General features: G+C 42.9%; 4 protein-coding genes across 13 annotated transcripts; 2 read left to right on the top strand and 2 right to left on the bottom strand.

Annotated features, from left to right (window-relative positions):
- Positions 1-11,274: 11,274 nt before the first annotated feature.
- Positions 11,275-30,605, top strand: PPM1K (protein phosphatase, Mg2+/Mn2+ dependent 1K). Of its 2 annotated transcripts, none has more exons than XM_048303322.1 (7): positions 11,275-11,362; positions 14,326-14,835; positions 15,362-15,462; positions 22,800-22,965; positions 23,489-23,633; positions 24,447-24,581; positions 25,055-30,605. In XM_048303322.1, the coding sequence occupies exons 2-7, from the start codon at positions 14,396-14,398 to the stop codon at positions 25,184-25,186; spliced, it is 1,119 nt and encodes a 372-aa protein (XP_048159279.1). In that variant the 5' UTR covers positions 11,275-11,362; positions 14,326-14,395; the 3' UTR covers positions 25,187-30,605. The 2 variants fall into 2 exon arrangements, with proteins under 2 accessions (XP_048159279.1, XP_048159280.1); XM_048303323.1 differs by having other exon boundaries at positions 14,330-14,835.
- A 2,752-nt stretch (positions 30,606-33,357) lies between these two features.
- On the bottom strand, positions 33,358-186,012 carry WDFY3 (WD repeat and FYVE domain containing 3). Of its 9 annotated transcripts, XM_048304676.1 has the most exons (68): positions 185,860-185,942; positions 154,571-154,665; positions 136,272-136,482; positions 129,515-129,638; positions 121,785-121,894; positions 120,576-120,737; positions 119,287-119,479; positions 116,677-116,863; positions 113,781-113,947; positions 110,837-111,304; positions 109,373-109,471; positions 107,027-107,220; positions 104,440-104,897; positions 102,208-102,291; positions 96,748-96,925; positions 93,865-94,079; positions 92,632-92,744; positions 91,111-91,342; positions 89,479-89,579; positions 88,504-88,722; positions 86,266-86,447; positions 85,020-85,251; positions 84,226-84,386; positions 82,410-82,521; positions 81,797-81,987; positions 80,173-80,325; positions 78,503-78,576; positions 78,240-78,401; positions 76,752-76,846; positions 74,582-74,702; positions 73,593-73,810; positions 70,678-70,913; positions 69,280-69,414; positions 68,070-68,249; positions 66,524-66,568; positions 65,822-66,055; positions 64,359-64,458; positions 63,527-63,687; positions 62,735-62,964; positions 61,777-61,886; positions 60,730-60,912; positions 59,666-59,823; positions 58,569-58,646; positions 57,602-57,829; positions 56,738-56,791; positions 54,759-54,927; positions 54,419-54,582; positions 53,514-53,662; positions 53,138-53,258; positions 52,712-52,797; positions 52,361-52,441; positions 51,904-51,958; positions 51,440-51,559; positions 50,643-50,760; positions 49,401-49,507; positions 48,710-48,863; positions 47,063-47,154; positions 46,532-46,744; positions 44,661-44,808; positions 43,689-43,843; positions 43,247-43,405; positions 41,715-41,894; positions 40,472-40,654; positions 39,754-39,850; positions 38,389-38,718; positions 38,083-38,194; positions 37,552-37,749; positions 33,358-37,031 (listed from the first exon to the last, which is right to left on the bottom strand). In XM_048304676.1, exons 3-68 carry the CDS (start codon positions 136,449-136,451, stop codon positions 36,911-36,913), a joined length of 10,629 nt encoding a protein of 3,542 aa, XP_048160633.1. In that variant the 5' UTR covers positions 136,452-136,482; positions 154,571-154,665; positions 185,860-185,942; the 3' UTR covers positions 33,358-36,910. The 9 variants fall into 9 exon arrangements, with proteins under 9 accessions (XP_048160633.1, XP_048160640.1, XP_048160634.1 ...); XM_048304683.1 differs by lacking the exon at positions 154,571-154,665 and having other exon boundaries at positions 185,860-186,012; XM_048304677.1 differs by lacking the exon at positions 185,860-185,942 and having other exon boundaries at positions 109,373-109,468.
- Positions 186,013-204,373: 18,361 nt separating this feature from the next.
- On the bottom strand, positions 204,374-234,018 carry CDS1 (CDP-diacylglycerol synthase 1). Its single transcript, XM_048304685.1, has 13 exons — positions 233,687-234,018; positions 225,483-225,610; positions 222,371-222,467; positions 219,091-219,188; positions 218,653-218,792; positions 217,103-217,161; positions 214,709-214,791; positions 213,148-213,235; positions 212,032-212,100; positions 210,938-211,090; positions 210,219-210,338; positions 208,310-208,413; positions 204,374-207,160 (listed from the first exon to the last, which is right to left on the bottom strand). Exons 1-13 carry the CDS (start codon positions 233,774-233,776, stop codon positions 207,031-207,033), a joined length of 1,359 nt encoding a protein of 452 aa, XP_048160642.1. The 5' UTR covers positions 233,777-234,018; the 3' UTR covers positions 204,374-207,030.
- A 15,590-nt stretch (positions 234,019-249,608) lies between these two features.
- NKX6-1 (NK6 homeobox 1) lies at positions 249,609-253,235 on the top strand. Its single transcript, XM_048305363.1, has 3 exons — positions 249,609-250,218; positions 250,882-251,054; positions 252,045-253,235. Exons 1-3 carry the CDS (start codon positions 249,609-249,611, stop codon positions 252,294-252,296), a joined length of 1,035 nt encoding a protein of 344 aa, XP_048161320.1. The 3' UTR covers positions 252,297-253,235.
- Positions 253,236-288,358: the final 35,123 nt, after the last annotated feature.

Here is a 288,358-nt window from a genome sequence, read left to right on the forward strand (position 1 = left end):
GATGCTCAGCTCAGTTCTGCTAAAGCTGCCTTAAATCCCAGATGTCCATAGCAAATAAGGAAGCCAATCCACATCAGAACAAATACATAACTGTAAAGCTTTGGAGGAGAGCAGGAGAGGTTCTTCTTCACATTAATGACACCTTCAGGATTCTCCACCATTAATGGCTGTACATTGCTATTGATCGTAAATACTGAATATGGGGTTGAAAGATAAATTATGTGATACCCCAGACACTTGAGATGTAAGACAAAAAAATAAAAGAATGCAGGCTGTGCTCAGGTAAGAGCTGTGCTTGCTATCTCTTTTAAAGGCGAACCACAAGTCACAAGCGTTGTCTTGTGGGGGGGGTTGGGCGGGCTGAAGAGTAGATGGATGAGAAATAAACCCGCCATTCCTTAGGGCTGCTGGATGGAGCAGCCAATGTGAGCACGGCCTGCTCCTCCACCCCTCGGGATGCCTATGCCAGCTCACCACTGTAGAGGAATGGCTGGGTGAACAGGGACATGTATATGTGCACAACCCAAGCTGTGTTTGTGAACTGCCCTTGATTAAGGAAAAGGGAGAACAACAATGCTGATGTGCCAAGTCGACAGGATGGTGGTGGTCGACAGAAGGAGGTGCTGACCGCAGAAAGAGGAAGAGTTGTGTTAGCAATAGTCACGTGCATATTTGTTTGTAACCAATCACTTGCTATTAAGGGCCATGTGAATAGCAGCTGTGATCCAATAGCATGGAGCTTGCTTGTGTGTGCTTGTAGAACTATGGTGTAACTATGTGACCAACAAGACAATAAACGGAGTTCTATCACATCTCTGTGAGAAGCATGGTTCATCCTGGCAGATCTCTGGCTATTTCTGGCACCCGAACAGGGACCATTCCTCGGAGGAAGATACGCTCGCTGATCACCGAAGAAAGGCTGACGGAGATGAGCAACGGAGATACTGCAGGTGGAGAGTGTCGACCGCGAGTCAAAGGACGTCGGTCAGGCCAGTAAGAAGGGTCGCTACCTTCCCTCCTCCATACCCTGCCAGCATGGATTTAGAGTTTGGGGCAGCACAAGAATTGCTCCTCGGTATCCTCGCTAAGCGAGGGGAGGAAGTCAAGGAAAAGGATCTGAGCAAGCTCATTTTATGGGCGCAGGAGCATGGACATTTGCGGGTACCCCCTCTCCTCTTCAATGCAGCCAAGTGGAGGGAAGTAGGGGATCACCTGTGGGACTGTATTATCCAGGGAAAAGGGAAAGAACTGGTAAATTTAGGGCTCACCTGGAGAACTGTTATAAATACCTTGAAAAATATGCAAGCTGAATTGAAACTAGCTGCGGCTGTGGTAGAAGTGATAGTGGCGCCAGCTGGGATCGTTGCCCCTGCCCGTGCTACGCCACTTGGAGGACTAAGTTTATTGTTTAAAGGCCCGAGTGCAATTAAAGGACAAAGGGAAGAGAAGCAATGTGCGTCTGTGAGTGAGCTCCTACAAAAGCTGGAGCGTGATCTCTTGAAACCAGAGCCAAAAGAGGAAGTTGCCGCCACCGCACCTCAGAACGAACTGGAGGAAAAAGTGGAAGTCACGACCGAACAAGCAGCGGGCGGTCCTTCCTGTCGACCGCGCCTCTACCCTGCTTGCCCGCCCCCTCCACCTCCGCTGCCAGCGGAGACTCATCCTGAGCCGCAAACCGTTCCACTGCCAGACAAGGACACGCCAGTGACAGAGGCTGCGAATGAGTTGCCTCCTCCTCCTCCAGGGTCTGGCGTGAACCCACAAGCCTTGGAGAGATGGGCTCATCGGGTGGAAGAGGCCATGCATCAAATGGAGCATTGTCTTGATCATGCTCTGTCTTTTGTGGAGGAAAGCTCAATCAGAAGCAGGAGTCACAACAGGGTTCTACTGAATCCCGAAAGGGTGTAGCGCAAACAGCACAGCAAGTGCAAGAGTGTTCCCTTGCTGAACCCTCCGCTCCTCCCCCCGATTTGGGTAGATTACCGCCCCCACCCTATGCCACTGGCGCCCCTCCTACAACACGGCTGGGGCAGTGATGGTCCGGAATTATAAAAGATGCTATCTTAGAAGGGGACTGGCACGCTGCAGGGAATATTGCATGCCCTGAAGTGTTCGATCAAAATGGGCCACGATATGAGCAACACGACTGGAAAATTCTACAGCAGGCCAAGAAGTCTGTAACGGATCATGGAATAAAATATGATGCTGCCCGCATGGCCTTAGACTGGATTTTTACAGCAGATACCAACTCTCCTACAGACAGCACTAACCTGGCCAGACTTCTGTCGACACCGTCCCAGTTCCTTCATTGGGAGAAGAAATGGAAAAGACTAGCGCAAATGGAGGCCAACCGCCCGCAACAACAAAATGACCCCTTATATGGCCTCAACCCAGACATGCTGACAGGGACTGGAGTATATGGACACTTACAACTGCAGCAAGCGATCCATGATCAGACTGAGCCATGCAGCATACTGCACATCAGAAGCCACCTCTCCAACCGAGGCTGAGGCGAAGGCAATGCCCGAGCTGATGCCTTGGTTAGCCCATTATTGAAGGCACCTCAAGACTCTTTTGCAGCAGCCCATGACAGTCATGCTATGTTCCACCAATTTGCCAAGGCCTTGGAAAGACAGTTCCGCATTACTAACACTGACGCACACAGGATTGTGCGGGCTTGTTCACAGTGTAGTCAGCACAGCACAAGTTTAGGCCTCAGAATGAACCCAAGAGGGCTGCAGGCATGTGAACTGTGGCAGATGGATGTCACACATGTGCCTAAATTCGGGTGTCTAAAATATGTGCATGTCACTGTAGACACTTTTTCCAAAATGATATGGGCTACCACGCAGCCAGGAGAGAGGGCAATCCATGTGATTCGCCACCTGACCACGTATTTTGCCGTTATGGGTGTACCAGACTCCTTAAAGACTGATAATGGGCCAGCTTACGTGGGGGGTTGAGTGCAGAAGTTTTTACAACTATGGGGTGTTAAGCATAGTACTGGCATCCCCCATGTGTCTACAGGACAGGCTATTGTAGAACGGGCCCATCGGGCAATCAAGGAATATTTAGCTAAACAGAAGAGTACTGAGCAAACAGATCCTGTAGTTAGGCTGCAACAGGTACTGTTCACTCTAAATTTTTTGAGTTTGGCAGGAGATGCTGAACAGCCCCCCATAGTCACACATAACAGCCGTGTTAAGCTATAAGCTACCCCAGGGGTACAAATTTGTTATAAAGACCCACGGACAGGACAATGAGGGGGGGCAGCTCCATTGTTATTTAATGGTCGAGGTTATAGCTGTGTCTCTACAGATACCAGACTGATATGGGTACCTAGCAGATGGACCAAGCCTGCTCCCAGTCCTGCTGTCGACACAAAAGGCTCCAGGGAGTGTCTGACCGACTGAGCCAGGATGTGGCACGTAAAGCAGATGTTCCCAACTTTTGGGAAGTGAACCTTCGTTTGGTGGCTAACAACCTCACATTTGGACGACCACTCGGAGTCTAGGAGCAGTCGCCAAGTGTGCATGCTAATCGCCGCAGAAATTGTTTATGCCGTCATAATAGCTTGTGCTTGGGCTTGTGCGGTGGGAGCTGTGGGGAGGAGCTTACAAGGGGAAGTTGGAACATAGATGAGCAAGGTAGTTTATGCTGAGAATGTTATCGGGTGCCTGAGACAAGAAGTTTTAGGCAGTGTGCATCTATCATGCTCGGGATATTTTGTTGTGGTTTTGGGTGCATACGGAAGGCTTTAGAGAACGTTGTTAATCGGGCTTGGCTTGTGCAAAAACAAAAAGGGGGAATTGTAGAGGAATGGCTGGGTGAACAGGGACATGTATACGTGCACAACCCAAGCTGTGTTTGTGAACTGTCCTTGACTAAGGAAAAAGGAGAACAACAATGCTGATGTGCCAAGTCGACAGGATGGTGGTGGTCGACAGAAGGAGGTGCTGACCGCAGAAAGAGGAAGAGTTGTGTTAGCAATAGTCACGTGCATATTTGTTTGTAACCAATCACTTGCTATTAAGGGCCATGTGAATAGCAGCTGTGATCCAATAGCATGGAGCTTGCTTGTGTGTGCTTGTAGAACTATGGTGTAACTATGTGACCAACAAGACAATAAACGGAGTTCTATCACATCTCTGTGAGAAGCATGGTTCATCCTGGCAGATCTCTGGCTATTCACTACCAAGAGGTGTGTCCTTGCTCGTCTGGAAAAAAGGCTGGCAGGCAGCGAGCGTCCTCTGTGCTCCAGGGCTGTTGGACAGTGAGGAACTGCGCATAACCTGGCAGTGCTGGAAACAAGAGCCGTTAATATTGGAAGGCTGATCCGAATCCAGCGGGATATTTAATAGCATGCGTGGATCTCCAAAGAAGAGTGGTTGCCAAGGAAACCACTTAAAAGCCTGCTTTAAAATATTTGCTATTTATTCAAAAGCCAGCATCACTTCCTGCTGTCAAATTACAACAGCTCTTCAAAGATCATTAGGAATATTCTTCAATCATTAAGTCAGAAATAGCCACATGGTTCTTCTCAGCAGGCAGACAAGTGAATTCTGATCTGGAATATTATCTTTGTAAAACTGAAGCTCTGTCACTGAAACAAAATCAGCTGTGCTACTGTGCAGCCATCCCAAAAATCAGATCTTTCGACTGCATATTCCTAATGCAAAGTTATCATGTATGGCATCCTCATCTTTTGAAGTATCACAGCTTCTAACTTACGATACTTCCTAATAGAATCATACAATCACTTAGGTTGGAAAAGTTTAAGGAGAAATTCAACTTACACAGCTAACATGTGTTGCAGTGCGGATACTGTAACATGCATATACCAAAACAGGAGTCCCGTGGAAAGGAAATATATATGGACAAACAGATTCTTGATAGCTGTTTCAGAGATGTTTATTTCTCCAGCCGCATGGCCGGAGCTCTGCCGAGGAACTGTCACAGTCACCGGACCAAGGGTCCTTCTGCCCGCGCAGGGAACACAAACCAACCAATGGGAACGAGGCTGAGCAGGGGCAGGGAAGCCCCGTGTCTGTGCCCTCAGGGCCCCTCTCCCAGGGCTACACGGCGGGGGAGGAGACCCCAACATCTCACCCGTTTTATTTTAATAAAAGGAGAATGAAAACAACTGGATAAACATAACAAGAACAGTTTCAAAACAAAACAAGCCACCCTCCTGAGTCTTTAAATGTCCAAACAGATTCTCTGGAACATCTTAGGGCTGACAGAAGGGAGACAGGACTCTCCGGGCATGCTTTGTGGGGAAACTGAGGCAGGAGAGGGTTTAACTTCTTCCCTCCCCCTTTTCATCCCCCACTCGGCATTGGAAAGGGATTTTTGGGGAAACAATTGGCAAAGGTATGGTTTTGTGAGGGAAACCATGGATGAAAAAACGGATTGGGAATACACTGGGGGTAATAGGACATAGGGTAAAAGGGAAAGGTGGGATTAGGAAAGGGAGACTGTAGGGGGGGCTTACAATGGAGATATTGTCTAACATGACTACGATTTTTTGCATATATACTGCCTTTTACAGGAACACCATCAGGCCCAGTGACCTGCGATGCTTGTAACCCTTTTCTACCTCGTATAATTTTGAATTCCACCACCTCTCCATCTCCCAAGCTTGGGATGCATTTTTCAGGGTTATTCTTTTTAATAGCAGGTCTATGCACGAATATGTCTTGCTGGTTGTCACACCTTGTAATAAAACCATAATTTTGCTTAACATTATACCATTTTACTATTCCTAAGATCTTAGCTACTATGATTTTTTCCTTTTTTCGAGTGGCTGCTGTTTTCTGTCTCGCTGCGTCTTTGCTCTCTCTTTCAGTCACTCCCGTGTTGGAATTGTCGGGGCTGCTGGTGCCTGCGCGCTCTTCCCGGGGTCGCGTTCGAGGCTGCGCGGGCCGGGCCGCGCCGCTCAGTTCTCCGTGTGTTGCCTCCTCTGGTCGCAGCTTCGCTGCCACTGCCAGGCGCTGCACCCACATCTCGGCCAGGCCCCCGAGCGACAACTCCCCCACGTCCTGCTCTAGCACGCCTTTTGGCTGGGCACGGCTCTGTTCTACCGCCACCACCGCCAGCCGCCGCCCGCACGCCGCTCCTCTCGGCCGGGCGTTCCCGGGGCTCGCTCCACCACGCGCTGCATGGGGCCAGGCGGGCACCGCCAGGTCCCGCTGCTCCTCGCTCTGCTGCGGACACTGCGGCTCGCGTGGCTCCACCCGCGCGCGGGAACTGCCTCGCCGCCGCTCGCAGAGCGCTTGGTGCACGTGGCCTGGGCCGCACGGTCCCTGCGCCAGGCTTCCCTTCGCCAGGACACAGCTGACATTGCTCAACAGTCTCGGCAATTAAATAATATTCACGAAAATATTCTTCCATCGGCATGTGTTTTGACTCCAATATTAACTGTGTCCAAACGGTTTTCCAGAAGCCCTTGGTAAGAATTAAATCCCAAGAAACATAGAAAAAGTTCTTAAACAACCATGCCAGGAAGTGTTTCAGTTCTTTTTGAGCTTGAATCAAGCTAAAATTTACAAATGGTTGTTCAAGAATCATTTTAAGTTTAAGATAAATGTCCATATGTGGCTCTGAGAGCCAAGAGTCTTCCCACGGTTCCTCCATAGTTTAGATATGGAATAGCAAAGCAAAAACAAGAAGAGGAATCCAAAGTTTCCAGGGTTTACTCACACAAATCAGTCGCTTAGGGATCAGGGATCGTTCTGCTCTCAATTCTCCACCATTTGTTGCAGTGGGGATCCTGCAACACGCATATACCAAACCAGGAGTCCCGTGGAAAGGAAATATATACGGACAGACAGATTCTTGATAGCTGTTTCAGAGAGATGTTTATTTCTCCAGCCGCATGGCCGGAGCTCTGCCGAGGAACTGCTACAGTCACGGGACCAAGGGTCCTTCTGCCCGCGCAGGGAACACAAACCAACCAATGGGAACGAGGCTGAGCAGGGGCAGGGAAACCCCGTGTCTGTGCCCTCAGGGCCCCTCTCCCAGGGCTACACGGCAGGGGAGGGACCCCAACAAACATGCTGTAACTGGAGAATGCCAAAGGCACAATGTGAAGGGTTAGGAACATTCTGTTCTAACTCACTTTTCCCTGCATTTAAGAAGACATATTCTTCACTAGGGGCACAAAAAGCTCAGCCAAAGATTTTTTTTTTCTGTTTCCAAATAAACTGCTTGAATACTCAAAAGCCATTTAAAGTGTCAGGATAAACAAATCCACCATTTTCTTTTACTTTCAGAAAATGCAGTGTGTTGGGTTAGTTAACTTTCTCATAGTAGCCCTCAGTGCTGTGGTTTGTATTTGTAGCGGGAGTGGTGTTGAAAACACAGCAGTGGTTTGGCTACTGCTGAGCAGTGCTGGCACTGCTTGCTGAGGAGGGCAAGTGACAGTGGCTTCACTTGGTGGCTGCTCAGGGTCAACCCACCACACCTGGGATCACCAAGGAATGAAAGCTGACTTTGGTTTTAACGACAACAGCCAATCCCGTAGGCACGCTTTTGATCTGACCTTCCCAGCACAGTGTTTAGGTACCGGAGTTTATTTCCATCTTCACCAGGACAGGAGCAAGCCATGTCATCTGAATCGAGAGGAATCCTGTGGGAGCAGAGGTACATCTGACTCCCACCTTTCCTACCAGTGAGAACTGGTTCAGAGCCAGCAGTTGGATCTGGGCAGTCCTGGGAATGTGCCTAAGTTACACCACAGCCCTCCTGTTTCAGAACATCTTCTGTCTCTGTGTAAGTCATGAGTCCCAAATGAGACAGAAACTTATGGAGTAAGATAACCAGAGGAAAGAAAATTACCATGTCCCAAAGTCTGAGCACAGAAGGGTTGTCACATCACCCATGTAAGTATAGAGCATGAGCTTGAGAATTAGGTGTTGCACATCATTTGAGCAGTGTCAAAACCAATATGGTTTCACTTTTTTATTTAATGTTTCTAAACAAAATGTCTATTAGCTAGCTTAGTCATGTTTCAGTGTTTATTTATGATTTATGATTCGGTGATTATTTATGCAAGGGAAATACCTGACAAGAGTGCCAAAAAGCACATTTCCCTGGAAGAAGAAAGCTGCTTTTCACCCACATCCTGAGGACTGTGCGTCAGCAAGGAGAAGCATGGCTGCTCCACCTGGGTTGGGGATAAGTGGGATGGTGAGGCAGGCAGGGACCTCACTGACAGCTCCATGGCACCTGAACAAGGAGAGCCAGGCCAGTTGGAAACAGCAACAGCTGCAGTCGAAGGACCACCAAGCCTGACCATAGAGACAAGCCAGGTTTGAGATCAAGACAGAAGATCCGTCAGCCAGGGAAGCACAGGATCAGTGAGATACAAGGCCAGGCATGGGCACGCCCACAGCATAGCTAAGGTAAGAGCCTGAACTTAAATTTGGCACCTGCTCCAAGGAAAAGAGGTCCTCAATATGGTTTTCTGCAGCTCTTCTCCCATCACCAATATCCCCACTGAAAGCTGGACTATCCAGAGCTGTCCACAAGCACAGGCAGCCAAATGGCCACGGCAGGGGTGGCCTTTCCCACAGTAGCTCACCTGATATTGAAGGGCTGCCTTTGAGAAGTGCTGGGAGAAATTACAACTGGTGCCAATTATTTGAAAGTTGGTGTTCAAATAGTAGCTACTTCATCACAGCCACAGGATGTTTCCTGGTCTCTTCTGATCTGCTAGCAGACCTAGATTGTACAGACAGATAGTTAGCCAGGAGCATACCATAAGGAAAAATTCTTCACTTATGAGGGGAGAAAGCATGGTCTACAAGTAAACTCTCCCACCTTTAACGTCATGTGCTGGTGAGAAGAGCACAGGGTTCAGAAACAGCTTGCCCTGCATTTATAGCTTGGTCTGTGATCTGATACATCGATATTACAATGGGCATTTCTTTTCCCTGTCCCAGCTGATGTGTGTTCAGTTACAACACGGGGCAGGACAGCACATGGACAACCAACCTGCCCCTGCCCCCAGGAGTTTGGTTTGTTTTCCAGTCACACAAGACAGTCCCAGATTAGGGGTTTAGAATCTGAAGATGGAAGCATGCAGGAAAGAAAGATGAGTGAAAAAGGGAAGAGGCAGCAGTAGAGAAATAATCACAGGAAAATACGTGCAAATCATGAATGGAGAACAAAAGAAAGTAAAATAGGCAGCAGTGGAGGGAAAGGTCAGGACCATGATGAAGCAGCAAAACCAGAGGGAGTAAGACAGAAGAGAGAAAGAGAGAACCTTGCAGGAGCAAAAATTCCTTGTTAGGAGAGCTAGCATCTAGAAAACTTAACTCACCCTTCAGGGAAAGAAACATGTGAGGGGAAAGTCCAAATTAACTGTTTGCAGTCAAAACCAAATATTGTTTAGTACAAGTTCCTGCCTTTCCTGTTCCTGAATTTTTTTGCCTCCTGTCCTCCAAGTGCTCAGAGGTTCCTCAAAGTACCAAATGCTGCACTGTAGCCCATCCTGCCTGCCCTGTGCCCTGACCTGTTCCTCTCTGCGTTCTTGCCATTGTGCCCTGGCCTTGCGTTCAAGCCTGCTGCCTTCTCACAAAGCTATTCTTATGCTCACTGCCTCATTTTTTCCTGCTGCGTCTCCAGATGCCTCCCACTTGCTTTCCAAAGCCTCAGAAAGATAAGAGCAGTTCTACTGCACGTAAGGCCTCAACATGAAACATTTATCATTTTCATACTGGCCTTTCACTGCCAACTCTGTGGAGCAAAGAGTGTCTCCCAGCACTTGTGCCTCCATATCATGTAGGACCCTGACACTTCTGGGAAGACCCCACTGGTCCTGCTCTGTAAATAGCAATACCTGTTTTACAGATAATATGCTGGTTTTGTTCTCAGTAATTCACTATGCCAGCCTGGACACACTCCTGGATGAATCCTTTGTGCTCAGGAGGACTGCTGCTCTCTGCCCAATGCCAGGGAATTTGGCAGGACAGCTTTGTTTTTCCTGTCTCACTGAGGACAAATGGGAACCAGAGAACAACCTGCAGTGACAGATTACACTGTTGCTATCCCTGAAAGACTCACAGGCTCAAATGTCATTCTAAATGCTGAGTGGGACACCACACATTTGGAAACCAGAACAATCTGGGAGGTGCTGCCATGCTCACCTAATCCCTTCTACAAGTAGAGCTGTACAGTGAGAGCTCTGAGAGGTTTTATTGCTGCTTTTCTGGCCAGAAGTAACTGGGTTTTGCAGCAACCAAAAACCCCACTCCAACAAAACAAAAGCTTCCTTACCTCCCAAATATATAGGACAAACTTGACATTGACCTCCTTAAGCTCCTGTGGAAATTGTGTTTGCTCTCATTTTCCTCTTCAGGTGTCTGTTTTCGAGTACTTTGTTCTCTGGCAGACAGCAGGAGGTGGAATGGATGGCACGTTTCAAAGGTTTTTGTAATCAGAGCCATCTGATTCGCTAAATTGCATCAAAGGTCAGAGACTGGCAGTACCACAGCGTGGAGCAAATGATCCCTTTAAATTGCTGATTGGACACGGGTCACGTCAGGAGGCAGCACGGCTTGCCTCATGGAAGCAGCTGCCTGCGAGCAGTGCACCCAACTGTGCTTTAAATCTTTCGGATAGTTTTTCCTTAAGGGCATCACTGCTGCTTCCAGAGGCCTCTTGGGCAGCCCATGGGCAGCAGCTGCAGGCACAGCCTGGCTGTCCCGGCCCTCGGGCTTCCACCTGCCGGATCCAGGGCCTGAAAGGAAGCTGCAGCCCGGTGGGGTCGGGCTCTTCTCCCAGCAGCCAGCGACAGGACGGGAGGGTCTAAAGCTGCGCCAGGGGAGGGTGAGCCTGGACCTGTGCAGGGCCAGGAGTTGGACTCGATGATCCTTGTGGGTCCCTTCCAACTCAGGAAATTCCGCGATTCTGTGAAATTAGGAAGAATTTCTTCACAGAAAGGGTGATTAGACATTGGAATGGGCTGCCCAGGGAGGTGGTGGAGTCGCCCTCGCTGGATGTGTTTAAGGAAAGACTGGACGTGGTTGGACTCGATGATCCCTGCGATCTCTTCCAACCTAAGTGACGCTGTGACTCTGCGGGACCGGGATCTGTGCAGGGTCACCCCGGCCGCAGCCGATCCCCTCTCGCTGGCCCAGCCCGGGCCCGTGCGAGGCGCGGGCGGGGCCGGTGGGCGGGGCGGGGGCGGTGGGGGAGGCTCGGCCGGCGCGGCCGCCGCCGTCGGGGCCGATTGGCCGGGCGGGCTCGGCGGGCGGGGCCGGCGGCGGCGGCGGGGCCGCGCTGCAGCCTCGGCCGGGGAGGCGCCGCTCTCGCACCGCTGGGGCGCTGCCGCCGCCGGGCCCGGGTGCGGGAGGAGGTAAGGGCCGCCTGCCCGGGGCACGGGCCGGGGGCGAGGGAGGGCGGGGGGCCGCGCTCGGAAGCGTCTCCTTCTGCTTGCCCCTTCCTTTCGCTCCGCGCTCCCTTCTCCTCCAGCCGTGGCTGCTGGGCAGGAAGGGCCGCGGCAGGGCCGCCGCCGTCCCCCGAGGCTAGGAATGTTAGGGAGCGGGGCTGGCACATCAGGGAACGGGGCTGGGCACGGCTGGCGATCCGCAGAGGCTGCCGCCGAGCGGCGCAGCTTTGATACGCACGGAATAAACGCGGCCTGTGCTAACTCGTGATGAGTAAACTGCAGCAGAGACGGCTGTAAATTGCTGCTGTCCCTGTGCAGTTTGCTGTCTAGGCACGGAGGCGAGACTAGATTGTCACGGATTAAAAAAAAAAAACACCAACAACAACGCTCCTGATTTAATACGAGTTTAACACCCAGAACCGGACGGTCCTGCCCACATCCGTGCGGTTTGGAAGACACGCGAAGCAAGTGCACTTAGAATTGTACATTCCTTTTTACATACGTCGGATCCCCTGGGGCAGCAGGCATGTCTTCGCTTTCTTCCGGGTTTCCTTTTCTTCCCCTTTTCTTCTGGAAGCCTGGAAAATTTCCATCTGCCGAGCAGCAGCCAGCCTGTAAAACTACGGTTTTAATCACTCCCCTCATCCCTCTTTAAGCGCTGTGTTTCCCTGCCGGTCTGTAGGAACTGTTTCCCTCCAGGTGAACGTGTACAGATGAACAGGATCAGATGGAGCACCTCAAAGCAGATTTCCATCTAGAACTGTCCATTTTGGACTTTGTCTCTAATACCAGTGCCCCCTTTTTCAATGCCTCGGTCTTGTTTTGCCCAGATGGGTCTGCCCTGTGTTTGCAGACATATCAGCTGGGAAAGCACAGCCTGTTGTGTGTCCAGAGCTGTTTACATAACAAACTAAAGAGCAGGTTCCTACTCCTGACTTGCAGAGACCCTTGGAAATCAAAACTGTCGTCACTATTTTTACTTGTCTGGTGAGAGTTGAATTTGATAGAGAACAAATGCATTAATTAGCTTGTGAGTTTGGATTGATCCTCTGATTCGTGCTGTGGATACTGGGGAGTCTAAATTTAGCGAGAATTTCATGTTCTCAAGCTGACAGAAGTGAAAGCGAGCGTGGGTTTTGCTAATAGGGAGGCTTTCTGTTTGGTCGTGCTGTGTTTCACAGAAGGAAGTTAACGTGCCGTTTTTGCGAGTCAAGGATACCAGGAAAGAAAAAGCAGCTCCAGGAAGTAGATCAGGTTTTAAACACCTGTAAGTACACTGAAATAAGGGTGTGATATTGCCATCACCCTGCAGTAAAATGCAAAATCTTAAAATTTCAAGTGCTTCCATATTCAGCTGGTGCAACATCAGTGATTTCCAGAACATTCAGCCTTTTATCAAGTCAATTGTTAACCTCTAAGTGCTAAGTAAAGAAACCTTTCCTCTTTCCATGCAACTTAAGAATTGCATGAAAGGTAAACCTACAGCATCTAAAGCAACATGCTTTGAGCTGGGAATGATGACTTTGTTGAAGGCCTCCCAAAAGCTCTGTCACTGCCATTTTCTACTAAAGCAACCCCTTACTAAGTTACCTTTGATTGCATGTTTTTTGCAAGTACACAGATTTTTACCTAGCAAGTTAAAAACATAGTTTTAACAAATATTTCCGATCTAGAGATGCAGTTGTGATTGGCTTGGGCAAAGTACAGCAGCAAGGCACTCCAGCCCAGAATTCAAGAGTCTCTGGGTACAAGTGTTGCTCTTTGCTGCTCGATTACATCAGACCAACCTGCTGTCATTGCTTTTTTTTTTTTTTTTTTTGCATTCACCATAATCCTGGGTATTTTTAGATCCTTTGTTATGTTATATAATACTTTTCACTCATAATTTTGCCCTCAGCAAACTTTGAGCAATTAAGTTAGAAATCCTTCACTGGGTTTATATCTTTAGTGTGGTTAGTTACAGTGATCTGTGTGGTCCAGTTCAAATTACTCTGGTGCAACAACATGTAATTATTACAAACTGCATCCCAGCCTGTTGGACTTGGATCAAGTTGGGTGTTACTCTACAAAAGGTCAAATAAACCAATTTTTCTTCATTTTCCAGCATGCTAGATGAGTCATCATTAGTGAATTTTTGCCTGCTGAGCCAAGTAGTGTATTTGAATTTATCTGGACTGGAAAAGACATCTGAGAAGCCAGTGGAAGATCTTGCTTGCCTGTGTTAGCCCATTTCAGGGTTAAGTGGCAGAGAACTTCAGGCTGGACAAAACAGCAAATAGTTGCATGGGGTTTTTTGAGGGGGAAGTTTACGCGTGCAATTGTGGATGTCCATGGATATGTTCTTCGTGGTCATTCTTAGCATTAAAAAAATCACAATTAACTTCATAATTCACAATTAATTAGCTCTGTGTTAAAAAGTATTGTTGAAGACCTCCATAAATGTGACAGAACCAAATATCAAGTGCAGATAAAAAAATTTAAAATCCAAGCAAATACATTTCTCCTTCCTTTTCCCCTGGGAGTCACAGTGCAGATATCTCAGCTGGTGTTTGAAGAGCATGCGTGATAAGCTCATTTTCACAACCTTATCTCTTGTTTTCACATATTCATATCTTAGCAGTATCATCACTCTAATTTGCTCCATCTCAACCTCTTCAATCTTTGAAAACTCAAGATGTCATTCTGCAGGGGTCAGCAGAAGTGCCTTCCCTTGCTCTGTGTGCAGAGCTGGGGTTGGATGTGGGCTGCTGGTGTGTGTGGGATTTTTTCCCGGTGAGTCACGCAGATCCCTCTGCAGTTTCTTCCAGGGAGTGCTGTGCTCTGCATGATTAGCGGGCTCTCAGGGTGACATTGTTTCCTGAATGATGCAACTGAAAATTCGCTTCCCTGTGCTTCTTGTTTCCTGATCGGTTTTCCCTTTGTTCTCCAAGACAGTCCAGCAGCTACACATCTTCCGCTCCTGGTCTTTTTTTTCCCTACGAATCTCTGCGAAGACAAGTTATGTCCACAGCTACTCTAATTAATTTGGTACGGAATGGAGGGTTCCAAGTAAGAAGGAGAGCCGTGCTCACGTCCCGCTTCCTGCAAGACGAGACGCGTCCCACAGCCGCCTGCTCCATCGCCACCTCCGAGCGCCGCGCCTCCCGCTTCGACTCCGACGGGAGCGGGCGGCTGACCACATGGGACACCTTTGGCATCTGGGACAATCGCATCGATGAACCCATTCTCCTCCCACCCAGCATAAAGTACGGGAAGCCGATCCCAAAAGTGAGTCTGAGCAACGTGGGCTGCGCCAGCCACATCGGGAAGAGAAAGGAAAATGAGGACCGGTTCGATTACGCTCAGCTGACGGAGGATATCCTGTACTTCGCGGTGTACGATGGGCACGGCGGGGCAGCAGCTGCAGACTTCTGTGAAAAGTACATGGAAAAATATATTAAGTAAGTGCTCACCAGGGGAATGTGCGTCAAATAAATTACAGCTGAGATTCCTTCCTTAGGGAATCAGTGGGTTGTACATTGGGGCTAATCCTCCCAGGTTATGTAGCCGCCTCTCCTTATGGGACAGAGGGAGCACTGGATGGAACAGCCATACTATGAATTCCTTACCCATGAACACAGGAGAGGAAAGCACGATTGTGCCACCTGTCCAGGAAAGGTCTTGGAACACAGGGAGAATGTGGACTGACTGTTCTCACACAGGGTCTCTGTGATCCCTGACCTATGGTTTGCTTACACTCTTCTGTATCTATCCCATCCTGGGACACTGGATAAGGAACTTAGATATTTTCAAAATTACAGGATTATGCTTTCAGTGCACACAGTTAGTAAAATCACATTACCTTTTCACTCAAGTTCAGCATCATTCAGTGGGTGCTGGAAAGAGATAAGACTGCGAAACAGATTGATCAGGATGCATATTTCTTGGAAAGAAGTTTAATATTTTTGTTTGCTTGTTTGTTTCTAGGGAATTTCTTGCTGAGGAGGAGAACTTGGAAAATGTTTTGAGCAAGGCTTTTCTAGAAATAAACAAAGCATATCAAAGGCATGCCAATCTCTCTGCTGACGGTAGGTAAAAAAATGTTCTACTCATATAGGCGTGGAGAATAAAGTTTGTCTTATTTGCTCAGTAGTTTTGCAGTAAAATGTCCAGAAAAGTGCTTAAAAGCAATTTTACTTAACACAGGATTTTGCTCTGGTCACTTACTGCAAATGAAACAATTATGCTTTACCTCCTAAAAATGAAATAACTACTGGAAATCTCAGTCAAATTTACTGGGGGAGTTATGAATCTGAATGTTAGCATAATCATGAATGAATTTTTCTTAATGTGATTCTGAAAAGGATAGTGTTTGTCAAGGTAGCAATGAGTGATTTAGATTTGCAGGACCATAATTTTACTGTTAAGAAATGTGGAGAGGGGTATTTTTGTTTCGCTTTTTCTTTTAGGGGCGAGGGGGGATTGGTGTTTTTATATGTTAATTTGTTTGTTTTAAAGCCGTTACTCCTGTGGATTAAAAGCTTCAGTGTCAAAAGTTCCCCTTCCTAACTCGGCTGCTGCACCTGAGGAGGAACGTAAGCCAAAGTTAATGCAATCGATATTGCTTCTGCACAAACAGAATCACAGGAGTAGCTGAGTGGGAAAGGGAAAAAAGCAGTGAAGAAGAAAACAAGTTTGGCCGTGGTAAGGCTGTAGTAAAGCTGGCACCAGCCCTCTTAAGACTCCCAGTTAATCCTGGCTGTTAATGAAGTTCTTGTATATGTGTCTAGAGACTAAGTACATCTGAAGCTCCAGCTGCAGCAAGCAGAGTTTATAGAGAGTAACTTAGGAAGGGAGATGGAAGTGCCTGTCCCACTTCTGTCACAGGAGCTTTCTTGGCCATGAAAGTCAGTTTAGCCATGAGAGTCAGTTTAGCCAGTCTTAAAAAAAAACCCAAACAAACCCAATTAAAAAAAAAAACCAAAAAACACCAACCCACAACAGAAACCTCCCCCTGCCAATACACAAACCCCACAACCAACCAACCAAAAAACCTGTCTCAGTGCTGCTGCAGGCACTGGCAAAGTAACTGAGGTTGTTCCAGAAGAACAGAAACTGTTAAAATCTTCTCTCCAATAAAGACTGGAAACCAAGGAGCCCTGTAGGGACTGAAGTGATACTGTATTCCCAAGCTGCTTTTCTTAAGCAGTGACTGAATACAATCAAGTAGTGGAGTGACTTCCTGCAGTTTAACTACTAGATGAATCTAGACTCAAATGCAGGACAGGTAGCCTGACTGTTGCAGCACTGCTTCTTACCTTAGCCTGCACCAGGGATCAGGAAAAAAGTCTTAAATCTTGAGATGCAGCCCTTAAAAAGGGGGGATTAAATCTATAAAGTTCATTTTCCCATTGTATTTCATGTGGTTAAAAAAGACCAGAGTCACTTTTGACCTATGGGCTGAGTTTTAGCCAAGCTCATGAGAGACACACCAACAGAGCAAATGTGCTTTTTATCCCAGAGCCTCTTTGCAAATATATTTTCTTACCAACCCAAATCCAAGACAGCATTTGAATACTAGCTTGTGTGCTTTCCTGGATCAGACCATTTCATTTTCAGATCTAATTGTCCTCCTCCCTGCCCCTTTGTGAGTAGGATGGCTCTTGGTTTGGCTCACTGTAATGACCTCAGTTCTTTGTCAGAGCAGCTCATTGAGGAGAAGGATTGAGAACTGTACTAGATATATTATTCTGTTATTCTGAAAACTGTTTCCAATCATAACATTTTAGGTGAGACTTACAAAATTGGATTACAACATTTGACAGACAAATTGTACAGCAAGCAGAGCATTTTAGAACTGCTTATAGGATTTTTTTCATACCATTTAACTAACTGGTGCTGCTTAATGCCAGAAAACTTATGCAAGTGTTACCAGGATACTGCATAAGCCCCCTTCATTAAAAAAGCAAAATAGAGGGTAAAAGAGTTGCTAGACATCCACAGGGCCCACGCTCTGGCAGGCACTCAGTGTTTCTCAGGTAGGCTGAGCACCTGCAAGCTCTTGCAGGAGCCTGGGGGATCAGCCGTTGTTCTTGGCTGAAAATCAAGCTCTAAGGCAAAGAATGGAGTAACAGGGTGCAAAGTCAAGTTTGGATTTCTGGACAGATTAAACTTCTTGCATAGCTGTTGTTAAAATAACTCAGTACTATGTTGACTGCTTTGTGTGGGTATTTTTTGTTGTTGCTGATGTTTTGAAAGTTACATAAAATTTCAGTGCTTGGCATGTGTCTTTGTTAGAAGCCTGCTTCCAAACTAATTCGGTTTGCCAGCAAAATTTCTGATTAAGTGTGGCTATTCTGGATGTGACAGTCAAGACAGTTGCTAGAGTATCTTGAAGATGGTGGTTGATTGTGTATCATGGTGTATCTGGGTTACACTGGATGCTCCCCGAATCTGACCTCCTTTTGAAACATGGCCGTAGCTGATGAAGTGGAAAATAATAGCTTTGTCTTGTTCCAGCAGATAACCTTTCCAGAGCTCGCTCCTTTCACTGTCTGCAAAAAAACCAGTGCACGTTCAGGATGTCCAGGTCTTTACTAACACACAACCAGCTTTAAAAACTTGTACCTGGGTTTTTGAAGGAAACTAAACCCTGGGACAAATCCCTATACCCAAAATGCTATGTTTGAGGCATTGTTTATAGTACTATTTAGAGGTAAAACCTTACATAAGGCACAGATTTAACAGGACTAGAGATGTGCCTTGTTGGAGACCTCAGCTATGTCTTCAAGGGCATGGCCCTTTGTAGGTCACTTAATGATGATACAGTATTTGAAAATTCAGGTAGAAAATACGTAGCATGGTAATTCCTGTGAGCTTTCAATAATAAAAATGGTTTATCTATGTGTTCCAGGTACTGCTGCTGTGTCTGGCATGCAGTTCACCAGTGCTATTGGAGGGCTGTTCTGCTGGAGACTGGTCCAGTAGCCCCTCTGACAGTGACCTGCACCTGTTGTTTCACACAAAAGCATAAGAAACTTGCTGTAGGCAGGTCTGGGATAATCTCTCTTCTGCCTAAATCCCATGTCATCATTAACAGCTTAGAGCTATGTCTGAGCCCTGAAGCTTGGTGTTTGATACCTCTTCAAAAATGCATTTTCATTCCCTTCCATGCATTTAAATATATCCAGTCACTTTCAAATCACTGCAAAATTTAGGTATAGAACATAAAGGAAGCTCACATCCAACAAATGCCATTATCCATGGGACAAGTGCCAGAGATGGGCAGAATTTTCTGCTATTTTTTACCAGCCATAAAAACTGAAATGTAAAGGCTGAATAGCTTTGCTCAACAAGGATAGAAATAAGAAATTAAATTCTGTGCTTGAGGAAATTTGAGCATTTGCGTGGAGAAATGTAAGACAAGCCCTCTCCTGCCCTACTGGAGTCCTACCAGATATTGTTACTGCTTCTGCTCACTGCAAGCCAGAGAAAACAAGAGGAACTTTTCCATCAACCTCCACGTTCAGTGCATCCAGCTCTAATCACATTGGCCACTCACTTCTGGAATAGCCATCTTATTAAAACATAGCCAGGTATTAACTGGTCTATCCATGTTTGAAAGGAATCTTACTCTTGAATCTTATTATGCTGAGCAAACAGCAGAAGTTATTTAAAAGTAGTTAAATTTTTAAAGTAATGTTTGTTTTGTTGGGGTTTTTTTAAGTTACCATTAAAAAAAAAAGATTTTTATTTCTTTAAATATGTTAACCTGCAACACTGAGGAAACAGGAGAGCTGCAGAAATTGTACTTGAATATTTTGTAAATTTATCAGCATTGTAAAGCCAGCCTTTTTATCCAAGGGCCCTGATTATTACCTAATCAATTTAGATGATATTAATTACAATATTAAAGGGATGTTTATTTTGCCTATTTTTCATTAGTCAGAACAATTCATATACTTCTATTCAGTGCCTTTAAGATGGCCCCATTTCAGCTGGCACTGGTATGAACTTCCCATCTTGGTGTTATATATATAAAAATTACCTTGAGGGAACAGGTGTTCTTCAGAGTGGCCACTCTTGCCATATATGAGACAGCTGACCCTCTAGCAATGATAAAATTCTTTGGTTGATCTGTTGGTTGGTTACTTATCTCCATAGGGGAAACAAAATTTAGAATTTATTTGGGCTGTATTTAAACTGGTTTTGTCACACAGTTTTAGCAAGAAGGTGAGAACAGTGGCAATTCCCCAGAAATACCAAGGCTGATTTACCAAGGCCAAAGATGCTTCCTACATGACCTGCAGAAAGGCAGTGCAGGCAGACCTGAGAGTGACTGACTCTATCCCCTGTTCTGCAGCCCTTATTCTTGCATCTCCAGTGTTGCGGGTTTATTTTGTTTGAACAAAGTCCCTGGGTGAATTTCCTATTTGCCTCTGTGTGCGTGTTATTTGTGGCAGACACTGTACCTGGTCAGCAGCTCTAGAACTGGAGGCCCTGGACACTTTAAGCTGGGCTTCAGTGGAAAGAGAGATCTGCTTAATTTTGTCCCAGGTGAAGCAGTCCAGCGGTTCCTAGCCTGGACTACTGGAAGGTTCCCACATCCTCTTTGTCACATTAGTTGAGATGACTTGCAGTAGAAGTTGTCCAGTGAGTGTTAAGAACCTATTGAAAGATCTTAGTTTTATAGTGATATTGTTAGGAAAACAAAATAAACTCCTTAATTGTTAAACCAATACATGTGCTGATGCAACGTATTTTGTGTTATTAAATAAACTAGCAGCAGTTATAATAAAGCACTAGTAATGTTATTCCATCATCATTCCTGTGGTTTTGAGCTGTGCTAGAAATCACATAATGGTACATCTGGCTTCATACATGTTCTTGTATCCCTACCTAGAGCATGAATGGGGTCCAAGGAAGAGATTGTGAGCAGAATGTATTTTTTTCTATGAGTGCTGTTTAACTAATAAACATATAAAGTTCAAGTCACTATGTCCATTGCCACAGTTCTGGACAATATTTTGTTCTTTAGTACCAGCCCTTGATTTTGTGATAGCAGCTCTTTTCTTTGGGAGTTTGCACTCCAAAGATGCAGATTCACCTGAATTCCAAATGTTTCCAGCCTTCTGTGAATTAAAGACTATGATTTAACTCTTTTTATATTTCTCAGCATAGTTCTAAAACCACAGAATGAAATGGGAAAGTAGCAGCAGTTCTGCATTAATTTTAATGTCTAAATAAAATGTATTTTCTGTAAAATAAAAAGGTAGTTTTATGTAGGTTTCTCTATTTCACTTGTTCTAACTGTTGGCTAAAACAGGTATTTTACTGGTTCTACTAAAATTTCTAATTGCACTGGTACTTGTTAGTATCTTACTTTCATAATGTGCCTCAAAGTGAGCCTGCACGGGGCTAGTCCCTGCCTCGAATGAGAAACAGGATGTCGGTGCCTGCTTGGATAGTCAGAAGCTGCCACATCCAGTTTCCAGTGTCCCAGCCTGCATGGCGCTGGCGCAGCCCGAGGTGTGACCGCGGTCACCACGGCTGACGGTCACCACTGACCTGCTGGTTCAGCGTTCAGCTAAACCCAGTCCTCGCTGCAGTAATAATACCTGTTTTAAATAATAACACCAGCTTAATTAACACTGGTTTGTGAGGGTTTGTGTTTGGTTTTTTTGATTTATGGACTCACTGCTTTCACGGCACAACAAGGCTCAATGCATCTTCCAGGGCTTGGTGACTTCAGTTTACTCCCAGCACCGTTTGACTTACAGGGTGCTGAGATCTCACAGGGCTGGGGAAGGAGGCTGTCAAGACCTCACAGCTCTTGCATTTCTGTTGCTGTCTGTTGGGAGCTGGTCTGATTTGGGAGTGCCTGGCATTCCTTGGGATCAAACGCACAGTCCCGTCTCAGATCTGTCCCATGTCCCTGGGGTCAGGGCTGCAGGGCCAGAGGAAAGAGCACATGTAGTTGTAGTTGATCTCTGCAGAAGCAGTGGTGGAAAGACAGTAAGATGTTAACTGTTAGTGACATGAAACCAGGAATATAACTGGGGATTCACATTCACAGCAAGCCCAAAACTCATCTCCAATTGGCTTGCTTTGAAAAACTGGAGCAACTGGAAAAGCCCAGAATGGGGGTGACCTACAGAGGGCCTTTCAAGGGGATTTGCATTGGCTGTGAATGCAAATGTGTTCCAGGCAGTAGCTGGTCCTGTCCAGACATTTTAGTGTAATAGCTCAAGTCAGCAGGAGCTTTCCAGGCATCTCTCACTGGGTTACCTCTGCAGAATTTGCAGGAAGGGAAGATAATAACTGTAAAGCAGAACTTGCCCTTTCAAAAACCAAAGAAAACAAGGAAAGCTGGACAGTTTTTCTGGCATTTTCTTCAATGCAGATGATTCTACAGATCTTTTTCCTGAAATAGGCACATGCATTTCTTCTTTTCAAGCATTTCTTTCTTTTTTTTTTCCTCCAGACCATTGTAGCAATTGAAATGAGAAACCCTTAAATCTGCTTGCATGAGTGAATCCAGGCAGGTCCCTGAGTGCAGTCAGCCAGCTCAGCGCACTCCCTTGCCCTGTAAGAGGAGGGCAGCACCTGTTCTGCCCTCTGGGCACTCACAGTAAACCCCTGTCAGGTGATCCCAGCAGTGCCCCAGGCAGGCTGTCCAGACAGCCACTGCCACCTGCATCAGTTTGCAGGCACAAGGCCAGGCTGAATCCCAGAATCCAGCTTCACCTTTGCACTGGGACCTCCAACAAGTTGAGAGGGTCAGGAGGGAGCAGCATTCCTTCCTGGAAAAAGCCAGGAAGCCTGTTGGCTGAATCCTTCTTCTCTGGGGGAAATGGAGAGGGAGTGTAGCAGCTCTGACAGCAGTAGGAGGATGCCACAGACTGATGTACTGCTTTCCCTTTGGTGATCTCTTTGGAATTACAATTACTATAATTATGTATTACTATGTAATTGCCTGCTTCACCACCTAACAGAAAGAGCCATCAGCTTTATGGTGACCTACCTGTGTAGCTACTGTGCCCAGGGATAAGGACAATAACCCTGTAACTCGACGTGAGCTCGTGGGACTGAAAAACTCTCTTGCAAACTGAAAGGAAGCCACTGTGTCTTGTACTGCTAGTATCCCACTTGCCTTGTTTGCATGGAGCCATGTTGTTGCACAGAAACACTTAATCCTTCCTACCTCCCTCTCTTCCCCCAGTCCTACATGCATGGATGTTTGCTTGTTTTGGTTTTTTGGGTTTTTTTTTTGTATGTGTAGATTTAGTTTAAACTTAAAAACAGTTACTTGCTGATTAGGTAGAGCACAAGTTGTCTTTGTTTTACCAATTGAAACTGTTGCTGTTATAAATGGCTCCACGCTTTGAGGCAGTGCTAAAACCTCTCTCTTTGATGACATTTGTAGCAACTCTGCTGAACTCGGGGACCACTGCAACAGTGGCTCTGCTGCGGGATGGAATTGAGCTGGTTGTGGCAAGTGTGGGAGACAGTCGTGCTCTGCTGTGCCGGAAGGGAAAGGCCATGAAACTCACCATTGACCATACTCCAGAGAGAAAGCAGGAGAAGGAAAGGTACCTGCTGGCTGAGGAGGTGGCTTCTCAGAGCATGGCCTCAGCCAGGATGGGCTTGTGCTCTGCTGCTGGGTCAGGCCAGGAAGAAAGCAGAGTTGAATATAGAGCTGTGAGACCAACCTGAGATGGCAGTAAGCTCCAGTTAATGCACTGGGTCCCGTTTAGAGGACCAGGGGTGTGGAAAGCCCTCCATGAGCATAAACTGTCTCAGCAGTAAGATCAGTATCACTAAGATTCAGAACAGAGCCGTGACCACATGGTTCAGATTTGTCCAAAAGCGCCAAGTTCGAACCAAGTTAGAACCTGAAGAAATGCACTTTTATTCCTAGGTCAGGACTCAGCCCACCAAGACACATCCCTTCTGTGGAGCCCTTCAAACAGCTAAAGCCAACCCTCAGCCTCCCAGCTTAGGCTCTCCATACATCATTCCTCATTCTAGCTAGTGACAGAAATTGTGGATAGAGATGGGGGTAATGGTGTGAAGCAGTAACTCATTTGCTTTTTCTTTTGTGACTCTGCACAGGATTAAGAAGTGTGGTGGCTTCGTTTCCTGGAACAGTTTGGGACAACCTCATGTGAATGGTAGACTTGCAATGACACGGAGCATAGGAGATTTGGATCTTAAAAACAGTGGTGTGATAGCCCAGCCAGAAACAAAAAAGGTTCAGGTAAAAGAAGGTCTGGTTAACAGGGACAGCAACACTCGGACTCAGGGGCTTCATAGGTATTTGATGCAGTGGAGGTACCCACACAACACGAGCCCAGGTGAAGCCTGATGGCTGCACGTTGTTTTTTATTGAAGTAACCAGAGAGCAACTCTAATTGAGTTGTTTCAGATTAGCACTAACAGGACAGAAAAAGAATCTGGTACTAAATTCAACCAGATCAACTTCTGAATCCCACTTCTCACAGTAGAATATTTGATGAGGGAAGAAAGATAGCACATGATGTGCATTACAGGTGTTAATCTGTTTGGGTCCTGTGGTCAAATGAATAATTTTGAGGTTAATGCTGGCATAAAACCATCACTGAGAACTGGGTGGGATATGGATGGGCTGCCATCCAAAAAGTAGGATGTGTAGAGGTTTGCACAGTTGAGAGGAAGAGGGGGAGGAGGAAGGGACAGCTACATGTATCGTACCAAAGCTCTGAAGTCATCTAGAAAACAAATTAAACATCCAGAAGGTACTCAGCCTCCACTTTGGCAGGAAGCTCTCCTGTCCGTTCGCACTCTTTTTGTTACTTTTCCCCAATGCACCTCCCAGGCCCCCAGGAACTTACACTGTTTTGGCCCTAATGAAGTGCCACCCACTAGGGGTTTAGGGAGATGACTGCAGTGCTTTCATGCCTTCCTTGAAACCCTCTTCTTCAGGAAAAATTCAGGAAAAAAGTGCTTTTCAAGAGTGTAAAAACATGGGGGCAGTTCCCTTGCGTTGCAGCACTCCTGCATGGCCATGCAATGCTGTGTGCCTCTGTTGCAGCTGCAGCACGCGGACGACAGCTTCCTGGTCCTGACCACCGACGGCATCAACTTCATGGTGAACAGCCAGGAGATCTGCGACTTCATCAGCCAGTGCCACGACCCTGCTGAGGCCGCCCACGTGGTCACTGAGCAGGTAACGCCAGCACTGCTCCCAGCACCAAGTGCTCCTTGTTGGGTTGGTTTGGCTCAAGAAAAACCCTGAGGTTTTTTATTTACACGTTCAAGTGAATTGCACTGTGCTGGCTGAGACATTCACCAGTCCTGCTGGCCAGCCTTTTCTTTACCCTGGGTCTCGCCATGTCCTTGCCAGGCATACATCAATTAATTTGCTTAGCTCACAGTCCACTGAACTGCATGGGGCTGCAACTGCACCTTATTCCTGTGCTGAATATGTCATCAACGTAGATGGAAATGGCCAGTTTCTGACCACAGTTCTGGATGGTGGCATATCCTATGGAAGCTCTGGGGCATACCAGAATGGAGCATCAGGGCCAGGAAGGGGCAAGGCAGTCTCCAGCCTCAGGGTGTGCTGTCCCAGGTGAAGCCAGACACTTGTTTCCCTTTCCAAGCGAGACGCTGATGCTGACACTTTGTTTCTTCTCTCAGGCAGCGCAGTTTGGCAGTGAAGACAACAGCACCGTTGTCATAGTGCCATTTGGAGCTTGGGGCAAGTACAAGAACGGGGAGGTCACCTTCTCCTTCAGCCGCAGTTTCGCTTCCAGCGGGAGGTGGGCATGAAGACAATGCCACAGCAATCCTTTCCTGCCGTCACCTGGACACAGTGTGCTACAGGAGAACACCTCCATCTGTTCCTAGGCTGACTCAGTGTCTTGTCCATCTCTTCTGCTCCCAGTGTTAGAAGGTGCCACTGCTCCCTTGGTGCGTAGTGCCCGTTGTTGCTTATGGCTGACCGTGTCTTGCTGCCCGCGTTATTCCAGGCAGCATCGGGGCAGCCCCAGCAACTCCACACATCACTTTGTTCACATAGACGACGTTCTGGGCTTTCACCTGAGGCTGGAGGGGGTGCACAGTCGTTTCATGCCTACTTGTATTCCCCAGGACCCTCAGTTCCCTGGCAGCTGTGAGTCCCTGAGCCACATGCTGGCTTCCTTGTATGATAAAACACAGAGGAACAAACGCACAATGTTCTTAGGTAGAAAAAAGAAAGAGAGTTTGTTGTCTTCCTCTGCTGCAGCCACTCAAAACTCCCCTGTGCTCCAGGAGAAGTGGGTGAAAAATAAAGGAGAAGTTTCAGAATGTTTAGGTTCTGATGTCAGTGGCATGTGGTGTAGCTCTTCCTGAGACAGTGCTGCTTAATGCTCTCACTGCCGTCATCTGTGATCCTCTAGCTCCAAGGAGACAAAGCAGGCTGGAGCCACGTGCTGTTGGACAGATGGGAACCTTTCTCCATTGGGTCCAAAGCCTGTATGGTCTCTGTGGACCATGCAGCAGCCCCTTGCACTGTCTTCTCTTTGCTGTGTCAGTGCCTGACAGGAGCACAGAGGAGGGAAAAAGACGCACAGTTTTGATATCCAGAGACTCTCATCAACTTGAATTTCTTTTTTTTTTTTAATAAAAAAATAAGCTAATTTCAAAGAGTTTACTCTTCAAGATCTAATGTGTAAGACATTTTATTTCTTCATACATACATGAGGATTTTCCTGCCCTCTGCTGAAGGTATCTGAGTTAGTTGTGATCTCTCATGTCTCTTCATGGTACACAAGCAGATGTGAAATGCCCCAAGCAAGCTAGAGAAAGGAGAGAGCATGACAATAATGTAATTTTTGTAAGTTTGGGGTATTGTTTCTAGTGGGTGTCAGATATTCAGACACCAGAAAGGAGTTTTATACTTAAAGGAAGTGTTTTCACTTCCCTTCTTGGAGGGAATCAGTGTTCAGTGAGGCATGGGTGGCCAGAGCTCTGATCCAGCTCATATCACTGCTGTGACATGGACTGCAGGTGACATGTTGGCACAGGAGAAGATCTGTCCCAGTGTGCCTCATTCAGACCTCCTCCTTCCTCCATTCCACATCAGCTGTCAGCTCCTGTGGCAGTGAAACATGGGCAGAGAAGAACTGGTCTTTTCTCAGGCTTGCCACAATATTTTTCCTTCTATGGGTGCTTCCAACAGCACAATTGTAAAAACAAAAAATGAAAGAGAAGTTGCCTGATACTAAATTGCCTTGCAAAAAAAAAAAAAAAAAATTCTGAGATGCCTGGCCTGATTCTGATTTTCCAGTGTGAAATACATATCTTCATTACTTTTATCCCTTTCCTTTGAGACCAGGGTTACCCCTTAAGCAGTTATTTTTCCTTGTCTCTGGTGGAAGGCCTAGCAGCACCCAGCAGAGCACCGTGTTGTACTGACAGCATTAGGTACTGGGTGTTCAGAGGGCACCAGTTTTGTCTGTCCCAGCACTTGGTGTATATAGTGTACATATTTGGGTTGTAGCTGCAGAGGTGTGTGTAAATCTCTGCTGTACTGGATGCTGGTGCCCAGGCCTCTGTAGTGAGCACACCACTGGTTTACAATCTTAATTCCCTCTTTCTCCTCAGATTTTTCCCAGGGCTGGGGTTTGGTGTTCACCTGAGGTCAGGATGCTGTTGGAGGCTTTTATTTCTCCTGACAGAGTGGTTTTCTTCTCAGGGGAAGGATCCTTCCATAACTTCTTTGAAATTTTACCAAGGAAGGGTAAGACAAAGCTCTGTGAAACAGAGGATGATTATATTAAGGTGTACTGGTGGTTGCTATTACTGCTTCTCTACTACCACAGAAACACTCAGATTGGGAAGGACTCCTGGGCACCATCTTGCCTCCAGTCCTTTCTGTTGGGTGGCCCCTTCTCAGCAGCTCACTTCCCCTCTCAGTTCCTGTGGATGGGCTTCCAGCTCACCTCCCTCCCACTGCCTCTTGTGTTCCCCTGGGCATGCAGGAAGAACCAGGGTGAACCATGTGCCTGGGGCTCCCTTCCCCTCTGACTGGGACTGATTCCCTGGGGCACCCCTGGTAGCCAAGGTGCTGCTCCATAGGAATGAAGAGATAGATAGATTTGCTGCAAAGTTTTGGACCCAAGAAGAGACACTCTCCATGGTTGGTGTATCCATATCCAATGACACATTACTGCCAAGCTTAAATTATGATGCTGGAGCAGTTTGAATCACTGTTCTCCACTCAGCCTGTGTGCACAGGACATCCTCTGGATCTTTGGAGACCTCACTAGATCACTGTAGATGACTTCCAGCACCACTGCTCCTCAGGTGCTGGATGCCTTTATCTTCACGATTCCATGTTCCAGGGGAGTTCACAAGACCATCCCCACACTTGAGCCTTCTCCAGAGGCTGCAAACTGCTGCCTCTTTTCCAATTTCTCTCTCAGTTCCTTGGTTCCTAGCAAGGGATCCCAGCTGCTGGGCTTCCTTGCCTTCCAGTTGCTGGCTGTCAGTCCCGTAATCCCAGCACTGGATCAGCCAGGGAGCAATCCCCTCACGTGGCTGGTGGCTGAAATCTTTCCATGTCTCAAAGCTCTGAGGAGGTCTGGGGCAGGGCAGTTTCTGTATCCTGTCTGAATTCACTCTCCTTCCTCCAGTTTGTCTACTGAAGAACCGACATCTCGATCAAACCTTTCCTTTTTCCTCCTTCCTCACTGATCGATGATACAGACCCATCGTTTCCCTTGTCCAGTTTCTTTTTCACTCCTGGGGCAATTCCTGTAGCTGCTGCTGTTCCAGTCCTGCCTCAAGCCCAGCCCTCCCAGCACTGAACTGAGGCTCAGTAGGCACAGGCCAGGCCCCAGTATGGGGCAAAAGCTGCTGGTTTTCACTGGGGTAGGGCAAGGCAAGCGTCTATCAGTGACACACCAGTTTGCCAGGGTTGTTGCCTGTTCAGGTGTAAAGTCCCTGGCTCTGGGAGGTGATGCCTGTCCTAGGAACCTGCCCAAATCCCTCCACACCCCCTGCCAGCCAGGGAACAGCCGTCTCAGGGTGCGTTTCAGTGTTGCCTCACCCAAAAATCTTCTCTTACGCCATGATGACACCAGATTCCACCAACCCCATTTTGTGCCAACAGTGTTAATTAGTAGCATTAACAGCTCATGTAAACATGAACAAGGACCTCTGGAACCTGCACAATCATCCACATCAATCCAGAGTGGGGAGAGGGAAATGTGGAGACAAGACAGCTCCCGCAGCACAGCAAGGCCATCCATGCCAGGACAAAGCCCAGAACCATTGTTTGTACTAACACAATCCCAGCTTCAGCCTTATAAAGGGATAAGCAGTGCAGCCAGCAAACTCCCTGACTCCCACAGGAGGTTGCCACTGCTGTAGCAATAGCACACTGGATACAAAGCTGCTGTTCTCCATGTCCCATGTTGGGTGCCAAAAAGTACCAAAGAAGGTGGACCTTGGCTGGAAATCGGGTGCCCACCAAGTCGCTCTATCATTCCCCTCCTTGGCAGGGTGGGGGCAGGGGGGAGAAAACAAAATGAAAAAAAGCCCCAAAACCTGGTCAAGATAAAGGTAGTTAATAAAGAGTGTTACCAACCCCTTTTCAGGTGCCAGTACAGGGCCGAGCACCATGAGGGTGCTGTGGAGAAATGAGCTCCATCTCAGCCAGGCCCAATAAACACTGCGAAGTTTTTTATCTGGTCACTAAGCCCCCTGCTGCCCGTGGCACCTCTGCAGGCAACCAGCTCCACTGTACCCCCCAGGGACTGGCAAGATCTTCCTGCTCAGCAGAGCTCCTTCAGCTTGAGGACAAAGAGCAAATTGTCCTAACAAGGGCAGCTGCCTGTCAGAGAGGTTTATTATTCCAGGACAGTGAAGGATCTCACGCTTCAAATGAAACAGAATGGAATGTTTGCTCTCTAGCTCACTGTCTTTCCCGTGCATCTGAGGTTTCAACAAAAAGAGTATTTTCTGTTCATTACAGACTGAACCAAACATTAAGGGTGACCTGGTGAGCAAACTGTAAAAAATATTCACTTTTTTCCTACCTTTTAGGGGGTGGATTCTGAACTCCATTGGATTTGATAAGAATATTTGCTTGCCTGAGCACCCGCCCCGGAGCAGTGGAATCTCGCTCTGTACAGGCACCGCAGAAGGGTGGGCTGTGGGTGCAGAGAGGCAAAACCTGCTGTCCAGCTAAGTACTCATTTTTACTGTCAGGATGTGGAAGGCACTGGGGGCCTCAGGTGGCTGGAGGATTTACTAGCAGAGATGTTGAGACTGCAGATGGATTTCCAACTTAAGTCTCCCCACCACCTGGAAAGGGGGGAAGGGTCATGCGTTATAGAGGGAACTCACAAAAATGTCATTTGCGGCCTGGATTTAGGAGAGCTGGTCTCTCTGGATGATGAACGTAGTGGAAGAGACTGAAATGGGGGGGGAGATCCAGTAATTCATTTAATATAGGCCTTCATTACAGTCAGTCCCTTTGGGCTGGAGAATAATGCTGGAGCAGCTGAGAATGGGGGTGTGGAGAGAAATCAGCAATATCACTGCTTTTTACATATTTGGAAGTTGTGAGGAGCTTAGCCTCACTACAGGATTTCTGCTGAGTTCCTCGTCTGAGGATCAGGGTTCCATGAGCCACATTTTCTGTCTCAGCAGGTGAATGTGCTGTGGTGAGACTTTGGGATTTTTAGCTAAGGGAGAAGCACAAAACAACAGCTACCAGTGAAACTGGTTTAATAATTATTAAATCCTTAAACACCTTCAGTTGGGCACTGCCAGGTCAATGCTCACTCACCCAAGAAGGCGAATGTACGGTACAGCAACACTCTGGGTACTCCTCGGTTCCAAACTGCTGTTCTGAATGCAGAGATACCCATCAGGTGCCCTCTTGACTTGGGTTATGGAGTGCTTAGGCAGTGGTGCCTGTCGTAACTTTCTTACAGACTTAAGTGCAATTGTGTACATTTGTTACATGCTTTGCCCTAGGGCTGTCTGTAATTCCTGTGGTTTGATGTTTATCTTTGGTGTAATCTGTGTTCGAATTTCATCTACTATGAAATTTTATAGAGGTGTCCACCTTGCCTTTTTTTTTTCTTGCTTTAAAAATGTTTTCTCATCTTCATCAACTCAAAGCTACAGTAGAGCAGCTAAGTCTGTACTGGAATGCTGACAAGATCTTTCAATAAAGAATTGGCTTCTAGGAGCTGTGTCACTACAAATGGATTTTTCTTCTTCCACTGCATTGCCAACTACCAGAAAAGCTGCAGCTTCTCAAGCTGTGTCACAACTGTCCTGTTAGCCCTGGGCCTCAATCCTTGCTATAAAAAGTTTCTGATAACCAAGGCTTTGCCTACAAAGACATTCTCCTGGTGATAACCAGTGCAAAGTACCTCCTGTCTCTGGGCTTTGCTGCACCAGGGTGACACGTTCTAACTTGCTATTTTTGTCTGCCTGGGTGGCTGTCATGGTGAGCAATGCCATCCTGTGACACAATGCAAAGAAACAAATTGGGCCTCTGCAGGAAAATGTATTTTTGCTTCTGCATGAATTCAATGCTGTTCTGTCACACTTGAAGAAATTACAAGGAAAAAAATAAGAGCCAAGAGTTTTAACTCATCTGCAGAAGTAACCCTGAGATCACTGGTATTTTTAGTTAATACAGCTTTTCCCAGCTAGGCTCAAAGCAATTTTACTCTCTCTCCCTTGAAAGCAGCAGCCTTGACTTCAATGAGGTCTTAGCAGTTTCCTACAGCTGAGCCCCAGCACTTCTTTTTAGTAACAGAATCCTTTCTTGTTGTCCTTTGTTGCCAGTCCACGTCTCAGCTCAGTCTGGAGCTGATCAGCTCTTGAATAAATGCACATAGCCCATGGTGGTCTTGTAATCACTGCTCGGATGGGTGAATTCTGAGAGCTTGGGTGGTGTGTTGGGAAACCTGCTGGACAGCTCTGCCTTTCACAGGAGTTGGGAAATGGCTCCCAGGTTTCTCTGCAGTTGGAGCATTTATCCTGTAATGAGCATCCCTGTGAGCTACTGCTTTAAGAGAGGAGAGCGGCTGAGCACCAGCAGCACCACAGTGGTTCCCTCCCCAGCTTCAAGATGGTCTGGGCAGAGCAGCCAAGCTTTGAGGATAACAGTCCTTGCTGTCACCTGGGTGCTCAGAGAAGCTGCCCCTGGGAAGGGCTGGAAGCTCTTCCCAGAGCTCCTCTCAGCACCACTCTCCCCACCTCACCTGCACAAGATTTTCATCGCTACTGCAGGGCAAGAGCCTTGCTACACATCCCCCCCACCTCAGTATTTACCATGAAACACTCCTGCCCAGCTCCTGCACCAGGGGCTCTGCTGCCCTCCTTCAGTAGGCAGGATTGCATTTAGGTTCATCCGTGACCAAGTTTTGGTTCCCTTCCTTACAAATTGCTCTTTTTTGGAGGGCCAGCCCCACATCCCATGCAGTGCCACTCAAGTCTTCTCCACGAAGACAGGGCAGGATTTGGCTCCCAGCACATCAGCCCTGCTCCTGTGCTTGCTTACCCCACCCTCCTCTCTACACGGTGTGGCACAGTAACCTCACTAGAGAATCAGATCTGTGTCCTGACATGGACACGGACATGTCCCGCTGCTGGGAATTCCTTCAAAACACCCATGCACTTTATACAGCACAGAACACAGCCTGGAAAGCAGCTCAATCTCACTTTTCTGAACTGGGTTACTGCACCTGTCATGAGAGACAATCTGGTCACAGCAAACTGGCCACAAATTTGGTTTTCGGGCTAAATGGAATGCCTGGCCCTGGGTAGTGCTTCTGCCTGGCAGGCCCTGTGGTGGAGCCAGAGCTAGAAGCTGGGGCACTTGCAAAGAGCTGCCCTGTAACTCAACAACTGCCTTGTTTCACTCCAAACCTGGCTGCTGGCCCAGCTGATGCCTGTTGGGATTTTACAGTTCCAACACTGACCTTAGAGCTGCCACAAATTTTACCATTCTCTCCTTCTCCCAGACCCAGCTGTAGTGCAGGAAGCTCCCAAGAGCTATGGATTTCCTAATTAGTCACCCTTTTGTTTGTCTGGACAGAAAGGAGCCAAACCAGCTCTTCCAACGCCTGATCTGCAACAGGGACTCCAGTGTTAATGAGTCCCTTGACTTAATGTCAACACTGAAACCTGTGCTCCACGGGGCAGGGCTGGGATTGCACTTTCCCCATCAAAAAGTACATCAGGATTGTGGGCTCCACCACTTCCCAATGCTTGTTCCTGGCACCTCCACTCTCCACCACACTGGGAAAATGAGCCAGGGAAAATGAGCCTGAAATACTGCATATAGTAAATGACCCAGCTGCACAGAGCAGCCTGGAGCTACTGTTAGTAGGAAATCTCTCCCCAAAAAGAGTGAGGTGAGACCCCACAGCCCGGAGCTGGCATGATTACCTGGGTCAGAGTGCTTTGGTGAGGTTCATCCATGACCTGCTCCCTGGCAGCAGAAGGACACCCAGGCTGCAGCTGTCAAGTGCCTGCATCCACGCTGAGCACAGTAACTGCCCCAAAACTGTTAAAGAGAAAGCATTTTTTGAGTGTGGAAAGATTTAAAATGTGGAAATGGCAGAGTGTGAAATACTTCAACCTATGAAAAGTGGACATTACCATCCCATATAACCCAGACATGGCTCAGCAAGGCCATGGAAATGGCTTCTGTAACTCCCTCCTTTTCCATTGCCCTTATCCAGCATGACTTAAATAATTCTTTTCTGTCTGCTTTCACTGTATCAGCACAGCCTGTTCTTCTACACACTGTCAGATTCTGCTGAATTCACACTCAACAATATAAAGCAAGAAAGAACAAACTAAGGCACACCATTTCATGCTGCACCGTCATGGATGGCCACACCCACATTCAGAAAGCAAAACTGTAACAAGTAATAGAAACTTACTCCTCCTGATGACACAGAAAAACGTTACTCACCACTCCGACTTAAAAACGTTTATTCAGCTGCAAATGTGTCTTTCCAACAAATGCAAAACAGCTTTTTGGTGGTAAATAGCAGGTATTTATTTGAAATGAAAAAAAAAATACTTCAGTACCTGAACTATTGCATTTAATAATGTATTGTTGTAATTGTGTTACTCTACCTTTTTGCATTGGAGACAAATATACAATGAACATTCAGATATCACAGATTGCACACTAGATAGTAAATCGTCAGGCCTTTTACGTAACCACCAAAAAACAGATATTGGATTCTGCAATATAGTACAAAATTCCACACTCCAGTCTTAGCCAGTTATCTTCAATTTACTCCTGATGCTGTACAAATAAATGGCCATTTAACTAGGGCTTACAAGTTAATAACAGGACAAAAAAAATATACATTGCACTGACACAAAAAGTCAGCTGTGTTAATAGTCATGCAACAAGTAACCAAACTTGCTGAAATTAAAAATACTTTCTAAAAACAGTTTTAACTGCATAAGTATTTTATACACAGTTCATTTACCGAAACAAAAGGAGTCTTTAAATGATACAAAGCAAATATAAGTTTCTACCAATTTTATACATAAGAAAGTGCAAAATAACTTCTCTAAAGTGTTTTGCTATTGAACTGATGAATGTTGGCTGGAGGCAGCCAACCCCCTCTCAAAAGCATGACATTACAGTTGCACACTACATACGAATGTTAGGAGTACATGGATAAGTTTACTACAAAGAACAAGGCAGGAGAAGACGTGAGGTACTTGCAGAGAATACAGTCTACTAATGTTAGTGTACATGAGTATATTTTTGCTCAACGGATTTTTACATGGAAAACAAAGCAAGTATTTGCATTAGAAGCTTGAATGAAATGGAAAAAAACCCCACTCCCACATGAACACCACAGCTGCCCACAGCACCAGCTGCCAGAGGAAATACGAGCAGGTGTGTTTGTCTCCCTTCGCCTCCAACAAGCAAAAACGTGGTTTTTTTGGGAACAGAATTAAGTCAGAGGGCTGTGGTGGTTTGCTTGCAGAATGTAAACTGGGCCTAGCCTGCACACTGCAGAATTTGTAAAGAATAAGGATTTCTTTAGTGCGCTGCCAAACACCGCCGCAGGCGCGGAACAACACCTGTACAATGCGTCTCTGTGGCTGACAGCCCCCTGTCCCCATGGCCCCCCAGCAGGACCGTGTCCTGGCTTCAGTGTTGGATCACATCAGTGTTGTTGTCGTAGCTTGGCTTTTATTAGGGTTTAATTGCGTGGCTGTACAAGTTGCAGTCCACAGAAAAGAAGGCTTCCTTAAATTTGGGGATGATTTGGAAATCTGGAGGCAAGGGGAGGAAAACTGTGGACTCAAAGGCATCTAAGAGTTGTTAAAATAGCCTTTTCTTCAAACAGAAAACATTAAGGCCACTAGCCTGTCTTCTGAACTATGCTGGTTTTGCATCATTTTGGGATGGGTGAAGGCAACGTTAGAGAGAACAGCTGAACACAGAAATTCCAGTGCTCCGCACATGCTTACTGAGGACCTCTTCCTGTTTTTAGGGTCAAATCTGTCAGGCAGCCAGTAGTCAGTGTGGCTACTTGACCATCACTCTTTGGATCCAAAATTTGGGTCAGCTAAGCTCAACAAACCTGCATTTACTCAACAGTGTGCAAGGGCTCTAGAGAAGCCTTTCTGTTCATTTGGGGACCTAGTATACATACCAAAACAGGAATATATCTCATTTTACAGACCAGCACATACATAATAAACAAACAAGTATCAAAATACATATTTAACCTTCAGTGCATAAACATGTGATACCAGGGTAAATAGTAAGTGGTCAGAATTAACGAATTATTCACCGCTAAAAGCTCAAATCAAGAGAAGACAGGGGTGCCCCCGCAATGCCAGGGACCCTCTGGAAGGAGATCACCCCAACACAGAGGGCCTGGCATTTTTGATGGTGCAATTCCAATGACAATGCTGGTTTTGAGGATTTGCTGTGCCAGGGTCAGAGCCTGCCCAAGTCACTCCAAGTGAAGGATAATCTCATCCCTGTAAGTGACAACATTCACTCAAGTACTATCAGAGCCACCTGTCTTCTGTTGGTCTGGGTCATATCCTTACCTCTATTTAAAAGAATCCATTGTGAATATACCTAGCTCTAGATCAGTTTGTCACCCATTTACAAAATATATACACATATGTTAAAAAACAAAACCAAACCTGGCTGCTGCCCTCCCTCTCCCCCCTCGCCCAAACAAAAACCCACTGGCAAGACCTCATGCAGAAATTAAGTCCATGGGCCTATCCAATGAACGTGCTCCAATCCCAGTGGATATCAGTGTCTCTACTTCATCCCACATGTAGTGCAAAATAAATGACAGAGTAGTAAAAAAATACTGCAATTAAATTCATATTGAAACTTAACGAACATAATGGAAATCTACTGCTGTCCTCAAGCTGATGGCGTGTGCTGAAAGACAAAGAGAGCTCTGAGGAGCATTTCTGACATGACCAAGATCACCCTGCTTTAGAGCAATGCCTGTTGTTCCAAAAGCTTTTTTTGCAAAGAAGCTACGGGACAACAGCAGTTAAATTTTACGCACAAGGAATTAATTCTGTACCTATATGCAAAAGCCAATTGCTATTGACTAAAGAAGGTAAAAGCTGGTTCTTGCACTGCATGAATCAGCTGCTAATGAACAATAAGTAAGTAACAAAACTGCAGCTCTGACATATGTATAAAAGAGGCCATATTAAATATGAACAACACTGAGGTGGTAAATAGTTTGGTATAAAATGCAACACAAGTGTACAATTTAGTTCCTGGTTATCTTACAGCTAGAATAAAATACTCCAAGTTCCTATTCTCAAAAATGTTTTCTTTTGAAAAAATCCATGTAATTCTATGAATAGCCTCACTTAAGATACTGTGGGCAACTGAAAAAACAAACATGCACAGACTGGATTTTTAACAGAAATACACATAATGCCTTCGAGTTTTCTGGTTTTGTTTTTTTTTTTTTAAACATTTGTGTTTAAATTGATAGATGAGATAAAGATGCCACGCAAAGTACAGTGGTTAATCTGAAGTCCCATGTAACAGGCAGTTAAGTTCATATTTAGATAAAAAGGCTGTTATACTTATTTACAATATACACAGTTGCTTGCGAAGAAGGCAGATTTACAACTATCTTCTAAAAAGCCTTGCCCTCCCCTCCCCCCGGTTAAGATGACTAACTCTACAAAAACAAGACAAGAAGGGGTGTTTAGGATAAGTGAGGATTTTCTCGACAGCCACGTCAGCATGGGTTTAGGGGCTGCCAGCTCTCTTGGATTTGTGGTTATTTGTCTTCCTGGGCCTTGCTCTTCTCTTCATTTCGCTGTTCGCCTCGTCTGCCTTCTGTCAACACAAACCAATGCAATGATCCCTTTTTACTTTTAGTGCTTAGAATGCAGTATAAATGTAAGTGTAAACAGACAATATTCCAATCCCTTCTGATGCTCTCACTGGTTCCTGGAGGGACAGTGGGGCCAGAGGAGGTTTGTCAGCCCCCATCAATTTCTGGGCCCCTCCTCTGAGCCCCGCTCATGCTGCAGGTTGTAGAAGCAGTTCTGGCACACCCTGACCGGTGATGAAATCTTCAGCCGTTTGATTTCTGACTGAAACCGGCTGCACCTGTGGAGAAAAAAAACCCACCACTGAACACAGGTCCCCTCCATTTCTATCCATTTTCTATTGAGCTGTGGGAATTACCATCACGACTTCAAACACCAGAAAACTGTCCTAACTTGCCTTGACATGGAGATGCAACGCAGTGTGGCAGAAGCAGAATTTAACTCAAATGATCAACACAGAGTCAGTGGAATGAGACTGTGTAACAGACAGCTCAAAAATAGCTGTTGTCACCAGTTTAGATGCTGAGAGATGAAGCTAAAAATATCATCTCTGACCCAGTAGATCAGAGAGGACACTTGCACTTCAGTTTGTGGGTAAGGGCAGCTCACACACATCCTCTATGTGATACATGTTCCTGTCTGAGGCTGCCTGCTAGTGGCCCCTAAATCAGCATCCTCACAGTCCTGCACATAGTTTAAGCAGCCTCAATCTTTCAGCAGAGTTCTGTGGTATTTCAGAGCTTTACCCCACCTAAAATTCTGTATGGAAAAGAGCCCAAGGGAGGCTGTTGGCTGCTTACTTCTGGCAGAAGAGCTGTCCACAGTTCCTGCAGTGGTGCCGCCTCTCGGTGAGCGAGAAGCGCACGGTGCAGCCTGAGCAGCTGTCGCCACCCTCATCCTTCACCCAGTGGTCGGCTGCGGACCGGCCCGGCTGATCGCTCACCGACCAGCTGAACACCCTGCCCCGGCCATCCCCAATCAGGATCCTGCTGTGATCCCTGCAAGGAAAAGCAAAAGCATTCCTGCAACAGCTCTGGCACGGTAACACACAGGCATCAACGACCCATTTTACACACCAGAGAACGTAAAATGGTAAAGTACTGGCATGGTAACTAACGCCCCAATTACCCTGCTCTGACTGAGAAACGGAGCTGCAACACTCTGTGTAACACAAAGCAGCTGAATAGATCTCCCCTTCAGTGTTTTTATCTCAGTCCTTGAAGAAGGCTGCCCCAAACAGAAGCACCACAAAACAGTGTTGTGAACAATGGTACCACTGCCTGCTGGCAACACCCAAAACTGCTTGAAGGCTTCATGTGCGAGCTACTCACTTGGAGATGCCGAGCGCAGTGATTTCTGCTGGGTGTGCGTTGTCTTTGCGATCAAATGCCGTGTGCATAGTTAGTTTGCTTCTGAACACCAGCTGACGCTCCCATCTGTATCCTACAAAGGAGTGGGACGTGGGAGAGGATAAAGCAAATCTGCTCCTTCTCATTTTTGTTCCCTCCTCCCCCAAAATACTCGTAACTGCAACTTCGTAGTAAGAAAAAAATCTCCCTCAGACATTCAAGTTTTTCTCTTTTTCTAGAACATTTCACTCAGGAATAAAACTGAGGGTTGTGCAGAGTTTCTTTTACCTGGTTTGAGCTTGCTGTAGTGCCGTGCCTCAGCATAGCTGGGGTGGGGGTGGTTAACCTGAGCATGGAGATGCATTTTTGCTTGTCCCTCTGAATAATTCACAAAGATAAATCCATCTTTCTCATCCAAGCTGAGCTGGTCTGACCAACGCCTGGAGTCATCGGAGCCACTGTCTGCTGACCACGCTGCCGCTGCTCTGGCTGACGATGACCGAGGCCTGTGGCTGGTGCTGCTTGGTTGGCTCTGGCTCTCCTGCAGTTTTGTGTCCTGGCCTATGCATGGATCATCTGCCTCGGAGTCACTGCTGTCCTCCTCCTGGGCTTCCTGCCCTGGATTGGCATAACAGGGGAAAGGCGCTGTTAGTGAGCCTGGCTATGGCCTGAGCTTTCTCCTTACTCTGCTGCTGCACTGCCTGCAACCCAACGGGTACCGACACTGCGTGAGAGGGGGACACTGCATGCAGGCATCTCAGAGCCTTTTCAGAGATTCAGCTCCTGTCAGGAATCACATGATCCATATTTTTTGCACTTTTATAAACACTTTTTTCTGTTGCCAGAGAACAACACTCCTTTAGCTGAAGCTATTTCCTACAATAGTCCCTCTGAGGGAGGCTATGATAGACAAAAGGAGCAAAAACTTCAGAAACACTCAAGTTAGCAAAACCTTTCAGCAAAACTTACACAAGTAAGCACAGTCAGCTATGCTGAAACTCTGTCTGAAAAATATGATGCAGACTTGTTAATAACAGGACTTGTTAACACAAAAAAGCAATTACCAAAGACATACTCCAAGTGACCCTGAAAAAACCCAAAAGCTGTATTGATATAATAATTACTAGTGAGTATCATGAGATTCAGATCCAAATCCAGCTTGTATCTTCAATATGAAGACGGCAAGAGGAAGATGAGATGGCTAAAAGAAACCATCCTGAAGCACAGACCAAAATCTTCCAACACGGGCAGATGATATCATTGCTTGTCTTGTACAGACTGTACCATCAGTCAATTTTTTAAATTCTGCTGTTATGCTATAATTCCATTTCATACTAAAAAATATCTAGCTTTTGGACAATCGACTGGGTTCACCAAGAAGAGAAACAAATACACAGAGTAAAGTTCCACCTTCACAGATAAAAAAGCTAGGATATGCAACATTTTTTCTTATTTGTAGCAAAATGAAACTACCTTAAGCAAGGTGGAGAACAAAGAACTCAGATGCTCTGTTTATTGTGCCCACTGGATGTCTACTGCCTTGAGACAAAATCTCCGTCACCAATTCTGCTCTGTATAACCACAGGACTTCATCTACCTATAGCAAAGATCAGATGCAACAGGCAAGTACCAAACACTTGTCAGGAGACATACCTATTTGTGCTTCCTGACAGTCCTCTTGCATTTCCAGCATCTCCACAGGCTCCAGAGCTGGTGTTTCTGGCACTTGCAAAAACTCCATCCGCCAGAACTGGAGGGACAGGGGATAAGCAAAGTGGCACTTACTGAACTCTTGGCCTTTTTCTGAGCTATTTGTAGAGTTAAAATGGCTTAGTAGAACTATGTATTTGCACTGGTAGCATGTAAGGCAGGTCATATCTCCATACTAAACCCTGGTTTTGGGGACTAGAAACTACAAAAGGACATCTATGTTCATGCCTGAATCCACTCCACACAGCCGTACTGACCAGCAGATTCTGGTTAAGGCTGCACACAAAAGTACTGAAAATTGGGTTAGACTTGTAGTTTTCAGAGATGACAGTAAGTTTCTCTTTTCTTTCTAGGCAGCAAAATGAATTGTCTCAAGGTGTGTGAAACAAAAATGGTGAACCAAAACAACAGTCTCCAGGCATGAAAGCTGGAGACCAAAACAAAGCAGGAAGGAAAATGTTTGCTCTGCTGACTATTGCTGGTCACCACATCCCAATGGGGGATTCCAAAAGGAGAAAGAACTGTTCAGGTGAAACACCCAAGTACTGCTTTTGGTCCTGGCCAAGACACTGTGTTGGAAAGGCATGACTTCTCTCAAGCAGACTACTACTACTATCAAGGCATAAACTTAATTTTCCAGGCAGTGATTGCTGGTACTTACCCGGACAACTCCGTCCGAATGCCCCGTTACGATGACGTTCTGGGTGTCCCACTCATTCATCTCTGACACAAAACAGCACATGATCTGCTGGCTTCGGCCAGTGAAGGTGTTTACACTTGCAGTAGGGCTGCCATTAATGCTCCACACATGGATGTAAGTGCCAGCACATGATACAATGTCTCCCTGCAAAGACAAAGAACACCTCCAGATTTCAATACAAAGTTGCAGGTATTCTTCAGCAAAAATAAAAGCCAGGTTCATTTTTAAGCCAAGTTCCAAGGCTGGCACTTTTCAGCAAGTTCTATTCAAGGTGAGCCTGGCCAGCTACAGAAACCTTTAGGACTATATGCATTTTTTAAAAAAAACTGTACCTAGAAAACCAGACTTAGTAGGAACCTATTTGGTCTATTTACAGCATAGAATGAATTGACCAATTTCTCCACTTTTCATAGCATAATAATCCAACAGCATATTTTCAGTACTTTCCCTTTTCAGTTTCCAAAGACTGCTTACGTTGACTCTGCTCTTTTCCACAAACATGTACCACCTTAAATTTCATTTGCTTGCTTACTGGGAACAGTCCAAACTAGTGGAGAGGTGAAACAGGAGCTGCAGTCTAAAGCACTGGCAGCACTACAACCAGACTATCAGCAGCTAATAAACTGTGCCACTTGCTACCCCCTCCTTGCATTGCAGCCCTCTTTTGTCTTGATTGCAACCACTGCATCTGCTCCAGCTGCAACAGGGTCCATCCAGCCCTGACGGCCACGCATGGGAGCTGGATAAATGGTGACTTGTAACTCACAGGACCACCAAGGACAGAAGCTTTTAGGATATGTCTGTTTCCACCAAACTGGCACTGCAGCTTCACCCAAGGTATCTCGTGTTTCCTTCAAATTCAGCTTAAGATAAGAGAAGCCAACCAAGGTCATGTATCAAAAGCTTTTCTTAGCTCCTGTGGCAGGTTTGGCAGCTCCCTTGCAATGTCACACTAGCTATACTACTTCCAGCACTGTTAATAACCTCTTCTAAGCTCAAGCCACTCTGCACAGAATACACCCGCATATGGCTCTGGACAAATGACACAAATTATTCCCTAAACCAGTTGTAATCAGTTTTCAGATGAGTTATATAAGTTCTGCCAAATTAACAGGAGAGCCTAGCTTGTTTTCCTTTGGTTTAATGACTTCCAACTCTTGCTACTGTTCCCACTGCACCCTGGTGGATGGAGTGTGGCTCTCACCGTTAGTTCATTTATACAGAGTGCTGAAATTGGAGCCCTGTGCCCTCGGAGCTGTGTCAGGAAGGAGAGCTTATTCAGATCCCAGATGATGCAGGTGCGATCCCGGGATCCACTCACAATTATGTGATACGCCAGCGATGCCGTTAAGCACGTGACAGTGTCAGTGTGACCCAGCAGTGCCTGCAAAACACAAGTCAGGAGCAAAAGCTGAAATCAGGAGAGAACACAAAAACTGCACATTAAACCCTCTTATCTGAAAGATTCAGGTAATACAACCAGAATATCCTATCAGAAGATGCAGCTGCCTTAGAAATTTTCAGTTGATAACTATTTCCATAATTCAAAATGGTAAAAGTAATAACTTTTTCCATTTAGAAGAAACTCTGACAAAACAAAATTTTAAGGGTCTAATGTTACAGACCCTTCCACTGAAGAAAACCCCATTCTGGATCAGTAGCCTGTTTATAAGGTCAGAACGCGTTCCAGGCTGCACCTGAAATTATATTCTGAAAATAGAAGTTAATGACTCCTATAGAAACTGCTGCTGACTACGAGAAGATAAAAGAGACAAGAAAGAGCTGCAACCAAAAAGGCAAAGTCAATTGGAAGGAGGAGAAAATTACAAGCGCCTACTCATCCTAGGCCCTACTTTAACATTTTAGGCTTAATCTAACCATTGGAAAAAGAGTCTGGAATACAGGCAAATTACTGCAGCTTACGCAGTTAAAAATCACTAGCTGAATACAGTAAATGGCCTTAAAATATGCTGCCCCAAAACTTAAGATATAGTGTTTTATCTTGTACAGTTTTTAAGTAAAACACTTTGGGAAACAGAGCTTTAGACAGCTGACTACTGCGCAAGGGAAGTTATTAAATAATTCTCTAAATTTCCTTTCATAAATTTGAGGGGAAGATTTCCTCTAAAAAAAAGAGTACTGCTATTAAGATGCTAACGGAACAGTAACACAAACTATAACAGTGATACACAGCTGCTAGAATATTTTGACTTAGCTGGGGTTGGGTTTTTTGGTTGCATTTGTTGGGTTTGTTTTTTCTTTAGTAAACACACAAAACTTACTTTGCACTTAGCTGCAGCTGACTTTAAAGCATGGGTGCTTGTTTTAGATTAAAAGTTGCTGTAATTAAACTAATTAACTTTTTTGTTTAAAAAGACTAAAATGAACCTTTAAGGCAGCCTCCTTTCGCTGCCCTTCTGACACAGTTTTTAGATGGGGGGTTACACATAACACTACAAGAAAGCAGATCATTTCACAAAACACACCTGCATAATTTTGTTAACATCACTACCAAATTCCCTTTCTCTCCAGAAGGCTCCTGGCAATCCACTATTCTTAAAAATAATGCAATTTTAAAGATGCATTTTGCCCACTTTCAATGCAGGTCAGTATCTCAACTACTCCATTCTCCAGAGATCTGCTAGACTTGGTTTCAAAGCTGAGCAACACTCATTACATAATTACTTTGATCATATAACAATTATTTATATGAAAGGCAGTTTTACTGTATTTTACCTGTTTCAGTGTGAGGGCTTTAGCTTTTTCTTTGGAGACACCCATTTCCCACACACACACTGCTGTGCTTGTTCCTCCAGTGATAACTAGTTTGGGGTTGGGGCAAATGGCACACAGAATCTGACCCCATTCGGACAAGCATTCATAAACAATCACCGCCTAAAAATACAGAAAACAAAGAATTACTTGCAGAACTAGTACTCTGTAGGATAAAAATAAAAACCTGGCTGCCACCTTGCATTCATTAAGTCACTAAGACCTGGTAAAAAAATTATTATTAGTTAATGTTATTCTGCCAGCATTCTGATGAAGAGTACCCGAGAGGGAGCAATAAAACTTATGCAGCACAGGATTATTTCATTCACATACGAAATAAATTTCCATTGTCATATTTTTTTCACTATTGAGTACTAATTGCTGAAACAAATTGCAGATTACAAACCTTGTCTGACTCATAGGTCCCCAGTCTGCAGCTGAGGTCTGCATAGCCCCAAGCAAACGTTTTATTCCATGTGGGTGGGATGAGAACCTTGTTCTGTTCTACTGCCAGAATGCCTTTATCAGTACACACAATCTGCCCCACAGGCTCCTTGAGCTCTGAAAAAGAAGATGGGGTTATGTTTTATTGCTGGGAGAGACAAATACTGTCTAATCCCTTGAAGAACCTGCTGCTCTGCCAAAGCAAGGTCTCTGTAGTAGCTATTTATATATTCTTTGCTTCAGCTGCAGTGATGGCAACTTTTGCTCCATTCCTAACAAATGCAGAGCCAAATATAGAATAGTGCTTTCTAATTTCCTGACTTAGTCTTCTCTCTAAGCCCTGCTATGCACCATGTAATAGAACAGCCTTCTCTCTTTACAGCAGGAAGCCACAGATTCCTTTACTCAGCTAGGAAAGAAATCCCTCTATAGCATTTACCTGCCTCGCAGACAATTATGTTTTGTTCAGTCTAATGTCAGATATGAAGTTAAAAACCACGTTCTTTTGTCTCAGTGCAGCTACCAACACCACCCTTTCCTGCCAACATTCCTCAGTATTTCTTGTCACTGTGATAAATTATCCTTTTGCCGTGAAAATCACAAAAATTGAGGCTATCACAGGCTAAGAAGCAACATACCCTGAATGTTGTTTGTTAAATTCAAACTTATAAAGAGGTGCTCGGGCTCCAATTTTATCCCTCTATTTTAAAATGTTATTTTAAACTGGTGCAGCTATGGTGTTTCCCAAGTACCTTTAAGGTAGCTAAGAACATAATCTTACAGCATTAGGATATTTTGAATTTGTCTTTCTCACAAAACTGTGGGCAGTGTAAGAAAATTAGAGCTTAACAAAAGATAGAAAAGTACTGTCTTGCTGAAACTCTGAATGCTTGGGCAAAGAAACAGCAGTAACTACTGTGGGTTTAAAGTTTACCCTTCACTGGAGCAAGAGATGGCCGCAGGTTGTCCAAATGATGGAAAAAGATCTTGTCACTTGTGGAACCAGGGGGCACAGAGGTTCCCACAGCCTCTCCATTCAGACGGCTTCTAACACGCTTTGGTGGGTGGGGCTTTTTGAAGAGCTGGAATTCATCAAGAAACTAATGATCAACAAAAGTCACAGGTTTACAAGGGCACAAGCTTAAAAAGATCATAAATACATCCAATATACCTTCTAAAAATCCTGCAGGTCAGTAAATGTTACCTTACTGCTCTCAGTATTCACTAATAACTCATGGTGAACATTTCAAAAAACTTCAACAAACAGTATGAAAACCAACAGGGAGCAAAGTTGCTCTGCCCTCTCAGGCTGTGGCATCTCAGGACCCTCATGGAGTCTGTGAGAGCCCTCTTCCAAGCACAGCACCAGCTCTGCAATGTTTTACATCACAAGTTTTTAAAATACAAACCCAAACTGCCAGCCACATTACCAGTGCAAGAGATGGGATAAAGAAGATGCATGTTACATCATGCAGGATAGGAGTGAAAAAATGCACAGCAGCTGTGTGTCACTGAGAGAGCCTGCCCTGGATCCCCCATGGAAAGTCACAGAGGGGGACAGCAGAACTCTACAGTTACATAAAAATGTGCTCCAAGAGCGCTTACCACCAACAGGGCCTTAAGGAAGTTTAGAGTTTCCCAAGTTTATTGCAGTCTATTTCCTCTAGCAAAGCATCATGCAATTCCTGGTAGATCTCACAGGTTTGTACCTAACAGGCATCTGAAGATTCAGGCAGAGCTCTGGACTCAGCTGCAGCGCTCTTCTATTTCCCTGGCCTCTGCCCCAGTCCCCATCCGTCCATCTGGCTTTACCTGGGCCATGTCTGATTATCATTACAATCCCGAGATTGGTTATTACATAAGAGGAGAAAACCCTACAGCCACTACGTAATTAGATTATTGAGAGAGAGCAAGGAAGGGGAAGGAGAAAAGCCACAGAACACAGATGAGCAGTTCTTAGCCTTCTTTCCAAGCAACGAGAGACAGACAGCTCTAAGTGGGTTGCCATAGGAAACATCCTGTGGCTTTCCTGAAACATTATGTGCTGAGAGCTGAGTTTTGAGTTTCCAACATATGGCTTGAGTTCCCAGTGGATTGCTGAAGGTATCTGTGGCTTCCACCAAATCTAGGATTGGAAATATTCACCAATGACATTTAAGATTTTCACTGGATCACAAAAAGGCTCTAAAGAAGCGCCCAATAAGAAAAACCAAACCAAAACAACCAACACTGAGACTCCCCCAAATGTGAACCCCCCAGATTTAATATTACATTGAATTATTTAATGTAATCTCTTGAAGAGAATACAAACTTTAAAGCTGCACCAAAACCAGGTCTTCATAGCTCCTTAACTACAGCTGTCCTACAAGAGTGAATCACCCAAGAGACTGGGGTAAAAAAAAGGAGCAGAAGTTATTATAGAAATTATTTTATTACAGGGTAACTTCAAATACCTTAGCACTAGGCATTACTTTGAAGTTGCACTTTCACTCCTCCCATATGACTTTGTAGCAGGAACATACTTCCCTTTTTTTATGCTGATTTTTAGAGTTGAGCCATAATTCATTGTGCCTTTATTTTAAGGATGTAAAGGGGAAAAAAAGACATTTCTAATCTCACAAGCAAAGCCCAAAGTCAATCTTCGTGTAATTTATGATGGAAACATAGATGATTTCATATCACTAGAAGAATATTTATGGATAAACACTCCCAAGAAGTTTCACTCCTAAAACACCTTCCTATTTTATATTAACACATTTCAATTTGAGTGTTAACTGGAAAGTAAGAATTCTACTAAGGGTATACCTGCTTTGGTATCTGTCCAAAGTTATTAATGAATCCTATGGTAGCTGTCTCTTTTAATGGATCATTGATGTTATATATGTCCACTTGTCCCTCATAGAAGAGATGGTGAAAGACATTTACAGCTTCTACTGCAGCAGGACCTTGCTGTTTATAGCCAAAGATCAAGTCAATCCACTCATGCAGGTGAGCACTCACAAAGTCACATTCCAGAGCCTGAAATTCAAAAAGCATGCATTAAAACTAGACAAATTGCTCATTGGTTGAGCTTACTACACCTGCCACGAGGAAGAATGCAGAACATATTTTGACATATTTTTGTTATGTTTTGATGAAGCTTTTCATTGAAGCAAGTCTTGCCTCAACGTACTCTGTAGCCGAAAAGGAAGGGGAGGAAACACTACAGACCTTGGCAACAATCAGGCACCAACCCTGAACTCACAGACTGGCCTGTGACTGCACAAACTGAGCTTAAATTAATGTGCAATGGAAAGTCCCAACATTTACTACTGTCATCATTAAAATTCAAATTACCTCCCGGTGGACTCTGATAAACTCACGAGGATCTCCTTTTGCCCATGGAGGGAGTATTACATCACCAAGTTTAGTGCCATTTTGTTTGCAACCTAATAAAAAACAAAAAAGAAGGAAAAACTGGGAGAGAAGCACTGAAACTGAACTGCAACAGCAAAGGTGAAAAAGAAGTGAAAAAAAAAAAGGAAAAAATAATCAAATTCTAGTATCTTGTCTCTATAAGAAGCCACTTCAGTCTTTTCTTTAAAATAATATGTTGGTTCTAAATGTCAGGCAATAAAACATGAAAAAATTCTGCCTCAGTTGTTCATATAAGATTGCTTTCAGGAGAAAGAATCCAAATATTCCTTACTGAGGCTTCTCAGGAGGATGATAGCATGGTATCATAGAATGAAAATTGTTGTTTTACTCCTGAGAATAGCCTGTACTCCTGTGATGTGCAGCCAAATAATCACTTCAGATCTAACTGGTATCCCCCACAAGCTCCATGCCCAAGGATACTGGTGATTCCCCTGGTGTGCCCATGGCCTGAGCACATTTGTCTGTCCTGGACAGCCCCCTTCTCACTCTGAACATTAAACAGTGGCATGTTGTGATTACCAAAAATATATTTGGTGAAACTCCTCTGTTATATTCTTGTTCTGTCACTTGTTGCCAAGAGACAATTCCACACTTCCTGTGAACTCAGAGGAATACCGACAAACTTCCCAGTTTACAGGAGCACACAAAAAATAAGTGCAATGCTCCAACAGAAAAATTGCTTTCATCACCAGACTTCAAATCTTCCTTTCTTTTCACCTGGGAGGAAGGGGAGCAGGATTGCCACAAATTATCGCAATCCAAAGTACCGCAGTGTTTGGCAATTGTTCCTAAAAAAAACCTTTTCTACCGTTGTTCCAAATGCTCAGTGAAGAATTTCTGGACTCCAATGGTTACAGTCCAAAATTACCAGATACACAGATAAGCAGACAAGAGCTCAACATTTTTTCAGTAATACCCATATTCTTCTGTGTAAAATACACCTGGGAGAGGTTTTGTAGGGTGTTCTTTGGGTTTTGCTTTTCTTTTTTTGTAAGGTTGTGCTAAGTCACAAAACCTATGACTTGATTAATCTTTATTATTGTTATTAGATTCACAGCACAGAGCCCAGAATGTAAGAGCTTAGTGTCACTACTAACAGTGACATATAATAAGTAACGTGAATCTCCTACACACAACAGGTCTCCTACATGACTCCTGTTGAATAATCACTGTCACAAAAGCTGTGACAATTCAAAAAACCTTTAGGAATACTTTCAAATGAAGTTCTGAAAGTGAAGATTGTAAAATAGATTTTGCAAAGCTTAAACAAATAAGCATCAAAGACGGCAAACACCATCATGGAATAGGTTACATGGAGAAAAATGCAAAGCAGAGAAACTCCAAGTAAAATACGGTTATCTGTGCCTTTTGAACTCGTAAAAAACCAAAAATTGACAAAAATATACCACTCCAACAAAAATCCTTTCAGGAACTAGTCCTGCAATTCACAGAAGACACTTTGTATTAGCTGCTTAAAATGAACACCCACTGCTTGAGAAAATATCTCATGTCTGTCTGGCTCTGTTCTCCCACCCACAGTGCTGCTATCAAGCTCTTATTGCCTACCTAGGTCAAAATTGTTGGAATTGAGCAGGAACTCGGGGAGGTAGAAGAACTCTGGGATGAGCTCCTTCACATCTGCCATGTTGTGCTTGGAGGCGGAGTACCAGGCCTCGCGCACACTGTGGAACATGCGGTCAGCCAGGTCGAAGTGACCACCCTGCCAGGCAGAGAGAGGAGCACAGGTCAGTGTCACGGCATCCTTCAGCACAGCAGGCTTTGCCAGGAAGGCAAATCAGAACATCCTCTGCCAAATGAAGACACTAGAACATAGCACATTTCTTCCTCTAACACAGTGGATCTAATCAGCTGCATTACTTTAAGGTACATAACAGAAAACATAGATACAGATACACAGAATTTTAAGAAAAGAGTAATCTGTCGGATTTCAAGTTTGGTCTCTTTCAGAGAAACAGTAAAGTATTTTTCACAATAAAGCTTGCTTTGGTTTTTGTCTGCTGTACTTTGTTCTGCATACGTTTAGAAAAATGTTCAAACTACAAGGGAAAAAAAAAAAGCTGAATTCCATCACATCTTTTAAAAAGACACATCAAAAACCTGCCAGGCAATAAGAACAATGCAAAAGGTATTTATTCTATGATATTTGATGAAAACAAAGCTGACTGATCATATTTCTCAGTGATGTCTGAAATACACAGCAGGTAAGAAACATAAAGTGAGGTGATGCAATTTTTACCTGCAACCGTAAGAAAATCTGAGTAAAAGGCTCCATCCGGACAAGATAAGAAGCCACGATCATGGCTGAGGAATAGTGGGTCCCATAGTGATAAGCCGGGGTTTCCCCTGCAGGTTAAAAATCATAAACATAGGAGAAATAAAGTAGTTAGGTGACAGAATCAGTACTAACAGAAAAAAAATTAACACTGTATTTTAATTACTCTGTGGCCTTAGACACACTCAAAATTGGAATTTGTAATTTTCATTTTCAGAAGTCTGAAAGCTTTATGTTTTGTCACTTGAGTTTTGGCTGTAATGCAGTAGCCCTAATTCAATAGGGTTCTGCAGAGCAATACTAAATGGTTACTCAATTTTTATTTTAACTAATTGAAATGTTGCAGTGCAGCTATGATGATTTCTGCTAAAGAGACATTTAAGAAAAGATTTTTTTAAATTTTTGGTCTTATTTTTAACTGTGGATTTAAAGTCTTGGGCAGAAATACGTATCAGGACTGTTGCCTACAGATTTTGAAAGCTTTTATTTTCTTAATTTCCCGGCAAAAAGTCTGCATAAGCACACTTGGAAAATACTGATCCATTTCTAGAAATGAATGTCTTTTCCACCTACTGTTGTTTGACACAGAACAGCACTGCAGTAGTTAAACAGGCCTCTGTCTTCGATAAAAGCACACAAGAAAACTTGTCTTGCCAAACACAAAAGTTTTATTTTCAATATAAAAGGAAGCTCTAAAATCATGAACAGGTAACTTAATTGCATCTCATTCTGAGGCTTTTTTAGCTACAAAGCTGCTGTTTCCTTAGCCAGAAAACACGCATTAAGATTAGAAATGAAAAAACTAGGATAGTGCTAATGCAGAAGCATTTGCATTCTTGGTACTACTTATTTTCATGCAGCTGTGTTCAAACTGTATTTGTAGACACAGCTGGTTGTGTGCTTCACATGCCTGCCCATTCCAGTCTTTAGACAATGTTAAACTCATCTAAATGTGCAACTGTTCTGTCTTTGTTTTTACATATAAACAAAGCTGTCATATGGATTTAAAATAAACAACACAGAAAGAAAGCCAGTGTCCCTTTGTTCTAATTCAGTCTTTGTTGGACAGTCACCAAAAAACAAGGCAGAGTTCTGCACATCTCTACCCAGAGCTCTTTACTCATACTATAAAAAAATCCATGAGTCCCTCCCATGATGACAGGAACATGCTCCTCTGCTCTTTCTGAAGGATGGATTATTACTTACCATTGGGATCTTCCCAGTCCTTGTATCGTTTCTTGTACTGGGCTAACCTGTCCTCTGTTTGAGCTCCCATGGGCTTGGCCAGGTTTCTGAATGTTTTGGGATTCGTAAGATCCAGTTCCTTTAAAAATAAAACAGGCAGTAATTTATAAAAACAAACCAAATCCTTTCAACACTGCTGATTACCATAGTTAACACCACCTACCTCCTAAGGTTGTTATCCCTGCTTTCTATACACACAGTAGGTGCAATGCTGAATATGCTTAAAACAGTCCTTCAGTCTGATCCAAGGCAGTATGTTTTATTTTAAATCACATCTGAGTTTTGGATAACTTTTGCTCTGTTCCTCTCATCCTGTCCCCAGTTCCCCCCAGTTTTTTCATGAATACTTGACAAGCACCCTTAACAATATTTTATGTAATGGTCTGGTTGGTGGCAATGGCTGTCCCCAAAAGCATTAATAGGATGTTTCACCTTTTCCAAAAGCAAATTCTTTCACTATAGGGCCAGATTTCATAGCAGCCCCTACCACAGTCTTCTGGACAAGGATGCTTTCTCTGTGGGCTTAGCATACTTCAGGATACTCAGTTTAAAGCTAATGCAGACATTTACAGGAACTGCTGCAAGGTAGAGGGGCAAATGTCTCTTTCTGGATCCCAGCCCTCGCCTGTGCACAGACCAATAACATCTGTAAAATCAGTCCAGCCAAGATTCTCTAATACCCTCCCTGCTGAGATGTGGGAGGAACGAAATAGGAACCTCCAACCTATAAAAGATTGCTGACAAGATGTTTTATTTACCTCAGAGTCATAGTCTGCAAGGATCCAGGGAAAGACAGGGTACTGCATGAGGTCGTTATAGGATCTGCCAGCCAGAGTGTTTAAGTGCATCAGGTACTGGAAGTTACTGATTTCTCCTCTCTTAATGAAAACAGATAAGCACAGTAAAGTTTTCACTTTACAACAATCAAATGTCAACCTACCAGACTTTCAGTGTTCAGCTTCCCCAAACACAGAAACTTACTTCAATATTACAATGCTCATTCTACTTTTACTACAGCCCTCCCCTTGCATTTTCAACAATAGAACCATTTCCTATTTGATGGTATCATGAAATACCACAAATTAAATGCTGAGATACACTTTCTGTAACAGTATGTTCCCCATTAGAATAAGAGGATGCAACTTATGGTTACTGATCATTTACGTATCACTACAAAATGTGGAATTTAATACAAAAAATACTGCAAAATTGTCATACTTACTTCCCATCTTTGAGTAACAGATTTTTCTCCCACTAAAGTGCTAAGCAAGCCAGACCTAGTGGGAAGAAGAAAGTGCATTTTTTGACTTTGCAGTAAGAGCTGGGTTACATCTTCACAAGACAACCCAAAATTTCAAGATTAAAAGTTGTAAATTGCAACAACTAGAAAAAATGTCTCTGTTCCTTTTTGTTTTAGCAGTACTTTTTTTTAAATTCTAAACACACACTGTAAAAATGATGCATGTTAATTATGCAATTCAGTGCAAGTGGCGGCTGATGAGCAAAATATTTTTAACAACTTGGATAAATGTGATGGCTTCAGCACTCCAATTCCTTTCAGAACGTATCTGTATACTGATAATGTTAATTCTGATACTCTCTAGATAATCCTGACATTAATGCAAGCATCATTTATTGAAAACTGATAAGCTACAGAGGTGAGGAACAGAATCACCTACCCTTGCTCTACGCTGGTGTTTGGTCTCTGCCCAGACACCGACTCCGAGCTGTCGGTCAGAGATGGCACCACAGCCAAAAACCTGCAGCAGCAGTTAAAAGATTATGATTAGTGTTTCTGTCCTCGGGATGTCATCTCCTGAGAAGCAGCATGCATCTAGTACAATTACAGACTTCCTTTTGAGCAGCTCCGCATCTCCAACAAAATCACAGGAGCCTACTCTCACTGAAGGCATGTAGTGCCTTCTAGTGGCTCTTTCCTGCAGCAGTAAGGCACTAGCAGGCACCAAAAAAGCCTCCACGCAGGTATTTGCAAACATTCATGTTCAATGTTCTAACTTATTTTACAGTACCTTTGATAAACTTTGTTTCTAACTCCTTTCTGGAAAGCTAGAAGATAGTTCCGTCCATCTCCTGAGAAAACTTCAATTGCAATTGGCTGAAAACAAAGAGGACAGACCCATGTCAACACTAAGTCACCTCTGAAGGTCAGGCACAAACCAGTTTAGTCATGCTACATGCAGCACCAAATTAAGGTGAACCAGACTTTGCTTAGTGCAGCCAAATGTTTTATTTTTGGACCACTGACACTAACACACCCAATAAACTAAACCAGGGTAAATTCCAACAAGGATGCCCAACCTAAATGCTTCAATTTCAGTCAATAGCTTCACCTTCGAAATACTCATCAGTTATGTATTGATTTTAATTTTCAAAAATGACATTGTCAAAACACTCCAAGTTTTCCTCTCCCTATCCAAATGTGGTGTCCAAGTTACCTGCAAAAGGTATCTCCGTTTATGCACTTCCTTGATATCTTCATATGCGAAAATGCTGCAAGTTCTCTTAAGTTGACTTGGACCTTGCCTTGCTCCCCTAGGTATGATTGGCTCATGCATCCTGTAAATGAATATAAACAGGCAAGAGAGAAGTGATTAAAAAAAAAGAGAAATTAAAAGAATTAACCTATTAATTCATGTGAGAGTCCAGTTACAGAAATAACTGATTTTCACAACATACCATACTACAAATTGCTCAGCACCTGAGGTCTTCCTGCATGTTACATTACCTTGGAATTGACTCCTCAAAAGACCTCATTAAATACTTCTTGTTCAGTCTCTAGGGATCAAGGAAACTCTCTATCAATGTACTCACTTTGGAGGAAGTGTCTCGATGTCCCGTATCTCCCTGGTGGCCGTCATGGTGAACCCATCGATAACATAGAAGTGCTCTTTCCCAAAGAGAAGCAGCCCCTCGCTGGTGTCAAGGCCCTGAACCCGAGCACAGCGGTACATGTGCTGGATCTGTGAGGAAAAGCAGATGCTTAGAGAAAGCAGGTTACGGAGCACAGGCTCAGACCACTGCCTTGTTAGAACAAGTCCCAGACACTGCTTTATCACTTGTACATGGAGCAAAAATCCTGTCATTCTCTCCTTTAATCGGACCTAATGCCAGTGACTAGCAGCTGGGGAGGAGGTTGGATAAAGCTTCATTGGTATGATATAAATGTATCTATTTACCAGTTTATCCACTTGCACTATGCTGCCTGAACATGTTTTAGAACCTGTAGCCTACTCAACCATGATCACAACACTGTTTACTGGTATACTCCAGATGGACAAAGTCTGAAATACCAAACACACAGCATGGTAATTCAACATTGATGTCGGTGATAAGATACTACTTATCAAGGCCTCCCATTCTAAGGAAGAGACCAAGTAATTAGGAACAGTGTGCCAAGCTCAGCATTTATATTTTCAATGTTGATTTTCTATCCTGATCATTAAGTTGACAGGACAATAAACCAAGCATGGGATAGCTCATAGTCTTCATTTCAGGACAGGTGAATTTTTCCCTTGCAGGCAGAAGGCAAAAAAAACCAAAATACTGTTTCCGGTACAGCATTTTTAGGGTCAGGCACACAAAGAACACATTTTAAGGAAGAAGCTGATGAAATATACAGATCAAGGAAGGTATACAGGACATTTATTCACACTTGTGACACATAATGAAGGAATTTCAATGCATTAAGTTCTTAGTGTGTTTGAAGTACACAGTACCTTCTCTCCTTCTTCAAGAAGTCGAAGCAAAGTTGTATTGTCAGTCTTCTCCTCTTCGTCAATTGAACTCCCCTCAACAATTTGATCCTGTGACTGGTCCTGGTTCTCATCATCTCCTCCATCAGGAGCAGAGCGAGATCGTTTCAGGGGAGGCTTCACCAGGCCTGGAAAAGAACAGAGAGAGATAAATAAAACCCTGAGACATAAAAAATTAACTTTGCAAAACCTCTAGTCTTTCAAATTACTGACCGAATGCTAAGAGAGCAAAACAAGAGTCCTACAGGATTTATGTTTATCTTAATGTAAATGCATGAGAAGATGACAAACCAAACAATCTAACCTTTGACTCTAGCAATAGTGTCCTCCCCATGCTCTGGCTCCTGCTGGGTTGTTTCACCCACTGTGTTCTCTTCTATGGCATCCTGGAAGACCGCAGGGTTGCCGGAAGCCAGACGCATGTAGTACTCCTTGCTGTCATAACTGATGGCTCTCCGGTAGCGAGCAGGTTTCTTGGGAATAATGGAAGAAATTGCTTGGTCAGCCAACTCCTCACTCAATCCCTCAGTGAAGGTGTGTCAGGAACAGGGTGTGCAGCACAGTGCATGCCCATCAAGTGTTTTGTGTGTGCTCATATACCAACACAGACAGGAGCAGAGACTCTTCAGGAGACCTGATCTGTGGGCTAATTTGCAAGGAGCTATTGAGCCATTCAAGCAATAAAGGGGTTGCAGAAAAGCCTGCTGATAGAACTACAACATGGGGAGTAAGTGTAGCCAGCATGTTATGAACTGTCATAAAAGGCTGGGATTCTGATGCTTAAGACTGATTGTTCAGAGGCCATTTTATCATCTTTTAAACTCCCTACCAACATATGCAGCTTATTTGTTAGCAAGCTGACTTTGTTAGGCAGTAATGTAAATAAAAAATTGCCTCAAGAAGATACAGCTATGTGGAAGCTGATATGAACTAAAAGCACCCAGGGATCAGCTTTAACACTCAAAAATTCTTCATTAATTCAGTTGCTTCTTTTTTTAGTAAAGTTTCTGATGGCTTATGGACAGGAAACTGGCATAAGAATATGCATTTACCTGAAGTAATTCTTTGAGCATTGTTTGTACCTTTGGGTGGTGGTTTTGGTCATTTTTTTGTGGAGGGAGTTTTGCTTTGTTGAGTGTTTGTTGTTTTGGTTTGGGTTTGTGTGTGTGGTGTTTTCTTCCTCTTTGTCTGTCCCAGCCCCCATCACAGGCTAATTCTTATGTTCCTCACTTAATTAAGGAAGCAACATTCAGAACAGAAATCAAACTAGCTTTATTACAAGTTGATACTTGGGATGTTAAAGATACTAAGATCAGCAACACAGAAATTTATTATTCAGGTCAAATTGGCTGCCCCCAAAAATCAAAAATTCAAGGCACTGTAATTTAATTTGCTCACTTATGTTTAACTAAGTCTTCATTCCTTATCAGCACAAAAATGCCACTTAAATGATGCTTAAAATGTCTGTGGAAACAACTTATGTATAACCTACAGAGAGAAATGCTTAACAGCACTGCTAAGGTGAAGAAAGGAAAACAGTAACAATTTACATTAGGTATTCTGTATAACAGAATTACTTGCATTTATATGTATTAGTTTATTGTTGAAGGTAATTCAAAATGAGTGAATGCACATTACACACTGTACTTAGTGATGGGCAAGACTGTGAGTCTAATTAACAGAGAAGGGCATAACACTGCAATGCTTGCAGAGAAGCCACTTCCAAGCATGTCTGTTCTTTTCAAGACAGGATTCATATTTTTAAAGCAAATGTGTGTATTTTGTTAGCAGCAAAACTGAGAAGAGTCGGCGAAGACAAAATTAATATGGGCTTTAACAAAAGTCGGCCTTTTATAGCCCATTATGGCCAAAAATGAGAAAAAACGCTCCCCAGATCCTCTCTTAGAAGGAAACACTTTCCCAGTAAATGCGTCCAAGTGATTGTGTTGCCCATTACTAAACGTGTTCCACTGACCATTAGTTAAGGTCCCAAAGCCACAACACTCCACACAGTGAAAACAGTGGTAGCACAGCCCAACACAGACTGTTAGTGTGCAGCAAAGAAGGAAAGGTCTACAGAAAGTTTTATTAGGTGAAGGTTGAGGACAGCACAGTAACATCATCTAATGCGATTACTGAAAAAACCCTTAGGCCTGGAATTATTTACTGAAAGAGCAAGTTGAAAGCCAAATGTAGAAGCCTTGTTAAGACTGCCTAACATGCAGGAGGAGGAAAAGTTGTATTTATTTTACATTCCTTCGGTCAGTGTACTTATTTCTTTACCTTTTGAGGAATGGTATCATCAGATGTCTCAGGAAGTCTGCTTGAGAAGTCAGACTGGAAACAGGGCATCAATTACATAAGCATCAGAGAAAGAACACTTTTGAGAAGAACATATGATGGTGTATTCTCTACTTCATGCGAATTAGACTGTCACTACAGCTGCTTGTGTCAGACCACAAGCAGGCAAAAATATCTAATGGTTTAAAACTAACAGACTGCTATGTTTTCTCTGCTTTTTTAAAGTACTTTGACACTCAGGCTTAATTTGAGGGAAAAAAAATTCTGCATGCACACACGCATGCCTAAAAAGACACAATGAAGATTGCTTCATTTCCTAAAAACAGTGTTCCAAAATTAACAGGAACTAATTGCTAAGCTTTCAAAGGCCACACACATCTCTGCTACACAGCCCACCTTCATCTTCATGGATTGATGAAAGTACATTTCACAAGTGCACCCAAACCAAGGCCAGTAGTCTTTTTTTCTTTTTTCTTTAGATCACTGTTTTCCACATTATCTAGATTAAGAAGAAGCCAGACTGAAACCTCACATGGTTATGGTACTTTCAGCCTCTGGAGGTTTGTGAAGATGCCTCTGCTGTTTGCTGCCAGGATCACTCAGCACACCTCACCTTATGTTGCAATCTCTTCAAGTTTGCTTGGTTTTGAGCCAAGTGATTCAGTCCCTTCCCTAAACGTCCCATCAGAAACAACTGGACTTTACCAATCATTTAGGACATACAGACAGAGTGCCAGCTGATACCAACAGAGTAAAATACATTTCTTAAGAAAAAAACATCAAAAAGAAAATGGATTTTGCAACAGGGCATATAAAATCACCCATCCCAAACTCCTGAATACTTACCAGCAAGTTTGTTTCCTGCTCAGCCTCAGGCATGTAGGGGTACTGAGTATAAAACATGTCATTCCGCACCATCTTCTTCCTCATTCTGCAGGGACCCTCGGTCATCTCCAGCATCCACTTGTCCAGGTGGGAGCCGATGGGGGGGCCCCACAGCCCTCGCTCTCGCAGTAACTCGTACTCGATTTGAGACCACTCCTCTGTCACGTATTTCAATGCGTTCTGCTGACGCTGAACACAAAGACATTTATAAATGCACTGCATTTGAAAAAGGATTTTAAGAATGAAACCAAAAATTGTTGAGGCCTTCCTGTCCGTATTTGCACAGGAGAGAGAAGTTCAATGAAACAAAGTTTGGTGGTTTGTTCATTTTTTTTAAACAAATTGCTTTGAATGTCTTGTTCCTTTCAGAAGTTATTTAAGATTTACAGCACACAGCTCAGCAACCAGTTTGAACCAAATGTCTTTGGGAACGTTTAGAAAACACCACAAGGTGGAACGATTTCATTCTGGAAGGCACAGACCAGCCACTTCTTATCACTGCATGATACCATAAAATTTTCTTTGTGTTACTATGAAAGTAGCATTTGGACACAATGCTTCTCCACATTTCCTTTTACTTTTTCTACAATGCTTTAGAAAGACAGTGTATTTCCAATCTCTTTCTTTTTGTTCCCTGCTTTGCTTTTAGATTTCTAAGGAATTAAAGCTTCTTGAAAAAAAATTCCAATTTAACATGTGATATTGCTACAAGAGTTTTCATCTACAACCAGGTCAAAATGAGTTTCCTCATTGGTTTATTTGATTGCATCTAAAAACCCCTTAAAGATAACAACTGTAAGTAAACATTCAAGCATTTCACCTATGAGAACTCAGTATTTCACCAGCCTCATACTGAGAAATGGCATTGGTATAACCTAACAGGCCAAAGTATCAGTGTCAGGTAATTAATCCTGCAAGCCATCCATACCTCCTGATATTCTTTATACTGCATATCAACCAGGTCCCGAACCACTGCAATGTGAGTAAACATCCACTGGGAAATTTCCTAAGACAAAAACAAGACAACAGACAATGACACTTTACAAACAAGAGTTTGTTTGAATGAAAATCCAATGAATACATCACCTTGCTAAACTTCTTCACAACGAATACTTTCTTAAAAAAAATACTTGGTTGATGAATTTCCAATTACTGCACACAACACCGTTTAAATTTTTGTTTTGTTTGGTGTTTTCTCAGGGTTTTTTTCAAGGTGATAAATTACTGTACAGCAATATCCTTTAAAAAAAGAACTAGCAAACGTTTGGAAAATATTCGAAACATATTACTAACTGTTCAGAGCATTCCCAAACAGCCAAGGACTGGCATTTACAAATACTACTTTTCTCTTTTTCCTTTTAAGTAATATTTTGTGGATGCTGCCTAGTCTGCTGGAAATCCTCAAGACATCCATCTGTCCTCACTTAGTCCCACAGTATTTCTGTTATCACTTATTGCTTCCTCTACTGATACAACCAGGAGCAGTTCCTGTCAGCTCAGTTTGTGAGGTTCTTCCCTTTCCCTTTCAGATTATGCCTGCTCCCCAGGAAAAGGACTGAGAGCACTGAGAATTCATTATTTTATCAAAGCTGCTGGCTAGTTTTCAGCTCAGAAAGAGAACTAGCAACATATTTTTCAACAGAACTTTCAAACCCCTCTTTCTGTCTTGAGGGCAGGATGGACAAAAGGATCAATATCTCTATCACAGCTTGCATTTCAGTGCAGTATTGCAAACTGATCATGAGACCTAGACTATCACAGTCACGAACCAGAAACAGCTGAGCAGTCTCACCAACAATGAAGGGTTAACTCTTGGCTTAATGTTACAGATATGCAGAATGACCTACTAAATTAGGACACACAGAGACAAGATGCCCAGTCTGGATAGTCAAAAAAGGGAAAGAAAACCAAGCACCAGACAGTACTTCACACTCTTCAAGATTCCCCACTTTGGGCTATTGACCGCAAACCCTGAACGTACATTGCTGGATTTTAGACGGCATGTTATTACTCGACAGAAATTACCTGTGTAGAGAGGTTGTGTTTACTCAGCCCACTCTCCTTGCGGTTTCTCCTGGAACCAGTCAGTTTAGAGAGGCCAAATCCACTGCTGACTCGTGACAGCTTGGACTGTGTGGTTGGAACCAAAGCCTCTCCTCTACTGATGCATTTTTTCTCATGAGCTGAAAAACAAAGTGTTGGGAGCAATTAGGCTTTTTTTTTCCCTTTCCCCCCCATTATACTTGGTTTTTAAAATAGAATAACCCTTTTTGTTGCTTCAAAGAGGTGTAGCTCTACTCAAACCATTTCTGCAAATATAGTGACCGTCAGGGAGATACTGGAACCTGAGCAAATATCAGCCAGGAACAAAGCACATCTAGAAATAAAGAGACTGCAAAAACAAGTATTCCAGGTTTCCAAATATGTTTTCTGTACACCCAGGTTAACCTCAATTACTTTTGAACTGTGAAGTCATCAAATGAGTCACATCTATGGAAGCTTAATTTCTGCTGTCTAAACTCTTGCTAATTCAGCTGAGCATCAGCTGATCTTCATTACATGGATGCAGAGCTAACTCGGGCTTAACTTGTTGTCCACCAGAATTCCCAGGTCCTTTTCCTGCAAAACTGTTTCCTTTGCTGAACAGATTTCCCAGCCAAGAATTAGTCACAGCATCACTGCTGCTAGAAGGACTGCTCAGCCACCCATTTCCAATCTCTTCACCAGACCAAGAGCTTGCAGGCTGTGCCCAGACATGCCCAAGAGGGTCCCCCCTCCCTGCCTGGTCCCAATCCCGGGAACAGTAACAGAGGTCACCCCAGTCCAAGGGTTCATGGCGAGGAGCTCAATGCCTCCACCACTGTAATCCACAATAAGCTATTTGCTGGCTTACAAACACAGGGCCCTGTGCACTGGAATGCAAGAATATCCTATATATGGTCCACCTTCTGAAGGATTCTATGTTACACAGTGCCAGTTTATAGAGTATTTACAGCTACAGAAAAGCCTGTATTAAAACATCCAGTGCATATGGTTCGTTCTGAGGAAATCCACCCTTCAGGACAGACAAATCCTCAGTCAGGACTTACCCAAATGATTTTGCCAACACTTTAAACTCGCTTCCTCAATGAAAGGCCTGGCAAGAGTTATATCCACTTGGCCGCGATCATTGACAGGCAGCGTCACTTTGAAAACTTCTTCCAAAACCTGTTTTTTACTGTGGATCAGCTCTGTCCACACTCTGTTTATGGCTTTTAAAAGAAGCTGGCGACCTGCATAAGTACAAGATCACAAACAGCAAGCTCTCTACAGTGCTCGTAGAATTGGTATTTTCACAGTAGTGAAATGAAGAATTTTCGTGATTACGCTGTAGTTTCTTCCCTCTAGCATGACGTGAAATGCCTTTGGCCAGAGTGCCTTTTTTTTGCCATCAATAAATTATCAGAAAGCATCTAGCAATTAATTTTGGCAATTTTTTTTCTCTCTAAATTTGAAACAGTGGCTCTGATGAGTTGTGACTCATCTCCCACACCCATCTATTAACAAAAGGAGATTGAAAAAACCTTATAGGAGTCTGTGTCTATAAATACAAATATAATTTTCCACATACATTATACTTTACCATTTTTACATGTAAAGTGTGCCTAAGTACCTGCATAAATATTAAATACACACATATAAGAAAAAAAATAAAATCACTGAATACTTTCTTCCACAGCTAGTTCATAAATTTCCTTTGAGTGAAAGATGGTAAGGATGCCACAAAAATAATAATTGTATTGTTTATACCAGATATTTCTTACCTTAAAATGAATTGCTTCTATTGCATTTAAAACAGTGCATACAAAACAGTATTTCTAATTCTGGAGCATGTCCAGAAAACAATGAAAAGCTCTTACTATTTTAACAAAACAGTAATTTATCGTCAATGTGTCTAGCTTGGTATTTCCAAGTGTCTTTTAATCTATTTTTTATGTATTTTTATACACACACAGCCCCAACTCCCCTCTGGAGAGTAACTGGGTAACACACACATACCACAACCCCCTGCCCCAAGTCACTGGGGTAAAAGATTAGTGATGACAATACAGAAGTGCCATTATAAGACATCTGTGGCTTTGTCATTCTCAGATTACCTTCACTGACATCTTGATTGTAGACTCCATCCGGTTCTATATCAGAGGGGATCATAATGTGCCAAGTTGTCATCCTGGCTTCTGCTTCCAATCCAAATCCATCAACATTGCTACACACACACAATGGATTAACAACCATCAGAATAAAAAGACACAAAAACCTAAGCCAAGCTAAAGCATTTGATTCCCTGTATCAGATTCACAAAGATTAATACACACTACTACAGCAAAGCATCTTATCTTCTGTCCATTTGAGTTCTGACAATCTGTGGTCACAAGCAGAACCGAAGGTTTATAAAGGAATGACATGCCATGGACATTGGCGTCACTAGAGGAAGATACTTGAAGAAACACAAAACAGATGAGGCCAGAAATGGAGAACATTGGAGTTTGATGACTGTTGCTAAGTGTCTTTGGATGAAACACAAGTTGTGCATCTTCTTGGAAAGAACAAATGAAAATGCCAGGCTGGCATTTCCAGCAATGCAGGAAAGTGGGTGTCTACAGCATTTGTCATGGACACCTGATTTAACGCATGACTGGACTTACTCAATACAGAAGAAATACCAGGATATTGAACTTGTATGAAGTGACTCAACAGATAATAAATCCAGTGACAGGACCCTCTGACTATTAATTGCCTAGCACCAGTGTTTCCTTCTATCTTTAAAACATTTCAATTTATAAAAGGACAACAACAAAATAGTTGGATAAACACATATGTCAGTATTTAAAATATGTCTGCAAAAGGAGGTAAAAATGTTCTCTATTCCCAGGATCTTCAAACCTAATTTTGTCTCAAAATGAATCTCTTAAGCTTGCTTGCAACTCAGTGGCTGGAAAACTATAAACAGTGCTCCAAAACTTGCTCACTTATTTGTAAGCTGAGTAAAAGAAGAAGTCATTTTAGTACTTCCCAACCCTGGTTCTGGAATGAACTTCTGCCTGAGATATTTACCTTCCCATGTGCAGATTAATCAAGCAGTGAGCTAGGCAGCTGATGAACTCTTGATCATGATTTCCAGGTCCCAAAATTAAGTTCCTGTTCACAGTAAGGACCCTTAGGGAATCAAGAAGAGCCACTTGCTGAGGAACAGTTTTGTGCGCTCTTGAGAACTGATACAGGATGGTTCTGTTCAGGCAGTGATAAATGGCATCCAGAGAGAGTCCCTGAGATCTTCTTTTTGACTGATGGGAAGTAAAAAAACATGATCAAGAAGTGGCAGAAAATAATTTTACTGGCACACAATCGTCCCTTTAATTGACCCATGCTCATTTTTCAAAATCTGCATTTTACTGTAAGTGTCAATTCCATGAATTTCAAGGACTGAAATGATATTAATGATGATACACTTGGAATTTTAACATCTATAAAGATGCTGCTGATTTCTAACAGCAAGTCTTCTAACAATCTCCAACAGAAGTGTGTGAGGAAGCTTCCTGAAATGTCAAGGTAGATTTAAGGAGATTCTCAAAATTCATGTGAGGCACGTTTCATTGTTTATTTGGGGGGGATTTCTAAAAAATAATGTTATCTGAGAGCAGTTTTTACTCAATTGCTCTTCACAGAAAATGTGCTAAGAAAGCTCAGTAAAGACAGAGTAGGTCTGAGAAAGAGAAGCATGTTTCTCTGCTGATCCAAACATGTATCACTAGCAGGTAGTTTAGTGGTATCACTCTATGCACTTCAACATAACCTGCAAAAAAGGTTTTTCAGGCAGGATAATAGAACAAGTATATAAACTGTTACCTGTGCAATGAGCTGGATTATGAAGTCCACAAGAAGCTTGGATTCTTTGTTGAACATGCCCTGCCAAAGCTTATCTACCACACGCTGTGTAAAATAAAACACATTGTTCACCAGCACTTGGTAGCTTCCTCCACTTGTTATAGGCAGGGATGCATCTTCACCTGGGTAACAAAAAACCCTTAAGTCTTCTACATTTATCAAAAAACCCCATCTGCATAAATACATTCACATTAGTTTACGCTTTCTAGACTTCCACAAAAGAGAAAGAGATTCAGTCAATGAAAGCTAAAACCTCATGGTTTCCCCTACAAAAAGACTTTCCATTTGATGGTAAGCAACCATGCTTCTAGATTTTTTTTTTTTTTTAAAAAGGACAATTCTGGATTTTAAAAACATGATTCTGGATTTATTTTATTAATGCACTGCACCCAGAGGAAGACATATTACTGCTGTTTACTATTACTGCAAGAAATGGGGAGCCTTACAACCATTTTTGAACAGAAATGCATACAGCCTCTCATGACAGCTGGGATGGAGGCAGAGCTGACCAAGAGTTCCTGGGAAGCCAACAGCCCACTATGAAATGTGACTGGACTCTCTATGCCATGTAGTTTTTGTGAATAACCTATTTTACAGCTTTAGCACAATCCAGGTAGGGAGGAAATATGCAAGCATAGCAACACCATTTACACATCGAAGGAAAGCAAAGGGCAGGGGAGCAAAATTAAGACAACCAAGTTGCAACAAAACAGAACACCAAAAAAGAAACAGTCACAGAATCAAAACCTTGTGTCCAAATCAATAGACTGATAATTAAACTTTGCTATATTACCCAATAAAACATCAGCTGCAAGTAGGTGGTCCATCACTCCATCCAAAACATATGTCTGAAACTCCTTCTGCTGTGTTCGTGTTGATCTTTCAGGGGAAGCCTGAAGAAAGATGTTAAGATAATTAATATCTCTGAGGAAAAAAGAGAGAGAGGGAGGGTATTTTAGGTGATTTTCTCTTTTCTCAGCTCCTGTGAGCTACTTTTTTTTTTTCTCTTAGCATTCTGTCTCAAGCAAAAAGTTGTGGCTTTATCAAAAACTTTAAGTGTGCACACAGAGCATACATTGGCTGCATGCAGTCTTGCAGAGAAGGCATTATCCCTGTTTAAATCCAGGGAATTCATCTTCTGCCATAATAGGAACTGGAAAAGAACACATTCTGAACAGGTGCAGAAACTCTTCACTATAAGCATATGGTTAACCTGTGATCTCCTCAGTTGACACAGTCACCTCCTTCAGTAAACAATGAGTAAATGGGACAGATCAAACGTTTAAGTTGTAGAAAGAGAAATAACAGTAAGTTTAGCAGTGTGTACCTACCCAATCCTACTTATGCTAAGGGGCCAGTAACACTGACAAGTGATAACAAGTTAAAAGAGCTGTAAAGAACTGCAGCCACCTGAACATGGTCTCAAATATGCTTCCTGGTGTCTGTGGATAACTGACATCTTCTGACATTTCATTTTTTTTTGCCCTGTGACTGCAGAGAGGTGCCCAACTGCCCCAGGAAATTTGTTAAGAAATATACAAACATGGTCCAAAATTCCTGCAGCTTTCAAAAAAAATCAGGGAGACCCAGCAACACATAAGATCAGATAACTAACAGGTAGGTCAAGGAGAATGAGAAGTGATGTGAAGCAAACATTTCAAAATGTACTGTCTGAAGGTGTAGGCAGTTAAAGGGTAACTGAACTCCTCACCTCCCTGCCTCACCGTTAACAGGACAATGCTTTCTTCAAGTCTTATGAACTTCAGAAGTTAATTTACAGCAAGATGATGCAGTTATTTTGTGAGGTTTTATAGCACATGGCCCCATATGTCTTTTTATCTAATTGGCACCATCTATGGCATAATTTTTATCTAATAATATTTTTATCTAATATGAACAGAACAAAAATATTAATATTTCTGCAGGGGTTTTATATTTTCAACAAAGTCAATACAGATGTCACAGTCGGAAAGGTGTTTAACAACTGAATCATACTCCACAAAAATAAAACTTGACAAAAGATCTAACTTCACATGCTGGTTTTCCAAGCCATTAAAGAAAGGTGAACAAACCACTGTTTAATAAACACTAGTGTTTATTTTTCCAGTCTTATTTCATGACAATTCCCCCGAATGTCAGGTTATCACTAGCCTAACTTTCAAAGGTAAATAGAGGAAAACATTTTAGGGAATAAGGTGTCACAATTAAGCTCAAATAACAAAAACAAACCAAACACAAACACCAAAGAAACTCTACCTCTAGCAGAAGGTCTACCAGTGGAGTCTGTTTGCTGGCTGGTGTGAGACATAGGTTATCAATGATCATCACACGCATGAAGTCAAACACGAACTTCTTGGCTGGGTGGTTGGTCAGGTAGGTCTTGGTGCCCACATTGCAGTATTCTGACTGGCTCCTGTTCATTCCAGAATCAGCTGCAAAGGCTTTAAACTCTTCAGCTGGGGACCCAGCTTCATCATCGAGATCAGTGACCTGTAAAAATCAGCATGTTAAAACTGTAGAGACCAGCAAATGAATGGCAGTTTCTTCACTTCTTTATTCTTTGCTTGTCTTTCTAAGGGTATTTCACTTCACATTTTGCTTCTTAAGAAGCCTTTTTAAAAGATTATGACGTTCAGGATCAGTTCCCCAATATGGAAACATCCAGCTTTGGATTCCCAAGGTAAACAATGATCAGTGAAGACTGGCATGAGTTACATTTCATGTTCACTGACCAACAGAAGTACACGGGCAATTTCTAGATACTTGGCAAAAATAAACGTTCTCATTGCAAAAAAAAAAAAAAAAAAAAAAAAAAAGGAAAAAAATTTTTGAGAAAGTTATTAACTAAAGCAGTTAAAATAAAATCAAGACAGAAGCCAACTAAAAAAGGCCATCAAGCTTACATAACATAAAACAAAAAAGGAACTGAGCCTTTTTTTTTTTCTTTTAATACAATACCTTCATCAGAGTGCAGTTATGGGTAAGCCGGTTTCCCAAAAATCTCTAAAAGAAGAAGAAGAAAAAAAAAAAGGGTCTCCACAGCTTTCCCATTTCTGATGAACAGAAACCTTTGAAAGGCTAGCTCTTAAAGAGGACTGTAACAAAACCACAAACAGCAGTGAAAGCTGTCAAATCCAGAAGACTGACTCTTTTTATGCAACTCCCTTCTTTAAAATGAAAGAGGAGACAATATAGTTCCCTCAACAGGCTTATTGCATCGCCAGCTTACATGTCAAGTAACCAAATGTTTTGAACATTTGGTCTGCTTTAGCAGGAGAGTGTTCTCAAGAAATTAAGAGAAGTCCAAATGTGTACTCTTTCTATTTTTAACAGCAATCTCAGAAAAGCTGAAAGACCTTTCTTAAAAAGCTGAGAATCTTCTCTCAAGACTGAATTTAGATTATAATGTTTTGTTGCAGAAATCTGGCTGTTATTCAGCTATTTCACCAGGCACTGATTAGTGCTACACATTCGGGCAGACAAACACTGGAGGAGTAAACCAATTTGGAGTGAAGAGCACCCTCAAACAGCGAAGAGCTCAAGCTGCCAGACAGCTACACAGAATTTCAAGGGATCTAGTAGTTAAAGCCTGCTCAGAGACATAAGGTTCCTCTAAAAACTCTGTATAGGTGAATGCCGAATCAGCATCACCAGTTTGTAAGCGGCACTTTTTTTTGAGAGAGCATGCTCCTAGAATCTACTTCTAATGCAAGTTTAACATAAACCCAAAAAAACCCCTGTCTTTATGAGAGACTCATCAGCAGGCACTCTTAAAAATTGATCTCCCATTTTTACTGACAAAAAACCAATAGCCACCGGCTATTATTTCCTGAAGTTTTTTATCATACTCTCCATAGTTTTAGCACTTGGCAGCCTCCAGACTAATGATCCTTCCTTGTTCTTAATAAAATTACTTTTAGATGTTGTCTAACAATACCTGTTTTTTTTCCTTTCCATTCATATTCTAGAAATAGTATCATTTGCAAATGATACTAAGTTCAAAGAAATTTCAGGCAGCAGTGTGCACAAAATAGAATTCACACCCTCTCCTGGCTTGAGCTCAGTAGTTTCAGGAAATACAAGAACACTGTTTTGTGGTTAAACCACAAAAGCAGAAATGGGAAGTGTGAGGAAAAAGAAGTTTTAGGCTTCATCACATCCTCCAGAGCAAAGGGCTGACTCAGTTTCTTTTGCTTTTGTAAATCATTTTTCATACGATTGAAAATAACAGTCCACTAGAAAACAAGCAAACTGTCTGTTGCCTCTAAAATGCTGTTTCAGATGTCACTGCACAACAACTGCCCTGCAGTGCACAACTGCCCTGCAGTTTAACACACTCTTCTCTCAGTTCCACAACCCAAGTACAAAACTTCCAGCCTAGCTTTGATGATGACCTCTTGTGCAAGGTGAGTAGAGTTTTATCTTGGTATGACTGGTAATTGATAAATCCCCAAAAGTAACACTCAGGTGAAAAATAAAACAGGCAAAGAGTTGGACTTCCTACCATCTCAGAGTAAGGTCGGATGTTGAAAGGAAACACTGTTGCTGCCAGCGCACACAGGAACTCTGGACTCATCCACAAGGAAATGAGGTCTGGTACATTGTGATACAAATACCGAAAGAACTGCATCAGGGTGACTGGATATTCCCGAAGCCAGGAGCCTTCTTCCTCAGACTGCCAGGGCTGGGGTGAGAAACAAACACCAGATTAGCACAGACAGCACCAATAGAGGAATACTTAGTTCAGAGAGGAAGAGCATGCTTTCATGCACTTCTCAAACAGGAGACCGACCACATTTTACAGCACATCATGGACCATAAGCTAAAATGTGTGACCTAACACGTAATGACTCAGAAATACTGGCAAACATGACCAGATTGAAGCCAACCCGAAATGTGATGGCACATCTGAACACACAGCTGGTGACAGCACACAAGACACAGCATGTGTCTCTAAGCATGTCACAAGTGTATCCAAACAGGTGAGGACCAAACACCATGATGGGTCACCAGCAGAGAGACAGAACATGTGACAACATGCAAGCAGTAGAGCATATCACATACACATGATGAGTCAACAGGTGACAACCAAACAGGCACTGCTTTTCAAGCACTTCAGGAGGCAATTTTCAGCAGATAACACATTCCAGCTTCAAGGAAATATAAAATTTTCCCCCTGAGAAGCCAACTTTCCCTACTCTTGACATTAGACTCAAAGATGAGAAGATGACACATTTCTCCGGCAGTAAATTAATTTCCTCTGGCATTGGGCTATTCATAGTCAGGGGACTTCTCTGCAAGGGGAAGATTCATGCACAAAATCTGCAACTCTCATAGCTCTGAGCAGATGGGATACAGAGTCTCAAACATTCTCCTACGATGTTAATCACGAAAGAAACTCAATTAGCTCTGCCAAGGACATTGTATCCTTCTGCTTTCCTCATTTGTTTTAACTGCAGTTAAACAGAAACCCCAGTCTTTTTGTGAAAAAGCAGTGTTAATTTTTTGGCTATTAGTATTTCTACAGATACTGGAAAAAGTAACAGAAAAACTCAGGAAAATGACAGTTTTCACTCAAGTATTATGAGCCTAACTCTCAGCAAATTTTATCATAACACTAACAAAACCTCAACCTTTCTAATTTGGCTTTTGACCACTTGGAAAACTTGAACAACTCAGTATACTCAAATACAAGCAAAATTTTTTATGCTTACGGAATTCAGCATGCTCCTCAGCATTCCCAGTAACAAGAAGGCAGCTTCTGTGCAAACACTGTGTATTGAGGAGGTAACAGTGCCACAGGAGGCAGGAACTCCAAATATGAACGTCCAAATGGAGTCTAAATCAAACTGTAAGGGGTGAAAGAGAAAAAAGATGACATGAAATAATCCCCTTCTCCTATGCAGTTGTATACTGCTCTTTATTACAGATACAATACACTCATGTGGCAGTATACAAAAAATTAGTTATTTTACATCCACCAAACTTTATCACCAAACTTCATATGATGGTCACCTGTCACTGAAGAAACTTTCTTTCAACTGTGAGCTGCTGCAGCTGCAACTCTCACCTTCTCACTTACTTACTTCTCATAGTTACAAAGTATGTAAGTGTTTTGAAACAAAAGACTTGTCAGCACAGGTCCTGCACAATCAACTTAATTGACTAACATCTAGCAGTAAAACCCATACGGTATCCCACAGAAAAAAAATAGATATGAACAAAACAAACAAATCAAGGTGTATTTTCCAGCAAGTCTACATAATTAAATCAATTAAAAATAAAAAGGGACCAAGCGTCCACTTCTAGTATTGAGAGTGCTACTAAGTAGTCAAATTTAGTTTCAGTTGAACAGTGTCATACTTCAAAATGCTGTAGGCAAAGGAGTGAGTTTCACGCCTCTACAGGATGGTAGCACAGAGCTGAATGTGCTGTCAAGTATTCCTCTTGAGAAAGCAGGCAGGCAGAACACCTTCTGGTTTGAAATTTTTACTTTTCAGTTTCCACTGATAAATATTAGCACTGCACACATTCTAAATAGGCACCTTGTCTATCTGGAGTGTGTGTGGCTTTTCCTCATAAAGCACTACTCTGGGGTTTCCTAGGACTGTTGTAGGTCATATAATATCTACTCACTTACTTCAAAAAAGCCTGAAATAACCTGCTCAGAATAAGAACAACCAACATTTTTCAGCAACAACTGAGTTGCCTCCCTACAAAACCACACAGACTTTCTGATACAAAAGCAACCTTGTAACCTGTGAACTCTTTAACACAGAAACTGCCCACTCCTTAAAACAAAAAACCACAAAAACCCACCTCACAACCAAAGAAAGCAAGCAAAAGATTATATTCCCTTCAATGCCCACAGCATGTCAACTTGAACTAGGGATCTGCTTCTCATTTGACCCCAAAATGGACCAGAGTAACACCAGTGACAGCTAAGCCATAGCAGGCTAGCTTCTACATACTCCCACCCCACAGAGCTCAGCACTAAACACCACATCATGACTGTGAGTCAGCTGCAGAGAGGAAGGAGAGGGCCTGGTTAATCCATTATTTTCTTTCATGACAGACAGAATTGCATTCACGTCTTGCTGGACAATCCCTACCTTGGCACCCTGATTACACTGGCTGCTGATGACAGGTGCACTGACCTGCAGGTTTTCAGGCAGTTCAGTGACTGGCTGCTGCAGGAAAAGGGCCATGAGGAGGAAATAGAGTGCAGGAACATTAGTGTGCTTTGGGAGAAGGGACTGCAGGACGGGGAAGCCTGGGAAGTGACAAGCATCCCGGTTAAGCTCCCGCACCGTCGATCTGCCACCAGCACTCCGGCCAACATTGAACCCTACATGGAAAAGAAGACACAAAGCCAACAATGTTAAGAGGGTATCACCTGTGAGGATCATTCCTGCTTACCTGGTGACACATTAAAAGAGTACGTCCCCAGAAACTAATGCTGTAAAAAATGAACGTGTGCATACAGACTATCACACACACACCATTCTGCTTCAGATGTCTCATTTTTTAAAACAATTAAAAAAGAAAAAATAAGGAAATTACTGCTTTCCAATACCACATAGATGACACTGCTCCATACAGGCCACCTAATACTACTGCTTACATACACAGATCCATTTTCTGGCTGTGAGCACGATTTCTGACTTTTAAAACACCAAGGCCTCTGAAAATAAATATTTTGCTGGCTGACAGCAAAACATAACCTTAACCTCAGTTACAGATTCATATTATGAAGCAGCAACCCATGGTCCATTTAAGTCTATTGGCAGCTAATTTGTATCCAGACATATCTCAGGGGCATCTTATTTCAGATATTTTGTTAATGATTAATTGGCTGGTTAGTAACCATTAAATAGTCTTATTTTAAGTGCTGCCAGAATTACCTCTTGTGATCCTGCTTCTACTTAGGTATTTCAACTTCCTACTTAAAGAAAAAAATAAAAGAATACACCTGGATGTCAGAAGCACTTATTTTCAAGCAAGCAAAGAGGCCAGGAAGACAGTTCAGTCTCCACATCAGCACTGTGAGCCATTCTTCTGACACAACCAGAGGTCAAGTGGTTTTTCTGAGGCTCAAATACAGATACACTTTCCACCAGAAACTGACTTTTTAAACAGGAAACATCTATCAAGAATTAGACTAATGAAATCTGTGCTACACAGTTGTGGAAATTCCATCAGAAACCTTCAACAAAAATGCATCACATTTGGTTTCATGAGAAATCTTGGAGCCAGTATGTTATGATTTACTAAAAAACACAGGGTGCAAAAATTAGATAATCTGTCACTATCAGTTTATGATACTCAAGTTAAAAAATATCCGTTTCAACACAGTCTAGCTTGGATTCAATTAAAGTGATACTATAATAAGAAAAATAGGGAAACTCTAAAAATGCTTTCAAATGTGACTGTAAATCAAAATCTTACTTAGAAAGATTTTGTGACTGAAGAAAATGTTTATGCTATTGGACATTTAAAGTACATACTAAATAAACAACAGTCTCTTCCCTAAAATGCCAATGGTTTTCCAGTTTTTAAGGCACAACCATGCACGGGAAATGCATGCGCAAAATTGTTTCTCAAATAAAATACAGAACCTCAATCACAATGAGCCAAATAATGGATGCTTTCTATTTTAACAATAAATATTTGCATGTGATTTACACCTGTGAAACTGTTTTCCTTAATCCTCCTAATTCATTAGCAATGCAAAGAACCATCCTATGCTCCTACCTGAATATCCTGAGGGATATATTGTGGGAAACAGTAAATAGACATAATAGAGAGTTTTATTCATGGAAAAAATAACAAGATCCCATATTTGAAATCTACCAAAGATACAAAGCAGAAAGAAACGGTTTTTATACTTTTGTATTTTCATTTCAGGAAGAACCCTCTTCCTGAAGGAAGATCACTTCAACAACACTTCAATTACTTCCTCACAGTAAACCAATTCAGACAAACTTTAAGTGCAGTAACAGATCATGTACTGCTGCAACACAGACAGTGGCTCCTTGAACAGTTATTTTAGGAACAACAATGAAGTTGAAAGTGCTACTGATATCACTGCTCTGATCTAAAGGCTACTGAGGCTCATGGAAGACCCTCATTTGTCAAATGTCAATGAGTTTGCACCAGGGCCTGAATAGACATTCATCTGGAAAAGCACTATTTTATTTTGCCTGGAAAAAAAAAAAACAGGTCCGTGGGAAATTGCCACTACACCTTGAATTGACAAACATTATTTCAACATTTGGAGATGCATTTCAGACAGCTCAGAGATGCTCAAAATGGGTCCTGTAGCACTAAAGCCTTATACACAATTCTAGGCCACAAGGGGTAACTGAGAGGTCTGATAACCTGGATAACTGAGGCTTTAAGAACCTGAAAAAAAAAGCCTTTAATAGAAAGCATGCCTGTGTACAGAAGAATGCAGGAGAGGGAAAGGAAAAGAAACGCTGAGATGATATCGTGAAAACAGACATTTCCAAGATAGCAAAAATCCAAACTGGTAAATGTGATGGACACAAAACTTGCTAGTTAAAGCAGCTCAGATATAACATTGCACAATGCTCTAACTATTAAAAGTAAACAAACAAGTAAATTCTACTGAATTCTTATTAGCTGTGTGCATAAGGTGCTGCTCTATGCTACCTTTGCATGTAGCTCAGCTGCGCCTGCCCACAGAACACACTTAACCTTACCATGATGGTAAGAGAAAAAAATCAATTAGCTACATAGGCTTCATGCAGATGAGCCAAAGCTGAACTACAATGAATCAGTATCCTGTCAGCTAAGGGCAGGTTTGTAAAACCACTCCCTTTTGTGTAGGAAATCCTAACTCTTGGTTGCAAGAAAAATGAAGTGCAGAAGCATCTGATGGCAGCACAGACAAGAGTAACAGAAAAGCCTCTGCCAGACAGCAACCACACAATAACCCACAGCTCAACACACCAGCATAGGTGCTCCCAGTAATCCCTGAGTCCCAAGGGGCTGAGATGCCTACCTAGCACAGTACCAATCTTATTGGTCAGGACAGAATCTGTCTGATCCAGCCAGCCTCCACCACTGAGACCCTCCTTAAACTTCATAAGGATGGACTGATTACTCAACAGGACCACAAGAATTCGCATGGCTGCCGTGACTGTGGTGGAATGCAGATGTTCTTCCATAAACATCATAATCCAATCAAAACCCAGTGTCTTGACCAGTTCTTCACAAGCCCTAAGTAAAGAGAGGGGAGAAAAAAGGTCACTTTATACAGCATTTAGTTTCCTACTAGACAGCAAAAATTAATGTCCTCCACTGCAATGCAAACTTTAAGAGTAAATTCTTAGTTAAGTTTGCTACAAACAAGAAATATCACTTATCAACTCTTGTTAAATGAAACAGGTAACATGCATTTCTTTAGAAGAAATGAAGGACTAAATACAGCTCCTGGGACTAATTCCACTGCATGAGATTTCTCCAGTTGCTGCTTTTGATAATAAACATGGAATTCTGAACTGAAATCTTTTTGTTGAACAAGAAGTTTTCACAAGTCATCTTAATAAACCGGTATTAAAAAATGAAGGAAGGTTGTTTCTTTCTTTGTTTTTATTAAGGGAGGAGTTACTTGGGAATGTTTGAAAGGGTTTTCTGCAATTTTAGGGGGCATTCTAGGGTCAGTGACCTTAATGACAACCCCTCCTGAAGCCTTTGGATCTCAACCAAATGAGAAGCTGACTATCCCACTTCTCAAAAAATGGAAGTTTTCTCTTTGACAAATTTTATTTTTTCTATAGCCATGCATGAAGTTAAGAGAAAACAACAAAATTAATCATGTATCCCATTTCTACCAGCATATCTGAGAGTAATTCAGTGACATCTACATAAATCATTCAACAATTCCTATAAAATGATGCAACTAGTGAATTGAATGAAGGCTGTATAATTCTTCCACTTGAAATAAAAAATTATATCCTTTCTCTGCCTCAAGGGTTTTTTTCTACTTACTGCAAATTAACAGTTGTCTTTTCCTTAGATGTATAGAGAAGTTTCAGAAGGATATCTAAAAGCCTGTTCCGTAGTAGAATGAGATTAGCTGAAACAAGTCCTCCAAAATCATCCTCTGTTCCTAAATATAGAAAAAACCCAACCAAACAAAAAAAACCCCAAAAATTAGGATTTTGGAACTTGGACATTTTAAAGGCTATTCATAAATTCCATACATAAGCAAATACAACCTGACCCCCACTCAGGCTGCAAGGAAGCTGTGCTAAAGTGCAAACAGCCTGTTATACAGTGCTGAGAAACGTCTGGTGCCCCCTTGTCACTGTCACACAGACTTAGGGCAGCTTGAAGAACAGGTAAAAGAGAATCCTAGCTTCTCAGACAATAATCTGAACTGAGGTGGTCACTGTCTGGCAGATAGAGACACAAAAACAATAAAACACCATCCCTTGCCATCCCTCCCTTCTTTCAAAATTGCATAACATAGCAATTAAATAAGCATTTTGAAAAATGAGTGAGTGGGGGTATGTAGAAATTCTAAGGAAAAAACCCTGGTACTTCCTAAACCCCTCCAAATCTAAGAAATGGAGAGAAAAATTCGTTTCCTTTTCTTTCAACAGATCCCCAAGCTCATCATCAGTTGAAAAATGCATTTACTGCAACCAAGCCAATCCACGCAGCTCGGAACTAACTTTACAGCTATTTTGCAAATCCCTCTTCCTGCACCTTATGCACTCAAAGGAGGACCCTGCTTTTATGTTATTTAAAAAAGAAAAGCAGTACAGCTTGAGGCAATATATCCAAAAATGAAGATAAATGGATAATTTCTGGGCCAATGTTTTGTGCACAAGATACAGACAAAAATGATCTTCCATGGCAGAAATACAGCACAACTGGTGAACACCAGTAGCCTAAAAACCTCATGCCCTTTGCCTCAAAAGCTTCACTTTCCATTACTGCCACACCATGAGTTCCTCCCCAAGGTTCTTCAGTCCCTCACACAGCCAAAAAACAGCTCAGGCTATGGTTACCCTGGTAAAAAAAACAAAGCAAAACAAATGATGGCCTGTAGTGAGAACACCGGTCTGGATCTCTCCAATACCCATAACCCTCTTTTTCACTAAAAAGCTCAAATTTAATCATTTTTGAGACCACAAAAAGTATTCAAAAGGAACAGGCGAGGCACAGGAAGATAATGATGAATCCCACTGGACCATGGAATGGTTTGGGTCAGAAGGGACCTTAAAGATCATCAAGTTCCTACCCCCCTGCCATGGGCAGGGACACCTTCCACTGGACTTCCTCTGGTAGCTCAGAGCTCCATCTAAACGGGCCTTGAACACTTCCAGGGATGGGGCATCCACAGCTTCTCTGGGCAACCTGTGCCAGTGCCTCACCACCCCCACAGTAAGGAATTTTTTCCATATATCCATCCGATCTAAAACAACTCTCAGTTTGAAGCCATTACCCCTTATCCTACCACTACATGCTCTTGTGAAAGAAACACCCCTGTCCAGAATGTGCAGACTGCCCAAACCTTGTTCTTTGAGAAACCAGACCAATATAACCGTCAAACAGAAACCTCTCTCTCTCTTGTCCCTCTGCACCAGTGTATTCCCAAGAAATGTAAAAAGACAGGTTCTTTGTTTAGTCCTAGTTATTTGGGTGACATCCACTGTGGGATTAAAATATTTCTATGCAGGAAGACTGATTGAAAATGCAATTGCACAAGGTAAATAAGGGTAGAAATGGTCTCAAAACAATTAAATCTAAGAATTATTGATGGACAGTAACCTTTCTTTTTATTCCTAAAAAAAAGTCGCTAGGCTTAGTCAATTCTTTCACTTCCTCCTGGGGGGGCAGATGCACGTAGCAACCAGTTTTTTGTCTTTTTTTTTCATTTTCCCACGAAGAAGCAGAGATGCCCAGCTGATTGGAAGGAGGAAGTGGAGGAAAGAGAACACAACCATACAGTGTTAAATGAAGGAAACAACAAAAAAAAGTGTTTTGCTGTGCTTTGCACTCAATACTGAAAACTAAAGCCCCACTACTAACTACCAGCCAGGTTATAACAAAATTGCAACATTGTTAATTACACTATTTCTACTTGTTATGTATTCAAGCATGGAAGAGACCACAAAGTCTACTGCTTCTAAGCACTGTCAACACTTACCACTGTCAAGCTTTTCTTCATTGTTTATTTCCATGACCACAAACTTCTCACAGACTGCAAATGTAGGTAAAGTGGAAGAGATGAACTGTCCAAACCTTGATGTGTACAGAAAAAACATCACTCATTGGCATGACAGATGCACTCTCATCTATCAATAATTCACTTTAAATATAAAACCATGACACCAGTGATAGGGAGCTATCTAAAAATGTCAGTTTTCTCACATCTGAAGATTGATGAAAATGGCCTTCATTTAAAGTTACTATCCAAAACACAAATTAACTTGCAGTGATGAATGGAATCTTTAATTACTGCAGGTATGGGACCCTGAAAATGCTAGGATTCAGGAAAGGGAACTGGGAGATACCACTGAGTTCTAGTAAAAGAAATACCTCAGGTTAAAGGAGAACAAAACATTATTCTCAACCCCTTACAGCTGAACAATTATTAGATCAAAACTGTGGTTACTCAACTCTGGAGTAACATTCATGCCTATAGCTTGGGGTTATGTAACACAGAGTCATGGTTTTCCATGACAAGACATTGATGTACCACTCCAAGAAAGGAGAAGCAATATATTCCTCTTTCTTCTGCAGCTAACCTGAAATGATCCCTAGCTAGTGCAACTTTTCCCAAGTTATGCAACGTGTTTTGTTTTTTCCTTCCAGGAAGGAGAACAAGGAACACTCGGATAGGCATTCTACAATCTATTCTGTAACACTGAAGCATAAAATCAATAGTTTTATTCTTGAATCATTTTTGTGTCCTGTATAATTAAAACAAAGACAGGTAAGATGCTCAGGTTGAGGCATCTGATACCTTTAATTGTACTTAAAAGTAAGAAGCTGAAAATATCACCACTCGTATGCAAAGAGCTCCCAAGCCCTGCAATATTTTATCCATTTCCATTCTAATGAAATGAGAGATGAAAAAAAATCAAGTTATCAAGGAGTTAAAACTATTTTTAAAGCATTTCTAATACTCCTGTACATATGAATTGCAGTAACTAGCGCAATTTTCATCAGTCAGAATTAGTTGTACTATATCTGACAGTCTTAAATATCTTTTTATACAGTGATGATTAAGAAAAAATCTGGAACTAAACCTTGCATTCAAGATAGTAATCAAAACTGCATTTTAACCAGAAGTATCTTTTTAGATAATAATAATATTCAGCGGTAGCCAGGAGGAGTGCTCAGTGCTTTACATGAACAAAGGAGCTGCAATTCAGCACCTTCACTTTTCACCTGTAGAACATTAAGCCAGTTGATCATTCAACCATGCTTGGTCAGATGCAAACTGAAAATAATATGCAAATCAAGTCTCCAACATATTGCCTATGTCTAATTCAATCTAGTTCATAGAGGAGAAAAAAAAAATCAGTACACGAGCATTCCATGTTACACACTCCACAGCAGTACGACCACGAAGTACTTTTGACCAAGGTAACAGAACAAGGAAAGACAGAATTATCCAGGTGTGGGCTACCTGAGTAGGTCATAGCTGCTGGGGAAGCCCTGAAGCAGAAAGCTCAGCACACTGCTAATTGCAGCGATGGTGGGCTGGGACAGGGACATGTCTCGAAGAGTCAACAGCAGTCTTGGGATGAGCTGGAATTCCCTCATTAACTTTGCATTCTTTGCTGCTTCACTGGAGAAGAAAAGAAAGGAGATGGCCTTTTAAAATTGGAGTATCCTCTAAATGCCACCTAATCCAATAAATCCTATTACTAGGCTTGCATCAGTTCATACCTCGACTCAGTGAGGAGTTCAATGAAGTGCTCAAATAATGACAGATGAAGCTCATAGGGTGCATGAAGCCAGACCTGAAATACAGAAAAGACAATATATTTTGTACACAAATCGACTTGTAGATTAAAAACAGGCATCGATAAATCAAAGGTTATGAAGAAATTAAAACCATTCATGCACATGAATATTTACCACATTACCACGAAGAACCACGCATTGGTTCCAAACCAATATTCTCTGTAAAGTACCATGCTGAAAACTTATAAAGGGACCTAGACAAAAGGTTACACACTATCTTCTTGTCTTTTTACACCAACTTTAAACAGACAGTGCAATGACTCCAAAGGAGCTGTTGGGGTTTATAAGGCTGTGTTAAATTTATTTGGTTTAAGTGAAGGTTTATGTCTTTGTAAAATTAACTTACTACTTTCTGCCAAGATTAGACTCAAGGTCTTCCCCGATTTTATTTTTTACCCAGCACTGCCTGCACTTAAATTATTTAGATTCTTTACCAAAAACCCCAAAATATCAATTGTTCAATCAATAGAAGTAACAGAAGATATAAAAGCCAGAAAGCTCACAGTTACAGCCGCAAATCTTAAAATTGATTTGCTATTGAACAAAGCATAATTAATACCTGCGCTCTGGTGTATAAAACTGGCTTAAATGAAAAGCTTTCTAGCTTTCGCTTTTCTTCTAATCTTATAATTTAAAATGATGACAACAATCTTTTAATTTCCCTGTTCTGCATGAGTAAGAACATCTAATTTATCCAATTTAAGTGCAATGTTTGGGTCACTGATTTCTGAATAAAGTAAATAATTTTAAAAACCTCAAAAAACCAAAAAAACAACAGCCAAAAATCTCAGACATTTGGAAAGTTCCTTCTTAAATAAGGTTTCCAGGAGAGCTTTGAAATACTCAAACAGACATCTAAAAAAAGGAAATTGTTAAGTCTATTAAGTCATTTGTGCAAAACTGACTTGCAGTATTAAGTCAGCACATCTTATAGCTGGCTTAGCAGTGGTACTAGTGTTTTTACTTATTTACTTTAATGTATGTGAGTCAGAATTCTTTTACTCAGTCTGTGTCAGGTATAGATAATGCCAAAGGAGCAAACACTGAAGGGTAAATTCTACGAACCTTTTAACAGCCTCTACTGCATTAGCATTTCCCTCTGAAATTTGCTACTTTCCTTAGTTTAACACAACACTTTATTCCATAGGTCATGCAAACAGAATTTTAACTCCCTTACTATTAACCTTGAAGGAGATGTGTGATAAAAGTGATTACCATGTGCTATGTTGAAAGTTTACCTCCTACTTTCATTTTCAGTGCATTTTTCATGCCTTGATATATGTACTGCAGTAGAACACACAGGTGAAAAGAAATTGATGAACAGAAAACTACAAAATATTATCTTCTAAAACCACAAAAAGCAGAAACACTTGTGGCATTCATCCATTGTTTGTGCAGTGATTCAAGCCATTTCAGCAGGAAAAGTTACCAATAATCTTGTTGTTCAACTGCTTTACTGTACTATATAAGAAATAATAAGTTCTCAGGATAGCAGCCTAATTTGCTGTTGTTGAATATTAAAGGTACACTATCAGCATCTGACTTAATCACTATCTAGCACCATCATCACCATTCTGTGCAGCTTTACATACTTCAAAATCACAGAGCAGATCCTGGAAGGCAGCAGAATTTGGGATAATGGATGTCTCGTGCCCGCTGTCAACTGTTCCCACCAAGGAAAACGTCAGGTGGAGTATGTGGCTGTTCAGAAGGGACCGTTTCTTCTTTAACAGCATTGCCAGCAGCTTGAACAAGTAAACAGAAAAGGAATTAGTACCTGTGAGCACACAGTAATGTTGTCTAAGCACGCAGGAGAACAGATGAAATGTCTGTACCCCTTTTGAGAAGGCCCTTACAGTACGTCTGCTAGCTGGTACTTGATGAAAGAGTTTGAAAGTGGCATTACAGTTCATTACAAAAGCAGCATATCCAGGACACTCTCAAGCTCATAAAACATCTGTTTACACCACAGACAGGACCTAGGCCCTGAGGATTGGGCACACACATGCACAACGCAGCCCTCTCAGCTCTCTGGCAGTCAGTCACAGTTTCAAGACAGCACATTCTCAAACAGCTGTGCCCCTGTACAGCAAATGCGGACATGGGAGACTTAAATGGAGTAGGACTAGAGCACTGCATGCCCAAATGAGAGGTATTCTGGCACTGAAAAACAGTAACATAAATCTGAATAAGCCTTTTTTTTACTGCTATCCTTTGTTCCCCTAGGCATGACTGTAGTCCCCACTTTTGCTCTAACTTCTTATAATCTGGGTTGGGAAAGAACCATTTGCCAGATGTACTACTACAGTTTCTTGTCTTCTGAAGCAAACTGGTTTAAACTCTCAGCATACTGGCGTGCTCAGCTTTACCATCCTCACTGAAACACTAAAGAAACACGTATTTCTGGGAATCTCCCTCAAACCACATTATTGGCTGATACAAGTGGAATGTAAGGTCATATGTGACGATCCACTGACTACTCATGGTACAAGGAGGACACTGTCTAGACTTGTTTGGTCACAGTAAGCCAAGGTCTGCACCAAGCTCCTTGGAATGGTATGTTTTGATGTAACTACACCAGGCATCAGCATTACAAGGTTTTTAAATATGCTGCCTAAACCACAGAACTTTCCATTTCAGTAAAGCAGCCTCCATGAGGCACATAAAACACATTGCTCATGTGAAGACTTTTTCAAATCAGTCAACCAATCCTTCTGCATAACTGACTGCCTTTTCCCCATCCCAATGGAGAATTAATGTCTTCAGCTTGAAAGGAAACAGCATCAGTAACTACAAAATCTGTGCAGTCTCCTTAAAAGGATGCTTCTAGGAGTTCACTTGTTTGGGTTTTTTTATGTGCCCTTATCCTTCTCTCTTGCTGGCACATCAGAGACAGAAGCTCCCAGACCTGCAGGGGTGGGTTCAAAATCACAAGGAAAGAATCATTTAAGTACCATAGTTGTGCTCTCCTGTGCTGTTAAGGAAGGCTCACTTTCAGCAATGTAGCTAAATATGTACAAGGGCTTAGCAAAAAACTTTTCACCCTCTCCTTTAAAAAATGTCCTAAATAATTCATCTATGCTAATTAACCAAGAGCAGAAACTTTAAAAGAGAAACTCAGGTTACAACATGACGAGATTTCCATGGGAACTGTGATAACAAACAGTGAAGTTCAATTCAACCAGCCTGGTCTGTTTTAACACATTTCTTACATACCTGATAACCTTTGATTCTTTCCATCTCTTTGCTGGCCAGCGGATTGCTCTTTACCACACAGACCAAGGCCTTCACAGCTGCATACAACCCTTCCACATCTGATGCCATGGCTACAAGTCCCAAAATAGCAGCAGCCCCACCAATGTACTGCAGTGTAGTGGCAACAGGCTTGGGGACAAATGTTCTTACTCCTGAGCACAGACAGAAAAAAAAAAAATTAAAATAGCATCAAATCGAATTTTTGCAAGAAATAATTGTGAAAATATGAAAGCAATTTTCATTTTAGCATTTCTTGAATTATGAAAAGAATGTCACTAGAAGAACTATGACACCTCACAAGAAGAAGTAAAGGAAATATAGAACAATAGTTTATAACCTAAGGTAAAGTAATTGAATATATTTTCATAATGAGAAATCATAAACTGAAACAAGCATCCCATGTGAGCAAAACCCAAAAGATAATAGTATATCCATAAAATGCAAAAATGCTCAATAAATACAATGACGCACCATTAACATTCATCAATTGCATGATTTATCTTCTAGATCAAAGTTCTTACTGACAAGTAATTAATAACTTTAAAACATAGTAATTCTTAAGTGCTCAACTCACCCAAATACCCTATCAAAGCTGCACCAATGGAGCGCGCTGGTCCATTCAAATGCCCTGCTGAGTTATGTAGCAACTTCACAGGTGTGGCATTTTCATGAGAAGAAATTGCCAGCTGAAAAAAAACAAGAAAAAAAAGCTGAAGGGAAGAGGGGTTTTTTTTATGCAAGCCTAAAATTTGTAATATGAATTTTCCTACTATGATAAGGACTAGCATACAACAAAACAGAACTAGAATCATCATCAAGATAGTCTCTCAAGTTAAGAGACATTTCTGGACTCCAAAGTTTACGGAGGATGAGTCTAACTTTAAAAATAATCCCACCAGACCAGAGAAGGAGTTTGGATTGAAAAGGACATTTAAAGCTCACAGAATTATAGATTGGCTTGGTTTGGAAGGGAGCTTAAAGAGCATCTCATTGCAACCCTGCTGCAATAGGCAGGGACACCTTCCACTAAACCAGGTTGCTCAAAGCCCCATCCAACCTGGCCTTGAACACTTGCAGGGGTTGGAGCAACCACAACTCCTCTGGACAAGCGATGCCACTGCCACTCCACCATCACAGCAAAGACCTTTCTCCTGCTATCTACACCTACTCTCTTTTCAGTTTGAAGCCATTCCCTCTTGTCCCATCACTACATGCTCTTGTAAAAAGTCCCTCTCTGACCTTGCAGGCTCCCTTCAGGCACTGGAAGGTTGCCATTAGGTCCCCCTGAAACTTTCCGTTCTCCTTTCTTCAGTTTGTTCCCAGGTCTGAGAACAAACCCAGATGTCAGCCTTTCCTCATAGGAGAGGTGCTCCATCCCTCTGATCATCCTGGTGGTCTCCCCTGGACACACTCCAAGAGGTCCATGCCCTTCCTGTGCTGCAATCCCGGAGCTGGAGGCAGCCTGCAGGTGGGGTCTCACCAGAGCAGAGGGGCAGAATTCCCTCCCTCCCCTGCTGCCCACGGTGCTTTGCATGCAGCCCAGGACACATTTGGCTTTCTGGGCTGCAAGTGCACATGGCTGAGGCACGTCCAGGCTCTCATCCACTGGTGTCCCCAAGTCCTTCTGGGCAGGGCTGCCCTTAATCTGTTCATTCCCAGCCTGGATTGATACCAGGGATTGCCCCAACCCAGGTGCAGAACCTTGCACTTTGTCTTGTTAAACCTCATGAGCTTCCAACTGGCCCACTCCTCTGGGCCCACCTAGCCCTGGAACTTGTCCAGATCACTCTGGATGGAATCCTGCCCTTGAGGTGTGTCAACAGCACCACTCAGCTTGGTTTCATCAGCAAATGTGCTGATGGTGCACTTGATCCCTCTGTGTCATTAATGAAGGTATTAAATAATACTCGTGACCCCTGAGGGACACCACTTGCCACCGATTTCCACTGGGACTCTGAGCCATTGACCACTGCCAACTGTCCAACCACTTTCCTATCCGTCTTAACAGCCCAGCCACTAAATCCATCTCTCTCTAATTTGGAGAAAAGGATGTTGTGGGGGACGATGTTAAAGGCTTTACAGCAGTCCAGATAAATGACATGTGTAACCCTTCCCTTGTCCACTGATGAAGTCACCTCACCATAGAAGGCCCTAAGGTTTGCCATCTAGTGCCTAGAGAAGCTGAGAGTTCTCAGTTCCTGGAAGCGTTCAAGGTCAGGCTGGAATCACTTTGAGCAACCTGATAGAGTGGAAGGTGTCCCTGCCCACAGGAGGGGGACTGGACTAGATGACAACATTATTGTTCCTGGCTGCAGTGAGCAAATTGTCTTGAAGTAAGTTAAAAGAAAGGAAAAAGTCATACACATTAACCAACTGATTTCCCAACACACCTGTTTGGCAATAGCTTTACTATCCAACTTGTTGTAAACTTTCCTTATTTTTGCCACTGTAAATGAAGAAACTGACAATGCATAGAGACCAAAGGAGACCTTCTCTTCTGGTACCAAAGATACTGGAGATGGGTTGATTCCTTCAGACTTTGAATCTTTACCTTAAAGACAAAACAGAAGTTCCCTTCATTAATGGCGTTGTCTTTATTTTAAATTTGAAGAGTAAAATCTTAAGCAACTTATACCGCAGAATAGGTACAAAAAGAAGATTTTACACATAGCTGAGATGTGATATTGTCTAGCCTAAGGGCCATAAACATCCCTTCCCTTCTGAAGGAAAAGAAAGCAATCAAAAACCAGAGAAGCACTTGGTAAATCTGCATCTTTGCCTGTAACAACTGGCTTTTTACTACAGTTTGCTAGGAAAGCTGCCTTGGAATGGTATGAGAGATGCAAGATTCAAAAAGAATATATAACCATATCTTGAAAATTTTGCATTTTTCTAATTTCACTTTCTATAGATAAATAGAGCATACAGTATGAATAATGACAACTTTAAGCATTTCTAACTGGTTTAAAGCCGAAGTGAGGAATACAAGCACTTCTACCATATCTCAGTAAAAGAATTTGGATTTCTCTCATCCTCTTCAACAGCAGCTACTAATCATCTTCCTATGAACAGTGAGCTTTTCCTCTCTGCTCCTGCACACTCTCTCACCTCTTCTGCCCATACACACACAAAGATGCCAGCACAGCCAGCCCAAGTTACCAGGTGCCACCTGAACTGTACCTACATGGAACATAAACTGCTTGGAAGCTCCCGACATAGTTTGGTCCCAGCTCATAAATGGTGCTGACCCCTGGGGCAGGCAGCACTTCCTCCAGGAAGTGCGTGGGGCCCAGACGCCACACCAGGGAGGAGAGCTGGCGCTGTGCAGGCGGCGTGCCGATGTAGGCGTACACTGTGCTGACCACGGGGGGATTGGCAGAGCCAGAGCCACTGGGGCTGCTGTGGATGTAGTGAAGCTGTAAGGGAGCAAAACACAGGCAACTTAGTGAGGGAGTAAGGGTACTGTGACAAGATCAGAAATTTTGTCCAAAAATGGTTTTGCAAGCCAGGGGATGTATCAAATGAGTGCTATGTAATGCAGGGTATTTTGACACTGTACTGAAATAGGCAGTCAAGAACATTAAACAGAAAGAAAGTGCAAGGACCAGAAGTGGCTATCAAAAGATAAAGGTGTGTATGGAAACAGAAGACTAGAACATAAAATTCTGTGCTTGAAAAGGCTGTATGTTGATTCTAAAAACATGGTGCTCAAAGTAGTGTTCTCTCTCCTTTCCCAGCCTTTGCAAATTACACCATTTCGAGGTAAAGTGCAAACGTGATGAACTAAATTCAGCAAGACTTTTCAAACAATTAAACAAATACATGAGTAGGAATCTGGCCAATATATAAAGACAGTAACAACCTCACAGTCTTTTTCTATCTACCTTGTAAAAATTCTGTTAGCAGCTATTGAATGTAGTCATGCATGGCCAGAAAGATGGCCAGATACACGCTCATGTATTACAGCTGTTAGCTTAATAACTTACCATAGTACTCCTCTCGCAAAAGGAATACTGGGAGGTAAGCTTTGAAAGTCAACCTGTTGTTTTACCTGCAGCAGTACAGTAACATTAGCTAGTTTAAACCCCACGCAAGGTTATGCTTTATCCCTTAAAGCCTACACCTACCAGGTGCCAAATGATGTCTGGATATCTGTTGCAGATTGGGATTACTTTGTGCTCAGTGGACAGGTCCACAGGGTTCTTCACTGCTCTCTGCAGTTTCTTCCACCTAACAATGAGGTACTGACCTTTGCAAATAAATGTGGTGTTTGCTTGATGTTTTTGTTTTGTTGCTTGGGTTGGGGTTTTTTTTTTGGGTGGGGTGGTGGTGGTTTATTTTTTTTCTTGTCTTTTTTAAGGGTTTTTTTTGCACAGAGAGAGAAAAATCACTCCAACCAGTAAAAATGAGGATTGAAAGACTTATTTTACCTTAACAGTGTTAACAAGCTGTCCATCGAGGTACAGTGCAGCTGTGCTGTTCTTCAGCATGCCTTTACTCATGACCAGAACTAGGTGATGCCATTGGCCTTCCACAATGAGGTCACCGCAGCGGAAACGGGCACAACAGGGAAGAATTTCATAAAATGATGATTCCTCACTGAAGTCATCAACTAAAGGAAAAACACCAGTTAGTGGGCACCAGCATGAATGTTTTAAGTGCTTAAAAATCTCAGGATATATTCAGACTTTTGATAATTGTATTTTACTTCTCACCTTCTCCCTTCCCTTCGAAATTTTAGCTGGAATTACTAGTTGGCTCAAGTTTTTACTTTCTCATGCTGCCATGCAAGTCACAGAAAGATCTTTTGTTGTTTGCCTAAAAAAGTTTCTACAGCAGCAGTCACCAAAAAACAATAGATGTCTCCCCAAACCCGCAGAGCCATTTTTCACTTTTCTCACACTGTGGAGACTTCCAGACTTTTTATTCCCACTTCTGCATCACAAAATTGACCCTTACTGTACTTAAAAGCTGTCCCAAAAGGAAAAAGAAAAAAAAATGGATAAAAAACACCCCCAAAAACCCAAGGAATGTTTCAACAGAAACCATGAACTTCTCAGATCCCTCTTCATTCTTCCATACTGAAGGAAAAGAAACCATTAATCCTCTTACCACAACAGCTGCCTGCACAGGGAGAGCACTCAAGTAGCACAAGGAAAATGTTAAAAGCAGAGTACTTAGAACTAACATTCAGATACAAAAATAATCTCAAGACCTTTTTCTCAGCCAAGTATCTTGAGCACAATTCTTGCTAACAAGAAGGGTACTTAAACCATCCCATTTATTTTACAAGAGACTGTCAGCACTTCCAATCCCTGTGTTGTGCACAGCAATTCCAATCTCAGTTCTTCAGGTCCCTACCTGCTCAGCACTCAACAGTACACCACCAACTATGATTTAGACACAACAGGGTGGCACTGAAATGAAGCAAAGTGTCCTGGTTCAGTAAAAAACCAGTCTTTATAGTCATACACCTTCAGATCTTCTCTGACAAAGCCTTTTCAAATCCAATCTCTTTCAGGGAGTTTGATTATAGGGGCTCATAAACTAAAAACAAATGAACTATAGCTCCAGTGCAGGCTAAAGCAATTTGTGTGAAGACAAACTTGCTTCATTCTCTAAGAGTTTGTTCCTCTGAGAAAGAAAGCACTGTCAGTATCTTTGTAATTTAAGAGGTTTAATTCATACTTTATACTATGAGTTTTCAGCTCTCAAGCTTCATGTTTTGAACCTGACTTCTACTAAGAGAGACTGCAGCAGTTAATGATGTGAATGTCTGCTTAGAGATTATTCCTTGTTTTCATGGTAACAGTCCGCTTAGCTGTTTGTGGGAGGTTTTTTTAATAACAGTTGTATAAATTCTTTATTAGTGCTGCCTACTCAAAAGTAAAGAACAGAAGCAGGAACAGATTTTTGATAACCATTTGTGCTGGTCTGGTGACACATGCAGAAGGCTGCCCTGCTCCTCCACAAACCCAGTGTGTAACAGCCTGTCAAAACCAACCACTTTTGGAGGCTCTGATGAAGGGCAAGGCAGGAGACAGCTCATCCTCAAGTCCCTAAGTGCACTGATAGCTCTCTCTAGCAAATTTACTGGTGTCACCAGCTTCACTTAGATCTTCACCACAGCTCCTGTAATTCCTCCTTTAGTCACAGATCCTGGATGGAGATATAAACTGTTTCTGAAAACTGACCACAGCACTAAAACATGAAATGAATGACTGACTGCCTTCAAAAAACCGTCCAGTACCTGGACTATCCAGACTGAAAAAGCCTTCAAAACCTTTTAGTTTACTATTTCTAAATTTCTTCAAAGCAAAGACAGTTAAAAGAGATGATGTCTAAAATGAATGACACAAGATAAATCACAGGCAAGACCTTTCAAATTCAATGATGTAATCCCTCCCACTAATACATAACACCTGGGGTTTTGGCAGAAATTTTTCTTTATATATAGACAATGAATCTTCTTTGGAAATTATAAAAGCTCAATAAATTAATGTTTACATTTTGCATTTTTCCATTGTTAAAACCCCTCAGGAACTGGTGAAGCAGCAACAAAAGGTCCAGCACACACAATTTTTTGGGATACTGGGTTTACAATAAATTTTGCTGTTGCATCCCTATAATATTGTCAGCATTAGCTGATGACGTGGCACACCTCTTACCATAATTCTGAAGCAATTCTTCTTTAGTTGAAACAATCAGTGAGCGGTCTTTTGCCGAGAGGACAATGGCAAGGCAGACGTAATGCTGCTCCGAGGAGTTCGCACGCCGCACTACAGTGAGGAGTCTCACGGGATGGTTATTAGGAGGTGTACTAAAATGTTCAATACAAAACCAAGTTGAGTAGCTTAAACCAGATGGTGGTGGGAAAAACCTTTCACCTAAAAACAAGAAGAAAGCCCATTACACAGCTGCAGTAGGTACTGGATTCCTACTTGATCCTGTTCTTTTTTTCATATCAGCTCAGTTGATTGCAGGTGTTTTCTCAAATGCTGAAGAAGCCTCTGTTGAGGGAATATCTCTCTACCACATACATCTGACTCCATTTAACATCCTAGGATGCTCCCACTAATTCTGTCTTACTGCAGTAAACCTTCGCCTTAGTTTTTAGACTTAACAACTTTTTAACTAAGTGACCATGTTCAAGGAATCCCACAGCACACCGGGTTCCTGTAGGGTGAATAACCTTATCACATGTAAAAGTGATAGCAAACAATTTAGATGGGGTTTTTGTCATGGTGTGTGCAACTACACCTGTAATAAATGCAGTCTAGGATTCAGCAGAACAAAGTCACAAGTACAGCATTACAGTTCATTACACATTTCTTATGCTCCACACACCACTACCTCAACTTTCTCCTTAATGCATCCTGGGTTACTGTTCATACACCTTGGTGGATTACAATTTAACCTTCTACTTTAAGCTTTGCATCTTAAAGCAATCACATATTTATATTTCATATTGCTTTTCACTGTCTTGGGGGCAATAGGCAACAGAAACACACACACAAAAACGACACAAGAAGTTCTTCATGGTGAGTGCACAGCGTCCAACACCATACAGTCTTAACAAAGAAGTCTAAGAGGACTCAACATCAGACACAAAGCACTGTTGCCAGTCATACTGGAGTACTCACCAGTTCCAATTCCACTCACAACTGCACCATCAACAAGTCCTGTTGTAACAGCATTATTTGTAGGTGCATTGTGGGGAGCCAGGCTTGGCAAGAACAGGCACCTGTTAAACAGAGGATCAGTAACACACTGGAGTTTATGGAACTCAGTGTAAGTGGAGTTAAATACAAACAAAGCATGGCCTAGGAAAATATACCATAAGCATACACACTTCATGACTTTATGTAGTAATGAAAAACAGAAATTAATTCTCAATATTGGTCATTGTGAGTCTAAATTATCTCTAGCAAAAGGAGCTTTGGCAGTGTATGCCTTTGGTGCAAAGGTATAGAGTTATGCCCTTGTGGCTCCACAGCACAGGATGCTCCCTTGTGGGCACCCGTATCTTGCACCAGCCTTTGAGAGTGGATCAGATAAATAGTCAAAGGATCTGGCAACTGCAAACTATGTTGTTCTTATCCTCAGCAGTATACTCTCACACTAACATCATATTCCACCAACTTAGCTATGTTTGGTCCTTACAAGAGTCACTGATGCTGTGGACACAATGGAAATCATTACAAGGAGAAAAGGTTTTAGATTTTTTAAAAATTTATAATAGAAGCCTTCTTAGGTGATTTGCTGAAATTCCAGGAATTCACAGCTGCATGATATGAGTTACTTCCAGACATGTTACCAGCACTCACAAATCTCCTGAAGCAAAAACAGTGACAATTCATTTTGCCAGCCTATTTCAAGTTCATAGATCTAGAGAATTTTCTTTCCTTTTCTCTTATGAAGGATGTAGAACAGAGCTTAGAGTAACATTCATTTTCATAAAAAAAGTCAGTCTCTGACTGTATTGGATATGAAGACTAGATGGAAAATGGGAGCTGCATCCTTGCTTTGCAGAACTGAAAAGAGAATGCAGAGCAGTAGAGCCCCCAAGTATCAATGTTTTTCTAGTCCATTTTTATAACCAAAAAGACAAAACATTTTCCTTAAACAGATGCTGAGAATGGTGTAATATTTTCATCTTCTGAACAGTCAAATCATATTACATGATCCTCATAAAGTGCCTCACTCAGCAGGTGTTTAGTTAGAGAAAAACAGTAAGTGATACTGGGTGCTAAAAGAAAAAAATGAGCTAAGCATGATATCCAGGCTCTGCCTCCAGTAAGTAATACTGGCTTTTTTCAGTTATTTGAACTCATCATAGCTGCCTTGTCTGCTTTATTTGTATTTCTGATTTGCCCACTTTCACATTTTCATATTCTTCAGCCATTTTAAGTGGGTCTCAGAACATCTGGACCATGCAAATGTCATACATAAATCCCAGCAACCCTTCAAGGGTATGTTGGCATTCCTTCATTTTATAAGGGATGTGAAACCTGGAACTGAGAGGGTCCTGTCAATGATACATATTTTATTTACTTTCACACACGGCAAGCAAGCATTTTTTATCAAGGTATTAATGAATGAGAGAGTGGAAATTTATGTGACTTGAAGAATTCCTTTCTCTTCTTTAAAGAGTTCATTTGTTCCTCGCTGGCAAACAGCCTATTAAAAATCACAAGCATTCCTCTGGAAAAAAGGAAAGTAAGCAAACACTGCACTATGCCCCATGCTACTTAGAGAGCACTGCAGGACCTTACCCAAACCCTTCCAAAGACGTGTCAAACTCGATGAATGCCGGCGTCACCGATGATCCGTGAAGCCTGATATCATGTGGGGTTGTCATGGAGACCAAACACTTGACTCTCGTCAGGGGCACTGTGCTCCCTTCTGCTGGCTTGAGCAGGCTCTTGCTTATCCGATAGTGGCTGTCCTCGTGCACGCTGAAGACACTGTCAGGACCCAGACCCTCCATGGAAGTGACCATGCTATCTACAGGAGAAGTTGAGAAACAACACGGCACTGCAAAAGGGAGGCATTTTCAGGCTGTTTATTTGGACTTTCCAAGTCCAGTGGAATAGCTGGATGGTCAGTCATCATCAGCTAGTTCAGCCTCTCAGAAGATAATGAGTTGGGCAGCATTGCTTTGATTATAAAAATGCTCAACCCAGGCAGAAAGATGAGCATCTTGCACAACACACTACGGAAAGTTTGTGGTAAAGCCAAGAGGCTGTCCCATTACCTAACGTCAGCACAGTGTCCTTTTTGCAGAGGCTCCTCTTCAGATGCATTCCTGCTACCTGACTTAACAGGCAGGAAAAACTCTGCTTCGTGTTTTTCAGATGAAGTAACTCTGAGCAAGAAGTCTCAGAGCTCTCAATAAGCAGAATGGATCAGTTAGCTTAGGCAATTTAACATAACTTGTGGTATTCAGAAGGTAGCTTTGCATTCTGTTTCCTAGGCTAAAATCTTTCCAGTCTCACATTTTCACAATTTTCATTGTTTATTTTTCTGAGTGATAATACCCTAATGCAAATATATATATATATATAAAAATAAATAAAGCCAAACTGGTCAAGAGATACATTGAATCTCTTCTTCTCTCTTCTTTTAAAATATACTGAACATAATAATAAAACAGAAATTTAGTTAATTTATTTTGTTTATTTATTTCATTATTTAAAAACTAAGGTACTTTTTAACTTTGTGTTACAGCCGGTGATACAATGACCAAGCTGACACGTACAAATAAATATCTTATGCTTTGGAAACTTTTCAATAATTTCTTTGTATTCTGATTTACTGAGACTCTCCTATACTACATGAATTGCAACTCCCAAGCTCTACAACTCATGGATAATAACAGAAGATAGCACAGTGATTTTATCTGACACCTTACTGAAGCCATAAGAGATACTACACAGATACAATGATATGTTATTATATATGCACATGAAAGTAGCTGAGAAAAAATAACGTCAAATAACTACAAATGCAAAACCTACTCAAAAACAAACTACTACCATATTTAACAGTTACTATTCCTAAAATAAAAACCTATAATTACCTTGCTGGATATATATTCAATATAAGTACTACATTCCCTCTGGTTTTAGAACTTTTCTGATGATGTCAAACTGTTCTGACGATTTCACATTCATACAAAGCTGGGGTAAAGTCAGGTTTTTATAGATGCCTATCTAAAAATTTTAAATAGGTATACAATTGGGGAGTATCAGTGAAACATTCTTTATACACATTTTTAGCACTTCAGCACCTACTTCTCATTTCTGGTTCAAAACTCAGTGAGCTGGGTTTGTGCACTCTGTACTGTTTCAACAGCTTTTTGTCCCAGGCTCCACAATTCAAAGGATTTCCCAAGCGTAAAAATTCCCTGAGAAAGAGAATAAAAAAATTTGGAAATTATTTTCTCTATTTATTTGCCTATAATGGCACCAAATCTAATAGCACTTTTTAAAAAGACCGTAATTGCTTGCAACAAACATAGCTTTTAACTAAGAAAATAAACCAATACATAATAATGATCCATAACATATTTGATCCATTCAAAACTACTTAATGTTTGCATATGTGCTCTCAAAAGTTGACACTATTTTAAATAATCAAACAATTTTGATAAAGCTTCCAATTCCCTTCTCTTCATGTAAAAACTTGGCAGGAGGCTGCTGCATCCGGTAGGAGAACATCAGGACATTCAAAGATGCGTGCTCAGCAAGCTGAACTCTTCTGGAGAGCTCACAGGCTGAAGTAAGTGACCTCAGCTTTGTTTTACCAGTATGTCCTATTTGGTTGGGGGAATCATTTCACAGCTATCAACACTTGTATCTCTAGATAACTATAGTATCTCTCTATAGAGCTACCCAGGCTATCAGTGTCTATGCTCAGGGAAGCTTAAGTCCCTGTGATGTGACTACCAGCAAGAGGGCTCCTTGCAGAATCCCTTCGGACACAGCTACATGTCACTGAAGTGAACCCAGCAGCTGTCCTGGCTGCAGGTCAGACAGCCAGTGATCCATAGGAGATAATACAATTAAATTCCTTCTTACAGCTGAGATCACAGAATCCTAGGACGGTTTGGGTTGGAAGGGACCTTTAAAGGTCATCTAGTCTAAGCCCTCTGCTGTGGGCTGGTACAGCTTTTACTTACACTAGGATGCTCAAAGCCCTGTCTAACCTGACCTTGAGCAATTCCAATGATACGGCATCCACAGCTTCTCTAGACAACCTCTCACCTCCCTCACTGTAAAAAATGTCTTCCTTATGTCTAATCTAAATCCAGTCTCTTGCAGTTTAAAACCCACGGCACTGGTCCTGTCACTACAGGCCCTGGTAAAAAGTCTCTCTGTCAAGAGACTATTTGATGAGAAATAAAATGGGATCTTATGCTATCACTACCACATCAGGTCACTAAGTCTCTCTACCACTGCCAGCTATTTACAACAGTACAGGCTGCAGGGCTCAGTCCAAATGAACTTCAGGGCTATCCTTCTGACCTCAACACCATGGGCTGCAGAGCCTGGGAGGCCAGCCTTTCAAACATCCTTTGGAGCGGTGGATGCAAGGAGTGGTCCTCATCTGCCAGAGCAGCGCTGCATCTTTGCAGAAGTCGTGCATGGAGCCCAGCTTCACACATGACTTGCTGGTTTCTCTCTGTGTGCACCAGGGACTGCAGGATGTTGGCCACCGCCAGCTGGAGATCCAGCGCATGCTGAAAAAGAGAACAGCACACGGCTTGAGAAAGTGCAAACTTGAGGAGGAAAACAGAAGAAAGGCTTTATGCATAATAATGAAAAAGAAACTACCACTAGTAATAAGTACAGAAAATTACCTATATTTAAATATATGTGTATGCACTTGTGTGTTTGAGGGTGTGCATGTGTGCACATGTCTGTGTGAAGAAACACTCTGTACAAAAAACGGTAGTTAGTTACACGAAGAACTGTTATTACCAGAACTGTTCAGGTAAGAATGGTTCTTACTAGTTCTAAAAACTAAGTTCTACTTTTCACCAGCAAAGAGAGTCAGCTTAGAGAGAACTAAGAACTCTTGATTTTTGTGACTGTTAAGCTATTCCTAGTAACTCAACATAGAAACATACTCATTTAGGTGGAAAGACCTTTAAGATCACTGAGTTGAACTCTTAACCCAGCATGGCCTAGCCCACCACTAAACCATGTCCCCAAGTGCCATATCTACATGTCTTTTAAAGACCTCCAGGCCTGGTGACTCAAACATTGCCCTAGGAAGCCCATTCACCCTTTTGATGAAGACATTTTTCCTAATATCCAACCTAAACTTCCCCTGGCACAACTTGACACCATTTCCTCTCACCCTATCACTTGTTTGACTTGTTGAGACTTCCCCTCAGCTCGCTACAACCCCCTTTCAGGTAGTTATAGAGAGAGATAAGGAACTCCCTTGAGCCTCCTTTTCTCCAGGCTAAACACCCCCAGCTCCCTCAGCTGCTCCTCACAGGACTTGTGCTCCAAATCCTTCCTCAACTCTTCTGTCTCTCTCTGGACACGCTCCAGCACCTCAATGTCTTTCTTGTAGTGAGGGGCCCAGAACTGGACACAGGATTTGGGGTGTGGACTCACCAGGGCTGAGTACAGGGGGATGATCCCTGCCCTGGTCCTGCTGGCCACACTATTGCTGATCCAGGCTGGGATGCCACTGGCCTTCTCGGCCACCTGGGCACAGCTGGCTCATACTGTAGACCAGCACCCCCAGATCCTTTTCCAGGCACTCTCTCCTCAGCCTGTAGCACTGCCTGGGAATGTTGCAACCCAAGAGCAGGGTTCAGCACCTGGCCTTGTTAAACCTCACACAACTGCCCTCAGCCCATCAATCCAGGCTGCCCGGATCCCTCTGCAGAGCCTTCCTGCCCTCCAGCAGATCAACACTCTGGCTGAACATAGTGCTATCCACAAACTGAGTGTGTACCTGATTCCTTCGTTGAGATCATCAATAAAGATACCAAACAGAACTGGCCTCAGTTCTGAGGAACACCACCGAGGAACAGACCCTGGGGAACACCACTGGTCACCATCTGCCACATGGGTGTAACTCCATTCAGCACCACTCTGAGCCCAGCTACCCAGCCAGTTTTTAACTTAGCAAAGAATCCACCCACTCAAGCCATGAGCAGCCAGTTTCTCCAGGAGAATGTGGTGGGAAACGGCATCAAGGTCAAACCAGTTACTATTGTCCAGGCAAACAACATCCACAGCCTTTCCCTCATCAACCAAGAGGGTCACCTTGTTACAGGAGACCAGGCTGGTCAAGCAGGACCTGCCTTTCATAAAGCCATGCTGGCTGGGCCTGAGGTGTACTGTTGTGAACAACTGTTCTGCTGCATCATGGGATGTGTCATGGTCTGCTCCATAGCCTTCCCCAGCACTGGGGTCAGACTGAGGGGCCTATGGTTCCTCTGATTCTCCTGGCCAGTCTTGTAGATGGGCATAACACTGGCTAATCTCCAGCCAATTAGAATCTTCCTGATTAGCCAGGACTGCTGGTAAATGATGGAAAGTGGCTCAAGTGAGCACTTCCACCAGCTGCCTCAGCACCTTCGGGCAGATCCCATCAGCCCTACAGACTTGCAAGTGTTTAAGTGGTGTATCAGGTTGTTAACTACTTCCCCTTGGATTGCAGGGGCTTCATTCTGCTCCCTGTCATCATCATAACCTCTACGAAACTGAAGACATATGCAACATAATTGTCAAATTTATGTCCTGAAGACAGAAAGGCACCACAAAAGTCACCACACTCATCACCAGTAGAGACGAAGAAAGAGGAATCTAGTAATTCTTGCAAGCTTTCAGAACTCTTTTTTTTTAATAAAAAGTGCTCTTCAGGGAAGACATGTCAAACAAAAAGTACTTAAGGAACCTCCAAAAATGTCCAACAAATCCTTCATATACAAAGTACCAGTAGATATTTTGGGTTGGAAATTGTACAAAGCAGTCAGTACAATTTTGGAACTAGAACACATTCCAGCTACTTCAAACAGTGCGTATAGCCTGAGCTATAATGTTCAGTTGTGTGTCCTCCTCATACTATGCATTAACATCTGATACATCAGGGAAAACATGAATTAATCACAGTGCTTGGAAACTTATCTGATGGCCACTTCAGACCTTCCTTTAAAGTTACATTACTACTGAGACTTTGAAAGAGATAAACAAAAGAAGGCTTATGAAATAAAGCAATTCCTGTCAGACCTTTATGCCACCAGTTATTCAACTCAAATAACCTGTGAAATATATTAGTTTTTGAGCACAAAATGAGAGGACATCATCAGCTTTCCTATTTCCCACAGCCATCCTTTTCCCCAGTCACTCACAAAGCTTCAGACCGCAGATTTTTTTCCCTACCTCTGGGTGTGTAGCTGATCCAACAGAGGCCAGAAGATCCAGCATTGCAAGCATAGCACCAGGGTGAATAATGACCGCATCAGAGCTTTGTATGGACGTGGGTCCTGTTTGGAGTTTCACATCAGCTATGTTTTTCTGAGGGCAAACAGGAGGTGTAGAAACAGACTGATATGCGTGCCTGCAGGACAGAAAACATCCCATGGTTACAACACCCAGCTATTATGAGCTCTACATTTTTCAAACAGCTGTAAAATTGTACTGGCCTATAGATGTTACTCCCTTTTCCTTTCTCTTCCCTCAGTGAGACAGACCAAGTGTTCCTCTTCTCAAACCTGTTGGGCATGTTTCCCTAAAGGGAGCCTGGAAAGGTCTCAATTTCTCAACTATTCTTGAACTTGGAAGTGTATTCCCCAGGTGCTAGGTGGTTTGAAGAACTTTAGAGGTTGTTTTTATTGCTTGCCTCTTTTTTTTCTAGTTGCAGTGGCAGCGCACAGCAACGGCAGTAAGCAACCTACCACTGCTCCTGTTCTTTGAATACGCTTCTCCCCATTTGCTTTTCATTAAACACTGATTATGAAATGTGCTATCACAAAACTCTCAGCAATCTCTAATCAGCCTAGGTGAAAAGTGGTCTCTGTGTATACTCCTGTCAGCAATTTGTATGTTCTCAGTCCTTCCATGACTGCTACGCCAATTTGCTTTTACATTAAGATGCTTTAGTCTGATCCAGGGAAAAGAGGCTTTGACATACTGACTTAGAAGCAACCACTTGTCCTGAGAAATGCAGATGTGTTCCTCACTGAAACTCTTGGGGATACCAGCTTGATGCCACTCTTCTTTCAGGAAGGATTTCAACACACAAACAGCATGAGCAGCTTACTGAACATATGCTTTCAAGATTGTGCTTTAGAAGCAAAAGCGAGATCGAAAGACTCATGCTCACCACAAAAAAAGAAAAACAAAACACACAAGAAACCCCCACAACAAAAAACCCCACAAACCCAGAAAAACCCCAAACCAAACCACCCATATTCCCACAGTATTTATCATATACACTTATTTGTAAGAAGAAATAGAACAAACTCTGTGTAAGAATTTTTTTTGATCATCACATGCTGTCTGTTGTTTCACAAGTGAATAGAGCAAAAAGAAAAGTGTCTCTTCTTGTCAAATCAGTTCAAAGAGGCATTTCCTCTCTTCTGTTCTCAGTGTCAGAAATTTATTCAAACCCTAACCCTTACACAAGTTAAGACTTAGAGACTTGCTGTGCCTCACCCTTTAGACACTTCCAGCAAGGCAATCTCTTACTCCTGGGAAAAACAGGACATAGATGGGAGATGAGGAAGGCTGCAAATACAATTCTGCCCTAAACACAGACACCAAGCCCAATCCCCCAGCAAGAAACACATCTGTCAGGGAAGGCTGAGACACTGGATTATTCAGCCTAAGACGGACAATAGGAAGTACAGCACAGTCTTCTTGTGCTGGCTGGAAAACAGGTTCAATAAATAATGTTCCAATAAAAAGGTTCCTACTGAAAAGCTCTATGGCAGATCAGCAAAAACTTGGCACCTGAACAACCCAAGAGTACTGTTCAAGAGAGTTTTTAAAGAAAAATTAGATTACTGATGCTTTACTCATTCAGCTAATGCTTACAGCAAACAGAAAATAATATGGTAATTCTACTGAAACCACCCACGAAGACAAATATCTTCCTAAATGAATTTTTCTAGTGTTCTTTACAAACCCTTAGCCACCAATTTTCTAAACTTCTCTGTCAGCCCCACCACCTATTGAAACATCTGGCAGGTAAGGAAGGCTTCATTGTTTCTTTTAAAAATACATGCAATTAAAACAGCATAACAACTGGTAACACTATCACACAGAGATGTTATCTCAAGCCTCTGCCCTGCCTTACTGCAGAGATTGAAACACAGGCAACTGTTTCTCATGCATCCTAAAAGCACTGCTCTTTATCTGAAAGAGAAAACTGCAGCTTCTTTCCAACGTCACCTTGAACACCTCAATGCAAGTTATACAGGATGCAATTAAAAAATGAAATATCCATTTATATTTCAGAATTCTCTTCAGTCTAGTGAAATTCCATTCCCTAAGACACTCTGTCCACTTTTAAGTACAAATTTTACTTTTAAGCACACTGATATGCACTATCACATTCATTTCATTAAGTAAATTGTGAAGTTATAACATGGTAGTAACAGTGAGAGCGTAACAAAAACATTGCTCAGTGTGAGTCACAAACACAAATATAATCCTGGTCTCAAACCACCTGGACTGCAACATTCCATACAACTGAAAAGGCAATACAGTCCAGACTTGGCTTCCTGTTAGCAGTCTAAGGAAAAATTATGTCCTTAAAGCATATATTATTGAAAGTTTTTCACACAATTTTAAAATACCTTCTATTTTTAGTTTTTCCATATAAGGAGTACTTGTATCAGTACACGAGAGGAAAAAACCAGTTTGTAAAGATATCTCCACACAGATAAAAGAAAACAGATCTTACAAAATCTTGCCAAAATATTAATTAAATGTTATAGGCCTATGGGTCAGGGTGGAACCTGCAATAAATTAATTTAGCCATGCTTCTACGTTCTTTATATGACTCCTTTAAGGAAGAAGAAAAGAAGTGGATAATGGAAAAAGGCAGTGTACACAAGATTACATACATCTGTGTGTCTAATCTGTCTAATGTAATAAAAAATAAAATTGATGAAAAATTAACTAATTAATACAACTTTAGCTATATAATTAGCTACAATTCTTGAAGAAAATTATAACAGCATTTTGATCTGGAAAGAAGTAAGTTAGATTTACTGTAGATAAACCCTCTGCATATCATTCTCCAAGAGTGATCACCATCCAAACTTTTTAAAAACCATGGCTAAAAATATTGCAAAGTCAAAGCTACATTCTGTTCTCTACTTTACCCTGTCAGGATCAAAATATCCTAAAAAAAAAAAAGAGAATGCTTAGTTCTGCCAAAATTTACAACAAAGAGATGAAAAAGTTGTTATTCTTGATTCAAATTACACAGGTGTGGAAGAACAATGCATTCCAGGTAACAGGGAGGACAGCCATGTACTGCCATTCCAACACATGTGCTGCAGGAGTCCTACCTACTCTGCTTCCACAAAGGGTAACAGTTGGAGGGCACCACTCCTCAGGGAAATACAGCTTTGAGAAGTGACAGACACGTCTGAGAGAGAATATTAGCGTATCAGTGCATCCAAAACTCTTCTAGACTGTGTGAGAAAGCAGAACTGTACTATTTTTATTTATAAGAATTATTTGTGTACACAGTGTCTGCTTGCTCTTTTAGCCAAACAACAAGAGAGCTCTCCCTCAGGCATCTGTCTTACAAGTGAAAAGGCAAAAAACCAGGCCACAACAACAAGGGAGATGCCAGGGATGCAAAGCAAAGGAGACAGAAAACAGTAAGAGAAGAGCAAACACTCCTCTGGGAAGAGTCAACTTCGACAGAATCTGACCGTATCTGACATTTAGGAGGAGAAAAAAATAATACTGGACTACAAACCCCAAGCTGCTTATTTTTGAAAGCAGAAAGATTGCAGCTACTGGCACTGAATTCACTAGGAATGACAAACATGATGCTGTGAGAAAGCAGACAGCTGTTCAAACAGACTTTTTGGAAAGCCTAGTTCTATCTTTTTATTTAAAACATGCTTTTCAGAAAGGGTCTGAAAGTCACCCAGGCAAGCATGATCATTCTTTCTGTCCACTCTTGCTTTGAGTCTTAAACAATTTGTTACAACCCAAAGGCCTATTTTGTTTGTGAAAATCCATTTCAAAGGCACTTAACCCCAGCAAGTACCTACATTACTGTACTGGAGCTTACCTGAATTGCTGAAAGCACCCCACAGGGATAATGACTTTTTAAACTACCCAATCTTTACCTCGGGGTAAAGCATTTTCTTTACTGAAAATGCAAGCAAAAAAAACCAAGGGAAGCCTAACATATCTACTTGTATATAGCTATATTTATATTTTAATTTCCAGGCTGCGTCAGCTACCCATCTGGCGCCCTTGCTCATCACAGCCTGGAATCAGCGCCTGTTTGGCAGGCACTGCTTGTGTTCTGCTGCAAGCCTTTGCATAGCTGTGTGTTTGAGTAATTCAGTGAACCTGAGCAGCCCTGCCAGGTACACCTGGGAGAACAGCAAAATGTAGCAAAGGGCTGGGCAATCTGTAACACTAGAGGTTAATGCCAGGGCTGAAGCTGTAAAGAGCCTCCACAGGAAACACCGTTTTCTTACTGCGTCTTCAGAGTAAATGGCAGGGAAAAAACTTTGGCAGCTAAGGTTTTTCTCTGTAAACAATAACGTTTGTTCTTAAACGAGTCAGTGTTAGAAAGGAAATGACAGTCTAATAGGTTCTGGGTTACCGGGAAGGTGCCCTTGCCCAAGTCACTCCCTGTAGAATACCCAGGTATGACATTACTCAGTAAAGAAAAAAGGTTCTCTTTACTAACCTCTAAACATTCCTTTCAAATCAGTTCCCAAAAGCATCTTTGGTTGTTTTCCTTTGCAAAATATTTTACATTCCAAGCATGAAGCTTGATGGCATATCTTAACCAGTATACCACTCAAGAATGATCGTATTTTCTACACATGGCACCTGCATCTCAGATAACCCTGTGTCTTTCAAATGCCTTTTTAGCTTTCAAAAGCAAATCCCTGCCAAACCTACATCTTTAGATAGTGAAGGGCTGCTCCCTTCCCTGGGGACTCCAGGAAAAATTTTTCTGGCATTTGCACAAGACTGTAAGTAACACTCTTCAGACAGCAACCTTTCTTTTAAAAAATTATTAAAATCTACCAGACACATTATAAGAAAAGACTGTAGCTTGGGAGTGAAAGTGGGCGCTTGGATTTCTGAACTGAGCCATTTGTGCTTTCTTTCCAAACCTTTTAATTTAGCATGTCTCTACATCATTTGGTAGTCAAGTACTGACAGGCTCGTTCTTTACTTTTTATTCTCTGCAATTGCTAACAAATGAGCACCTTTAGAAGCCGTTCACCTTCCACCAAAAATATGCTTTCTTGAAAAATCAGTCAGGAAAAAAGAAATCCTGCTGTATTCATTGATCTACTAGCATAGTCTGAATGTCTTTGAACTGCTCCTCAGAGTGTCATGTATACCTCCCTTAGATAATTTCTTATACTAGGCTCTATTTGGTTTTGAAACACTAGCCCAACTTTAAGTGCCATGGGAATCTGGAGACGTCTCTAATCTCATCACTGCCTTGGATTCACTATGAAACATGCCTTTACACTTTTTTATCCAGTAAACACACAAACGAAAATGCACTCCTCAGAATGACAACTTAAGACATCCCTCCCTCCCCAAGACTAAGACACACAACAGCGAGAGAGAAAAACTGGAAGTGAGATCAACTTCTCTTTGAAGGGTCGGTACCTTTTCCTGGACAAAGCTGGCGTACCCCAAGGAGAGGGGAGAGAAGTCTCATTTGTCAGGCAAGGAGGGATCTGTTCTGCACGACTACAGACAAAACAGACAGGGGTAGGACAGAGAGGTTAGAGAAGAAACCAGAGGCCATAAGCTTGTTAGTTTTACAAAAGCACCAATAAAATCGTTTCTCGGATCCATCCTTCAGAAACAACACGGATGACAAAGGACAAACTGAACGACAGCTTCAGGTGAACACACGGACATGGAAAGTGTGCACAGGTCTTGTGGTGTGACTCTGCACTGCTTGTTCATTGCTCTGCTGAGATTTACTGATACCAGCAAAGCAGAATGTCTTTCAATGTTCAACAGCAGAAATTCAGGGGAGAAAGTAAAGCTTCAGTATATTAAGTATAACCAACAGGAGTAAGAAATAAAGTCAATGCAAATTCAATAATGAATATGAACAGAAAATTTAAAGAAGGAAAAATCACTGAAAACAACAGCAAAAATAAAAGGAACTTAGTGAGGCAGCTTAAGAAACTTTGCACATCTGTGTGGTAATCACCATGGGATTTACTTACCCCCATTGTTTCCTCATTCTCTACTGTTAGCCAGTGTCAACTTCCACAGTACAAGTAACACATTCTTAATACAAATTGTCCTCCCTGCTACCTGAATGCTTTAATAATGCTTTAAAATGAGATCAAATTAACTGATTTCTGAAGTTGGCTTTTTGGTGAGAGTGAGAGTGAGTGAGAGAGAGTGAGAGAGAGAGAGAGAGAGAGAGAGAGAGAGTGAGAGAGAGTGAGAGAGAGTGAGAGCGAGAGAGAGCGAGAGAGAGCGAGAGAGAGCGAGAGAGAGCGAGAGAGAGCGAGAGAGAGCGAGAGAGAGCGAGAGAGAGCGAGAGAGAGCGAGAGAGAGCGAGAGAGAGTGTGAGAGAGTGTGAGAGAGTGTGCGTGAACACGTGTGTTGGGGTTTTGTTTGTTGGTTTGGGTTTTTTTTAAATTTTCTTTAAAGAAGAGAAAAGCATTAAGATTTGCTGCTTTGGGGGCAAGATGGCCCATCTTATTAGCACAGGCTCACATGCATTTAAAGGCTGGAGTGCAAAGTAGATTCAAGGTCCCAGATACGAAGCTTAGGTCTGTGTTTCATGCTTTGTGCCTTAAATTGTTGGCAAAAACTACTTTAAGATAAGCCAATCTTCAACAGGTACTTTGCAAAGTTTTGTTGTCATTCTGAACCAACTTTAAAATACATTTCTGTTCATTTTGAGTCTCATTATAATTTAAATTCTAGTTGTTTTAACTTTGGGAGTGTCTCCCAGGTAAATCTAAAAATCAGTAATTTACTGACTAGCTATAACCTTAAAGAACAAGCAAATCCATCTAAAACAAGATGTCAGTCTTATGTGCTAGCAAGGAGAAAAGGAGGCACAGGGAAGACCTTATCAATCTCTGCAAGTACTTGAGAGATGGTCATAGCAGTAGAGTGTCCACCTCTTCTCCCAAATAACTAGTGATAAGACACGAGGATATGGCCTTAAGTTGAACTAGGGGAGGTTCGGATTTGGTGTTTGGAAAGATTTCTTCACCAAAAGGATTATCAAGCATTGGAACAGGCTGTCCAGGGAGGTGGTTGAGGTCTTTAAAAGACATGTATATGTGGCACTCAGGGACATGGTATAGTGGTGGACTTGGTAGTGCCAGATTTACAGCTGGACCTGATCTTAAGAGTATTTTCCAACCTAAATGATTTTACGATTCTAAATTAATCATGGTATTATTTAATCACTTACTTTAAAGCTCCGTATCAAAGGAAACATGAAGTTAAGACATGACATTCAACAACCAAATTTTCATTTCACTTAATAAAAGCATAAAAAACTAGTAGTTCTAATGATGATAATGCAATCTGTCAGCCTATCAACCAACACGTTGCTTCAACACATCAAATACAACCATGAACTGATATCTCTATCTTAACTGCTGCCATGATAAAAACATCCAACATCAGAGAGACCGCTGCATATCCTGGAGAACACCAGCAAGCTAAGCCATTATTTCGTCAGATGTTGGCACCTCATATTCCTCTCAGTGGGGTGAAGAAAGAAAGTAGATTAAAATGGAAATACAAAAGCTTGCAACGAAGGCATTTGAAGAAAACTATTTTGGGGAACACTGGCATGGGACAGGCAGAGAAGATGAAAGAAAAGGAAGAAAAAAAAAGTGAAGTTCATACCTGTCAAAAGAATCTGTTGCTACCTTGTAGAGGTAAATAAAAAGTTTGCTGCAGTGTCTTAGAGTAGGTGACACAGAATCCAGGGATATTAGGTCATCATCCAAAAGTCTTTGAAACAGTTGTGTATTTGAAGGGAAGACATTCAAGGGACTTATTTTCCTCAAGTCTGAGAAGCAGCCAAGTAATCGAACAGCATCTGCCAGTTTTTCATACTGGATCTCTGTCTTGAAGAAGTGAGAGTTGGCTGGCTCGTAGCGCATTGCTGCAGTCAATGTGCAGAACACAGTGTGAAGCAGTTCAAACACTTGGTTCTGGTTTACTTTTTCCCAGCCATTCTTAGGTGGTGAGCACAAAGATCTTTCCATGGCAACGAGTAAAGATGTGACGTACACAAATCCACCGACCTTCCTAAAAACAGTTCTTGTGCGGTGACTCTCTCTCAGCACCAACAGTAGGGCCTGTGGACAAAACAAACAGTCAAAACAGGAGAACAAGAACAACAAGAAGCAGCAGCATTACAAACAGCTTAGAAAAAGGTAGGAACATTTTTGTTCACAAAACACTGTTGTGCTAGCAAAATCCTCGTGTCATTTGTCAGAATTTGGTAATGCCTGAAGTCTCAGAACTTCGTACTACAAAAATGCCCACACTCAAAAGTTTACCAAATAAAGAGAAAGAGAAGGGGGAAAAGTAGAACATTGCCCCTAATTTAGAAATAAGAAATTAAGGAGATAAAGAAACCTCCCAACAGAAAAGACTTGACCAAGCCCAGAATGGAACTCAAAATTCCCAGGTGACAAGGTGGAGAATATCTCTGTTAGAAAGGAATCTTCTCTGCCATCACACTTCACAAACAATTTCAAACAAGAGCAGGCAAATGACTTCTTGCAGCAATGAGAAATCTAAACCTTGGAGCATCTTAACAGTCTCCCAGCAATCAACAATGCAGAAGCACCTGGCACGTATGAAGCCTAAACAGCACTCCTACACAACTCTTCAGTTAGTGAACTCAGGCAGCAAAAAATCAGCCAAATAACCCCACTTATTTTTATCTTTCCTCTATAAATCTCTGAATTGAGTGAGACTTCATTTTAAGAGTTTCTGTTCAAAAATAAGCCTGAGAGAGAAACCGAAGTGGATAAAAACCTTATTTGCTGAACTAATAAATGCAAGGCCATGGTATAAACAGCAGAAACCCCATGAACTTAGGTACTAGAAAATAATACTCATTATCAGGGAGTGGAGAAGCCCCTCCACACAACCAAAAACAAACAAAAAGAACAACTGTCATGGGAAGTTTGACCCACATGTGAATACAGAATATAGAAGAAAAAGTCTCCCTACAGAAAGCATCATAAACAACAGAAAAATGTTATTGATACAGAAAAATATGGGGAATTTTCCATGACCAAAAGTTTACTTCTTCAGAATCAGGCTGCTTTTTTAAGCACTCAGAAGATGGGCAATGAAATAGCAAGACTGTCATTCCTCTGAAGGCAGTATCACCTTTCCTGACAAACCTGAACAAACAGTAAGAGACATATCATCACACTGTTCTGGGCTGTCAGTTCCATAACCAAAACTTCTGAAAACAGCACCAATGGAAGACAAGTACAACAGGTCATGGGAGACAGAAATCCCGATTTTCTGTTAAATCCTCTGGGGAACTGCAATATCTTTTCTCTCCCCGTATTGTGAATAACACGTGCTCAAAAATTACTGAATACCTTGATAGACAAAACACAGTAAATGAATAATTACTAGTTTTCCTTTCTATCTTTTGGAAAAATATGAAGCTGTTCACCTGCCAGAGAAACACTACAGCTCCTTTTAACAGAGATGAACCTAGATGTCTCTAAGTTCTCTCAGTAAGACTCATTTGCTTTCTACTATTTGCCTCAGCTTTTCTACCCTAAAACAAAACAGTACTTCGTCAATTTACAAAAATAACATTAGCTACTCGGAGAAGAAATTGTGGGTCTAGATTAGCAAACAAAACACCTAATACAACAGGAAACAGACAAGAGTTTTCTTGCTCTTCCTCCACTCCCAGCCTTTTCCACTATTCCACTATTTTGCTTAAGCAAGCAAGTTCTTTGGCTTTATCTTCTACTGTGATCATTACAATTTGCGTTTATATTAATTATTTCAGCATTCATAGATACAAATTGGTAAAATAAGACGCCACAGGAAAATGCAAGCCAGCACTGAAAACAAATGTATGTTGCTTGCTTGCTTTTTTTTCCACATGTATTCCCATTTTTTTTAGCTGAATAAGACCCCACCAGGAAAAATTATCATAACTGCAGCACCTCATTTTCTATCCACTGAGACTGATTACAGCTGATGATGCTAAAAGCATACTCACTCACTAGCCTCTATCTCTACTTCTGAAGCCTACGATGGATAGATGGAAGAAAATAAAAACCATGGATCAGATGTACATATCTCAACTCCAGAGACAATCAATATACAGTAGCTAAACACCATTCACCCAATCCAGCTCAATCCAATGCCCTTGTCAGTGTTTCCTCTCTTGGAAGCACACCTTAGGAGCAAGAGTGCTGAAGAACAACCCTTCACCTACCCTCAGGATGTCAGTTTTCAGCTGCAGTTCTGTAGGTGGGGCCGAGTGCATCAGCCCCAGCAGGGTGCCCATGTCGTCCTCTCCGCTGGGTGACAACACCAGCTGCTGGATGATCATCAGGGCGTGCTGGCGGCACTGCGGATACTTCACGATGTTGTGCACACACCTGGCACCACCAAACTCCCTGAAAATGCCTGCTCAGAAAGAGGGGGGAAGGATAAGTGCTTTAAGAGTAAGCAAAACATAACCAGTGACAAATAATGACAACAGAACAACACCAAAGGTGTTTATTTTCATTTCTACAGATTGAAAGGCAGAGTTTTAGCTCTATGGATGTTTAATGATTTACTACTATTTTTCCTCTCCTAACACAAATAAAAATAGAACTTCAATGTTTTCTGACAATATTTTTCACTAAAGGCATTGAGTACAAGGATAGAGGTCAGTTCTAAGAATTTCCTCAATAATTCTGTTACTCCAACAGCAGTTACTCTCTTCATGCTAGAGGTCAAAGGGTCTTGGGATGAAATAAAAAATGTACCAAACCCTCCATGTTTTGTGAAGGCCATACACTGTTCTGGTTTAGTTTATCTTACATTTAGCAGTGACCTAAGTGCAATATGAACTGAAAATATAACTGAGCTGTTTCTGGACAGAAGCACTGATTGAGAAGTGATTCAGTTTATCCATATCATTTTTAAGATTCTACAGAAAATTTTGTGTGGCAAGACCTATCTCTGTAGAGATTAAGTCAAATAATGGCTATTCAAGCTTACTCACTACTGCAATAACCAAAAATTCTATGGAAATCGATTCTGAAAACATTACAAAATCCAAAGTAGAATATAAATGGCATATATAATGTGTGTTTAGTACAGTGTCAGCACCTAGAGCATTTCCCTATGTTAATTACTGAAAATGAAAACTGAGTGGGGAAATGGATCAATGCTGCATTACTGCATCAAAAAGGGATCATTTTCCATGTGACTATAAACTAAAAGAGCAGTTTAAATGACCAAGTTCGGGATTAACAAGTTGATTCCCTCTAACATATACATACAAACATTAATCCCGCTATCCATTTCCTGTCTCCTGCTTTCTCTGACGTCCTTTGGATGAAGTACGGATTCAGTGCAAAAGCAGAGGCCTCAGACCCTGAGACAGGTGAGTTTGCCCTTCACAGGCAAATCCTATCTCCTTCGTAGTCAGGGTTTCATAGAGACTGGGGTAACATTTTATACTTCTCCCACTCTCAGTGTAGGTTCTCAACTATCCAGTGAACCAGTGTGGGTCTGGGCACCCAAATTTCCTGCTGAGATTTAGTTAGCAGTTATGTGATACTCAGGAAAGCTTATCAGATGCTGGTTTAAGATTAGAAACCAAGCACTGAATGTGGTATGGATCACTGCAAGGCTGCATCATGCCTATCTATGCCTCTGTGATGACCTGTAACCCCTGCTGGCCTCTGGATACAGTGCCACTGGGCTCACATCCCAGTACAGACAGTAGGCACCCCTTCTCTGAGGAATGGTTTCTCAGCACCTCCTGTATGCTCTGTCCTGCTCCTGAACTGGGAGAGCTACTGATGAAATGAGGCCCTTGAATTCTCCAAGATTCCTCAGGAAAAACATCTGTGGCTTTATCCCAAAGTGCTGATGTCTTTTACACTCCCTGCTGTTGCTTCTCCAGTGCATACTCAGAGATTAACTCAGTCCTGAGAAGCAGCAAGGAGGTCCTGATGGCTGACTGATGCTTCCTAGGTGAGGTCAGGAACGCCATCCAACAGCAGCCAAGGATTTGTCACAAGGCAGGTGGACACTACCACGGTTTCAAAACCACTAAGTCCTGGTTAATGAAACCTCCATCTCTACTAATATACAGATGCTTGATTTAGAAAAGGACAATTGTAACAGAGCCCTATTTGTACATACTGACTGGGAGTAACTCTTTAAAAATGAAAAGACATCTTTAACTAAAGATACAGGCATTACATTAAGTAGATATGACACTGTGAACACTGAACTACATTTCTAATTACGTGTTTAAATTTTAAAACATCCAAACAGTGTTACAAGCACTACTAAAAATTATAGAACTGCTGAAGAGTCATGGAGTGTGGTGGTTGCCTTCAAGTAAACAATAGCAAAGAAACTCAAGTTAAACACTCTTGTTCTCCTTTATTTTATGCACTCCAGGTTACACTGTCTATTCTCTTTGCTGGGAAAACTTGGCAAGAGAGAAAGTGTATTTCAGACTATTTGAATACTGGGCTGAAGATAGAAAGGCAAAACCTAATTTTCTGAGTTACTTTTTTATACCTATTTTAACAAAAATCTCCCTACTCACCTGCATTTGTGTTTGATCCTTGTAGTAGTACTGTCAGAGTCTCCATAACCAATAAAGCCAGCTGCTTTTGGTCCTCAAATGAACTGCTTCTTGAATCTACTAAAAAAATATTTTCAGATGCTAAAGTCATAGAAAATACCACTCTTTTAAAAGATGCTTCTTGGTACTTTGCAACCACGCTATTATTTTCTTTGCTTCCCCAGAGAGCATGCAGCCCCACCATTTTCCAAAGCAAGTTGAGATTTAGACTACACATGCGTTTCTGGGAAAGCTTAACTATGAATCATTTGAAAAGTTAATTTTATAAAGACAAGAATTTAAGCAGAAGTTTTTGAGCACTGTGAGCTCCAAAGTGCCTGACACTGCAGCTATTATTTCTTCAAGCCACAAAACTATACCATAGTTGAAGAATTAACTGCATCTCTTCTTGTTCAGTTTTCAGTACTTGAAAAGAGAAATTCCACACAAACCCCACAAAACTACACTCACATAATTACAGCTGATTACTCAACAGGTGTAACAGACCAACACTGCAAGTGGCATAGTACACACAGAGTAACACTCCAGAAAAAACAGTGGGGTTTTGGGTTTTTTTTAAATTACCCTAATAAAAAGTAAACCCCAACACAAGGACATGTGCACCCAGGTAGCACCGTAATTAGATGACAGCTTCATCCGTTTATTTACAGGGACATGAGAACTGATGTGTTTTTTCAACGGAGTTACTGGCAACAAAGCTTTCTACCTCTAACCTACAGCTACCACTCACTAATGAAGCTTCATACAATTCAACCCAGGTGAAACATCAAGCAGTTATGGTTAAAAAGTAAGTGTCACTGATGCACACAAGCTCGATTGCAGTTTGAATAAAGAATGTAAAAAGAAATTCTCTGTGTGTACATGTATGCTCCTATGGCACATGGCAGAGCCTGCTCTGCAGGCCTAGCAGCTGTGCAGCTTATCTGGGATGTTCAAGTCTGCAGATAATTCATCTTAATTTACATTTTTTTAATGCTTAGAAAAATTTAGACCCAGCTTATAAAAAAGTCTCCTGTTACGAGCTCAGATAGGCACTCTATTGTATTTTTTCAAGGCTGGGGCTAAACACAAAGGTACAAAGTACCTTTTGTTAGGAAGAATATTGATGCTATGTATTGCTCCTTTACTTCTTTCACACTAAGTAACAAATATTGAATCAGTACATCAAAAAAACATTTAAAAAGGAAAACATGAGCTCCTACTGCTTTGCATTCATACAGCATCATTCATTAAAGTTAGCCTCGAGCTTCTCTCAAGAAACTGAGAGAAGCAATTCCAGTGAGCTTTTAAGACGGCAGAGCAGTCCTCAGCAGAATTCAGCCCGCAAGGTACATGTTCAGACTCTCTCATTTCTCCTAAACATTAGACTCCACTATTTCCAGCCAAAAAAGACAAATATTAGAAAAATGGAAAATGACACGCTACCTTGATCATTCAGTGCCTGAGTGGGATCTTTCAAAAGGGCTGCATATTTATGAAGAAGATTTACCATCACCTCCAGAAGTCCCACTTCCCTGAAGACATCCTTAAAGATGTAGTCATGACGGGTGAACTTCAGGAGTGTCTTCATGGCAATGATGCTACACTGAAAAGAAGTGCTGGATTTTAAAAGGATGCTCACACTGATCAGTTCTTTACAGGGTATGTAATTCAAGCTGAAGACAACCAATTCCAGCATCTCAAAGTATTTGGTCTGCACTTCTGGAAGTTTAGGAACTTTCTCTGCAAACTGAGACAATGTGTGCTGCGATTCCAAAATGAAGTAGTTGGCATTGTCCGCCATATAAATATTCGTGATGGCATCAAGGATGATTTGTGCTAGATAGTTGGTTTTTGCTCTCAAAAATGCATTCTGGAGGACAGAAAATGCTTGAATATTCCTCACACTATGACCTAAATCAGGAAACAAAGCAGGATGGGAGGAAAAAGGAAAGAGAAAGTTCTTAATCATCATAAACAATGAATAAACTTATTCATAATGATCTATACATTTTAGTAAGTGGGAATAAAATAACAGTGTATGATGCCACATTTAGTTGAAAAAAATCATTAAAACACTGCAAATTCCACAACCTACTATTCTTTAAGATGGCAGCTTCATCTTCGATAGTAAGAGTTTATGCAAGCAGCTAAAGATGCTGATCAAAGATCATTTCTTTAAAATAGATAAGCACACTGATTTAGTGTTAAAATGTACAAAGGATACAGTCCTAGAGACAAAACAAGCCCTGCCCCTCATGTACCCAGGCCATAGGAGAACTCATTATAGCAACAGTGAGGTGGTCCTGTATTCCATAATGCACCACACAACCCTCACAGCTGGGAACAAAAGAGCTTTGGCAGGATCCAGTACTATTAACAATTAAGGAACTGAAACATAGGGAAGGAGTTGAAAAGCATAAGATAGCTCTAATATTAGCTCACAAAGATCTCACATCTTTAAAGCTCAGTCACAATTCTTCTTGTAAGTACCTTCGACTTGATTAAAATCTCATTCATTCAGCCAAAGAATGCATCATTTATGAGTGCTCCCCAAAATTTTCTATGGGCAGATATTATTCTTATTTTACTCAAAAGATGCCTAGAAGACAACTTTTTTAACTTCTGTAGGAATAGTACAAGCCACAATGTACAAATCCCATGATAGAGAAAACAACTGATGGTAAAAAATAGTTTTAACAAAATAAACAATCAGGATTGAGAACTTTAAAGACACTCAAAACATTTAGCATGTTTTAACAATAAAATCTTATTTTACTTTTTCAAATAAAGGTATATGCAAACTGTTAACCTGATTTGAAAACCCTTTCATAAGTAAAAAAAATCCTTCTTTATTTCATATTCTCTGTGGAACACTACTCCATTCATTTTTGTAAACTGAGTTGTCCAATTGAGCAGTAGGTTCAATTATCTCCATGCCAAGCCTCCCCACTTTCCATGTCAGTATTTCTCCAGAAGGCAAGAGAAAATTCCCTTGTAAATGAACATGGAACAACTTCACATCTGGAAGAATATTAGTTACATTTAAGTCACACTCAGTTGTTCCTAAAGGGACTTCTTTATATGCTTTCTTTATTATGGAAAATGTTCAAATGAGGGGATTTAGAGCTTATTAAATGTGACAGGAACATAGTAGTGTCAGATAGAACTATTTATATTCTAGCTTAGTATCAACAGTTGTTCCAGTCAATCAAGCAGATTAATAAATTCTTTTTGATTATTAGGAGCACTACTGAAGAAATCAAATTATAACAGGTCTTCAGAGATCAAGAACTAAAAGGATTTAAATGAAAGTGATTGAGAAAATGAATGAATACAGTCTTCATAAAAAGAAATTATTAAAAGCAGGTAAAAGAAAGAGATGTCCTGACAAATACCACAAAGTTAAAAAACTCTTTTGCAGATTGCAACAGGCCATGATTCTCTCATAATATTGTATCAGAAAAGCTGATTAGCCTAAACAAAAATGAATATTATCATCAAAACATGAAAAAATTAAACTCTGAGTGTTCACCTTCTTTTTCTGTTTAGTGCAAAAGAAAAACAATTGCTATGAACAATGAACTCTCTCCATACCAGAGAAAGGAAGTCACTGTCCAAGGAACCTAGGATGTATATTCATTAGTCTATAAATCTATAAATGCAATCCTATAACAAACTTTTCTTGTGCCGGTGGTATATCTCATAAAAAGTTCAAGTAACAAACTAGCTCCACAGTCACTTAAATTCTAAACTCCTTCGTTACATACAGGACTAACCTGAATTTTAAGTTTATGCACAGAACATGAAACATAAGTTTATTTTTATAAAACCCTTCCTCCCTCAAGACTTCCTCAACCTTATCTCCGAATTGTAACTGACTGTGGTTTTAAGCGCACCACAGATTTTATCACTCTGATCACAATAGTGATGAAATAACAGATTTCAGCTCACAAGTTACATTTGCCTATGCTGACAAAAGCTAACAGAAAGCAAAATGGTGTGGGGGAAGGATTAAAAAAAGAAAAAAAATCAAGCCAGCATATCAGCCTTTCATATCAGTTTAGTAAGAGCAGCTTAAAACACCATAAATCAAATCAGTGCATCTCTCCAATAAAATAATCTCTTCAAATCTCCATGTAGAAAACTGTCAACTTTGCAGTGAAGAGGCTGGACCTATCCTCAAATACACAAGCCCCAAGCTCTCTTCTTTGGGTACCAACCCCAAAATAAAATCTTTGAGACCAAAATCACCGAGTATTTGATACACGATCTTAGATAAAGAACCTAGACTTGGTTGCAAAGGGTTTGTGCAATACATAGCCGCTCCGTATCTTGTAATTTGCATTTAAAACAACAAAAAAGCAAACAGAGAAAAAAGCAGACTCACCTTTGCCTGCAGGCTGTGGGACTGCAAATCCAGGTAGCAGGAAAGGTACTCCAGTGGTAACACCAGCTGGCTTTAGTTCATTGACACCGTATGTTGTCAAGGAAGTTATCAAGTTAACTAAGTCCTTCAAAGCATCCTTAGATTCAGCTTCTTTTGCCTGTTCTAATCTGAAGAAAATACAAAAGGATCAAGTTAGCAGCACTAATTTATTTGAACTCAAATCACTTTAGTAAGATCTGGTTTACTTTACTAATTTAGAGACCAGCTTTACTGCCTTATTCCTGCAGTATTTTCCACATTCCTATGTCATACCATTAGTCAGTCAAACATTGGACTTAAAAGAGCAAACAGTCATTTGCCATAGGAATTTACCTCATCAATCTTTCCTTGAACTCAACAGTCTACTAAAAACGAAGAGACATGAAAATTACATTAAAAATCCTCTCACAGACATGAAGATGCTACATAGGAAAGTACATGGATAGTCTGTAATTAAATAGATCCGTAATTAACTTGCTAGATTACATCTGCCATTTTAAGAGTGAATATTTTGTGTTAATGAAATGGTATCTTTGTAGAAGCCTAGCACTTCGAAGCACAGGATGAAGCACCCTCATTAGAACTACAAACTCTTACCTTTGAACACAAGCGAACAGGAATGTTAACATCCCATTCCAATCACTGTTCACTGACAGGAACACACCATCAGACCAAACCCTAAAAACTGACTGAATCATAAAGCCATCCTCATTTTCCTGCTACTTCACCACAAATTAAACAATATTCAATTATTTACTAACTCTGTAGATCTCAGAAGTAAACTGGGGATCACGTTCTTCTACTCACTCAAGCAGTGCAAGCTCTGTTTCACTTGTTCCTGACAAGTGATTGTGGGAGCCCTTTACAAGCAACTCATTCTGCATCCTCCATCTTCTTCTCAGTCAGATGTGGCTGAGGAACGAACCTCCTTCAAACAAAGAACCTCCTTCAAACAAAGAACCTCCTGCCAACAGTCACTACAGAAGCACTGAGCTCACCTACTGCCACTCTACTAATCCTCCACATACCCTGCCCTTTCTCACCATCCAGGTGAAATCACCAAAGTGCCCCTCTGGCCCTCAGAGATTTTCTGCAATTTCTTAGTAAGCCATTTTTGTCACACATCCTTCTGTTTTTCCAGCTTCAAAGCCTTTGCTCTGCAGTTTGAGGCCCAATGTCCAGATTTCATACCCTCATATGACAGTCATCTTCACAAAAGTGCCCCAGAGCTGAACAAGTCTCTGTGGATCGGTTTGAGCCAAAACATGTCCAGGGAGAATAGATTACTGTGGTCCATCACTGACCAACACATTGGCTTATTCAAGGTCACTGTTTTTTGAAAGAAAGTGTTTTCTTCTAGAAAACCACCTCAGGAAGAAGTGAGGATAACACATTCCTACACCATTAATTTACTGATGCCACCTGACGATCGCAGGTGTCCCCTCCTTCTTCAACGAGACATGCAAATCCCTAATCTTCCTATGCATTTGGCAGGGATTCCCCACCATTTGATTTAAAGGATGAGCAAGCTCAGGAGAGAATTTGTTTAAAACACTTGATCTACAGAGAATCACTTTTGTACCTCAACATGAAACATGACAGCATGTTCCCCTCATATTTCACTGAAACTCTGGCTGACAGTTTCTGAAGAAAAACTGCATTTGAATTACACTGCTTTGAATTAATGCATTCGTAAATACAACATACTCCAAAACTCCACTTATAGAACAAGAAAAATAACAATTCCTTAACAGGTGCTTTAGCTTTTGTGGCACCAAAGGAAACTTAAGAGTAATTTTAAGTGTGATTAGGAATTTCAAATGCCGTGTCTGTGTCTGGTATCCATTTAAAACAAACAAAAAACCCCCTCAGAAATTTACAATGTAGTGGAAAATTTAGTTTAAATACTTGGGTGCCAAAACTCAGCATAATAACACCAAAAATAGGGTGACTACAACATTAACATTTCTCATTAATAATGTTTGACCCAAATATACTTCATAAGGTGTACACTTATAGTTTCCCAGTATGTGCCTTGGATTTGAAAAATGTATCTCTGTATTTCAACAGCTAAGCATCCTTCTTCAGAACTTCATATCCAAACAAAGCAACATAGACTTCCCATTGATTTTAAACAAATAATTCAACAGACACTCTTTTCTTTCTCAGTCAGAAAATTAAAGAAGTTTCTTTCCTGGAAAGAAATAAAATCATGGACAGATCATACACCCAAATTTTTTTTTGGGCAGGCATTTTCATTACCGTATTTTTTAATGCATTAGCAGCTTAGAAATACCTTTAATAAAAAATAAAAAGAAATATATATATACACACACACTGATTCCCTTGTAACATGCACCATGTTTACATATGTGGTTTTTCATTATGATAGCATGATAAAACAAGACAATAATTTAATCACAGAATTATTTAAGTTGGAAAAGAACTTTAAGATCATTGAGTCCAACTGTTAACCCAACACTGCCAAGTCCGCCACTAAACCATCTCCTTAGACAAAACAAACTCCAACCAAACTCAAAAACCTCTAGTTGCAGCCAAAATTTTATGTTCTGGATTCTGTATAAATATTTAGTACAAGTTATTTTTAAGCAACAGTTTTCTTTACACAGCAAGAAGCATTTAGTAATAAATCAGTACTAAAGAACAAAAAGTTAAACAATGTAGTTTCATAAATGGAGAGAAGCATAAAATTCAATGTTTTGGTCCTAATATCTTCATTCCATAATCATCTATAATCACTTATTTGTTTAAACCTATTAATCTACTCTTTATTAAGAAAACCTTTTTGAAAAAAGCTCAGTGATCTGACCGCATTTCTTCAGGCACTTCTGCTTACCTGAGGAGGAGGTCACAGAGGAAGTTGTATCCTTGCCATATCCTAAAATCATCCAACAATGTTTGGGATACATCACTGGAGTCTTTGAGAAAACAAGAAAGTCCAGCAAACATCTCAACTATTTCTAGGGGAGAAAGGTCATCAGACTGCTGCATGTTCTGGACACACGTGGACAAACATTCCTTTTCTGAAAAAAATTGCAGTGAAGAAATTTAGGATTTTACTGACATTAATGACAGCAAGAAGCATAACTAACACACGAAACACAGCAATAAGGTAACTTATTCAAGTATCTCTTGCCACAGAACATTTAATACCACTTGAGGATGAGAAGGACTATCAAGTGGCTTTCGATCAGATCCCTAACCTCTTTTTGCCAACCTCTTCCTCCCTTTTATAACCTTTACTCTTGTAAGGAGAAAACTGTGTAGATAAATACTGATTTTTACCTAAAAAGTCTGACCAGTTAACAGAATAAAAAGACAAATATGGCAACTGTAAGTAATTCTAAACCATATTTTCCTCTTCAAAGTTATACAAAGCACGGACTTGAAGTGTTACTAAAACCCTATATATAAACCTTTATACCATGTCATCTTATCCCTACTCTGGTTAGCATTTCATTGGCTGGCATCAAAGAGAGACAGCTTGTCTTGCCCTGCATAATTTTCACATCCCATCAGTTCATTCAGTCAGCAACAAAAAGTTTTCTCAAGTCTATAGTGAGATTTGTTGCACTCTGTTTTAAAGATGCTCCTTTCCATTATTTGCTATTTTATCTTTGCAGCATGCACAACACAAGCACAAATCTTTCTAGCTAGACTGGTAACAAAATTTTCCAGAGATTAAATCAGAGCATGAGATGGTGAAAGGATGTTCCTTTGCCTATGATGAAATATCTTAAATTTTTTCTGAATATATGATGAGCCTTGAGACAGACGTTGCTATCTCAGGTCAGGTTCACTTTTTTAATCAAAAAGCAAGAAGGAATGCCAACTGGTTTTCTTTTTAAGACTTCATTTCTCTTTTTAAAGAACCTAGAGTATCTTTTCATATGCCAGTTTCACTCCTCTGTGGACCAAGGCCATACAGAAGCAATAAAGGTAGCAGTTGTAATATGCCAAATGACAGTCAAAACTTATAGCACTTCATAACATTTTCACACATACATACATACATACACCTTCTACACTCATCGAAAGCCCACCAGAAGCCTATCACCTTGCAAGCCCTATCTGAAAACACTCAGTTGGTGACTATGCTGTGCTTTCAAGTGATACTGTATATTCACATCTTTTTAAGTGGAATTGGAAACACACTGTTAGCACAAGAAAAAACACAGGCTGAAATTTTCTGTGAAGTATGTGGGAGCAGGATGATATATTTAATAAACCATCAAAATGGTTCTGCAGACCCTTTTAACTAACTACTTGCTTCTCAGGGTGTGAGCACCCCAAAATTGTGGGTTTCTTTTTTTCCAGTAGGTGTACACCGCTAAAATGTATAAGGATGTTAGTTCATTCCAACAGTCAGTCCAATTTAAAAACCACAAATGCTTCCTATGTGGTCCCACAGTCTAAAAGCCTTAAATATAATATTAGAAACATATTTTATCAGATTCCTTACCTCAAGTCCTACATACCTAAACACCCATCCAGTTTTCAATTAATGCAAAAAGAATCATTTGTATGCAAAGCTGCTTCCAGGCAGCTAATATCCTCTCCAACACTGGTTTTCATCTGCAAGTGGTTGTGAACCAGCTTGGCAACTGCCTCTTCACCAGCTCCTTGCAAAGATAGATGATGAGCAAACTGCTACTTTTATTAGCTACCAAAATCTGTAACCAGCTACAGAAATGTCCCTGTACACTACAGTTTCCATGCCAGCAACAGCCAGGATCTACTTGTCTTAAAAAATGGACAGAAGACAAACTGGAATGATTCTGGATGCTTCATTCATTTGGTGACTTGCAGTCTGGATTAAGCCCACAAGATAATTTCATTTGGCCTTCAGGATGCACAAAACCTGCAATCTGTAAGCTGTATGGAAAGGTGGGGAAGATGAGGGCCTGGCAGAAGAAATGTAGGCTGGCTGAAGTGTCAGCAATCCAGTCAGTGAGAGAACAGGGAAAACAGAGGGGCTGCAAACCCATCGAGCACAGGTGTGGTTCTCAGCCAAGCAAAGAGCCTCCATGGGCCAGGCCCTAAGAACAACATCTTTAGGTTGGGGGAGCTGGGCTGGACCACAGGGGAGGAAGACAGCTGGCTGTTAAGGATTAATGCATCTTCACAGCGAGTATTTTTCAATACAGGGAGTTACCGAAGTTACCAAAAGCCTTTCCTTTTTCTCGTCATGAACTCTACACCAAAACATGAGAGGAAACTCTATCCTCCCAGGTTAAATTGAAATGTGAATGAGACAGACTCAGGTAAAATCACCTCTCTCACTACACAAGTGCTTGGAAATGTTACCTGTACATAAATATGCATATGTCCAAACTAAAAGCCTAGAAGCTTCCCTATTATTTTCATGCCTATTTCCCAAATAAGAAAACTATGAAAGAAGAGCAGGAAAATATCCCAATAAATAATACTGAAGGAAGACACATACCATGAATGTATTTCACTACATTGACACTAAGGCCATGACGAGATATGGTCATTAGTACTTCTCCTGCACTCTTCCTCCAAGGCAGATTATAGGGAGGGCACCATGAGGTTATTGCACTGAAGAGAAGCTGGAGATCATCCTTCTGAGCTAATTCTTCCGCCGGGGACACAAAACTGCACAATTTTACTAGGATCTGAAATAGGAAGTCAATAAACAACTAGCATGAATACCTTTATCCTTGCTAATTTTGCCTAGACTTAGTAAAAGGTGAAACATTCTTCCTTTAAGCAAACACATTAAAAAAGGTAACATGCTGTTTTCCCTTTGTATGTTTCAGTACTTTGAACACAAGACAAGGTTATTCGACACATGGTTATTTGAAGTCCCACTTCAGATTAAAATGCTTACCAGAAGACTGGAAGCAGAGTTTAAATCTCTTAGGCTGACACAGCGTACTTGCACAGGTACCAGGATATTCCACTCTTGGAGAATCTGCCAGTTGCCTAATTTACAGGTCTAAATTCTGCAGTGGGGGAGAAGCTCTGTGAGGCAAACTGCTGTATCCCTTCCTAATGCAGGAAGAATGCTATTGATGGGTTGTTGGCAGAGCAGCAACCATAACATCTTGGTCAAATTAAGTTTGTCAGGAAAGGCTACAGCAAAACTGCAGACCTACCTGAATAACTGGCAACTGGATCTGAATTTCCTAATTACCATAACCAAGTCAAAAGGCAGCCACAGAAGTGAAGCTACTACATCTCAGTCCCTTTTCTGCATGTTTTGAGGACATCCTACCTCCATTTTGCATCTTGTGCAGGAAGAACTCAAGCTCCCTCTCAGAAAACTGGAGGCAGGCTGTCTGCAGCTGGAGGGGGAGGTCTGAAACCTCACCCATTCCAATCAGTTCATTTGAGAGTACCACTTTATTATCAATACTAATGTTTTTTACTATGTCTATTTCAATCAGTAGCAGCCAAAGATACCAAGTACTAGGACCAGTTAGATGAAAACACAATAATTAGTCCACATGTTGTTCCTTCTAAGTATCTGTGCAGAAGAACTGCATGCATTTCTGTACAGGAGGTATTTTTCAAAGACAAAATCTACAGGAGGAGTAGAAATTTAACCTCAACTGTGCTTCCAGGAAAATCCACCTCTCTCTTAGCCATCAGTTTTTGAAGAATCAAGGAAGAGTAACACCTGGCTCAAGTGAAAAGTTTCTAGACTTTGCTCACATGAAGTATTTACATTCCTCTTTCAAATTCTATGACCTATTTTACCTTTCTTACCTGTACAAAGACTTTCTGTAGCAGCGCTCGGCGCTCTGCGAGAGGTAGTTCATTCTGTGCTCCTCCAACTACCTCAGGCACGTGTGGAAGGTCAAAGAACAGATACAGACATTTAACAAGTGTGGAAGGCACTGACATTGTAGTCATGCAGTCCACAGTTTTCTGAGGAAGAAGAAAACACAGTGAAAAATACCAGTTCAGCATATTATATATTCAAAACATCGATAATAATGCAGTTGATTGAAATGCTGGTTTTTCTTTCTCACACCTTTGGTGAGGTATTCACACAGCAGTACAGATTCACCATCTATTCTTGAATGCCTATCCAAACAGTAATTCTAAAAATAGGATGATTTATTTACATGACAACAGCATCTCACAGCCACAGCTCAGAGCTCTTATTGCACAGGACAGAAACAAAACCTGTCAGTCTCTGCCAACAGAAGTTAACAAGTTAATTACAAGACCTTCAGCCAAGCCCTCGTCAGCTACCAATTCTTTGTAGCAGTAGAAATGGGAGTGGGAGAAGGACTATTCAATTTATGCTCTCACTTGGCAAGAAGGTATAAGCCGCCGTTAAGAAGCAAGGTAGTAGAAAATCTGAAAGCATCAGTGGGAAGAGAAGACAAATTGGCGTGGAGGCTGGTGGTGTACCAAAACAGAGATAAGATGATGTGTTGAATTGCAAAGGCAGATTGGAGCAGAAATAACAAACCACACAGCTGCCCAGTACACTGCTAGAGATAGCTCTCTGATGGAGGGCAGCACCAGAAGCAGAGGCAGGAATGATTCACTACCAACCACTCAGCACTGCTGCTGGCCTTGCTTTTTGCAACTGCTGTGGCCCTCCTCCAGTGACGTGTGCAAAGTTCAAAATCTGAACTATTTAGGTCTTGTATGTGCCATGCATCTCAGGGGGCACTAAGCAGCAGCATGCGAGAGAAGCCTTTGGGCAGCAATAAAAGTTGCATGCATAATTCAAAAGAACATTATAAATTCAAGTCTCAAAATGACTGGTTTTTTTCAGGCAGCTGAAACCACAAGGAGCTAAAGCAGAAGTCCTGTGGCAGTATCAGAGAAAGAGTATCTTAACACAGAAAAGCAGAATATAGTTATATCTTTTTGTGAGTGTTCATGCAGCTCATTCTATTATTGCTTTTGTCTCTTCCACACCATAATTTATTTTCAGCTTTGCTGTTTCAGACTAACCTGTCCTGATGAAGCTAGTAAATTGATTGTGGTGAGCAGCATCCAACCTCTACTTGCTTCTTCACTTTGATTGACCTCCAGAAACTGGACGATGGCACGACTTGCAGCCTCTGTAGGGGACAGTAAAAAGAAAAAAGCAGTAAGAACTCAGTCTGGAAGTCTGCAGAAGGGGACACATCCTCTCAGCAGCCCCAAGCACTGAGCATAAATTCACCTTTGCAGCACTACTTGAAAAAAGGACTAGGCTTAGGCCTACACTTTCCAGACACACATTCCAGTCTTACACACACACTTGGCTTTTACTGTGGCATGGCTGCAAAAAGTACATTCTTTGACCAGCAGACAGATTTCAGTAACCTGCAGTGACTTTTTTTTGAGTATTTTTGCTTTATCAAACACAGTATACTTTTTCCAAAGACATGAAGTCACCACCAGTTAGTGGCCTCTGTGGAAATACCTGAAATTTCTGAAAAAAAGCACTGCACTGAAACAACAGTATGGAGGGTAACGGGGATTGTAGGGAAGGAGAGGTGCTGAAAGACAAAAGGAATAAAAAACAGGAAAAAAAGTAACATTAAGGCTAAGATCAGCAATTACCACATCCCCAGCCTACATTTTTTGAGAATGAAAACAGTAACAGCTTATGGATAATTCTTACGATTGAGACCCACTTCTGGATGCTACTCCGTATCAGTCAGAGCCAAAGACAAATACTCAGCCTAGTAAACAAGTTATCAGCCTCAATAAATAAATCAAGAGAAAATGCAATCCCATTTCACTGCTGCCTGAAAACACACTTATGTAAGAAGTCTATAATGCCAGTTGTGATGTCTGCCCATTACCTTTAAGAGAAATTTAAAACCATTTTTCATTAATAACTGTGTATCAATCATCTCCTGTGCTTTTAGTGTCAGCTAGGACAGAAAGGGAAGGTGAATAGTATCACATAAAAAAGAAATTACAAAGGAATTACTAATGGAGGAATAAATCTCTAACTGAAGAAAAATCCAATTTTAATATTGGCTTGTTTGCTTCATTTGCTGTTAAGATGCCCCAGCAAACACCTGGGAAGAAGTTTATTCGACAGGCAGCACATTTCATATGGCAAAGTACTCATCAAACTTGTAGCATCGACTACATTGAGAAGATAGCTTTCTGAAGCACCACACTGTCAGCTGTGCAGATTTGATTCATTTGTGCAATGGCTCCTCTCTCATGTTTTTGTGTGGCAGACTTATTCCCATAACAGACTTCTGTACAAACCACTGGCTTTTCCAATTCTGATGCTAAAGCAAGGAGAGGCCCCTACCACTTCCCTCCATTAGACTGAGATAAAACAAAGGCTGAGATACCAAGGTGAAAGGTAAGGCAATTTATGAAACACACAAACAAGGACAAGTACCCATTTCCCAGCATGCGGACCTGAAGTACCTGGTGGGCACTGTCTTTAAACTATCAGTGCGAAAGCTCTGGTTAGGTGGTTGGGCTGGAACAGGCCAACTTAGAAAGCACAACAGCTGTGACACAGTTGCATTTCCTACACTAAAGGCATAGGCAAACTGCCAGAATTCCTGACAAAAGCCATTTTTCCTCAATTTTGAGAGTCAAGCATGTCTAAAGCATGCACTGCTTCTACAAGGACAGTGCCCCACCAGCCCAGCATGAGGTGTGATTTTGTAGGCCGGTTCTCTTTCTATCCCACCACAGACAGAGCTGGGCAATCTGTCTTTGACTGCAAGACTGGTACCAAACTGAGTGTGCACAGCCTCCTTTGGGCAGTCTCCAAAGCCACCTGTGGAACAGGGGCTCGTTTAGTCACCTTTGAAAGTGAGACTCAGGGGTTAAGCCCATGCTTCTGAAAAAGTTGTCACGCTGCTGGCATTCTGGCATAGCAGTTGAACACTATAAATAACAGTTGCAAAGCTGTCACTCTTAATTAAGCATTACCTAAAACACAGACAGCATTTTAAGTGCTGGAAGACGTTCTCTTGTCATCTGCTCTGAGCAAATTTGATAGCGCTATCATATAAGATTAACTTCTATCATCAGCACTAGTCTTAATTTATTCCTTGTACCTTTCCCCTGGTTTTGAAGCACCCGAGTCATCATTTACTATAACATCCTCTATGAGCCCCACTCAGATGTCCTTAGCCCTTCAACTTTGCTGCAGAAGAAAGCCAATACAGGAGTGGGATATGCTAACTAGTAAAAACAGCAAAAAAGCAAAGAGAAAAACCTATAAAAGAATATGTAAACATACCTATTGTGACAACTGTGCAAGCATGTACACATGAGTATAACCATGATGACGTGGTTACATGGTGAATACACAGGAGTCTGATTTTCCAGCATGGATTCAGTATATATGAGATAGAGGCTTGGTAGAATCAAACAACAAAATTTGTTTCACGTGCAAGAGGTGCATTGAATCCCGGACTTCAGAAAACCAGCAGGTAGCAAGCAATGGGAGTAGACTCATTCAGATGGGTAGCAAAAATCAATGCTACAAGCACTACAAGCAGTGCTGGTGCCTATAGCAATAGCACTAAGGGCAAATTCAGTGCAAGAAGCTTTTAGTTAGATGGTTTAGAACCATCAACAGCATACAATAATGTCATCAGACTTTTGTACAGCTTATTCTGGAGGGCAATATTACTGAAAAAAGTATCTGTGCATGTGCCAAGGGTGGGAGGGGAGGCAGAGTAAAAGGTATGGATAGGTGTGTTGGGGGTAGTGAAGCTGAAGGCAGGGATCCCTTCTCTAACGGAGCCTTCCAGAAGTCTCTGCTACTGCTTGTGGGAAATGCCTGAAGACACAGTCAGGCACCTAGAGTTACAGAGTACAAATAATTCCAATTACCTAGATAGTAAGAGAGAATTATTAACCCAAATAAAAACTTGACGGCACAAAGTCGGCCTTCCATCATCAGGAGCAGTGTTGGGCTGTCATCTCAAGTGGCAGATATGAAGTGGCTGATGCCTTTGCAGTGTGCAGAAATGGAGGGCTCCTCATCCAAAGATAAAACAAGTCAACTGTGCCAGCTTTTAGCCTCACTAATTCAGATGATTAAAAAACAGGCTTTCTAGGATCTCTTGGAAAGGCTCTATATTGCACTACACTTGCCTTGCATAAGATCTGGTAGAAAGCACCAAAAGTAAAGAGAAAGTTGACCAAAAGCAGTAAGTTATAGCAGTTGTTGATCAGAACTGCCTCTTGATAAATAGTAGCTGATAGGACACTTCTTTTTTCCCTTTCAGAGCAATTTCAATAAACACAAACCAGAATCACTTTGTAAAGCAAAGTCACCCACAGAACAGGGAAAACATACATATATAATGAAAAAACCAAGATGTGTAATCACATCATGTGAAATCATTTCCAACAGAGTCCCTTCTCAGCAGAAGAAAAGTTAATGTACCAAAAAAAGTCTGAAAGCAGCCCCTAAGCGCACTTATTTTATTGACAAACATCCTCACTATCAGGAAAACTTCAGACTTCATCATGGGAAGAGCCCAAAAGGCAGCTTAGTAGCAGAAGATGAGAAGATTCCTTCAACTATCATCTGTAATCTACCCAAATACAAGATGCACTTCAACAAATTATACTAACTTTTGTGGATTTAGGACAAACATAAAATTAATTATGTTGATGTGATATAGATAAACTAAAAAAGAACAATAAAAACAGAGTTTGCAGATCACTGGAATTTGAAGAAGAATAAAGGTAGGCATTGTCAGAGGCCAAATACAAACCACTGATGTGGTTTTCTGCAATGATGATGAATGTTCATCAACTTGATCTCCCAAAATGGTTTGAAGATGAGATAATGCCAGTCTTTCAGCAGATCTGCTAGATAAATGCCTAAAGAAATTCAAAGCATTTTCAGTGGAGAAACAGTTTGAGTAAATCTGTGAAATTAAGAGGAAAAGAAAGAAACCAGAGGGTATTGCCCCTCCCCCCCAAAAAAACCACAAACTAAAAAAACCTTAAAGAACCAAACAACAACAAAAAACCACCAAAAAAACCAAACAAAGAAAAAAAACCCCTAAAAACTAAAAAGAATGGTGAAAAAACCCCAAATAGAAAACACCTCCTCTCTCCCTGCCCCCCTTCAAAAAAACCTTTAAAAAAGAGCAAATCACTACAACATTCAGTGGGTATAAACAATAAGTGAAAGTGTTGTTTCTGGAGTTAGGAAGGATTAGCTGAACAGTCTAGTAGCACAGTAAAAAGAAATTTAGCATTAAATAGTAAATACTGAAACAAATAAATACAGAAAATATTGTAAATATGAAATGAAAAACTGACTGAAATTAACAGAGATACAACTAAATTGAACTCTAAAAGTACACAAAACAGTGATGTACACAGACTAGTACATTAAATAAATCCTAAAAAAATCCAAACAACCTAACTTTTGAAGTTGAATTTGAAAGAAGGCTAAAAAGTTCCAGCTCTGTGATGTACTACTTTGCTTTCTCATTGTTCAATTTTCTACCCTTCTTCACAGTTTCATCTGTCATCACTACCACTTACTCATATCTGACTAGGGTATGACTTTCCAGGTTGCAGGACTGCCCATCACTTAGGGAATCATTCTGAATCTCCCTAGGATAAATGTTAATGCATTAAATAATGGGCCCTGACTGGATGTTATTTGGTGCGCTCAGATGCAGACAATGGAGGACAGAAATAGAAATCCATTTTAGCAAAAATGGAATAAGCACTACCAGGTACCAAATCACAGGTTTGCACACCCTCAACTAACGAAATATGAGAAGCTGTTTAGAGTGAAAGAGAGGAGTGGGTCAGAGCCTGGTGCTAATAACACCGAGGCTGTGGGTTCAGTCCACGTATGGGCCACTGACTTAATGACTTGATGATCCTTGTGGCTCCCTTCCAACTCAGGATATTCTCTGATTCCTTCCCCAGAAACTTTAGTTTAAACACATGCTGCTGGAATATCTGCAAAATCACAGAACCACCAACTGCACCCAGGGTATGTCTTTAGAAAAATACATTAAATGAAAGTGTTGCTTTCCTTCCAGCCAAAGTAGTAATTAGTAGCCACAGTGGTTCTACCAAGATTCCAGCTGTCCCTGTTCCTTTTTTCAGAAGTCTTTTTCAGCTCTGAGCTAGATGCACTTGCTTCCAAAAGAAAGGTTAATTTCAGAACTGAGACTACACTAGAAATAGACATTTTAACATATATTTTATATATATAATATTACCACAACTTTTTGATCAATTCAGACACAAAATCGGACTTAGTTGTGGAAAATGTGGCAGCTAAAAATCTCAAGTATATAGAGCTATCTCACCCATGACCCCACCATCTTCTAAACAGACTAGATACTCCATGGCAAGGGAAACTAGTCACTAATCCTCATAAACAGTTACTGCTGTCACCTGAAAATCATCACTGTTGTACAGCAAAGACTGAAACCTGCAAGATAATTTAACTCAGATTTAACTGCTTCATTTTTCTTACTCCAAGATTACATCCCTACCAGAGAAATAAGGCAGTTGAAACTGCAGCTGAACACACAACTACAATGGCAATGTTCAGAAACCACTTAAGACAGGGTGCTGGCACAGTTACTACTGAATCACAAAACACTGTTCTGAGAAAACTACTACAGTCTGCCAAGAATAACTGAGATATGCCTCCACCATAGCAGGCATTACTCACATAGCTATTAGCATAAATATTCAAAGGCCTGATAAAAATAATTGCCCTGTGTTCCATTATCAGATGGAGTAGAAAAAACACAAAAGCAGAGGAAAAAAAACCTCGACCACAACATACTGACAGGCAAGATTTAACCATACCATATTCCCCACTGTGAAATACTGGCAACACATTTATAGAAATGAAGTTCTTACAAAATTTCTTCCCTGTCATTAACTATCGAAAGTTGACTTTTGAATGTATGGAAAGCTTGTCTCTAAAACAGGCTTAGCTATTTTCTTTATTTACATGGAGCATTTCACACCATCAGGAATTCGCACTTGCATATTACCAGAGACATTTCCTGCATGTTGTTGTCACCAAAGTTTTATAATTTTAAAAACACACTAGGAGATATAATTATCCGTCAACGACTACTAAGGTATGTTATATCTTTTTGTTTGAGACAGAAAAAGAATAAAAGTTCAAAAAAAAATTATGCAAGAGTCTTCACAATCCACAGACACAATATTATGTCTTTAGCATAAAACATATTCTAAGAAACCAATAATTTCTGGGTTTTTTTAATCAGCATCACAGGAAGTGTGTATCTAGCTCTAGTAATTTTAACACAGAAGTCTATAAACTGAGTTTTAACAGCTTGTTAATAGGTCATTTCTGGAGAGGAAACCTCAACTCACTGGTCTCACCAAGAGTCACGACGCAATTGCAGAACATGGACCCATGAGGCTTTCTTGAGGTCTAAAAAGGGTTTACTGACCAGAGTAACAGCAATCCTGATAACAGAGGAAAAATGACTGCTTTCTGTTTTAACAGAAACATTGGTATTCATTACCTTAAAGCTTAGAAGTGCACCAAACTGTCTTTTTAGTCATTGTGGTCAAGTTTCTAGGTGAGGTGGAAAACATGAAAAAACCCCAAACCACCACCACCAACAAAAATCTACCTCCAACTTGTGAGGTTTTAAGAACTGGATTATCTTGGAGCAACAAGCAGAGGTATGGATGAAGTAATAGACTAGCAGGCACAACAAATGTTCCCCAGGAAAAAAGGTCAAGCAAACATCACCGTTCTGCCAGCATGGCTGTTGGACATTTATTTCCCCCCAATACTCAAAGAAAAGACATTTTGCGCCTGTTTACCCATAGAGAACAGGTTTTGTCTATGATATCTGTTTAGCCATCTGGAATGTTTCACTGTTTCACTGTTAGTCACTCTACTTAAAATGGAAATATATTGTAATTGGCACAGTTTGTGACTCCTGACTTCCTGCATAATAATTTTCACAGCCTTTTCCAGTCCTCATTTACCACCAAATCCAAACTGAGAACACAGCACAGATCTTAAAATTATCTAGTAGGCAAAGACTTGATACTTCTTGGAAGGACTCCTCTTCAGAAAAGGAAGTCTAAGAGGAAAGCTAATGAAACTGCCCTGTTGGTGCATTGTCCTCAGTTACGCAACTGCCAATACGACATCAGGTTCTGACACATCCAGGGTGCAACAGAACCAAATCTCACCCTGACATTTAATAATCAGAGAAAAAGAGGAGTCCACTGACATTTTTCTAGGGCTGGCAGTGTTGGTCCTAATGCAGGACTTGCTGTATTTTCACATCTTATTAGTTTCCAGGCCAGCAGCTAATTTAAAATGCACAGTTTTGGAATGCTGGCATCTCCAAGTGACACAACACACCACCAACAGGCACCTCAGGCGAAATACAGCAGCTGTCCACATGCAGGTTCTTGGCCCCCTTCTCCTAGGAGGTCACGCAACTCAATTCACTCCTCTCTCTTTCTCATCTCTTGGAATTTTGTGGAACTCAGCTTTCTCCATAACTCAGGGAGGAAACCTCTAACCTCTTTCTCCTCCTCTCTCTTTTAGTCCAAAGAAACAAAAGGCAACACATTTTCATTGTGAAGAATTCATTTTCTGAGCCTGCACAGTTGCTGTGAATGGCAGCTCATAGCATTCTGACTGATCTGAAAATCACGATGCACAGATGTGGGAAAGCCCACCCTTGTGCCCCATGCAATACCTGTGGACTTATTCGATGCTCTCCGTCGAATTTCAGTCACCATCAATCGTGACACTTGAGTAGTAAACTGCAGGAGGTCAGAAAATTTCTCTGTCATTGTACTTGGAGGAGCATTTCCAAACACCTGAACCAAGAGAAAAATGGATGCATTAAAATCATTCAGTTTACAAGGATCACTACAAACTACCATGTTCCTTTGTGAAGAAGTATTCCTATGGAGATTACAAGTTTTTCATGCTGCAGCATTCATCACTGCACTGGTTTGCACAGTGCAGGCTCTACAGTATGTTCAGAGTTGGAATTCAGACCTCATTTCAGGAGGTAAGATCTGATGAATGGAGGGGAAAAGAGAGTTGTAAATTTTCTCACAAGATGAAAGCCCCACAGAGCCCCGAAAGACTGAGACTGCAGTCTGGGGTAAAGATCAGGTACCAGACCAAATTCTCCAACAGGACTTCTGTTTTTAAGATCAACTCCTTTACTATCTACTAGACCTAAATCGAATGACGTACATAAAATCTTTTAAAAGGACTAAGAATTGGAACTGCCCTGTTACGTCCTTCCTCAATAAACTGACAATACCAGGAAGCCTCCCATGTTGCTGATATCCCAAGGACTTACTCTCCTCTTTTGAGATCCTTCTGAACATAACAGCAGACTTTTTTTTAATAAATTGTCACTTAATTCTAGTAACTTATTCTTCATGATTAAGCATTGATTATGTTATCAAATAATGTATTAAATCACATATAACAGGAAGAAATGTGTTAACTCTGTCGTATCGCACTAAGCTGTGGAACACATTATCTCAAAATGGATTAGCTAGTTGCTGCAGTAATTTACTCTTCATTCAAGACTGCACACAAAAAGGAGTCTTTATCCACACTGCCAATGTAAAACTTGCACTAAAATGGTCACAATAAACCTACGATATTCATTATCAAACAAAGCATGCAACCCAAATTACGGTATCATCACTTGTGTTAGTGCTGAAGAAACAGAATAGCCTGCTCAACACCTGAACAGTCCCTGCTTGTTTCGATTTTTCTCCCATACAGGTATTTATGTAACCTTCAGGAGTGTCCCTGACAGGCATAAAATATGACAGTATTTTTCTAGCAAAACTTAAGTTCAACAGGTTATACTGGCCTCTCAGAAGGACTATGTGTTCTACAACAGTACAACTGATTCGGACTCAACAGCTGTTTTGCCCCTGTCTCCTTTCTCTGGGTGACCCAGTTATCCTATTACAGCTGAGCTGCTGACCTACTTGGCTGAGGTCATTCTCAAGTCCAGAGACATCCAGTGAAATCCATGATTACAGCCAACAGGGATGCAAAGTAATTGTGGTGCCAACTTACCTTGGAACCCCTAAGTCACTGAAGAAAACTTAAAAGGCAGAAGAAAGAATAACCTTTGCTAAGTTTGACTTCTTACCTCCCTTAGTATCAGTTGCTCTGGCACATCACAAAACAGCCAAAAATATTTTTCCTGTCTACTTGCATTGCAAAGTCATGATGAAATGGAGCCAGAAATACAGCACTGAAATTGAACACTCAGTTTCCTCAAAATAAAAATAGTTTTCACCAAAGGCATAAGTATTTCTCATACTGGAAATTTCAACCACTATTACCACTAAAGCAAGCAAATGGGAGACCAGACATTACAGGCAGACAACTGTTTTCTGTGGACCAAAAAAAATCCCCTCATTTGGATTACAGACTACACAACATTCCTAGTACAGACAATCCAAGATTCCCTAAATATTTCACAAGACCTCCTTTTGCAGTTGTTTGCATCAGCTCCCAATTCATCCAAGAGCCCCTAACTTCCACAAGGCAGTACGAAGGGAAGAGGGCATTGAGGCTTGCATGCTCACTGATACAACGTAAGCAAGATTATCTAGGCCAGAATGCACATTAGCATCTTGTCATCTTGTCACTAATTCTTTAAAGCTCTTTCACCCAGACCAAGTGAAGAGGAAAAACTAGTGGCCCTGTTACCTGTCCTGAGCTTGCTCAGATTTGTCAGCAGTTCCCAGGAAATGCAGAGAACTCAAAGTTACAGCAGAAGGGCAACTGAGGTCAAGTGGATTTTAATTAGTTGCCCCATAACCAAGTTTGCACTATGTAAATAAGCATTTCCATTGGATATTTATATACCCTCTGACTAAAAGTGGTAGTAAAAACCAAGACCAGGACGTTACACATTTTACCAGTAAATCGTCTTTTTAATAAGGAAAAGCAGGCTCTTTCAAGACAATGTAACAATGTACCACTTATTCAACACCAGCCTCTTCATCATTCCATCTACTTTTCTCACATACTGCACAAGTGTTACTACCACGTTGGTAGAGCAGTGCTTCCACAAACTCACTGAACTCTGAAAGGAGCCTTTTGAGTACTCTTCCAAGGGGCCAATCTTTTGTTAATTATGCACCAATTTAGCTTTTCTTTACTATGTGATTCATCATTTCATACGCCTCCCTGAACAATGAAGAAAAATAAATGGTCTGTAAACCCACTCATTACCAGAACTAGCAAGATGGTTTTATCCACAGCACGTTTGAGACATGCTCTATCTATAAACCAAACTTAAGAATGCTTTAGCTCTGCGGAATTTACTGATTAATAATCCTCCAAATAAAAAAAAAAAAAAAAAGGAAATGAAGCTGCATTTCACAAAAAACTTGAGATGCCTCTAATGAGAGGAAAAAACTCAACCCCACAGCTAAGCAAGAAAGCCTCAAAAGAGCTCCTGGATACCCTCATTACTTAACTGGCTGCCTGCTGCTGGCCACTTGGATGCCTCTGGGAAGCAGAGTTACCTTCTTCACTCTAGATCTCTGCACTCAGCAAAAATAATGCTTCTCACAGAACTCCTTACTGCATTTTGTACACACACACACAGTGATTCCAGCCAAACACATGCAGCTCCCGCCTCTAACAGCTCACCACTCTGATATAAGAGACATTCTGGAGTACACATTAAGGGATGGCACAGAAGTTTTGATCTGAGCTTCACAATTTGTTTGGAGTCTCTCCTCCTAACACAGACATCCCAATCTTGTAACAGATAATGCTTTTATGATACACCATCATAATCTTTGCTTAAGGCAGTAACAGAAAAAGTACTCAATCACACTTAAAAATCTTCAACAGAATAAAGACAACCATACAAAGTAACTATGGATGGATTCAGAGTCTGAATTTGAATGAAGCTTATTAACTGATCACTTAAAACATCTGCAGCTAAGGATTATGTCTGAGAAACAAGAAAAATTTTAGAAAGGATCTTCTAATAATGTTTTATTAATGTCCTGACAGCAAAAGTACCCCTTCTCAGAGAAAAGTTGTGTCAGAATTTGAGAGTGAACCAAGATTTACCATATCTGCCACTGAAAAATCTCTTTCAAGACTCTCTAGAAAATGAGATTTTTTCTTGTACTATTTTTTATTCCAATCAGAGTTTGCCTTGCTATGACCTGAAGAGCTACTAAGCTAGCAGGATTGTTCCAAAACAAGCTGTACCATCAAGAGTTGACACTCCAGAAGACATAAAACTAGATAAGCCGAGGAAGCCACAGCAGATTGTATATGTAAACATCAAAAGAAGAAGGCGGCATTAACCAGGAATCTAAAAAGGTAAACTGTGAAAGTAGCAATAGAGGGCATCACAACTGCTCAGCCTCTTGAACACAGGAAAGCCAGAATGTATTTACATGAAATGCAAGGAAAAAATCCCCCTATAACAGTGACAGGATGAGACCTGACTGATCAAGAAAAATCAGGTTTTTTTGGGTCACACTATCCCAGTTCATCGATGACTGATAATAGTTATCAAGGTCTGCAAGAAAGGAAGTGAAAGAGCAGAAACAACACCTGCTTTCCTCAATATGCCAAGCTATGATCCAGATTTTAGAGATTGAAAACTGAAGCGACAACATCTGGCAACAGCCTGTATTTGTGGCATGAAGGACAGCTCCATGAAGCTCACAAGCTCAGAGCAGGTAGAGCTCGAAGGACAGTGATGTTAAAACTAAACTAGGAAACTGATGGAGGTGAAAAAAAGAGGAAAGAGGAAGAAAACAACCAGAACTAGGACTGAAAAATAAAACATCTGGCAAACACATAGGAATGTGCTTTCAGCATCAAGTTCGCTTCAGTAAAGAAGGATACAAAAGAGTCTCTAGCACTCAGAGAAAAGAGCCCATAAACAAAACTAGATGGATTCTGTAAAGAATAGAAAAGAGACATGGGGAACCTGGGGAAGGAAAAGCTACTATAAACAAGAAGAAAACTGAGGAAAAGTTTCTGAGATGCATTCACACAAATAGAAATCACAGAAACCATCATCTCTTCAAGAATGCAAATGGTACCCAAGATTACTTAGACAAGAGCTGATTTTGATGAAATAACAACAAAATTTGGGGCTACTGATTTAGTTTTCAGAATGCTTCAACACATGAGCTGAATGAAGAACAGTGAGAACAAGTGGTGCAAAGACAAGAAGTAACTTCAACTAGACTTCACCAGAGTCCAGAGGAGGGGCTGAGAATTAGGACAAAGCCAGCAAGTGGCGTAAAGGGGGGGGTGGGGAGGGGGAATTGTATTAAGGAAGGAAACAGGAAAAGAGAAAAGGCAGAAACAACTGAGAGATTAAAACTGGTCTTTTTCATCTCAGCAGTATAATCAAAGTCTTTCCTTAGACTACTGTACGTGCGTCGCTACACTAGTTCTACTTAAACCCAGCAATATCACCAACTGCAATTTCTATAGATATAATGTTACTGCCAGTAGTTACCACAAAGGCTAAGAAAAAATTCTTCTCCACCTGCAGATCAGAGTTAAGTGCTGAAGAAGCTCAAGTGGGGGCATTCTACTTTCCAGAAGCATCAGCCTCATGTAACCACCAGAGGGAGATTTCTAAGCATAACTGCATCAAAATAACCTTCATGGGCTCAAAGCAAGATTAAGATTCCACTGTGCTAATTTGTAATAACAAATCAAGAAAGTCCGTAACTAAAAGGCATATAATCCAAGGAGATAAATTAAAAAGGAGGTATATGAACTGAGCTTACTTCTCCCAAACTCACACAACAGGTTACCAGCAGAAATAAGACCTAAGGCAACAGAATGGTATTCAAGTGATCCATCCACTAAAGCACACTACCCAGTCAACCGAAAATCCTAGTAATCCTATGTTCTGACTAGGATTAATTTTCTACACAGCACTGTTGTAGTTTAACCCTAACTGGCAGCTAAGCACCACACCTGCTCATTGCTCTCAGGTGGAATAGGGCAGAGAAACAGCAGGGTAAAAGGCAGAAAACCCATGAGTTGAGATAAAGATGCTTGGGAAAGCAAAAGCCACGCAAGCCAGCAAAGCAAAACAAGGAATTCATTCACTGCTTTCCATGGGCAAGCAGGTGCTCAGCCATCTCCAGGAGAGCAGGGCCCCATCATGAATAACAGTGACTTGGGAAGACAAATCACTTTGAACACCCCTCCACCTCCTTCTCCCCCGTTTTATATGCTGAGCCTGACACCATATGTATCCACTGGGTCAGCTGGGGTCACTGTGTCCCCTCCCAGTTCCATGCGCACTCCTAGCCTCTTCACTGGTGGGGTGGGGTGAGGAGCAGAAAGGCTTTGGCTCTGTGTAAGCCCTGCTCAGCAACAAAAAAAAAATCCCCATATTTTTCAGGATTATTTCCAGCACAAATCCAAAACATAGCCCACACTAGATACTATACAGAAAATTAACTCTATCCCAGCCAAAACCAGCACAAGCACGCAAGCAGCTCAGTGTCTAACATCTTCATAAGCCATACTTTCAACAAAACATCAGTTTAGTTTTTGCATTAATCCAGTTCTCTGTGGTAGCATATACAAGCACAAATCCATCACCCAAGAACAACTTCAGGAGCAAGAGTTTAGGTCACAGCAGGGGAAAAAAAAAGAAAGCTAGATAGATCTGTACCTACTGGTCTTTCAAGACCCTAAAACTACCATCAGAATTATTATTCACAATAACCTGACAGTGTAACTGAGTGATATAAGACATTATGATTTAGTTCCTATTAATTCCAGTGACAGTTGCCATAGTACTGCCTCCAAACAAAATCTTGTTGCCTGAGTACAACGGAGTAGTGAAATATGAATGCCACTGTAAAAGTGACTATTATATCTTCCCTACAGATTGCTTGTTCAAAATCTCCCTTGTCCACGAAGGGGGATTCAGACTCAATACACAGTAAAAAGCCTATAAGGGTGATGAGAGTATAGAAAATATATCACATGAGGAGGTTAAAACTGTTCAGCTCATGTAGCCTAGCAAAACCAAGCTGACAGGACACATTATGATTATTATGTCTAAATATGCATCAGTACAATAAACGCAAAGAAGGGAGAAGAGCTATTTAGACTCGAGGACAGCGCTGTCACACAAAAAAAGTGGGCATAACTTGCTACCAAAGTTTAGGTTGGAAATCAGATGACTAATAACAGTGAGCACTGCAGAAAAGCTGTCAGCCTACATGCATCTGTGGATTGCACTTGAGAAAAAGTGGTAAGAAAAGGGAATCTCCAAAGGTAAGTTTATCCCCTAACACAACACTGTGTGAGAAGAAAGGGAAAACTGAAAGGATGGCAATGGGAGAAAATCCGTTGCGCTAGAACCAAAAAGTCTTGGGAATACAAAATATGAGCAGACAATTCAAATAAAGAAAACACCTCTTGCAAATTGCCCAGCTTACCCTGTTGAATACTGGTAACATCATGTAAAGTTTTTCTTCCTGCTCTTTCTGGGTCATGTGCCTTGGAGGATGACAGAGCTCCGTGAAGAGGCGCCGCAGATGCATCAGGCCCAGCGCGTTGTCCTGGGGGCTGCACTCTTCCTGCCGGGGCCGGCCCATGATCCTCTTCACCATATTCATCTTGGCTGACTTCTGGAAGCTCCCTTGTATCCTGCTCAGAAAGGAAAATGAACTTGCTGAGTACAGGAGATTGAGGCATTATTCCATCAAAGCCTTTAAATACACAGCACCCTCTCTCACAATAAGTACCACACTGCAGTTAAGAGCATTAGCTAATTTTATATGCTAGGCATTGATTAGGACGTGCCTGGAGGATTTAAAGCCAACAACTTGAAAGAGAAAAACATCCCATATTTTCCAACTTTAGAAAGCACGGCTGGCCCTGCTTTGAACACTCCAAAATGCTCTGGTATATTTTTTTGGACGAGTTTTACAATCCTTTGGTGCACATCCCACAGCATTTACAACAGTGTTATCTACATAACGCAAAGTATTCTCAAATTAATTCCAGAATAAAAACAGTACTTTAAAATCTAATCACACAACACCTTCAAACTCTCTCAGACATTGGCTTTATCATACAGAGACAAGCATAGATTTTCTCCTGACTTCTCTATGGCAAAGACACAAAGCTATTCAATGGAGCTATCGTTCATCTCACACCTCAGCTATTGGCTCTGCAGAATAACACCTCAGTCTTCCAGCAGTGAGACTGAAGTCTAAGAGGCAGGACCTTGCACAAGAGGTGTGAGGGTCAGAGCAGATAAATCTGTAAAACAGATGTAGCCAACTGGACACTGCAGCAAAAGGGACTATTCTCACAACCATATTCAAGTTAGGGAAGGAGTAAAGGGGAATACAGGGGAAACAGTTTCAGCTGTGATACAAAGTAAAGACCACTAATAATTAAATGCACCACAGAATTGTAATGCCTACATCTCACTGCTTAAATGCAGTTGAAAAATCAAAGGTCAGTAATAGCTATAAAAATCATTCAAGAGTAGAAAATGCCTTGTAGCAAGAAACTTAAAGAACTTGTTTAAATTATCAAAAGGAGAGGTTACCATGAAGGGTCAATTAATAAAAGGAGAAGTGATGATTCCAAAGGTGCTGTAATTAGAGTAACGAAGGGAAAGTAGACATTACTGAAGAACTCCAACCCAAAGATTAAGTTGTGATGAAAGACACTAGCTGGATGCTAAAGCCAGGAAAATAACATCAATAACAAACTGGAGCTATACTTGTAAAAGTGAAGGCAATTAACTACTAATAAGAAACATCAATAAAGAAATATTCTCTCTCTAACCCAAGAAAGAGATACCTTTCTGGAACATGTTCACCATAAAGTATTTTACTAACACACAGTAAAACATTTGGAACTAATGCCAATGAGCATTTTGGTACCATGCAAAAAATAATTCATGAAATGAGAAGTCATCAAGAAAGCTAAGTTACAAACCAGCATCTGTCAGTACATGCTGGAAATGTGTACTGGCTTTTCACAACTAAAGAAAAATTAGATAGAATTGGATGTTGTCTTTTAGCATATCAACCCTAAGAAATAACACAGGTAAGACTTAGAATCAGCATTAATCATGCAGCTAAAAATAAAACAACACAGTTTCCTCCAAAAACCTGTAGCTTTTCCCAAACTCCTCAGTTTGGGAATGCTTCTCTTGCTGTAACAGGTAAACTAACAAAATATCAAATCTGAGCTCAAAGACCCAAACCTTCACTGCCTAAGCAGCAGGAAAAAAGTCTGTATCTTCTTTTTCATAAAATCTTTTAAAGACAGTATTTTAAATTTCGTTTTATGATTCACAAGATGCTGAGAACTTTATATTCCCACCCACAATGCATACTGTCATCAAATCCACAACTGCTGTGGACTTTCGCTAGTGTGGCAAATTTTTCTTTTAAATCCTATTGTTTTATTCATCCTAAGCATACACCTAAAACAGAAATTTACACTGGTTCAGCCACACACTTGTAGTTATAGATCTGACAATTTTTGTATAGTCAGAGAAGTCCAAATAAATGTTACACACTATCTTCCTAGTGTACAGGAGCCTACTAGGATGCCCTTTCATAGCTGTGATTTATTTACCTCCACTGGGGCAGTTAACCCAAAGGGATGCCAAAAGCAGAGAACAATTAAAATAGTCCTCACTTCCCTAACAGTCATGGTCCCTCCTGTCTATTCCCCACTACAAGCATGTATTCAACCTCGATGTAAAAGATTGGGCAGAGAGGAGAGGAGAAAGGATGCAACATACTATAAATAACATCCCAATTAATTACTTCTTTTTTTCTTTTTTTTTTTTTCAGAAGTAACCAAATTCCAGAGCAGATACTACTTCTGGAATTATTCCAGACTTGTCTCCGACTGTGTTTCTCTCCTATTAGAAAAAATGCTAGCGTGGGTTCCATGCAATGCCATCTGAAATATATTGTACATGAAAGCTGAAAGAATTTCTGTGATTTATTTTTGCTTGTCCAAATCCAGTGATATTTTCTCTGATTATCACAGCACAGATTATCTATAGGAAGAGAGCTGTGGGCTCTGGGACCTCCAGCATTAGGCCCAAATCTTAGATATGTGAAAGTGAACAGTGAAAGAACAGTGTTATATTGCTACTTTGTCCTGTATAAATAGTTTGACTGAGGTTTTCTTTGTTTAGGCTTAGGCCTGCAAAAGAGAAAGTAGTATACCTAAACCTTCTACCATAAACAACAAAGCATCTAGAAGAAAGGGTCTTCCTATTCTAATAAGTGAAAGCATCTGCACAATCCTCAGTCAGTTGCAACCATCACATGTGACTTGAATTCATTGTTAAAACCTGGCAGACTCCTTAATGCTAAAAATGAAAAGATTCCAGTATTTTCAGTAACAGTCACTTCACCTGTTCACAACTGCTTGTTTATAGCACATGACAATCAAGCACCCTGCTCAGCAATTAAGAGAAGCAAACCCAAAAGTTAGGGAACACCTGTCTTGTAACTGGTTGTAGAGCTTGAATTTGGCCTGGCTCTGCACATGCATTGCAGTAGAGTCTTAAATTGCACACTCACTTCCTACAGTCCCCAAAGAGCCTCCTGACTCTTTCAGCAGATGCTTCATGAGCAGCTGGGCAGTATTTTGTTACTTCATCCCTCTGAGCATGATGCTACACCTTGGTTCTGCAACCTCAACTGAAAGGCTGCTCTGCACACCCAGCAGCACATTTCCTCAGGGATTCTTCTGTCCCACTCAGCCCTGCCAGATCAGAATGCATCACACCTAATAAACCAACTTCCTTTCACAGATCTGCCCCACAGCACAGGCACGGCAACAGCCTCACTATACACACAATGAACACACACACACCCTCCCTTAAGCTAAAATTGATGATGTCTAATAATGTGGTATCTATTTGAGGATACTTTGCAGAGCAGCTAATCCTACCATCTTGTAATGCTTGAATCTTTCTGCTCACTTGCATTGTGTCCCTTAGAGACCAGCTGATGTCCTTCTCCTCTCTGCTTGTGATCTGAGAGCTAAGCACCCAGTACACAAAGGATGCAATTAGAGGGCAGCTCCAAAAACCTCAAAAGAGGAGTTTTGTGGAAGGCAAGGACAGAAACCTATGCTCAGCACAGGAGGCTCCTCCCTGCCTCGCATTCCCTCTTCTGGCATGTACATCCCGCTGCTGCCCCACATTCTTTACTACACAGCCCTGATGAGTTTCTTCCCCAGCAGGTCCAAGCAGGCACACTCTTCATAGGGAACCTGTGAGTTGCACATTTCAGCTGCTGGGTGTTTGGCTTCTTTAAGCCGAGGAAGAAGTTAGAAGTTATTCTGAAAAAGCAAACTAAGCAATTGGAATTTCTGTGATGCAGCCCCACTGTGACAGGCATGTGGTTTACCAGGAGGGTTGAAGCAGTTCAACCTATTGTACCCACCTTCTGCTACTAGAGCTAAAAATGTGAATTAATGGCAGTTGCAGAGCATCATGCTCTGTATGGACCAAAACTAAAACAAGACACTTGATGAGCGGATTACAAACGTGCACAATAAAACCACTGCTCTTGTAACAAACATTATGGTTTTCTCTTAGTGGTAGAAGCAGAAGAATCTCCCTGTGAGGAGAAATGAAGCAAGCAGTGAAAGCACAGTATAAGCATCCTCACTTTAAAAACAGTCCTTTGTTTTTTTCCACAGGCTGTCAAATGGCTGCCCATTTCCCTGTGAGCATAGGCCAGGCTGACCCATTTGAGCAGCTCTGATATAAAGCCATTCACTGAAGTTCTTCAATTTTCTGTTAAATTTATATGGGAATCCCACAAGATGAAACTATGAGATTCCCCAGAAGTTTCACAGGAGTTAGTGTAAGAGGTAACTTCTATCCTTCAAAACATTTTCAAGTGATTTTTACTGTTAGTGGAAGATGTCGGAAAAATGATCATAAATTACGTAAGAGAAAATACCAACAACTTACAAAGCTCAAAGACAGACACTGCAAGAAAAACAAAACACACACACACACACAATCATTAACATGGTATGATAATGTATGGGTAATACTACTGGAGCTATCAAAACATTTGTGAAGAAAAAAAACTAGACAGACAGAAGCTGCATGAGACACACTCATTTTCACAATAGCTATTACAGGTCCGAGCTGTGCATCTAGTTCCAAAAGGATGTTATTTAAATAAGCAGCTAGGTAATTATCTGCTTAGTAATTACAGTCACAAGTGTTTCTCCAGGCACTATACTGGTATTACATCAGCAGCTTAGCAGTGAAACAGGAATCAACTTCTTTCTTTGCAGATTATAATGGGACACCAATACACACCTTCACCCCAACTACCTCAGGAAAATGAAATTTAAGTCTTCTTGTTATAATGAATCACAGAAGTCCATTAGGATCAGTAAATTCCATACCTGCCAGTTCCCTCCCTACTAGGTCTGTTATTTCCTTCCTGCATTTCAGATGCCCTACCCATGTAGTTAATACTAACATTCTGAAGATGATCACCAATATGCACTATTCAAAAGGACATTGTCTGGCCTTCAAAGGAAACAATAAAGAGCTGTTACTGGCTAGATACACATCCATTTGTGCTTAGAACTGAGCAGGAATAAAAAATTCTCTTTGTAGACAAAAACATCAGCAGGAGGGGAAGTGAGAAACACAACTACTTCCTCCCATTCCCTTCCCCCCACCAGTCCTGCCACCAAACACAAAACAACTACTCACACACAAAGAAAATGATGCACAAGCAAGCTGTGTGGATGAAAAGGATGGCATGAGCTCTCCCTGACAGATTCAACTGGCACACACGCCTTTGGGGAATGTTGCCCGGTCCCTGTAAGACAGGGCCTGAAGCAAATTCCATGTTCTGCCCCAGTAGTAACAGTGCCTATTCCCATACCATGATTTCCTCTTGTTAAACAGCCGTAATCTGGCTGAGACAGGAACTATTTCGTTGAGAAATCCCCCCAACAAGAAAACACCATCAACTCCCACCCCGCCTTTGTATTGCTAAGTATCATTAAGGAAGCTAAGGAAGGTGTGCAGGCAAGGATTTGCAAGGTCAAACTATTATTTCAAGGACATGACTTTTGTGTGTATGGTTGGGTTTTTTTCTCCTTTGCGCTGAAACAATTCAAAACTTATCTCGAGGAATCTTATGTTACCACCTAAAAACTTAATCTTGACTTTTTTAGGAGAGTGCAGAGGCCTACCTAGTACAGGTCTCTTTCTACAGGTTGAAGAGCTGCTTACAGAGATGTCTCAGTTCACAGGGTAGGATCCAAACCTGAGAATTCAATGCAGCTATTTTTTGCTTTAACACCTTCTAAGAAGAAGAAAAAAAAAGCTTTGCTATCCTGATTCAGGACATGTTTTTCCTGTTCTCTGAACTCCTGTCAGATGACAATTAAAGATACAATTCCTCATTATTTGCAATATTAGAAATGCTATTCTTACACTCAATCTGACCTTAATGCCTTGAAATCTCTGCAAACACAAATTCCTAATGCTTCAACAAATATGAAGAACTTTAGTAACTGCTTATTGAGAAAGAGAAAGATATAAAACATGGACTATCAGTCTTCTTCCATTTCCCACAAATTATTCATGATAATGATACATAATAGCAAGTGCTGATAGAGTAGATTTCCTGTGGTTTGTACCCTCCTGAAGGTTAATGTTTTATGTTCCGTGTAAAAGGACAACAATTAAGTAACAGTGATACTTTTGACCTATAATGCAGGGATGGAGGAGAGTTGTCTTGCTAAAGACTAATAATGCACATATTCTTACTTAATAATAACTTAAATGAAAATGACCTTTAGTTATATCAACCTTTTGCACTTCATTTCATTCAAATAAGAAAATAAAGTACTGCTTTTGACTTCTGCAAATAGCTATTCTTCTCCTGACTTACTATGTAGAACTTGTTATCTAGAAGATAACTCTGTCACTGCATTTTCTAATGCTTTAATTATTAACCACATTTCCCAAAATTACTTACAGTATTATACCAAAATATTCCCAGGCTACGAATACTCTTTCTGCCACCTCCAAAAAATAAAGTAAACCAAAGTATTAAATCCTACCCCAGCTGAAAATAGTGTGTAGTACTTCTCCACACCACGGCTCAAGTCGCATCACTTTTCTTCGTTTCTATTTCCGCACAAGAAAAGCACAGACAACTTCAATACCTCAAGTGCAGTCCCACCATCCAGACTACCCTTGGGACTGGAGAGCCTGCTTCAACATCATTGTTTGGAACAATAGCACAGAACACAGGATACCTGGCATGACGGACTACCCATGCACACATGGAGGCAAAGGATGTGACTGCAATCATTGCTCACAGACATCTGGGGATGGTGTACAAAACTCACACCTTGATGAAACAGAAAGGAGCTACAAGTTACTTTTACAGAGAGTAAAGATGAGACAGTGCACAAGGAAGCAAATGTGTGCCTCCTTTTCCTACGAGGAACAAAACTGTCCACACTGCATCTAGAATGTGATTTTTGGCTGGATGATGATAATTTCACTTCCTTCATCTTTATTTAGCACTCATTATGATGTGTCACCACCATGAACCCAATTCTCAGTACTGTTTTTCTTTAAGGAAGCCTTTAACAAGATTTAAGGACTTCCATTTTCTCAGCTCAGTAATAAACTAATAAACGAGCTAAGGAATTGTAAATGCCAAAAAAGCTCAAATACAGGCTATTTAGACTGGCCACACACATTCATGTAAGGTGTCTGCCTCTCTACACTTTACTCCATGTCTTTTACAACTAAAATGAAAAGATGAATTCTTATTTTGTCTTAAACTATCACACACAATCCTGAGAACCAAAAGGTAAACCTGCTGTTGTAAGCATTTGAATAGGTACATCCACCACTTGTTTAAAAGCAGCTTTTGAAAAAGATTGGGGAACTGAATGAGTAATTCTGACTTTTCAGAAGCCAAATGGCATGTAGCAAATACTGCATCAACATCCAATTAGGAGGAGCAGAAAACCTCATCATTGAGGTATCTGTGACATCTCTTCGCAAAAAAAGATCAAGAAATACCATCCAACCCTAAGGCTACCTGAAATCTGTATTTGACTGCTGGGCTCTATACACCTTCACCTCTGAATTTCAATGCAAAGTCTTAAACCACCCCATCTGCATATAAATACAGATCTCATCTCCAAAAACAAGTTTGGGTTTGCTAGCCATCAAAGCAGCTGGAAATTCCGTACCTCAAACTGTTCTTGCTCCATGGTACCTGCTTAGGTTGGAGAAAAAAGGCAACATTTATATCAGAAAAAGGTTTTCAATAATTTGTAGAAGGCAGAAATATATTGCCATTTCAGGGCTGAGGACCAAACAAAACACTTTATGTGTAAAAGAAACCTTTCTGCTTTACAAGATGAGGAATAGCCATTCCAGAAAATAAATCAATCTTGCCATATTTCATTACCCCTAATCATTGGTTACAGTGAAGATCAAAGTACTGGGCTCTATATAGGTATTATGCTAGAAAGGAGACACCTGCATTAGCACCTTCAGGTGGTTCATTCATAGACATCCAGGCTCCAAGAAACCATTTGGCCCAAGCTTGTGCAATCATACCACTAAGGCATTTTTTCCACTCCTCTGACCTGTTCCAGAGTGGTCTCAAAGCCACCAATCCAGCTCTGACTGCCACAAAGTCTGGACATACAATTCCTCCTCAACTCAAGGAATGCAAAGGACCTTTTTTACCAGAGAAATATGCTAACTGAAGAGACAAAAATATGTGTAACACAAAAATCCCAACAGGCAGAAGCAAAGTCCAACTTGGCTGAAGCAGACACAAAACACGACAAAAATAGAGACATTTCTCCACCAACATGTATTTTTGGAACACTTATTTATAGAAAAATGATGCCTTGTAAGTTAACAGGTTTTGGACTGAGGGAACAGAAATTCTGTTCTTCAGTGCAACCAGTATGAATACGTTATAAACACAGCAGATTACTTTTGGAACCTAAAATTTGTCAGATTAGTGTTAATCTGGAACTTTGTAACTGAACATTTGAGGTGGGAATGATCCCCACTCACACCTGCTGGTTGGCAAGACAGCAGATAAGCAAACTCCTATTATCCTGCAAACCTCAATACTGCTATAAACACTGAAAAACACATGGAGGAAAAGTAAGCACTGAAACATCATTCTGGTTTTGAACATATGCTGGAAGAGTTGAAACATCTCAGAAACATTTGCACCTCAGCAAAATCATCTGAAATAGAGGAATCAGTCAGAACATCTTACCGGAAGCTTATAAACCAACCAACCTATGCAGCATCAGGAAAAATATGCAGAATACCATGAAGATAGGTAACAACTGGTTAAAAAACTCAAACCAAAACAGAGCAGACTATTTGCTTCCTCAATATTCTTGGAGAGCAAATTCTAATTGAATTCTTGATGTGTTCCGTGGTAAAATATCTTGAGCATCTTTGAATGCTGGTTTTCTTGTTTAGTTTTTGTTTTGTTTTCAAAAGGCCTAAATAAACTGATTTGCATTAACTGGACAAGCAGAATACTAGTTACAGCACATAGGGAATAGAGCAGAACTGAAATTTTGCTTGACGACCTGAACTGCATGGCAATGACTAAAACATGCAATTCAGGAGAGAAAATTCTGCTAAGAAGCCCCTGAAAAACAGAAAAGGGGCGAGAGGACCGAGAGGGAAGGAGGAGGGGGAGGGGGGGGAGGGGGGGGGACACACACACAGAAAAACAAACAAAAAGGCAAAATAATCTGGGATCTGAAGAGACAAGCATGTGCTTGGTTGGCATGCAGACATCAACAAATACATAGGAATAAAAACACTGTTCTGGAGAGTGGCTCTTGCATTCGAAGTAAACAAGCAAAGCAAAAAAGCCTTCTGAGGAAAGTTATTGCATCCGAATCAATAATGAAACAATGAGCCACCACCATGAATGGGGAAGAGTGCTTTGGTCTACTCACCTTTCCAAGTAATGGAGAGTGGGAGGGTGTGGTGGAGAAGATGGGGAAGAAAACCAGCGAAACTGGAACAAGAGAGAGCCTGTACATCCTCATAGTAAGGCCATGCAGGAAGCAAAGGAGCCCCAAACAGGACATGCTTGGTAACAACAATAGTGATCATATTTAGCTAAAAAAGCCACCGTATTTTTTTAACAGGAACACAGTATTACGCAAAGCAGGCCCCCATTTGTGGTGCTGGTGGTAGTGGGTTTTCTTCCCAACAGCAATCTAAAGCCTGAACTTCCTCCAGCCATGTAAACCAGCCATTTATGCACCCAAAAGAAAACATTTCTTCTGCCTTTAGGAAATTTGCATATGAAGGGACAGTAAGTAGAAGCCCATTACCTGTGAAACTTGTCTCCATAGAGCCGCCCTTGTTTCTAACAACACAGATAAGAAAAACAACAAAATTATCCTACCAGCACGTTTGTCTGATGTAATAAAATTCCTCTCTCTGCCACCATTGAGGCAGAAAGATTGCAACAAAAACAGCAGCATATCTGCATTTAAATCAGCATTAAACCCTCGGCACAAATGCTTGTTTATTCCCAAAGCAATAGAAAGTAAATAAGGGTGAATAATCCCAATGTTTTAACCTGCATGTTCAAAGTATTCCTAAGTGCAAAACAAAATAAAACAGCCCAAGACCTTATAATTAGCAATTCAGTCCAGAGATGAGTGGAAAAGCAGCAGAAATTCTTGCATACATGTCTCTACTGCCTGAAACTAGGATGGTCCAAAGACATCCACTGAGCTCCACCAGAATCAAGTTCTGCACATCATACAGGCACAGAACCAAAGGACCACTGAGGCTTGAAAAGACCCTTAAGATCATCAAGTCCAACCTCTAACCCAGCACTGCCAAGTCCTCCACTGAACCATGTTCCCAATCTACACATCTTTTAAATACCTCCAGGGACAGTGACTGGAGCAGCCTCCTCTCTGGGCAGCCTCTTCCACTCCTGCGAAGAACTTTTTCCTAATACCCAATCGAAACCTTCCCTGACACAACTTGAGGCCATTTGATGGCTGGGGCCAATGGGATCCTGGGGTGCATCCAGCAGCTTGGGGGAGGTGATCCTGCCCCTCTACTCAGCCCTAGTGAGGCCACATCCGGAGTGCTGTGTTCAGTTCTGCGCTCCTTAGGACAAGAAAGACAAGAAGCTACTGGAGAGGGTCCAGTGGAGGGACACAAAAATGATGAGGGGTCTGGATCACCTCTCTCATGAGGAGGGTCTGCAAAAGCTGGGCCTGTTCCATCTGGAGAAGAGAAGACTGAAGGGGATCTCATTAATGCACATAAATATCACAAACGTGGGTGCCCAGAGGATGGTGCCAGACTCTCTTTGGCAGTGCTCAGTGACAGGATGAGGAGCAATGGCCATAAGCTAAAACACAAGAAGTTCCACCTCAACAAGAGGAAGAACTTTACACTGAGGGTGGCAGAGCCCTGGAACAGCTGCCCAGGGAGGTTGTGGACTCTCCTCTCTGGAGACATTCCAACCCCACCTGGACATGTTCCTGTGCCACTTGCTCTTGGCCACCCTGCCTTGGCAGGGGGGTTGGATTGGATGATCTCCAGAGGTGCCTTTCAAGCCCAGCAATTCTGTGATTTCCTCTCATCCTGTTACTTCTTACCTGGGACAAGAGACTGACCTGTACCTCACTAGCACCTCCTTTCAGGTAGTTGCAGAGAGCAATAAGGTCCTCCCCAAGCCTCTTTTTCCCAAGGCTAAGCAACCCCACTTCCCGCAGTTGCTCCTCTTAAGAGGCAACACCACTGGGAAAATCAGTAAAGATTCCTATGTTTTGTGTAACTAAGCAAGTATTGTAACAATGGGAGAAAAGTACTGTCTTTTCTCCCCACCTTCCCTCTCTTCTGCTTCTCCTTCCCCTAACCCCTCTCTGTTGGGTGGCAGAAGATCCTCTGGGGATGACAGTAACAAATTTCAGATAAAAGCAACTCAACCCCTCTCAGTCTCATCTTCAGGCTTCAAACACCTGAGAATTGCAGGCAGAGCTAGATTACCTCTTGGGCTCCCAGCCTGGTTTTGGATACAGCTCCACCAGACTGCACATGGAAACACCTCCCAGGAGCCTCAGATGGAGCAAAGAGTAAAGACAAAATAGCAGATTGTGAATCTTTCCTTACAGAAAACAGCTCTAGCTCCCCGGTAACACAAAAGACTGCTGCTCCCAGAACACTGGGTATAGTCTATCCTGCAGAGAAAACCTGGGACAGATCCAAGGCAGGACAGAGCTGTTTGGGTTTAGAAGTAGCCCATCAGAGCTGCAAGGTTTCCATCCCCAGCAGTGAATGTGTCAGATAAAGGATTTAATAGGAAAAAATAAAAGAGGGGAAAGGAAAGACAAAACACTCCCCATAAAATAAACACTTAACAAGAAAAAACACAAACCTACAAAGCAGACTAGAAATGCAGACTTTTAAAGCAATATTAATTACTCAAGTGAATGCATTCTTGCAGTTCTCCAGTGAAAATTTTCTTCAATGGCACACTTATTAAATGACCGAAGTGGGTGTAGACACTCTTGTATATTAAAGTTGGTGTCTTTCATAAAGGGGCGAAGAGGCAACATTTTAGAAAATCCATATTTATTTTGCTTATTTTTGATTGCCAATGAAGGGGTTGGTATATTTACTATTTACTGTAATTACTTTCAAAACTATTTTTGTTTGTCTCTTCATTACTCATGTTCTAGCCCTGCTTGGCAATAGTACCAAAATAAAAGCTATATTTCACAGTGAATAAATGATTTCTCGACACCAGTTTGCAGTGTACTACAAGATTAAATAGGACAGCTGGAAATGCCCCCAAAAGTGAGTTTCTCTTATTCAAAGGAAAAAAAATGAAGCCTACAGCACTCAAGAGACAGGGAAAATACTACCTTAATGCTATTTTCTCCAACTTTGTTAGATTTCTTAGAACATGTGTAACATAACTTGGTAACAAGGTTGATTCACAGCACAACCACTGCACTCAAGGCTCATATTAGCTGTATTTTGAAAACTACCCATGTGACAAACTAAAATCAATTATTTTCTTCCTTAGCCAGAATGATAAATGTAAACTACCTACTTTTGACTTATTTCTCTAGAGCCAGCATCCTAAACACAGGAAATTATGCACAGGTACATTATTCACATTATTCAAAAATATTACTAGATTTTGACTAAATCTCTGCTCAATCTCAGCTTTGGTACAGTTTTTCCTATAACAGCAAGTCTGACAACAAGCGGTACAATATCACATGCGCTAGTCGTGGAATTAAATGTTAGTCTAGGGGGGGAAAGTGTCACGCAAAAAAGTAAGAGTAGCTGGGATTCATTTAGGTCTCATCCCACCTTGAATTCTTGAAGTTCAGTGCAAGCACCTTAGTTTCCAAGTCCTCCCCTTGTAAGATACTAGAGATAGGAGACAAGCTCCTGTGCCTCCAAGGCACTGCTAGCCCTTGGTTAGTAAACATCCCTGTGGCAGTCAGGCGGCTCTCCCGAGCTTTGCGCGGACAGCCCCGACTGTACCAGCGCCCAGGTGGGTGTGGCTGTGAGCGAGGAGCAGCTGCTCCCTCCCGGTGGGCTGGGACACCAAGGGAAGGGATCCCTCCTTGCATCCACAGGCCGCAGTAACTGATACAGCTGCTTCACAAAGAATAAATCAAAATCACACTAGTGCCAGATCAAGATGAAAAAGTGTGTGCTCGAGCAAAAAGACATCTGGTCGGCAGCACAATCACTGCAAAGGAGAATGATGTATCATGGCTTACAAATTAATTTGCAAGATGACATTTTCCTGCTTCTCTTATCTCACAGGAAAGTAAGTATGTTTCAATTCTGGTTACAATAGAACTAATTATTCTCCGGAAAAAAATAAAGGACAAGAGACACTCCTTACTAGAACCTAGACCAGATGCAATGTGGATTTTCTTCCTTAACTTTTTTGCTTTTCAGGGTTTGTTGTTTTGTTGTGGTTTTTTTAACACTGCTTACTATTCTAGCTTGCAATGCTACTTTCATGCACAGCACCATACAGTCTAGAACTGCCAGGTGTTTTGTTTCAATAATAACAACTATTCAGAAGTGGTAGTATTTTCCAAAGAAATCCATTATGTTATCCAAACTTGCATGTTATGTCTCACCACTATACTTGCCTCTTTTCCTAGTAAAAACCAAGAGTACAGAAAACAAATTAGGATTGAAGCTGCAGTTCTCTAAAAAGAATTCTCCCAGAATGATGCTCAAATGACCACAGTGGACACTGCTTTTTAACTAAATTTATCCCTGAAAAGAGCTTGAACAACCACATAGTAAAAGCACAACTACTGACATGGAGTTTATTCACGTTTTTCCCTTGGATTCACCTACACATACACACAATACACTAAGGAAAATGGACTTCCTTACTGGAGGAAAAAACATCAAGAAGAAAACAAAAAAAAAGACAGTAATTGTCTATCAAATGCACTGTAATGTCATTTACAGCTACAGAAATCACTGGGCAGTTATTTAATGCAAGTCCTGGCTTCTGCAGTGCATCTGTGAAAGTGTATGGGCTCATCTAGATAATCTGCACTGTGTTTGGCTGTTTCTGGATGCAAAGAACCTGGGGACAGAACTTGCTCCCCAAGGAGAGAAAACAAGGTTTTTTTCAGTGCTACTCCTTTTCTCTGGTTTTGTGTCCCTTTTCAGCTTTGACAGTAAGCAGCGCACAGAATGAGGATAATTACTCTTGTTTATTTTTAAGACAAACACAATGCAATAAACAGAGTGAAACCCCGCAATATGTTGACAAACAAAGGCACATGAAAGAATTAGGTAAATAAATGCTCAATACTAGGATTTAATTGCAACAATACTATCACAGCAAAGGCTTCTTCTCTTATACATCCATATATTCCTTCACAATTTTATCATTCATTTCTTTTTTTAATTTGATTTTACTTCTCTGTCTTCTCCTAAGGTGACCTTTCAGCAACACTAAAGAAGAAGAGCAAACAGTACTTTTAATATACTCTCACTGCAACACAGGCAGGTGCTAGCCCCTGTCTGCACTACTATTTCCTCACTTATAAAAATTGCTGCACATCAGTTTCATCTCCCAGCACTTTGAGCAGTTATTCCTGCATCTACAAGAATGTGCCTTTGAGATTTCTCCCAGGCAGCTTCTTGAAATAAAAATTAAACAAGGGAAAGCTCTAAAACTAGGTTTACTGTGCCTCCAGTTTGTTTCAATTCATGGGACTTAAAACTCTTTCCAAGGGACTGCCTAAGGCTTGCCTTTCACAGGCTATCACTTATCAGCAGTGGCTCTTCCAATATCCCCCCTCTCCCTGGGATGGAAGATCGGGCATGAAACTTTCACAGCTTCTTGTTATTCCAATTACAGCACTGGTGCACCACTCTCGGCTGCTAAGGTGCACCTTCTTAATTTGTAGTTTTGCTAGAAAAACATTTCCTAGGATACCAAGGAGAAAGCCATACCCCAACAAGTCAGGAAAACAGCAGCAGGGATCACAGAAACAGAGAGCAGCATCCCCACAGAGATAACCTAAATAGAGACTTTTTTTTGCCTCACTATGCTTCACATCCGTAAGAAACTATGGCATCACCAACAGATGGGAACATGTCAAAGGGAGTTTCAGGCATTAATCTATTGCTAGCAAAAAATTACTGACCCAGTGTGAAAAATTGGTGTTTAGCTCTAAGGGAGCCACAAAATGAATCTTTCATGATAACCTGACAACTATGAGAAGAGCACTGAGTGTGCAAAAGCATGGCAAACAAATACCCCTTTCTATCACAGGGAATTTAAAACAAAGCAGTATGTCAGACTTCTCCCAACACCATCTCAAGACAACAACTATTTCTATATTTTATATTTTATTCTATAAAAGCTCTTAAAAAATATGGTCACTCCTCCCTACTCATACATTTTCTCCCTGTGGCAGAATAAAGAAAGTGCTACAAATAAACAAATGCTTCCTCTCAAGTTCTAGGTTTCAATGCTGCAGTTTTCTAAAGGATAGAAAAGTACCACAAACTGTGCTGTGAGCATTGGACGAGGCCATCCAACCCAGTAAACTCAGCATAATTAGGTTATATACACTGACAGAGCTCCTGTGATATAACAAATAAACACAGGGTGAGTCAGGTCAAGCCAACACACACACTTAGCTTACCCCAGTGACAAACAGCTTCATATCAACACACTCAGCTGCCCATTCTGTCTGCTCCCAAACTGACATCACCTGCACATCTCGTAAGTAAACTCTACTCCATGTGCTAAAATCTAAATCATGGGTGTCATTGACAAATCCAGCCATGACAAGCTAGTATAGAAGCCTACTTCAAATGCCTTTCCAAGTGATCCTGAATCCCTATTAAGTGCTCCACAGAACCATTTTTAATAAATTTTGCTCCTGCAATATAGTAATTTAAAGGAAGATCCCATTTAAAAAAACCAAAATACCGCACATATTACACTCAAAAGAACATCATCCTTCAAAACCTTATACATTTCTATTTGTATCACTTCTATCCCTTGCCTCCCTTATGCACTAATCTAATTCATCTGTCAAGGAAGCAAACTAATCCGTTTGACACAATTTTCTCCCTGGCAAATTCATGTTGGTTGGCTGTCTTCCCTTATCTCATTATCTCCTATGTGCTCATAAACTGCATCACAATTTTTACTATTATCCATGTAGCTGCAGGTAAGTCATGCCACAGCTGGAGAGAAACTCAACATGGCCCCATGGAGAGCTCAACCAAATCAAATATTGCAGGCTCAGGTCTGAAAGGAATATAACCACAACCCTAAAACCAAGCTGTTAAGCTCTGCCAGTTCTTGCATGTCCTCAGAACTGGAAGAACAGGATGCATGAAGTGCCAAGGAACTATTTTCTACGTAAGTATCTGAATAGCAGATCACGATTCTTACAAGACAATCTTCAAAGATTCACAAAATACACTGCATTCAACAGGCTGCTTGAAACCAACTGCTTTTACTAAGTGTCAAGAGGGAGACTAACATGAGAGGAGGTGAACCTTTCATCTTCTTTTATTCTCCATAAAGTAGTGTGTGTGTGTGTGTGTGTGTATGTACATATATACATATATATATGTATGTCTCAAAACCATCTTAACACACTAGGCTGAAGGGAGCTAGATATTTTCTATTAAGGTAAAAAAAGGTATATTTCTGTCAGACCCCCCTGTGGACAAGTTTGTGGTTTTTGTTAATGAATAAAACATCGGAAACAAAAGCAGCAGCACAGAGCTAGAATGAAAGCATTGATGTTAAGAGTGCAGGATTTCACATGGAAGGATGTGCTTTGGGGTTTTTGTCTTCCCTATGCTTTTATTAAATTAGAAGTGATACCTCCCCTTGAACACTTTACACTTCTCAGTTTTATATGAATCAAGATAAAGATGATGAGAATACATCAGTGACTAAAGCTCTTGGTAACAAGTGGCAACACTTGCAGTTTTTGAGATCTCCATGCCTCAAAGAGCGATGCCAACTAACATTTCCCTGTACTATGAAGTCTTTTCCCACTGGGTCACCTCTTCACTTTCTGTGTCTGTGACATGCTGCAGCCTTTCTTCCATTAGGTTGTTTTTCTTTTTGCTCCAAAAGGGCGTGTATGTTAAAGGGTGTCCTAGCAAAGCTTGGACATTACTCCTCAGTAGCCACACCACACACACCTATGCTAATGAAGTAAGCTAACAAAGATTAGAATCCTTTACAGTAAACCAGACAGATTTAATAGAGTTTAACTCAACTGCTCCTATGGAAATTCACCTCTTTGCTTTAGGAGCACTTCAATAGGCCTACTTCTTCCCTCTCCCCCTCCCACTGCTTCATCAAACTTTACTTGCTACATTTGTTTTTCATCAGCAAAACCAAACCTTACTGAATTTAATAGTTATACAAACTTTTTTTACGTCATTAATTAAAAAGCAATCCACTAGGTGATAAATCTACATAATCCTTGTTAATCTTTCCAAAAAACATGGAAGTAAACTAGACTGAACGTTCTAGTTGCAAAAGGAAGCCTCTTGCAGGCCATAATATTTGTAGCAGGACTACAGGGCTCTGGGGAAAAACATTCACAGCAAGCAGTCTATACAGCTTGTACAAACCCAAATAAACTAGGATATAACACCGAAATACAAGTCACTTGAGGCAGAAGTAGAGATGACATTACCTCTGTGTGGATACAGAATGGACCCCTCCTAGCCTGTCAATTCTACTGAAGATCAGGAGTATTCTTCTCTCAAAGCAAAAATGAGAGACTTGAGAAACTCAAAGAAGAATCAGGCACTACAGTCTCATGCATTATGATCATTCTTACCCTTTTTTTTTAACCTATTGATTAAAACCTCCAAGTTTAACACAGCTTGTCTCTAAACATGCATCATACCCACACAACTTTCTGTGACCACCCAGCAATGTATTTCCACAGCATCCACACAGATAAACAGAATCCTAAATTTTGTTTGGGTAGAGCAATTTTAAGCTGACTGTGTTCTGACAGTGCCTGAATTCACTCCCTTTCTGTGACAGGCAAATGAACTGCTTCACACAGAATTTATTGAAGAGTGTGCCAATTACAAATCAAAAGGCAATTTCCACAAAAGCTCTTCAGCATTCACGTCACTAACCTCTACAGCATTCCTGGGATCAGGGCAAACAGCTTCAAGAGAACAGGGCCCATTCCTTTCCGAGATTTCTCTTCAACACCAAAGTTGCTCTCTCACTAGGTAAAAGAGAAAAAGGTTAGAATATAAATGTGACAATAAAGTCACAGAGCTCTGCTGTTCTGAAATGAAAGAAGAGTCATTCCTATGACAACTGGACTTTCACAAACTAAGAAATCTTTTAAATAGCTCTGGGGAAAGGAACTGTAGCAAACTGACACACAGCAGTATTTCTCTGATTAAATTATACTCACTGAGAGCACATGAACTGCTAAAGAGTTAATACAAAGTGCAAGCCCAGTAATTAATGCACTGACAGCCCGTGATCAGCAGAGCATCCCTCTGAGGAACCAAGTGATTTCTCATCATTACAGCAGGGAATAAGAACTAAGCTACATTGACACTAACCCAGCTGAGCAACTGTGAAGCTACTGAACGTTCAGTTTTCCCTGGCCTCTCCCCCAGTTTGTCTGCCTCTTGTTTTCAGAGTTATAAAATATTCATCTTAGAATTTGCAAGCGGACACACACACAAGCCAACAAGGCTTGTGCTCAAGTCTGAGCTCACTTCAGCACGACTCCATGAGTCCATCACAACAAGGTTCTCCAGCTAACCCAAGGCAGGTGGTAGAGGCAGTAAACCCAGCAGCAGCCACTGTAGGACCTGGCAAATAACTAGGTGAAATGCTGCACCTCGGTTAATTAGCCATAAGATGGCAGACCTCTGATTATTTTACCTCTGATTCCCAGTCAGCCCCATTTGGCACTATTAGTACAGGTGTTCCTATACTCCACAGCACTACACAGTACAGGCATACCTAGAGCAACTGGAAAAACTTTATAATACAATTTATATCATTCATTGTTTTATTATTTTGTACATTAAAAGGAGCAGAAAATATTTCAGTGGGGGGAAATTAACCTGGGTAAAAAAAGCAGTACAGCATCAGGTTCCTTTGAAAGGCTTTGTAAGGGAGATGGCATTAATGTGAAAATCTTGCTCACAGAGGTGTTGCAGAGCTTAAAACAATAAGACATTTTGCTACAATGTTGTTCTATGCTCTAAAAACTTAAATAACTTGCTGGCAAGTGCAAGAGTTCAGCATTAACAACTAAAAGAGAATTTCTGTCCTAATTCCATCCTCCATGACCATGAAACCTTCTCCTTCCACTTTCATCTGTTCACAGGGAAAAATAAGGAGCCACCAGCCAGAACCAAATACTACCTGTGTGCACAACACATAAAACTGTAGAAATTGGACCATGGAACTCAGAAACACAAGAATTAAGGGGAGCACTTTGATTTTATCTCTACAGAAGCAAGTAAATATTTAAACTAAGACAATAAACAAATGGTCATTTTGTCATAGTAACAGTTACTGGACAAACTTTAAAACAAATAGGGAACTACAGTTTCAGCTATCTTCAACTGCATTTCACTCTATTAAGAACTTCATTATATAGCCAACCACCTCTCAGGTTCAAAATGATAGATTTTTATCTTTAAATACAGACAATGGAGGTCTCAGCGAAGAACCAAACTGCCCATTCTGTATCCAGTGTCTGCTCCTGACCACTTCAAAAGTGCCTCAAGTAGCAATTACCTCATGAAAAAGTACACCATAAGTAACAAATGCAACAAGGAGTTACGGTGGTTCCACTTGCAGTGCAAAACAAACACAGTGGTGATTTCTCCTCCCCAGAACGCTGCACGCACAGGCGGTGTCTGATTCAGCCGACGCCGGCACCGCTGAGCTCTGCGTCACCTCGTTTTCATGACCCACCACTGAACCCTGGCAGCAGCCACGTCTATTATTTTCCAGAATCCAAGTGTCATTCAGACAACAATTTTCAGCCACCATAAACACCCCCACCCATGGCTTACATAAAGCCCCCTGCTGCACTGAAGGGCTTTCCTTTGGCTCAAGGAGTTGGAACATGCCATTTGCAACTATTTTCTCAAAATGTAATATTAGGGCAGCCAGCTTGAGCATGACCAATAAAAACCTACGTGACACTTCACAGCAGTTACCATCAATTTTAACAGACATTTTCTTTTTCGCTCAAGTCCCAATCTACAGGCATTTCTTGAAGAGTTTATTTAGGTAATCTGTATAATTACATAAGATAATTAAAAATATTTTCTCCGTCACATGAATAAAAGCTTTTTGGTTTTTTAAAATGCAAAGTCCATTGAGTCAACACGTATTTTATAAGAAACGCACTCTTGCATTATAAGTTGGTTTTTTTGTAAAAACATGTTTTTGTTTCAGTGTCAACTGAACTTGAACTGTTTCTTATCCAAACATACTTCTTCAGAACCGAAACTAAAAAGTTTAAATCAAGTTCTAACAATACAATTTATGACTTGAATAACTTCTCATAGCTGCCATTAATCCTTTGTCCTTGTCATTTAAATAATTTGCTTGCTGTAACAAACATTTCCAGACCTGCATCCCACTAGGTATTCAACCAGGTGTTTTAGGTGTCTTTTTATTTTGCCTGAATATCTCAGTACTCACTGTTTTCTAGAGCTTAAAAAATCAAATAGAATTTGACTGCTACCCTCACCAGACATCACACAAAAAGTGCTGAATAACAAAATCTCAGCAATCACAAACCACTTGGTTCCTGCAAAGAAGAAAACTGATCAAGTAACACCATAAAAATTTGCTTTTATGTACATCTTATTTCTGAAAAAGAAATACAAACGTTATGCAGACTTCCATCTTAGCTCCTTTCCCCTTATTTATTTTCCAAGTATTCCCCTGTGGATAAACTATGTTTATCAACTTCATGCATACCACACTAGTGTCATCAGAATATTAAAAAATGAAAGCCCTACAAGAGCACAAGGTTTCTTCTGTGCCTACATACAGCACAGGTATTCAACAGAAACCTATTCAGACCTAACCAGCCATTTTCCTCCCTGCTTCCATGTTTTGCCATGTTAAAAAACTCACTTGCATGTTACATCAAAGAGAAGTCAAGGAAGACATTACATATAAACTGTTGTTGAAAGGAATTACAGTAGCTGAGCGCTAGCACTTACTCCACATTCAACAGAGATAAAATCCTGCCTGTGCTGGAAACAAACCAAAGAGATCATAAACATTATGTGATCCAAGCACATTTTCTGCCTTTTCTAGCGGAGATGTGTGCTTAGCATGCATTCTCTACCTCCCTGGTTCACTTTCAGACACACTGCAAGGGATGTGATGTCAAAGCCTGTCTTTAGCCAGATGAGGTGAGAGGTCAGGACCATAGGCCAGCAGGAGCCTGGATCTCAATCCACACTGCCTACTCGGATGAGAAATAACTTTGGCAACAAAATATTTTTGCTGTACATAAAATCTGAGAGAAGGAATACAAATGTGGGCAACATGTTGTCTAAGTACTTCCAGCTGTTTTAACAGTAGGATCAGGATGAAAGAGCCAGATGTTTCCCTCTGACAAAGACAAGACCTTAAAAGCCAACATAAGGGTCAGCCCCATTTGTAAAAAACAAACAAACAAAAACTTCAAACAGGTAAAAACCTTCTGATTCTGGCTCCCTCCAAAAAACTCTTCTCCATTACTGTTTCTTATTCACTACTTCTGCTAAAACAAACTCTAGAGTTGTAGAACTGCATGCAGGAAGAAGTAAAGAAAGGTACCACATCTGTTTCCAGTAGAGTTCACAACTCCAGCACCTAGACACTTTCTTCTCCTCACCAGTATTCCTGGATTCTTTTGCTTTTTATTTCTAAACCGAACTCTCAGCATTCTCATCATACTTCCAAATGAGTACATACTTCCTAGAGAAATCTCCATTAACCTCCTCCTGCTCAAGAAGGATGAAGGAAAGGCAGTAAGGCATGCACTTCACCTTCTCAGAGATCAACCCCCGAGGTTCACAATAGAAAACAGCAAAAATGACACACCTAAGCCTACAGTCATTTGTCACCACAGACTGCTTAAAAATTTTCACCGACTATTATTCCATCCATCTTCAACTTAGAACATGGTTGAACACTGTAACAAGGTGTTCTTGCTGTCCCTAAGACTCAGTGTAACACAGCTTGGAAACACTAGAAAGATGATACTAGTAGCAGGCACGAAGGAAACACCACCACAGCTTAAATACAACTTTCTGGAGGTGGAGGGGGAATATATAATCCTAGCAACTAATCATGTTTAGATAGATAAAAATAAATTGGGGAGAAAAAAAAATGAAGATACCCCACTCTGTGCAACACCATGCTATGTTCCATGCCAACCCTCAAAACACCTTCACACTCAAGAGCAAAGGGAAGAATCCTCACAAAAGGAGTCTTAATGACAGACTGCTACAGCCACCCTACTACACACAACTCTTAAATGTTGCTCCTCTTCACTGAAGTCGTCCAAGAGCTAAACACAAACAACAGAAACCCTTGCTAGATCTCTTGGGCACCATGCACTCTATGTCTTTCAAACAGCTCCTCCTTACCCTAAAAAATTCTAGTCTTGCCTTTCAGCCAGGCTCTTCTCAATACTGCAAAGCCTCATGATGTAGATGTGAATGGCCAACCAGGTATAATACAAGGAGACATCAACCTGCTTGAACTGCAGCTGCATTCACCTCTCCTCCAGAAGCATCCTCTACACAGAGAGGCAGAACGCAAAACAAGAACTTCAACAATCTCGCACTGGGTACAATTTAAAAACAAGGAAAGTTTAACACCAACAACTTAAGCTTTTTTAAAGCAACACAATGAAAGTCAAGGAAATGAATCCAATTTCATTCACTGCAGGCAAGCTCTGTTGGACAGCCCAAATCTTGCTTCAGTGTAACTGCAGTCATTTGGAAGTCAGGAAGACTTAATGCAACACCTGATTTCTAGGCCACTGGAAAGAAGAAATGCTCCATAAACTGCATTTGTGTTAAGTCAAAGCCAAAATTAGTCTGAAAAAGGAATAAGAAAATTGTCATACACGCTTCATGTTACTTCACCTTTTAATTACTCCCTAATTAAATTTGCATGCTTTGATAATATCTACTACTATAAGCTGATGCTCCAAATGGAAATAAATGCTAATTCCCTCTCTAAATGAACCATCAAAACCACGTACATTTAAATAGATTAGTAAAATTTATTTCAAGTTGTCTTCAGAATGCTCTCACCTACCCTACCCAATCCACAATTTACAAAAATCTTTGCCAAGGATGCATTAATTTGGTCACCCATAAACAGTCTTCTGCTCTTAACAGCAAAGAAAAGCGCTTCTTGTAGAAATAAATCACAATGTTTCAGTGCTAAACTCCAGATGCTCCCTACATAGACATGCTGAACTGATTTGCAGGTCACCTGTGACACAAAATTTCATTAATTATATTGCTTGATAAGAAGCACCGTCTTTTTTACATAGAGGTTTTCAAATTAAGTAACTGTGTCTTACTGGTACAGCACTACGATTTCTGTCAATGAAATACTGGATGTTGTTTGCACATAAGTACAGAATGATACAGGATGGAAGATTACTGTGAAACTCAGTGTGGCCCAACCTCTGCTCAGGCCAGGGGCAGCTTAAATCAGTTGCTCAGGTGAGCTCTGAGCATCTCTGAGTGTAGAAATCTCATTGTCCCTTTGAGAAACCAACTGTGCCTTTAACCTTCACGGTACAAATTTCTACCCTCCTTGTAACTGGCCTTGTGCTGCTTGTGTCCAGTGCCTCTCATCTTATCCCTGTGCATCTCCAAGAAGATAAAGATAGTCAAAATTTCTGCAGCGGTCATCTCTTCTGAAATACAGATTAGTGACCACAGAAATACTTTTTAAGCTGATCAGATATCAGAGGACAGGGCCCTTAATCAGATCAGTCAAGTACACACTGAAATAGTGGGAGTATGTTTTATACAAGCTATTTTTTTATTTATGAAAGAATAAAACCTACATGAACGCACACAACATTTTGCTTCATCAATGGGAAACAAAGACCAGAATAGAGAGGGGTTCTCTCTTTATTTCAGGAAGCTAATGCCTGGCTAGCTCTTTAGTTTTCCACAGGATGAATAAAACCCTCTGGATACAGAGACAAACCCTGATTATCTAAATCACTGGTATCTACAATTCTGAAATCCAGAAGTCAAATACCTGCCTGGAGGACAGATGCTCTGGCATTCCTAAGAACAAACCAGCTACCTTGGTATTTGAAGGCTTGCAATACTATTTTAAATACTATGTTCAATTCCCTCACTGATGGGGCATGGCTATTTGTTTCTTTTACAAAGAGAAGTGTGTAAGTTGTTGCAAACACTACACTCAAAAGTAAATAAAGATTTTTTTTCCCCTCTCAATTAGTGTCTACATGCTAGCTTGCTCAATATAGCTACACTCACTGATGTTATATTGCATAATGTAATCAATATACCACTATGTTATCCCTGCCATTACTTCCAAGCTCATATTCATTTTTATTTACATTAATTAATCACAAAGTTACAATTTCCTAACAAGGACTGAAGGCTGACCTATATTAAAAGGTGCCACAGGCTATTGGCAAACCAAAGACGAAGCCAGGCTTTTCACAGCACTGCATGGTGGGAGGACAAGGGACAACAGATATAAATTGATACAAGAGAGGTTCAGACTGCGCATAAAGAGAAGCTTCATTCCCCTACTGATGACAGAGGCACCAGAGTAGGGCCCAGAGAAGCTGTGCTGTCTCCAGACTTCGAGATTTGCAAGACACGACAGAATCAAGCCCAGTACAACTTGGTCCCATCTCAGAGCCGGTCCAGCTGTGAGCAGGAGGTTGGACTACAGGCCTGCCAAGGTTTCTCCCAGCCTGAGAGACCTTGAGAGGTTCTCTTCCCCACTGTCATGTACAGAGCTCGTCTTAATCCCAGAGTTCAATTCCAACATTTAACATGCAAAGTCAGCTGACTTGCTGCCCTGCTTTCCCAAACCTCCCAACTGCATGGATTCTTTTCACTCTGCAGCCTTCAGCCTCCTACCTATCCTGACACTTTACAAAAGGGAAGGTAACCTTTCACCAGTGGACATAACTTTTTCTCCAGGCATCTACTTGGACGCCAGAAAACCAGTCATTAAGTCTGCAGCACATGAAAAACAGGAGGAAAAGAACAGAAAGCAGACAGACTATAGAAAATGCGGGGCAGAGGACAGGCCCTCCCCAAGCATACAGATCTCCTGACTAGCAGCGTCTTTTGTATTTGACTCACATCCAGCCCTACAAGTTCCAAGCAGGTTCCTCCAGAGATCCACCAGTCAGCCAGCCCAGCACACGAGTCCTGTGACAAGTTTTTCTCCAGCACCTGCAGTGCTGGAGAGGGGCAACATTTTGGCCTGTGCTAACAGCCCTTCCTTAACAAGGATCACAGAGAATCTTGGCATGGCAACATTTTGTCGACACTAGGGTACTACCCAAAAGCAGCTGTCCTGGTGAGCTGCCTTTGACAGGAGCACAACCATTTGCATGGTGCTGTACTCCAGGTAACATTTTCATAAACGCAAGAGCTGTCTTGCATCAAGTTAATTCTTGCATCTGTGAATCTCTACTTTTCTCCTCTGCAACATGGAGAAATTGTCCCAGAGTAAAGGAGATGTAGCTGTGCTTCCTGGAGAGCAGCTTTAGCCTACATGCACCTCAACGGTGCCCTCACCTTCAAACACAGCACTGAGCCACTCACAGCATGCACAGCACTGGGCCACTTGCTCAGTGTGTGTTGAGAGAAAGGAAAATTAGGGCAGCTGGCAGAGAGGAAGCCGACTTCCAGTTAATTGGCCAGCCAGGCTGCACACACTTCCCACCAGTGGACTGCCCTGGGCTCAGCACACAGTTCCCAGGCTGTGCACTGCACAGCTGGTGTCCAGGTATATCCAGGGATCAGAAGAAACAGATTTGCAGCAGAGCTTCCATTTCTGGGTTTCCAGGTAGCTATTTCTGTTCTACAAGAACTCTTTTCGGGTCAGTGACCTTCAACTCCAAGCCTTGAAGGGCATGTATTTCAATAAATTGTTTCCTTGCTGTAAATTAAATGTTACCGTTCTGAGAAGGTCTGTCGGTCATGTCTCTTTGACAGGGAATTTGGCCAGCTCAGATAGAGTTAAGGCTGTAAGTAGCCTGTCCACCAAAAGAACAAATCAGTATGTATTTAAATGTTTATGAATCGCCTAAAGATTATGTTCAACATTGCAACTGAACAAGTCAAAGTTGATGATATACATAAATCCTAATAATAAAGATTTATTTATTCTATCACACACTACACCATGAATCTTAAGCTCCCAGATTCTGTTTCCAAGGCCCATGTCCAGCTATAAAATGTTTTGTAGCTATTGTGGTGCTAGTCATGTCACCACAATTTGCCAGCCTTCATGTCTCAGCAGAGTGCTGCAGAACTCTGGTTCTCATCTCACTGAAGAGTCTTTTTAGTCAGCTCCTTGAACTGCCACCCATAACCAGTTCTTCGTACTCTGCAAGTTTGCAAGGCTGGTATATATTTGGACAGCTCTCTCCAGGTCTAATTTCTAACTTAAATGAAGTAACAAGGCATGTTAGAAAAGGAACATTAGGACAACAATTTCCACAAATGCCAACATTACTGCACAGTTTACCAGCATGTGATAGCAAATGAGATGACGCCTTATTCTAGTAACTGCATGGAAACAGAGAAATCCACTGAACTATGGACACCATCCTGAGAGAAGACAGATATTCTGAATATCATCCAAGATCATTTACTGTGTTCCTGGGAGAGCTTGTTCTGCAGACTGCCTGCAAAGTCCTCACATCTTTGGATTCTGCCTTCTTGGCAGCTGCCAGGGATCTCATTTTGAATCAAACATTTCCTGTCTTGCCCAGCTAACACAGTGTTAGAAATAAAATTTCTAAAAATCCCAACAAACATCAGCAGACTAAAATGATACTGAATATCCCAATAACTGTTTCAGTCTGCAATGTGAAATCAAAGAGTGCCCAAAGTAAAAAGTCACCTTTTCATTTAGTGACCCCCAAGTTGAACAGACACCTCCCCACAAATGGGGGTCAGACCTCCCCATGCAGCTCATCACTGGTACTTAAAAAGCTAAGCTAACTGACTTTTCTTTTTCTTGAACCAAAGAGAAACTAAGGTACTGCAGAACAAGTCCTGCAAGAAAAAAGTGTCTAAATGAAGTCACTCTTAAAAACATCTGCAAAAATTATGACCATGTACTTCTTTCTGTTCCTTCAGAAAGCAGGACTCACTACTTGAAACAAGCCAGTCTGTTTTTCAAAAGTGTCTCTCTAGACCATCCCTTCATTCCTCAACTCATCCATTTCTTTTTCCTTTTCTTCTGAGATGTTGGATCTGAGGGAGATCACAGGCCAACAAAGATCTCATAATACCACTCCTGATCATTATTAACTTAGATTAGATGGGTAAGTAATACCCATTTTTATCCTCCAATTAACAGTATAACTTGATATATCACCTAGCAATCTTAAGAAGCTGAAAGTGTAAGAATGCAGATATAACAGATTTAGTTTTCCATGTTTTCTTTCTGTCCAAGCATGTATTCCACACAAAAAGCTTCCTGCCAAGACATGATGTCTTTACATAAAAAAACATGGGTGAATGTTCAGAGCAAAATCTGTAAAAACACATGGATGCAAATTTCATATCCAGACCATTTTCAATGACTAAGTCTTAATACACACAGGGGGAAAAAAAAAGTTAAAGACACTGAATGACTAAAGGAAGTGTCACTTGCCAATATGAAATTACAATGTCTCTTCAGTCATCCAGTAACCTCAATATTTGCGTGATCTGCATGACCAATCATGAAGAAACCTCTTAAGAGAAAAGATCAACAGATCAGAAATTTAACTCGTTTTCCACAGTTATCCAGCTCTCCCTGTTACACAGGCACAGAATCATATCTTCATAAGTAAATACTTCTAACAGATTTGCAGTTACTGAGTTTGTGTATGCATGAAGTTTTTGTTTCCATCTGGATCTTTGTCTTACTCATTTTTGGGGGCAGGTGGTTTGGCTTGATTTTGGGCTTTTTGCTGAAGAAGGGAAAGTGGACAACATTTAGGAAGAGGAATCTAACTGCTACTTGATGATCCATCTTGATCCTTCCTTGCTCTTAACACATTCTAACTCAACTTGCCGCAAATATAACTTGAAGAACTTATTCTTCCTTTGCCTGTGAACTACCAACAATATCATTCTTCTACAATTTTTTTCCTCTACTGCCTGCCTGGAGTATTTCCCAAATGAAGAAATCCTACTACTTATACTAAACACAATCTAAGTCGGTCATAATTATTTTTCCTATTGGAAAGTTAAAACTATTTGAAAATTCTGCACTAGAATTATCAAAGTTAACCAGAAAAGCATGATTCTGGCTAAAACTGTGTATGCCATAGCGAAGTGTAAAAAAAATGTGCATAATGGAGAAAAAGAGAAACAAACCCCCCAAGCCAATAATAAAATTTCATTACCAATCTGCTACATGAGAAATAAGTGAACATGAAGTAAAAAAAAAGCTAAGAACTGATGAGGTATAAAAGCTGCCTGTTAACACTATTTAAACTGTTGTTTATTTGTGTTTGGATATATTTTTCCAGGGGAGAGGAAGTGCCTTTACAGTTACTCTGAAAAATACCATTAGTGACACCAGGTAACCATAATTTGATGACTGTAGATTCCTAGCCATTCTGCAAAAACACGTCACGTTTGGCTTGCTGTCCACATCACTGAAAAACAAACCAAAGTTCACATGGTGTTATCTTGAAGGAATTGAGTTTTTCATTACATAATCAGAAATATTTAGGTTTGCTCTGACAAAATGAGGAGCACTGCTGAACACTGCAAGGTGCCAAAATAAACACATTTAAAAACCGAGATTTGGTGAAATAGAGATGAAAAAGGGTATCACAGAACCAGGAAACGCCATATATACTTCCCTAGTATAAGACAAATCATTACGTTTATTGATGTCATGACCTTCCTAGTTTATAAGGGCATCACCTCTTCTTTAGAAAAAAAAAGCTTAACCATGATAAGATACTAGATTTTCATGCTTTTCAATGTCCAAATAAGACCGATTTTCATATTGCAACCAAAGTCTTTCAGGAGATGGCAACTTGGAGTTAGTTTCTTTAGAGAGACCAATTCGGGCAATAATATTTTGCTGTATTTGCAGTGAAAAGCTACCACCTCAGTTCTCTTCTGGATATAGATTCGAAGTGCAAACAGTCTTTAAATAGTGTGATCAAGTACTACTCTTGATGAAAATTCTTCTCATATCTCTCCTTACCAGGTAACACAATTGAGATTTACCTCTTGTAAGAGTAAAGGTACAATGGACTGATTAGTCAGAAATCTCTTTTAACAGAATTAACATTTCATGAATACATCCTTAAGTAGTTAATTAAAAATCCAAACAGCACTTAATAGGACAGTAGAGACTGAAAAAGAAAGTCTTCAAGAATATTACTGAACTTGAGCTGCCGTTCATTTCCAGTGTGCTCCTAACACTGTTGTAAATTGGTACCAACCCTCACCTGCATTCCACTAGAAGCATGTGTAGAATTATCATTTCCCATTGCCTTCAACATAATATAAACTCTCCAGTAACCAAACTCAACACTGCACTAAGGGGAGATTTAGGCAATGGCAACTTGGAAAAGAAACCACCAGATTTAAAAACAAGAACAAACAAAAAAATCTCTTCTCCCAAGTAGCAAAGAAACATCTTCCTCCTAAGATTTCTAACTCAACTGCTGACTATTTTTGAAAACAATAGTAAGAAAAAGAGTCTTTTAAGTTACCAGTCTACACCAGACCTTGTCATCCAATCACACACTAATTTATGCACATATTCATTGATACAGTTGAACAGTGGTTAAATGCTTCTCAAGGATCCTATCACTTAAAACCTTGATGAAACAATTGGAAAAACTACATATATAAAGCAGAGACATGGAGGCAAACAACAAATACTCCAAGAACACACTGCTATTAGGACCACAGAATATTTCAATAAGATGTGAAAAGCAATTTCAAAATTCCCAATCAAGTTTTCTACCTTACAAAAGCACTGTTTTTGTGAACTCTGCATTAGACCAGGGCATTCCCACCATCATGCTGACAAAGAATTAGCCATGATATCAAGTTGGGTTTTCTTGGTTTTATGTATTTTTCCAGAAAAATCTTTACAATCCTTCCCTTCTCATCATTACTTTCTAGGTTTCTCCAGTACCAGGTGTTCTGATAAAGTACAACATTCTGGAATTTACAGAACTGCAGGGCTGAGGTAAGAATTCTAGCAGAACCTTCACTAACAATGGAAATAATCAAGTAACCCTATGATAAGTGTGGCTAAAGCATACAGTCTCTTCCAAGTCAGAACTCAATGTCTCTGTCAAGAGAAATTGGAGGGGCAAGCTATGAGTAGACAAGACTGAAGTATACATGCTATACATCCAGTCTTTTGGTTGCAAAATAGAATATCTTCTGTGCGCCTGGTCTGCCAAAAGCAGATGGGGCAATCTGCCACTGAAGGAAAAGAAATTCCAACAAAAATAGCCCAGAAGAAAGGACCCCAATTTCCTACAAATGACAGCACCTTGCCACCTCTCCAAATACCCAATCTACAGTACAGACACTGTGAGCAAGAAAATACAACCTTTGCACTCCATATAACTTCTTTAGCATAAGACTTACAAACTAAATAAGGACCTTAAACCATTAACCCCAATTTATTTCCCAATATAGGACACTAAGCACTAGAGCCTATTTATGACTGATGCAGATCACATTTGACACAGCAACAAGCAGTGCAGCAAACAGTGTGGTATCACAGATCAACTATTATTTATCCTCTGCTGGGACTTGTAGACGGTATAGTCAGTTCATCTGTAAGCAGAGAACACCACTGCAGATTACAAGCCTACCATCTCTTCTCCCATCTCCAAATGTTTTATCAAGGATCAAAACAGCCTGCCTTGGTCACTTACACTCACAGGAAGCCATGTAACACGAAATGGAAATGACATGACATAAAACTGGGAACTGAAAATGAAGTGTGAATAGGGCAAGCATTTTTACAGTACATTAACTGCCTTTATTATACTGCAGTGAGATCACTTAGCTGTAAAAGCACGAGATTTACAACTACCTCATCTTATACACAGGAGTACTATATTTTATGTGGTGATCCCAGGGCAGGGCCAGGGGAGAGAATTAAAATTTCTCTCAGGCCCACTCTTTGAAGGAAGGGAAAAAAACCAACAAACCAAACGAACACCAGTTATTTACATGTTTCTAAAATCATGAGAACATGAACTTGCAACTTTTGACCTTAACTCCAACAAAGGCCACCTGCAATATTTCATTCAGATCCAAGCAAATGCCTTTTCTTATATACCCATAAAGTATCAAACTATTTTATTTGTCTATACATTTCACACTTCCCATGATGTACAAGGGCAGTTTGATTTTGCAGCATAGCAAATTGAAGATTGAACCCAAACAAACCACTGTCTCAACTGCATTGGAAAGAGAAGGAAACAGCAACATGGGAAAAAAAATAACTTGTTCACAAACAAATCGGGGGGGCAGGGGGCAGGGAGAAAGAAAGAAAAGGAAAAAGCAGCAACCAGAACACAAGCAGCTGGTGCTCAGGGACTAGGAAGGACTTTGGCTCCATGATAACAGGATCAGTTGCATAATTGCTGCTGCCTGAGAAGTTATACAATGTTTGCCCTTCTCGTCATTAAGAAAACAAATAAGCAACCAAAGTCTTCTCAGGGCACAGAAGCTAATAAATGAAATACCACATGTCAAGTCCTACTAAAGAGAAGGAGCTCTGTAGTTGCAAACATTTTTAGCTTACTGAAACATTAAGCATCAAATTCTATGTTGACCCTTGCTAAAAACACCTATTTCCCCTAAAAGCAACATGTCCTAAAGCCAGTGCCAAGCCACAAGAATTTACTACCTGGCTTTTCCAGCCCTGCTCTCAGAAGACATGTTTGCATGGGAGAAAGCTGTCCCTAAGGCCAAGTTACATGACATGTGACCTCTCTTGCTGATGTAAAACTTTATGAATTCTGTGGCTATCATGACATTTGAACCAAAGTCATAAACTACAAAAATATCCCAAGCACTAACCTGACTCTAATTGTCTCACTGGATATTGTGCAGATACTTACAGGAGAACCAGCATAGTATTTGCAAGAGAAATGAAGACAAATCAACCTATGAGGAATGACATCACTGAAGAATGAGCAGGAAAGAGGTTTTCCTGAGTGGTCATGTACTGTGCAGACCTGAAACTGTGGCACCGCACAAAGAGTGAAAGGGAGGTTTGATTGAAGAGTGAAAGACCGCAAAGATGCTGCATGCTAATCAAGAGGCAGTTTGTTGGGGTCCCTCCCCTGCCATGGAGCCCTGGGAGAGGGGCCCTGAGGGCACAGACACGGGGCTTCCCTGCCCCTGCTCAGCCTCGTTCCCATTGGTTGGTTTGTGTTCCCTGCGCGGGCAGAAGGACCCTTGGTCCCGTGACTGGAACAGTTCCTCGGCAGAGCTCCGGCCATGCGGCTGGAGAAATAAACATCTCTGAAACAGCTAGCAAGAATCTGTCTGTCCATATATATTTCTTTTCCACAGGCCTCCTGGTTTGATAAATGCGTGTTACAGTATCCCCACTGTAACAGCAGTTGACTTTGAGTTTGCCAGCACTGAATCCATAAAGATAATTCTAGCCTAATTATAGCTCTCTCGTTAAGGACTTGGGCCAAAAGAACAAAAGCTCTGTCTCCTCATCTAAAATTTGCATTTCCCTGTGATTACCTCTCTTCTTCTCTAAGTCTTGTCCATTTGGTTCTTCTTACCTCTGGGTCAGAAGTTTTATATCTTTTCACCATGATTTGGGCTCACAGCCCAATGCTACTGCATTGCAGAATCAGCAAAGACGTGATGCAGCAATATTCCTGAATTTCTTTGGATGTGGAAGTACATGTCATTGCTGCCAATCTCTGAAAGCCATCCAGATAAAATACAGAAGTCCACAGCAATTCAGAAAAAAATTTTAAGAACCCACAATGATGACACTAAGATGGCCATCTTGACACTTAATGTCCTGTTGTTATTTTCTAGCTAGCATCCAGAACACTGCAAAATTCACTGACTGTGCAAAGACAGAACAAACATTCACTCTGCTACTCACCCCTACAACTCCAAGCATTACCTCCTGTGCTCAGCAACACCACTTCCAGAAACAACTGTAGGAATTAGCCAAGAAGTGGAAATACCAGGATCTGTATTGCAGTGGAAGCACAGACCAATTTCAGAAGGAAGGGAGACACCTAACCCATATTCCCCTTGCTTCCACTCCAGCCTGCCAGCTCCTGGATAAGCAGACAGAATGAGAATGGCACCATCCCTAGTGAAGGGAAAGAGAGAAGCTGCTAACCTGAAAGCCTGCACAAAGGAATAGGTGGCCATGTGCTGATTCTGTATACACAAGATATTGAGGGACTAGCAATTAGAGAAAGGCCCACTCCTCTCTGCTTAACTCACCAGCGCTGAACTTGCCTCAGGAAAATGATGCAGCTGCTGTTCTGCCTCACCAGCCTCAGCAGACTGTCTTGACCAGTTACAACTCCAGAAGCAGGAGTGGCCAGGTCACAGCAGCATTTCATTAGCAACCACCACAACAAGAGAGCAGCACATTCCAACTCCATTTTTCTTATCCTTCTTTTTTTTTTTTTCCTTCTTCATATCAGGGATTGCTACAGATGGCAATAATCCAATCCTTAAAGCCCCTTACTGTGAATATGCTACAAAGCAGCATAGCTTTATCCATAATGTCTCAGTTCTGAATTAAGTAAGCCACTTACCTCTCCTAATGCTTCTGCAACAACTCAGAATTTTGATGAATGACCTGCTCTGCAACAAGCGCCCTTACACCAACTTCATCAGCAGTCCCCTCACTCCCCTCACAGCTCTCTGGCAAATGCTTTGAACAACTCTCATGTTCAGGACTCAGGGGAGCCATTTTACCTGTTCAAAGAGTAAAGCAACACCAGGTAACTCTCAAGACACTACTGTACACTAATTCAAGTGCAACTGGAACAGCAATTGTGGATAGAGTGTGATGCCCTTCCTTGTGGAAAAGAAAGGCAGATCTGAAAATCCCACCCACCCTCCCATTCTTTTTGGACTTGGTGCTAAGGAAGGAGCAGAAGGAGAAAAACCACAAAGTGCTCCAGGACTCCAACAAGAAAAACCTGGCACTGTAAAAAATTTACATATAAGACAGATACCTAAATGCTAAAAACTCAGCAAGTAGTAAAGCTCACAGCTAAGCTTCCAAAGCTCCTCACTCTGTTACCCACATTCATTAGAAATGGTTTACACAAAAATGTGTCTTATTAGTAAACTCACACATCAAAAAGACAATTGACTCAAAAGACTCACTTCTCAGGTGGCTGGGGTCACTCTACAGTTGATAATTTCTGATTGAACGGCTCTCTGAAAGTATGATCTTCCTCAGGTAATGGGAATTAAGTACCTGCAAAAGGCAATTGTTTCCTCCCAAGGCTATAAGGGCATTCCACACACTCCATCTTGATTTTGGACAGCTGGGTCTGCACACTTGTGAGAGGTGAATTCCACCCTCTGTGCAGCTCAGCCGATGAGCAGTTTCTCTTAACTTAATCACTCACTATCCACCATCAGATACTTCAAATCTGTAATCATCTCTTTTCCAATGAAGAGTGGACAGACAACTAACTCAGACTCACTGCAGAACCCTTCCTAAGACACCACGCTCTTTACTTCCAGGTAATTTGTCTTCAGGCTTCGCAAATATAATTGAGGTTCATTCTGAGTCCTGAAATATCTTCCCCATTACATTAAATCTCTTTCTTCAAAGAGGGAAGAGAGAAAAGAGCAAACTAGAAAGAAAGAGGAAAAAAAAAACCCCAAAAGGCAATTATCAGTGACTTTGAAAAAATTGACAAAATTGAGCAGGCAAGTTCTGGATGCAGGAGGAAAAAAGGAGAAGCATCCAGAAGACATGAAGGAGATGCAAAATGGAAGACAGACTACAATTCCATGGACAGACAAGTCCTGAAAACCTTCTTACTTAAACCACAAGAAGCTCAAACACAGATGTTCAAATCTGATTATTCCCGCTTTATAACCCTAAAACTTAGTTTGGGAAGAGGTCAAAAAATGAAGGCAACAATAAAATAATGAAAATAATTGTCATTTGTTTTTCTCTTTAAATCACTAAAAGGTTCTTGCCTGCTTTGTCAGTAGCATAATCTAGGAAATCCCAAAGCCTAACAAAACAAAACAAAAAATAAAATTAGCAAACAAGAACATACCACTTCCTAAACCTGTCATGTCTCAACAACTACCCTCCTGCCCAGCAAAAGAAAAAACCACAAAACGTTCATCCTTACACCATCCCAGTCAACAAGAAATGAACACAAAGAAACTAAATTAGGATTTACATATCTTGCATAAAACTGAAGTTAACTCACTGATCACCAATCCTATGGACAAAAGGGAGCCATTCCAGATTCTATTAAGCAGAAACAATTATGCTGATCCCAAATTACTTGTGCATGCATATGCTGAAATAAAAATTATTGAACTGAAATTACTAGAAGCAATTAGGAGCAGAAAAAATCTATTTAGTCTTCAGTGTAGTCTCCTTTTGATTTTTAATAATAATTAATAAGATCTCCATATTTTTAAAAAAATATAAAGGGAGGAGGAGCAAATTCTGAGGTGGGTCCGAGTGCATCAGGCCCATACTGCTATCTGTGGTTTCTCTCCCGTGCTCTGATGCATTTCCAGGAGGACACCGGAGGAATTCTCTGTAGCAATCTTTTTCTGAGCAATATTTCGGCATGAATCCAAAGCATTTGTTTTAAAACAGAAGCCCAGCAGACTGGATCAGCAACACACCTGCAGAAAGTCCATAAAGCATAATTTTCTTTCAAGGGCAGCTCAGGAACGGCACACAATTGAGATTATGCTGCACAAAAAAGACTCAAAAAAAAAAATCCTTCAAACCAGCAGAATGGATAAATGAATGCTCTGACAAACCAGCACAGACACACACACACACAATCTTCCTTTGCTTGCTCTCATAAGCAGCGTTTTTTGCAAGAGCAAAATATAAAACAAACAAACAAAAAAACCCACCAAGTCAGGAAAGGGAATTAATGCATTTGTTTCATTTAAGCATTCCCAGGAGCAACAGTAGCACTTACATGCCAGACTTACAAGAACAAACACTGCAAGAGAAACACTAACTGTGAAACAGAGATGGGTCACTGAGCTGGGTTCTCCTACTTGTGGCAAGCTGACACATTCCTTCCGTCTGCCTGCCCGGACTTGTCAGCATTCTGCTTGGAAGTGGCTGAAAAACCTATAGCCACGTGGATAATGTAAAGTGTACACTCAGAGAGCACCTCTTCCCCTATCAGCCCAAAGGGAGAATCCCACCATCCAGCAAGAGGTGCCCAACAGGGACTGGTGACAAAGGGTCACTAACCAGCGACAGGAAGGAGGAAGGCAACAAAGAGTACAAATAAACACCCAGGATGACTGAAGAGTAAACAATATTCCCTCTTAAATTTACCAAACTTTCTCATCCTATTAAAAAGTAGGGACAAATCTCTGCCTATGTCCAAGTGAGACTGACTGGTACTATTTCCTCAACTGAAAGATGAAAAGAGTCTTGCATAACAACTGCAACACAATTTTCTTAAGCTTGCAGATCTATAAAGATAGTTCAGAAGAGAAACTGTCTTCCAAGAACTACTGTGGCACAAATGGCACTGCTTTGTCTCCACTTCCATCTCCCTGCCCAGTTGACAATATAACCAGCATGCTGGAAGCCAGAAAGAAACAAAGCACTCCCTGGTTTAGTACTGGGAGGACCTCATATTTTGAAATCATCTGATGTGCTTAAACTATTGGGGGGAAATTAAAACAAATAAACACACACTGATAACAACAAAACAAAACAGACCACCACAAGAAACATCAAAACAACACCAAAACCCCACAAACCAAACAAACAGACACAAAAACCCAACTCCCTCCAAGCCCTCGCCTGCTGGGTTGAGTAATGAAATTTCTACCATTTTGAAACTGAATTGTGACTACGGTAATGTTATTTAGACAAGCTATATCAGTTCAGATTTGCCAGACATCTTTCTCAAAGACATTTATATTTGCTATCTCACCGGCATTATTAAATTGATCATTTTGAGATAAACATGGTATCTTCACATGAAGATACTCATTCACTACCAGAGCTGGCACGTGCTGCTCAGCATCATTAAACTGATACCTTCAGCTCAGCAACCTCCCTTTAATCACATTAAAGGTACACCACCTAATGCAAGAAATAGAAGTCAGTAATTCATGCACCTGGATGAGCACACAGGGGGAGTAGGTGGTAATTACTAACCAATTATTTGGATACAATTATTTGGATCTCTTTGCAGATAGGGCACCTTCCAATGACACCCATTTTAGTACCTCGAAATGCATGGCTATGTGCCTAGAAACCAGAGTGGGAAGAAGGGATCCGTGCACACAGAACACAAATCCCAAAAGAACAACCAGCAAGCCCATGGCAACATGAGTTACATGACCCTAGGATGCAGCAGGAGGCATCTCTGAATTGGGGGAGGAGGGAAGGTTTTCAAAGCAGGCAAGAAATATTACTCCATAAACCAGCACACCAACAGACTACTCTGAGACATCTAAAGGTCAGTCCTCTTATAGCTCAAGAGAGCAACCAGAATACAAATAATGACTACCAACACTTAAATATATTTTATTACTGAAAGCTAAATTTATTATTGAAGGTCAAGATAAAGTTAAAAAGAGCCTGCGTTGTCATTTCTGCATGCAGATCGTACTTACACAGCTCAGTTCTTGGACCAAGCAGATAAAGGCACTACAACATGTACTGGAAGGTGAGAAAACTCACTTTCAGTATGAAAACAAAACCTCCTAGGAGTGGTAACTGACCAGGAGAACAGATTATTAACCATGTAAGACTCCCCCTTAACTCACAGCCATTAATTACACAGAACATCTTTTTAAAAGAGACACGTCCATTTAAATAAAAGACGTTTCAACCAATGCAGCACTGCTTAGATGGATAATCATTTCTTACTGCAAAAAACATTACAGTCATCCAAAGTCGATCATCACCACTGAAGCAACAGATTCTTCAAAAGGCAGTTGTTTTTAACTAAGAAAGGACACCACATAGAGTGAAAAGATGTCAAGCACTGTAATTATACTGCTTCAGTACACACGTTTTTCAGCTATTGCTCTGGAACACTCATATTCTCCATCCTTTTCTCTTCCTCTCCTCCTCCTCTTCCATGCCTTTTTATTGAAATAAAATTTCTGGGCTGGCTATTCTTCAAGATGAATCAACATGACACTTCAAAACAAACAGTAGAAAATAAGAGTAACCTAGTAAGAGGTAGAAATTTGGAGACAGTAGTACAAGCCTACATACTTAGTACAAGCCTTCAGCTCATGATGAAGTTTTGCCGTCCTCCTTCCAGACCTGTTCACCATTCTCAGTGAGGCCTTAGAGGAATCCCATCTCAGGGGTACTCGTTACAAATGGTATAAACTAACATCAAAATACTTAAGTATAGCAATGAGAAAAAGAAAGGGAGGGTGAGAACGTCATGATCTTTCTCCAAGAGAGGAATAAGGAACAGTATTAATGCAGTATCTGTAAGCACATACACTCCAAACAGCCCAGCCTAAGCAATATTTTAACAGTACCCGAGGAGAGAGCTGGAAGGCAACACAAAACTCATTTTTAACCCAAAGAGTCACAGTAAACTGGTCAAAACAAAATCCTCATGTTGTGTTTGCCTGACCAGGTTTTTTCTTCTCCTACTTTTATGTTGTTAATGAAGAAACTGGGGGAAGAGGGAAAGGGACCTATTTTGCTGGTTTTACTTTTTATTGGTAGATTTTTGCGTGTTAACTGGCAAACTGAACATTGCTATATAAGCAGTAATTAAAAAGAAGGTGAAAAGAATTCTACAAAATTCGAGATACCTGCAGACAAATACCTCTTGTCCAGACTAAAAAATAACAGCAATACTTAAATGAAAGAGAAAATAACATAGAAAAAAATAGAAGTCTTCATGAGGCCTCCATTTTCCATTCACATAGACAAAGCTATCTTCCTGAAACATTTATACAGAAAACTACCCAAGGAGAGTCTTCCCACTTTAGTAAGAAAATACAACACTGTGCACCTACTTTTCTTCTTTAAATATCAAGACCATTCATTAACCCCAAACAATGCAATTCTTTTAAAAACATAGGTTGTTCAGAGACTTTTAATCCAAAATTATTTAATACTTTAACAAGAAAGTGTGACTTCTGACCAATGCTCTTTCCATGTTCCAAGTTAATAGTAAACTTTCAGACAAGTCAGGGTGCTCCTGATCAAGCTCCTGTCCTTCTCCACCTGTGTGGTGCAGGCTCATTTCCTTGAACATCCACCCTAAGCCAAGTAACAGGGTTGAAGGGCACTTGTTTATGATTAATTTATTTAAATTCACAAAAGCAGCTTGTTTTCTCCTGGGTAGAGGTAAGAGCCCTCTGCAAGCTGTGCTAACTTTCCAACAAGGTTTACCTCAGCCACTGCCAGGACCTCACAGCTGCTGGCACATCACTGCTGCCTACCACTCCAAGAGCAAACACAGAAGTTTAAGCAACAGAGAAGTTATAAGCCCAACAGTGAAAAAAACCAGTTACAGTAAAATATCCAGTACTTTCATAGCTTACCACATTAAAAATTATCTTACTACCTTCACTATCACATGAAAAAAAGAGAAAAAGAAATCACTCTCTGCCTATCTGCCACTGGGCTCCACAGTGGACATGAAAGATTAACATGTTTTCATTAGCTGTTTAAAGCATACAAAAAGCTTGTCCATACCCTTACCTCTTTCCGTAAAAAGTTCAGCCTCTAAACACCATGTTCCCAACCTCTGCAAATGTCAAGCTTCAAGCACAATTACACATGTCCCTTCCAACCAAAATTTGTCTGGTGTGTTCAAACTGTTCAAACTGTGAACTTAAAGATGAGTCCTTCCGAGACACAGCAGTCAGTCTGTTGAACCCAAGTCAAGAAAATGTATTTCAATTTACTATGACCCTGCAGTGCTTGAGGTGTTCCACTTTCCTACTCATTGTGAGGAGTATTACAAAGGCAAACAACAAGCAGGTCTAGGGATTTCCACCTCAGCACCACAACCCTCAGCGTAATGCAACAAGACAATTCCAAGCTGAATTCCACACAATATGAACATCTACTAATTAAGGTATCCTTTTCTTTTCCTAAACTATTTAAATGAGCTTATTCTCACACTTTGTGCTATTATGTTTTCATTTGAAATGTTCATCCATACTCAGGTGGCAAGTTCAGCTTCATTCTGCAAAGGATGATGGAAAAGAGGAACAGACAGGAAAGAGGAGGAGAGTTTTCATCTTTTAAATTTATTCTGTCTATGCAAGAGGAACCTAAATCCTCACCTTTGTATATTCTCTGCTCAATCTGAGCTACTTCAGAAAAACACCAACTATATTGATCTCCTTCTATAAAGAAAGATCACAATGGAAAGACACATAGCTAGACTAAAAAGATGTTTCCGAGTACATTATTTCCACTACACACACCTTCTCTGCTTCCTTTTATTAAAAAGGAAAAAAAAAAAAAAACCACAAACTAACACAAACCAACAAAAACCTAAACATTCATATCATCATCTGTATTTGAAGCACATAATATATACATATGTGCTTTACTGAAATAAAAACAGGTTATAACTTTAAGGGTTTAACTGATCAGTAGGCTATCCCAATTCACACCAGGAAACTGTATGTGCTGATTTCGGCTGGGGTAGAGTTAATTTTATTCACAGTGACTGGTATGGGGGTGTGTTTTGGATTTGTGCTGAACTCAGGGTTGATAATACAGAGATGTTTTTGTTATTGCTGAGCAGGGCTCACACAGAGCCAAGGCCTTTTCTGCTTTTTTGTACTGGCCATGACAGCAAGGAAGCTGAGGGTGCCTGGGAGGGTGGGAGGAGACACAGCACGGACAGGTGACCCCAGCTGACCAAAGGGATATTCCAGACCATGTGACATCATGCTCAGGATATAAAGCAGAGGGGAAGAAGGAGGAAGGGGGAGACATTTGGAGTGATGGTGTTTGTCTTCCCAAGAAACCATTATCCATGATAGGGCCCTGCTCTCCTGGAGAAGGCTGAGCACCTGCCTGCCCGTGGGAAGCAGGGAATTCATTCTTTGTTTCACTTTGCTTGTGTGCGTGGCTTTGCTTTCCCTGTAAAACTGTCTTTTATCTCAGCCCATGGATTTTCCAGCTTTTACTCTTCTGATTCCCTCCCCATTCCTGGTGCAGGGGGAATGAGTGAGTCGCTACACGGGGCTGGGTTGCTGCCTTGGGATAAACCCCAAGACTGTACAAGTAATTAAGAAAAAAAAAAAAAATCCTGCTACTTATACAGCACATCCAGAGTCCTGTCTCTACAAAAACATCACCAGTCAAACTGCACGGGCTTTCAACAGACAGCAAGGAAGCCATGGTCTCTCCTATCCTGATCCAACACTGCTGGGAACATGGCTATGTTGCTGGAAAGAAATGAAACCAAAATATTTCTGTCTCCAGAAATTGCTACAGTCAAACTAAGACATGTTGCTACGATGCCTTTACACACTCTAATAATGAAAAGCTTGAAAAGATACTCCCTTGGTTACTTCATGACCCACTCAAAACCTAAATTACGTATTCATCACTAGCTTAGGCTCACTGATCAGAACTGTTAAAAAGAAACTTTTGCAAACCTAATTAACAAGCAAATTAGCATTCTCTTAGATCATATCCACACAGACTTTGTTTTTACATTTGTACTGTGGCTCACTGCTCAACTGCTGACTCGAGTATTAGTATTTAACTTGTGATGCAATACCAAAACCGTTTCTGTGCCTATTCCACATGACTGCTAATAAAATTATAAAGAATGTTTACTTCTGCCTGTTCAGAGAGGCATCCTTTCTTCTGCAAGTATAAAGAAACTCCCAAATAAAATAAATTTCACTCCTCTTCAGTCACTTTATCAGACAGGAAACCAGTGATGACAAGAATATTACCAGCTCTGATCCCAGCTTTCTCAATCTCATCATACCTGTGGCACTCCAGCCCAGAGCATTCTGCCATGTGAAGATTCCAAAGATGATGTAACCCTCACAGTTGTGGGAAGAAAATGACAACTGCATGATCAAGGCTCAAAATCAAAAAAGAAATCAACTTAGTTTGTGCTTTCACTGCTTTAAAAGCCATAACTCAAGCCAATCTCACAACTGAGGGCCTACACCACGACATTTCAACTCTGAGAACATCAAAAGGCATTTTTTACATTACGAACTGCACTCTTTACCTGTTTTGTCTGTCATTCTGCCATGTGATACATTCTGTACCCTGTGCACTCATGCAAATACAAACCAAGGCCTCAATCTCATCCCTGGCTCTCACTTGAAGACCCAAGGACCTCCATAAAACCCCATTAGAAGTAAATAGGCCTTGGCAAGCACACAAATGCAGAACCAAATCCTAAGACCATCAAGGGCACTCTGAAGCTACGAACATGGTGAATTCCTGTCTCTTGGTTCCCATTACTCCTTTGGTTGTCTTCAGGCAACTGCTCAGTTCGATTTTTTGTTGGTTTAGGGTTTTTTGTTGGGGCTTTTTGGAGGTGTTTTTCTGTTTGTTTTTTGGGTTTTTTCCCCCCAAATTTAAGTATAATTTCTGAGCTCACTTCCATGCATTGTTTGCCCCCTGCTCTGCACACTTTGGCTGCAGGAATCATGTGAACTGGTACTGCCACTGATCCCTCTGTATCATAAAAACAAGCTGTCCCTAGGAACAGCTCTCCTACTATGAACAACCCACAGGCCCATACTCCCCACCGGTCTAATAAACCTCAGACAAAAGCTGAGGCTCATTATGCCAAGTGCACTTACATCTGATTAACCTTCCCAGAGATCTTTACCTAAGGCATTCTGAATAGTCTTTCTCCCTTTTAGGATTGTCCATCATCCAAGCACTTGGAAAGTCTTTAGAAAGTTTTATTACCAAGCCAAGTTGATATTTTGGCATGTTTTATCCCTGTGTATCCTTTAAACAGCATACCTTCTTGGATACCCTAATCATTTGCCTAGCCCTGCAATTTCTCCTTCTATTACCCTTATCTCAAATTATACAAAAAAAGATATGCTTACAGTGCCAAATAACCAAACACAAACTGTAGGAAGTTCCTGCTGTATAAACCCCCTCTTCCTGTTACAGTCCGTCTGTGAGCTCAGATTTTGGTTCTCAGCAAGAACCAGGGATAAGAAGCAACACTATTTATTACCATGGCATTCAAATACATTCCACTTTCTGAAGCAACATCCCATCATCTATTACTTCACACATATGAAACCATCCTGCTTTGGACAACACTGAGATTTTTACTATGTCTTCATTTGAAAATAATAAATCATCTGGTAATATAAGAATATAAAACGTGGTACACTTGCACCCACGTTCCACCTGGCAGAATGATACTGAGAAAAGTAGCACTAGGTAGAGCTACTCTCTCCTACCCAATGCAGGGTGATAATTCTGACAAAAGCTGCAGTGAAATAGAAAGCCAGATGTACATTTTTCTCAAGAGCTACTGATCCACATTCTCACTGAAGTCATCACGTTCCAAAATTGAAAGACCTTAAAAAAGCCCAAAACACCTAAGAACATGTAGGAGTATCTTCTCTTTCTAGCCATGTGTCTATCTTAGCACTACCAAATTGTCAGCTCTGAAGGTCTGGGGTTTTTTTCCCATTTGCTTATTTGATATAGCTTGTTTAAGATAAGGATCAATTTTGGTAACTCCCCCTTAGCTCTGAAATCCTTCACTACAAATCCTCAAATGCACATTCAAAACCAAAACCGTCACACCATTAGTAAGAAAATAGATGATTCAACAGAGGGACCAGCTTTATAGTTAAAAGGGTCTGAATTCTCTAAGGTAGATGTCTTAGAACTGGAAAAAGAAGCTTAAGTTACCCATGTAACCGATAAATACCCACCCAGCCTGAAAAAGCACGAATTTATCTCTTACATGCTTCCAGTGCAACAAAAAATTTCTGTAGAGCAAGAGAAAAAGGGATGAAATAAGCCACCTGGAAAATCCACTTATTCCATGTGTTTTCAAATTTATTATTGTCTGTACATTAAGTTAGCCAACCTGATAAAAGCTTTTTCCATGTAATATTATAATAAAAATGCATGACATGGAAATAATAGTATTTGTGAAGGTGTAAGAACTAAACATTCTATTAATGCATATCTGATTGTTATAATTTAGATGCATCCATCTTACCTTTCACCAACATTTCTTAAAATTTGCCCAGAAATGAGAAGCCACCTGCCTTCATACCATTCAACATTCATTATTGTTATTGCTCCCACACAATTCCCTCTTTCCTAGCACAACACTGCTCTACTGCATTTGAAATTTCAGAAGGTATTTTTTTACATGTGCAAGTTCTGCAAATCTGTTCCTATTCTGCGATATGTGAGAAGCCTTACAAGTCACATGCTTAAGACAGGCAGAAATCCATCACAGGGTAGTGATGAAACACCAAAACCAGCCAGGCAGTCAAAACCCTCTTCCCTCAAATGAAATGTCCCAAAAGATGGCATGTAGCTTTCACTAAAGTAATGCCAAAGAAACACCAAACTTTTTTTCCCCCAAACCCCAGTACAGACAGTTTACTTCCACTATCACAGCTTTGCTCAACAGGTAGAGAGAGAAAAAAGAAAAATAACAAATTACACCATAAAAAAAAGCCAAAAATATTCCCTGCTGTCATTCAAAATTTCAAAGACATCAGCACAACTGTCAAAAACCATGTCAATTACACATTTCCACACAGAACAAAAATCAGAAAATTTTACCCCAAAGCTGTTCATGGGAAAAAACAAAAGATGTAGGTCATCTACACTCACAAAAGCCTTAAAGGAAAGGAAAAAAAAAAAAAACCTCCTACATACTTAGAGCAAAGCAAATAGAAAAAGAACAAGACCTATTCTTCCTTCTTTGGACTGGACAAAGCTGCACTTCACACTTGTTTTGAAAGCCTCTATACCAGCCAAGAGCTCTTAGCAGGTGTAAGGAAGTTCCTCCAACAGTGACACCAGAGACCATGCCATGGCCTCTTCAGCCAGATGTTGCCATCCAGTCCTCAGAGCAGTCACCAAATCCCTGTCTGTACCAGCAAAGTGCTGTACACACTTACCTGTAATATCAAGAAGAACAGGGGATGTGACCAAAAAGCCAAAGCCTGCACTACTGCCTCAAGAATCATGGGTTGCTTGCCAAACAGATGCTCTCAAGGCTGGATCACCACTAACACATACTCAGTCCTGCTTGCAGTGCTCTCACCTGAGCCAAGAAGCTGCTCTCACCTCCCTACCAATGACTTCAGTTAAAATGTTACATCCTGCCAGCAGGATTTTGTACCCAACAAAAGGATATGGCAACACTTTCTATACTGTCTGTGGGACAGCAGCTTAAAACAAAACGTGCACAGGGACCTTATAATTATGTCCTGTTTTCTCCTACCCAGCCTGAACAAGGTATGAACAGCCCAGCAGCAGGATGCAAAGTCTCCAACAGAAGATAAACAGTTTCACTCTTGTATAGCTCCTGTTATTACAAAATGAAAAGTGTAAACCAAATTACAAAGTTAAAGAGAGCTGTTCTAGGAGATGTGACAATCTTACATCCATGCACCTCGGTCCTTCTACACTGAAGGGTGCATGAAGGTTTAAAGATTCAAGCTGTTGATCACTTAGGACAGATAAGTAACAAAAAAAGTACTTTTTAAAACAATCAGCATTGCAAATACCTCAAAGAAACTCATACTGTTAAGTATTTGTCACAATTTAGGTACTTTGAGTAGTGCACTATTGCAATCAGCAACACCACCAGCATCAAAAAAGAATCGAGAAGGAAACCAGTGAAGTTAAAAGCTTCTGTATTAAAGCCATGAAGAAATAATTTGTTTTCCACCTACACACATATCAGAAATTGTACTGTGGACCAACAGAAAATTCTATTTCCCATTACAAATGCAAGTTACATTCTAGGAACACGTCATAAGAATAGATTTCCATGGTACTAATTATCAGAAAGGCAAGCAAGCAACAGGGAGTAAATTGTGACTTAGATGTACAGTTTCTCAAAGCATACTTTATCTGCACTCTTCAAAATCTGTTTATTTTGGACAAATGACACAAGACTTCCTCATGGCAGGAAGTCCTGCAAGTCAAAGGCCACTGCTGAAACAGTATTTCCACTATTTTGCAATAGGGGCTTAAAATCACTTACAAACATGAACGAAACTGCTAATCAACATGAACAGATTTGTCCTTTGGCAATTTAACCACCCGAGAGGGAACCACTGGCTTCTCTTTACATTTTTCAGTTTAGCACATCTTCAGAAACTCAAGTGAATGCCCAGAACCCAGTCACGAAACAGTTAATATCAACATTTGGGAAGTGAAACACCATGTTCCAACCCCAAAGTTTCCAAACAATCTCATGACAGTCCTGAGCATTTCAAAGGGCAAGCAGAACATCTGCCCACACTCACTCCCATTCCCTTCACATAAAGCACCACAGAAGTTTCCTAAATGCTAAAAATCCCACGGAACACTTGCAGAAAACTAAGAATTAGTTAATGCAAGGTTGGTGGATGTGAAACACACTGCTGAATTCCTCTAACAGCAGCACACATCAATACATCCTGAAGACCTGCTCGCCTTGAACACTTCTGGCAGTTTAGCTCCACTAAACCAGAGCTAAATACCAAGGTTTTCAGAGCCACATAGCGGCTGTCACCGCTGTACCACAACGCAACAAGCTAATGTAGCCTTGTTATTTCAAGGTTGAAAATACCAAGAACCATAATTATTTTTTTACTTAGCATCTTTCTGTTACCATTTTGAAGCAGAAAGATAAGCATTCTTTTCCCACAGTACTGTATGGTATCAGGACTATCAAGTAGCTGATCCTGAGGTACTGAACTGGGAACAAACAACTGACTGAACACACCAACCCTTAAACTTTGGTATAGAAATGTTGTAATACATTTTTAAGTGAGTGCTGAAGATATTAAGTCACACCGGCACTATGCTTAACTTGCTTCAATGAGATAATCAGCTGGCTAAGAGACGCAGTATGACCACAAAACCCAAAACACTGCATTTTTATTCCGAGTCTAGCAGCCTAAAATTGCCCAACAAACTGGACAAGGAAATTTGTCCAGTTCCTAGCAAACACATACCAAATGGAAGGATACCATTTACCACCCTCTAATCTACCACCACTGATATTTGAGGGGTTCTTCTACCCAGAACATCTTGTTATCAATAGTGTTGAGTATTCCAGAGCTGGCTCCAATTGAGCTCAAAAGACCCACACCACATAGTGAGGAGACTCCCATTCAGAGTCCCAACGTGCAGCCAAAGTTAGATTGTCAGCATTTCTTGGCCAGGGCAATGGAGCAAAGGAACAAAGCCACATTAACATGGACACACATTTCCAGGACACAATGCCTGCCTGCCCGTAACCTAAAAGCAAAGAAAGGGATTTGGCTGGCTTACTGCCACAGACCAGTTCCCACAGCAGGTAAGTTCATATATTCAAATGCTGTTAAGTCTACCAAGATTGCACAGGATGAGCGAGATACTGTAGAAATGTCTGTTCATGCAGACTGTACAGTTTGTTCACATAGCCTACTTCAAGATACTGCTAGCTTGTCACCAAAATGTGCCAAGGATGCAATCAAGCTGGCTCTCTGCAGAGCCTGAATGGATCCATAGGAGTCTGTGAGCTCAGGAACATCCTACATCTGTACAGCCATAACTGGGCACAGAAGCATGCACAGGCATCAGGGAGCAACACAGCTTTAGTGGAGAAAAATAACTTCTGTTCGCTAGAAAAATTTACTTTTCTTAACAGGAAACCCACCACTTGTTTTTCATAGTAAAATTTCATGGTCCAATATGTGGACACACATGGACCTTGTCACAAACCTACACTACCAAGAACCCAAAATTCAGTCATTAAAATAAGGCTAGGACTCACAGGTCTATACTGGAATCTTGCAAGTTACTCTAGTTAGCCAAAAAAATTCAGTTAAACCATTTATGAAACTATAGGTCAAAATAAATACATCTAGTTCCTCTGCACTTCTTCCTTAAGTGTTTCCCTATGCAGGCACACGCAGGCACAGCTAGAAATTACAGTCCTAATCTTTCAAGGTGAACATCACACAGGGTTTCAGCACCCAGCACTACTGCCTGGTCTCTATGCAAATCTCTCCATTTGCGTGGATCACCTTTCAGAACTGCAGGGCGAAAACCACGCTGAAGACAAGGAGCAGGTACCTCAGCACCCCCGCAAATCCCCCCGAAAACATGTTCCGAACCCTCCGGGAGCCACAACCCCCCTGTCCCCGGGGACAAACCTGTCGGGTACTAAAACTTCAATGTCCCTGCCGCACCGCGGGGTCGACAGCTCGAGGCTGCCGCCAAAATCAGTACCTGCATCAAAAATCAAAATAAAACGCGGGGGGGAAAAGCCGACCCGACCCACCGCCTGTGAGCAGTGCCCGCGGCGGCCCAGGACGAACCCTCACACTCCTTGCAAGCTTCCCCAGGGCTGGGGCCGGCGGGCCCCTCCCGCACCCCGCCGGGGCTCCCGCGGGAAAACCTCCCGCCCCAGCCACAACAAAGGCGGCCAGAGCGGCCCAGAGCCCGCGGGGTTCCGCTGCGACCCCCGGGCTTCCCCCGGGCCTCCTCGGCGCGGCCCCGGCACAGCCCCTGCATTAGAGCCGGAGGGGGGTGCCCGCTCAGTGACAATGATCGGCCGCCCCCGGCACCTGCGCCGCCGCCCCCTCCTCCAGCCCGGCCCGGCCGCCCGGCATCCCCGGGGAGCGGGGCCTGCGGCCGGGCCGAGCAGGGCCGAGGGGGCGCCGGGTCTCCCCGGGCCCGCCGGCGGCGCAACAAAGCGGCGGGGCCCGGGGGGCGGCGGGCAGCGCCGCCGGGCACTCACCGGGGGGCGGCTGGTTCCCGGCGGTGCCGCTGTGCCGGCCCGCGAAGGGGCCGGCGGGCGGTCCGTCCCTCCTCGCTCTCCTCTCTCCGCTGTGCTCTCTCCGCGAGCAGGGCTCGGCTCGGGGGCTTACGCGGCGCGGCGGCCGCGGCCGGGCGGTGCGGGCCGGGCCGGGAGGGCGGCTCCCCCCGGGCGGGCTCCGGCGGGAGGCGCCGCCGCCGCCGCTGCTGCACCGTCCGGGCGCCGGGGTCGTCCCGGCCCCATCAAGGCCGGGCCGCGCCGAGGGGGCCGCGGAGGGAGCGGGGCCGCTCCCCGCGGCGGCTGGTGGCCATCTTAGTCCTCCTCCTCCTCCTCGGCGCCGAGTGCCCCCTCCCCGCCCGGCTGCCAGCGCTGCCTCCTCCCTCCGCTCCTCCTCCTCCTCCTCCTCCTCCTCCCACTGCTCCCGGCTGGCTGCGGTCGGTCCCGCGGCCCGGCGAGGCCGCCTGAGGAAAGCCGGTTGGTCGTGGCAGGCCGCGGGCCCCCTTCTTAGTTCTGGGGCTTTTTGCAATTATCTTACTTTTTTAGAGCGGTGGATTTGGCTTCTCCTCGTTCTCTGACAGAAATCCCGCTCCTCTAGCGCTGTCCGCCCGCGTCCTCTCCCCTCTGCCCCGCCGCCATCCCCGCCGCCACAGGCCCGAGCAGCTGACACGCGAGGAGAAGCCCGGGCAGGAGCCTGGATGTGGGATGAGGAAAGGAATGCAGGTCGATGCCGGAGCAAATAAGCCACTCTTGAGCTGAGCTTGAGGTGCTTTCCCTTTCGCTCTTTGTCAAGTGTACATCTAGGCAAAGTCCACTGGGTATCCCTAGTGCCGACCACAAACAGGATTGTGTGCTTGTGCTGGCCGACCAATCTCGTCTGTACGATCCAGGTGTTTAAACAGAAATAGTTACCCTTTTCCTACTTAATTCAAAGGTTCAAAAATTCAAAAATTAAATTCCCAGCAGTCGAAGGACTCCTTCTTGTCTGCAGGTCAAAACATCGGTTTAGCCATGTGCTGGGCATATAGTGCAGGGAGTCAACTGCAGCCCCGAGGCAAGCTTCATCCACTTGGATACTCCTGAGGAGCAGTGCAAAGGTGTGTCCACATGTGTGTGACCAGATAACCTTCTGCCTTTTTCCAGTCACTTATAAACTTACCTCCTCTAAGAAATCAGCTGCTAGCAGCCGTTTGCTCTCTAGCAGTTTTGCTTGGGGTATTTTTTTTATTTACAAAATCCTTTCTGAAGTCTTCATTGAAAAAAACAAAATAGCAGTTTGGAGAATCTGGCTGCGGGGGTAAAAGCTGCAATAAACAATGCACAAACCATCCGAGACCTCTATGTTTCATTGGCAAGTTATCACAAGCACCAGGAACCAGGACCATCGCTTCTTGCCTGTGCTACAGGGGTTTAGTAAAGGAAGCTGTGTACTCTGTTGTGCTTGAGGACAAATGGAGTAAACACCATTTATCCATTCTTCCTTCTCTGGCCGCTAGCATCAAACATGTAAATCCACTTAATGTTTTTTCTGGCTGATGTTTTGCTGTTCAGCTGGCAGTGGAAATTATCTGGTCCCATTCAGGTGGAAAAAAACTCTGCTAAAAACTTGTGGATGTCTTGAGTGAGGCTAGCTCTACTTCAGCTCCAAAGAAGCACTCACTGAAGACAAAAGTATAACTCAAACAAAGAAAGCCTACTTCTCCCAACTGAAAAACAAGCTAAGCAAGGACAAGTGTGTAACATCCTTGCCTAACAATACAGTGCTGCCTTTACTTGTTAAAGGTGTCTTCAGACATCTAAATCCACTGTATGGACAGGAGCAACATCTAGCCAACTCAGGAGAGCAGTCCAGGCTGTAGTTTGGGTCAGAATGGGACCAACTGTTCCTTTGCAATACCTGTATTTTTTTCTGTTCAGGACAATCAGTGAACAGGCACCGAGAGAGAAATCGTGCACAGTATATCAGCCATAGTCCTGTCACAGCAACTGTAATATGATCAGTGGCAGAAGCTCGTAAGACAGTTGGTATTCTTGTGTCTCTTGAGAAAAACTTAAATTTTATTCCATGTGTATCTTGTTCTGCCCCTCCTAATGAAATGCTTACTCTTGCCTACTTTTTAGACACAGAGCATCGTAACAGTCAGTGGAAAATATGTTTCTGCTACAAAACCACCAAGGTCTCTATCTCAGTCCATTCAAAGCTAACATGCACTGAATTTTTACAGGTGCATCCTCCAGCCATTCCAGTCTAGAAGCAAAACCACAATGAACTCTACTAGGCAGAATTTGGCCCCGTTTGGTGTTTTCATTCTGAATGGCAGCAAAGGGAAGGACTGGTTCCATCAGCTTGTTCCGACAGTTATTTCACTTACTGTGCAAGATGCAGCCTGTGAATGGTACATAGCAGTTACACTTCACAAAACAAACAATCTTCTCCCTGTAATTTATGTGTAGGAGGAGACTGCATCTTTCTTAGGTAAAGGTTTAGCAGGACCTATCTTAGCCAGCTCTACTGAGGGAGAATCAAAGCTAACAGAGATGGTGCTGTTCCTAATTCTTTATAAGTAGTGGGAAATCAGCAAAATCCCCCAGGATGGCAGTGGGAGTTGCAGGGACAGCTGTATGCTATGCCAGATACACGTTTTGCTGCGTGCCAAGTTATGCTGCTTTTTTCTTCTTGCGCAGCTAATGCTCACTGCATTCCTATTTATGGTTCCCATCTTTCGGTCAGTTGTCACAGTTCCAAAGTAAATAATGGCAAGCTGTAACGTTCCTTTCTGAGTGACACCAGACACCCTTTTTACCTTCTCAGCATCTCTCCTCTCGTAAAGCTCATCACAGGTACCTGCTTGTCTTTCTTTCTCAGAGAAGGTGTGAGATAGTAATTACAGTGCTATAGTTAGACAAAAGAGAGTATTTACAGTTAATCTTTCTTTCACTTTGCAAAGCAACTGTGCACAAGGGATTGCATCAATCGTTAAAAAACGTGGAGATATATTTAAATTTCTTTGCTTCCTTTATTAGAGGGTAAGGTAAAACCAACACATTTGACTTCCAGTGGTGTAATGCCACTCAGCTTTCAGGTGAGATGCTCATACACTTCCATTGCATTTATTTCACAAATCTTGGGCATAAAGCAACATCTGTCCTCTTTGCATATACTACTGTATGCCAAAGTACAGCCAAATCCAGAACGGGAAAGAAATTGCTACAAGAAAGTGAAATAAAATTGAAGGAATTTTAGCCTTCTTTGTTATTAGAATTTTTTTAACAGAAGAAAATAGCACCGCTTCCCAAATTTACACAGCCTAATGTTTTCATCATACAGGATTCTTACTACTTCCTTTGAGAAGTACATTTCCCTCCCTTCGTCTTGCTTGTTTACTGATAGTTTTTGGTATTAAATAAGAGGAAGGGTGGGGCTGTGGAGGGTATAGTGCGTCTGTCCTGTGACACTCATGTTGAATTTGGCTGAAATTTGAAAAATAAAAAAAAAAGTAAATTCCCTTGTCACACGTTCTTCAGAAAAATAATGGCCTGCTTGTCAGAAGTTAAGAAATGATACAATCCCCAAATAGTCTACTGCTGAGCTCATAGCATTTGTAAACCATTAACACAGTCACCACAGCAGAAACACCAGCAACCTGATGGAGTAACAATCAAAGCAAGCAGCAGCCAGGGTTACTCCTCCTTTACCCACTGGGGCCCAGCAATCCAGCCTCACTTTGGATAAAGAGCCTTTCTTCTGCTGTCTGTCAATGTTAGTCACATAGTTCAAATAAATAAACATTTGCATCCCAGTGCTGCAGAATCCAAGTTTAAAGGTGGATGATTTAAGAATAGTTTGTTACAGCTGGACATAGTATGTGAGGTTTTTTTTCTTCTAGGACAAAACCACTGACAAAGCAGCATTGAAAGCAAAAACATGACAATGAAGGGAAGAAGCAGAACAGAGGACAGTGAGATAACAGAATTCCCAGCCCACAAAGCTTTAGGCCACATCTGTAACTGTAAAAAAACCCAGAGCTTGCAGTTTAGTTCTCAAAATCCCTGCCCTGCCTCAGATTATTTGTGCAGAACAGAGTTCTTGCTACAGAGGTTACAAGTCTAATAGCATATAACTTGTGTACAATGAAATATTATTCAAGGAATAAAGCATTGATAGAAAAGGACACATGCCAAACTTGCTTGTAAACAAGTATTACATTGTGCATGTGTGTGTATGGAGAAGACCATGTAGTTAGAAACAATATCAAATAAACTTCATGATACTTAATATTTAGAGGATATGGAAAATTTAGAGGTCAGAGCTGTATTCTCTAGGTCTACATTTTTATGTGCCTGTATGCTAATGGTTCTTTATGGACTCTCAGACGTGCACAGGCAAAAGGCAACCACAACTTCGAGGGCCTGCATTGTGTTCAGACCACCTAATGTGGCTCTGCACGTTCAATAAAAGTAGGAAAAAGGAGCAGGTGGCGAGAGGGAAGGTGCAGTTCAGCTGAGGTCATTGTGGCTTACAAAGCCTCAAAGCCTGATGATCCCAGGAGTGAATCCGAGAGGATGAGATCACACTCAATGAGGGAAAAATGCTGCCATCTGGTGCCGATGGAGGAAAAAAAAAAAGAAAAATAAAAAAAAGGATTATGTTGATGGTGTGCTTCACCCGCAGTGGTGTCAGTGCTGCTGGTTCAGTCCTGCAGACCCCCAGTTGTCTTTTTGTTGTTAGGAGGTGTTACCATTATGCAAGTCTTACTTTAAACAAACAGACTGAAAAAGTGCATTTTACAGTGGTTTGCCCAGAAGAGGAATATTTTTAAGTATTAATGTAGTCTTTAAGGCAATTTTAGGAAAGATGGTTTCAAACAAAGTCACTTATGTCTGAGAATAACATAGACATTATTTATTTTGATGAAGTTACACATATTCACACCAAGAGATTGCAAAATGGTCTCCTATCATAAATCCTGTATGTATGTATTTTACTATTGTGTAGCAGAAGAAATTTGTAGTCTGTAGAGTACATCTGAAAAAGAATGAAGAAGCTGCTCTTTGGTATCAGGTTGAGTGAAGAAGTTTAACAGAACAGGAATTCAATGCATTTCTTTTGCAGAACTGACTTTGACCTTGCCCATCACTGCCCAACCTCTAATGTCCACTATTTTTTCCTATGAGCATTGTAGATTATACTGAGTGCATGTCAGAAGCCTCAGAGGAGACAGGACCAGACACTAAACACCACTTACTTTTATAATTCGCCTTTTACATCAGCCTGTTTCGGATTGTTGTTGATAGAGCCTCAGAGAATGTGCCAAATATGTATTGAGACACTCCACAGTGTTAGAAGGAGGCAATGTTATTTTTGTCTAAGATATTTTTATTTTTACAAGCTTTCACAGAAAGCCATAATGGTAGCTTGGAGAGACTGAAATTACTGATTAAATTAAAACCCATACATTGCTCTATTTTAGATGTGATAAAGATAGCTCTTTCTGGGAACTTAAATTTGTTTATCCCTTGACTAAGGGAAAATCTGAGGGCCACAGGTCAGCTTCCAGTGCAAGTAAACTGAGTAAAGTGGTTCATATACCTTATTTATTTTTAGACACAGCATTTTTGTAACAAAGTGGTCACAAAACCTCAGGAATTAAATTCACTCTTGCAGATAAACTAACTCTCACAACACCATTGATTCCCTAGGAAGATACTCTAATCCAGGAACAGCTTTAAACTCACGGAGTAACCCAAGGACCACAGAGTCTTCTGAAGGATTTATTTCTGCTGAGCGAAAAGAAGAAACATGTTCCATTTAGTTCCTAGCCTTAATGTATCTACAGCCACTTTATACATGTTTTTCCTAAAAAATCCCTACATTTTAATTCAAAACAGAGCTAGATCCTTATATCACTCGTGTTTCATTGGAAGCACTTGAAGTTTCTTCCTCTCCAACAGCATTGGAATTGCTTGTGGGTACATGGAGGGTATCTGAATTTTTTAAATGTGTACGTAGCTTACGGTAGAGGAGTAATTTCTTTGTCCCTTGCCCATGAACAAATCAGGCAACTTGAAGCCCTTCTAATATTATTAGCCATGTCATATAAAGCTAGGTTTAAGAAATAACAAAAAAGTTTTGTCAGTGCCTGTGGCAGCTTTGTTAACAGCAACTTCGATTGTCAGTCTCCCTTCAAGTTACAGTCTGCGAAGGGCATTTCATCTCATACATAAAAGTGGTTTTGCACAACTTCCATCTCCAAGGTAGAGTAACTGAATCACATCAGCAAGGTGATCCAAAGATATGTCTTAGTAGCCCAACTTTTGGCTATTCGCAAAGGAGATGATGAGAGTTTTCTGTAGTAGATTTATAGGTGACTAAGGGCTATTTCTAAGCAAGCCATGGAAAACATGGCTGGAAAGAGCCCGTGCCTTGCTTATATTTACCTGGTGTACAGGGTCCACATCTCCACTGGGTCATTCTTTAGGTGCTTGCCTTTTGAGAAGAGTGGGGAAACACCAGGCTAAAATAAGCAGGGGTCCAGATATCCGTGGTATATCCAGATATTCCAGAGAAGTGGAATTATAGTAGAGATAAGCTACAGCCTTGGTGTATATGTGGGGTCTTGAGGATAACAAAACACAGCTCCTGCTCTCTAAAATGACTTGCCCAATGCTTTCCAAATGACTAGATGTGTTAACCTCTGGGACCAGGTTGCCACGATACCATTAGATTTCCTTACAAACCCAGAATAATTTAGCCATTGGTCTACAATCATTGCTCAGTGCACTCATGTGTTGCAAAACCTCCATTGCAGGGCTAAGAGAAAGATGTAGCATGTCTTAGCTTTTCCTTGATTTATGCAGATGGGTGCAGATAATTATCTGTCAGCACCATTGTCCATCTGTGCAGTAACATATGCTCCTTTAAACATGTAAAAATGGCACTTTGCCTTCAGTCCCAAGAGGAAAGCAGTAACTCATGGCTTTTTTATGTCATCACTTTAGCCAACCAGCTTTTGCAAAGAAGTTTTTTTGATAGGCAAAAAGGATGCTTAACCAGTTCTGGAAGAAGATGTGTGCAAATATCCCATAGTAAAACTGCCATCAGCTCAGTATGTGGGCATCATCTTCCTTACACTTTTAAATTTTTCATACATAAATGCTACCTAAAATAATAGTTCCTTCTCTCAGCACCCAATTGCCACTGTCAGATGTAGAATGTCAGCTTCTGAAAATGAACCAGACCCCACAGCTACCCCTTGAAGCAGAAGTGGTTGCAGCTTGATGTAATCCCCTTCTGAAGTTCAAGTCAGCCACATGGTTGATCACACAGGATGGGGTTTGAACACTGCTTTGCCAGATGCACATTCATGCCAACAATGTTTGTGGCTAACACATGCACTTAAATTTGATTGTTGATGGATAACATGTCTGAAAATAAGACTTCAGTTTGAAAGGCAGCAGTTTCCCTGCATGATTTTAAGCTTGCTTTTTTCCCCACTAAATCAGCTGATCAAAAAGTCCACAAACTAGCTTGCATATTCATTTTAATCCTCTCATCTATTCTCCTCCATCATGTGATCCTTTCTTCCTCAAAACACCCGACAGCTTTGTACATTGTCAGCAATAGGAAAACAAGTGCAGGGCCCTCCAGAATTTCATGGGCCTTTGACACAAGACTGTCTTGAGTGTTATTGCACACTTGCTGGCTCTTCATGAGCCACCCTGCTCTCTCGAAACATCCAATGAAGGCTCCTGGAAAACAGTCTCTTCCCATAAACTCTTCCTGAGAGTATTCCTTCATTAGGAGCACAAATCTTTCCTCTCAACAGATTTGCTCACTCTCTCTCTCTCTCCTCATCACTTCCTCCTGTGCCCTCTGAAGAGATAACCTGCAAACCCTGCAACTGGCTTTTATTTTCTCATTCAGGCACTGACCAGAAAGGCACGGGGATATTCTCTTGTTGAGTCATCAGCATAAAATGCTGACTGACACAACTGAGCAAAGAGATGGCAATTTCTGCAAAATCTGTGTTCTGGGAAGTAGCCAACCGAGCTTGAATAACCTCTCCTAGCTGGTTAGTGGGAGTATCCACTAGTACATCTGAAACATTACATTTTCCAGCAGAGGCTACAGGAAGGAAATCAAGGTAAAGGAGTGATATCTATAAGGAAAATAATGAACATCAATTCAATTGCTTCTAATTATTATGGAGATGGACCTGTGCAGAAAACACTTCAGCTGTCCCTTCTCCCTATCACCTAATGAGAAATCATGCAAGGAGATTTTTCTGTCTCTTTTGAGGGAAAGGCACAAACCACATTTTTAGGAGAAGAGGACTGCCCTGCTTAGCTGCTCTTGCAAAAGCCAAAGAGGTAGAAGGTTATGCTTGCAGAGACAGTTGCAGTAATTCCACTCTCCAGCATCTTCAAGAGGTGCCAATCTTTTGGTCACCAAAACCTCAATTATCCCTCATAAGGAAGTCTTTGATCTAGTTTTTTCTATGATTTGTGACACAATATTGAATTATTACCAAAATTACTCACCTTTGGTCAGAGATAAGAGCTGCAGGAAAAAAGCTGCTGGCCTTCAGCCTCTGTGATATAGACTCACCAGATTCTTCTCATTTCCTCTCACCAGGAGATCACCCTCAGAGTCTTCTCATTCTCCTCACCTGGGAATCACACCGGTTCTCAAGCATATCTATTGCAGGTTTGCGGATAAGACCCCTATGAAGCGGTCTTCAGCTTAGACTCTACTAGCACAATGACTGAAAGGGAAAAATGAAGCAAATTTAAACAACTGCTAGGACTAAAGCTGAGAACAACATCTCGTGTTGTCAGCAGAATTCATGCTAAGAACAGAATTTGTGGTAGACTCATAGTATTGGATTGATTTAAGGGACTTTAACCTTTATATGCAATCTTAAACAGGACATATTACTTGGGGGGGAAAAAAAATTAATATAATGTTATGTTACATGATTTGTCTTTTCCTCCATGACTGTCTAAAGACAAGGAAAACCAAAAAACTCAACTTATATTGTCTCACGTGACTGACTCCTAATACTCTGAGAATCACATTTCTGTGACAACTTTCCAGCAGTAAAAAAGCTTCTAAATTCAAGGTTGCTTAGTCATCAGGACTTGGTGGTATAGTTGTACCTGCTGTCAGGGATTGTATTACATGGCCTATGATTGCCATTCTATTCCTACTGCTCTGTCACACAAACTGCCCAGCAGAATTCCTAAAATTGAAAGGTGACTCAATCTCCCTATCCAGAAATAACGTTGATATTTTTTGCATAAGCTCTAGCTTGCAGTGTGATGATAAAATCCTTCCTGAGACACCCAGAGAAGATCTCTACCATGTAGGAGTTTCCACCACTGTTCCTAGAGGCTTACTGAGCAATTCGCATGCTTCCCACGTACCACATTTCCACCATCTGCAGCTTCCACGTGGTTTCCAGATGTCCTATTGCCACCAGCAGCCATTTGTGAAGCAGCCTCCAGTGCAGGGCTTTCTCGCTGTTTCCAGGACAATGCAACATGGCCACACAGTAGCCCCAGCTCACCAAACACCATCTCCAGCCTACAGAGCATCCCAGCACCTTCTCACCACCAGCCAGAAGGCTAAACTCAGGCCAGATTCTCCTTGTCTTAATTGCACAAAGTGATTCAGAGCAAGAGGGATTGTGTCCAACAGGATGCAGAGGGGCTTTTTTTGAAGGTGGATTGCAGGGGGTGAGAGCTGCTTGCAAGAGACAGGTGCCAGGAAGGGGACAGAGCATTTGAGGGATGGGAGCATTTTCTAAGTTGAGGGAAAATAATGGAGATGGCCTGAAGATATAATTTGTGTGCTTGGGCAGGTCCAACCAGGCTGGCCAGCTTCAGTTGGGAAATGCTGTGTGCTCCTTCCTGATCATGGAGACAGATCTCAGAGTTGGCTGTTTTGCTTAACTGCTTTCACTTCAGTTTATCTCAATCCATATAGAAAAACCTTCATCTGCTTAATCTATCACATTTCCAAAACACAGAAAAGCCTTTTTTTTTCTGCTTTTTTTTTGGCTCAATGAGCAGGTGGGGAGCAGAAGTGGCCAATTAAGAAAGATGGTCTGCCTCAAAATTGCAGCAGACATTTGCAAGCTCTTGTGAAAAAGATGTGGCACCTCAGTAGATTACTTGATTTTCAAGTTGTTGCACCTAGATGGAGTCATAAGGTAGAAACTCACTTGGTGTTTTAAATAGCTAGTTCTGGCAAAGTGTCATCTTTCCCTCAGGTTTGGGGAGTTTGGTCTGTGAATACAGCTAATTTAGGCATTATACTGCATTCTCTTGACTTGGGTGGGTGTTGGATCAGGTGCTCGTGGCTCTGTGGGACCACCAGGTGGGTGGCCATCCTCAGTGCCAGGGGCTGCAGGCTTGCCTTCAGGGTGGCTGGAACATGAGGACGTTCAGCACCTAACACCCAAAAAAACCCCATTCTCAAGCTTCTGGCTCTACTTTGAGGTTTTTTTTACAATACCTGGCAGAGGAGATGCCTGGCACAATCTGTGTTTCACAGCTAAGCAGGTGGATCCTGCAGGAGGGGTGTAGGTTGCAGGCAGTGCAAGAGGAGAGGGAATCAGTATCTTGTCTGAAGCTGCAAGTAGCTTCTTCTGGGGACAGGCACACAAACAAACTTCCTCCTCCCCTCTCTTACTGTACTTGTCAAATCAGTGTTCAAAACAGCTAGTCTGGTTTTGTGGAAGCAAGGGCTGTTCTCTACAGACATTGGGAGCAGGTAAAGCATCAAGCTCGGTCCTTTTGTCTAAAGGAGAAAGGTTTCATTTGAGCTACCAAAATATATTCTATAATATATTCTAGTTTTTTAGTCAGGACACAAGTACTCTTTTTCAAAATACTGCATTCAGCTATCAGTCTCTCTCAATGTGAATGCATTGATTTCCAGGTTTCTCCTCAAAAGTCTTGCTGTAGAGATTTCTGCTTTAGGGTTTTGTGTGTGTTTTTTTAAATAAAAACAATTAACACCCCCCCCCCCCCAAAAAAAAAAAAATCCATCTTTACAGCATATCTAAAAAGGCAAATATAAAATAACCTGTTTAGTGATGGCTAGAGAACAAAGCTGAATGGTGAGAAGGTTGGTTTATAATGCATTTTCCCAAAGAACAATCACTGAAAGAAGAATGTGAGAACCAGGCTTAAGCAATAGAGAAGTTGCACATCATTTAATAATAATTTTTTTTAAAGTCACTATATTAATCCTCAGTAAAACAGTAGTTAAGTCCTTCTCCTCTCTAGGAGTGCACCAAAGTACAGTCTGAGCAAATGTAATGTTATTCACCCAACTGTATTCTCACTTAGGTCAAGTTTAATTAAATCTTGTCTTAATTCAAACAGTAATATCACATCTCTGATAAAGAGCAACTTAAACCTCCCCTTGCATTGAACACCATCATGTTCCCAAGTGTTTCAGTGTTAGCTCAAGTTAATTGTGTTTAAATTATTTCCTTAACTGAGCCGATGTAAAGATCCTCATCTGATCCCTTAGAACAGGAGCAGCGAATTAAAGCTTTCTGCCGCTGCCAGCAAAGGCTGCCTTACCACTGCACCCTCGTGGTGGTTCGCTTGCTTTGAATTTTAGCGCTGGAGGGCTACATCACGTAAAAATCATTGCTCAGTTACACTTCTTAGCTTCTTGCCTCTTAAGATTCTTCCAGAGAGGCTTTCAAAGTTCTCCCTTTCCAAATATCTTTGTCTGGCAATGGCATGAAAACAAACATCACTGAGCATAAATGCTCACCTGTGGAAGTTTTCAAGCATGGGAGTGTGTAAATTGGAAGCTGTTTCTATCTTACAGCACAGCTAAGAGATAACTTCCAGGTGAGGCAGTTAAGAAAAACCCGGTGTTTCTTGGGCAGCATTCCTTTTTGATTGTTTTTAAATGAGCCCTTAAACAGGGAAGGGGCAGGAATGAAAGAGACTGGACAAAATTGCTCTCAATTAAATCTGTTTTACAAGTTTTCAAAGTTTTTAGCCCAGGGACGTCAAGATTATCAGACAATTGGGACCTTTTTCACATACTGTGAGTATAGAGATGCTCTGGCCACAAAACCAAACCAAACAACCATGAACCAGAAGAATTGGTTTGTAGTTAGTGTTATCAGTGGCTTGAATACATCATCCTTGTGCTGAAGTCATGCCAGATCTCTGCACAAATTAAAAACCAGCCATGAAGTACACAAAGGGACCTTGTCTGATGCTGACATATGCTTTCTTCTGACCTTTTGTGGTGAGTTTCTAGACTGTAAATAAATAAAAAATTACTTAAGGCTTTCTCCTAGAGATTTACACTTTGTGATCTGGTGGCTGGGGACAATGCCACCTGCAGCAGACAGGCCATTCTTTTGTTCTGCTGTACATGAGTTTTCAGAGAAAAAAGCTTAAAAGTAGCAGAAATCTACAAGCTGATTTTTTCTGTCTTACAGCCTCTGTTCAAAAAGGGTGGCATTACATTTGCTGCATACCAGATGAATAAACATGATAACCCCAGTGCTAACAAATTGTTTAAGAGAAGGCAGAAGGCAAATACTACGTTGTCTTCTAGCCAAAGTTTTAGAGGACTTTGTCCTTGGTTTAAAATGAGGTCAAATACACCAACGCCTACAGACTAGCACTCTTTTCCATGCCATCCTAGCAGGGGGCTCTAAGTCCCATCCAACCTGGCCTTGAATGCTTCCAGGCATGGGATATTTAAAGCCATTCCTCCTTTTTCGATCGCTACATGCCATTGTAAAATGTCCTTCTTCATCTCTCCTGTAGCCCTTTTAGATACTGGAAGGCTGCTAGAAGGCCTCCTCAGAGCCTTCTCTTCTCCAGACTGAGCAACCCCAACTCTCTCAGCCTGTTTTCATAGGAGAGGTGCTCCAGCCCTCTGATGATCTTTGTGACATCCTCTAGACTCCCTCCAACAATTCCATGTCCTTCTCATGTTGGGAACACAGTACTCAATGTGGGGCCTTAGGAGAACAGAGAAGAGGAACAGAATCACCTCTCTATACCTGCTTCCTGTGTTGCTTTTCATGCAGCCCAGGACACATTTGGCTTTCTGGGCTGCAAGTGCACATTGCTGGGTCACGTCAAGTTTCTCATCCACCAATACCCCAGTTCTTCTTCTCAGGGCTGCTCTCAATCACTCTGCTGCCCAGCCTGTACTTGTGCTTGGGATTGCCCTGACCCAGGTGCAGGATCTCGCACTTGGCCTTGTTAAACTTCATAAGGTCCACATGGGCCCAACCTCTCGAGTCTGTCCAGGTCCATTTGGACATCATCCTTTCCCTCCAGTGTGTCCACCACACCACACAACTTGGTGTCACTGGCAAACTTGCTGAGGGTGCTCTCAATCCCACTGTCCATGTCGCCCACTAAGATTTTAATCAACTTCTTTTATAGCTATGCCTTACTTTTCCCTTTGGATAGGAAGAGTTTGTAAACACGTATTTCTGCAATGTGAAATTACTTTCGTTGCATAATGACTATAATTTGTCAGTTTACAACTGAGCAGGCTAAGGTCAAATTTACATACTGCTTTTGAAAGTACATCTGGCATTAGAAGAGCCAAGGATGCTGCAAACTGAAGAAAAAAAGCTTCCCCTCACCTCCATTCACTTTACCAAGTGGCCTCCCTAGTTTTTGTTTGAAGCTGAAATTAGCTAGCTTGGGACAGGTTTGGAAATTCATTTTTCCTGAAGAGAGGAGGGCTGTTCAAGTGTGGGAAAAACTGTTTAGTAACAAGGTATCAGATAGCTTTGAGCCCAAGTTGAAAACCTAAATTTTTTCTTTCTATTTGCTAGCTATGCTTAGCCTTGAAGTACTACTGATTGCATGGGGTGGTGGCAATTTGGCCACTTGGCTGAAGTGCCTGGGTATAAAAGCCCTTAGGAGAAAATCCATCTAGATAAAAAAAAGTCTTTCAGATCAACATGGTATGTTTTGATTTAGCCTGCTCCAGTTAATGGGAAATCTAGAGTTTAATTTAGCCTTTGCTGCATGTTTTGGAAGCCATAATCTCAAAATACATTTGAAGGCACTTTTGCTCAGACAAACAGAAAGGTTAGGGGGTATTTAAATACCCAAATCCAGATATGTGTTCTGCAGGATTCCTAGCTAGCTAATCCTGAAGGTTTTTGACAACACAAATGCCTACAAGCTTTCAGATTAAAGCTCCCCAGGTTCACCGATTTCTGCTTCTGGGACCACTCAAAACATGGTCTCTTTCAGCCTGAGGTTAGCCTGCAAGATCCGTGCTTATCCTGAACACACCAAACCAGGATCACGGCCTTCCACATCCTCCCCTCTAAGGTGCTTGGCATGCAGCATCTGCCAATGACAGCTTTTTCCAGAAGAGACCAGAAAGACATGTTTGCTTCCCAAGACAGAGAGAGCACCGGGAGTTGGGAGGTAAATGCCTTGCCCTTTAGGATAACTAAACATGGAGTTTCCTTCTTGGACAACCTCCACGTCACAGAATTCTGCTACAAACAGCCACTGTGGGAGACAGGGTCTCATTCCTGACAGTACAGAGGTGCTCTCTAGAGACAACAAGGAGACTGGAACCTGAGCTGGCCACTGTTGTACTCTGGAGTAGACAAGGAGGGGTGATGGCTGTATCCCTGCCCCGGTGCTGGTTGTGGAGGGAATGATAATCCTTGCTTGGCTCTCAAGAGAGAATTTGTTCTCTGTTCAGCAGCAGGAGGTACCTCACTATAAATCACAGTACCAAAAGACACTGTATTCTGACCAGAAATTTAAGGTTCTCTAGGAGGTACAGGAAGTTTTCTGCAGCTGACTCTACCAGCTCCCCATTCTGAAGCATCCAATTATTATAAACATTTTAAAAATTACCTGTTACCAAGATTATCCTGAAGTCCCCAAACACATCAGGACATCCAGTTTTCTAGCCTCAAAATAGTGTATCCCTGGTGCAACTGGAAGTCTGCTGAGACACAGTTTTGCCCAGTAGAAGCAGTCCTTTACTCCTGTGACCTCTACCATGGCTAGCTGTTCCCTGCTATTCTTTCGGTGAAGAAAGTTTCCTAATACCCAAGCTGTATCTCCCCTGGTGTAAGTCATCCTATTGCTTGCTACTTGGGAGAAGACATTCACCCCCACCTCGCTACACTTTTCTTTCAGGTAGCTGTAGAGAGTGATAAGATCTCCCTAATCTCCCGATCCCGCTTCCCGGCAGCCAGGCGCGTCCTGCCGCTGCGCCTCCCGCCGCGCCGGGAGGGAGTGGGATGAGGCGGGATGAGGAAGAATGCGGCGGGATGCGCGGGCGGCGGGGACCCCTAGTGGCACCGTGGTCCAGCCCGGGAGAGGTTTTAGGTCCTGTGCCTCACGCAGGTACCTGGTGAAATGCTTGTGGAAAAAGTAAAGTCTGTTTCTTTGGACCACTCTGTTCAAAAGAGGGGAAAAACTAGTTCAGTGTGAGTAATTGCCACAAAACCGGGTCCACAAAGTGTGGCTGTTTGCAGGTGACACACACTTATTATTTAGCCAAACACTGTTTAAGTCTTACAAACTGAGCTTAAGAAGGGAGATGAACTGTTAGAGAAGAAAAGGAGGATCCATTAAAAACGGGGTGTACTCAATCCGACCAAGCCTCACCTTAGTGTCCTGTGTCCAACACTGACACTAAGCAGTTGGCACCAAAAGCATAAGGCCAGAGCCTTCCTTAGGACACTCCAAATACTCTTCTGACTTCATAATTTTCAGCTTATGCTAGGCCACATACTGGCATTGTCTATTGAGGATGTCTCAGTGTAGTGCAAACATGCTTTATACTCGCGGGGCTGTGGTGGTGCGGCACAGTGGCTGGCCCTGGGCGGAGGGAGGCTCATCTGCCTGTCCCATCCTGTCCCATGCCATCCCATCTTGTCCATGGCACTCACTTGCCTGGGTCTCCCATGGAGCCACCAAGACCATGTCAGGGAGGCAAGAGCTGCTCCTTGCCCTCCTGCTGCAGCAGCTCTTTCTTAAGCAGATACAAGAACTATAAGACAGTTCTGATGCCTGCAGGAGCTGTCACCTCCTTAGAGGTAATAAAAATACCCTCTGAAATGTAAAACTGTACTTTTTCTCAGCTTTTTGTATTTGAATCAATATTTTTTATGCACACAACTCAGTTAATTGGGCTAAACTGACAGTTTTATTGAAGAAAAAGTATAACATTATATACAAATACATACAAAACACAATCTATTTGCAGAATATGTGTGATAAAAACGAACGAGATCTAATCATAGTGTGTCTGAAGGGGAACCATAGGTTGGTCTCACAAAGCCATGGCCAGGAATAGCCTGGCAGCGGGATGGCCTGGGGACAGCCAGATACCTGAGGCACTGTCCCTGCATCCCTCCCTGCTGTGCCTCCCTGTGTCACTCTCTCAGAAGACCCTGCTGAGGCTCGGAGCAGCCGTCTCCAGGCACCTGCCTGGCGCTGGGAGCAGGGCACTGCTGCTCCTGCTCCCATGGGCTGTGGGTGCCAAGGAACACCCCGCACACAGCCCTGAGCATCCTCCTGAACAGAGATTGTTGTTGCCATCATGCCGGGGACAGGGGAGGAGATCTGTCTCCAAGGGGCTGCATGGACATCACACAAGCTCCTGCCTGCACTCCTGCCACTGAGGGCTCTTCCCAGGAAGGAGTGGATGGTGCATGGGCAGTGCTTGTGGGTGTGGTGGTGCTGGCCTGGCCTGTGTGCTGCTCCCCATGACAGCTGGGCCGGCCTGCCCTTGCTGGGGCAACACTTGACTCAGGAGTGTGGCTGTCTCATCCTTAGTGTCCATGGGACCAGCTGGTCCAGGAGACATGCTCTGTAAGTTTGCTTCCATCTGAATTTGAAGTCAGAAACTTGTTTTGGGGCAGCTGGACATGACACAGCATGGAGTCTGGCGGAGCTTGCTTTTCTCCCAGTCCCAGGATAGCCTATGCTTGTATCATAGTTTGTCACATCAGAAACAAGGTCAAAGTATGCAGAGCTACACACACCCTCCAAGTACATACAACCCCCAATGATAAGCCCCAGTTAGGTAGGTAATATAAGCCACGATGGGGCAATTAGAGCTTTTGGTATGTTTTCTTTAGAGGTGTGCATGATATCTGCCAGATAGCACAAGTATTTCACTTCCTGCAATCAAAGAGCAGGGTCCCAACTGCAGAGTGAAAATCCAGCCTCTTGCTCTGAAAACTCTGCGTGGGACTAGCTCAAAACTCAAGTTCCTGCTGTGCTGGGGACAACTGGCCCAGTCACTTCACATGGGAGCAGCAACCACGTGAGGAAGCAAACTACTGCTACTGCAGCTCGACACAGACAGGTGCAAGTCACCTGGTGGCAATTAAATGGGGCTGAAACTTTACACCTTGACTTCCCTGTGAGAATATGTTGCCTTTACACACTCACTTACAAAGGGTATGTTCATGCTAACGAAATCCTTATAATACCAGTCTTTCTCACCTGTTCCTTTACGGATCAAAAGGTGTCCTGTAATTCATCAAGGAACAAGCATCAATATTGGGAAGTCAGGGTGCAGTACATACCGAATGAACAAATCACACTGTCTGTAGTACTCAGCTGTACATTAATGGAGGACTTGGAGTGCTGGGCTAATGGCTGGATTCGATCTTCTCAAGGGTATTTTCCAACCTAAATGTGGTGTGTGTTTATGGGCGACACATTCCCACCTGTTTCTGGCATCCTGTCAGATATAGGACTCATGCCTAAGTTAATGCAATTTGAAATTGCTAAACAAGGAACTGGATATCCATTTTATAATTGGGAAACTACTTGCAAGAGAAAGGGCAATTGCAACTTAGCTACATGCAGGTAAATAGTACCAGCTGGGCAAAAGGACTGTGAAAGTAACAGTCCCAAACATTATCTGTTCAGCAGGAGAAAACTCACTGCTAACTTTCACCTTCCTTTCCTCAGAAGACCATTAGGAAGTAGAGGCAGACGACAGGAAAGCTCTGTGCTTCTCCACAAGTTTTCCTAACATGCAAGGAGGTGCACAGCACGCCCACAACTGGCTGATGGTGAGTGTTTAACAGATGTTACAGTCTGTGTAATTTAGAAATAAGATGCATTTCCTACCTGGCTTGTTTGAGGCTGCAGGAGGTGAAGGGCTTCACATCCAAGACTTAAAAGGGAAGAAACAGGAAAGCAGGGAGAGGTAGCTGCCAGCTGCCACCCCATCATCACCACAAATGGTGAATACTGACAGGCCTGTGTCAGTATTGTCGAAGTGAGCACCTTTAGGAAAAGATGACAAGCTTGCATATCTTCAGACATGAGGCACATTGTACAAGTTTCAGCAACAGACAAGGATGGTCTGAAGCCTTGAGGGGCAAAAGGCTGGAAATTAGTAGCAGACTTCTCTATTAAGAACACAAATGTAAGGAATACAAAGGAATATAAATTCTTGTTAAGAAAACTCCACCCAGTGTATATGCTATAGGAAATAAAAGACAGGAGGACTTCTGTTCCAATTTTATTTTTTTTACAACACCTGCTTCAATGAAAGATTGAAACAGTCAAACTAAAACAGACATTATATGCTCATACCATTTACAATATTTACAGAATATACATTTCTCTTTTTTGCTCAGCAGGTAATTATAGCCACTTGGGACAAAAGTGCAAGTGAAAAGAATCATGGTGTAAAAAGTTAAACTTTCCTGTTGATCATGTTGCAATGCTTGAACTAACAGAAGTAGCCAGTGGGGTAAATTCTCTTTATAGTAACCAAGCATAGATGCCACTTCATAGTGACAGATCCTGCTCAGTCATATTTACACCAAGCCTAAACCAGAAGGAAGCTATTACTCTATCGAGAAAATTGATGAGTGAGTTCACAGGCGATCTCATCTTCATTTTAACATTGAAAATGAGAACTGTTGTTCTCATTTAGTGTTGAATTTTCTATTGTGCACATAGATAGCAATTAATTTCAAATGCTCTGTTGTATTAAATACTAAAATATATTTTAACTTCCTTATTGTACATGCTATAAAATTACACTAAAAATTTCAAGTTTCTGAAGTAACAATTACCCTTTTACATATACATTCTCTGTATAATTTTTAAATATTTAGATTTTTTTTTTTTAATACCCAGGATAACAATATACTAGCTCCAGCATGGCTGCGTTTTAGCGTAACATCTACCAGAGTCCCATACATAACCAAAGCCTCATCTAAAAGCTAGTTTTGCAGACATTCTATTTTGGTTTCCCTTTCATTTTCTCTTTCCTTCTTTTTAAATCACCTTTCCAAAGGTAGCTGTGCTACCTTTTAACTTCAGGTTATGCCCTATCTGGAGTAAAGGCTGAACTTCAGCCCCCTCCAACCCAGCCAAGTTGCAGAGCCACTGATGGACAAGCAGCAGGTGACGTTTTTCACCTCTTGGAGTGTTCCTTCAATACAGTACTGCAATCTCCAGGTCACATATAATTTAATTCTGTCAATACCTGACATCAACAGGAATTACTTTAGACCTGGATTTTGTTGAATGTACAAAGGGGTGCCTTTCCATACACAAGCTGTAAAAACCCCAGTGCAAAACAGAGTGCACGGTGGTCTTGGCTACATGATGTTCAACAAAAAGCAGTTTGAATTTTACAGATACATCTTATCACCCACCCAAGTTATTTTCTCCATGATTGTATCCTCAAGTAGCACCAACCATTTAAATTTTAATCTTTAATATATATACACATCTTTTAATAATTTATATACACACACATAGATGTGGCATCGGTACGTGGAGAAACTTATTTACAGTTAGTTGGAAAAATGAAATTTATCAAATTACAGTTCACAAAAATAAAATTGGCATTTGTGCTTTCTGTTTGTACAGGAGTAATTTTTGTCATTTCAAAAAAAGTTCATATTTTTATTTGCATCAAGACATGTCACATGATGAAAAAAGTTGTAAAACAACTAGGATTGAGAATCATAGAGCATCAATTCTCCTCATATACCCCACTAAGTCTACAGAATAGCTGCTTTCTATAAAAATTCTCCATTCGAATCCCTCTGTGGTCACCCAGGCTTGCTTGAGGATCTTCTTTATAAATAATAACACGCAGCAAAAGAACCATGCATCCTGTCTTGCACTGTGCACATTTATGAGATAGACGTTTCTGCCTTCACTGAGTAACACACTGATACACACCACTTAAACCTCACTTTTTACTTGGGACCTCAAAGTGCTTTTAAAAAGAAGGAAATACGCCAATTCTACACAGCAGTTAAGAGGCACAAGGAATAAGGCTTGAATTACTGTCTTCAGACACTGACCTGGCCATGGAAACCAAGAACTTAAGCTTCAGATTCGCCCCGATCTGTTTATTGGGCTGAAGAATTCTGTTTTCTCAGGTAATCTCTACTGCTGGAGGTACACACTTGTTTACAATCTGTAATGTTAACAAAAAAAAAAAAAAAAAAAAAGGGGCAGCTCCACAGCCCGAACTGCCCAACTGTATTTCAATGCCCAGCTGTATTTCCATAAATGTACTTTTCTCTTGAAAGCATGAAATGGTTTCATAAGAAAGCTGTTAAATTAAAAACAGAGCTAGGTTTACTCTTCAGAACAATTAAGTAAATATGGGTAGTCTGATACAGCAGGCTTGAAGTACTTCTTTGACCAGGCCAGTGTTTTCTGGCCAATAGTAATTTCAGCACCAGCCTATATAGAAGTTACTGCCTGCCTGATGTGTTTACACTTCAGTAACCATTGGAGACCAAAAAGGTATTTGCTAAGATACACAGTTTTAAATAACTCATTAAAAACGTACAGTGAATTTCATTATTTTTTCTTAAATACAAAGACTGTCAGGCTGGGTGCTGAAGAAAGACTGCTGCCATCCACCTCAGGAACTAAAATACACAGCATGTGTACCATTACTTTGTAAGCATTTGAATTATTTTAGGAGTAAGAGGTCTTTAGTGTCCTAGTAGGAAGTCATAGCATTCACATTCATTTCAGGAAACATCCAGACCACAAACTACTCTTCCTTTAGCCATTATTTATGCACACTTTTGCAATGTTTTTCCACAGGCTTCTTGTAAATGGAGTCTTCTTCTAGTCCTCTGTTTTGACAAACTACCTTCTTAGAGATGGCTGCAGGATCCCCTTTTCAACAAGGTGAGATTTCAGGGTTTTATACACACTTAATTGTTGTTCAGGCTGAAGTATCAACAGCTGTTTCAATAATTTGCTGGGATTTGGACCCCTGTCAATGAAAAAAATTAATTTTTTTTTTGTGACAACAGCTCTAAGGAGTCTTTTAGATTTCTTCTTGCTGCCCAAACAATGCATTCCCTTTTTTGAGGACAACAAGTTATGGATTTCTCCCAGTCTATCTCCTCAGGATGCACAGGCCAGCATTACTAGCAAAGCATACTCTTAGCTCAATATAAACAGGAAATAAAAAGCATTTCTATTTGCTGTCAAATGGGGATATTAAGAAGGTTTATGACAAATAAGATTCCCTGATTCATCCTTTATCACTGTAATCGATGTTTTTTATTAGCAGATCTTCATTTAGTATCTGTTGCCTGCCAGATAAATTACGTACTACTGAACTAAATGGGAAATTGGCCAACTCAGTAAAGAAAACTGCAAATTCAACCAAGCTTTTCTAAATATCAGCCTCATTTTTAGCTGGCCACTTACTTACAGGCTTAGTTCTTAGATGAACCAAATATTAGGCAAAGAATCTGTTGCTGATTATGTATCCAATAATTATTTAGCCATATGCATTTACAAAACTAAGGGCATGTCTTGGCTTGGCTCCTTGACCCACCCCTGCCTCAGAAACTGTCTGTTGTAAGAGAATTGTGATTCCTATGATTTCTCTTGAAAGCTGGTGTGGTTCAGGAAAGATGAGCAGTATTTTTAGGAAGTTGGCTCCTTTCTTTAACCACAGCATTTTCATCTTAAACAGAAAATCCCAAGCCAAGCAACTGAGAAATACTGAAACTCACGGGAAGAACTGCAGTCTCACAACCTACTGGCTCTTCAGGAACCACACAGGGAAAGCAGATGCTGCACAACCCTTCTGCCCAAAACCCCATCCTACACCCTTCCATAATCAGTAAATTCTAGTAAAACTTCTAATAGGCTGCTACACAAAACTTCCTGGTATTTCGGGTACACAGGCTACCTTCAGCAGCAGTCACAGAAACATTAAGGCATAGCTTGAACCTGACAAAAATCCTATTCAGGGACATTGTTTTCTTAATAGTCCTGTATTTGAAATGATTGCATAAATCCTATTTAACAACCTGCAATCTCTGCTATGCTAACATAACTCCCATGCATTCATTATGGTACAGCTCCTATACATGCTTCAGTAGTTAATATTGTAAAAAGCCCATACCTTATGAAACTGGTGATATAGACATGAACAAAAGTGGCCATCAAGTACTGACAATCAAAGCGATCCATTATCCCACCATGCCCAGGGATCGTGTCTGCAAAATCCTTTTGGGTGTGAAGGACAGGGAGGGGAAAGAAGAAAAAAAAAAAAGATGGTCAGTGGTTCCCACAGAACATGCCAAGGATGTATCACTTGGCAGCAGCACATCAGGGCTGCAAGTAAGCCACAGTTTCACTGCAGTGAGCCAAAAGGTAGCAAGAGGCTCCTTTGCTAAAGGAGTTCTTAACTGCAAAGCTGAGTCAACGGGTGAGAAGAAAAAGAAGAGAAGAGGCAACTTGTCCACAGTATTGCACAAGAGGACAGCAGTAGGTCAGGTGCAGGTCTGCCAGTACTGAGAACACTGGTGTGCCTATACACACTTCATTTTGAAGCAAACCTCTTAAGATACTGGCTGTCCTTCTTTGCCTCTGCAGAATCTAATTCTCATCTTTAATATCTTTTTTGCTTTATCCTCTACCACAGTTAAAAACCGTAATATGTGCATATTATATAAATATATCTAACAGAATCAAAAAACACATTGTGAAAATGATCACTACTTTAAAAATATGTATTTCTGATGCAAACAAAGCTCCATACACTACCTTTGTGTTACCTATCTTGTCTATAGAACAGCTTTATCAATCAAAATACCTTCAGACATCCTTTCTGTCAGCCACACTCACTTGTGTCCTCTGTGAGTGAAAACCCTGACCTTAGTCAGTCACGTGGGGTGACTGCCAGCAAGTTAAACTAGTCCTGCCCAGTGCTGGGCAGGCATGGAGTGTTTAACCTAACCGACACACTGCCTTCAGCAGCACCTCCACAATATCCTTGACTTCCCGACAGTCCTTTGGTCATCACTTTGGGGCCCAGAAGTTTTAAAAAGAATCTACTTTTTAATATTCTAATCTAAGAATAAGTGCTGCTTTTCAGCAGCATTTTTTTCATCCCACATTCCTTCTTCACACAGTCTCTTGCTACCTGGCCATACAGGTACAAGAGTGCTGTGGCCAGCAAGCTGCTGGGCAAGCTGCTGGGACCAGCATGAGAAAGAGGGGTCAGTACAAGCACATGTACAGGAATTCAGCACAAACAGAGAGGTTTACACATTTCTGTGCAAAGCACATGCAGCTTGGTGGACATACGGAATAACAACATAATAACAACATGAACAACAACAAGCAACAGGATAAGAATTACAGCAGTCCTACCAAGACATAAAGAAGGTTGGGAGAAAATTTGGGGCTGCCCTCTTGCCACATTCCTGCTGCCATTTAATATCAGCCAGGGACAACACTGACACGAGCGACAGTGCTCACCTTGCAATAAACAGAGGGTAGCAGATCACAGAATTTGCCAATACACACTGCTGTTACAAGGCAGCACTGTACTGGCAAAGCCAAACATCTCATGCATTGGTGAGCCTGACACACCTGGCTCTGCTGGTGACACAAATACCACTGGTAAAAACCAGTCAGCCACAATCTGAAGGGTAAACCACTGTCAGCGCTTCTACAGATTGCCTTTCATGTCAACTATAATATCTCACATTTTGCTTGTCTAAACCACTTCTGCAACATGACTTGGAAGAGTAATTATTGACCAAACTACACATTATTCTTAGGTTTCCAGCACTGACGTCACATGCTGACTGTGCAAGTTTGAAGAATAACACACACACACACACATCTGATAAAACAAAGTCCTGCTTCTGATGCTAAATACCAGCTCAAACATCATCACAACTTAGTAGAAACTCCAGCTACTACAATGAATGATTTAGAAAAACCCTAAACCCTGCCCCACCAATTTATCTAATCCAAAGAGAAAACCAAAATGAAACCACCTTACAGGACTCATTACATACCTTGATTTTGAAAGCTCTTTTAAATCCACTGGCAAAGAATCCTCCAAATGGCCCAATTAATGAGGCAAATGTTGACAGTGCAAAGCTGTGCATCTGAAATGGGTACATATTCACTGTTTCCTACAAGAAAAATAATTAACACTGTGTTTAAAAATGTTTAATGGTAGGCATTTTAAGCTTACATATTTTAAAGGGTCAGAGATTACATTTCATGGAACTGCTGCTGGTAGTTCTTTTTCACTCGGTGTGGAAGTAGTGGCACTAACATACAGGATGCTATGTGATGAAGACAGTAAAACTCCAATCCTAACAGCAGTTACATGCTAGCTGAAAAGAGAATGAAATTCTACAGGCTTACTTCAGCTTGCCACTAATTCGGGCCATAACAAGCCTTTGTCCACTTCCCACAAAAATATTTCCAAGGTTTTTCTTCAAAAATAGGTCTGCAAAATGCCTAAGTGGCATCCATTTCCAGCACAAAGAGAATACAGGCCACGAGAACACAGGCATGTTCCCTCGGGTGACTCCAACCGTGCATTTCCATCCTGCTTGGGTGACCACATCCCCCATACGAGTTATGGAGAGGCTCATGGCATTGATCCAGTTCTTACTCTTCCAGCCTTACCAGCATTCAGATACCCTTCTAAAATGGTTTGGAAACCCATTTAAGCTGGGAAGCATGATTTCAATTTTAACCAAAGCCTGGGTTTTTTCCTTACCCATCCCAACACAGCCTGAAGCAATGGTGGCACAGAGTACTTCTTCATTTGAAAGAGCTCAGAAGGTTCACATTCTGTCACAAATCTGTTGGTTTCACTGTTGTATTCCACAGGGCAGACAAAGTACTGATGTTGAGCCAAAAAATAGGAAAACTGAAAAGCAAAACAAGAACTCCTGAATTAGACATCTGTTGTTTCACTCAAAAATCATGGCTTAATGAATGGCTTTATCACCACAAACTCAGGGTAATAAAAATCTTTCTAGTAAGAGACACAGAACGGAGAAAAATTGACCTGTTTAAACTAGAGGATGCCTCAACAAGGCAGATGTTCAATGAGCTTAGTGATGATCACCCAAATTGTTTTCCTTTTCCTATCTCTCAGAATTGTATCTACTGGACGTTTCTGCCTTATAAAACCCAAAAATGTCATCCACTCATAATTTTTTGCAGTTCACTTGTCCATTAAAACTTGAATATCTCTTCTACTAAGTTTGGCTCTTATGAGTTCTGCTGACCTTGGTGACAAATTACTTGTCACAACAGCTACTTATGCTGGTATTATCACCTGTGCATATCATTAGAATAAATTGCTTTCCAGGAGAAATGTCATTACAAACCATGTAACATGAAAGTACTACTTCACAAAGCATAAATAATGCTATTGATAAACTTCAGTTTCAAAATAGGGATGCAACTAACAGATAAAACTATTCCAGATATTGTAACAGCAATGGCAAAAAATGGGCAATATTATCTATTCAGGAGAGGTTAAAACCTTGCCTATCCTTTCCAGCTAGTTACGAATTGGCAGAATTCCCTAGCCAAAAACCACCCTAACTCTTAGGCTTTCAGCAGTTTGAGATAACCAAAGTTATCAGCAATTTTATTTCAAGTAAAAATACGAAGACTGAATCTATACAAGGAAATTCCCATCCCAGGAAGTGTTCAAGACCAGGTTAGATGGGCTCTGAGCAACCTGGGGTAGTGGGAGGTGTTCCTGTCCATGGCAGGGGGACTGTAATGAGGTGATCTTTAAGGTCCCTTCCAAACACAACCATTCTATGGTTCTATGAGTGTACTGTGGTTACTTACAATAAATCCAAATACAACAGTGGAAAAGAAGCCTCCAATGAACCCTTCCCAGGTCTTCTTTGGAGACAGCTGGGCACAAAAGAGATAGTGTTAGTCCATTAGTTACATCACTGCACCTCTTTTACTCTATTTCTTGATCTTGTTTGTGCAAATTAAGCTCCTACTTGGTTTTTTAAAGGTTTGTGTGAAATACTGAATGTCAGCAGCTGCAGCTACTGAACATGATAAATAGAAGGACCTGTCCCAGGCAAGGTAGCAAAAAGCCACATTTTTGTCAGTGCCACTGGGCAGTTTGAGGGAAAGGAGAGCTCCCATCCCATCTGCTTCTGCTGATTGGAGCCTGCTGCTGGCCGGATCTGACCCAGATTAAGCAGCTGAACTCCTTTCAAGCAGAAGACTGGGAAATCTGCATGAGCACACCTCAGCTCTGTTGCAGAGCTCTGCAAGCAAGTGCTCATTTAGATAGTGCCAGAAACCTGGGTGTGACACAACCACTGCTGGGGATGCTCCTCAGGAGACACCAGCTTCCTGCAGACAGGCTGGATAACCAATACATAACTAGATAGCTAGAGAGACCAGTGTGCCAAGCTGTTTTCTTCACCAAATTCTATCACATTTTCAATTTAAGGGCAGTTTAATATCAGAACCAACTAAATCTCCAAAAGTTAACATGGCAACATCATGAAATAATTCACAGCTTTGTGTGGGGTCTTGCATATTCTACCAGAATAGGAAGATAAAAGCTTGAGACCTTCTCAGTCAACAAGACTGAATGAGGAGCAGGTATATATGACCCAGTGGCTTATTTCAAATTAAAGTTTCTGTGCAGTAAGCATGCAACTAAACCTGCACCTGAAATCCCAAAAGAATGCAGTTATAAATGATGATGCAATAGGCTCAAACTGTATTATCCTGTAATGCCAGTATCACATTCACATTAATCCCAGTTTCCCATATACAAGTTTTCAGGAACAGGATAGTCAGCTTAAGCTTTTTTAGCAAAGATGTGAATCATGCAGTACAGGGTATTTTTTTCCATTAACATGTTTTTGAACAAGTAACAAAATTGCTATAAATTGTAAAAGCTTGTTAGTGAGGAAGTGCCTAAGCACCTACCTTAATTAATGGAGTTCTGCCAAAGAAGAATCCAAAAATATAAGCGGCAATGTCATTGCAGATAACACTTGAAATTGGAACCAGAAACCTAGAGAAAGACATTAAAAGTTTCACAGAGAAAAACTGCCTGAACCTAAACACAGGACAAAAATTGAAAGAGCAGAATTTCTTTCTGGGAAATTTTTCTGCAGTATTTGGAAGGAATTATGTTTCATAATGTGTTCACCTCGTTCCCCCATGAGCACCACATTTAGCTACACTGGTTTTAGTCTTCAGCCAAACAAGATCATTACAGATTCATGTTAGTTCAAGTTAAAGTGTTATTTTGGTGCATGAGCTTAAAATATGAACAGGCTGGCTTTTTCCTATAAGGCTTAAAGACTGGTACCACAGGTAAGAAGAAATCAACAGATATAAACACGTTAATGTTTTTGGTAGTATCAAAACAAGCAAATTACTTGAAAAGTTTAAATGACAGCTAAATCTAAAAAAGGAGTTTTCCTTTTATTTTTTTCCCCCTCTTGTCAGTTCGGAGCAGCTTTTTAAGTGTTCTTTGCATGCAGACCCCATCTGAAGTTGTTATTCAAGCCTGTTAAGCTCTTTTTTTTTTTTCTCTCCTTTTCAAAGTACAGATGTATTAATAAGCTAAAAGTCAGATTTTTTGATCATCTGCCAAATTGTCTAGCAAGAGTAGCAATAAGAAATAATAGGCTAGCAAAGCAACTAGGTTCAGTTTTTGACACATGAATATAATCACTACAAAAAGAATTTGTATACAGAAACTTTGTCAAAGGCTTTGGGCTTTCTTTCTAAGCATGCCTTGTCTGCAATCATCTCCCCAGATGTACATATATCAGGAAGAGGAGAACATACAGCACTATGTCCTTGGAAGAACACAAACCATCTTCCATGTGCTTCTTCCTTCTTTCCTGACTTGAAATTTACCCTGTCCCTGAAGAAGTGAGGGGTAGGAAAACACACCCACTCTCTGAGGAGAGGCTTTAAGTAATCAAGTTTAACTGCACTGCCAAAATTTAATGTATCACTGGAAATGGGGCACAAAGATTGCCCAACAATAATCAAGATTAAAACTCTTAAAATATTTTAAGCACTCTGAATTTATTTGAACAGGGAAGGGTGCAGGGAATGTGGCCAGATTGGGGATTTCAAATTAAATGGTCCAACTTCTATAGCTCTGAGCAACCCAAAGCTCCCAAGTAATTGCAAAAGAATCGCTGGATATTCATCCATTCAGCAAAATGCTGTGGAAACTATTTGACCTAGCACGCAATCAATTCTATTCCTTGCAAGTAAATGAAGTGGTTGTTCAAAACTGTCAAACTTGTGTCTGTCAATCTAGATAGAGGTTTCTGCTTCCTCTCCTATATGCTTTACCTCATCACTCCCAATTCCTCCAATTCCCCTTCCAACTAGACATTAACACTCCTTTAATTTGTACTGCTTTAACTGTTGTCACGATTATTCCCTAACTAGATTTTTGCAAAAGAACCAACCTTTCAATGCAATAGAGGTACAAATCAGTTTGTTACTGTCCCCTTACCAGATCATGCCTTCAAAGAGATTTTGGATGACAAGATGAGATTGAGTTACAGTGATCAGCAAAGTGACATGAGTCCATGCGAACTGTTAACAATGCAACAACACAACAGTTAGTGAAAACACCGACCCGTACACCTCCATAAATCCTGGCTACAGGAGCTGCTGCTACATGAGCTGCTGAAGAGCTGCTGAGGAGCTCCCTGGGAAGATCAGTTCTAGTGATAATGCAAGAGATGTGTGCATGCAGTATATCACAGGTGAGCTGGCTTTCTGAAGCAAGTTCCGAAACTTCAGCAGGTTTCTCCATCACTTACCTCCACCCAGAATTTTTTAACAGTTTAACACCTGATTTAGTAAGACATACACCTCCAGCATGAAAGCAGCAAAGAAGTTTAAGCAATGTGATATTCTGTATATACATACAACAGACATGTTAGAACTGTAACAATAAAATGGCAATGAACTACTCATGAAAGAGTCATGTTACACAGATGTGGATCTCTCTCATAACAGAATACTCTTATGAAACATGAAAATTCTGAGGATTAGCAAAATTAAAGTGTTTGTTTTTAAGGGCATGGTCATTTAAACAACCATTTAGTTCAGTACTACTGTATGTACTTGATGTTTAATCTGTAGAGCCAGTGTACAATAAAGTGGTTTCCAAACAGGTTACCAGTAAAGATTCTGCAGTAGATTTTATTTTCCAAACACCTTTAAATCAAGAACTGGTAGTTTTCTCATGATACAACAAATTTAGGCACTCTAAATTTCTGGGCCATTTAACACCCAAAATGTCCTACTTCTTAATTCTCTTACCACATGTGTTTTCCTATTGCAGCCAGACTCAGACAACTTGAGAAGGCTGAGGGGGGGAGGGGTACGAGAAATGACTATTTCTGAAAATATTAATTGCTGGTTAATTAAAGCAGCTCTGCAGCAAAATTTTTAGTATTTGTATACTGACATTGGAACACCCCCTAAAACCAAATGCCTACTCTATTAGAATCACAGAACAGTTTGGTTGGAAAGGTCCCTCACCACAGGCAGGGACACCTTCCACTATACCAGATTGATCAGGGCCCTATCCAGCCTGGCTTTGGACACTTCCAGGGATGGGATAGACTGTCCTTTTCTTCCTAAACACTGTGTTGCCACACAGTAGATATATGGCTTCCCTCTGTTTTGTTGCAATTCCTGGGTAGTCACATTTTAATGTTTTCTGGGCAGACACCAAGTCACGTGACTGACACTACACATTTTCACCTTCTTTCCAGAATAGGAAAAAGGTAAAAAGAACATGGCAAGTTAATACATTTACATTGTGCCAATCTGAAGATGAGGAGGTGTTTTTACAGATTAGAAGATAAAAGACTATCCCTCTAGAAAAGCTGCATCTCACTGTCAGGCAAGTTCTCCTACAAACAGGGTGCATTATTTTGAGTAAAAGATTTTTTTTACATGCTTATACAAGGCTCAGTTAAGTCCTAGTCTAGAATTGGGGATCCTCAATGGTAAAGTGTTACCTAAAGTAGTGGAGAAACAGAGGGGTTAACTGCATTCCCAGAGCTTTAGGAAATCTTTAAAGTTGTGCAATGCCCTGATTGCTCAAGTTCTCTCAAGACAGGAGCTGTACTGCATTGCTGTTTCACTGTGATTTCTGATCATTCCTATATAGGAGTGGGAGGTGGGGCACTGTCAGTGGGGTGTTTTGGGTCTGTTTTGGGTGTTTTGTTTGCTTTGGTTTGAACCTGTAATGTTACAAAATTAGTTTTCAATGTATAAGATACACATAAGAAAAAGGTTCGTGCTGTTGCTTAGCTACTATGCTGATTATTGGGGGGACAAATATGAGAGATGAGAATGCTGCTTCTTTTAACACATCAATGATCTATTGAGACACTGCAGAGCAGAAGACCAGAACAGCTGTGAAGTGTCACAGAATAAATATTCCACACAGGGGTTAAGATCAAGTTCCCTTCATGGTAGGTACTTCAGTGGGGCCTCTAGAAAACAACATTTGAGTCACAACAACCACTTTCCACACAATGCTGAACTGTTCAGCTTCAGACCTGGCAGGGAGATGCATCCCCCTCCTCTAGCAAGCTCTTTCATATCAGCCTATCACTAAGGGAAACATATCATGTTGGACGTGTGCAAGGCCTCACCAAGGACACCTTGTACTGACTGAAAGGCCACATCCTGGGATAGAATAATAATAATAATAATCTGCAAGGTGAACAGATACAGTCCAACACCACTTGATTTCATGTTACTCTCAATTTAAGCACATTTTTCACACCCCTCTTCTGAACTATTTTATGAACATATGGACATGACTGTTTCTAGTGACATTCATAATGTGAATGGCCACAGCAAAGTGGGTAATACACACCATGTAAAACTGCAGACGATAATGTTTCTTCACTAAACTCAAAACAAACATGCAGAATCCTGTAAAACAAAGCAAGTGCAGTTTGTACCATCTTATATTCAATGACACTGTGATATACCAGTAATTCTCTTCCATTGAAGCAGTTTTAATCCCTTTGCTGCCAGAAGCATTGAATTATATGCAGTTAAGTGTACATATAGAATTATTCTCATACAAGATTATGATTTAGTTAACACAGGTTTAGCTAACATCAGTAAAGAACATCCATCTCACATACAGGGTCCCATTGTGGACATCTATTTTTAGTAAAGGAGATCATGACTTTTAAAAACCACTCAAAAGCCAGGTGAACAAACTGGTCTTGAATTACTAACAGAAATAAATGAAAGGAAAAGACCAGCTTGCCCCTTTCCCCCAGGCAGGCATATGGCTGCATGCAATGCAAGTGGGAAGCACAGGTGTTGGAGAATTCAGCTGACCAAAAAGAACTTTCGGGGGGATTAATACAGCGCCTTCTCTCCCAGGACAACTTCCTGAGCCAGTGGAGGTCAGAGGCCCTCAAAAGACCCTGAATTCTCGTGATAGCCCCTAAGTGACCCCATAATCCCAATGTCAAGGGGCTCTGCTATGCTCTGCCTCCTCCTTTTGCTCATGCCTGGCTTGTCTCATCTCTCCCCTCACCAGGTCACAAGGCATTATTTAAGTTAGTTTCCTCAAGCCAAAGCCGCTGAAAAAGGTCAAGTTTCGCAAAGCTGGTTTCAAGTTTGTGATCTAAGCACTGAGCAGAATTTTTCTTTGGTTTAAGAAAAAAACCCCAACAATAGACAAACTGACAGTTCATCACAAAGACCAGGTTTCTCAGTACACTTTACAAGTATTTGTAGCATAGCAGACCCCTGTCCCTTAAGCCAATCTGAGTATTCAGCTGATTTACTTTTATGCTAAACTGCATTGCTGAAAAAACATATTTACATGTTCACAAAGCAATACCCCACAAGAGAGCCAGCTTGTGTTTCTTCTTCCTAGAGAAGAGGCTTTTAAAATTTTTTTCTTTGGACAGGGAGGAAATCTACCCATGAGGCAAGTATCTGAATATCTTGCAGACAAAATTAAGACTCAGGCACTTTGACTAATCAGTTTAAAAATATATTAGTAAATCCTATTACTGGAGCCCTAGGAGAACACTTGCACAATAAAGAATCAATCCAGCACAGCAATTACACATAGAAGTCATTACTACAGCCTGCCAAAATAGCACCAGATCTTCAGCAATCAAAATTAATGCTTGCCAACCTCTTTTGAGCACTATTATCTTAACTGTCTCAAGATCATCTACTTGTTTAGGCTGCTTTCTTCTTCTCAGTGAATGCAAAATTTGTACTCATCTTTTCACGGGAAAAATGTAACTGCAAACACCTCATTTCCTCAAGCATTAAGAGGAAAAAGAAACTGAAAGTGCATAAAGATGAGGAGCAATTATATATATCTTTTTAATTAAATAAGCAAATGCAGCACAAAGTTCTTCCATTTTTGTGACTTCCTGCACTTACCTGTTAAATAGAGCGCAAAAGATATAAACCTGTGGTAACGAATGAGGAATTGCAGCTGTTCTCTTCTTTGCACAAATGTAGCGAAGTAATCAGCTACAGTCTCTCCATAAAAGAAGTAGTTCACACACAGCAAAAAGTACCTGCAATATGCAACAGCTAACAGTTATTTTAATAAGACAATATATACTAAATGCAAGTCTTAAAAACAAAACAAACAAGGATTTATTTTTAACAAGGAAAAAAACCAAGTAATGAAAGGCCAACTGACTTGTCCAAGTTCACAGGTGGAACACAACCACAGAATTCTGTATTTGAGACAGGTGTGAAGTTTTATGTCTGCACATGACCCACAAAGCTGTCATTACACCACAACAGGAGAGGAAGAAGATGATTTAAGTTTCACATCCCAGCTTCTTGATGTTCTGGCTTGCTACTCACCAGCTGAGGGATCGAAACCATGGTAAATCATACGAGTGGTAGACTCTGTAACCAATAGTAATGATTTCATGGTAACACTTCACTTGGATGCTTAAGACCTAAAATAAGAGAAATAAAGAACTTTGTAAATATGCTGCAGTTGTTTCTTACAGGCAGTAAGGAGCACTGCAGCCTGCATTAAGGGGGCGATATTATTCTGAAGTCAAATTCCACTCAGAAAACAGCTTCAAAGCAAATCCAAGGAAAACTAAGCTCTGTTTAAAACTTAAAAAAAATCTCCAAACCACTGTACATAAAGAAAAAAACCCCACACTGGGCTGGCTTCAAAAATATGAAACAAGGGAAAGCTCCTGACCTTTCTGCATTAAAACAGTTTGACAGCAGCAGGTCAGAAGTGCTTCCTGTAAAGAAAGCTCTCCTATTTCTTTTGGCTAAGTTTTATCTTTACATTTAATTCAAGAAATATTTTCCAGGCCCAATGCAAAAAACTAGCTGTGCAACACAGCTTAGACACCCAGGTCTTCCACTTGCAAGCATCTCATTAAGGGCAATTAGCATTTATGATTAGAGGCAAAGCTCGTCTAACCCAGGTCTGAATGCCGCATCCTCCCAGGCCTTCATTTTGTTTTGCTGACCTCACTGCTTCCCTGCATTGCTGGCCCAAGTCTGGCAGTATGTCCTCATGCCTTTGGGCTTCAGAAGACTCTGCCACTTCTGTCCAATCTGAGTCTCCAAGCAGATCACCCTACCCAGACATATGGAATTGCCAAACCCAGGCCATGGGTAATCCCATGCAGGAGCAAGAACCTGCCCACGCTCCTGGTGCACATCAGCACACAAGGCTTTGCAGCATCCTCTTACCACCTGCATTCATCAATACATTTCATCTTGTTCAATGTGTGAACACAGATTAAACAGTCTTACACCACCCCAACGAGTTAATTTTGAAGCTTCCCTACCTTGTGCTCTTTCTTCTGCTTGGCCTATCCTATAAAACTTAAATGCTACAAGGAAGAGCAACATTGCAGGATTGCACCCTGCAGTGGGAAAGGGCACCGGGGTCCAAGCCATGGAAGCCTGTTACCTGAGTAGCCAGCAAATTTAGAACATACTTTCCAACTCTTTAGGGCAGTCTCAGGTCTTGTCCTCCAAACCTCACTGGATTACTCTTCCTACAAGTCTCTGGGCATTTTCAGTCCCAGTACTGAGATTCAGTTTTATCATCACAACTGTTATTTAAATATAAGCTATTTTATTCCAGCGAAATGAAATAATTCATGAACCAGACCATTTTTTCCCTCCATTCTCCTTTTTACATAGTCTCAAATATCAATTTCATTAACAGCTCATCATATTAGAAGACAGACTTTTTGCTTTATGGCACAAAAGAAGAACTCTATTACAATTCTATAGTAACTAATTACTTTTTGGTTCATGTCTTAACAGCTTTGCCCATGATTGCAATCCGACTGTATACCATGGATACACAAAATCACCCTGAAAATTGATGAGTTCCTTTTTGTTCATAATCATCATTCTCAAATGTAAGAGACTACTAAAGGAAGGGTTGCGGGGGGGAAAAAAAATCTCTTTACAGCAACCTGCACTTTAAAAGGGCTTTTTTTGTTGTTTCTTCACACACAAAAAAGAAAATCCTCCATGAATAAGACAATGAATTAGTAGTTTGTTATGTCATTCATCTGAAAGCAGGAAATATAAACCAGACTAAATCAGCTGTAGAAACTGCAATGCAGACTATAATGCTGGTGAAATAGCATTCCAGTCTCTCAAGACACGAGGTTTTATGACCTTCAGAAGAAGGGGCAGGTGACTCAGAATGACTACAAGGATGTTGTGAGGTTATGCAGGAAGAGAAGGGCCAAAGCCCAATGAGAACTTAATCCGGCTACTGCCATAAAAGACAATAAAAACCACCACTATAAATACATCAGAGGCAAAAGAAGGGCTAAGGAGAAGCTCCATCCTTCATTGGATGCAGGGGGAAACACAGTGACAAAGAATGAGGAGAAGGCTGAGGTACTTAATGCTTTCTTTGCCTCAGTCTTTAATGGTAAGACCAGTTGTTGAGCTGGGAGACAGGGACAGGGGTTGGTCTCTTTTCCTAAGTAACAAGTAAAAGAAAATGGCCTCAATTTAGATGGGAGGGGAGGTTTAGATTGGATATTAAGAAAAATTTCTTCACCAAAAGGGCTGTCAAGCTTTGGAAGATGCTGTCCAGGGCAGTGGTTGAGTCACCATCCCTGCAGATATTTAAAGGACGTGTAGATGTGGGACTGGGGGACATGGTTTAGTGGTGGACTTGGCAATGCTGAGTTAACAGTTCAACCCAATGATTTTAAAAGTCTTTCCCAACCTAAATATTTCCAGGAATATCAATCCAAAAATTGTCTCACAGGAGGCCAAGAAGGAAGTAAATTCACATTTTGGCAGTTAAACAAACTTAGAGTCAAAAATTGAAACAGTTACCTAGAAGGACCAATTTCAGCCCATTAAAGGCTACATTCCTGCCTGTTCCTTGCCATGACTGGGAAAGATAGTTAAACCACCATTCCATAAAAATACCAGCAATTAAAATGATGCAAAGAAGCAGTAAAGGCTGACATGCTATGCAGCATGTATGAAGAATATTATAACTATTGTTTTCCTCATCAGTATTGCACTTCATGACCTAAAAATGCACTTTGCCTGTACCTTAGAAAGGGATCTAGCTCCAACCTACAGATAAATGCAAGGCCACAACGAAGCCCCATAGAGAAATACGGAATTAAAGGAGCATGTCTGAGGAAAGCCTTTCAGTGCCGGTTGCAGACCGACCAGGGCTGCCTGCTTTCCTTAGCGTCAAAATTGCACCTGTCTCTTATTTTTTTATTTTAGATTTTTGCTGTCTGGAGTTTTTCTTGGGTTGGTTTTAGTCTGATTTCTGTTTGTTTGCTTTTTAAAACAAACCTCAATGTGCAACAGTAGGTCATACAAACTAGTCAATGAAATGGATGATAGTAGTTAAGTAAGGCAACAGTGATTCAACTTCTTGGGGTTACTTTAACTCCTAAAAAAAAAAAAAAGTAATTACAGTATATAAAAAGTTCTTCATCTACAAGGTCCAGTTGTGAATCTGTCAAGTGTTTTTCAAAAGTATTTACATTTACAGAAATAAAAGACAATTGCTCTGAATTGTCTGTGCAGTTTCCTTTCAGCTTGGCATGATGAATGAAGAGATCAAGTAACTCTTGCACAGAAGAATGCATTTAAATAAACTTACCAGAAGCATCAGCATAAATGATCCCAGATATATAATCAGAAAAAACCCAGAAATCATAGCGAGGGAGAGAATTCCACGAATCCACCAATTTTTCCATCTATTAAAAAAAAAAAAATAAAAAGCAAGCAGTTATAAATGAAAATAAATTCCACTTCCTCTGCTAACTAGAGACTAAACCATATTAGAAACAGTGGGAATAGCAGAATTTTTTGTGTTTAATCAAATGCATAGCAAGAAACACAGACTCAAGCAACTGTCCAACTAAACAAGATGCATAGTAAAATAAAATGGAAGTTAGACACCTTTCTTCTTCCCCTGTGCTGCCTCAACCCTGCCAAGTGTCATTTGCAATGAATTGGTACAACCCCCACATTGAAGCTGCTGTGAAGATACACCACGACCCTCAAAAAGCATCACATAAGCTGCAAGACTGATGGGGGCCCAGCCATGAAAAGGCTGGCATATGAAAGAAAGGCTGCCAGGTAAAAAGCAAATTATTCTTTGAGGAGTAATGGCCACACAACAAAACCTCCAAACAAGTGATCACCAATTCTCTACAGCAGTAAAGGAGCTCTTTGCCCAGTAGAGGGTTATCTACTGAAAGCAGTCCTGTGCTCTTGTGAGCACTGGAATCAGGACAGGAGAATATGTAACAATGGGGATTGGTGGGTCAAACTAGCTGTACTCTTTTGTCCTTGTAGACCTTTGCAGCTGCTATTGGCTACCTAAGGAAAATGGAATAAAAATTTCTGTTACCACAGAATCATAGAATCATTTAAGTTGATCTAAGATCATCGAGTCCAACCATTAACCCAGCACTGCCAAGTCCACCACTAAATCATGGCCCTGACTGCCACATCTACACATCTTTTAAATACCTCCGTGGATGGTGACTGCACCAGTTCCCCAGGCAGTTTGTTCCAATGCTTGACCTTTTTCCTAAGTTAAACCTCTCCAGAGGTTTAATTCCAAACCTTTTTCCTAAATTAAGTTTTCGTAACATCCAACCTAAATGTCCTTTGGCACAATTTGAGGTTGTTTCCTCTCAATGTCCACTGAAGCAACTAATCACAAGTCACTGCTAAACACAAAGCTCCCTACTATAAGCCTCAAGACATTCTTTCTAATGTTTTGCTTTCCATCAGTCTTGTGTTTCATTGCTGCATCAGGAGATACACCTGATTCAGTGTTAGTTTTGAATCAGACTCCAGTTCTAATGTAAATTTCAACTGCAGTAATTTGATTTTCAAGGATTTGACTCATTGACAGGTTAATGGCAGCTACAGCCACTAATTGGATTTGCCTTAAGTATCAGAACAGAGGCAGAAGAGGCTTTATCACAACATGTTTTATGTTCCTCTGTGATGTGGGTACACACAGAGCAGCTTGGCCCTAGTGGCAAATCCATAGTGAGCAAGCCTCCTTCAGAAGAACTCAGCTTCCTTTATGAGTAATGTTAAAATACCACACGGTATCTTGGGGGTGTTGGCAAGCACAGCACCGGAAAGACAGCTTCAGTAGGACAAGAAGCTCCAGAATTTAGGAAGCCACCTGCCAAGTTTATTGTATCCTAACTCTCCGCTAGAAAGTTATAGATACTATTTCTTTCAGAGGTCAAATACAAAGAGTATCCATATTTCTGAGAGTTACAGTGCAACCCACTCATGTTGCACATGATGACAACAGCTCTGCTGGGACTGCTGGCTACTGAACTGGCAGGTAATTTCAACTCTAGCATTCATAAAGCACCAGGAATTTAATTTTTCACTCAAAGCACCCTTTGTACACCTTTGTGCAAACACTCCAATAAAGAATTTAAAGCATGTGAAACAGGAAAGGTTTCACCTGCACCTCTTAGTTGCAGGCTTTGAGGTATCACCATGCCCTTTGGAACAAGTCTGATTTGGAGACCTAAGACTTCCACATTTAACCCAATGAGAAAACTCTGAAACTAGACACTCCTTACAGTGTGATGGCAATAGAGAATATCATATTCTGCTCACAGCTGGTGCAGTTTAGAAACAGGCTTTTTAAAACCTGAAACATTACATCTGTTTGTAACAGAAATGGACAACAGATTACAAAATGAGCAAGGCAAAAAACTCATTTCACACTGCTATTGGAGATATCTCCTGGAGACCAGTTCTTTTACAAGGATTTGGAAGGTTTTAATTATAGTTCAGATTAGAGATCCTTCCTTTGACTTTGTGAGACCTAAGCTGCATGTGAAACACACGTTGTATTGCACAGGGCATCAGTATATTGCTTGGTTTGTTACATTGAGCATAAGGCATATATGACACTCATATTCACTTTAGTAGATAGTTTTTTGGTATCTATCACCTAAAAGCTCTTTCATTGCATTAATGAAAAAAACGCAATGCAACTTGCTCGCCCCAAAGCGGTTTGACTGATCAGGTGTTGTAAAGGGACTGCATAAAAAATTATACAAAGAACTTTATCTGACAGCCTTCATGCCTATGCAGGTCCACACAATTATCTGTCTATCTATACACATACACATCCTCCACATCTGCTGGCCATCAAGATCCTGGGAGGCTGGAGGTAGAAACCTACGTTTTAAAAGAAACATCAGGAAAAAAAAATAAACAATGCTTTAAAAAATACGACCATATCAGCTATTGTGTATTTAACTGTACAGCAAATTATTTAGAAGTGGAAACGTCAAAAATCTAGCAAACCTCATCTTGAGAATTTACACATCTTTTCATTCATAAACCACTCCCCTCTCAATCTTGGAGGTAGGAAATCAGTTCATTACAACCTCCAGAAATAATCATTCTGTAATTCAAATTTTTTAGCCCATGTTATTGCAATGTTCAGACTCAGTAAATGTTTATGTAAACTATGTTTACTTAGAAAAGCATGTAATGGGTAATTTACAGGTGTATGCAAAAAATATTCCACTGAAGGGACTATCAAAGCATAAATAAATCAATAACATCCAGCAACAATTTATCCTTGAAATTTTCACATTTACCGTATGAAATTTAAAACTGCAGTACAGTTTGAAAGACTTAAAACTGCAGCATAATCTGAGTGAATTTTAGCCACCAGCTGTTAAATTTGAGAGCTCTTTGTTTCACTGTACCTGGCAGACAAGCCTGACAAAGCCCTCTTGAGGATTTCTGGAGTGCTGTCTGTTGGTGGAGGAACATCAGGAATATCTGAATCACTTCTAAGGTCCAACTCACGAAGTCTTTCTTCCAAATCCACTTCCTATCACAACAAGAAAAATAAAACTATCAGAAAACTCAATACAACATGAAAGATTATTAGCTATTGTGTCAGAAAACAGTATTCAGAGCCAAACATTACTTTAGGAACTGATAATACCTGCATTACCTTCTAAAAGACATCAACGGTGTACTAGTGAAACTGTAGGTGATGTAGGAGGTAAGTATATGGCTGTGTTTATAAAAAGGCCTGTACTTGGATGTTGTAACATTACCTGCTGTACTCAAGAAACTTCACATCACTTTTTCAAGGATATACGTTTTCAGACATGCTACAGCTGACACAGAATACTGGAGTTTTCCAGAAATCCCCAAGCCCCTAACACATTCCCTCATCTACATCTCAAACTACCCTTCTGTGGAACAAGGGGAAGGTTTAATGTTACATTAAGAAGAAAAAATGGAAAATGTAATGCATGAACAAACAGTCCCTTTATACAATGAGAAGAGGTTGCTGGGAAAGCTTTATATATGGTGGGGCTTGAACCCTCAGGCTTGAAAGGAGCAATCCAAAACCAAGCTGTGAAGTGACCAAGTGTCTCATGGACACAGTATTACTCAAAATAATTTTCTGTATGACTGCAACACTACGGTTCTTTCTTCAGTATTTGCTGAGGACTGATAGGGAAGACATCATCCAGACAGACTGTGTGTCTCACCCAAATGCAAAACAGGCACTACATATTTTGGTGACAATGTACAAATTGTCACCAATGCTCAGAGCACGCTGTCAGGACTGTTTTTTCCCCTCAGTTAAAGCCAACACAAAGGGTGATTTCACTAGTTCTGTATGTTGCAAACATCACAGCTCCAGGGAGCTGGAAAGCTGCACTCAGCCCTGGCACAGCAGTAATGCAGAGAGCAATCTCTAGCTCAGCGTCTGGCTCTCTTGAGACCTGAACTTCCTCCTGACCTCTCTGACTCGCCTCACCTTCTTACAATCTCAAACAGCTTCCAGCCTGCCCTGCTGCCTCAAGTTCATCAGTTCTTAACAATTCTGGGGACTGTTAAGTAACTGTGTTTTAAAACTTTCTTCTCCACTGCTATATGCTATTTCTCCATCTCTCTCCCTTTCCAGCTTCCTCATCTCAGTTCTTTCTCCTTTATCTATTTCCATCAGTTAGAAACTTCTGCTTTCCTTTCCTACTTTTCCTTAACAATATTATTTTCTCCCCTTGTTCCGAGGATTTTTGTCACATTTTCTAAGCCAGCAGAGGTATATCCTCTCTTTTGCCCCACTACAAGACACCACAGAATTTAGGTGCCTACGCCCCCAGCCATCCCGCCCAAGCCCAGGGTGGTTACTCTGTTTATAATCCACGGCCTTTTCCCTGCAGCAGCACTGCGGTGTAACCTCTGTCCCAGTGCCTGGCCTCTGCAAACAACACAAGGCAGAATATAAGGTTTTCCAAAGCTGGTCGCCCAAAGCCAAGGGCCAAGCCCACAGCTCGGGGTTGGACAGAGGTGGCTGTGGAGGGGCCAGGGGTCAGGAGCTGACCAGGGTGCTGCAGGCAGCCTCCAACCTCGGACCCTCCCCAGGCTCTCCAGCGACACCAATCCGAGGGAAAACACCATCCTTTCCTCTTACAAAGTGCTTTTAACCTTTTAGAACCTGGGACAGTGAGCTGGCACTATACACATGCACAAGGCAAGCGGGTACATCCTCCCTTTTTTTTACGTTAGGCCTGGGTTTTTCTCATTCACTTGATGTACCACACACATGCCCAAGATTAAATTCTCGATTTTACACCATTTACTTCGTTCAAAAAGGTTATCAATGCTTCCCCAGTCCTTGAAACCCCACAACTGAATAATTATGAGGCAGACTTTGCCTATAATTAATACAAGTAAAAAGAGCAAATAAGCTATGGTCCAGACTTCAGAAAATCTGTAGAATGCCTGAAAAAGCACATAAACAAAATAGAAAATTACCACGCTCGCAACCCTGCTATTCAGAGGTGTTTCTCACAGTGTTGTACCATAGCCTAGGAAATTAACTATAGTTGCAATTGGGGGGATCACAGCTCTCTCTCAAAGCTATATTCCAACTCCTGTGACCTGCTCTGGAGTGCACCAAGCTGTCTGTACAGCCCTAGGAGACACTACTCACTGTGCAGATGACGGGCAGTAATCCTGGCCCTAAGACCATGACTTAGCGCCTTTAATATTAATCCCTGCTTGCAAACGGCGGCGATGTTCTCTCTTTTGAGCACACAGAACTAAGAATATCCCCAAACTTTTAAATTCCATTTTGATATTGCAGAAAACAAATGTGTTTAAACAATTAAAAAAAAAAATCATACTTAGTTTTGTCCTTCTGATCTTTAACACAACACTATCGCTTATAAGTACCTCATTATAAGCAGTATTTTAAATTTGCTACTTCTAACATCTGAATTCACAAGAGCACATCTTTTTTCAGAAGAAGGCATCTGTGTTTATCTGATGTGATTTTCAGTAGCTCATGGAAGTTTGGCTGGTGCAACCTGCAAGTTGCATAGAACCTGGTGCATTTTTTTCACCTTACATTGCCACAATAAACAGTGGGAATCAACACCTCAACTATCTTCAACTTCCCTGTGTAACATACCTCAAAAATTACCATGAATACTTTATTTTCCAGTTAACCGCTATCACAGCCACAACAATTTCCTGAATAAGGCATTTAATTTGTAAAGTCAGGAGTGAAAGAGGACATTGCTCACTAAAAGCTAGTTAATTGTCTTCTGCATCATTAAGTGCTTAGAACCCCATCACTGGGGGACAAGACTTTCTTGCTAATCATTTTCTAAATTATTTTACGTGATTGATTACAAACATTCCAGTTTATAGCCACAAATAACAATAATCATTACGGAAGGAAACACTAAGTTAATCACTATAAAAGCACTAAAAAAAAAAAAAAATTTTAAGAGCCTTGCTACTGCAGCTTGACCTTGTAGAAGCAGTTTTGGAGTTCAGCACAAACCCAAGCAGTCCTTCCTTCTCCTGCTCTTCAGATTTGAGATATGGCCAAGCTTAGTACACAGTAACATCAAGGACCTGTGAAGGTCCATGGGAAATGCCATGGGTTTCATAATGTGAGCAGGTATTTACCAGGTTTTCAAAGGTTAATTGAAACCAGCACAGGTTGTACTAAGTGCCTAGGGAACCTTTCAAATCCAACTTCAAAAGAAGTGTTTTATCCAAGGTGTTTGGACTTTTTTCCTAGAGTTTTCAAACTGCAGGTGACGGAATCTTTTATACACAAAGTGTGCCACTCCTGCCTGCTTGATTCACACCCAAAGTGTCTGTAACAGGTAGACAGTTTAAGTTTGGTATTCTCAAAAGACAAGACTTTCACCCCTATGCTAAATCTTCTGTACGAGACCACAAATACTTGGCCATACAAAAGGGGAAACTCAAGAGCCTGAGCCTCCATACCAAGAATTCAGAACATATGACATCTTGCCATAAATTAAGCTTCCATGTGGATTACTGCTCGCTGGCTATTTTGCAACAGCTCACAGAATACAGCCATATGTCATGGAGGAAAAAATAGACATCTCCATCTTTCATCATCTAAAAGGCCACACACTTCTGAATTGCTGTTTTGTACCACACACCCTCCACTACAATTAATATGTGCCAAGTGAACCACGCACCAGAATTATTCTGGTTACAAAGCCACTTGCAATGTTCCTCTTGTACGGCATTTTTCCAGGACACCATAAGGAACTCCTGAGTGGACAGCAAATATGTTCTTCTTTGAGAATGTAGTATCTCCATGAAGAGCAACTGAGAAAATGAAGACACTGTCCAACAATTTATGTGAAAAAGTTAACAAGCAAAAGAATTTCGTTGTTGTCATTTTATAAGTCTAAGTGATACTCAAAGTAAGTTTTCTCCTCTATCTTTGATCTTTCTGCAGTCTCTCTCACAAGTTCCATAGTGAAGTCAACAGTTCAGTTAGAACACACTGTAGAGCATTTAATTAGGTGTACCTTGATACCTTCCTCTGAAGCCAAGATATCAAAGTATCAAAAGATCCTGAATAATGAAACCTTTTTTTTCCAAACTATTAAAGCCTGACACATGTAGAAACACAGGCAAGAGACCTGTACATACAGAATCAAAAACTGGAACCTACAGACCCTTTGCTCTCTGCATTAGTACTAATTCACCACCATTTCCAAGAAAATGGGGTTTGGAGACAGTCTTCCCTTATTATTATTACCCTGCTTGTAACAGAAAGGATAGAGGTCAGACTTCTCTGTGAAAATTAAACTGATCCCTTTTCAGGGTACTCCAGGAGAAGTAAGCCCAGTGAAGTAACTAAGTGATCCATGACAGACAGACAGATCCACCATAGGCTATACCGCAATTTGGAATTTCATTTGTCTCCCAGCAGGTTTGTGAGGTTTTGGACATCAAAGATCCAAGTGCCAAACTGAGCTTCACAGGTCTGAGCAACTTATCTGTCAATTGATTCCCTGGAAGGGCTGTCCCATGGAACAGAAACAGCTTTTTCAATACAGCAAGAGAAACAGCATTCAGTGATTCCAAGCCTGTTGTAGTTACAAATAATTAACAGCCAGAAATGCAGTATGATCACACTTACTCCCCCCTGTCCTACTCTGGCAACTCTGTACAGTACGAAGAGGAATAACTCTGTGATTAGTTCCAGAATACACTAATTTTTTGGAAACATTTGAAAGCACTGTCTCTTGCTTTTTAGTAAAGAATGGAAACAATTGAAAATTTAAAAGGAGCATGAACACATGCAGATCAGCCTGTAAATCTTTAATTGATTTATACATATTAAGTATCTGAATGCCAAGTCATTCCTCTTTCTCCCAATGCTCACAGAGTATTTATGATGGCACTCTGACCAGAAATTCTTAGGAAAAGAGCACCCAGGGCAAGCAGCAGGAAGAAAGAAAGTGACAACCAAAAAATCACTCCTGGATGCTACAGGACGACACAAAGAAAAAACAAACTTGTGAAATTGCAGGGCCCTGTAGGGCAAAGGTATATTCACAGCAATTTTGCAAAATGTCACCAGCTCAACAAGCAAGTGAACAATTGGAAACACAAAGACTTGCAGAGCGTAGGAACTTCAAGAAGCTTCACAAAAGGTATATCATATTCCTTCATACAAAACCAAGGAATTTTACTTTCCTTTGAAATTATATCAGTGTAGAAACAGCTACCAGTTGTTTCCAATTAGTGATAAAAAGGCACGCAAACGAGGAAAAAAAACCCAACAGCTTCACTTAAATTCAGTAGGAAATGAGCATCTATGGACACAGTAAGTGTAACATGAAAAGTACCAGATAGCACACTGAAAACAGGGCTCGAAGTAGAATACAGAAAAACCTTCAGACATATTTAGTGTTTCTGGAGTTCTTCAACAAACAGAGAGGGATTCTTGGGAAAAAAAAAGGTTCATATTGCCTTTGTATATCTGGAAGGCTTGGTTTGGGCGAACAAGAGCAGAAGCACATAGCATCCAAAGAAACAAGATTTCTCCTTCATTACAAGTGAGGAAGAGGGTGATGTTTCTGAGCTGCATAGTAGAAAGCAGTGCAAACCCACTTAATCATGGCTATCCTGAGTAGTTATCAACCAAAGAACCAGTTTTGAGTCCAAATACAGGATTACCACACGAAATAGGTCATTTCTAAATAGCCAGAGGACAATACAAGTATCCACTTGTTGTAAAGGCCAGGCAAGAGATAGAGCAGAGTGATAACCATCTAGGAAGCTGTATAATGTGACACCTGTGAATCTTGATGAGCAGATGCTGCTCATCAAATCACCTACAGCAGACATTACCTGTGTGCTCATATTCAAAACAGAGTCCCAAACTGTGACCTACTGATTGAAACCTCAGTACAAAATACCGGTCTACCTCTACAGTTACCAATGGCACTAAAGGCAGTTTAATATGTAAAATTATCATTACTGTCACTTGCGAGCCACCAGTGACAGGGTCAACGGTGCTGGGCACACTGCAGATAGGTTGAACAACTCAAGTGGGAACACAGAGGATCCCACAAATAACCTGTGAGAAAGTATCTGGTGCAGTGGAAGAGGCTTTCCTTATCTGTTGTTCAAGTGAACACAAATGTATGCGCACTGAAATCCATCTCCTGTAACCAGCATCCTGGCTGCATACACAGCACCAGCCTCCTGTCTGCTCAACACCATCCAAAACGGGATCAAACACTAGGCTGTGGAGCAGCTAGAGTAAAACCACAGGAGGCCTATAGGTAAGAACAGCATTTTCCTCTCCGAAAAATCACACAGGTAAACCAAGAGTAACATTAGCAAGTTTTAGGGGCACCCTTTGGAGGTCTGGGAAGCACAGGCTTTGAAGGGTGACAATTCTTTGAAGGCAGCTCACTGCACACCTCAGAAATAAACTTCCCCTGCAAAATAAAGCAAACCAGAGTATCTCCACAGAAAAACAGCTTTTGGACCACACGGTAACAAGAAATTATGTTTAAAAGTTAATTCTCATCTACAGAGAAATACTCTGCACAGCTATAGTCTAAACACTACCTTATGTGATCACAGCCCTCAATGCAGTACAGCACTACAAATTTGCAAGTTCATTGGCTTTGAGTTAAAGCAACCAAAGCATAGAACAAAATGTATTGAGTTTCACTTTCCAGTTACTTGCCACAATGCCTAAGGCAGACTACACACTCTGCAACATCGACATCCATGCAAGTTTAAGCAGTTACTGATTCAAGTAAACACACACGTATTGCTACCTCAATTTAGCAATCAGAAAGCTTTTTTAAAAAACTTTAATTCCAGTTACCCAAATGGGACATTCTCTTTCATTTTATTCAGACAATTAGCAACTGTGATGTGGTGATGTGCTTAGCTTTTGTAGAGATAAGCCTTAACGCCACAGCAAACAAAAGAACAGCACTGTGGCTGTTTTGCCACTGTAATGAACTTGATGCATAGACTTAGTATGTTGAAAACCTCTTGCCTTTGCAGAAATGTCATACTGTAAGTCCTTTCCAGGCCAGAGGTGAATGCCTATCACTTAACAGGCCATAAAGCAGAAAGAGTTGCTGCGGAAATGCTGACACAGCCTTTAAATGGAGCAGATCACTGTTCCGAGTTAGTTTTCGTGCTACTGGACTGGCCCAACCACACTGAAGCATGCTCTTTGCCTGGTCCGGTCTCCCAGTTTCGTCTGGGACAGAGTTAATTTTCTTCCTAGTAGCTGCTACAGTGCTGTGTTTTGGATTTAGCAGGGGGATAATGTTGATAACACACCGATGTGTTGGCTTTGCTGAGCAGCGCTTAGCCCAAGTCAAGGACTTTTCTGCTTCCCGTGCTCTGCCCAGCGAGGAGGTACACAAGAAGCCAGGAAGGAGCGTGGCCAGAGCAGCTGATCTGAACTGGCCAAAGGCTCTGCTGGGGGGGTATTGGCTGACAAAGCCTGACTGCTGCTCGTTGTTGGGCAGGTGGTGGTGGTGAAGCAATTGTATTTTGCACCACTTGAACTTCCTTGGGTTTTATACGCCTTTTTGTCATCTCCCTTTTTATTAATATTACTATTTTATTTCAATTATTAAGCTGTTCTTAACCAACGGGTTTTACTTTTTTTTCTGACTCTCCTCCCCACCCCACCGGGCGGGGGAGAGTGAGGGGTGTGAGGGAGTGGCAGGGTGGTGCTCAGCAGCCGGCTGGGGTTACAGCACGCCATCAGCTCCCTCGTCAAGAGGTGAGCTACGACACACAGCTACGGCGCTGAGCTTTCGCTGCCGGCCCGGAGAGAGCCCGGCCGCTCCCATTTCGGTCTCGCCACGGGGGAATGGCAGTGGGGTAAAGCACGCGTGGGCCCACACGCGTGAAACCCCTAACTTGGCACCTGGCCTTCTCCCCACTCCCGCCACCCGAGAGAGCGGCCGCGTTGCAGCCCGGGAGGGTCGCTGATGCCGGGGCCGGGGGCACAGTGCGGAGCCCCACGCGCGGCGCGCTCCGGGCCCGAGGGGGGAGGCAGCGCTGCTCCCCTGCCCCAAAAGCCGCCGCCGCCCCCGCGCGTCCTCACCTTGTCGCTACCCGCCTCCGCCGCCTTCTCCTCCTCCTCCTCCTCTTCCTCCTGCTCGGCAGCCGCCCTCCGCCGCCGCCGCGCCGACATCGCGCTGCGGGAGCGCAGCGCCCACCCGGCGGGGAGCGGGCGCAAGCGGGGCCGCGATCGGGACGGGGAGGGCGCGGAGGCCGCGCCGCGGAGCCCGCCCACCGCCTCTCCTTCCTCCTCCTCCCCTCGGAGCCCGGTGCTGTCCCCACCACCGGGGAGGCGGCGCTCCGGCTGCGGACGCCGCCGCAGCTCGGGGGCGCGGCCGGACCCAGCGCCCCGGGAGCGGAGAAGCGCCCGCGTCCCCGCGGCCGTGGCTGGGGCGGAGCGGACGGGCGGTGTCGCCCAGGTGCAGCCGGCGCTCCGCCCCCGCCGCCGGCACCGCCCCCGGGGGGCGGGCAGTGACCGGCCGGGCCCGCGGGGCTCCCGGCCCGCTGTACCCCGTCAGTCCGAGGCGTGGAGCTCCAGGTTGTTCTCTCCTGGGTGCCCGGAATAGCCGCGGCACGCTGCGTGCCTGCAGCCCGCTGGTGGAATCCCCAGGGAGACTGGGACAGGCATCTCCGGGCAGCCCCAGTGTCAGGTCCGTGTCAGCGCCCGCGGGCGCCCGTGCTGCAGCCCGCGCGGGCATCGCTGGGTATCTGTTGAGTGCTTTGTTTCCTTCTGGGATCCTCATGCCCGCTTGCTCTATGCACATTTATAAAGGCAGGTGCGGTGCTTGGCTCGTCCCTGCCCCACCATGTCATGCTCCCTACCGAGCTTGGTGCCACCAGCCTGCACAGAAACGAAACACACCTGCCTAGGAGCTCGCAGTCGAGAAAAACGCTCTGCAAGGCCAGCCACATGTCCTGAGTTTCTGCAGCGCCCTGTTATGGTGCCACTCCGCCATATTTACATGGCTATTCTCAGCCTGGCCATGGCAGCAGCTGGCTGCCCAAGAGCGTTCCCATAAAGACACTCAGTCTAAATGTCACTTCGACATCCACACACTGGCTTACTGTGCCTGCAAACACAGTGCCAGCACCTCTTGCAAGGCAGTGTCAAGCCACTCCTGCTGTCATTTACATTATCCATATGGTGACTGGCTTCACCAAGCTTGATTGGTTTTATTTAGTTTGTTTTAGTTTTATTATATAAACAAGACTATTATTATGTCCCTCCAAAGGTATGCTTGGCATGTTTTTAATGTAAACGCCATGGTTCAAGAACTGATGCTGTGGGTGGACATGGATTATGACATTAGTAAAACAACTTCAGTCTTGCTGCTAGCAAGTGTGGACAGAAGATCAGCCATTTCTGTGAAAGATTTCACCCGTGCACTGCTGGCAGTGTCAGGAGGTAGCAGGTCTGCAGCATTCCCAAAAAACCAGCAAAACCTGGTGTGCTAAGAGAAGGGCTGCTGCAGCACAAGGCAAAGCAGAGACCCAACACCAGGCCAGACAGGCCACAGAAGTTTTTGACATTATGGACAAAGGTGACAGCAGCAGCCCACTGCAGGTCAGTGATTTGACCATATGACCTGAACTCTCTAACAATTCACTCTTGCTAAGTATAATTTCTCCATAAGTGAGGTATGATGGGGTAAATTGAGTTGGAAAAATTCATCTCTACTCAGAAAAAGAGAGGGTGGGAAACCTAAACCATACAGGGTGAGCAGAGGGAACCCCAATGAATAATGAGGTGCTCTTTTCACTCTCTCCTCTTTCAGTATGTTTCTCCTATTGAGTTTTCCCTTGTGGGTGTCCCTCCAGCAAAGCTGTCAGAAGAAACCAGTTTACCTTACTTCAAGTGCAGGATGTGCATTTAACCTGTTGGCCCTGCACATGGGAGGAGCTGTCTGGGGGAAAGCATAAACATTTATTTTCTCTGTACAGAGAGAATAAGAAGTGGTTTTTCTGGTCTCCACAGCTTTGCCAACCGTGGTTGCTGCAGCATGTGGAGCAGACATCCAGGCTGTTTCCCCCAGCATGCAGGTCCCACACATGGGTCAGTAGCCTGGATTGGGGTGGACACCAACTTTCCACCGTGGAGCAGCTGGGTCTAGCTGAAGAAGTACATGCCTTGTTACAGCCTTTCCTGGTGCACCTGGCCTGAAGAACATAGGGCTGAGAATGACTAGATTTCTTTTGCCACAGAAAAAAACCCTTCTGTGGTTGATGAGACAGAGATCATGCTTCAATACCTGCATAAAGATCATTAGGCGTATTTTTATATCCCATCCAGGAGAAGAGTAGGAACCTCCATTTCTTCTACACCTGTGCTCCATCCTTAACCTAAACAGTGAAGGGGAAAAGAAGTCATCTAGAAAAGTTGAGAGGAAAAAAATACTTGTTTAGCAAATGGCAAGTTGGAATAAAGTAGCAATAATGTCAAAGAAGGAAAAGGTGAAGTACTCGATGCATATTAATGAGCAGAAGCAAGGCACGTTCAAGATGAGTCACTGCATTTTGGGAGTAATAAAGACAGCAAGCAATGAACAACTGGTGACAGTGGGGTGAGGGAGTGAACAACCCTCTGGGCAGTGCCACTGAGAGAGAGAAAATTAAAAACAAGGACTAGGCCCCGGCGGGATCAGGCAGGAATCCAGCCCTAGCTTCACTCCTCTCTCCCACCCAGGTGTTCCTGCTCCTGTGACGTGCCTTTTCACCCATGGAGTGCTCAGAAATGCGAGGAAGGACAGCAAAACCAGATGTATCACAGCAAAGCATTTCAAACCTCTCCAGCTCAGAGGAAAGAGGCAAGAGGCTCCCAGAAGAGCTGTGGAGCAGGGGGCTTAGGGATGAAGCAGATCATGGGAGTGTGGTTGTCCTGCTTCTCAGCTGCAGCACCTTGCAGCCATGGGAGCCCAAGTACCTGGTTAGACTGGTCAGATGGGAATTTTCCAAGTCAACACCCTGTTACTCAGGTTCCTGTGGGGCAAGTAACTACACTGGCTGGAATGTAACATCACTTCTCCAAATGCTGTGACCGTGCATGGTTTCACAATGTGTGGCAGAAACTTCTATGTGCTCCCGGGACAGAGGGATTAGCATGTCAGCCGACGACTCTCCTGATGTTCAGATATTATCACCTCTTCTGGATGGATTTCTGTGTCTTGATGTGTGGAGACCTCAGAGGTTTCTGCTGCTCTGTCTTGCCTTTTATTCCCACGTGAATTTAGTGGCTCAAAGCTGCCAGTAAACAACCCAAACCTCATCTACCTACCCAACATTATCTGCAGCACAGGGAAGCCGCTAGCAAGCAAAACCCTGCACTTCCCCCAGCTGCCCAAAGTTAGGACACATCACCTGCCCCGGCTGTGCTACCCCCTGCCCTGCACTCCAGTTACTCAGAGCAGGCAGATCTCCCTCGCCTGCTGCCGGCTGAGCCTGGAGCTGCCTCTGCTCTGTGTCTCGACCTACGTACAAAAGGAGGAGTTTTCTGCAGGGAGACGTGAAACTGGAGCCCTGACATTAAAAGAGTTATATAAGCCCTTACACAAGCTGCATCCAGCCTCCTGACAGAAAGGCAGCCGGCATGGAGCTGCTGCTGTCTCCACTGAGCAGCAGAAAGGCCCTTGCATGGCGGAGAGGCAGAGTGAAACTGCTTCATGGCTGCAGCAGCAGAAGGAAATGGAAGGAACTGGTTCCCTGTCCGCTCAGAGCCTGGGGAACAGAAAGTATCTGGCTCAAAATGTATGTTGGAAAGAATGGCATATCTGCAGTTGTAACATTGAGGATCGCTACTGCCGGCAGTCTCAGAAACAGAAGTGGTTTGCAGGGTTTGGGGTTTCTTTTTAATGGATTCCTACTAATGCACAGAAGTGAGACAAGTGGAAAATGTCAATACCTACTGGTCAGCACAGGTAGTAATGTCAGGCCTTGTCAGCAACAGTTCAGTATCCCCTTAAATAATATCAATTACGAACAATATTGGAATGTGCTGCATTCAATCAATTTATAATCTTTTTGCATCCCTAAATAATATTAAAGAGGATAACCCCCAGTCAGAAAGAAGCAGAGGAAACAGCGATACAACAGCCTCAATCAGGCTGTATGACTGTTCTCCAAAGCACAAGGCTAGCTATTAATACCCTGTGTTTCCCTGACAAAACCAAGAGCTGCAAAACACGGCCTGGTGCTGCCTTGAAACAGTGCACAGGAGCCCAGGTGTTCAGGATATACTTAAAGCTGAAATTCCGGGTCAGAAGGTTGTTATTACACAACCTGTACACTCTGGGATGAATTCTCCTCCAGCTCTAGGTGCTAGACTCAGGTGCTGGAGAGAGGGAAAGCTGCACTGAGGTAGGGACTCGTATGAAAGAGGCTGCTTTCCCCCCCTTTAAATGAATACAGCATGAGCTCTAATACTGCCTCACTGGGTTTAACAGGGGTCAAAAGCCAGTGATACTTTGCCAAGGCATCCTGAAGAGAGCATACATATCTATATTTTAGTAATTTATATCCACTGACAGCACTGAATTGTTCTTTTGTGTTTAGTTAATATGTCGTGTAATCTGTTTACATTTGCTAGTCTGGCATAAAAACATTGTAGTCTGTGGCATTTGTGGTCGACTATTTGCTTATTAGTTGTACATTTGAACTTTATAAAACAGGCCACTTGTATGCCAGAAAAAACAAAGCAGCAAAACAAACTGACCTCATTATTTCCAAGTTATGCACCGAAGTCTGAGGAACATAGTCTAGTGACTGCTGTGAAAGCTCTGGCAGCAGAAACCTTTGCCCTAGGCAGCTGTCACCTTCTGTTTGGTCCAACTGACTGAGTATTGCACAGCTACTGAGTTATTCTTGATCCTTTATTCCTACCATAATCCCAGGGATGGTCTTACTTTTTCCAAAAAAAATCCAAAACCAAAAGAGGGTTCCTATGTGGTGGGTGCTTGGCTGCTGTTTTCACATTAGACATGAAATTAATTCTTGAACTTGTTGAGGCTGTCTGAACATGCCATGAATTTGCAACACACCCTTCCTGTGCAATTGCATGTGCACTATATGTTATATTATCCATGCAGATCCTTTCTTTTCATACAAGCCTCTCTTTGGAATACCATAACTTGCAATTCTTCTTTTTGCAAGGAGCTGTGGGCACAGAAAAAGATGGAGACAAGCCTGATGAAGAAACAGACTTGCTGATGCCAGGGGTAAGGACTGTACATTTACAGCTCCAACTGGGAAAGGCTAAAGGGGTAAGCACTGGATTGTTTAAAGAGACAAATGGCACCACTCTGTCAAAACACAAGTGGCTGCCAGAGAGAAAAGAAGAGCTGGCTCCATTCTAGACAAGTGCCACAAAATATAGCACTGGCAGAATCAGCTGTCCCCCAACAAATTCAGTCTAAAGGATTTGGAGACACTAGCTTACCCTCTGTGTGTTTTGGGCAGGACTGAAGAGCAAACCATTCTTCATAAAGTTTCATATGAGGCTTTTAAAAAGGCCTCACTAGATACACAATAGCTCCTTCAGGCGACCCCATGCACGGTAGCTTCCCAACACCTTCAGAGTGGTACCAGCCTGGTGGGGACTCAGGGGGTGCTGGGACACCTGATCCCTCACAGGACAAGGTCAGGCCCCCCTAACCCACAGCCTGCAGCAGAAAGGGCAGGAGGAAGGAAGAGGAGACTGATTGCCTCCTCAGAGCTCCCATCACTCTGTCTGGCAACACCTCCTTGACAGGAAAAACTTGGCCAAGCAAACTGGTTGTGCCCGGTGCCTCTTGCCAGAGGTTTCCCTGGAGGTGGAGACCATCTATGTTAACATATATATTGGTTGGCACCAGCCTTAACACCACAACTGCCTGCAATTTACAGCCAGCTGCAAGAGATAATTCCTTCTATATGATGTCCAGGGAACTGCGTTTGTGCCCAAACATCACTGCCCTCTTCAATCCCAGGTTGTTCTGGTTCTTCCTGTGTAACTGAGCAGACCACAATGCTCTCTGATGGATGGACTCTCAGGGAATGGGCTTTCCTACCACACTATCAGCAATGCCCATTTTATCCTCTGGAAATAGTCGTGTGTTCCCCCACATGCCAGATACGAGGCTGAGCCCTGGTCCCATCAGTGGAAATTTTGCCATCTTAGGCCGAGGCAAAAGCTGTTTGATGGTTTCAGCAATATCTCCCACTCTCAGGTCAGAGTAATGCTTCCACAAGAAGTATTTACTGTTTACTTGATTTGTGGTGCAGGGAGCACAGCCTGCACTTGTCTCTGCTCTCTGTCACTGGATTTGCTCCCCTCCTCTTTATGTCACTTTCAATAAGTTTTATATCATTTCATTTAATTGAGCTCTAGTATTACCCACTCTATTACATTTCAGTTCATGAGAAAAGTTCATCTAAGGTATGATCAGGCATATCACCATTGATTTTTAGCAGTTTATGAAATATCACTCTGTTTTGCCAGCAATACCATCTAACTATCTTATCTCGAGAGACAGGAGGAGCATTATGGCACACTCGGAGTATATTTTGTAAGTGGTGAGCAGCCGACAGGATGCAATTAAGCCAAGTATTACAGTCACAATCTGGAAAGGTTGCCCTGTAAAGTCTTGGTTTGCTGCCATTTTGTTGTGGTAGTCTTCAGACCGAAGTACATCTTGTACTTTACAAAGGTGTTCCTACAGATTCACTTAGGTGAATTCTCTGAAAGTTGTCTTCCAGTGGTAAAGCCATAAAAATACACTAGAAATTACCAGCTGGTTATACATTTGGCATCTTTTCCATCTTTCTCCAAACCTTGATACATGTTGAGAGAAGCATCTTCCCCCCTATTTGAAGAGCCAAGACAAAGTGAGCTTCAAAAGACAGAGACTCATGGCCTCTTCTCTTTTTTTCTTTGTGTTTCCAGGTTTGTAGTTGAAAGCCTCTCAGTAAATCTTGACTGGTGACTTTTGGACATATGCCACAACACTCCTGTTCCTGATCTCACTTTTCTCCTCCCTAAGTCACCAGCACATGCAGAGGCAGCTCCCAGGAAGTTCTTGTTATGCCTCTTTTTTTTATGTGAAGGTGTCAGATTTATTGGGAAAGTGCTTGATTCTGGACAGCTTTTTCTAGAGACTTGCTCTGTGTGCTAAATGGGCAAAGGTATCTGGGCTCCATCAGTCCCTGTCCCTCAAGCCTCTCTGCTGCCTGCCTGCCTTGATCACAGTGAAGGAGGGGTCTGCAAAACCAGGAGGAATGGGTACTAGTTGCCCAAAAGAGGCACCAATTCTGCTTTTTAGCATTTTTAGCTCTTTTCAGGGCTCTGACCAAACTGGCTGGTCCTCAGTCAGGTACTGCCAGAAGCACGGGACTCAAATTGGGAATGGAAAACAACCACAGCAAGTGGCTTTCTACTGCTTCTATTATTGTGCCAGACAAATGTCTGCTTACCTAAAACCTGCAGTGCAAAGCCAAAACAAGAGAAAGAAGTCCAGAACTGTATCTTCAGGCTCACTCACTCTTTGATACAGGTATATTTTTTTTCATGTAATTGCAAACTAAAGAAATTCCCTGTTTGCCAGCACAAGAAGACTCACTTTCAGCCAGCTGCTGTACCAGCACAGTGCTTTCTGAACAGCATCCTTCATGCCCTCCTGACACCTAACCAAAGATAGTACTGGAAGAAATTACCTGGGTATCTTACAGCCAAGAATTCCCTGCTGCCCCGTCCCCAGTGCCACTAGAAGTTCATGCAAGCTGCAGAACGTGACTTGACATCACAGGTTATGAGAGATGAAAAGGAAAGCGTGAATGTGATCAGAGCAGGAGCTGATAGAGATGACTGAGAAACCTGTAGAAAAATGTCAGTTTCCTCTGTGGAGTGAGAAAAGTCAGTATGCTTTATCCCAGGAGTTCTTGGCATTGCCACTGCAAACTGAGGTGAGAGCTGGGATTCAGACTTTCACAGTAGGAAATTGCCCCTTCTGGATGCAGGCATTTTAGTGGTCTACATCTCCTATCCTTCACTAGAGAGGGAAAAGCATGGGGGAAAAAACCAAACCACTGAACAGTTCTCTTCTCCTAGGGATTCAGCGCCTTACAGAAAAATCTGACAAATGGTCTTCCGGCTTCCTCAGCAGCTCCCTCACTCCTCTGGAGAGCAGGTCCAACCTCCTGTGCTTCCCTGCCCAGGGCCGTCCCCAGCTGTGAGACTGCTCCCTCTGTTGTGCGTGGCACTTCATCCTCTCCTCCGGAGAATGGGGTTGAGCCTGGCAGAAGCCACCACATCCCCTCAGTCTATGGAGCAGCACTCACAATTCCCCTTAACAAACCCCTATGCTGTTGTTGGGGCCATAGGGGTGGAGTTTGCGGGCCTGGATGGCACCACACCTCGGAGGGAGGGAGGGAAGTGACTCTTTGCTGCTGCTCAGCGTACTGCCAGGCTGCTCTGCTCCAGGAGTGCCAAAGGCAGGAATTGTGCACACCAAAAGCAATGGTGGAGGCTCCAGCCCTGGCCCATCCAGGGAGACGCTCTTGCCCCTCCATTACTGCACAGCCGCCTCCACCGGCATGGGACAGGCAGATGCATCCTGTCCTTCCTGACTGTACAAACAGGTTTGTACCTTCCCGTGGTTTCCAGCGGCTGGCGAGGGCTCCTCGCTAGGTGGAGCTGCCGGAGCGAGCACGGCAGCGCCAGGAACCAGCCCCGGGATCGCCGGGCGCTCCCCGAACCGCGCCGCGCCCCAGCCCTGCTCCCCGAGCTCCCCGTCCTCCCGACCCCGCCGATGTCGCTCGGCTTGCTTCGGTTACACCGAAACTGAAACAGAGAAAGCATGATCTCTCCTTAAACAAAGTCGTAGTACGAAGTATACCGCTGTCAGTGGTTTTCTCTGTCATTTGGGCTGAATCTGCTAATCAATGCAGGGCTGTCAGCCTTTGATGGGATGGACAACGCTGAAATATGATTTTCTAAAAATTATGCACATTTGATAGCCACAAATGTGCACAAATGATAGCCACCGCCACTGCTTTCACCCTCCCTCCCCCATTTAGATCGTCAATTTAATGATTATCAGTTCCCTGACACTGGACCACCCTGTGCCAACCATTTCTAAGCAAAGCTCTCACTGCTGATTTCCGTGGTGGGGCTGCTTAAAGATCAATAGCAGCGATGGCCTAGTGTACATATATTTGTGTCACAGAGTGAAAGAAACTGTATAAAAGCTCCAGGTCTGCCAGTTAAATTTCCATACAATTCTGCTGCTAATGTGGAACAGAAGTAAAGCCAGACATTAGTTTAGCCATAGAGGATACGTGGTTATCCACATCAAGAAATCACCCACGTGGATGCCAGGGCAGTGCCTGGACCCATATCCAGCAGTTGTGAGGGGCACTTACTGCCCTGCAGGTGCTTGGGAGGCTCAGCTGGCCAGCCAGGGCTGGGGGACAATGGGTGAACTTCTGCTGGATCTAAACTGCCGTCTTTATCCACATCTCATGTGCACACACACTGCACAGAGGGAAGTTTCTGTGCAGCAATGCACAATGGAAGAGAAAAGGAAGGTAACTTTGGAAGAGTGACACCTTCACAGCCCTTCGGCAAAGATGAGTGAGGGAGATGGAGCACCAGAGTTTCTTGTCCCTGCTGTTGCACACCTGGCCTACAGCACATACACTTTGGACTCGCTGTTAACAGCGGGTTTCTAAAATAGTTTCCTTGCCTGGGGCTGATCAGCTACATGCATCCAGTCCCCACGAGGTCCCCACCCGGAAATGGAGCAGGCCTCTCACCAGCAATTACATCTCAGACTGAGGTGTGCAGAAGCAGCAGCAGTCCCGTTGCTGCTGCTCCTGTTTCCAGTGGAGAGGAGGGCCATCCCTAGCACAAGGACTTCAGCCCTTAGCAAGTTAGAGGGAAGTGCCTTGTCTGAGTGCCAGGTCACATCACGGGCACATCTGTGCTGGCTGCAGTGCTTGGTAGCACCGCACAAACATGGCAATGTTGAGAAATCTGTTGAGCATTAATTAGTGAGAATACACCGAGGGCTGGTAATCAGTAATGCCACAGGGCTGTTGTTAGCAGGCCTTTGGAGCCGGGATGCCAGCAGAGAGGTGGGTGGGTGCACCTGCAGCAGACCCCTGTGGCCATATTAAATCATTATGCACAGTGTAATAGCGCAGATGGTGACAGATTCTGGAGGTGTAAGCTGGTCAAACTCCAGGTAAGAGTTGTACTGCTGAGAGGGGAGCGTGCAGTGTGGGCAGAGTCTGAGCAGGACACGGGCCTGGGGTCGGAATGGGGCTCGGAGCAGTACTGTGCCAGGAATGGTGTCCGGCGAACCTGTAGATAGACATTCTGCGCTTGTAATCCTTTCCTCCTGGCTTTTCCCCAGCAGGGGTCAGGCTGAACCAACGATCACAAATCAAAAGTAAAAGTAACTGCTGTGCTTCAGCAGCAAATATTCTCAATGTTCCAGAAACGAGAAAAATATTTTGCCTTGCTGAGGATATGGAAAACGCTTGAACATTTCACTTAAGAAAAGCGAAAGAAATACTGAAGTGGTAACAGAGGTGAGTGCAGGCAGCAGCCTGCAACACCCTCCTCTTTGCAGCTGTTTTAAAAAGGCAATGACCGTGTCCTGTTCCCAGTCAGTCTCAGCCTCCGTTCCCAGTTACTCTGGATACGCTTCAGTGTAAATGCAAGGAGAAATTCGGGCAGGATGCGCGGACGACAACGTTAGCGCGGCAAAGTGACGGGAGCGTGTCCTCAGAGGTGCCTGGAAGCCCCCGGGGAAGGCAGAGCTCGCAGCATCCGCCAGCGGCTGGAGAGGGAAAGCTGCTCCCCGTACAAACCATTCCTGCGCGCTCAGAACAAGTAAGTTAACGCAGAGCGGTGCCAGTCCTAGCTCGACGTCTCCAGCACACCCCTAGCGAGAGCTGGCAGAGTTTCGTGGTCCTTGGCACTCTGAAGAGCAACCCAGGGAGTCCGCAGTGGGGTCGCCAGCGAAGTGACGCCTCTGACTTTAGCTGTCACTAGAGGTCTGCGGGCAGACACTCTGGGACAAGAATGCTAAAAAGCAGGTGAGATGTACCCAAAGGCCCGGCTCCTGAAAAATTTTCTGGCCAGCTTTGTCTCAGTTTATCGCCTAGCAAGAGGACACAGAAGATGGCATTTCATGCGTGGAATTTTAATGATAAAGTTATTATATTTTAGTGTATTACTGGCGTGCGATTTTGTAGTCTTACAAGAAATTTCCGTTTCCACATCTCCATTAAATGTCTGATTCATTTTCTTGGCTCGTGGTAATGCCTCAAACTACATCACTAAAGAATCAGTGCTCTGCATTAGATAAATATAAGACCAAGTCTGATTAACCTATTAACTATTTTTAATTAGCTTTTACTGTTCTTCAAATATTCCGTGTTTTTGAGGAAGCGGAAAGAGGCTGAGAGCAGGCTGGTGCTGTAGAGATGTATAGAGCTAGCATATGGACCGAGATTATTCATCATCATTGGCAGCAGCTCTACTGTAGGGAATCTTGCAACAACATCACAATTTTCCGGCTAGAGTGAATGCCATAATGGACACATTTGTGGGGTGAGTTATGGCCAAGATAGAAAAAAATTTAAATCTTTATAGCGTTTTTATGCTCTGTCTTCCTTTTTGGTAATCAGATCTTGATTAAGAGTTCGAATTAGCACCCAGAAGAACATTATGCTTTCCTGGCTCAGTTCCTTCCCACGACGTAGGGCAGGCAAGAAATGATTCAGTGGCTTTACAGTGCTGCTACAACAAAAAGGTGTCTATATACCTAGCCACCACTTTAGGAGAGTAACCGGCTGCTTGCCTGCAGTGAGGAACGTATGGCAGTGGCAAAATAGTTTATTTGCTAAATAAAGCGACTACTTGATTTAGTTTAGACAGGCTCCTCTCCCCGTCACGATGACTTATCGAGGAAAAAGCTGGGCAAGGTGGGGTTCGCTGTCCCCCCTGCTGGGGGGCTGGAAGAGCTCCGTGGGGCAGAGCCAGGCCTCCCTCGGGGGCAACACCCCGCGCACAGCCGGACCCCGCGGGCGGCACGGTGCTGCAGTGCGGCTTCTGTCTCGTCGGCTTGAAGAACATCTGACCCTGCAATGCCACGGGACGTTCGACCTTTTAATTTTAGGCGTCCTCATGGTTTGGTTGGTTTTTTTTTTCCCCCCTTTCAGATATGCTGAGACCATTCCGGTCGAAGTGAATTTTGGAGGCACAACTGCTCCAGCACTCGTACTTCCTATGCCTCGAACGAACAAACAAGTAACTACAGCTTTTTTTTTCTTTTTTTTTTTTCTTTTTTTTTTTTTTTGACGACGCTTCTTCTGTGAATTCATTCACACCTCCACTTCCACCGGGAGAGACTGGGCTCCTCATCGCACCTCAGCCCCTCCCTGACCCCGGCCCCCGCCCCTCACAGCCCGGGACCCCACTGTCCCCGCTACCCTGCCGTCCCCGGGGGCTCTGCGGGCTGCTTCCCCAAGGCCCCGCGGGGATTCTGCGGGAGCTGCCCTCCTCTCTCGGCTTTGCATCCTCCGGGATGCTGCTGGCCCCTGCTCTCCGCTGCCCCGGCCGCGGGCCGGCCGCTCTCTCTTCCTCTCCGCCCGCACCCCCCGCTCGCCCTGGCGGCTGTTCTCTCGCTCATTACTGGACTTGGTAGTTGTTTTATCTGAAGCGGTGAAGCGCTTACCATGAGACCCCGTGAAACTGGTGAAACGCAGCCGGGTATCGGTGAGCAGCTCCGGCTGCAGCGGGTCCGGTTAGTAACCCCATCTGCTCAAGAAGTACTTCGGCTGCGGCGTTTCCAGGCTGCGGTGTTTCCAGGCTGCGGTTTGATCACCCCGTTAGTGAAGTTTGTTGCTGGGGTGGATTTCACCCGCACCGCTGCCTGGGGTTCTCACGGTGTCCCCCACCCGCTGCTCAGCTGCTGAGCGGCACCGCACAGCCCCGGCTGCCTTCTGAGCTACTTTGCCTGACTACTTTTGCTTAGGGAAAAGAGCAGCTGAGTATGGAAAAGGAAATAAATATTAATATTTTCGAATATTTCGGTTATTAAAGACAGAGTGGAGGTAATACTGACGTCTGCTTTTGAATCCGTTTCTCATGCAGGGGCAGCCCTATGGGTGCCATCCCACCTGCGATGCTATCTTTAGGGGAGAAGTTGAAAATAAACACTCGTTTTTTCAATATGCCCTCAGTTCCTTACAGTGGGAAGGGAGGAAAAGAATTTGTGCTGGAGGGATTGTTTTGTTTTGGTTTTTTTTCCGGTAGAAAACAAGCCTGGAGGTGCCGGGCGGCGAACTCCCAGCCGGGCCGGGAAGGAGATGCGGAGCGAGGGGAAAGGGCCCGGTACTGCCGGTACCGCCGGGCCGAGCGTGGGGCTGGCAGCGCCCGCTGCCCGCACAGTCGCGGGCGGTCCCGCAGCTCGGGCCGGGCAGGCAGGACCGCGCTGCGGGCTCAGGCCCCGCTTCCCTCCGCGCCAGCGCGGACCCGCGGTCGAAGCTGCTGCCGCTGCCGGTGCCTGGCCCTGGCAGAGCTCCCTCGGGGCGCTGCGAGGAGGGAGGAGCGGGTCCAGGCCGGGGGGGAGCCCTGCCCCCGCACCGTCTACTCAGCAGGAGGGAGGAAAAAAGGCTCCCCTGGGTGCTGGACACGCAGAGGGGCCGCCCCGCGCCTACCTCAGGACTTCCAAAAGCGGTTTAGCATTTCTCCCCCCCTAATTCAAATGCAAATCGCTCGCTCCCCCCTCTCCATGCCCGCTGCCGGAGCCGAGCCTGGGCCCGGGGCTGCGGCGCCGGCCGTGCGGGGCTGCCGCGGCCGAGCGCTCTCTCGCTCCACTGCAAGCAGCAGGAGAGCACTTTTTTTTTTGGTTTTACTTTTAGAATATTTGCGAAGTGACCCAAGGTCGGACAAAAAAGAATTCAAACTCGGAGATTTAACTCGAGCTTCCCGGAGGTGCCCTTCGGGTAGCTGTGCCAAAGTTAAGGCGAGGCAAGATCCTACGCGCCCTTTCTCCAAGTGTATTCCACAGCTTTATAATTTAAACTAAAACAATTCAGAGCAACAAGGGATTATTTAGAAATAGAAGGAAACATCGTGCGATGCAGGTAGAGGACCAACATACCTCCCCTTTAGCTAAGATTCGTAATTAAAATAGAATTAATTTTCACACCATCCCGCTTTTCCACGCTCCAGGAAAATACACTTCCCCACAGACCCAAGCTCTCGGGCACAGACAGCGCAGGGTAAGAATTGTTCAGGGTGATTTTGCATCACTCTTCCATGGAGTGCTCTTTAGGGGACACATGGGATTTTTTTCCCTTCCAGCCATGGGCTACGGGAAGAGCCGTGAGCAGCCGGGGGCGCTGGGCACAAGTGTCCAGGGGGCTCGCTGTTACCGAGGGCCTCGGGTGTACAACGCCGGGCAGTGCCCGGGGCACCAACACCGGGTTCCAGCGGGTACAGAGAGCATCCACACGACCCAGAGGCGTGCGGGAAGGGCCGAGTTCGTTCACACCACCCGCATCCTAAGGAAGCGCTGGGCAGGCTCGGCCCGGCCGGGACTCGAGCGGCTCCGCTCCCCGGAGTCGCTCCCAGGGTGGAGGCAGAGGGACAGAGAAAGGAAAAACGGGAAAAAAAGGGAAGGAAGGAAGGAAGGAAGGAAGGAAGGAAGGAAGGAAGGAAGGAAGGAAGGAAGGAAGGAAGGAAGGGAGGGAAGGAGGGAAGGAGGGAGAGAGAAAGAAAGAAAGAAAGAAAGAGAAAGAAAGAAAGAAAGAAAGAAAGAAAGAAAGAAAGAAAGAAAGAAAGAAAGAAAGAAAGAAAGAGAGATACAGAGGGAGTAGGTGATATGAATAGATAAAAAGATGGGGAAAAGACAGAGTAACACAGAACGAAAAATTAAATGAGACAGGGGAAGGAAAAAGAGTAGGAGAGAGAAACGGGAAAAGAAAAGGGAAACGAGAGAGTAAAGGAAAAAGAAATAAAATGTAGAAAAATAAATTTAAAAAAAAACGGAAAGGAAAAGGGAAAGGAAAAATCAAAGGAAAAAGGAAAGCAAGAAAGAAAATGAAAAAAGAAGAGGAAAAAGGAGAGGAAAAAAAGGAAAGCAAAAGGAAGAAGAACAGGGAGAAGAAAGGGGAGAGGAAAAAGGGTAAAGTAAAGGGAAAAGAAAAAAGAAAGGAAAAGGGAAAGAAAAGAGGAAAAAGGAGAGGAAAAGGGAAAAGATGAAGAGCGAAGAGGGAAAAGAGAAAGGAAGAGGGAAAAGAAAAATGGAAAGGAAAAAGAGAAAAGGGAGAGGGGAAAAGGAGAACAGAGAAGAGGGGAAAATAAAAGAAAAGCCAGGAGAGGAGAGGGGAGCCAGGCGAGCCCGAAGTTGGCGGCAGGGCGGGCGCGGCGCGGGTGGGCAGGGCCGGCAGCCGCCCCGCCCCCGCCCCGCCGCCGCCGCCGCCGCCGCGCCCGCTGCCGGCCGTGCCCCCGCTAAAGGAGGCAGGGAGCGGGGCGGCGCGGCAGTGCGCCCCGAGCCGCGCCCGCAGCCCCGACAGCAGCCAGCAGGAACCGCGCCGGGAGGGATGCGGGGCGCCGGGGAAGAGGCAGGGGCGGCGAGCGCGGCCCCCGCGCCGCTGTGAGCCCTCGGCCACCGGCGGGCAGCGGGAGCGGAGCTATATCCGTGCCGGCGCACGGCCGCTGCGCAGACATACACATATAGCCGCCGTCCGACAGCAGCGCCGCTTTCCGTCCCGGGAGCGTCCGCCGAGGCGCAGCCCCGATGCCCGGGGGGACGGCAGGGCCGCCGCTCGGGCGCGTAGCTCCCCGATAGAGGCGGCGGCCCCCGCGGGCTGGATGCGCGTCGCCCGTGCGGGCGGCACCCCCGGGCCGGCCGCCGGGGCCCCGCGGCGCTAGGGGCCGTCCGGGCCCCCCGCCCCGGGCCGGCGGCGGCGGCGCGGGGATGCTGGCGCTGGGGCAGATGGACGGCGCGCCCCGGCAGGGCGCCTTCCTGCTGGGCAGCCCGCCGCTGGCCGCCCTGCACAGCATGGCCGAGATGAAGGCGCCGCTGTACCCCGCGTACCCACTGCCCGCCGGGCCCGCCTCCTCCTCCTCCGCCTCCGCCTCGCCCGCCTCCGCCTCGCCCTCGCCGCCGCTCGGTTCCCCCGGCCTCAAGGCGCCCGCCGCCTCCGCCGCCGCCGCGGGTGGGCTCTCGGCGCTGGGCACGGCCCCGCCGCAGCTCTCGGCCGCCACCCCGCACGGCATCAACGACATCCTCAGCCGGCCCTCCATGCCCCTGCCGGGCGCCGCGCTCGCCTCCGCCTCGCCCTCCGCTTCCTCGGCGGCGCCCGCCGGGCTGCTGGCCGGGCTGCCCCGCTTCGGCAGCCTCAGCCCCCCGCCGCCGCCGCCGCCCGCCCTCTACTTCAGCCCTGGGGCCGCCGCCGCCGCCGCCGCCGTGGCCGCCGGGCGCTACCCCAAGCCGTTGGCCGAGCTGCCTGGCCGGACGCCCATCTTCTGGCCGGGAGTGATGCAGAGTCCGCCCTGGAGGGATGCCCGCCTCGCCTGCGCCCCCCGTGAGTACCCAGCGTCGCGGGGCAGCGGGAGGAGAGGGCCCGGGGAGCGCCGGCGGGAGTCCGCTGCCAGTGCTGGGGAGTCCGCTCCCGGTGCTGGGGAGTCCCCGTGCCCCGGCATCGCTGCGAGACTCTCTTGCCCCTCCACTCAGGGCCCGGCCGTAGCTGAGGGGGTTGACTTTGCTTCGATTTCTTTTGTTTTCGTTTCTTAAGTTCACTTTGATTTCTCTGTCCCCTCGGTCGGCGCAACACTCTGTAATACGTCGCCGGTTATCACCGGCGAAAAGCGGAGCCCTCCGAGGGGAAGGTGGCCGCGCTGCCGCCGTGGCTGCTGGGGACTCTCGGGGCTGGGGTTGGCTTTAGGGGTGCGCAGAAACTTTCCCCGAGCAGGACTTTCCGTAACTGCCCGCTTGCACCGGCTGCGGCTTTTTTAGAAAAAATATCATTTGCCCACTCAGATTTTTGATCCTTAAAGGAAAAATAATCAGGGGGAGCCGAAAGGCCAGAGCCGTCGCCTTGCCCAGGCGTAGTTTTCTCTACACATGCACCCCCCGCGTAGAGACCCCTCCGTCCCCTGGGGCCGCTTGAAAGTGAAGCGCTTTCCCAAATCCGTAGATTAACTTGTCTGTCCCTGCCTTCCCTTTCTCTCCCCCCTCCCTTCGCCAGATCAAGGCTCAATTTTGCTGGATAAGGACGGAAAGAGAAAACATACCAGACCCACTTTTTCTGGCCAGCAGATTTTCGCTCTGGAAAAGACTTTCGAACAGACGAAATACCTGGCGGGCCCGGAGCGAGCCCGGCTGGCCTATTCCCTGGGGATGACGGAGAGTCAAGTCAAGGTGAGAGCAGCGGCTCACGCACTGAGTGGTGCGGGGCTGGAGGAGCGGGGAACAAAAGGGCCCCACGGCGGAAACGGGGCCCGTTCGAACCGCCCGGAGATGCTGCGGGCTGGCGTGGCCGAGCCCACGGGCACACGGCGAGAGCTTCCCCGGCAGCCACCGGCACTTCTCCCCTTATTGCCTTACCGCGGGGCCGAGAAGGTTATTTTAAAGCGTATTAAAACCCAAGCAAATTGAACCAAACAAACCCAAGCACGACTGAGAAGCTCGGTGCGTTCAGCCTGACCACTGTGGGGGTGGCCAGCGTACTGGGAAAGCCGGGGAAAGGGTGATGTTGGAGTGTCGCACTGTCGCACCCGCACTCTTACGTTTTGGTTAAAAACTCTAGGCTTTGGGCAAAGCGGAGGTGTGAGGGGTTGGGAGAGCGGGCTGAGCACCCCGAGAACACGCAGAGGCGTTTGCTCGGCGGACTGGGCCAGAGGGGCCCCTCGGCGGTGCTCACGCTTTCAGCCTGATCCGCAGAGCCTCTTCTGTCACTGCAAATACGTCCCGATGGCTGCGAATAAATTATTGCAGCTTCTACAATAAAAATGCCCCCCTCCTCTGGCAGCGCCCTGCCGGAGAGTAAATACATCTGGCGGGGCAGCGGGGCTGGGAAAGGGATCAGCCCCAAATGTGTGTTTCCCCGCCCCAGACAGGATGTCAGGGAGCGGCCCGGGCCCGACGCGGGCCTCGGGGGAGCTGGGGACGGCTGTTGGCCCACGCCGGGTGGCCCCGCGCCGGGCCGGGTGTCTGCGGCTGCCGGGAGCGCGGTGCCGCGGGGCTCGGCCGCTTTCGTTGCGGGGAAATCCCCTGAAGGACGGTGAAGCGGGAGCCGCTGCCGCAAGCCGGGGACGGGGACTGGCGGGGAGCGGGGTGGCAGCGGCCCGGTCCAGCCGCCGCGGGTGGCCGTGCCGGTGATGGTGACAGTGACGGTGGCGGCGGGGGCAGGTCTGGTTCCAGAACCGACGGACCAAGTGGCGGAAGAAGCACGCGGCGGAGATGGCGACGGCAAAGAAGAAGCAGGATTCGGAGACGGAGCGGCTGAAGGGCGCCTCGGAGAACGAGGAAGAGGACGACGACTACAACAAGCCCCTGGACCCCAATTCAGACGACGAGAAGATAACGCAGCTCCTGAAGAAACATAAGCCGGGGGGCGGCGGGCTGCTGCTGCACCCCCCGGAAGGGGAGGCCTCCGTCTAGCCCGCTTCGCCCGCCCCCGCTTTCGGAGATGTACAGATCTATTTTTCTAGACTCTACGCGCCCGGGAGGAGGAGGAGACGCCGGAGGGGGAGCAGAGAGGACTGCGGGCAGCGGGCCCCAGCGGGCGCGCCCGGTCCCCGGCGCCGCGTGTTGTTGTAGGGTGGCGGGCGGAGGGGAGCAGCGGGGGCTGCCCCGACCCCCGGCCCCGCTCCCGGCCGTGCGGCGGCCGCGTCTTGCCGGCTCTTTGTAAATAAACCGTGAGTCACCGCGACCATAGGCGTTCCTTACTGTGAATATTTAAAATGTAAAATACCTTCTTTTTTTTTGTACAGCGGGGGCCGGGGGCGCAGCCGCCCCGCCCGCCCCGGCTCCCCGGCACCGGGGGCACCGCAGGAGCCCCCGAGACGGCGGCAGGGGGGCCGCCGAGGAAAAAGCCGCCGTGGCCGCCACCGGTCCCTCCCTCGGGCCGAAACTGCAGCGGCCCCGCGTGCTATTTATTAGTATTTTTGAAACACTTTCTGTTGCGGTCGTCGTGCGGGGGAGGGGGGGGGGGGGGGAGGGCGGAGGGACAGATTTTGCTTTCATTTACACCGTTTCCAATCAACCGCGTGTTGAAAAAGTAGCTGGTGGGAATTGTCACAACCACTGTCAGTCAAAATATAAAATTCATTTAGTTGCTGTATTTGAATTTAAAGTGTGTTTTCTTTTGTATCATACGGAATACTAGAGAATGTAAATTGTTTTCTTTTTTTTTTTAAGCTAATAACGATGATATATCGTGATATAGCATCTTAACATTTATTAATTTATATTATAAATAATTCGGTTTGTAAAGAGAAGAAAAGCCCTTTGCAAGACCAGTTAAATGTAATGCACTTTCTGTTAAAAAAAAGAAACAAACAAAACAACAAAACGATAAATCAATTAAACCAGTTTAAAGACGTCTGCTGCCTTCACTAAAGGGTACAGATAATCTCATCTCATCAGAGATTAAATAATGAAATCACGGTAAAGGGGGAGGGAAAAAAAGAAGAGATAATTTTCATGGTCTTTTGTTGATCCTTAGTAGTAGGGGTTTTTTTGTTGTTGTTTGGTTTGTTGGAAGATTTTTGCTGTTTGGGCGCTTGCTTTTTTTTTTTTTTTTTTTTTTTTTTTAAAAGAATGGAAGTTGACCACTTTGCTGTGGGAGTTCAAGAACGATACAAATAAAATAAGCCGCTGGTTGTTTGGGGACGTGAGCGGGCAGGCAGTTTCCACCCGAGCACTGGAGCGGTTCGGCTCAGCCTAAATTAGGCTGTTTCAACTTTTTCAGAGGCGGGAGACGCAGGGTTTTATTAACGGCAGAGTGTTACCATTATTATGGGAAAGAAACCGCTTTCCAAGAAGAAAACAGTGAATAAAATAAGAGCCCGGCTAAGCGTCTAGAACAAATAGACCCAACACCAGAACAACTGGTTTAAATTGAAACTCATTATCTGACGTGATCATTTCCATATCTAAACAATCCAGAAACAATCGCTTTTTTTTTTTTTTCTTCCCAAGGACCAGCAGAGCAAACAGAATCGCTGACATGAGAGCGAAAAAGGGCCAGTTATTCTGGAGGAAATACATAAATAAATTATTCTATTTGTGAATAATTTTCTAAACAGAAAAAAAAAAGAGAGAAAAAGAAAGAAATAAAGAAAGAAAGAAAAAAAGTACAGCAGGGTTTTATTCCTCTTTCGGCTTAGACAATGCCGGAGCCGGGAGGAGGGAGCGAGCCCGGCGCTCCGCGGCTGCCTCAGCACAGCTGCCCCGGCTCTCCCGGGCCGGGGTGCCGGGCACTGCCCATCGTCCACCGACACTCCCACCCCCACCCCCATCTTTCCCGAGTCGTTGTAAAGGCAGGAAGGGAAAGGCCGGTCGTTTTCCAGAGTGCTGACTCGGCCCTGCCGGCTCTCGTCGTCACGATTTCCCCGCGGGTTTTGCGGGGCGGCGGGAGAGAACTCAAAGTACCGCGGGGTCCGGATCACCGGGGTGGGGACCCGCCGGAGCCCGGCTGGGTGTCTCCGCCGGGATGGGGCCGCCCGCACGCCCGCAGCCCCTTCACCCGGTGGCCACTCCGCCGGCCCCGCTCCACCGCAGCCTGGCCCCGTCCCGCGCCCTCCCGTGTGCCCCCGGGCTGCCGCGAGTGCCGCCCGCCCCGGCGGTCCCCGGCCCCTTTTCCAGTTCACTGCAGCGCCGACTGAGGTTTTCCAGTTAATTTACTTCTGCACAGAGACCCAGCTGGCCACCAGTTGCAGTTGGCACCGTCAAAGTGGAATCGCAGGGAAAAGAGCCGAGCGCTGCCCGCTTGGTTAGACTGGTTTTGTCTGGGGCGCTGGAAGAAAGAGCAGGGGATTCACACGAGCTCACGGCCCCCCTTTTAGAGACATGTTTTGGAAGCCAAAGCCGGCTGGGCTCCCTCTCTTCCAGGAAAGGACTTTTTGAGGAAGAGATTCAATAGCTAACCTCGGGATAGCTGCCACGGACAGCGCGGTGAACAATTAGAAGACAAATGTCAGCGGGCTTCACGGGGCGTGAGGTTCCCCCGGGTGCGCGGGGGCCCGGCCGAGAGAGATCAGCCGCAGTTTCGGCTCAGTCCTTCATGCAGGCAGGGATTTGTGGCGGAACTGTGTAAACTCCGGGATAACGACATTAAGAAAGTGCTGCACAACCACGTCCATAGGGAAGGGGGCCGGCGGAGCAGCCGTCCCGCTCTCGGGCCCGGGCCGAACCCCCCGCGGGGAGCGATCGGCTGCGCACACGCGTGGGAAGCGGCGGGCGCCAGCTGCGCGGCCGCGGAGCTGGGCGGGCGGCCCCTGCCTAAGTGGTAAGAGACCACCGCAGGCCGGTCCCGACAGCTCCCTTCGCACACAGCTTTTGGCTTTCCCTTCTTTCTGTCACAGAGCCCTCGGTTTTAAACCCCGCTCCCTTCTGCGTGCGTGTGCGGGATTTCCCGGCTCAGGGGAAATAGAGGCGGCTGTTTCTGGGTTTGCTCTGCCTCCGTCCCTGCCATGTGCCTTCTCTGGGGTGCAGAAGATACCGCGGGAGAAGTTCCTGGCTGTGCAATCCCAGGGTGCCCAAAGCATCCTCTCTACTTTTCCAACGCCTCTGCTTTGTGGAGGTACTTTGCAAAGGGAACCCGCTGCGGTCCCTCTCCAGCCCCAGCGAGCATCACCGTGGGCAGAGGAAAAACTTTTTCTTCTCCGCAGAAGCGCCCCAGGTGCAGGACCATTGCGCCCTGCAATAGCCGTGGACACCGGGGGACTGCGGGGGGGGGGGGGTGGAAGGAGGGAGACAGGAGAGATACGGGAAGCAAAAGAGCGGCCGGGGGTCACCCCGCCGCCATACCCCGCTCCCGGCCGGCAGCTGCTGCCTGTGGGACACATGCATATGGATGCGGGACATATGGACGGGGCAGGATCCGCACCGCCGTGCCACACGGGGGATGCAGGTTACAAGGGGAAGCCCGCGGCCGGCGGGCGGGCGGGAGCGGCAGCAGGGAGCGGGGGAAGGAAGAGCTCTCCGCCCGCGGGGTAATGAAGGGGTCGCTCTACTCGGGGCGTGTGCCCTGGGGGAAAAACCCAGTCCCTAGGCCACTGTCACCCGGCCCCTGACAAGGCCCTACACCAGCGCTGTCACAGCCCCGAGGCCTTCCGGCTCTCTCATTCCGACAGCAACTCCGACACAGAGCCCCCGGCGTAGGCAGCAGGCAAGGCAATGCCTACACCCTGCCAGAGGGATGCCCAGACCGACAGCAAAGCGGGGACAGCGCGACCATTTCAGCGAGCGATGACTTCCCCCGCCCTCTCCCTCAAGTGTGGTCTCCTGTTACGAGCTCCTGAAATCCCGTTATCGCTTATCACTTCTCAGCGCTATTAATTTTTAACGCTTCCCATGTTACACACTCGCCGTCTTCCCTCCGGTCTCCCTCCGTTTGCCGCTGTGACGTTGTTTCGTGCAAGACTTTCGTTGTACTCCTGCCAGCCGCCCCGAGACTTTGCTTTGGGCACCCCCCCCGGGACCCGAGTCGTCCCGCAGGCCAGAGAACCCGGGGTTTAAAATGAGGGTGATGGGCTTTCATCCCCGGCCCGAACCCTCCGAGTCCTTCCCGGTATCGGGGCCGCGGGGAGAGGCGCCGGCGCTTGCTGCGGGATCCACCGCTCAGAGCCGGCGTTGCCAGCCGCAAATTAAAAAGTAAGATGAACTGCTCCCTCCTAATTGCAGCTCTGCCTTTACCTTCTGCACCGATAGGTATTTCCCAGATACACGTTTCTGGCGGCGTTTGCCAGCTGTCGCCAACAGCGGTTACAAGTCTCCGTGAGGGATGCAAACATCTGCCGGGGAGGAGGCGGCGGCGGCGCTGCCACAGGGAGCAGCAGGAACCCCGCACCGCGCCCGCACCGCGCCCGCACCGCACCCGCACCGCGCCCGCACCGCACCCGCACCGCACCCGCACCGCGTCCGCACCGCGCCCGCACCGCGCCCGTCGCGGGCCCGGCAGCGGCGCCGCGCCCAGCGAACGTGGCTGATAAGAATAAAGTTATGGATACAAGGGCACGAGCAGGCGGCACCGCGCCTCTCCGCATGCCCCGGGGGTTCGAGCCCTGCCCGGAGGCCCGGGGCTTGCGGGAGGCGCTCGGCGGGGCCGGTCGGTGCCCGCGCTGCCCTCCGAGGCCGGCGGCCTGCGGGGAGCGCCTGGCGGCGGCCCCGCGGCGGCCCCGCGGCAATAACCTGCCTCCGCACACCCAAGTGCATCCCTGTAATAACGTCCTCGATCATTTATTAAAAGTCGTGTCAAGCGAGCCCATATAATTCATCTTTATGCAAATACATCAATGTCAAGCCATTAGTGTATTGCTCGGGTTTTTTATTAAAGTGCATTCTTTTTAATTCAGCTCAGTAAAATACGAGCCCTATTGCTCAAGAATTATAGCAACTATTAGAGTAACATATGGGCAACATGCACTCAGAAAATAAAAATCAACAGATAAAGTGGCAGGGTCACAACGGGGAGCAAACACTTAACAAAATGGCAGCGGGGTAATAGATTTTCCTCCCGCGCCCCCGGCTCTGGGGTGTCAGGAGGAGCCCGCCGGTGCGATCGTGGGGCGGCCCTGCCCAGAGCCCGCGGCCATCCCCGCCCGGCCCCGGCTCCAGCCCCTTCCCCGGTCCCTTCCTGGCCGAGACTGCGGGAGCGCAGCCCTGCCCCACCGATACGCACCTCCGCGCCGCCGCCCTCCGCACCCCCCCAAAGCTATCCCGGATTTAATGAGAGAGTTGCCCACATCCTCATCACCCCAGCATGGTAATTGAGCAGATCTATTAACTCGTTACACTAGATTTGTTTAAAGAGACTATTACACAGTCATTTAATCAATTTGTTACACTGGAGGTCCTGACTTATGAGACACTTGCCGTATGATTCCTTAATGACTGAATTAATTTGTTTTAATAAAACCAACATTGTGTACAAGCACATTTCGAGAAATGTAATTTTGGAGACGGAACAGTCCAATGCTTCATCTGATTAAGTCTTTTCTATGGTTTATCAAAGTCGGGAGTTGCCGTCATAAACTGCATGTATGGGGTATTTTTCTTTTTTATAGCGTCATTAATTTAATATGGATCATTAGTTCTTTATACACATGCATGTTCTGACAAATGTACCCAATGAATAATGCACCTAATGTGTTTGGGCTCAAATGCATCACGCCATAAACAGAAACTGCCGCAATACAAATAATAATAAACAATAATAACAACAACTAATACCGCAGTTCCTTCCCGTCCGGCTGCGCTCCGGGCCGGTTTCGGGCCGGAGGAGCCGGGGCGCTCCCCACGCCCCCCCATCACACCGGGCTCACGGCGGCGAGAGCGCCGATAGATTTACGGTGTGTTAAGGTTATCCCGAGAGCAGATGTAGGACAAGAAAATCGGTTTTGCTCCTGATGGAAACTGACATGTGTGGAATAAGTGTAAATAAACACGAGGGTCCCCAAGAAAAGGAACTTGATGGTATCGATTATGTAAAATAATCGCCGCATTACAAATGTTAATGTACTATGGTAATGTACTGCAAACAGCCGGCGTGCGAGGGCCGGCGCTGCGCAGGGGAAGGAAGGAGCAGCCTCGGGAAATGCTCCTGGAACCGGGACGGCCGCAGCAATTCCTGCAGCGGTACCGACAGTAATGTCGCTGCCGCGGTGGCGACAGCGATGCCCCACGCGGGGCACCACGGGCGCGGCGGGGCCCCCACGCCCAGCCGGGACCCCCGCCGGGCCGCGGCATCGCCACACGCGGAGCCGTGCACGGCGTCAAGAGCCAAAATGACTTCTGTACAGAACGTCCCAGAGCCTTAATATCCATCAGAGGAGGCGCCTGAACAGATTGTTCTCATCTAAATCTTTACATGCTGCCTTTGAAAATCTTCGCCCTGACAGAGTGGTTCGTTTTTGGCTTTTTAAAGTAATTTCCACCAGCGACCTTGTCGTCCAGGAAGTCAGCTGGGCATCTACTTCTTAAACACTGGGCATCTCCTTCTTTTTAAACACAAGCATGTTCCCAGCGGAACATAAACCTCAGCCCAAAACGTGACACTGCCGGTACACCTGGCACCTCCTGCCCCAGATAAGCAGCCACCGGCCTCACACATTCCTCGGCAAACAGTAACCTCAGCTGCAGAGCCCACCGAGCAGCAGCATTTTCCACGCTGTAATGATTTGCTCATAGCAGAACTTAAAATCGAATCCCGAAGAGGCTTACTGCTTGAGAAAATAAAACGAGATGGTGAGAACACATCTTCAGAGCCGTTTTTCATCCTCCTCACACGGTTTCTCACAGATAAACTGCCCTTTGTCCTCAAAGCTGCATCTTCGATCCCCTTTATAAACGCAGGCAGCACACCCACCAGCAATGAGTGCAGGAAGTGTATTTAAGTAAAGGGATTCGACCTTTTGGCCATTTTAACAGATGCTGCTCCTGACCACCCCAAAAACTTGTTTAAAGTTAACAACATTAAGAATTGGGGGTCACAAAGCCAATTCAAGGTCATTTTAATTCTGGCTAAAGGTTAATTAGATCACCGCATTAAAGCAAAAATAGACTATACTCAACTTTAATGAGGACAGACAGATTTTTTTATATACCTCTTAACTGCTCCCTTTATGATAAGGATATAGGGTAGGTATCACAGAAGAAATCTTGCTGTCAGTTCCACAAATCAAGTTACAGGAGCTCCTCTGGCTTTACACTGGCAAGGCATAAATACAGCTCTTGGTTTGTTTGAATTCTTTTTTTGTTCACAAGATTGGGCACCTGGGTTTCCCGCTGCTCTTTCCCCTGTCCCCTCACAGAGAGTCCAGGGTTGCTTTGCTCTGCTCTGAGGAACGTCAGCCTCAATGTCCAAATGTGCATGCTGGAGGTGTGATCGTTGAAGCCAGCAGAAGTCATGGACGGTGTGGTGCTTTCCTGGAAATTATATTGTCAAACTCACAGCGACAGCAAGTCTCATTTGGAAAACTTCATAATACTGTGCTTACAAGTGCTGAACCAAATGGGAAGGCAGTTCCTGATCTGGCAAGTATTTCTGAGCTATCATAATACTTTGCACTCCGCACTTGAAAATCCAGTATTTTTTGGGGAAAAGTTTATTTTACAAAAAAAATCCAGATAGAAGAGACCATGGAAATGAGAGACCTTGGTTCAAACCTCATTATCCCTTCTGAGGGAAAGCAAAGACCTCTACCTGTGTCTCTGTTCTCCCATGCAATCCCCTGGTGGGCTGCAGGATATTCTGGTGTGGACTTCTCTCTGGATGGAGCTGTTCAGATTTCAATCAGCAGCTACATCAGAGGTGAGCAAAGAGGCCAGACATCCTTTCTTTTTAGGGAAATAGCCTCACTGCTGGGCATCTAGCTAAACAGGACTCTTTTCCCTCATGTCTTCCCAGACTGGGTGTATAATTCCAATGTCCTTTAGAGAAACTTTCTATGGGAGAACTTAACCTAAATTATGGTTTCTAGGGAAAAGATGTGGCTTTGCAGATACTTTTTCCAAGCAAAAACCTGCATTGTAATGAAAATTCCTAATCAGTTCAACATATAAAATCAAGCCAGAACATCAGGCTAGAAAATAGGGTTTGTATTGATTATTAAACTACAGGTATTGGATGAACCACTGACTCAAGGATAGAGGTCTGACTTATGGTCCCAATATGACCATTCCACCAGAACAATTGCCCAAGACCACTAGGGCTGGACACAGTCGAAATCTCTCACTTTGACTTGCCATGGAAGCATGACTGGAATCACCAGGAAAGGCAAGCCATCTGAGGGCTGAGAGATACAGAGACACAGAAAGGTGTTGGAGCAGCAGACAAGTCACCAGAGGGAAAGAAGTGAAGAAAAGCAAGCTGGGGAGCTTATGTGCCAGACAAAACAACGAAAAACCTGAATTATCAGTTCGCAGCACGTGGTCACTAACGTTATTTTCATCTTAAAAGCAGAGAGTGTGAATGGCACAACAATACCTAGTGAGGCACCCTCAAAAGAAACAGCCTAGAAACAGCCCCCTCTTCACATACTTCTGGGTACCAAAACCATCTACTGATATCTGGATCAGATTGTTAGTTATTTATGATCACTGAAAGGGCTACATTTATTGGATAATTTATTTATGATGAATAATTCAACCAGTTTTATATGGAAGAGTTTCATTTCCTTGGGCTGCTCACTTGGGAGGCAGCAAGGCTGCATCACTACACATTTTTCAGAGAGCCTTCAATTCCTAAATCTGGTTGTTCTGTTACTTAAGTTACAACACAATCACCAAATTCAAAGCCATTTTATGTACATATTTTTCTGTCTTGATACAGTGACTTCTGACACTCACAGCTTTCAACTACAGTATAAAACATCAGTAGGAGAGAGAATTGCTCTTGTAGCACTTTTGGGGTTTGCCCTGTATTTTTAAATGTGTTGCTTTATTAAAACAGTATTATTCTTGGTACATGCTGCTGGTGTCCTGCTATCCCTGCATGCCACATCACTGTTTCCTTGTGCTCTACCCCACAACCACCCTGAGACTCCCCCCTCATCCTGAGACCCTTTGCAGGCCAGCCAAGTTCTTCCCTAATACTTCCATCAGCGCTAATCCAAACGAGCACGTTTCCCACCTTCTGTTTTCCCTGTAGTGCAGGTGATTCAGACACAAGCCATGGATTGCACTCTCACCAGACTTTCTCTTCCCAGTCATTTTAGCTTATCAAGAGGCTTATAAAGAAGCTCACTTCAGTTTTTTATCAGTTTGTTTTTTCTCTTATTAAAGAGATATGATGCTCCCTGTCAATATCCCACTGGCAGGGGAGCTCTATGGTCCATCTTCTCGCTCATGTCACAAGGACATATTTATAAAAGACAGTTGCTTGGTTTCTTTCTTGGGTTTAAGCATTTTTTCCACAAAGTTTTCCAAGATCTATCTCCCACACTTAAAAAAAAGATAAAATTAATACTTGCAATGGAAAACTGTGCAATAAATAAACGAATAAGCCAAGCAGTCATGAATCTGATTCTCTGCTAGGAGAAACTATCCTTGCTTCGTCAGGCCACCTGATGAGGACCTTGGCAAGTGTCTTTTTTCTGGGGGCTGACAAGCTCCTGACCAGATACTCCAACAATACTTTCTATTTTGGTAGAAACATCTTCCATTGGACAAAAAGGTGCCCAGGTCTAATATATACATAAAAATATATAAAATAGGTGTGTATGTAAAATAAACCTTTACCTATCTGGGCATATCCCTGCACACATCTTTATTTGAATAGCTGTTAATCGCTGATGTTCCCCAAGGAGGCCTGCAGAAAGAATGTCAGGGGCCCTGCTCATAACCCAGCTGAATACCTGACTATTTTAAGGTACTCTGGAGCTGCATGAATCAGAAAGAAAACAGCTACCCCTACCCATTTTATTAGAAGGCAATAAAATCTGGTGGTGTCTCATTAAATTTAATGAGCCTTCATAAAATAACCATTACACTGTGGAGGTAATGAAAAGAATAACTATGATGGTTAGTAAATAAACCAGCAAGGGTGATAGTACTAGACATCCCAGATACCTACCAGGTATCGAACAGGTAAATGACTCTCAGGGAGGGTTATGGTGCCTCACACCCCTTATCATGTGTTGATGCATTCTTTTGCATCAGGTTTGAGGAATTTCTTTCCTTCTTCCCATATGACAACAATGCCATTTTGTTTTTATAGCCCCAGGCTGCACGTGTAAAACCCTGAACAAATCAGTGCACAGGGATCCTTAAAAACTCCATGCAAATTTCCATCAGTGGCCATGGGTTCGGTGCCTCCCCATTTCCGAAGTTTCTTTTGAACTAGCCATCAATTCTGGAAATGTCACTGCAGAAGACTCTTGGGAAAAAATTCTCATTTGGTACAAATCAGCACCATCCCATTCTGCACATTCTCTAATCACGACGACAGCTGCAGGCACTAAGATCTAAAAAGGTGGCCCAAAGTCCAAATCTTTCTTACCTGTCTCATGCATGCCTCAGAAATAAAAGAGTTAAGCTAATTATGGGATCAGCTCCACTGAGAGTTTATGACTGCCCATAGAAAAATGAGAAGGGGGGCTGAGCAGAGGCTGGCATAAAACTCCAGAAGTTTGCTGCAGGAAATGCATGCAGGAAATGCACCTTTTGCATTTCCCACTTCACTTGAAATGGCACAAGGAAAGATTTCATCACAGTGGGATTATTCACAGGAGCAAGCAATCTGACTGGTGGGCTTATTTCTATACCTGTGCTTCCTTCTGAGATTCCTCTTGCTCCTACTGAGGGCAACTGTAGTACAGCACCATGCTCCTCTGGGAGAGGAGACTTTTGTACCACTGTAGCAGCTTGGGAAGTGGTCTCATCAACAAGCCCTTGGCTTACCCAAAAGCCATTTCTTAGCAATTCACAGTCATTATTGTTATTTTATGGTAGAGGCAGTGCGATTTTTGTTGAATTATAAATATTGCAGATCTATTTCCCCCCATCCCCAGCAGTTTCCAAAGACATGTAAACCCACCATGTGATTGCTCCCTAATCTAGTTGAGGTGATGAAACTGTGCCAAAACTCTCATTGCAATTTAATTAGCATATTCATGAGCCGCACTTTTGCAGTGTTGCAGAAACAACACAAATTGGTTTGTGAATTGTGAACTCCCCCTTCTTTGCCGTCATCATCATCATCTTTTTCTTCAGAATCACAAGTTGTGGATTAGCAAGGCAAGTGTGCTTGGGTGACTTTGGGACTCGGCTGCTGAAGTTTGTTAATGCACATCTCTGGGTCTCACTGCTCCCCTTGCCTGGTGTTGGTGTGGAAGTGCTCTGCTAGCAGAGGAGCAGGAAGCAGGGCAGCTGTGGGGCTTCTAGCTCTGCCAACCTGCTGCACTAGCACAGTTCTGTTTCCTCACCAGCAGCAGGAATAACCACATCACCGGCAAAAGGGATTAAATGCAACAGGCACAGGCAGTTGCAATTTTCAGATGAAAGGTACTGAAGAAGAGTCACTTCATAGCCTTGACAGGCATAGGTCTCTGTCGCTGGTGGTAGGATGCTATGCAGGGGTTGTCACCCGAAATTCCAATTACCTGAAGCAATAGACAACAATATTCCACTTCCCTCCAGGATTGCTGGGACATACTCCAGAAAGGTCTTCTCTGACCCACCAGCAAGGCCTCTGGTATTTACGGGTGACACCTGCAGGTCCCAGCTGATGGGACGGTTTGCGTTCACAAACTGCAGCAGAGTTTGAGGGAGGGTTCTCCCTGCAGCTGGGCAGTAGGTTTGGATGCTGTAACATAAACCCTGTGGCTTTAGAGCAGGGAACGTGTTTGCAGATGACAGCCCAGCCCCTGCCTCCTGCCAGCACTGTCATTACAGCTCAGTGGGGGCAGTACCCACTCCCTGAGCACATGCAGCTGAATTTCACAATAAACCAGCAGCTCTTAAATATGTTCCACTTTAACTACACATCCAAAGACACCTATTTGTTAACTTAGCATGGGCTGCAATTATTGCATCTCTTACAGGGAAATCACTCCTGTATCCATGGGACATTACTCTGGTACCGCATTTGGAAAACCAGAGGAGCTCCCCAGCCCCACGGTGGGCACTGATGAGATGGGGAGATGGGAATGCTCCTTTTGTGGGGTTTCTCACAGCTCACAGTCCTCCTCTGTGCAACCAAACCTCTTAGGAACACAGGATGTGAAATATATTTGAAATGGCAGACTTTCACATGGAACTTGATTTAATTTTTCTGTGGAAAGATCACTTTAGATTCGCATTGTTCACATGAAATAATGAAACATTACTGATTTAATTAGAGCTCAGTTTTCAGTCTGTGCTTTCTATATTGTTGAAATTGCATTTTGCATGGGACAAAACTATCAATAGATAAAGCAATTTAAAAGGCACAGCTATAGAATATATTCTCTTCCCCTTTCTTTTGCTAGTTTCAATTCAGTGCTCAATTTAAGTATGGAAATAGTGTTTGTCAAAGATTTCCTGACACATGATTTACAGGGAAAAAAAAAAAAAAAGAAGACGGCAGAAGAATGATATGAAAAACATCAGGGCATCTTCTGCTTGTACTCCTAACCCATTTATGGTACAATATACAGATAATCCAATCTACTGCTGAAAACAAGGTTTGTGCAGTTATGCTCCACTACTTCACAGTGCTTCACTTAAAACTTGATAGTTTTCTCATATTTTCTTTCTCCTTGAGCTGACAAAGTGGATTGGGCAGGTTCTAGCTGACGGAAATAGCTGTTGATTCCTGAGCATTAGCTCTCCCAGGTTTTACACTGGGGCTGTGAGTTCAATTTAGGGAAAACAGGGGGTCAGTTTGTGGGATCACCACATGTCCCTGAGGGCAGAGCAGGACAGGGCAGGGCAGGGCAGCCAGCCCCACTGCTGGGCCCCAGAGTGGAACAGGAATGGAAAAGTGATCTGACCTCCAAGGTCCACTCAGAATCACAGAATCACGGAATGGTTAGGTTTGGAAGGGAACACAGTGGTCCAACCTCCCTGCTCAAGCAGGGTCATCCCAGAGCACGTGGCACAGGAATGTGTCCAGAGAGTTCTGGAATATCTCCAGGGAGGAGATATCTCCACACCCTCTCTGGCCAATCTGTTCCAGTGTGTGGTCACTGCACAGTAAGGATGTTCTTTCTCGTGTTCAGGTGGAACTTCCTGGGCATCAGTTTCTGCCATTGCCTCTTGTCCTGTTGCTCAGCACCACCGAGCAGAGCCTGGAAACCTCTTCTGACACCTCTCTGCAGACACTGACAGACACTGATGAGGGCCCCTCATTTACCTCCTTTGAAGGCTGAGCAGGTCCAGCTCCTTCAGCCTTTCCTCATAAGAGAGATTCTCCAGTCCTTTAATCATCTTTCTTGTCACCTTCTGGACCAGCTCCAGGAGCTCCATGTCCCTCCTGTGCTGAGGAGCCCAGATCTGGACACAGCACTCCAGATGCACTTCCCTTGACCTGCTGGCAATGTTTCTCCTAATGCAACCCAGGACACCAGTAACCTTCTTGGGCACAAGGACTCACTGCTGGCTCATGGCCAGCTTGTTGTCCATCAGGACAAGTGGACAGCTTCTTCTCCACCAAGGTGCTTCCCAGCAGGTCACTTCCAGCCTGTGCTGGTGCCTGGGGTTGTTCTTGCCCAGAAGCAGGACCCTGTACTTGCCTTTGTTGAATTTCAGATGGTTCTTCTCTGGCCATCTCTCCAAACTGCCAAGGTCCATCTGAAGGGCTGAGCAGCACTCTGAGGTATCAGTCACTCCTCCCAGCTTTGTGTCATTAGTGAACCTGCTGGGGAGGCCTCTGCCCCTTCATCCAAATCATTGGTGACCAGGTTAAACAATACTGGGCCCAGTATTGAACGTCTGGGGACACCACTATGGACAGGCCTGCAGCTAGACCCTGCGCCACTGATTATGACCCTCTGAGATCTGTCATTCAGCTCAGTCCATCTGACTGTCCACTCATCCAGTCCACACTTCCTGAGTTTGCGTGTGAGAATGTTGTGAGAGATGGTGTCAAAAGCCTTGCTGAAGTCAAGTTAGACAATGTCCACTGCTGTCCCCTTGTCCGTCCAGGCAGTTGTTTTATCACAGAAGGCGATCAGGTTGGTCAAACATGATTTACCTTCAGGGAACCAATGCTGACAACCCCTGATCCCCTTCTTGGCATTCATGTGTGTAGGTTACGGGGTTCTGGGGTCCAGTCGGGACGGCCGGACGTAGACGGTGACGGATGGAGACGAGAGATCTCTATAGGCAGGTCTTGGGACACAGCCGGTTTATTGTAAAGGGCGTGGGTATTGGGGCACTGCTCAGAGCTGGTAGACTCAGCTCTGAGCAGGCCCAAGAGAGCAAGAGAGTGAACGGGTGAGAGAGAGAGAGAGAGAGAGAGTAGGAGCAAGAGTAGAAGTGGAAGAGAGAGAATGAGAATGTGAATGAGTAGAAGAGAGAGAGTGAGAATTGAGAATGAGAATGAGAATGAATAGAAGTCCTGGTTACAATACAATAAATCATCTTCTGTACTGAATATTCTAATTGTCACTAACCAATCTAATACAAGATACAAATCCTATAGCATTTACATACAGCCTATAAGAGTTCTTATATTACCATAGAGTGTTACATCTTAACTTCTAAAAACTACTCTTTGGACCCCTTCTGCTGAGCTAGTAGGGTCTGCTCTGACCCTTGGACCTGTTTGCAAGCAGAGGGTATTGTTCCATCAAGAGGGGATTACTTCAGTCGGCCATACCATTGTTTTCTAGTTGTTCAGTAACTAAGACCTGGTATTTCAAAAGTGGCTTTCATTTCGATGTTGCCTGTAGTTTTCATATTCCCAAAATCTTTTGTCAGGCAATCATATTTCCAAGGCTTTCCTGTTTCATCTTCCCCAACAATGTGGATAGAGACTGCCTCCAGAATGAACTGTTCCCTCACTTTCTCAGGGATTGAGGTAAGGCTGGCTGGCCAGTAGTTCCCTGGGTCCTGGTTCGTGCCCCTTTTGAAGACTGGAGTGATATTTGCTTTCTTCCAGTCCTCAGGCACCTCTCCTGATCACCAGAGATGATTGTGAGCATCCTGACTGTGGTGTCCACCAGGTCTCACAGCACTTTTGGATGTATCCCATCAGGACCTATCCATGCGGATGCCAAATTTACCTAGGTGTTCTTTAACCCAGTCCTTCCTGGCCAAGGGAAAGTCTTCCTTCCAACATTCCCCTTACCCTGGTCTCCTGGGTCAGAGATTGCTGGCCTTGTCAGTGAAGGTTGATGCAAAGAAAAATGTTCAGTAACCTTGCTCTCTCTGCGTCCTCTCTTACCAGGGTCCCCCCTCCATTTAGTAATGGACCCACATTACCCTTAGTTTTCCAAACACTCACTCCAGGCAACATTCCCAGAAAAGAGCCAAACAAACATAACCAGAATTGGGACTTCTTGGTTTTCCTCATTCAGGAAAAAAGCCTGAAATACAGGTTTTCCTACTCAGTTAAGGGATAGTTGTCTCCCTGCTAGTGCAGGTGAGAAGCAACTGCAACACACCCAGGAATGGATGCTCAGCACTTCACTAGACAGCTCTCAGCAGGGCCAGTGATTTTGGCTCACAAGCCCTACTAGACAACCAAGGCAATTCCCTCCATTTTCTAGCACAAAGTGAGGACCCAATTTGAGGCACGTGGGGTGAAAACTCAAATAATCCACTAACTTTACCAGCATAATGTGAACAGTGAAGTGACTCTGAATGAAGACTAAAACCCCCGGAATACAAAATCCTTGAAAACACACACCCTTGATTCAAGAGTATAATCTCGTCATGTGGCACATCATCTATAGTGTCACTGCTGGCAAAATCAGCTTGTTAGGACAATAATTTATCCTGACACTGATATCTGTGCAAGAGTGACGGCTCTGGTTGTGTTTCACCACAGGATTTTTCTGTCAGCACCAACAGGGACTAGGGGAAGCTTTCCCTAGAGTCAGGGTTTTTCACTGTCTTGTTTGCAGTAAAGTTTGTCCGAGCAAGCTGACATCCACCCTAAATTATTTCCCTGTGTAGAGTGTCTGTGCTGTATAGTAGGAGACTGCTTATTTCTCATATTGATTTACACAAGGCAGGGTAGTGAACATACAATTAATTAATAGTTGACTTCATTGGAAGCCAGCTGTTAGCCCCATAATTTACAATGGGAACCGTTTCAGAATGAGAAGAATTATACTTCTAGAAACTGTATTTCTGGGTTTTAAAGGTCAAATCCAGCTTCCACTAAAGTTTGTGGAGACTCAAATGATCTGAAAGCGATGCTATGTGCTGATGCATACAGCCATGGGTTTCATGTCTTGCTGAAAGAATGACTTTTATGGGACACATGATCCTTAGCACAGTCACAGGTATTTTCCCCAGGCCGAATCAGAAATGGTACTGTTAAGTCTGTACACCTCTTTCCAGCTTTGCTCCTGAAATAAGTCCAATCCAACAAAGTTTTCTTTCAAAATTTCTAGGTTACTAAACTAAAACTTTCTACTGCTTATGTTTAAATGTTATTTGTGTCTAAGCGCCATGAAATAAATCCATGCAACACAACTTGGCTCCACAACCAATGGATTAATTTACTGACAGAGCCTTCCTCAATATATTGGGTCAGATATTAAACAGCATTTAATTTGCTGATGCCCTTGAAGCTGAAACATTTCCATATGTCATCATATCAGGAATTCATCCTAGAGGGCCATGAACTAATACTTTCTGTATGATTTGGACATGCTTTTCTCAGCCTCTATGAAGCACTAGGAAGTTAAATGTGCTGCACTGCAAATAAAGCGGCCTCTGTTCCCAGGCCTGATAACCTAAAGGGTGACCATTACTTCACACATTCTTTTTCCTGGTGTCAAATACACCGTGGGGAATATTGGAAAGAAGATAAGAGAAGAATGCACATTTTGCAGGACAGAATGCCAACACCTGACACCTAGGAAATGAAATCTGGCAGAGTCTCAGGGGTTGGCGAAGTAAACCTAATGATCTCAAGTGACCTAACATACAAGCCTATTCCTATGCAACTCGGCCTTCCAGGATTTTTGATGTGAAAGATAAGATGACTGCACCTTCATGAAGGACCTGTCATGCACAGCAGTGCATTGAGGCCAGGCTTTGGTATTCCTTGAAGCAGGCAGTTGTTTAAACAACTTCTTCATGTGGCTGTTCCTGAGGGTGGGCTGGGAAGAAGCTGAAGTCCTCCCAAGGAGGACTGAGGAGCACCTGGAGGTTTTTAGCCTTATGTGGTAGACTCAAAAGTGCTGGAAGTCTTGCAGGGTGTTCGGATCAATGTCTGCTTCATATCTCACCCCAGTGAGGTTTGGACCCAGAGGACATTGTCTGGCTTGTCTGCAGGCAGGCTACCTTCAGTTCAGCTCAGGCAGGAGCCTAAAACAGAAGCAGGAGGAGCCCCGCAGATCCCCTTGGCCCTGGGGAGGGGTGGCTGGGTGTGTGCATGGATCCAGCGAAGCTGTGGGACAACAGAACCAAGTGCAACAGTCACAATAACAAACAGAGAGTCCACATGACTAAAAGGAAAGATTCTCAGAGTTAATATTAGGATGAGCAGCACACTGGGTCACAGGCTGAATTAACCCAGAGAGAATGGGGTAGGATTTTTAGTAACTTTTCCAGTGCCTGGCTACAGCTCAATGCCGCTGCTGTTTTGGGAAGAATATGCATGTTCTTGCCATTTATGCTTTCATTTTTGCATTTTCACCAGTGTTGCTCATTAAAGAGTTTAAAACTTGAGGCAATGGGGACAGCCAGTCTCTCCTCTGACTTTTGTGGTCTTTGTGTCAGCCTGATTTGATGACAAAAGGTGCTGCTTGCTCAGTAGTCTCATGCTTACGGTGTCAGCCCCTGGGTAAAAGCACCATTATAGGACAACCTGTTAGGCTGCAGGGCCTGCCTGGAGATTGGGAAGGGACACAGCTGGGCTCACATCCTTCTGCTTTGGCCTACAGCTCTGTAAAAATCAGCCCCGCTTCTGCTTGCCAGAGTGTAAGAACATGACTAGAAACTATCTTTCACTGCCATGAAAGGTTTCTATCAAGAAGCAGAAGCTGAACAGAGAAACAAAGTCTAGAAAGACCCTTCTAAACCCTTCTGTAACCCTCTTCAGAGGTGCTTGGTTTGGGGCACAGCAGACAGCAGAGGTGCTGCACCAACAGGAGATTTCTTGCTGGGTCCAATGGATGCTGAACCAGCTTCTCTGCTTGAGTTCATCTCAGAAAGGCTTCCCTTTGAGCAAGAAAATGAGGGAAGTTGTGGTTTTGTCTCCCCCAGACAGCTGAAAGACTTATTTATAATAATAATAATAATAATGATGATTTTATGATAATCAATCATTAATCATTATAATAATGATTATTTTATAAACTTTAACAGTGAGAATGGGGTGAGTAACAAAAGAAAGGAAGTTCCTTGCAAATGAGATTAGTAGCAATGACTCAAATCAAGAATTCCGGTATTCCAGTTCAAAGTCTGTGGCTCTTACTCATCTCATTAATGTAAAGCATATTTTTGTTCAGAAAAGTATGAACCAAAAGCCAGTGTTTTGATGTTTATGTTGTTACCCTTTATTTGATGACTATGTCTTTTTTCTGGTACTGGAATCATGCTACTTGCTCTTTCACTGTTTTAGGTTCTTTACTGTTCTTACTCCAGACCTTATTTTGGGGATTTTGCAGTATTTAAACAAACAAACAAGTGATGTAAGGCTTCTTCCTCTTGGAAGCCCAGCCTCGGGTAGGGAGTGTGGCTCTTTTGGATAAGCCTTGCAGTGATGAAACTGCCATTTTTCTGTGGAGTGGCAATGACAATTCATGGCAGCACAAGGGTGTTTGCTGCCAGCCTCCCAGGTGCACAATGTTGGGATACCTGATTTGCCAAAACCATCTCATAATATGAAGAAGAGGGAAACACTTCACAAATTTCAATTACCCACATGCTGCGTCATCCTCTGCTCCTCCCAGGGCTTGCCTTGGGTTTTGGAGAGCAGAGTCCACAGCTCTGGCAGCAGGTTTGCAGCTTCATTCAGTTGCTCTCCAGACCTAAACTCTCTTGACCAGGCCATGGGAGAGTGGGGTGGGATGAAGAAGAAAAGGCAAAGATATCCAAGTAAAGCCAAATCTTACTGAAATCAATGTACATCCTCACACTCACAGAAAAAAAATGGTTAATGTTTGGTTAATATTTTCAATGTGCTCACATTACTTTTCATTGGAAGCATTTATTTCTTTAAAACGTATTTCATTTGTTAAAAGAAGACCCCTAATAATGAATGAAATACTTAATTTTTGGTCAAGAAAAATATTCTGTTCAACCGCACAAGACTTTTGATGGATCATTTATCATCTGATGAAAAACAAAGTCCCTTTGGTTTTGACTAATTCAAAATACACCTTTTTTTCAAAATACAGGGCAGGGACATTGAAGGAAGACCTGGTGCATAGTTTACCTGCCATATTTACTCCTGCAAACACTCCTTGTGGAAGAAAAACTGAGGAGCAAAGTATTTTGCCCAAAGCTTTGTGTTGCTCTGTATCATATTCTTTGTGCTTCCTTGAATTATTTTTTAACATGATTTTGACGCCCACACTTACCCACAGAAAAACTACCAACACCCTCCACACAGACAAAATTATTTATGCTGGCTCCCTGTGCGCCTCTGGTAAAGGACTAAATCCAAATCACCTGCTGGGTAAGGAAAACTATATGCAAAACCACTGACAAATGCAAAAATGAGGGCAGGGCATTGGAGAGGAGGGAGATCAGCATGGCCATCAGCTCCTTTTGGGAGCTTGCCATAAAGAGATGCTGAGTCGTCCTCGCTCAGACAAAGGGCAGCGCAGGCAGGGCCACAGGCAGGACGTATTAACGAGGGCAGTAATGACCAGGGAGCTGCTGGCTGCAAGCTGAGCTGTGGATCATGCCGACAATGTGAGAGTTTCCCCTGCCTCTCCCTTCCTTTGCAAGATAGATTTTCTTCTGATCGTTCAATTGTTGTTCATATTAGAGCATCAATGTTTCCCCTGTTGATTTACAATTGATCAGGGAGCACACTCCCTCCTAACCCCATGTTTTCTCACCCTCAGCATCAAACCTATATCTTTATGCAGCGGAAGAGAAACAGCTGAAAAATTTACCCAGGGTTTTGTTAGTGTTCCTTGCTTGTTTTGCTTTCTCCCCCAGCAACAAAAGAGTTGTCAAAAGTAATGTTTATAATAATTTAACGGATTATTTGCTTATTAGATATTAATCATTCTGCTGTGGCTGGGGTCCATGCTGCTGCTCCTCTACTAGAACAGTGATTCTGATCTCAATTAGATTATGTCTCTCTCCTTTACCTCCCCATAAATCATTCCGGCAAACTGAAATTAACAGCTACTGGAGCGCATTAATAATCTGCCTCACACATTGGAAAATGCATTAGCCGGAACCCTCCCATCACTCTGACTGTTAAGCACATCATTTTGTTTATGAAATATAAACATTTCATGGAAGAGCTCTCCCACATTTCTCTGGGCCTTGTGACAGCTAAAATGATTGCCCACAATTGCCAGTCACTCAAGCGCCCAAATAAAGTTTGTTTAAAGCCATGGTTCTGTGACTGCCCTATTTTCTCAGACATTAAAAACCCCATGTTTAAAATAAAATTCCTCTTTATCTGGGAAGAAAGGAAAAAGAATAGCTGTGTATCTGTCGGAGTTGTATAGAGATAGATGTACACTCTGCAAAGGCTCTGTGGTTTCAATATTTGGTTTAGCTTCACAGAGAAGGAAATGCTGCCAAATTCTTTGCAAAATAAAGCTCCAGAATAATGATTTTAAGGATGATCTAATCAAAATGTTTCATTTCTGACAAACTAACATTTCGATCAACTTGCCAAGTGACATTCCAACTTGCATTTTAAAAGCTCAGTGTCTTCTTGTAAAGTGTGTTGAAATAGGATAAACCCCCCCCAACCTAAGAGTTTAATTTCAAAATGAAATGTTAAAATGCAGCATGCAAAGAGCATTGCACCAGCATGTTATGACAACACTGGGCTTTCTCGTGGGTTTCCTGCAAAGCAAAAAGCAGCCCATTATTAAATTGCTTCCAAGCCTGCTAGCCACACGCCTCAGCAGAAACACTTCCACCCAGTGCCTCTTCCATCCAGCCCCAACGTTCAGATTTGCCACTAGCTGGGTGTTTGGGGTTTTATGACTCTCTTACATGTGCACCGGCACTGCAGGAACACAGGCAGGCCCACAGTGATGGCATTTCTCCCTTTCTGGGAAGTGGTAAGTCCAAGTGTTTTCAGAAGGTAGATTGTTTTCACTTCATCTTGGATGAGTTTGCACATCAATACAGTCAGTATCTTGAAGATATTGATAACAGCAGTACCTTAACCCAAAAGATTTGATCCTCGGTTGCTGCTAGGTTAGAGACCACACAGACTGAATTAAGCAGCAAAACCCAGAGAATTCTACCCATGAAATAAAACACTAAATCTTACAGGGGCTTCCAATTGGTATTAGTTTACAAGGAATTTATGTCCATCTCCTTGCAACAACAAAACCAGGATAGCACCTGCTGTATAATGCATACATGAAAACCTCACACCTGACTCTCCTCAGCAGTCAGAGGTAGTACTTGAAAATAAGCAAACCAACAGCACTGGCACCACCTTCACTGTCACCTTTGCTAAACTCTTGGCCTGAAAATGAGCATTAAAACTGTAATTAAAGCTCTGCATTAAAAGTAGTTAGGCACCTGTGACCACTTTTGCTGGCTGGGAGGCCTGGTCTCCACATATTTTCTCATCTGTATCGGGGAAGAAGTACTGAAGGCTTGGACAGAAAGAGCTTCTTGAAATATGTGCTTGGGCTTCTGGGAGCGTGCTGCCCTCCCTAAAGCCAGGTACGTGCTCATGCCCTTTGCTGAATCAGAGCTCGTGTGAGTTCAGCTGTGCAGGTATTGGTATGAGAACAGAGTTTGCAGCTGTAAATTCCTGGGGGTACAGACTGAGTCGTTCTTGCTGGGCTGTGGTCATCTGTGCACTGATAAACAATAAATATTGTAATGAATGGTAGTATTTCTTAAATACAGGAACGAGCCTATTTAAGATTTAGCTGAGTTTTGTTTATTATCTCAAAATGCATTTGCAGCATATAGAGTAATGTCTCCAGAGGGTTGTTCTGCCATGGAATATTATGCGACTCTCTATCAATAAATGACACAGCTTTTTATATGTTTTAAGTAAAAGAAATAATTGCTGCTCCTTGTGGAGTTAGCCAGTTAATTGCCTAATTATTTTGTTAACTGTCACTACTAAAAGAAAAACATTACTGGAGCTTTATGGGCAAATTCTCATCTGAACTGGGGGTGAAATTCTGGGAAAGAGCATATATGCTGTATATCTGCACTCTATCGAAGTAGTAAACTCCTAATAAAAATGTCCTTTACTTGGGAAAAATTAAATTTGTTTCTTTATCAGCAGCCTGGTCTAATTTTTTCATACTTATACTTTTGCTGCCTCATCATTTCTGATCTCTCCCAGGCTTCCTCCATGGTGCTGAAGTGTCTTGGCAAAGCCAGGCTGGCAGAAAGGCAAAGGGGAAGCTCCCAGTGTTGCCCTGATCTTTTGTAAAACACGGGGCCTTGGAGCCCCACAGTTCTGTGTGCAGACTGTGAAACATCTTTTGTGATGAGGAGCAGGAATTGTAGCACCTGCGAGGTAAATAAGCAGACAGCATCCTTCCTAGCCAAGATTTGATGCTGAAACCTGGAATTTGGGGTGCTTGATACCTCAGGGCTACCATCTGTTCACTCCCTGTAGTGATGCTGTCCCATGGATCTCTCCCAGGTTACCAAAATTCCCATAATTAGGGATGAAAATGAAGGCACTGTCTGATCCTTCATGATTTCTACCAGTGATGGCAGCAGGAGCCCATCAGCCTCCAGGCACTCAATTGCAAATGCAAGCCGGAACTACAAACTCCTGCTTTAAGTGCGGCTGTCATTCTTTCTGGAAGTTCAAGTGACCTTGTTCACCCAATTAAAAAGGGTGGGATGAAGGAAAACAGAAGGGAATAATGCTGCCTTGACTTGAAGCTAGGGTCCCCAAAGTGCAAACCATGGTGGTACAAACCCAGCTGGGTGGGGCAGCAGCCTGGGCATGGACCTCTGGCAGCCCTGTCAGGACTTTTCTGCTGCTGTGAGAAGGGATCCCAGAGGCTTTTGCCTCAGAAATCAGTGTCAGGGTCACTTTGCATGGCCAGTGCATCTCTCCGTCTGCTGGGGAAGACAGGGTTGAGAGTTCTGGGTTAACAGGACTCTGTCCACATGCCACAGCCCATGTGCTTGTGCAGCTAGATGCAGGATATCTCCAAGGAATCCATAAGGCCCATCTCCTGAGCAAGAAAGGGGGAAAGGAAAGCAGGACTGAGAGACATAGGGCTTTCCAGCATCTCTCCTGTGAAATCCCTTGGGAGCACCCGCAGGAATTTCACACCTCACCTACAGACCCCATCAATTTTCCCTGTGGGCGTGCTTCAGGCTGGAAGAGGCAGCCTGGTCCAGGAACCCAGCCTGCAGTTATTCAGAGGGATGTGGAGGACTCTGTCATATAATTATCTTCATAAACCCATCAAGCTTCATCTTAAAGCTGGCCAGGGCTCAGTTCCTTCTTTTCCTATAAGAAGTCTCTTCCAGAGCTTGGCTCCTCTGTTGGTTAGAAATAATGCAATTGCTTAAATTTATTCACAGTCAGTTCAAAGTCATTTGTTCTTCTGCCAATATTGTTCTTTAGCTCAAACAGCTCTCCCCTGTTGCACAGCAGGCAGCAAATTTCAGTGTCTAAAAATCCAATGTTTGGGACGCATAAGGATTAGACAAGGGCCAACTGCAGCAGATTTGGAGGGGACACAGACAGCTCTGGTTTGCTGTACTATTCCCACTCTTAGCCCATGTTATCCTGCCTCATACCTTGACTAAAGCTGACTTGGCTATATTTCCTAAAAGTTTCCAAAGAAACAAGTTGTACCTGAAATTCTGTGGGAAATTTTAAGTTTTAATCAGTGCAACAAGAGACTACTTAACAAGCCAATTGCCCTTTCAGGAGGAGTGCTGGGGAAATGTAGCATTTTGTCTGAAATCCCACACTTTAAACAAAATAATATGGTTATACACGAGAGACATCGGCTTTATTCCATTCCCACCTAAACTGAAGTTTTTTCCATGGCCTAGTACAAGCTGGATGTAAGACAGGCAGAGTCACAGCTTGCCAAAATCTGTCCCCTCCAATATTCACTTCCATCTACCCCTTCCTCTAGTCATCCTATGGCTGAACAAGTAGCACTTGCATAGCATTTGTTTTCCTTCTACTTCCCTGAGACCTGTAGGAAGCTTTTGAGAAATGGCTGGCACTTGATGTTTATCAATGTTTTCCTCTTACTATGTAGAAGAAAGTATGAGGGATATATTTCATGATGAAGTGGGTTTCTATTTAAGAGGACAAAATGAAAGCCAAGCCATAGATCAGCATAATATGTCAAAAGAGAAAAGAGTTTGATTTATTTTAATTATATCCAGTGCTAGAAATCAAGATCCTGATTTAAGAAAGTACTCCAGGATGTGCTTAAAAAACCAAGCATATACTTCAGCCAGGGAAGCTAAAGGATGTAATTGTTTTCTTCCTTTAAAAAGATAATGAAAAATAGCTTTTGTTTAGACACTTCTTTGGTGTTGCACTTAAGACTGTGCATGCTAGGTTATAGGAGACAGTGGGGCATTTTATACCCCTTGAAAAATACTCTGGAAATATCTGGGACAATACAAAGCTTTGTACATATTTTCTGGGCTGCATTAACATCAGGATAGTAGGAGATGGGTTGTAGGGCTGCAACAAGCACAAGGAGCAGGACCAAAACCCCAGTGTGTAGTCATGTTTTTATTGCCCGATTTGACCCTGAGAGGTTGAGGAGAGCTTTGTGCCTTCTGAAGTGAGCAAACACCGGGGTCAAAGAAGAACCGTGCTCATTGTGTTCGTTTTTACAAGGTAAGGGGTTTTTCCCACAGGAAAAAGTTTGCCTGGGAGTTTCGCACTTTATCACTGCTCACGTCGCCTTTTGTCAACCTGGGTATTTACTGCAGAGCACAACTTCACAAACTGTGTGTTGCACTGCCTCCACTGGATTTTGTGTTTGCCAGGGGGTGGAGGCTTTGGTGACAATCTCAAACTAAAGACAACAGCTACCAAGAGGACACAATAACTTTTAACCTGCTATTTGTAAACAAACACAACAACAAGCCTGTGGGCAAGAGCTGTAATTTAGAGGAAGTCTATTACTGACCTCATGTACCAAACCAGCTACATCTGCCATAGGAATAAATAGGATTTGATACAACTACATCAGCTTAGGGAATTCATAGATTATCAGCCAACAACAATGTTATTTTAACTTTAAATAAGAAAATAACTGAAGTAGGAAATAATTCTTCTAGTTCTACATAGTACCCAGGCACATTATGGGAGAACAGCCCATATTCAGGTACAGACCAGATGAGAGCATCACTGCATTCATTGGCGTACCTAACACTACTTTCTGAGTCATACAACAGAGAGCAGCAAAGCAAGATAAAAAAATCCATACTTCCATCCTCCAGAGTGGATGTTCTCATGTCACGGGGCTTGTGTCTGGCCCAGGCCTCAATGTGGAGGTGAGTCAAGCACAGTGTTTGTGCAGAGACAGGGTGGAGGCATTTCCCCAGCTGTCAGGGCCCTGTCTTCTCTCCGGCCCAGCCAAAAGCACTTTGCTGGCCTCTTCCTATAAATGTTTCCAAAGCACCACCTAAGCCTTCACCACAGGATGCCTTTAGCAGCAGAAAAACTTTGGGAGGCCTCTGTAAGACTCTGCTCTTCTTCAGACCTCCTCTCCCACTCTTTCCGCCACAACTGCTCTGATTTATAGGCCTAGCTTGGCCTCATATGATTTATGTTTTTAAATAGAATTTATTGTCAGCGCGTAGGTGCCACTCGATGTTCAACCAAACAGTCCTCAGGCAGCCTGGTGTAGGGAAAGAAGCTTGCTTAGCTGGAACCATGCTTTAGTGCAGGAGCTCATTTAAAGGAAAGCAAGAAATCCATATTCCTACAGACGTAATTACACCAGCAATTACAATCGTTAGCATAGCTGTGACTCAGGAGACCTCCCTGAGACCTGAGAATGCAAGAATGGATTTTGGGCTCATGATTTTGTGTGCAGTCATGAATGAGACTGGGCAACCCAGGAGCTCCAGGAATGCCCTCAAAGTGTTTTCTTATGGAAGGACAATCAGATTTGTTCCATTTAACCTGCAGGCATTAGCTGGTCAGGACACAGACAACTCTGCCACTGGATACTGATAAATAACCTGACCTTGCTGTGGTCTAACTGCTGCTGAAACTATCAGCCTACCTATGTCTAGCTCCACCAGTGGGTTGCTGCTGCAAAATTTCCACAGTGTTGGGTAGCCAGAGCTTTGTCACAGCTGCCTGTGTGGGTAGGTGAGCAGTGGCACCAGCAGCTGTGCTCCATGCCGTCCCCCTGTGCTTGTTTTAGCTGCCATAAATAAAATCATGAGCAGAGCAGCACCACGGAAGTATTTACAGAATAATTTTCAATTGCTGACACCGCCAGGCTAAGCACTGAATGCTAAAGTTTATGATGTGTAATGCCTCGGGCTACCACGGCCCCAATTTGGACAAACCTGCCATTAACACCCGTGTGGCAGTTATTTTACTGGGGGTGACAGATTGTGAGGTAGGGAGAGTAATTCAGACTATTACCCAGGTGAAGGCATGAAAGCTCAGTGATATATGAAGACCACTTAAATTCATTGTATCTTGTACATCACATCTTTGATAGATTATAGCTGTGGCATTAAAATGGAAATGGCTTCTCTGAGGCCTGACAGGGGCTGGGGTGACCCGTGACCTCCCTCTGAGGAATGTGACTGACCGAATTATCAGTTAAGAGAAAAATCTATGGGGAATAGACTCACAGTGATGGAGAATCCACCATGCATATATATTTTTTTTAACTTTTGCTTTGATTGAAAGCTGCAGTACTTAAGCATCCCCCCCAACCTCCTCCTCTCCTTGTCTCCCTGCTCCCCCCTAGCCAATCCCAGACTCCTCCACTCTGATTCCAGATCAGCCAGGCCCCCGATATTGATTGAAAAATTGTTATTAGAGATAGTAGGTCTTCCTGCATGCTGCCTACTGATTTAATTTGGAAAACACTTAATTTTATGAAGCGGTAAATGATAGTGGCACGCTCTCTCGTGTTAGGGAGCAGCTGGCTCTTTAGCTGTGCGCTGTCACTACTCCCAGGTGTCCTCTTTGCAATCATGTGTTCCCTTCCCCTTTGCTTAACAAGTTATTTCAATTTCTAAACGAATGCTGAACAAGAGAAAGACAACATGCAAATTGAGATCCCAGCCGCCATTCACACATGAAAAAGTTCCCCTGGAATTCCCTCAACTCTGCCCGTCCCTCCCGCCCTCCCTCTGCATCTGTCAGGAAAAAACAGAGCCCTTGTTCTCATCAGATTGTTTTTACCAATGACCTGACACCACCATCTATAATTAATTACATCATTTACATTAGACTATTGACTAAACAAATACATAAATCATAGGCAGAGTCAATAGACGCAGACATATTTAATCATGTTCTAAATAATGATTACTGCTCCCATAATGCAATAATTATTTTCAGCAGCTGACTTGAATTAATCTTCTGTCAAAGTGCCATCTGAAAAAAGAGAGTGGACCACGACGAAGATGAAAGCGGCGGCCCTGGTGATGGAGAAGCTGTCTAGCACTTCGCCCTCACTCTCCTCCCCGTGTCCCTGTCTGCCTCCCTGTTCCCATGAAGTCTGCAGGTGCTGGGTCCTGGAGGATGCTCAGCACTGTGCATTCTGTGTTTTCACCTTCCACCCCCACCCTGCCTCCAGCAGCACACCAAGCCTCTCATGGGGCCAGCCCTGGCACCTGCTCTGCTCCCACAAGACTCAAATCTGCTGGCAGGCAAAAGATGACCTCCCTTTTCCTCCAGTGGGTGCCCAGAACTCCACACCTGAAGGGACCTAGGCTCTGCTCAGGCACCCCTGTATCCATCCTCCCTTCTCAGCATACAGAGGAGCCTGGTTTGCAAGGTGCCGAACACATCTGAAACCCAGGCAGACGCGACCCTGAATGGATACTGCTCTCCACAGAGGTTAATGCAATTAGGGTGAATTTAACTCTCATTTACTTAAAAGCATTTCAAAAGGCATTTCATTAATTTGAAAAACACACATCTGGTCTGTCGTGCCGATCTGCCTGCCATGCTCTGACCACGGCACGTTTTCGAAGGGCTTTGAGAATGGTGCTAAACCCCCCCTCATTTCCACAGCAGCCAAAATCCTCCTCCCACCAAATTTCATATGAGCATCAATGTGAAGAGTATGAGGTCAGAGCCCCATCTCCCCACAGGATCCCATCCCCAGTGGTTAGCTTATGGTGCCATGAAAATAAAAGCACAGTATCTTACTAGAGAGAGGCTAAATCATTACAGGGGCTGCTACAGTGCTCAGCAGGAATCATGAGAGAAGAAGGGATATCCTGTGTTTAGGGTTGGGAAACCCAGAAGGTCTTGAGCCTGGCTTGACCATGATCCCTGCTCAAAAACTTGTGGGATGACAGGTCTATCTGACAGCAGCAGGAAAAAGAATTTCTAGCTGGGAGAACTTTGGGTAATTTAGGGGGTTCTTTATGTTGCAGCCAGCACAAGAGTGGATTTGGAGAGGGAGAAGAAACCTCTTAACAACTTTCCTCCTCCAGCTACTGATGAGATCTAACAACCTTTTGGTCAAGGAGTCATTTTGGTAACATGTAACTTGATAAAGCAGGATTGCACTGCAGGTAACTGCAGCCACTGCAGTTGTTTTTCCATATTGCTGTGCACTGGGATAGAAATTACTCTGCACCTGACACTGGACAAAGGCTTAAGAGTTCTGGGAGAGACAAACTCTCCTGCCTCAGGTATTACCCAGCTTCCAGCAGAAAGGAGTTAGCATGTCTCTAAATTGCCTATTGCATAGCTTTTCCTGGTCTTCTTGCATTGTCAGGATACTATACCCAATAAGTTTCATCCAGCAAAGCTTTTCTATTTCTGAGGGTGAATGAAGTGCAATAGTGAACAAGAGATAATTTAACATATGGAACTTTCTAGGAAATCAAATTCTAAAATAATAAAAAAAATTCCTAAAATTAAAAAAAAAGAGAAGAGAGGAGAGGAGAGGAGAGGAGAGGAGAGGAGAGGAGAGGAGAGGAGAGGAGAGGAGAGGAGAGGAGAGGAGAGGAGAGGAGAGGAGGAGAAGAGGAGAGGAGAAGAGAGGAGAGGAGGAGAAGAGGAGAGGAGAAGAGAGGAGGAGAAGAGAGGAGAAGAGAGGAGGAGAAGAGAGGAGAGGAGGCAGATGTCTATCTGGGAAATTAAGACCTGAGAGCTGAAGGTATTTATAGCATAGACTATTCAGTAACACCATCATTATACATGTCTGGCTGACTCTTCCTATCAGTACACATTTGCTGTAACACAAAGCTAAATCAGCCCAAGGAGATGTAATAAATGGCATTTGGAAGCATACTTTGGTATTCATAGGACCTCCCAACATGGCACTGTGGAACACTTTTCTAAAATAGAGGAATTGGGCAGACTGCACTGAAATATTCATGGAGGATAATGAAAAAAACAGCTGTCAGTGGCAGTGTTATAGGTTGGTTAATATTGTATGATGAGTGTGTTATAACCATAAATAAACAATAAGTATAAAAGATAGTGAATATAAATAATCATTAGTACAAATAATAAATAATAAAATATAAGCTTGAGTGGGTGATGGGATAGAATCAGGAGAGGCACCAACTACAGAATGGTTTTCTGCTCTACTCTTTGGTCTCTCAAAAAGCTTTCAGAAACTGATATTGTTATTCTCTGCTATCAAAACCAGAACAATGCAGTATGCATTGTGCTTCTTTCTCTTTCAACATGCATTGATAGCATTTCAATAATATGCTATTGTAATAAAAAATAGCAATTTCAGCTTTCTAGAGGGTATGAACGTTAAATGGGCACAAAAAGAACAAACCAGAAGAATGTATTGCCAATAATGTTATTTTATTCCCTGTAACTGAAAGGAACTTGTATGAGCCACGTAACTGCTGTTGGTTTAAATGCAACCTTCAGCCTCAGACTTTAACCACTGGGTGAAAAGGGTAAAATAGTTTGTTTGGTTGTACATGTGAAACCTTAAATACAGGGAGGAGGGTGAGAAGTCTTCTGAAGGGAAAACACACAAAAAAATCAGCTTCGCTCTTGTAACCTGATGAGACCGATCTAACTCCCCTTGCCAAATCCCTCTCACCCCTCGTGCACAGAAACCATCATCACATTTGGGAAACTTTTTGGAGTTGTCTCTCCTTAAACTGGTGCTTAGCAGTTACTGAGCATCTTGACAAGCAACCTGCAGGACACTGGTGGAAGCTCACAAGAAGGTGGAGAACTTGAATAATTGCCCTAAGACTGTGCAGGTGCCTGCACATAGAAAAACGTGAACTATTCTCATTCATATTCACTCCGTGTTCCCGTGATGCCTTCTGAATTTATCTTATCTAAAAAACCTGCTGTCTCCACCCAAAGGCCATACTTTAATAACTGCATCACAGCTAGGCCTTTAAACCCATTTATTTTCTTGGCCGATCTTCTGGTCCCCCTACCAGCCTGAGCACATTTGTGAACAGTAGAGGGCTCTTGAGAGGCTGCAGTGCAGATGGAGACTGTCACAGGGAGATGCCTCGTCTAAAGCAGCTGCTTGAAGCCCATTAACCAGAGCCACGACTGAAATCAGATGACGCCCACTCAGGAGCTATGGCACTCCTGTCCCTCCTCACTAGCAGGTTTCCCCATGCCAGGAGCAGGTAAAGCAGCCAGGACCCACACTGTTTTGTGCAGCAGTGCAAGACACTCAGGTGCTGTGTTAAAAAAATATTCTCTGCAGAACAGGAATCACAGTCACACCCGTTTCAACCAGATGTTTGAGTTCTACACATCTTTTTTTGGCTCTTAGTTTCTTGCACCCCTATTTTGCTGGGTCAGGGTAAAAGCACTTCTCTCAGCTTTCCAGGTCTTGAGGAATGGTGTTTATTAGGGACCACTTCTCCTTGATCTGTTTATCTTTATTACAACTAGATTTTAAAATGACTCCTCTGCTGAGGTTTGGTTTTTCAAAGCCAAGAGACAAGTCACGGCCAAGCCCCTGTTATGGGAGACAGTGACCAAGAACTGGAGAAATCTTCTTGCCTTGAATGTGAGCCCAGGGGATGGTTGCCCACTGGTGTAAACAGCAGCATGGATATGAGCTCATAGCCCCCAAAATCTTTAATAAAGAAATAAGGCTCACTTATTACAGCCAGAGGTAAGTACCCAAGTGATATGGTTATTTATAAACTTTTGATAAGTCTGTCATTTTTAGCTATGCTTAAAAGCAACCCTTTAAAATGATGTTTCAGGAACACAGTCAACAGCAAGGCGAGCTGGTCTTTGGCTTGATTAGATTTTGCTCCCTTTACCTTGATGAAACGATGGCTTATTAGCATTCCAAAATGAGAGTGTGCTCTAAATGTAAGTGGATTTTAATACAATCTTTTTGAGGAAATGTCAAACTGTGTTGGGTACGTCTCCTCCCTGCCCCCCCACCTCTTCCCTGAATAGCAGAGTTCAGCAAGGAACTGTGCCAAAATAGTGAGTGAGGGACAGGGGGAATTTCAGAGTCAAGGTAAAAGATGAGAAGTAAATCCTGCCAGCAATAATTTCACTGTGGTTCTGCCACCAACAGTTTAATTCAGTGCCTTTCATTTGGTTTTGCACTGGTGTAACCAACAAGGCTTTGGCTACCCACACTTATAGCTAAATTAGCACTTAACACCACACATCAAAATCTGGAGGCTTTGCTGGTGTAAATTGGTACCAATTGGCTCAGTTAATTATATTGGCTGGAAAAGTCATGCCAAGCAGTTTTACTCTGTTGTGCACCCTGGTTTATTTGCGATTACTAAAGCTGTGCACAGATGGGCCTTAGGAGGGTGAAGTGCCCCGAAAAATTTTTACCCAAGGTGAAAAAAACCCCAACAAACCCAAGCCTCAAACAGGCAAAGTATACCTGCTTAAATTAAATTAAATATTAACATCCCTGCTTTAGAGTTACACCGGGAACGTAATATGTGCACTGTTAATGAACCGCAATTTATTTACACCTCAAACAAAGAGTATCCTCACTGCCCTAAAGTAGTTAAATTGCCCTCTTCCTAGTGAAATTTATTGCCATTTAAACATGCCAAAAGGCCATTCTGCCGGTCATTACAAAAATCTATCATTTCTGCAACTGCTGGTATCCTGTTCTGTGGTCAAATTCAATCTGAGAAGGGTCAACAGAATTTTTCCACCAAATGCTTCCCTCTTGCCTGTCATCAATTTACTTTTGTCAACAAAAAGGGCATTACTACCGAATGAAATAGAAGATCCTCTTAAGACCTCTGGCAAACAGCGAGAGCTTCTCTGACATATCGCATCTTTTCTGCTTGCAGATATGTGTGAGTGTGTGTGAGTGTGAGTGTGTGTGTGTGCTAGGACCAAAATACTGAATGCATGAGCAGGAATTTTGTAATTTGCCAAGCTCCTTCTGCTCCAACAAACACGTTTCTAACTACTGTGGATAATTGCACAGTATTTTCAAATTTTCTCTATGAAAATAGTTTCAAGAATATGTTTTCCATTAGGAAAACATGACTGCATTAGTAAGTCAGATTTTTGTTAAGTGGCGCTTCTGCTTTTCTTCTATGCACACAGTCAGAGCACACACCAAGACTTATTTCACCTCACATCACATCCAGATTTTGGTTAGGTATCTAAAATCCTAGGGAACAGTCTAGTGCAATAAAATAAAATTATTATTACTAACAAAACCAGCACAGTACCCTTACATTTTTTTTTAATATACAAGTGACAGGAAACACAAACCAAAATTAAGTCAATTAGCTCACTACTACTAATCAACATCCTGATTAATTGAAGGACCTCAACACTGCACCCCATTCTTCTGGCATACTATTAAACACTTACTATTACGCCTAATCCTTGTCACAAAGAGTTAGGAGACGGACTTGTTTTATACGCATAAGACAGGGAGAAATGAAAGGCAAGGAAGAGAGCCAAGTGTGTAGCTTTGAGGTTTCCTTGTAACAGGAATACTGTGTTCCCTTGGTCGGCAAGTAGTTTGTCCCAAACCCTGCAGGGAATTGAGCCCAGGAGAGAAAGCAGGGAAAGGACTTGGGTGCAGGCTGGAAGAAAGGAGTCTGAAAGTGTTTCTCAGTGTAGGTGATGTCTGGACACATGATTACTAGAATAAGGAAAGGCATGAGTGGGTAAACAAAGTAGGAAAGAGCAAAGCCACAAAGCTCCTGATATCATAGAAGATCTAAAGCATTGCCTACAGCACTGGCTTCAAGCAATGCTCTCAACAAGACATTTCAGGATATGCTCCCATTTCTGAGGTTCTTCCTCATCAGCAGGAGTACTGCTGCATTTTTAGCTGGATCCAGCTCATTTTCACTGTGTTTTCAGTTTGTCACATCTGTTATGCCTGAGGATAAATGGTAGAAGTTTATTCATACCACCTTATCTCTCCTCAGTTCTTCTTCATGCAGACAAGGAGGTATTGGCCTGGAGTGAGTTTTGGCCCTTTCTTCCCATTTTTGACCACTCTGGGGTGGTCCTAGGAGAAATCCTGTGGAAATGGACTCTGATTTCATTTTCTATAACAGAGTCATACGTTTTGATGAACCACAGTACAGATTCAAAGATCCCCTATTTTTTTTCCAGGGACTCAAGGAACTAAATTCACAGGTAGCAAAGAACATGGCTTCTGTTTCTCTCCCAACAAAATATAATTCCTATACTGCATCCTCTGTCTCCCACATAATTTCAGTGGCCAAGGGATAGTGGATTTTACTTGGAAAAGCTCTAATTTATGTTGTGTGTGGGCTTTCTGAAAGCCAGGCACTCAGATGCAACATTCAAGCTGACTAAAAGAGTTGGTAAGGGCAAGAGGCAGAGAGAAAAACCATAGCAGGACAACACACTTTAGTTAAGAACTACCTGAGCTTTGTCCAGTTGTCTTCTTCAGTCTGTTTTCCTGTATGTGAGCATACAATGATCAGACCCTCCTCCTCAGGAGTGCCAGCTGGATAATGGTGAGAATACTGAGAGACTTGGAAAGCTTGTGTGTCTCAAAAAACAATTTTGTTTTTGTACAGGAAGCCAGAGTTCTCAGCAGGCACATTCAATTAAAAAAAACCAAACAAACCCATGTTCTGAGCCAAAAATTCTCTCAAGCACTCGTTTGAGCTTTGAAGCAAAACTGTCTCTCAAAGAGTCTCCAAAATCATCATGTCAAAGTTATACAAATGCTAACAATCTATTCCAAGAAAATGAAATCTGCTGAGGTGAGACTGGGAGGTGTTAAAACTTAATGAACATAAAATTATATAGCCTTGCTTAAACAGAACTGAGTTTTCTTGAGCTGGCTACAGTCCTCAACATTCCCTCTTCTGATTTTTAATCACTTTCAAATTTTCGTGTTATTTTTCCTGGTGCTGGAAAGATGATGAGAGTTGTTTCCCTGTTTGAATACAACGCAGGTGAGAACAGCCTGTGACAGCTTACAGCAATTGCTTGTCCTGACTTTTCAGAAGAGTTGGCCAACACAGAGGAAAATAAGGTTGAGGTGCCCCTCTCTTGGAATGACGACAAATATCCCTTGTGCCTGTTCTCAGGGAAACATCCTGCATGTGGGCAGAGGCGAGGGAGAATGAGAGTCAGGCATTCCAGCACAACTCATCTTCACCTCACTGTGGCTCCTGTTCCTGGGAGAACAAGCTGCCTCTAGTAACTCGGCTGGGGCACATGCCCCTGGTGAAAGGGCAGTGACCTCTTCAGGTGGTGAAATCAGATCTGTCACAGCTCACCTGGCAGAGTCAGGGTGGGTTTGTAGGTTTTTCTGTACAGTTTTGCTATTGAGAAGAAGGAATGTAACTCGGTTCTGGCTGGAACTTTTGCTCAGCTTGGTCTCTGCTGCAGTGGTTTGCATTGCATCTGCATAACAAATTTTGCAAGTTGAATTAATGTGAAAGGCAGAAAATTAAAGATATTATGAGAACTGAAGGCAAGCATAAAGAATTTTGTCTCTGTCAAATAGCAAGACCTCTTGCATGCTTGTCTGTGCTTCAGACATGAGGCATGAGACGAATTTGGAGAAGGATTTTTGTGACAGGACAAATTCTTGAGTAAGAGCACTTCATCCAAGAAGCAATTTGCCTCACCAGTAATTTTTCAGTATTTCCTTTGTCATTGTTGAAAGTGTTTGTGTCTGAAAGCAAGTTTTGTTTTTCACACTGGCTGGATTTTGTTTGTGGTTTACAGCTCAGGTGAGACCCTTATCTGTACACAGGTGGCATCATTCCCAAACTGTAAAATGAACAGAGACCTCAGAAGCTGATACTGGAACAGACTACAGGGTCAGAGCAGGATGGAAAAATAGACTGTGTGGAAGGGGAAAAGCTTCCATAAACATGAACAGATATGATAACTGTGAGTGAAGTTAAAACCATACAGCTCAGATGGCCTTATCCAAAATTCATTGAAATCAGCTGAGAACATCCTCACACACTCAAGGGCTCTGGGTCAAGATTTGCATCAGTGAGTCTCATTTTGCAAATTTTGTGGTTAAATAGACCTTGCATTGTGTTTAATTTTATTTTGCTCCCAAGGAAGGTGGAGTGCAGAACAGCGT

This window comes from Corvus hawaiiensis, chromosome 5, assembly GCF_020740725.1.
Source record: "Corvus hawaiiensis isolate bCorHaw1 chromosome 5, bCorHaw1.pri.cur, whole genome shotgun sequence".
Classification (NCBI taxonomy): domain Eukaryota; kingdom Metazoa; phylum Chordata; class Aves; order Passeriformes; family Corvidae; genus Corvus; species Corvus hawaiiensis.

Coding starts and splice junctions, on each gene's coding strand:
- CDS1 (XM_048304685.1), bottom strand. CDS start 233,776: ATGTCGGCGCGGCGGCGGCGGAGGGCGGCTGCCGAGCAGGAGGAAGAG. Junction 225,611..233,686: donor CGGAGGCGGGTAGCGACAAG/GTGAGGACGCGC, acceptor TTGTTGTGATAG/GAAGTGGATTTGGAAGAAAG. Junction 219,189..222,370: donor CATTTATGCTGATGCTTCTG/GTAAGTTTATTT, acceptor CTCTTATTTTAG/GTCTTAAGCATCCAAGTGAA.
- PPM1K (XM_048303322.1), top strand. CDS start 14,396: ATGTCCACAGCTACTCTAATTAATTTGGTACGGAATGGAGGGTTCCAA. Junction 15,463..22,799: donor TGCCAATCTCTCTGCTGACG/GTAGGTAAAAAA, acceptor TGACATTTGTAG/CAACTCTGCTGAACTCGGGG. Junction 23,634..24,446: donor CAGAAACAAAAAAGGTTCAG/GTAAAAGAAGGT, acceptor CCTCTGTTGCAG/CTGCAGCACGCGGACGACAG.
- WDFY3 (XM_048304683.1), bottom strand. CDS start 136,451: ATGAATATGGTGAAGAGGATCATGGGCCGGCCCCGGCAGGAAGAGTGC. Junction 66,569..68,069: donor TCCGACCTTACTCTGAGATG/GTAGGAAGTCCA, acceptor TTCTTCTTTTAG/AGATTTTTGGGAAACCGGCT. Junction 61,887..62,734: donor ATTAATCTGCACATGGGAAG/GTAAATATCTCA, acceptor GTGTGTGTGTAG/CAATGTTGATGGATTTGGAT.
- NKX6-1 (XM_048305363.1), top strand. CDS start 249,609: ATGCTGGCGCTGGGGCAGATGGACGGCGCGCCCCGGCAGGGCGCCTTC. Junction 250,219..250,881: donor CCGCCTCGCCTGCGCCCCCC/GTGAGTACCCAG, acceptor TCCCTTCGCCAG/ATCAAGGCTCAATTTTGCTG. Junction 251,055..252,044: donor TGACGGAGAGTCAAGTCAAG/GTGAGAGCAGCG, acceptor CGGCGGGGGCAG/GTCTGGTTCCAGAACCGACG.